Consider the following 264,206-nt stretch of genomic DNA (forward strand, 5'->3'; position numbering starts at 1 on the left):
GGTGACCTTACTGCAGAGGGCAAATTGATACAACCTTTTGGAAACCATTGGGCATTATCTCGTAAACTTGAAGAGTCACATACACTAAGACGCTGCAGCTCCACTCCCAGGTATGTACCCTGGAGAATCTCACACACACATGTACCCAGAGACACACGTGAGATCGTCCAAGCTCTGGATGGAGCTTAGATGTCCGCCAACCGTTGAACAGATGGATGGGTTGTAGTATATTCATACAATGAAAAACTTGACAGCAGGGGAAGTCGAATGACTTGCAGCTACACACAAAACATGAATGAATCTCAAAAACAGGATGTTGAGGGAGTATTTGAGATCTTGCTCCCCAGCGTATGTTGTCAGTTTGGCTCAAATAAAATCATAAAATTTCTCTAAAGGTTTGGACATTTCTTACGTCGACACTTCTCCAGCGCCAGGATGTTGGGGGAGGACTATCAATATGTGGCATAGGGAGTTGGGGTCCTAAGGGGGTGTGAGAGGAGTGGGCAAATGGTATCCTCCCCTTTACCCTATACCTAGGCCTGTCTACCAGTGCTAAGTAAGGCTGGGGGTAGGAGGGCTCTGCCTCTTATTAGCTGGGTGACCTGAGCCAGTGACTTGACTTCTCTGTGTCCTTGTCTTTAATAGGAGGATTTACTACGTACGTCTCCAGGTAATCGAGGGGAAAGCTCTTAGCCTAAAGCCTGACTCCACAGAAATACTCCGTCCATTAGCTCCCCTCTCTGCTCCTGCCTTCCTGCTAGTTGGTCTTGATCCCTTCGACCAGCTTCTGCTGGTAGGCAAAGTGTGTGGGGAGGCATAACCTCGGAAAGCCTTTTCCTGAGTCCAGTTGGAGCCTCGAGAGAAAGGAGGCCTCCCTGCTTCCCTGCTGCCTTGCTGCCCTTTGCTGTTTGCGGCAGGGAGGAAGCTGAAGGTATTGTGATTGTCCAGTCTGGGAAGGTAAGGCTGAAAGGGTGACTCAATAAGCCTTGGTAAGCCTATCGAAGTTATCATTCAGAGTAGAGTGACCAGCGGACATCAGGAAGTGTGTGTTATATGTAGCAGAGACGCAAGTAGGCGTGGGAATGGCTTTCTCAGCAGAAGGCCTGAGATTCTGGAATTGGGCGGGAAGGGGGTACTGAGCAAAGCGGTGGAATCGTGGAAACTCTAGAAATAGGTCGTTCTGTTCTGACTAGGCTTGGGTGGGGTTTGGCCAGGAGGTGGAGGGACTGGTCAGAGGCCAGCAGGGAATTCATCCTTGAATCAGAAATCAGGTGAAACTGGTGGCCTCCTTGGGGGAGCCAGCTGAATACTGTAGGAGAGGCTGGCCCAGGGAGTAGACAGGGTAGCCCTGCCTCTGCCCCTACCCCCAGCTCTGCCTTGCTTTTTTGAGAAGCACAGGAAGTGGGCCTTCACAATGTCAGGATACAGGAAGTTATCAGGACTATTGAAGGCCACTTCCTATGAGCTGGTCATTCACATACATTTGTCACCGGCTATCAGGCCTTTTGGGCTCTGCCATTGTCTGGAGGGGCAGCAAAAAGCTGCCTGGCCGCAGCCAGCAGGGGCTCTTGGACACAGAATGTACTATTGTGCTGAACTGGCAGCACCCCATGGGGTGGGGAGGAAAGTGGTGGGTAAGAAGGGGACGCCAGAAAAAAAAAACACCCAAAAACAAAACGCTGATGTTGAGTAAAAGAAAGTGGAACATAGAAAATATATAGTATGATTCAATTCACAATTTACATAGAGTTAAAAAACCAAACCTAAATTATATTACTTAGAATGGATACACAGGTGGAAAAACTACAAGAAAAGCAAGGCAATGATTATCACAAAGAACTGGACCATGGTTCTTTCATTCAACACGTATTTGCTGAGTACCTGCAATGTGCCAGTTACTATTCTGGGCACTGGAGCAAAAAAGTTGAATGAAATAAGGAAATATGCTCACCCATGAGTAGCTTACCAATCCATAACCAGTAGCAATAACCAATCCATAAAATAAATAAGGAAGTTATTTAGTGTATCAGAAAGTTTGTGTTACATAAAAAACAGCAGAGTAGGGGATCAGGAATTCCCGAATGGAAGATAAAAGGCAAGTGGGTTGCAGTTTTAAATAGGGTGGTCAGGGTAGCCTCATTGCAAAGGATTTGAGCAAAATACATGAAGGAGGGGAGAGGGTCAGTTAAGTGGCTGAGAAGGAGCGTTCCAGGCCAATTCCAGGCCATTTGGGGCTGAGAGAACACCCAGAGCAAAGGCCCTAGGGAGGAGTTTTCTGCCCTTTTCCTCTTCAACGAGGTAAGGTGGCTGGAGGACAGATGATGGGGAGAGCAGCTTTTATTTTGAGTGAATGGGGGACCATTGCAAGGTTTTGAACAGAATGACATGATCTGACTTGCATTTTACATGGAATAATTCTGACTGCTGTGTGGTGGAGGAAGGAGGTAAGGGTGGAACAAGGAGATCTAGTTAAAAGCATATGGAGGGAATTCCAGAGAGAGATGATGGGGGCTCAGACCAAGGGTGGTAACCAGGAGGGGGGGTGGTTGCCTGGGGAGGGAGGTGGCGGTGCTGGGCTGGGGCTGTGATTTGGGGAGGCCTCACAGGAAGAGCCTCTGTTGACAATATGTTTCTTTTTTAAAAAAATTTTAATTTATTTTAAGTGTGTTTTTCCAGGACCCATCAGCTCCAAGTCAAGTAGTTGTTTCAATCTAGTTGTGGAGGGCGCAGCTCACCACTGGCCCATGTGGGGATTGAACCAGCAACCTTGCTGTTTAAGAGCACCGCGCTCTAACCAACTGGGCTAAACCAGCTGCCCCCGACAATATGTTTCTTGACTTACCTGTATGATGATTACATGGGTGTTCATTTTATAATTATGTATTAAATTGTACATGTGATTTTTATGTGTGTTTCTGTAACCTGTGGTCCACTTCAGCAGTAAAAAAGATACAAAGAGTGTAACATAAAGAGCCAGCTGGGATAGGCTCAGATCCAATTCCAGAGCTTTTTACCCTACCAATCCAACCCAAGGCATGGGTCCCAGCTCAGATCACCTATATCCTGGTGCTGTGTGGCTTAGGGCAAACCCTGACACCTCTCTCAGCCTTAGTGAAACCAGAAAAACACTGCCTGACTCCCGTCCTCACTCGAGTGTGGTGAAGATTACAAGTGCTTTATACACTGCAAAAGCACACATTATTATTGTTATTTCATTGTTTTTTAAAAAACAGTTTATCAATGTATATTGATGTACAATAAACTACATATTCAAACTATACAATTTGATGAGTTTTAATGCATGGATACATCATGAAAACATTACCAGAATCAAGATGATGTACAGACCTTACACCTCCTAGTCTCCTTTTACTCCTTTATATTCTTTCCTGCCCTGCCCTATTGCCATGTTCTCAAGAGGCACCATTTGCTTTGGGGTAATAAAGATTAAGTTTGCATTTCCTAGAATTTTACATAAAGGGAATAATATGGTCCTTTTTGTCTGAATTCTTTCAGTCAGCATAATTATTTTGAGATTTATTCATATTATGCATGTATCAATAGTTCTTTCCTTTTTATTGCTGAATAGTATCCATTATACGGATATATAACAATTTTTTCATCCATTCACCTGTTCAACAGATATGTTTGCAGTTTAGGGCTATGACAGATAAAGCTGCTACCGGTAGCAATATTCCCATACAGGTTTGATTTCTGTTGGATAAATTCCTAGGAGTAAAATGCCTGGGACATATGTTTAACTTTTTAAGAAGCTGCCAAACTGTTTCCCAAGTGGCTATAGTCAACAGTGTATGAGAGTTCCAGTTGCTCAACATCCTTGCCAGCTGCTGATGAGGTCAGTTTTTTATTTATTTTAACCATTCTAATGCATGAGTAGTGGTGTCTCACTGTGGCTTGTAATTTGTATTTTCCTAATGCTAATGATGTCAGAATCTTTCCTGTGTTCATTGGCATCTATATATCTTCTTTGATGAAGTAACTGTTCAATCATTTGGTCATTTTTAAAATTTGAGTTACCTGTCTTATTTTAGTTGTAAGAGCTTTTTATGTATTATAGACACACGTTCTTTGTCAGATACATGTTTTGCAAATATTTTACCCCCAATCTATGGCTTGCCTTTTAATTTTCTTAACACTGTCTCTTGAAGAGCAATGAATTTTAATTTTGATGACATCACCCTTTTTAATTTTTCGTGTTTCCCGTGCCCTAATATTTTCACCTAGTTTTGTAATTTTACCCCTTACATTTAAGTCTTTTGAGTTAATTTTTGTATATGATGTGAAGTAAAGGTCAAGGTATTTTCATTTGTTTGTTTTGTTTTGGCATATGGCTATCCAATTACTCCAGCACCATTTATTTGTTGACAAAATTGAATTTCCCTATTGAATTTCCTTGGTGACTTTGCTCAACATTAATTGATCATATACATGTAAATGTATTTCTGGACTCTCTATTCTGTTCCACTGACCTATATGTTGATCTTTATGCTAATACCATTACTGTAGTTTTACAATAAGTCTTGAAAGCAGAGAGTATACCTTCTCTTTGTCCTTTTTCAAAATTGTTTTGGCTATTCTATGTCAGTACTTTGCATTTTTACATAAATTTTAGAATCAGCTTGTCAATTATTAAAAAAAAAAACGTCTGCTGGGATTTTCACTGGGATTGCATTGGATCTATAGCTTTTCTCTTTGCAGTGTTTTTTTTTTTTTTTCCCAATTAACTGCTGGTCACTTCAGCAGTGTGTTCAACTAACCTATGCACCCCTCTTAACAACCTAGAACAGGACACATTTCACTCCAGTGCATTTCACTCCACTGCTCCTTACATGCCTTATGAACGAACTTACACACGTCTGACCTTCGCTCACCTCCTTGTCTACTTAGGTCTTTCAGCGCCCACCCTATTCACACTCAGCTCAAATGTTACCCCATCTGTGAAGCTGTGTCTGACGCATCCCAAATCCTAACTGGAGCATTCTGAGCCTCACACCACTCTGTCCTCATGTCCCTCACAGGCACACAGAACTTTGAGTAACTTAATACCACGTTAGATCGTCATTACTGTTCATGCATCTCTCTCCCTAATTAGACAGAACCCTTCCAGGGAAGGAACCATGTTATTTGTTTATCTTGGTATTAAAGAAGCATTCTTCTTTTAATTCAACCTTTTATTTTACGATAATTGTAGGTTCATATGCAGTTGTAAGAAATAATACAAAGAGATCCCATGTACCCTTTACCCAGTTTCCCCCAATGGGAACATCTTGTAAAACTTTAGTACAACACAACCAAAAGTTGACAGTGACACAATCCACTAATCTTATTCAGATTCCCTGAGTTCTACATGTACTCATGGTTGTGTATATGTGCGTGTAGTCAAGGATACCTTACTACTAGTTAAACTTTAACAATGATTTATTTAGCTCCTACTCTTGCCAGACAGTTGAATTCTGTAAATACAAGTTCCCTGCCTTAGTACGGTCTGATGGTTAGCACCTTGGCACTGGAGTTTGAGTGCATGGGATTCAATCTTTCCTCTGCTACTTGCTAGTTCAGTGATCTTGGGCATGTTACCCAACTTTATCAGTTTCCTTATGTATAAAATCAAGAAATAACAGTACTTTTCCCATAGGCTTGTACTGTGCTTAGCAGTGTGCCTGGTATCCTAAAACAGCACTCAATTCCTTTAGGGTGAGGTGGAGCAATTTATGCTAAGGTTAGGTATAACGATATTAGCTATTTACTGACCACCTTCCATGAGCAACTGTGTGCCTGACACTTCACTTCTGCAAGCAGCCATAATATAGGTCACATGTTTTAAAAGTAATGTAGTAAAGGCAGGGTGTTTTGGAACCTAGAAGAACCTATTCCACCTTTTTTTTTTTTTTTTTGAGGCTGGGAGGAGATAGGGGAAAATATCAGGAAAGACGTTGATCCAGGCCTGCCACTAGCAGGCACTCATTAAATGGGTTAAATCGAAGGCTGAATCCAACGTTATTTTCCACATTGTCTCATGCAAACTCTCACATTCAGAAGGTTTTATTACCTTCACGTTCACTTCGCAGTTGGAAAATTAAAGGCTCAGAGCCCTTCCATGCCAGCCTACAGTCACGCAATTAGGGAGTGAAGACTGTCCAAGTACTACTCCGGCTCCAAGCCCAGTGCTCTCTCCCTCTGATGGTGGTACACGCGGTGCACATATCCTTGCCATATGCGCCTTATCCCTGTTTGGAATTCTGCCCCCAATCCTCTTCCTATTTTCTTGGCTGTAAACTCTGCACAAGATTCAACTACGGAGAGAATCAATGGAACATGCAACAGCCAACACTGTGAAACACCGCCGCCTTAAACCCATCCAACACGCTCTAGCGGCACCGCTGCCAGCGCACGCTGGCGGCGGTTGTTCCCCTCCCCCGCACGATCGAGCAGCAGGACCGGAAGTAGGTCACGTCTCCTGGTTGCTAAGAGACTGGGCTTCCACAAACCAGAGGTTCTCTGGCTTCTTTTCCTACCTTTCTCCACTTCAGCGTCTCTGAATCTCGTCATCATGTCGGACCCAGAAACTGAAGTCTTGCGAAGCACCTTTCCCTCTTACATGGCGGAGGGCGAGCGGCTTTATCTCTGCGGGGAGTTCTCTAAAGCCGCTCTTAGCTTCAGCAATGTGAGTCACTCTGAACCTGTCACCCATCACCACTTTGGATTTCTGAACCGAGGTCCTGATGATGCATGGAGGACCCTATCATTTCTATTATTCACTTGTTCCTGATTGATGCACCACTGTGACAGATAAGCCCCCCCCCCCCCCCGAGCCATTTTCTTCCAATTCCCACTTGCGTTCTGCCTGATCCTTAATAACCCACCATTCTGTGCATTAACAATGACCTCTTCTACTTTTTTACTCAAATGTTTGGTGCTTGGCTGGCCTTCTTCCACAGAGCAGCCTCTACTTCCTGTCATTGGCAGGGAGATTGGGTGGGACACTCCTTGACGAAGTGAAGTGTCTGGCACACAGTTACTCATGGAAGGTGATCAGTAAATAACTAACATTATACATAACCTTAGTATAAATTGCTCCACCCCACCCTAAGGTGATTGAGTTCTGTTTTAAGATACTACGTACTGGTAAGCGCATTACAAACCTATGGGAGAAGTACTGCTATTGCTCAACTTTATAGATAAGGAAACTGATAAAATTGAGTAACATGCCCAAGATCACTGAACTAGCAAGTGGCAGAGGCAAGATTCAACCCCAGGCACTCAGACTCCAGTGCTGAGACGCAAACCATGGACTGTACTCTCCATAAGTAAGCTATTAGATGTTCATGTAACAATGTCTTTTACAACAAATAGCTCGCTTCTTATTCCAACTGGAGTGGCAGAATAGCTCTCTTATCAGCCCCAAGACTCTTGCTAAAGTCAAGCTTCTCAATTGCTACCCAGAGTCTTTTATCCCTCAGATCATCCACCACACTAAAACCAGAAATGACTGACCAGATGAGTCAACAATTGGGGTTTAGGAGCCCTGCCCCTACCCACTCCCCTCTCTCTGGATTATGTTCTATGTTCCATCCCGAGAACCTCAGACAGAGAGAAAAAAACACCCTGAGGGAAGATAGCTTAGAAGTGGCCTTTTTCCATGACAGTAAGTAGCTATTTTCTTTTCCTGGAAAGGTAAGGGAGGTCTTAGAAAGGGGTCGATACAGCCCAGGCGTCAGGAAGGACACTGCTCCACAGACTGTGGTAATGATCTCAAACAGGAGGACAGAGGACATGCGGAGTAGGGAAGCATTCTGCTCCCACTTTTGGGCCCAAATCAGTTTCAGTTTTGCTAGCATTCTCATCTTAACCCCCTGAAATAGTGATTCATTCTCCATACACTATGTAAAAGGAGGGCTAGTGGCATGGCTAACTCAAGTTGCAGATTGTCCTAAAATCTGTTTTGTCAGCCTTCATAATGCTTAGCCTTTGGATTGTATTTTGAGTGTGTTGTGCAGCTATTTCAGGTTTGTAGTTGAACTTGGTGTGCACCAAACGTACTCTATTGTCTGAGTGAACTGCAGGAATCCCAGACACTCGGGGAAATTCAGTACGTCCACAGAGTAGCATGTTCTCATATCTCAACGAGTGGCTTCCACAAAGCTTGTGATTTGACCTTGTTCAAGATGAGCCACTTACAGATAATCCAGTTGACTAAGCAAAGATCGATATTGGGCTGCTTTTGGTCTGATAAGATCCAAAGACCTGTTTATACTGCCCCAAGGAGTCCGCTTGAAACTCTGGCAGGAGGGTTTGGGCTGCTATTTCCAGTCCAGTTCTACCTAACCCTGCCTGGTACCTGTCAACCTGAGTGGTTCCTTTCTCAGGCTCTTCACATTCAGAATGGAGATAAGAACTGCCTGGTTGCCCGCTCCAAGTGCTTCCTGAAGATGGGAGAGTTGGAGAAATCCCTGAAGGATGCTGAGGCTTCACTCCAGAGTGACCCAACTTTCTGCAAGGTGACTGTATGGGTGGAGGACTCCTTCTTGCTTTCACCGCTGCCACTGTCTGCAGCAGCCTCTGGTTAGAAGTGGTAGAAGAACTAGCCAGACTGCTTAGAGTTTGATGCCATTTTCTCTTCATAGGTCACTTGCCTAGATCCCTGCCTCTGTATTCCAACCTTGACCCTCAACCCAGGACCCTTCTATTCCACCACACCTGAGTCCTGTAAGGTCTCATCTGTCCACCTCAACTGGACTTCCTCTCATTTCAGGGGATTTTGCAAAAGGCTGAGACCCTGTATACCATGGGAGACTTTGAGTTTGCCTTGGTGTTCTATCATCGAGGCTATAAGCTGCGGCCTGATCGGGAATTCAAAGTGGGAATTCAGAAAGCCCAGGAAGCCATCAACAACTCAGTGGGAAGTGAGTGACCATGGAGCCTATGTTGTTATCCAGGAAGTCTCTTGGAATACCTTAGGTTTGGAGGAAGGCCTGAGATGCCTTGGGTGAACACCCAGCAGGAGGCCTGCAGGGAGTCCCATGCTTGGATTTGGCTGCTGCTGGTTTTGTTGAGGATTAGGAGCTGTCCACTGGGGGGACCGATCCCCCACCCACTGGTCTGAGCACTGCAGTGTCTGGTTCTCCTCAAAGCCAGATGGGCATCTGCTGCCTCACCACAAGCTATTTTTTTATATATATATATTTTTGGCCTGGTGTCATAGGATAGAATGGAGTCCTGAGCCTAGCTCTCCCTAGTCTCTGGCTTCCTCCCTGACTGCCTGTGCACCAAGGGCTGGCCTTACCTATCAGCTCATTGGCAGTGGGGAGGAGGAAGGAGAGCCAGAGCTTGTCAGAGGGCAGCAGAGTATGGAAATGGCATGGGTTAGAGAGCTCCCCTCGTTTGGAGATCTGGCTGCCTTAGACTCGTGGGGGCTGCTACCTCCTACAGAAGTATTGCTCCAAACATCCTGTACCATTTATTTGCCTGTCAGACTGGCTCAGAGCCTGCTTTGCAACAACCTCTACCACCCCCCTACCAACGGTAGCCATTTCCACATAAAAATATGTGATAGGTCATGCCAAGGACCTGGATGACCTGAGCCCCCACTTCTGTCCTTGCAGGTCCTTCTTCAATTAAGCTGGAGAACAAAGGGGATCTCTCCTTCTTAAGCAAGCAGGCTGAGGTAAGGACCCAGGTTCTGACACCACATCCTTCTGAGGGACGAGGCCACGTGTGCCTGAGGCACACAGGCCCTTAGTGGCCCTCTTGCCTGGGAACAACTCTCCTGCCTATCACGGGTGCCATGGGATTCTGTCCCAGCTCTAGAGGGGTCCTGGGAGTCTAGTTGTTCCCAGACCAGACACACTCCATGGGTCTCAGCCCATAGGGAGTTCCTGTCATCACAGATTCTGAGGCCCTGACAGGGTTCTCTGTGTTCCTTGCTGAGCCTTTGTCAGGTGTTGCTCTATCTTCCTAGAGTATGAAAGCCCAGCAGAAGTCATATCCCATGAGACAGCTCTTACACCACCGCGAGAAAGAGTCTAAGCGGAAGGGTTCGCTTAAGAGTGAGAAGATTGTCCGCCAGCTCCTGGGCGAGCTCTACGTGGACAAGGAGTATCTGGAGAAGCTCCTATTGGATGAAGGTTCCGGACACTTTGTTTGCATCAGGGAATGGGGCAAAGGGAATCTGGGGTGGATGCATAATGCACTGAGCCTATCATATAATATCAGCCAACATGTACCTATGGACAGTTTTACTAACATTCCCATTTTATAGATGAGGAAATTGAGGTGCAGAAAGGTTAAGTAACTCACCTAAAGTTATGCATAGGGAAGCAGTGACACGGCTTTCAGATTTGCATCCAGGAAGTTCAATTTCAGAATCAGTGCTCTTAAATGATATGGTACCCTGGGAGGGAACACCAGAGATTTGGGTTCTTCTACACCAGGGTCTCTGAAGGGGCATCCCCTGGGCCTTCAGTCTGTATGAAGGGCAAAGGAATCCAGCTGGGAAGCACTAGAAGGCGAATCCTGAGGCACTAGTATTAGAATGTCTCGAACCTCATCTGGTCCAACCCCTCCTTTTATAGATAAGGAAGGAGAGACCCTGAATGGGGAATAACTTATCCAAGGTGACAAAGCAAGTTAGGGGTGGAGTGGACACCAGAGCCCAGGCTTCCTGGCATCCAGTCTAACGCGCTTTCCACCACACTGTGCTGGCAGTGACAGGAAATAGGACGGAGCCTTGAAATGGATGCCTCATATAAGATGAGGGATGGGAATATTGCCATTAGCCGATAAGCCTGGGCAAGAATCAGCCTTGAATCTGATGCCTTTTCCCCAGAACTGACTTCCAAGGTCATCTGTAGATCTGTGTGACAAGAGCAGCTTCACTGCTGGCACATGCCTGTAACAGGCCTGAACGCTTCCCTCCCGCAGAGGAGCTTCTATGGAGGGAAAGGGTGGCCTGAACATTACCCCAAGTGGACTTGCAGCTTTGCTGCCAGCTCTAACCTTTGCTCAGGCAGCGGGCAGGATTTGGGCACACCCCTCCAGTTCCCAGCTTGCACTGGCCCATTTAGCATCCAGGGAATCACTTGGCACTGGCAACCTGGGCCATGTCTTGCATTTAGACTCTGTCTTCTCTGGGAACACAGCTTGAAATGGGGGAGCCCTGAGGGCTGGGGACAATCCACCAGCTGCCCCTTCTGTTAGCTCCTCATATCTTGCCATAAAATGCCCATGTACTAAACTCTGTACTATAGGAGTGCCTGAAAGGGGGGCCCTGGTCTCAACTGGGCCTACATAGACCCACTCTGCCTCCCATGTGCTCTTGCTCTCCTCACTGTTTCCACAACTCCAGCTGGGCAGACTGCCCCACAGGCGGCCCCGCGGCAGGGACTCCAAGGCACAAGGAGGCGACGCACTTAGACGCCTGTTCTGGTTGGTTCCTCCTCACACCCTTCCCCACAGACCTGATCAAAGGCACCATCAAGCATGGCCTGACCGTGGAGGACCTCATCATTACGGGCATCAACTACCTGGACACCCGCAGTCACTTCTGGAGGCAGCAGAAGCCCATCTACGCCAGGGAGCGCGACCGGAATCTGATGCAAGAGAAATGGCTGCGGGAGCGTAAACGCCGGCCCTCGCAGACAGTCCATTACATCCTCAAGAGCCTGGAGGACATTGACATGTGTGGGTGGTGTTCTCAGAGGGGTGGGACCTTTTCCAGGCCGGGAGGGAGCAACAGAGTAGCCTAAGCCTCTGGCTTCCCTGGGCTGTGCGTGGTTATCTGAGGGGAGGCAGTTTCTCCCATCAGCCTTGAGGAGGCTGCTCCTGTCTTCACATCGCCTCTTTTCCTTCCCAGTGCTGACCAGTGGCAATGCTGAAGGGAGCCTTCAGAAAGCGGAGAAAGTGCTGAAGAAGGTGCTGGAATGGAACAAAGAAGATGTCCCCAACAAGGATGAGTTGGTTGGAAACTTGTACAGCTGCATGGGGAATGCCCAGATTGAGCTGGGGCAGATGGCAGCAGCCCTGCAGAGCCACAGGAAGGACCTGGAGATCGCCAAGGAATAGTGAGTCACTGGGGAGGCGAGCAGCCAAGGCCTAGGGGCCCACAGAGGAATGGGGCTGGGGCTAGATCGCGCCCTTTGCCAGGCTGTGCCACCAGCCCGGGTCTAAGGAGAAGGGGCAGACCGGGACTGTCAGCTTTTTTGGGGGGGCCCCAAACTCCAACAAGCTCCCAGTGGCCTGGTTCTTAGGGATATGTTCATTCTTACACCATCTCAACAAGCATTCCTCAACCTCAGACCTGCCAGATGCTGTTAGCATTGGGAACACAACAGTGATCAGACACAAAAGACATAAAGTGACATAGCTAATAAATTGCCATTGTGTTACATGTCGTGAAGGAAAAGTAGAGGACCCAGTGCTATGAGAAGTACATCCCAGGAGGACCTGGCTGGGCGTTGGGGAACACACTTGGCCTGTGGGACGGGCCTGAGGCAGGAGGGAGGAAGCTTAAGGCTGGAGAGCACAGGGTGTTGCCAGGGGAAGAGTGGCCAAGAGGAGGCTGGACCTAGTAGGCAGGAGCCGGATCCAGCAGGGCCTCAGAAAGCATGCTGCTGACCAATTGCTTGGGCTCTGGACTTGTACCTCCCAGCCGTGGCACCGTAGGCAAGACACCCTAACCTCTCTCAGCCTCAATATCTCTTCTGTTAGATGGACATAGTAATAGCCCCACGTCCTCGGGTGGGGGGGGGGTGGCATGTAGAGTACCTGTATCAACTCTCCCAGGAATGAGCTCTTCCCCAAAACTTGACCCACTCTCAGAGGGACCATGACTTTCTGAGCACCTGGTTTGAAACTTTGGAGTCATTCATGATTTTCTCCTTCACGGTTCCTACTTGCCCCACAGTTCTGAGCCTTTTTCAGTCTCCCATGATCCTGTTTCCACTCACAGGTCCACTCTCAGCTCTCCTTGCCTTCAGCTGCTCCCACGTGTCACCTCCAGAGATGCCCTGCATTTCATCTGTCAACCCTCCTTCCCCTGCTGACAAACAGGCCTTGGCCCCTCATTGCCTGCAGGTTAAAACCAAACGCCTTTGCTTGGCACTCAAGTTCCTCTCTGAGCCTACTTTTGCACAGCCCTCTGGCGTCAGTCCTCCATTTGGCTCAAACTGGGTTGCCTGGATTGCCTGCCTCATGCCCTCTCCTTCTTACTCATCTGCGCCCTGCAATCTGTTTATTCCCGGTTTGTTTCTCGCCTACCTCCACCATGCTGAGCAGGAGTATCATGTATTGGTCATTGCAGGAGTAGAAAACAAGCAAACAACCTGCGTTGGAGACACCTGACTTTGACTTCTGGCTCTGGCACTCAGAAGCGGTGTGGATTTAATTAAGTTGCTCACCTTCTCAGGTTCCTCATTTGTAGTAAAGATATAATAATACCAATTCACAGGGATTATGCAGATTAAGTAAGATACATTAATACTTAATGTACTTAATACTTAATACTTAATGTAATACTTTGGATCCAACTATGTCCCATGCCTCAGAGCCATATATCTGTCTTTACTTCCGGCCAGACTCCCTCCTGAGCCCCCAGACCTACGTGTCCAACTGATTCCAAGGCATTTCCACTTGGATGTTCCACAGGAACCCCAAATTTAGCATGTTCAAAGTGGAATCCCTTATCTTCTTTCCAAGCCTCTTGCTCCAGGGTTCCCTATCCGTTAGGATGGCACTATTGGCCCCGCAGTCCCCAAGGAGCCCAGGCGGCTTCCCAGACATCTCCCTCCCCTCGCTGCTCACGTCCAGCCCACCCATGTCCTGTCTATGCCTCCTCCTGCCATCTCCTGGAGCACCTTCCCTTCTGTTTCCCTCCCACAGCTCAGTCCAGACCCTCCTCCCTTCTGACCCGGATTTCCTGCAGGCCAGCTGGTCCTTCTGTGCAAAACAAATCCAGTGGTTGGGATAGAGTTCAAGTGCCCATTTCTGCCGCCCTTCCTGACCTGACTTGTCCTGGTCTCTCTTGACCCAGCCCTCTCCAGGCCCCTGGGCATCTGTGCCCCAGCCCACACCTGTGGCTCTTCTCCTGAAGTCCTTAAATGGGACCTCCTTTTCATTCGCCAGGATTTTCTTCATCAACTCCATCTTACCCATCCTTCATAATTTAAGTAAGTGTCTCCCTTTGAAAAAGCCTTCCATGCCCCTGAGGTGTAATTTAGAAATCCCTCCTCTGTGCTCCCTCTCCACACTCCACCTGTATCCTGCCCTGCCCTGTTGGACTCTGGATGGGACTCTTATATTCCCTTGTTCTTCCCAATACCTGCCACAAGTGGGCATGTGCGCTAAAAAATGTGTGCTAGGTGGCTGAATAAACAGCAGTGTTCCTTAAACAAAGTTAGTTTCTTTTTAACATCCACAAACAGGCCTCCAGTCTTGTGAGTTCAGGGTGCCCCACGCGCTTCCTCATTCTAATCAGCCATGACCCCCCCTTTCCTTCCCCCCCAAAGCCTATCATCGTTTCAGATGCAGCTCAAACCCAAACTTGTCAAAGTAACTTCTTTAATGACCCCAGCCCTCATTTCTTTCTCCAAATACTCTATAGGTGATTTGATTGAAAGCTTTCTCGTTATTATTTTTGTTACCTTATTACATGTTATTGTTATGAATAGCATTACAACTTATTCATTCATTCATTACACCATAACAGAGCACCCACTTTGGAAGGAAATGCTGACATCAGAGGTGCTGTGAGAGCAGCAGGTGCAAAGTATGGCTGAAAGTCCAAGGAGAAAGGCCGGTGGGAGCACTGCTGGAAGCTGAGGGGGCTTCCGAGAGGACAGGAGGGTCAGCAAAGGGGATGAGGGAGAAGGGCACCTTAGGAAGAGGGACATGGCGTGGTTGGAGGATTTGGGGAACTGCAGGTAGTGTGGTGGGGCTGGGGGCCAGGATCTGTGGGGAGTGGGAGGACCAGGTGCCATCCTGAGGAGGAAGAACTTGATCCTGAAGGTACTGAGGGCCGATGAGTTTGATCTTGCACAAGTACTACAGTGTTGTACTTGATTCACAACTCTGTGGTGCTGAGAACAGAACGTCAAAGTCCTTCCCCTCCTTCCCCCTTCCCCGCCCCCCACAACCATCCTTCCCTGGGACTATGTTGAGAGGTGTCCTTCTGGCCCCTTTTCAATGTATTTACCTGCATATTTATATACATCTCTACATACACAGGCTTTTTAAAACAAAAGCTACTCATTTCTGTGGGGGTTATTTTGTTTGTTTTGAAAAGAATGTGTCTTGGGAAAGGTCTCATTCTTTGAGTGGCTGCACAGAAAGGTATTTCAGCTTGCACAGGAATTTATGTGATGACATCTTTGTGGGCACTTAGGCTGCAGGGCTGCGTCGGGACTCCGCAGATGTGTGTGAGTGCCCCTGTGGGTAGAGCCATGGCTTGCATTTTAGAAAGGCAGCTGGCCACACAGGGAGACTGGATCAGAGGGGTTTCATGGAAGATATGGCAGCCTCTGGGTTTCAGGGCCTTGAGGGGCTCAGAGGAAATGGGAAGGGAGAGAGTGAGAGAGGTTGCTGGTGGAGGGGATCTGGGATTGGGGGAAGGTTTTCTTGTTTTATTTGTTCAGAAGGTGGTAATTTTTAACAGAGATCAGAATGTTCACATGGTAAAGAATTGATTTAGGGGTCACAATTGTCTTTTTCTTTAGAGAAATAGCTCATTTTCCTGGTGACATGTGAATACTGTAAAAAATTTACATTTAAAATTAAAAGTTTTGTACGGTCTGTTGGCTTAGTGGTTAGAGCGCAGTGCTCATAACACCAAGGTTGCCAGTTCGATTCCCACATGGACAGTGAGAAACAATGGCTTGAGCTTAGAGCTGAGCCACCAGTGGGTGGCTGGTTGGCTCAGTGGTTAGAGTGCGGTGCTCATAACACCAAGGTCGCCGGTTTGATTCCCACATGGGCCAGTGAGCTGCACCCTCCACAACTAGATTGAAAACAACGACTTGACGTGGACCTGATGAGTCCTGGAAAAACACACTGCTACTCAATATTCCCCAATAAAAATTTAAAAAAACAATTAGAAGTTTCCCTCATACTCTTATTTCATTTGGGTAACCATCATTTATAATTAGACTTACATTCTCTCTTCTTTTAAAAATGCCCACTTTTTGCTTATTTACTTATTTTGGGGTGGTTTAAAACAACACACTTTTATTCTCTTAACAGTTGTGGAGGTTACCAGTCTGATGGCAGTTTCCCTAGGCGGAAATCATGGTGTTCGTAGGGCCGCACTCCCTCTAGAGGTTGTAAGGGAGAGTCTGTTTCCTTGCCTTTCCCAGATTCTAGAGCTACTTTCATTGCACGCCTTCCCTCCAGGCCCCTTTCTCCATTGCCAAAGCCAGGAGCACAGCCTCCTACTTGAGGCCCCGCATATTTATTTTTAATACAAATGGGGCAATACACATAGTATATACACGCCTGTCATCTGACTTTTTAACTTACTGTATCAGGGACTTCCCCCAACCCCCACCCCGTACAGTGCTAAGGCACTGACAACGTTTAGGTTGTTTCCAATGTGTATTTATTGTAAACACCGCTTTAATAAGTGTTCTCACATTTATCTTCTTGAGGTAACATTTATTTATCTTCTTGAGGTAAATTCCTAGAAGGGGAATTACTACCAAAGAACATCAAAGCAACTTATCTGCAAGCTGTTGACTATCACTTCCGGAAATGTCCTGATAATGTTCACTCATGGCACAGCCCCCCCCCCCCCCACCCCCCCCCCCCCCCCCCCCCCCCCCCCCCCCCCCCCCCCCCCCCCCCCCCCCCCCCCACCCCCCCCCCCCCCGGCATAGGGCCTGGTGTTAGCCTGCCAGCCTGGGCATGTCCCTGAAACTGGACGAGTCCCTAAGACCAGGGCCCCTGTCTTTGACTTCTTTTCTGTTTCCACTGTGCCTAGAATGGCTGATTTCTTTTTTTTTGGCCCCCCTTTTTTCCACCTCGCCCCCTACTCTGGTTCAGGCCGTTGTTTCTCAGTCTAGTTGTGTAGGACACAGCTCCCTGGCCCCTGCTGGTATTATGGGCCTTGCGCTCTCTGCAGTCGGTCGCCAGTTGTTGGTTGGCCGCTCACAGCAGCTCAGGGCAGCTCTCGGCTGCTGGCAGCTCATGATGGCTGCCGGCCACTCACATTGGCCACCGGCCACGCACGCTGGCCACCGGCCACCCATGGCAGCACATGGTAGCGCACGGCAGCACACGGCAGCTCACGATGGCTGCCGGCACTCACACTGGCCAACCGCCGGCCACTCATGGCAGCTCACGGCAGCTCACGGCAGCCCACGGCAGCTCACGCCAACCTCCAGCTGCTCACGGCAGGCCAGCTCCAGGGAGAGCTGTTGTTCACAATCTTAGTTGTAGAGGGCGCAGCTCGCTGGCCCATGTGGGAATCGAACCAGAGACCTCCGTGTTAGGAGCACAGCTCTCCAACCACCTGAGCCACTGGGCTGGCCCAACAACCGATTTCTTGTGAACAATTGTCATGATTCTTCCCCACAGTGACCTTCCTGATGCCAAGTCAAGAGCCCTTGACAACATTGGCAGGGTTTTTGCCAGAGTTGGGAAATTCCAGCAAGCCATTGACACGTGAGTGACCAAGGACTGCCCCTTCCCCGCCTCTTGGCCAGAACTCCCCACCCTCACACCGGACTCCCAGCCTGGGGCCAGGATGCCAGGAAAAGAAGCGTAGGAAGACCCACATTTGCCTCCTGGCTCTGCTAGGCGACCCTGGGCAAGCCACTTTGTAAACTCTGGAGTTCATCAGTTTAATTAATTGACTAGAATCAGCCTTTTCTCAAAATGTCCCAGTGATAGATAAGAATCACCAGCAGCATTTGTTAGGGATGTGAATTACTGGGCCTCTGCCCTGGAAATTTTGATTCTACAGGTTAGGGTTGGAGCTCAGGGATCTGTTTTTAACGACGACTCCAGGAGATCTTTACCTTGGGCCAGTTCAAGAACTGGTAGATCCTTTGAGTCTGGGAGCTCTTCTGACACTACTCTGTGACTCTGTGGTTACGTGGGTCAATGGGAATAGAGGCTGAACTCTCCGGGTAGCCCAAGGGCTGGACTTTTGATGTCTAACCCTGGGGCTAGTGATAGGGGGGTGATTCAGCCCCAGGGAGACGCAGGGGAGGGCCTGACCTGGAGACTGGCCTGCGCTGGGAGAGGTAGCTCCCTGGGCTACTCAGTGCAGAGAGACATTGTCCTTCAGGCCCTCCTCACTTGGTTGAAATAGACTTATTACCTCTGCTACACTTCATTTGGTTTCCTGACCGGCCCCTGGGGTCTATGTGCCAAAAGACAGAGGAGCAGGAGAGTTCACCCACCTATTAGTATCGTTTTAAAATAAAAAGTTTTATAGTAAATATGTGCTCACTATTAAAACGTTAATTTGGAAAATACAGAAGAGTAAAAGAAGTGTTATTCAGTACCACCATCGAAAGGTAAGTACGAATTCTAATCCTACTCTTTATTTATTATTTAATTTTTAAATTTTTTCTCTCTCACTTTTATTGATATTTTTTTCATTCCAATCTTTTTTCCGTGTTGATTTTTCTCTTACATGCACTTAATATTCTTAAATACAATTTTTGCTATTTAAATGCTATTTTATAAACCTTATTTTCAATTGTTGTATCAAATTTGATCCCATAGATGTTCCAAAATAGCTTTGTGAGTTTTAAAACATGTTAATGCTTATTAGCTCCACCCACCCCTGTATCTAAAAGAACTGGTGGTTGGAGAACAATTTTTATTCCGCCACCCAGGAGGTGGCCTTGACCTCCTGTGGCCAAGTGTGTGTGCGGGGGTGGGTTTGGGAGGGTTAAAGTGGAAGAAGCCGACCTGGTTCTTTATGTCCTCAGGTGGGAGGAGAAGATCCCTCTGGCAAAAACCACCCTGGAGAAGACCTGGCTGTTCCATGAGATCGGCCGCTGTTACTTGGAGCTGGACCAGGCCTGGCAGGCCCAGAGTTACGGTGAGAAGTCCCAGCAGTGCGCCGAGGAAGAAGGGGACATTGAGTGGCAGCTGAACGCCAGTGTTCTGGTGGCACAGGCACAAGGTATGGCCTCAGAGAGCACAGACACCCTATCTTTCCCAGCCCTTAGGCCCAGCTGCCAGGCCCGGGCTGGAAATCCTGAGGCCCAAACTCACCACCCCAGTGTGCCCCTGCCCAGATTAATTCTGGTTCTGAGAGTGGGGATCAGCAGCCCCCTCCCCCCATTTTGAGCAGCACGTGGCGAGTGCCCACTTTGGGCTAAGCTCAGTTAGAGCTTGGGGCACCCTGAGAGTTTCCCCTCCCCTGGAGGAGCTCAGCTGCAGACCAGCACACCACCTAGTCCTCATCACTACTTCCTCTTGCCTTAGTACTCTTTATCTCCCAGCATTCTTGCATTTAATCACTATGCAAGCCAATGACGGAGGCATCACTGTCCTCATTCTATAGATGGGGAAACTGAGGCATTGAGTGTTTCAGCAGATTGCCCCAGGTCACAGGAAGGAACTTTTTGGAGTGATGGAAATGCTCTAAAACTGGATTGTGGTGATCATTGCACACCTGTATACATTTACTAAAAACTATTTAACTGTATACTTAGAAATATGTGCATTTTATAATATGTGAATTACAACAGCAAGGGACAGCGGTGAGGAGAAATACATGAAAGAGATTGGCGATATTTTGGTAATTGTTGAAGCTGGGTGATGAGTAATAGGGTTCTTATACTATTCCTTTCTACTTTTGTGTATATTTGAAATATTTCACAATACAAAGTTACAAAGAAAATGGCTCCAGGTCACAGGCTAATAAGTGATGGAGCTGGGACTAGAACCTAGTTCTGACTCTAGAGCTTGTGTTCTTAATCACTGTGCTAAGCCGTCCCTGCCCCAAGCATGCAGCTGACCCCCAGGGAGGGACTGGTACTCTCTGATCAGGGGGCATAATCATTCATTCATTTATTCGTACCACAAATACTCCCTTGGCACCTCCTAGGCACCGAGTTGGGCGTATAGTAGGGAGCAAAACCGATAACACTTTCCTGTCCTCCTGTCTGAGGAAGTGACTTTTAAGCAGAAACTTTAAGGATGAGAAGGCACCAGCTGTTTTAAGAGCTGAGGACAGAGCTTTCCAGACAAAGGAACAACATTTGGGAAGGTGCGCAGGAACTGAACTGATCTGAAGCTGAAGCAGAGACCAGTGTCGGCTGGAGCTCCTGAGGACCAGGGAGGTCTCGAGGGAGGAGGCTGATAAGGGGCCAGAGCCACAGGCCTCAGGGGCCTCGTCACAAATCATAGATTCTTTCTTAAAAGCATAGAGAAAACCACTGAAAGCTTTAAACCTAAATCACAGACATGATTACTGTGGTTTTTCCTAGAATGCTTTCCCATTCTTAGGAGGGCATTGTTAAGCTGAAGGGGAGACGGGATATACCCCTCAGCGTTCATGTTATCCCGTCTTGGAGGACTTATTGGGCCCTGAGGGCCTCTGGAGAACCAGGCCACTCACTGCCAGTCTCAGTGTCTCCACGCTGGGCTTACAAAATCAAATGCAGCAGCCTGGGAGCCACTGGGTTCCAGAGGTAACACAACCAGGCAAGCAGAGCTTGGGTTCTGGGCTGCCCCGGCTCAGGGACCTTTGGCAAATGCCACCGTGTGCCTGCTTTATCCTCTGTAAATAGGGATAATTATGGTATCTACCTATAGGTTGGTATGAAGAAATAAGGTAATACTTAAGTATATAAGCACTGAGAACAGGAACTGGCATGTAGCGAACACTCAGTAAGGCGTTAGTCTCTTCCTTCCTGCCCTTTCATCAACTTCCCAGAAGTGTCTCTAACAGTGACGAGAAACAGTTACAGGCCTTGGAAAAGCCTATTTATGACTTAACAAAAATTGTAGGTGCAAATGTGTGGATTTGTGCATGCAAGGGGGTGGGGGGGGCAAGAGGAAAACAGCTCCCAGAATCAAGATAACTTTAGGTGACAGATTCAGTTAAAATGAAAAAAAATAGTATTTCTGTTTTACTCCCTTGAATAAGCCTTATGAGTCTCTACAGACCTGCAGTGTCAGAATTACATTTGAATTGCTTTTCCAATGGGATAGCCCTGGGCAGTTTAACTTACAGACACAAGGCCCTCCATGAATCCCAAAGCAATACTTGGGTGGGGGGTGGACCTTGGGTATATTCAATTATCAGAGAAAGCAGAGAAGAAGCTGAAATGTGGGCTTCCCAGCCCCTAGCTGGTGAGTACTTTTGCCCTTCCTTCCTGAAATTAAACTCTTTTAAAGGGCAGTTAGTCAGTCATTGCAGTCCCAGCTCCAGCACTAATTGGTGGGGTGGATGAGCTCAGAGGAGCCCCCTTCTGTCTGGCTTCAGATTGCACCACGGCGGGAACTGGGCTCCAGAGCTGAGGTTCTAGCCCCTGGCCCTTGAGTCACCCAGCCCTTCGATATTTCGTTTGGTCTCCACAGCATTCTTAAAAAATTTGAGCAAAGATTTTTAAAATACAGATTTCCTCTCTTGGAACTATCTAAGATGGGGCAAGATGGAGTTGTCCCCCCACCCTGCAGACACCTGAGGTGTGCACAGGCCCCTTTCCCTCACAGACCTCTTTGAATGGCCTGAGACCCCAGACGCCCAGTTTCTGTCCTTACTTGGAGGCGGCCCAAGATGTAATGGAAAGGGTGGCACTGGGCAGCTCCGGATGCCGCCTGAGGCCTGGGACTGACTGCACTCACACAAGCTGTAACTGGCCCGCTGGAGCGGCCAGGCAGGCCAGGGGCTCCTGAGGGAGCTTGGCACCTGCAGGGCAGCTGCCTCCTGCAACACAGGTCACCACCTACCTGTGCTGGTGTCTCTCCCGTTGCTCCCCAGTGAAGCTGAGAGACTTCGAGTCGGACCGTGAACAAACTTTGAGAAGGCCCGGAGGAAAGCAAACTCGTCCACAACAACAAGCACAGCAAGCTATCATCAGTGTGAGCCTTTTCCCCCAGCTGGGCCGCGGCTGTGGGGGAGGGCTGGGCGGTCCTTCAGCCCCTCGGCCTCCCTAGTTGGCCTTTCCAAACACTGGTTACACCCACCACTGCACGACACTGACTAGGTAGGATAGTGGCTTTCAAATGTTTGCCACTGCCATCAGTTTATAGTTTTATTGACACATAGTTTTAATTTTGCCGACACAAAATAAAATAAACAAAAATAGATGAAAGTTTTACCTTTCACAAAGGTAAGCATGTTTACCTTTATTATGTATGCTGAATTTCCTATTCTGTTCTGGTTATTTTTTTCATTTTCTTTTATTTAATGTGTTGAGACCTAAACGATCTTACAAGCTTGCAGTTTGAAAAATGCTGTTCCTCCCAGGAGACAGCGGAAATACAGCGTGATTGCCTCCCCTGCACTGCTCATAACAGCTGCGGGCCACGTGCGGCTATTTAGATGAAAAAGAATTAAAAGGACATAAAATTAAAATCCATTCTCAGTCACCCAGCCAATTTCCAGTCACTCCCTAGCTGCATGGCTGTGGGTGTGCCACGTAGTACAACCTTGAGTATCCCCTAGTGCTGAGAAATTTCTGTTGGGCATGCTGGCCCCAGGCTGTAAAGCTTCCGAGGCAGAGACCAGAGGTGAAGCCACTGCTCCCGAGCCACTCCGGGTAGATGGACAACCTCAGTAGGTCAGCACGCTAACCTCGCAGATCCAAGCCGCAGGCTAAGCATGAATCTCCCTTGGCCACCTCACTATCTCACTGCCGACCAGAATGCTCCCTCAAAGCTGTCCCATGTCAAAATTCCAGAGCCGCCCCAGCACATGACTGGACCCCAGTAGCATCTGCTGAGTGAACCAAACAGGGCCCTCGTCCTCTGGAGGCCTGCCCCATGGTTGAGAGAGGCCAGATGGCATAACTCGGGGGCAGTACCTGAGGGCAGTATCTGAGGGCATGGCCTCAGCAACCACATTGGAGGTACAGTAGGTGTTCAGGAAGGGGAGGGAGGTACGCTGGGAAGTGACACCCCGAGGCAGCTCCAAGGAGGCGGGCCTCGTGCCGGCTTTGAAGGACAAGGATGGCGGGGTCTTGCCAGGCTGAGAAGGGGCAAGAGCATCATAAGGCACTAAAGGCTGGGGGTGCTGAGGGATCTGGTGGGAAGGAAGAAAGAACCCCGGCCGTGGGCAAAGAACCCCAGGCCAGTGTGGACCAGGTTGACTTGAATCCTGAGAATGGCCGAAGCCACCTGACCCACTTGGATTTCTAGGGGCTAGCTCATGGTTTGTGAGCACTGTGGTGAGGCTATTCCTTCCTTGTCATTGGCGTGGAAATCGCTCCCAAGAGACCCCATCATGTGGCAGTCCATTGCCCTGCTTTTCATTCCAGCCGACCACAGCAGCTGAGGGCCTGTCACATTTCTGTCCTCTTACTTGTCGAGGGGTCAGCTCCGAATGGGCCACCTTGCCTTGAAATCTGGTCTCCAGCACAGCACTCCCCTTCACCAGCCATGTGGTCTCTCTCATTTAATCCTCTTCAAATGATCATCCTGCAAATATTTGGAGATAGCATGGCAATTAAATTCAGAAATATTTACTGACCACAGGTTGACCTGGCTTGTCCAGCCCAAAGGTGACGACCGTGTCCTGGCCCTCAGGAAGATCGCTGTCAGCAGGAAAGTTGAACCAAAACAAAACCCTATGGCACTATGACTTAGTGCAATAGCGGGCAGGGGATTCAGAGCGAGAGCGAGCCCCAGCAGGAGGCAGGCCTGGGCCTTTCCTGTCATGGAGGGTTTGCAGGCTGGGCAGGGTTTTGAAAGGTTGATAGGCAGGGAGAAGTGCCTGTCAGGCCAAACAGCCCCAGATCCCTAAGCAACTCCCTATGGCACCAGGTCCCGACCTTTCACCCCCCTGGATTGGCACTTCCAGGCCGGCAGGTGTATAGGAGGGGAGCCCAACACTGCAGGAGAGTGTCCAGGTCTGGTGGTCATTCAGGGAGACGATTCCGAGTGCTTCCTGGTGCTCCACTCTGTGCAAGACCCGAGGAGGAAGGCAGAGCCTACCCTCAAGAGAAGCATAGGCTGAGTCGCAGGCCCCCCTGGCGGCCTCTCTGAAGGCAGGCCAGCCCCCAGCTCCACCCGCGGTGTGGGTCTGTTCCCTCTGCTGCTTGCTGCCTTGCTGTGAGCTTAGGGGCTTGTAGTGTGTCTTTGTATTGGCTGGAGCCAAAAGAAGTGTTAGGTAAAAAGGTGGAAATCAGTAGGTAGACAGTCCTCCCAAATCCATGCCTAAGCTCAAGGGAAATGAAGTCTCAGTTCCCTGCAGACGTATATCTCATACCACGTAGCCTGGGGAACTCCATGTCCCTAGGCACCAACTAACCTCCAGGCAGGAGCCTTCAAAGGAGCCAGGAGCAAACTGAGGGGGCAGGCTCAGTGCAGTGCCCTGCCTCTGGGGTTGGGACTTGGGTGACAGGGGAGGTTAGGTGCCAAATGGGGTCAGGAGAGTGTACCAGTTCCTCTCCCACCCACAGGCTTTGGACGATGCCAACAAGAACGTCATTGATGAGCTGAAGAAAAGGAACTACAGGGATTCGCTGAAAGAAAAGAAAGAGAAAAGTAAGTTCCTGGAGCCCCTGAGACGGCGGCTTCATAATGCTCCCTCTGTGTTCTCTACTGTCAGTCCCAGCTGCACTTTCCAGTAGCTTCTCCAGTCCCAGGGCTTAGTACTGTCTACCGAGCATTCTCATTTCCAAGCCACCAGCTCCCCCACCCTTTCTCTGGGGCAGGAGAGGGAGGGGATCCAGCTCACCTCAGGCTGGGGTCTGAGCCCATGCTGTCTGCCCCGAGAGCCCACGCCTGTGTTTCTTCAATTAATTCATCAAATGTTTGTTGAGCACTTGTCACACACCAGGAAGGTGTGAGATTTGGGGGAGACAGAGGCTCGATCCCTGCCCTGGAGGAGCCCACAGGCTTTCCAGTAGGAAAGCAGACGATTAGAGTTGCCCACGGAATGGGATCCCGCTGGCGAATCCTGAACAGCAGGAACTGTTCTGTGTGAGCATGAGCAAAGCCCCCCGACTTCTCTGGGGAGACAGGGAAGGCTCCGAGTGGGAAGAATCACCTGCTTCAGGCTCCAAGATGCCCAAGGGTTTTCCCGGTGCGAGGTGGGAAAGGGAGGGCCTACTTGGCAGGGAATAGCAGGAGCAAAGAGAGAGGTAGAATGACAGTAACTTACACTTTGGGGGCTCTTCCTGCATGCAGGCACTGGGTCAAGCATCAGACAGGATGATCTCATTCAGTCCTCACCCCCCTAGGAGGTAGGGACCACCCTGGAGGCTGTGGAGGCTGAGAGGGGTTGAGTGATCTGCCCATGTCACACCGCAGTCTGACTCGGAGCCACACTGTCTCCTGCTGTGGGGCACTGCTCTTTAGAGCCAGCCTGGGTGGGGCAGGGCGGGGGGGGGGGGGGGGGGGGGACGGGCAGGGGCAGAGGGGCACGAGAGTGAACTGAGGTGCAGAGGCAGACCCGCCTTATCAGGTTCTTTCTCCCAAGGCCTCAGGGAGTAAAGAGGCCTTTGATACCCGCTCCCCCCCACTCAGGCTCTCTGAAGGAAGTGAGGGAAGAGGAGGGAGCTGGGACCCTGGGACCCCAAGCCCCACAGACTCAGCAGGGAGTCCCGGGGGGGATGGGTAATGCAGAAACTGGTCTCCATCCAGTGTTTCATATGTGTCAGCCACTCTTCTCAGGACTTTCTATCTACTGACTTATCTGATCCCTCAAGAACACTATGAAGTAAGTTTTATTATTTGCTTGCCTTAATGGATAACACGGAGGCAGAGGCGTTGAAGTCCCACAGTGGTTTTCTGTCTCCAGGCTTTTCCCCATGATTCTACACTGTTCCTGGTAACAAGACAGCGTCTGTCTGCCCTCTGTGGTGCCTTTCCCCTAGCTGTATGGCAGTGAAGGGGAGCCAGGGCTGGGACACCGTACACCCAGAGGACAAGGCCCCCTCCAGACACCAAGGCCGAAGCCCTCTCTGATCCAGGCATGGTAGTGGGAATCTGGGTGTGGGGTTTGGGGCACTTGAGCAGCAGCCCTTTGTTTTCCAGTGCCTGCCATGTGCTAGCTGGATTCCCTCAGAGAGGCTCTGACTCTGTCCCACATGACCTTGGAGCCACAGGAGCCACAGGAGCAATAGACATGAAGGGACTAAGCTGGCAAACAGCAGATGCTCCAAGGAGCCTCCCTCACACGGCCCTCCCCAACCTTGGCAGGCCGTGTGCTGGGGAAGGTGTCCTCCTGAAAACCAATTGGGAAGGCCTTGCAGTCAGTGGCAGCTGCCAGGCACTTCCTTCCCAGAACAGCAGGTGGCAGCATTGCATATGTCTTCACCACCAAATGGCGCCTTGCCCCCACCCCCGTGAACCAGAGGCCCTGTAGGCACCTTAGAGACCAGGGGCTTCCAGGAAGAGAATGTGAAGGCGACTCAGGAGGGGATTGGTGACTTTCCTCTGCAGCTGGTAAAACATGGAGCAAGGGTCCCTCTGATTTGTAAATAGCTCTCCAGCTGAATTTGCTGCCACCGGTCTGCTCATATTTTTACAGGGAACCTCCCAACACATGATGAATGTGCTCCAGGGACAAAGAGAAATGCAGAATGAAGCTGCTGGAAAAAAGACCCCTTCTGTCCTTTCCCAGCACCCATGCTGTTTCTTGTAGGGAAAAAGAATGTGCTCTGGGGCCAGAATATCCTGGGTTCAAACTTTGGCTCTGCATTAATTTATTTATTTGCAGAGTGACCATGGGGTGTGATTTCTCTTTATCAATCTCAGGTCCCTTGACTGCAAACTCAAATCGATGACACGATGCACTTTCATGACAACCGAACAATACAATCTGTGCAGCTCACACGATGCCCAGAACAAGGCTGGCGTTCAGTAATGGAGGATCCCCTTTCTCTCCTTTTGGAAAGGGGTGCTTCTTTTAGAAGCACAGGCCCTCACAAGCCGGGGTTCACCCAGGCCCAGAGATAAACAAACTTGTACCTTTCTTCACTCCTTTTTCTTGTTTTTCAGAAGAGGTTGATGACGTGGATAATACATCAGTGATGACAAGGGAGAAGGAAACGAGAAGAGAGAGAGGCAGACGTGAGAAGGTGATAAAGAAGTGGGAAAGTAGGCAAACTGAGAGTGAGAAAGAGACAGAAGATGAGCTGATGATCACAGAGAGCGAAGACGAAGAAGAAGAAGAAAAGAGGCAGAGAAAAAAAGGCAGCTCCTTAAGAAGAGAACCGGGAGCCATGGGGACTGTTTCAGGAGACATTGCCAAGAGACTGTCCAGAGAACTAGCCATAAGAAGAATGGAAGAAGAAGGCAGGAAACTGTCAGAAGTGAGCAAAAGGGAATCAAGAGAAATTTACAGGAGGCCATCATATCTGGACCAAAAATTATCAGAAGATTTAATCGGAAGACAATTGGAAGAACTAAAGGAGAAACTTTCAGAAACCGGCAGGAGAAAGTCAGAAGAACTGGGGAAAATAGAATTGGGAGAAATAGGAGAAATGAAAACAGAAAATCCTAGAAAAATGGAAAAAGGTGAAAAGGAAGATGAATGCAGCCATCGTCAGTAGGCATTAGGATCAGGAGGCTGGTGTTTGCAGGGACCAGGGGGCTTTGATTAAATTAGACTTGCAAGTGGAGGAAAAAATGTGGCCTGGGCTCTATAGGTCATCTCTGCCTCCTCCTGTTACTGTTTTCCTTTTAAATATACATCGTTCACCCTTACAAACCCTGGTCTGTCATTTTGCCTCCTCACCCTCCACCCGTTCTCAAAAGAGCCTCAGAGAATGAACGACCGAGCATGGGGTACCACTTCCCAACCAGAACTCTGATCTTACCCTGACTGGGAAACACACAGACCCTCAAACAAGGCCTAACACAGAGTGCGTGTGATCAAGGTGTGATGTGCGGTCCTCTTCCCCAGGCCCTGTCCAAGAACCTCATGGAAGAATGAGAAAGGTACTAAGAAAGGGTTTCAAGAGGGTGAAGAAACAGATGAGGACCAAGGAACCAGGGCAGCTTAAAGGGGGAGGAGAGGGCAAGGAGTAGAGACACGTCTGCCCAGTTGTGGGCCATTGGTTCATCTTGCTGAGTACCTACTGTGTGCTAGTACTGTGGGAGGCTCTATGGACGAAATTATGATGGGACGGCCTCAGCCCTCACTCAGTGAGGGAGACCTCCTTGTAAACCTCTGAGCCCTGAAAGCAGAATGAAATGAACGCTGGCACTGACATGGGCACCGTGCTCTAGGAGCCCAGAAGAAAAAAGGTTCCTGCCCAAGAAGGGGGAGTAGCCTGGGTTTAGGAGATGCAGCTGGTTCACCTGCGCCACCTCTGCAGGTACGGTCTAGTAAGTCAGGCTCCCAAGGTTATTTCCTCCTCCTAGAATGGGGTACGTGCCTCAGGGGTTTCTGTGAGGACTGTATTGAAACCAGAGGCCAAATGAGTCCAGGGAGGTTCGTGCTGCCTGCACTGCTCAGCCAATAGACTGACACAGGAGTTGGGTCATAGACTATTATCAGAGCACCGGTGGTCTGAGAAGGCAGCGGGTTAACACCTCTAAAAACTGCCTTAACATTCTCAGACTAGCCTGGGATATTTGAGGGAAAATCTGGACATGCCTCCCGGGGCTCTGTAATAGTTCAGGGGGTCTGCATGGAGCCTTCCCTCTGGTGACGTGGCTCTCCAATGTGGTCATCACCCCAGGAGCAGTGATGACAGTAACCTGGAAAGAACGGTAGGCCCTAAAGATTATAATCCGCAAGGATGGGGAGCATTGTGACTAGTAAGCAAGCCTAAGTTTCAGGGTAATTACCTAAAACGGAACTGGAGGGACATTCCGAGCTCAAACCACAGGGAGGAGCTTGCTCAATTGTTTAGTTCAAGGGCAGGCAGCGGCAAGGCCACAGACATTGCAAGGCCTCCTTTCTGGGGGTCCCAACCGGGCCCTGTTTCAGTATGAGTCCTTAGCACAGCACTTGGTACACAGGAAGCTCTCCAAAATCCATGGAGCTTTCAGCGGCTTCAGAGGCAGTGGCAGCTGCCTCAGAGGATGAGTTAGGATTTCACTATGGTTATTCATCTGTCCCTTCAGCCATTGGTTCCGTCCCCATAATTCCCGGCAGGGCTGGGCTGAGGCTGAACTTAGGCCGGGACAGGGCCTGGACTAGGGTGAGGCAAGCGGGGAATTTCAGTTGCAACATTTCACAGGTCTCCAAAAAACTCAGTAAGCAAGATAAACAATATTTTATCTTGTAACAAAAAAATAATGCAACTACCCATGACGAATAAAATATCAAAAATTCAAGATACGACCTTGCCTCCCTTGCTTCATCCTAATTCCGGCGCAGAATCGGGGAAGGGTGACTTTTCCTACAAGAAAAGAGAGGCCGGCCAAGCCCCTCCCCAAACCCCGACGGGCGCCGGCCGTCCCCGCACAGGTGCGCCGCGGGTGTGCCCTCCCCCAGGCGGCCGACGGCGCGGGCCGTTTGTCCCCAGCGCTCAGTCAGTTTCGCTTTTCGATTTGCCGCGCCTGCGCAGAGCGGGCGCGCCCGGCCCGCCCAGTCCCCCGCCCCCGCGGCTCCCGGGCTATGTAAGGCAGCCCGGCGGGGGGTCGCGTCATCGTTAGACTCCGTGTCCCTCCGCTCAGGCGGGCGGCCCCGGAGAGCCAGTGCCTGCGAAGGCGGCGACGGCGGCGCCCCCTCCCCATCATGGTGAGCGGGCGCGGGAAGGCGGGGAGGCGAGGGAGCGGGCCCAGCAGAGGGTAAACCAGAGTATTGGGGGATTTTCGGGAGGAAGTGGCATGCAAACGAGGTCCCAAGGTTCCGGAGTTGAGTTGAGGCTTTCTTGGCAGTGCGCTGCAGCCCTGAGGTAGGGGAGACGTCGGGGCGGGGGAATCGGGGAGCAGACTCGAGGTGCAGACCAGATGGCATGCGGGGCCCGAACTGGTGCCCGCGCGGGGCAGGCGTCCCTCGCCTTTCCCTGCTATGGGGCCTTGCCTGAAAACAGTGTGCCAGCTCAGCTCTCAGGGTGCTGACGGGAGGTGGAGCCCGGTGTAGAAGAGAAGGTTTACAGTAAATACTTAAACCTTTTAGCAGGCAAGAAAACAAGTGACTCAGAGAGGTGCTGCCGACACACAGCAAAGTGGTGGGTAGAGCTAGACCCTGAACTCAGGTGCCCGGTACCGCCCAGTCCTGGGGCAGGCACAAAGACCAGTACTTTGTGGGGGGCCGAGGGCAGAGGAGGAGGTGGCATGCGTGGTGAAAGGCCCTTTGTCCAGCTCTCTCCTTCCCTGCCCCCCACCAGCCCTTCTGTGGGTCCATTGTCCCCCGATCCTAGACAAGAGAGTATTATCTGTTGCTACCATTGTTGGGGGAAGGAAGTCTTTGGGTAACCCTTCTCCACCCTCCCCTCCTCTGCACACACAGAGCCAGGGCAGCTGTGGCTTTACCCAGACATAAAACCCCTGCCTTCAAAAAGGTCATTCTTACTTAACAGATGCCCAAAATATAAAAGTTAGGGGGTCTGCTCTAGAACCACAGCCTTCAGGTCCTTCCTGCATGCACTTCTTCACATTTTCCTTTAGACGTGGCAGCAGTGAGTGATCCTTGGGTCTACAGTTCTAATAGAGGAAAGTAAGAGTTTAGGGAAAGCTCAGGCTCGCTCTCCATCCTGCACAACCAGAAGCAGTCGGTACAGAAGGACAGACGGAGAAAGTCCACCATTCCATAGCTTGAAAGGCACCCACAACACCCAGGGTGCCTCTAAATCAGGACTGGAGGGCTCCAGGCAGGGGTGCCCGGTAAGAACGAGGCCAGACACAAGGGGGCAAAGTGGCCACAAGTGACCTGGCTGACATCTGCTCTTCCCCTCCTCCCAACAGAATAGAGGCTTCTCCCGAAAGAGCCACACATTCCTGCCCAAGATCTTCTTCCGCAAGATGTCATCCTCAGGGACCAAGGACAAGCCTGAGATGCAGTTTCCCTTCCTGCAGGATGAGGAGACGGTGGGCACATTGCAAGAGTGCAAGACGCTCTTCATCCTGCGTGGCCTGCCAGGGAGCGGCAAGTCCACTCTGGCACAGGCCATCACGGACAGGTACCGTGACAGCACCAAGATGGTGTCTGCCGACACTTACAAGATTATCCCTGCTCCTGCTCGAGGAGGCTCCTCTGAGGAGTACAAGCGGCTGGACAAGGAACTGGCTGACTGCTGCCGCCGGGACATCCGAGTCCTTGTGCTGGATGACACCAACCATGAGCGGGAGCGGCTGGAGCAGCTCTTTGACATGGCTGACCAGTACCAGTACCAGGTGGTGCTGGTGGAGCCCAAGACAGCATGGCGGCTGGACTGTGCCCAGCTCAAGGAGAAGAGCCATTGGCAGCTGTCGGTCGACGAGCTGAAGAAGCTGAAGCCTGGGCTGGAGAAGGACTTCCTGCCACTCTACTTCGGCTGGTTCCTGACCAAGAAGAGTTCCGAGAGCCTCCGCAAAGCCGGCCAAGCCTTCCTGGATGAGCTGGGGAACCACAAGGCCTTCAAGAAGGAGCTACGACACTGTAGGTGGCGGGGCGGGCAAGACGGGGTCCGTTAGCCTCATTTATAAGTCCCCCTTGTTGGGCACAAGGTGCTGCATGCACAGGACCATGGTGTCTTCAAAGTGAGGAAGCAGGTGGAAGCTCACCCGGTATGAGGCTGAGGTTGCCATGGGTCACTAGTGGGAGCACCGTGGGGTATGGGGAGAGGCATTCCCCCAAGCACCTTCGCTTCTGCTGCACCCTTCCTTCCTGCCCTCTTCGCCCCAGTTCCCCTCTCCCTGCCTGAATCTAGACCACTGACCCTTCTTGGAGTTGGGAAAAACAAATCACTGCTCTAACAGACAATGTCAACATTTCATATATCCTCGGAGAATCTGGTCCAGTGTTTTTGAACAATTTTTAGCAGAACCATTTTCTAAAATTAAATATTCTACAGAATCCTGAGCTACAAAAACACAACTAGAACTATTGTGACTTCACTGGGGATGGTTCCCAGGCATTGGGCTACCCAGGGCACCTCCTGTGGCATCCCATGGTTCCGAGAAAAATTTCATTTTGCAGCTGGGAAAACAGTCCCAGAAGGGATATGGGATTTGCCCAAAGCCATAGTGAGAGCCTGGACTCGGACGATGGCAGCAGGGGCCTCCCCAGGGTTCTATCCTAGCAAGGGCTATTTGCCCCAATGATGGGTTAGGTTTGGATAAGGAGGGCCCTGGTGGCCCTTTCTCCTGCAGTGGCCTATTGGGGATATGACACCCACTAATCCATCTGTTCCTTTAACCCATTTCTAGTTCCCCAAATTTTAGGTTATCTTCCTACTTGAAATCCCCCCCACCCCCACCATGTTTGTATTGTTCAGAGGCAGGTAATTTGCTCCTGTACATGTTCTCAGAGAACGCTTTGCTCAGCTTCTAGAGCTTGAATGCTGAGAAACCAGGGAACAGTGGAGCCTGCAGTGACACTGGCCAGGTGTGAGCCCTGTACCTGTGAATAACTTGAGACAAAAGCAAACTAGAGCTGGTGGCTCTGCCCTGGAGAGTGACTGTCTCTTGAAGCTAAACATTAAAAACTGGAATGCTTTTCCGCCTGGGATACAGCAGAAGTGTAGTGGGCCAACAAAGCCTGCTCTGAGTGGGGGCCTCCCTCCCCCGTGGAGAGTGAGTGAGGTCCCCACAGGGACTTGATTCTGGGAATCAATGGGAAACCTAGTGACTCCGAAGCTAGCCACAAGGCTTGGAGTCTGGAAATTGAAATTCCAGCTACTCCACACATCGTCCTGTCTGCCAGCCACATGATGGCATCCCATCATATACCAAGACCAAGACCCATTATATCCCAGGCTTTATATAGGCTCTCACCCACCAAACAAGCCTAGAAGGTAGGCCCCTGACTGAAATGGGGTGCTAGTAAGTGACCCAGGTGGTTGTAGTAAAACTGGGATGGCCACCCTAATTGTTGTACTTGACAGTTAAGGGTCAATCACTTACCCCTGGTCAAAAGGCTTATAAATGGGGGGGCGGCCTTTAGCTCAGTTGGTTAGACTGCAATGCTCGTAACACCCGGGTTGCTGTTTCGATCCCTACATGGGCCACTGTGAGCTGCGCCCTCCACAACTAGATTGAAACAACTACTTGACTTGGAGCTGATGGGTCCTGGAAAAACACACTTAAAATAAATAAAAGCTTAAAAAAAACCAAAAAAAACCAAAAGGCTTATGAGTGGGCTGGGATGTTAATTATGCTTTTCTGGCTCCTTCCATGGTACCACATAGTTCCCGTCTTATTTCTTTTACCCCACTTTTCATGACTTGCGGATTCCACCTTGTAGATGTGATGCTGGTGAATCTCAGAGGCCCTCAGCTTATGTCGGCTACCCCGGGGTTGAAGTGCTTTACTTTGCAGGTCTGGGGAAGAGATGTAAAAATCTACATAAGATAAAGCGGGGGGATTTAAGCACCTTTTTATAGCTCTGCGGTTGCGATTCATTTGACCAACTAATGAATAAGTGAGTTAGTGGATGGCTCAAGTATTTATGCTTAATGCCCGTTTTGTTTTTCCTCTGTGCCTAGTGGTCTTGGTGATAGATGTTGGGAGGCCCCTGCTCTCTGGCCCTGATGACCCCATTCTCTCTCCCTGCAGTTGTCTCTGGCGATGAGCCCAGGGAGAAGATTGACCTGGTCACCTACTTTGGGAAGAGACCCCCGGGTGTGCTGCACTGCACAACCAAATTCTGTGACTACGGGAAGGCCGCGGGGGCAGACGAGTATGCCCAGCAGGATGTGAGTGCCCCCTCAGGGACACCAGCTGAGTTGGGGAGGGGCAGGGTCCTGTAAGTGGGCCCTGGGGTAAAATGGGGACCAGAAGCCAGACAGTAGCTCCAGCTCACTGCTCGGGGTGGCTTCATTACAGACCTCAGGTGCACTCTCTGGGGAGCCCATCCTGCAGTGCCACCAGCCTGTGGCACATCCGTCCCCAGGCCTGCGCCATCTCCATAGATTGATGGAGAATACTGGTTGGCAACAGGCTCCTGCTCTGGCCTGTGTAAGCCTGTGTTCAGTCCCAAAGGCTAGGAGTCCCTGTCCCCAGGTCTGAGGCCTGGCCTTGCCCCAGAGTAGGGAGTATCCAGGGATAGTGAGGCTTATGGGCTTCGGGGTACCAGACCCTCCCACCTCACAGCTGGTATCCTTGCCCACAGCCCCTGAACCAGCGACCTGTTGCCTGGATGCACAGAGCTGTCTCTAGCCTCCTTGAGGCCGCCTTCTCAGCACGGCCTTTCCTGACCCTCCACCCATCTCCCCCCACTTCTGTCTAGGTTAATGCAGCCAGTTTCCTGGTGGTCATTGGTCATCTCCCATTCAATGGGAGCTCCCTGAGGGGGAGCATTTTCCATTTCGGTTCACCCATGTATTCCTAGCACCTAGCATAACTGCATGAATGAGTGTGGAACACCTTCCGCCACCATCTCTGACCATTCATTCATTTAGCAATGTGTGTTAAGCACCTTTTATGTGTTAGATACCATGGGGACAAAGCATGGTAAGCAAAAATGGAGAAGCTTTTAAGGTCAAATGAGAGATGGGCTTTCTCAGAGAATCAGATATAACTAGATGTTGCCATCAGATTTTACAGAAACCAAGCGCTTTTGCTCAAGGGCATTTATTTCTCACCTTGCCCTGCCCTCCAGGCTATGGTCTGGCTGCCTGTCACCAGGGGAGCAGAGCAGTAGTGACAGCAGCACTTGTTAATGTGCCCGCCGCTGTTCTAAGCTCTTCACCCAGTCACTTCTTTAATCCTCAGAGGTGGGTTCGTGTCATCCCCATTTTACAGGTAAATAAGCCAAGGCAAGAGGTTCAACAGCTTGCTCACAGCCCTGCAGCTAGTAAGGGGGAACTAGGTTCTGAACTCAGGAAGTCTGGCTTTTAACCCCTGCCTCTCTGGCACCTTTGTTTTTTCACATCAGCACGAACAGTGTCAGTGGAAAGACACCCCAACACCACGCAGGCTGCATGTTGTGGGTGTTTGTGGGTGACATGCCTTTACCAAACAACTCTGCTCAGATGTGCTCACCTGTTAGACCTCCCCTCGGCAGCTGTCCTTTCTGGAGGCCACCTCCTCTAGCATGGTCCTCTCATTCTTCCTCTCCGCAGGTGGTGAAGAAGTCTTACTGCAAGGCCTTCACACTGACCATTTCTGCCCTCTTTGTGACGCCCAAGACGACAGGAGCCCAGGTGGAGCTGAGCGAGCAGGAGCTGCCATTGTGGCCAAATGACGTGGACAAGCTGTCTCCCTCGGACAGCCTGCCCCGGGGGAGCCGCGCTCACGTCACCCTAGGCTGCGCGGATGACGTGGAAGCCGTGCAGACGGGCATTGACCTCCTGGAGATTGTGCGGCAGGAGAAGGGGGGCAGCCGAGGTGAGGAGGTGGGTGAGCTAAGCCGGGGCAAGCTCCTCTCCATGGGCCATGGGCGCTGGATGCTGAACCTGGCCAAGAAGCTGAAGGTCAGGGCCATCTTCACGGGGTACTACGGGAAGGGCAAACCTGTGCCCACACAGGGCAGCCGCAGGGGGGGTGCCTTTCAGTCCTGCACCATCTACTAAGTGTTCTCACCACCCCTCATGTGCCCCTCACTCTATAGAAGGGCAGGGGGGAGGGGGAAACACACTCTGCTTGATCTTTGTTTGAAGATGTTTTTTACTCAAAGTTAACTTTCCTGTAACTTTTTAGAAACTTGTAAAATAACTGTCCCCCTTTTCTGCCCACACTCTTCCCCTCTAACACTCAAGCTCTCAACACAAGGCGGGTGGGCAGGTGCCATTCAGTAACCTAGACCAAAGCTGGTGAGGCTGGGCCGAGCTGGGCCTGGAGCCGCAGCCACACCCCGAGCCCTGCTTTGTTACTGGTGCCCCCCGTCCCCAGCCCAGGTCCACTGCCCTGCCCAGAGTTGGCTAATGGGAGAGACACCTCACTCAGTAGTCACACGGGAAGGTCACCGTGGCCGTGGAAGGTGGAACACTGGTGGTGGATGTGAGGGGGAGGCTCGCTGGGCTTCGATCCCATTTCTTAAATCAGGGTAGCCCCAGGAAGGCTGGAGCTGTTACCAGGGTAGAAAAAGGGGTTTACCGCCCACCGTGGGTCCTCAGTGCCTGTTCCCTCTTTCACATTGTAACTAGGTAACAGTTGATAACTAGGAAAGAAAAGAGAATCAGCAGCAGCCACCCCCTAGGGAGCGGGTGGGTGGCCACCTTTCCGGTGGTGACTGCTGTGTGTATGGAGACCGGCCTGGGGGGAAGCTCCGGCCTTGCAGTCTGCCCAGCCCACCTCGCCTCCTTGGTGCCTCGGGAGGCCCCTGTGCCTCCTCTAAAGGGGATTGGTGGGTACTAAGAGCCAAGGGAGTGGACTCCTGGCTGGTCAGGGCCAAGCCCCACCGGGTGCCTCTGGGAAGGGGTTTTTAACATTGCTACGTGGGCTGTGGTTCCTGGGGTGCCCTCCACTGCCCTCTGCTCAGTAACGGGCTTGCTAATTAGGTTGTCACTAGACAAAAGTGCTTGGGATTTGAGTTACTATCCTGGCTTTGCCCAACCTCAGCAACTTGTAAGACTGATAATAAAATAAATCGTGTTAATCCTAGCTGTGTGCAGTCTCTCACTCTTATGTGCACAGCTCATCTTCCCTGGGGTGAGGGCTGGGCGTCAGCACTGGCTTTGTCCCACAGCTTGGGGCCATCGGTCCTGTCCCCGCTGCTGGCTGGGCACAGCTGTGGCGAGGTTGGGCAGCTGAACAGTGTTGGCTTTCATGAGGAGGCAGAAAGGAGAGAGGCTGGTCTCAGACGCCCACAGAAAGTGGGGGTTGGCTGGGTATGAGGGACGCAGAGCAGAGAGCCTCTCGTCCCATTAACTGCTGAAACAGGCCCACAGATGTGTCCAGCCCAGTCCAATGAGAAAGACTTCTCAGAGAAGCAAGACCCCAAACTCCCAGTTCTCTAGGGAAAGCCACCCTCAGAGCAGTGCTGCTTCAAACACAAGGGAAGGCCTGACATTGTCTCTTCCAGCCGACAAGGGCCTGGACGGCGACACAGGGAACTTCCAAGGCCTAACTTAGTCATCACCACGGCCTTGGCACCAAGGGGGAAGACTGGAAAGAAAAGGGCAAGGGCTCCAAAGGAAGAGAAAACATGTATTCATATTTGGTCCCCAGTCTTGCCTCACCATTTCTCCCACCACAGCACCAGGAAGAAACCTGTTTCAGCCAAAGCCTCTCGTGTGTCTGCCTGGAACTCCCAGTAAGATTCCTCACCACGAACACTAAGCTTCACCTGAACAGCATGACATAAGCCACTGTTTCCTTCCCCAGCAGAAAGGGGCACCGATGGAGAAGCGAGGGCATTTGCTAAGAATGGTGTTTCCAACTGTGTGAGCTAAAGTCCGGGACCAGACCCCTAGGCCCAAGAGCTGCCAGCCCCATTGGGGAAGGGTCTGGGGGTTTGGGGAGGCAGGATTTTGCCTCGTCTCCATCTCCCTTGAGCCTGCATTCGCAACAGGAATTGGGAGAGTCCCATAAACATGTTTCGGTTTACCTGGCCTGACACTTAGCGCCCGTGCTCAGTGTGAGCTTTGGACCCACACAGCTGCTTGTGACTTCCGGTGGCCCCACCATAAACTAAGCATGTTTTCTGAACTCAGCTCTCGCTGACACATCAGGTTGGGCTCAGCAGCCGCTCGGCACTCACATGCTAAAGGGGTTTGGGAGAGGCAGCCAGCACCCACCCTGTCAGCAGGCTCGGGGTGCCCACACCCCCAGGGGGCACCTCGCTGAGCCCAAAGCCCGCGTCAGCATCAGTTCCATGCTGGGGGCTCAGCTCTGGCCCACTGACTCTGGAGTGACACAACGCAGCTGCCAGAGTGAAGTGCCAGAAAGGGTCAAAACATTTTATTCTCTTCATTTTTGTCTTTTTTAATAAAGTTAGACAGTAAAACAAAAATTCACAAGCTGCCTCCCTGTCCACCCCCCTCCGCCCTCCCCTACCCGCAGTCTTCGGCGCTGGCTCCCTTTCCTTCACCCCACTCACAGACACAGGGCATCCAACTGAGAAAACGTAACTGCTCTAAGTACATGGAGACATGATGAAGGGAGGAGGTGAATTGTGTCCACATTCAAGGTTACACTGAGCAAGTCTCATTTTCTGGGTTCTGGATGATTTCCTTTCATTAGCCAAATTGAAAAAAGAAATTCCCTGGACCAGATGCTGTAAGGGAAAGAAGGGCTTGTTAGTTGACTCTGGGTTTTTTAGGGAAGATCGCTTTGCTCTGATTATGGAAAAGTCTCCAATGGCTGCTTCAAACTCCGAGAAAATCCTCTAAGGGTATCAAACAGTTTGGGCCCTGGGGTGTAATGGAGCTCATGAGCCTGTGGTGTGTGTGTGTGTGTGTGTGTGTATAGCTTCTAATACCTTCCCTCGTGTGCGTATGTGAGTGTGTGTGTAGCTTCTAACACCTTCCCTCATGGAGAGAAGCCTGGGGACCAGGCAGCTTAGTGACGCCTCCCTGGCCCTGGGGAGGGTGGCCTGAAGGTCTATGTCCAGGGGGCTCCCTTCCTCCATCCTCAGGACACCTGAGTGGACAGAGAGGCCCTGCCAGACAAGAATTCAGCTGCCTCCACTCATGAGCCCCCCGACCCTTAAAGAGCTGCCTCACCGAGCAGTTGCTGTGTCAGCTTGTGATAGGGGAACTCCGAAGAACAGCAGGCACACCCACCTTCAAAGCTGAAGCCCCCAGGACCACCGAAGAATGCCTTGAAGATATTGTTTGCATCAAAATCTGGAGCAAGGTGAGAAACAGGAAAGAAACAAAAAGGTGAAACAAGTGTTTGAAGAGGAACTTATGACAGTGAGAATAGGTCTCCAAAGCTTTCCCCGATAGTATCATTTCCCTCCTTTCCCCAAACTCCACAGACCAGAGGTGAGCAAATCTGCCTCACCCTCTGCAAAACTTACCATTCGATCCCTCTCCCAGGGTATGTTCCCTTCTCTTTCTAACTGCGGTCCCAAAGGAAAGCGTTCTTTGCCTCAACCCACTTTGCTGGCCCCCTTCTCCACAGCGGGAATGCCACTGCACTACTGACAGATACACTTTCCCCACACTCGGGCCCTATCGTGCTGGGGCTGCTACTGAAAAGGCTAAAATTGATCTATCACTGACATACTACCAAGAGTTAAGTATAAGACCGATAATTTACTGTATGTTTGATTCCATGCTCTCTCTAGACTGTAGAACAGAAAAAAAGCTGTGGTTTATTAAAGCACCTACTAGGTGCCAATCACAGCGCTGGGTACTTTGCATACATTATATCACTTAATGTCAGGGTAAATATTATTCCCAATTTATACTCAACAAAACATAAGTAGGGACTTCAAGTAACTTGCCCAAGATTGCGTGGCCAGAAAAAGCAACAGAACTGAAAATTCCAACTTCCATTTGACTCCAGCACTTGACTCCTCGTCACCAGGCCACAGCAGGGCTGATGTGCCCATCCCTGTGTGACTACCTAAGCTGCACAGATTTATCTCCACCAGCTGATCCCACAGGCCACTGTGTCCAAAAATGAATTCTGCTTTGCCAGTGTATCTTCCCGGGTCCCGTCGCTCAGTGAATGGCGCCACTGAGTCAGCTATGCCAACGCCACTCGCAGCTTAGTCCTCGCCCTTTCCCAGCACGTTCAGCAGCCAACTCCTGCTGAGCCACCGCTGTCTCCCAACTGTGGCCTCCAGTCCTCCCCGTCTACTACAACTTCCCACCAGCGCTATCCTCCTCCTCTCCTTCCAAACCACCTCTCCTTGCGGCCGTCACAAATGTATTTCTGGAGCCTAAGTCTGGTCCATAGCTCCCCTACTTAAAATGCTTCAATAGCTGTCAACTGCTTGTAGCTCTTCTCAACTGCTGGGCAGAGCAATGTTAATTATTGGTAAACCTAGGTGGTTAAGTCTCTCCCTCTCTGTCTAAAACACAGAAGTCAGGATTATCTATATAATATATCATCATCAATCTTATTTTAAATTCCAACAGGTTTTCTTAGCGGAAGAAAAAACGTTGGCATTAGAGACAGTGGTCTGAGAACTGGGCATAGTTCAGGGCCTCTTATCTCCGACAGCTCAGGGAGCAATGCTGCTGATAGCTGTGTTTTACTTCACTCTAAGTCTTTTGGGGAAATTAAAATCTGTGAGGGCATACAGGAATGTGTGACGCACACAGAAATCAGCATACATTTTACAGTTGGGGACGAAGGAACCTCCAGCCAATAGGAAAAACCCATATTCCTTACTCCAGCCCCTAAGGCCTTCTGAGATCTGGTCCAGCTACTTTCTGGCCTCGTCTGTCCCCACTGCCTGCCTCCAGCACACTTTTTCCTCCTAGACTGAGCCCCTTGCAGCTCCCAAGGGAGCTATGCTATCTGTACCTCCATGCCTTCTCTTGCTAGTACTTACTTCTTGGTGCCCATTCTGTGCCCTAGGAACCTGCTACCTCACTGAACTCACTGGATTCCATGTCTATTAGATCAAGGGTCAGATTTGGTCTGTGGGCCAGTTTGCAAACCCTAGACCAGGTACCAGGAAGTCAGGGAACCTATCTGATTCATCTTTGTTATTTCCAGCACCCAACACACTGCCTCACACATCACAAGTCTTCATCAAGGGTGAAGAAGTCATTCACTTTATGAATCACTGCACGTCACTGGCTGATCACATAGACTCTCCCTCTGGAGTGTCTTTTGAAAAACTTCTAACATTCCACAGCTGTCAGATTCATCCCAGGCTGCCCCAAGCAACTCACCACCCATATTCATGCCCTCCTCATCCAGGTCCTGTCCACTGTCATAGCGCGTCTTTTTCTTGGGATCAGAGAGGATGGTAAAAGCTTCTCCAACTTCCTTGAATTTTTTCTCCTCCTCCTTCTGAACTTCGGCGCTGGCTCCACTGTGCCGATCTAAAGGGAGAAGTATAGGACGAACTTGTCTCCGAGTTGCAGGAAAAGAAAGCTTAAGAGCAAGACCACTTTATGTCTGACTTTCAAATTTGGTACTCCCCCAAATCTGGAGCGCCCTGAACTTAGCAACCCCTTCTTCCCAGCTGAAGAGCCTCTCTGAGGCGCTCACTCTGGACTGAGTTTGCTCTTCTCAGCGAGTCCCTTCCCCCACAGCTCTACCTGGATGATGCATCAAGGCCCGTTTCCGATAAGCTTTCTTAATCTCATCCTCAGAGGCATTCTTGTCCACTCCCAGAATTTTGTAGTAATCTTTCCTCTTACTCTTCTTCAGTTCCAGCTGTGCATTTTTCAGGAGCTGTTTGTGTTCTAGAGGGAGACACTCAGCATCAAGCACAAATCTGATTCTGGCATCCCTTACCAGGCCCCAGCCCAGGTGCCTGCGGGTCAGAAGCCTTGTTAACATACCAGAGGTTTTTATGGTGTGTTCTTTTTGTTTTCTTGGAGATTAAAAAAAAATCTAACCATACTTAGGTTCCTCCTATCAACCTCATCACACAGAAAAGGGAGTGGAAGTGACCAGAGGATCTGGGGCCAGAAAACAGGTGTCTCGTCCCGCATTCAGGATCTCTGTTTTTTCCTTCCTGGCTGGTGATCAAATAAGCTCCAGCCACAACCCTGGTCCCTGAATCAAACTTCTCCTGTGTCCAGTTTTAGGGCCTACAGGTAAGATCACACAGTTCCCCGAGAAACATGTTCCCAAATGCCTTTACCTTTTGTTTTTTCGGTCTGATACACTTTTTCATAGTCGCGCACTGCTTCTTCATACTGTTCCGTGTCCATGTAACTGAGAAGGAAATACAGGGCAGTCCAGTGACATAAATAGCAATGGCCTTCACATTCACTCTAGAGGAAGATGCACTGGCTCAAGCAAGAGACACAGGCTTTTGGTTGAGATGCTTCATGAAACAGGAGTCCATAAGCTATAGCTGTGAGAAAAAGTTAACTACCTGTTGCTCATGGAAAAAAAAAGAGGTCTCATGCCACTTGCACCCAACCAGCAGTGATTTTCTGCTCTGAGCAGAAAGCAACCAAGAGGAGAAAGCCCTTCTGGTTTCACACAGAGCTATCAAGAGGCATCTGGCCTGCAGCACGTGTGGAGACATCAACTTGATTACTTGGTATTGAAACACACAAGAAAAGTTATTAAGTGAGATAAACGGATATGGAAGAGTTTTGAAACCTGTAGTGCCATAAACATGCAGGGCCAGCTCCAATCCAGGGTAGAAGTGGGATTAGTGAGCCGCTAGAAGCATCAATGCTTCCATTAAGACCAATCAATCTGAGAGATGTAGGTGAGACAGAAAAGGACACTCTAAACTTAACAGGCTTGCTTCCATTTCGACAGCACAAATGAAAGGAGGGGGCCTGGCCCAAGGTGGGAGGAATCTAGCTTGATAGGCTGACTGCCAGACCTTTTAAGTGTCTCTTCCACAGAAGCAAAGTACCATCTTCCGTTTCCTGATAAGATCACTGGCGCCAAGACTGGCCTACTGATTAAACAGACTGTGGTCGGAGTTCCAGAGACAGGTACCATTGCTGGAATGTGGGAAGTGACCATGCGGTACAGCTGGCCGCTGCACAAGATTCAATTTCCTCCTGTGCTCACTCAGGCCCCATCTTCGCAAACACCACAGCGCCCCACCGGGCGCGGAGACCAGGCAGGGGTTGTGTTACTGACATGGATGGCCAAAGACAAGCCCAACTTCTGAAGCATGTCTGATTTTCCGACAACACCTTGATTTACAACTTTAAAAAAATGGTGACAAAATCATGCCCTGAGGACAGAAGGCACAAATGCTGCTAGGAGCTCAGAGAACCCACTTATAGGATGGGGTATAACATAAACAAGTAAAAGTAAGTTGGCAACTGAAAGCCCTAGGTGTACAATGATCTGACAAACCAGCAACCTTGAGGAACTTTCCAGGCCAATATGTAATATGTTCAACAAGCTTATATTACAGTGACTTGCATTTTTACTTCATACTTTTTTAAAAAGCCTAGGACAGCCTTACATTTAATTTTTTTTCCCCTAAAGTAGAAGAAAAAGTAGAGAAGTAAGTAGAACTTTAGGCAAAATGGGAAACTCCAGCCCACGATGGGAGATGCAACAAAGATATGACATCTCCCCAGCTTTTGGGGTACGTTGAGGCAGACTGGGGCAGCAGTCAGGCCTCTGGTAAGGCTCTGGTCTGAGCGAATCTCCAAGTCCTCTTATTAATCACAGCTGCCTGAAGGGACTGTTGCCAAGTTCTCAGCCAACTGTGCCAAACAGTGCATGCTGTCCCCTGTGGTGGGATCGCAAAGGCAGAGCCACCCAGAGCAGTTCTGTTTCTACCACAAAGGTAAGGAGTTGTCTGATCAAAGCAACTCCTGACTTTTGTTTCTTGTACATATATGAAAAAAATAATCCTCCTAACAAATCAAGAACGTTCTGTTGTCTCTCCATCGCATTCCAGAAGTGATACGTATCATGTATCTAGACATACAGGTGCTTCTCCTTTTTTTTTGCTATTATTACAGATAAAACTGCAGTTAACGTGTATATAGCATTTTGCATTTCTTAAATCCTTAGTTGGGTCAAAGGGTACTCTTGTCTTCCAAAGCTTCCACTGTCTGCTGGTTTGCAAAAATGAGATAAACAACTGACAGTTGGTCTCACAGACTCTATAATTCCGTGTGTTTCTGTTTGACAGACTTAGTCCTCTACTTAGAAATTCACACACACACACACACACACACACACACACACACACACACACACCCCTCATCACACACAGTAGCAGTTTTCCTATTTAAAAAAATGTGGATAATTTGGGGAAAGCTAAATGGGAGGCAGGCCACGTTCTGCACCACTGATGAGACCTGCGAGCTTAAAGAACGATGGGCTCCTCAGGCATCAGTACAGCACCTGTTCTTTAGATGCGACATTTGAGAACGAGGAAAGGAAAGGGTATTAGAGGGTTGGTGTACAACGAATAGGTCTTCCATCAGAAACTTTAATGATGGGAGGTTATTCTCTGTCTGGGAAAGAATATGAAATAAGAGAAGATGGATTTTTGAGAGGGGGTCTCTCCTGGCCCTTGCTAATGTTCCTGTGTGGAGAAGAGTAAGATGAACAAGTACGCTGAGGGGCAATCTGACTCTGACGGCAAATCTGGGCACTGGCTCAGAAATCACCCAGCTAGACAGGGGTGCTTCAAAAGGGGGTTCCTTATACTGCTGGGAAGCTGAGCTAGACTAAATTCCTCCTAACTCTAAGACTGTCTTCCCTAACCCAGAACAAACAGAATATGCACGACTCTCAACAGTCTCCAAGAGATATTTCACTTCTTTCAAGCAGCATACATTCATCCAACAAAACATTTGAGTGAGCACCTACTATGTGCCAAGCACTGTGCCAAGTGAGAGCAAAAGTGTACAACACAATACAAAATCTCCAAAGGAAATGGATTTAAACTTTAACAAAAGGAATTTGGGTCAGGCATCAGAGGAAACTTACTGACCGTGAGGGGCGTAAGACACAGGCATGGGAGACTGAGGGAGCTTGTGCAATCTCCTCCGCTGGAGGTCTATAAAGATAGTCTAGGGCTGGAACAATCCCACCTAGAGGCAGGGGGAAGGACCAAATGACCTCACAACATCCCCGGGTCTGCTTCATCATCCATAATGCAATTCCCCTGGCAGGCCAGCAGCAACTCCCTCTTCCCCTCACCCACCAGAGGCACTCACCACTGAGCTCTTCTCAAGTAGGCTTTTATGTAAGTGTCATCGAGCTTCACTGCATTTGTGCAGTCTTCTATTGCATCATCTAGTTTCCTAAGCTTCAGGAAAGAGAGAGCAGTCATACTTCACATTGTGGTGATCGAGGGAGCCCAGAAGCTGTGAGCATGGCTTCAAAATTCTAAGAGGATCAGTCACGCTGGCTCCCTAACTGCCATACCTGTTCTCGGTCACTGGGAAATCCAGATCTCAGAGGGCTAAGAATACCAAATTTGACATTGGTTTGTTTTCTAAGTAATGGAAGCCAGGCACACTTATCTACAAGGATAAAACCACCTCTACCATTCCAGGGTAGTGCTCAAACCAAGACGTGGAAATAGTAAGGTTGGTCCCTGCCCTCCAGTCTTCCAGAGACCAACTAGAAGGATCAGAATTACTGGAATTTTTAACTCCTGGAATTCTTCAAGGGCAAAGAACCTACTCTTGTTTCTTACGGTGTGCAGGACCACAGGGGCACTCAGGCTGTTTTCAACTGAGCATGGTGACTGCCAGTTATGCTGAAGAAAAACCCACTCTTTAAAAAGAAATAATTACTTGCTTAGACAAAAAGCAGCAACAATGTTTGCTTTAAAAAATTACTCTAAAGCCTCCAGTCATTCTCTTATTGGAGGAAAGGGACCTTGAGGAAGAACAGGTGGGAATATCCTTCCAAATTATCCCTCAAGTGCTCCTAAATTCCATAGAAAAGATAAAAGCGTGCCTCTCAGAAGTTCCTAACAAGCTGAGACAACAATCAAAACAACTTTTCCTCCTGGCATCTCGTTTACCCTCACTGAGCAGATTTCCCAAGACTTCCTCGATGTCCCTTAAAAATATCTCCATAGGCGCCAAGACCCAGATCAAGTGCTTACCTTGGAATTAACCGTACCCCGATTACAGTAGAGTTTAGCATTTGTTTTTATATTGTTGGGGTCTATCTCCAGGGCTTCTGTGTACAGTTCATATGCTAGCTTGTAATTTCCTTCTTTAAAGGCTTTATTTCCGTCTTCTTTCTTTGCTTTAAGCGCTTTAGCATTCTACAGGGAAAAGCAGGGGAGATCAGCTCACATCCAGAAAGCCTCAGACCACTGCACAGAGAGGCCGGAGTCCATTTCCAGTTTCTTAGATCCCAGTAGATTAGTGTCACACGGCTCCCATCCCACCCCCTGGGCTATCTGGACCTCACTGTGCTTCCTACAGGGTAGACGGGGAAACCAAGATTTGCAAAGGAATTCCAAGGAGTCCTGTGTTTCCCGGGGTTTACCGCTGCTCCCCAGGACAAGCATTACTACCTGCTCTTCACTGAGGGAAGAACAAAAGACAAAAACACCTCGGTATCATAAGGATCTGACCTCATCCAATCACATTTGCCTTCAGGCAAAGAAAAGTAGTCCTGAAATCATTATTAAGGAAAGGACCAAGCATGCTGGCAAGGGGGGAAGAGGCGCTATCACATTCCTTGTGATTCTAAAACCTTCCAATTCCAACTCTCTTAAAGGCTCAAAAAGAAAGCTTTCTTTCCCACCCAGATCTGGTGCCTAGAACTTACTCTGCAAGCAGCACAGGCCTTCTCGTGGTCAGGAGCCATCCTGAGAGCCTGTACAAAAAACTGAACCGCCTTCTCAATACAATCTTCATAATAAAGGCAAAGACCTCGTACGTACAGAGCATCTGCATTGGTGGAATCCATTCGTAAAATGTCACTGCAATAGCCAGAAAGGGGCACATTCAGCTGTGGTTTGGCTCTCCCCACCATTGCTAACATTTGTGGCCAGGTTTTTATCTTGACCACGTGTCTAGTATGGAAAACATCCAAAGGGAGACAGATTCCCAAGTACTCTTCCCAAACCTTCCCCAAATAAACCACCTCTATTTATCTTTAATATACTTCTTGTGTCTTGCCATCTTTATTAGAATAGGGATTGGCAAACTGCAGCCCGCAGGGCCAAATCCTGCCTGCCACTGGTTTTTGTAAGTAAAATTTGAAGCCTAGTCATGTCACTCGTTTATCTATTATCTATGGCTGCTTTTGCACTACAATGGCAAAGTTGAATAGTTACAACAGAGACTATATGGCCGGCAAAGCCTAAAATATTTACTATCTGGCCTTTTATAGAGTTTGCAAAATCCTGGAGTAGACAAGAAAGGATATTTTAAAAATAAATACAAACATATTTACACATCTATTCTTTCACATACAGCTCAAGTACCTACTATACTCCTATATTCCCTATGCGTTTTCAAATCCGGTCTCATGTTTGGCTGTGTGTCAGTCCCAGGAAGGTTCGCATAGCCCTAGCTGGCCTACCCACAGGACACGTGGTAGCTCCTGCTGTAGAGAGCTACCAGACAGCACACGTCCAGTGGAATCTGGCATTTCAGTGCAGAACTGGCCTGACTTTATACCTGACCACAGACTGTGCTTCTGGATGACGACCCAGCATTGCTAAACATTCTGCTTTGAGGATTCTGAAGCGATGGCAGGCAGGAGCAAATTCTAGGGCACGGTCCATGCAGAAAACCACCTACAGGAAGGAAAAAGGCAAATAAGGCTCTTCATCCTGGACTCCAGAAGGGTCTTTGTTTAAGTTTGGTCACAGGCAACAGACAGATTCAAAGGAGAGTAACATCAGAGTTCAAGAACATCCCTAATTCATTTGATTAAACCACTGAAATGAGGAGAGCAGTCGATTCTGATGATAATGATGACAGCAAACATTTATTGAGTACTTTAATATTATTACCCTTATTTTACTGACGAGAAAACTAAAGAACAGAAATTAAGTAACTTGTTCAAGGTCACCAAAGCTAGTAAAGGATAAAAACAGGATTTGATCTTAGACACTAAGACTCCAGAGCCTATATAACCTTAGTCACCATGTGACGCTGCCTCCAATGAATCATATCCACAATGACTGCAATCAAAACTCACATTTTTCTAGTGTAGAAACTATTACTTGCTACTTTGCGTAATTCATCATGCTTAGCCTAGTAAGAAGAAGAACACCAAAAATAACCTCGTACAGAGAAAGTCACTACACCCTATGTTACTGAACTTGCTCAATCCTCTCCTTTCTGTGCCATGAACCTCCCATCTCAGAGTACCTTGGTGGGCATTCTTCCCCTTTGATTTTAGCACAGAAATGTAACAATAAAACAGTCCATTTTAAATGGTCCGAAACAGACTACATCAGATTATATCTAACATTGTGCTATACAAACCAAAAGCCAAGTCTCTGTTTCTCTGTTTCTCTCTCTCTCTCTCTCTCTCACACACACACACACACACACACACACACACGGGATTCACTCTTTCAGTTTCATAAAGGCTTTCCATATATTTCCATTTTCTCTTAGAAGTTTGTTTTCTGAGCTTTCACTTTTGGTTTAGCTGCTGTTCCTGGGAGATGGTTGCTGAATCATATTCTCCTCCAAGAGTAACTGACCTAGAGGAGAAATCTGTGAAGTTAAAGGACACCCATTCCCTCTAAGAAACTGGCCATGGAGATTAGGAAAAGATAAGTCTGAAAACTTACAAGCAGAAATAACAAATTCCATCCACAGAAGGCTGCTTAAATAATGTAGACCTCCATATACAGGAATATGATGTGGTTCTAAACTAGAACTAAGAAGCTCTCCGTATACTAATATGGAAAAGACTTCCAAGATCTATCAAATGGAAAAAAGCAAGGTACACGCCTATGGAGAACATATTACCTTTCAGGCAAAAAAAAAAAAAAATTTAAGAATCTGTATTTATGTTTGCTTATATATGTAGAACAAAACTACGGAAGTAAATAGAAGACACAAGAACAGTGGTTACCTTAGGGTGAGAACCAGGCAGATGGAAGACAACTTACCATGTTTCCCCGAAAATAAGACCTAGTTGGACAATCAGCTCTAAGGCGTCTTCTGGAGCAAAAACTAATGTAAGACCCGGTCTTATTTTACTATAGTAAAATATAAGTAAAATAAAACCGGGTCTTATATAATCTGATCTGACATGACATATAACATGATATATGATATATGATATAATACAATATGATGTAATACAACACAACACCGGGTCTTATATTAATTTTTGCTCCAAAAGATGCATTAGAGCTGATTGTCTGGCTAGGTCTTATTTTCGGGGAAACATGGTTATTACTGAACATCTGTTTATACTTTCCAGCTTTTAAACCACAAAACACACCTACTTGAAAATTAAACTGAAAAATCTGGGGAAGTAGGTAAACACGATGAACTGCTCCACTCAGTATCAACAGAGCAGTGGAGGGATGGCTCGCTTTCAATGGCACAGGTTAACTATCCTGGATGTTCTAAGGACAATATGAAAATTCAGGTATTATGTAGGGCAGAGTCATGGCGCTCATTTTCCCCATTAAACGGAAAAAGAATGGGGTGGAGGAAGCAGTCAGTCAAAATTTCAGCAGCCACACCCTGCTGCCTTCCCAACGTTCTATATGGAGATGGTTCTGTCATCGTGGCGAGTGTCAGTCGGAGGCTCAGAGCTTCACTTCCCACCCCCACTTCCCCATGACCAGGGACAGCTGCAGGCAAAGAAGATCTTTGTTTCTTCGAACTTCATCTGTTTCGCCTGCCAGGATCATAATTCTTCATTTGTGACATCACCATGAGCTACAGTGGGGATGGGGGGCCTGGGATGTCACAAACAGAGGATTCTGTCACAAACTGGGGATTCTGGTTCCAGAGTGGGCAAGAGAGAAAAGAAGCCCAAAGACCGCCCTTCGACACATAGCTTTTGCCTATACAAACCTCAGAAAACATGACAGGAGACAGAACTGCTTTCCAAACACACACACACACACACACACACACACACACACGCACACACAGAACAAAACAAAAGAAAAACTTTTGAATCACTCCACAAAGACACTGTGATAATGAAAGCCTGTGATTATGGACAGAAGAGGGATGCTAATGAGTTAATGCTGGGACTCTGCATTTATTTATTACCAGATACATTTATTACCAAATAAAAGATCATAACGATGTGTGACTTAAGAATGATTCGTAACTATACCTTTTTAATCAAAAAGCGTGGAGCAAATTCCCACGTATGAAGTAACAACTGCATTCCTTGGATGGTACTCACAAACTTCTTTTAAGGGATCCTGAAAATCAATCCTCATCAGTGGGGTTTTTAACCTTTTTGGGGCCATTTATCTTCCCTTTTGAATCTCTAGTGAAAGCTACTTCCAAGTGCTATCTAAAGAAGGGAGTTAGGAATTATACAGATGAGGAATAACCACTACAAGACATAGAAAGATATCTAGAACTTTTATATTTTCCCCATGTTTCAGACATGTCAACCCCTTTGGATTTAAATTTCCATGAACTATCACACAGCTCTATAAAGGGCGGTAGTATGCTAGACCTTTTGAAGAAAGATCTAACGTCAAAAAGGTAGTGATGACAGGTTAGGTACACTTTATTCAAAATGTATAAGGCATAAGGCACCTCTAGTTTTGATTTCTAGCTCCATCCAGTTCCCATAAAGAAGGAGTTAAAGCCAGCTCTCATTATTCAAACAAAAATCGATTATCCAAACCCAATATTAATTCCAACCGGCTTTTTTTCTTCCTTTTTCCTAAAAGGAAGAACACTTGTAGGCCACTATTTTACATCAAAAACAGAAACAAACTCAAGTAACAAACTCATTTCGCTTTTTATCATAAAGCTAAATGTAATTAAAAAAAAGTACCTTAGTAAAAAATAATTTTAAATGCTGGGATGATGTGGAGTAACAGGAACTCTCATTCGCTGCTGGTGGGGATGCACAATGGTACAGCCACTTTGGAAGACAGTTTGGCAGTTTCTTGTGAAACTAAAATACTCATACCATACAATCCAGCAATCACACACTTCTTGGTATTTAACTAAAGGAGTTGAAAACTTATGTCCACGCAAAAATCTGCACATATAGCAGCTTTATTCGTAATCGCCAAAAACTGAGTTGTAACAAATGCACCCCCGGTGGGGGTTGCTGACAATAGGGGAGGCTGCGCTTGTGTGGGGACAGAGGGTACACGGGAAATCTCTGTACCTTCTTCTCAATTTGCTGTGAACTTAAAACTATTCTGAAAAAAGTTACAAAGTCTTAGGGAAAAAAAGAAAGAAAAAAAAGTCAGTCAAATTAAAGTGATAATTTACTATCCTAGATATTTCTGTACCATACTACTCTTAATTAACACACACACATACACACACACGGAACATTGTGAGAAAGGGTAGATGAGATTTCCTCACAATTGTACTTTACCTTCCGAAAATCCCGCTTCTCAAAATCCGTTTCTGCTATTTTCTCATACTCTATGACTGCATTAGCATTCTTGAACTACACCAAAAAAATCAGATAAGGGAAAGTTTCAATGAAGTTGTTGATTCAATAACCACAAAAATCAGTAAGGCCTTCATGAATTTGTAACTTCAAGAAAATCAGAACCCCAAATTTTCATAAATCAAGCTGGTGAAGATGCAGCCAAGAGTCATTTAACAGAAAGGCTAAGGCCCAAAACTCACCCTCAGTTTGAACTTAAAGTCAGGAATGCAAGAGTCATGCCTTGACACAAAAAAAATAAAGGCAAGGCATTGTCAGGGACTGAGCAGAAGTTTGGAGATTCTCACTAAAATGCATCCAGGGGTAAACTGAGCATATATGGAGATGGAACTAAAACAGTCCAACTGCTACCAATTTAATCAGGATTCGAATGTACTCAAATTCTTTAACCTCACTCAAATCGGTTCTTAATGCACCTGTTTATCCCCCTAGCTATTGCAGAAATCCTTCAATTTTCACAGATTCCTAAAGTTGTAAAATCATATCCAAAACTCCTGACAGGTAAGGAAGCCGAGGCTCCGAGAGACTGAAAGACAGTCACCCAAGTGTGGCAGACGGCAGAGGTGAGACTCGATCTCAGTTCTAACTCTCAGTTCACTCTCCTTCCCAAATATACCACCCTGCCTCTTTTCATACAGACAGGATCAGATCCATACCTCCTGCTGTGCCTGAGCATTTTTGTGATCCAGTTCTAGGGCTCTCTGGAAACTGCGACATGCCGCCATGGCATTCCCTAAAGATAGGTGGCATTTGCCCTCTCGTAGATGTCCCTAGGAGAAACACAAAGAGGAAAGACAAGGAGCATGAGTGGCCAAGCAGACAGAAATCCACAGCAGCAACCAACACCCACACAAAACCCACACGGGATGAAAACGGCCTGAGCAGTGGTTCTCAGCTGGCGCCGAGTCTGCCGGTGGAACATTCAGCAATGGTAGAGACATTTCTGCTTGTTACAACTGGCGAGGGACGGGGTGCTACTGATACCTAGTGGTTCAAGGCCAGGGCTGCTGCTCCACATCCTACAATGGACGAGGCTGGCCCCCAGCCTCCACAACAAGGAACTGCCTGGCCCAAAATGTCAACAGCGTTGAGATGGAGAAACCCTGGGCTAGAGGAACTCAACTGCAGCGACTCGGTCCTCCCCAAGGAGCCCTGTCACATACCCGGACGAAACTGTCATCCAACCTCACTGACTGCTGTGCATCTCCAAGAGCTTCCCGGAACCTTCCGAGCATCATCAAAGTGGCTGCCCGATTGCCGTAATAGCTAGCATTTTTAGGACACATATCTACAGGCAAGGCAGAAGGACGTAAAAGTTTAGCATGGGTCACTGCTTCAAAAACTCACAGGCCACCTCTCTAAGAACTATACCAAGGCAACCAAACTATAATAGGAATGGTGATACACTTTTTTTAAAAGGCCGCAGCCAAATTTTTGACTGCCTGTGCACATGGACAGCAACAATGGTGGAACCAATTGAAAAAGAAAGCAAGTTGTTAAAAAATCATTTCTATGTAGCTTTAAAGTGGACTAATTATCTTTTTGAGGGAGGAGTCAGCATACTTATTTTCTTTCTTTTTAAAAATTTTTTTATTAGTTTCAGGTGGATACTTGTTTTCTTAATGAACTGTGTTTTATGTAGTAAGATATGAAAACGTATTTGCATTTGTTTAGATGGGGGTAGGGAGCCTGTAAAGCAAGTTGGGCGAGAAAAATGCTGACATGGGATTAAAATATGCTGGCAAATTGAGCATGAAGGTAACTAAGACCAGACCATATCTACAAAGGCCATTTCCAAGACAGTAAATGAACTGGCAAGGGCTGAAATGCCTTTAGGGGGCATCTCACTGCCATAATATCTAGAATTCCTGGAATTGTTTTTAAATTTGTCAAAAGAACCACTCACTTAAACTAGAAAAAGTAATTCCCTCATGAGGTCATTATGCCTCAAAGTGTTTACATAGTAACAGTTATCAATCCACTAGCAAAAGGCTACTTCTTAGAGAGGAGCTATTTATAACAGTATTTGGCAAATTATTTTCCAGCATAAGCACTAGGTCCTTCTCACCTATGGCTTTTGTATAATAGTTATAAGCTTCATTATAATCTTTCTTGGCGTAGTATGCATTTCCTTGTTCCTTGAAAGACTCCGCTTCCCTGAAAAAGAAAGAGAAAAAGAGAATCAGGTTACTATCTATACCTACACAGTCACCTTTATAAATTCTCATGGGAACAACCTTTGGTGGCGAGCCCCTGGCACAATGAGTGGAAAGTTAGTGTGATACTTGAAGGAATTTACAGATTTGTTCGACTGGCTGATGGGCCAAAAAGAGGTGCTAATGAAAGAATGCAGGTTGTTCAGATGCTAGTTTTTGTTACTTAGATACATTCACACTAAATCAAGAAAACCCCTATCATGTCACATGCCTCACATCGCTATTCCCACCTGTAGTCATTCTCCTTGAAACAGGCAAATTTAGACATTCTCTCAGAGACCAAATCTTTATACTTCCTTTCTACTGCATCACAACTGCTGCCACTTGAGCCAACTTACAAAAAATGAGCTACAAGTAATTTCATTCAGGAGCAACTGATTTCTCAATGTGAAGTGGGTCATTATCCTCAACAGTTTTAATGATATATTCTTGTGAAAAGTGGCTCATGCATTTGTCACTGGAAGGACAAGCAGAGCAAAAGCAGATGGCAAAGGAGTTAAAAGCATAGCATACTGATGTTTAAGATGGAGGACAAAGTTGAGTGACCGCAGAGATCAAGAACTTGGGTGACAAGGAAATATGAGGTATAGGCTGCCAGTGCCATGCTCTAAGAAGTACCCATCTACTGTGTTCCCTCTGCCCATTACATCTACCTGGGTACTTACTGTCCCTTCTACCATGCAGATAATACTTTGTATAACCACCAAGTGGATAGTAGCATAATTTTTGCTATAACCCAAGATCCATTTTTTGAAGCTGTTCCATTAGACAAACTGTACTTTAAAAAAGGAACAATGTTCTATCACTGAGAATTATTATACATTCCTGACCAAGGAACTAGAATCAAATCAGATACGACCAACAATATTTTAAAAGAATAAACTAGTAGATACCCAAAATCATTCTAATGACGAATTTGAGTGACAAAGATAATTCTTTGCCAAAATTATTACCGCAACATAACTAAATATCTGAGCATTTTTGTTATAAAGAATAATCTTTGTTTCTTTTCTTGTCCTCTACACATGCAAAAAAGAACTGAGTTCAAGGGCTGCCTGAAGTGGGGACAAAAGTACATAGCTTTTTTGTTTGTTTGTTTGTTTTTTAAAGATTTTATTGGGGAAGGGGAACAGGACTTTATTGGGGAACAGTGTGTACTTCCAGGACTTTTTTCCAAGTCAAGTTGTTGTCCTTTCAATCTTAGTTGTGGAGGGCACAGCTCAGCTACAGGTCCAGTTGCCATTGCTAGTTGCAGGGGGCGCAGCCCACCGTCCCTTGTGGGAATCGAACTGGCAACCTTGTGGTTGAGAGACAACTGAACCATGTGGGAATCGAACCAGCAGCCTTCGGAGTTAGGAGCATGGAGCTCCAACCGCCTGAGCCACCGGGCCGGCCCCAAAAGTACGTAGTTTTTAACCTTAGTGATGGTATGGGAGTTTACAGTTTGGTTCTATGGACATTGGCATCGGAGAGATTTGTGATTTATTTATGTATGTATTTTAAACTACAAACTGGCAAAGCTGCCCTCCTTAATTAAATTGAGGCAATCTCTTTCCATTCTTCTCCATCATTGTCCTGACAAATCCTACTAACATGAAAAGGCTGCTAGAAGAAAGGAGAAGGAAAATGGGAATGATCTATAAATGTTGACAGATTTGAACTGCTATGAATATAAATCTGTTTGAGTAATTTTATTATACCAACTGTCACAAGGGTATAAAGTGGCCATCTGCTATTAAAAGTCCTCAAGAAGGATGCCCCAACTGCAAGAATTATGGGACCGACTAGCTATATGGTGCACACAATCCTGTAAGTCAAAATTAAGCAAGATACTACCAAAACTATGGGAACCTATCCTTTCAGAGTAGACATGCCAAGACAATTGAAGAAATGGCTTCCCCAACGCTGGATTTCAGAAGTTGAGAGAAATTCCTATGAAGAAATGGAGTAGTAAGTTCAAAGGAAACATTAGGCCCACACAGTACCTGAGAAGCTCTAGCCTTCTCTTTAGTTGGCTAGTGGCTAAGAATATACAATTCCTTGAGGAAAACCAAGGCATCCAAACACTGGGACAGATGTTGTGCTGACAGTGTAAAGCATGTTAGCCAAAGGTGAAATAATCTGTAGGATTACTGAAAGGTGCTCTCTCTTGTGAAACACTAATCTAGGGGAGGCAGGTGAGTTCAGCCCTGTTCTAGTAAAAATGCAAAGGATGATTTCTGTGGAAGATTAGTAATAATCAGAGGCCAGGCACTTTCCATACATTATCGTCTTATCACGTGAGTTTTCATTATTCTCATTTTTCAAAGGAGGAAATTAAGGCTTAAAGGTTAAAACTGGCCCAAGGTCAGGATGTCAACCCACACCTGTGAGATTCCAAAGCTGCGCACTTCCTACAATGCCATGCTTTCCCTCTAATGCCCACCTCTACCTACTGCCTAAGACTTTAAAAATTAATCTGTACTGCCAGAAACAAAAGACACAGGCAATGAATACGAATTTCTTGAAACTAAGACACAAAATAGCCCAGCGTATAAAATTCAACTTTAGAACTGAAATCTGGATTTCAACAAGCTAAATTACAGTCCTAACAGTTAGTCATAGAGAAAGCAGGGCTCCTTTCTCTTTAAGATGCAAGATCTAGTGAACTGGACTTTGCCTCCCCCAAGAAGTGCATTTCATTTTAGTAAATGGTGAGTAGATTCCATTCTAGAGCAAACAAAGCGGGTAATGTAGAGTCAGCCCACAGCAGAAAGAACAAGAAGAATTGTGTTGTGACAAGTTACCATGTTTTTAACCTCACACTGCACAGCATCAGGCCAGAATTAGCTATTCCCACACAACTGCCTCATGAAAAGGACTTATTTTCATAGAAACATGGTTGATTAACAGCTGCCTAAACAATGGGCACTTGGTGCTTTTAGACTGAATGCTTATTTTTTGCCTCCAGGTCCAACATTCAAAGTGGCGTCCCTCCTTCACTTTGAACCTCCCCACCAAATACACGACAAGCTTTAACCAATGGGCCTGACCCTGCGAGACTAGTTGAGGGAAGAGTGGATCTTGGGAATCCAGCATGATAGCAGCAAGAACTGAACAAAGCGGTATCAAGAGCAATTTCAGGGTCAAATCCATTTCAGTCCTGCCCTGGGAGTCTGAGAAAGGGCTGAAGCTTGTTCAAGTTGCCCTTACAGTAAAGGGACTGAAGGATGAGATGTCGATGGCGGGGAACGGAAAAGGAGAAGAGCTGGTTAACACTGGAAGTGAGGGCAATCTGGCGGTGGCAGCTGTCACTCCACTCACTGCCAAGGTCAATTCATTTGATAACCAAGTGAGGTTACAGGCGTACCTACTAAAATACATCAGTCCCGAGAAAGGAAGAATTAGGATTAACTGCATTCACCGGGGCCGTGTGAAAAAAGAAAAGGATTCCAAAAGGGACTAAATTAAACTACAGATTCTCTTCTGTGGCCACAAAATAAAATTCAGACTAAACTCTGAAATATAACACCACAGCAAAACACAGACGTGGCCGTAACTGACCTGATAGCACTACTCAGTGCTACCTCTAGCGCTTTTTCACATTTTCAAAGCATTTCCAATGAAGATCTTCGAAATGGCCTTCTGAAGTGGTCATGGTGGTAACACGTGTCCTCCAACAGAGGAAGAGCTACTGAGGCACCCAGGTGGCTGCACACGTTTCCTAACTCCTAGAGTCCTGTTTTTTCCTCCAGACCCTGTTAGTGCCAAGGTTTTTAGATTAAAACTAATTTATCCAGTTCCGTACCCAATCCTTGGGTCGACTCTAAGCAGAATAAAGCTTCATCTCTCTGATTTACCAAAGATACTGGAAATGACTTTACTTCCACCAAACCAGTCCTTTCACTTGAATAGCCAGCAACAAATTCTTATGAAAACAACTACCAAAAAGTTTTCAAAAATTCTGTCTTCTTTGGACATATAATGGGAGGGTCTCCCACAACAGTACCAGTGCTGGAAGGCTGGGGCAGCCCTTCCTCAGACAGATACTGATAAGGAGAATACACTCCACTCTTGGTCTGCTTTGCTATTTTGAAAATGTAGTTCTTTGTTTTTCAGTAATAACCTTGTCAGTCAGAAAACTGCAGCTCTGAAAACTGCTCTTCTACACTACACGTGTATTAAAAATCTGTATATCCTCTTATCATGGAGTTACATTCTCTCTCCCAGTTTAGCACTCACTTATCACAGATGCTAATTACTCCAACAAACCCTGCCAAGAGAATCATTTGGTATCACACAGGTCTTAGCAAGGCTCAGCATCATGGGATCTAATAGACAACTTGGGCTTTTGTTCACCAGCCAACTTTGCACATTTACAGCTCAGCTAAATTAAAAACACATTAAAACCCCACCGTTGACATTGCAATGTGCCCCAAATTAGATGCCCTATAAAAATTTCCATTTTCTCTCTATAAATACTTCCAATTTGTACATTTAAACAAGGCCTTGCCTTAGGCCAACTATATCTTTCAGCAATTAAAGAGGTATTCAGAGATATTAATCAGCTTTCACTAAAGCAGGATTCATTGGGTGGTAGTTTTTAAAACATCCTGGGTTGGGGTTTGCTCTCGAATTGCTTCACACACTGCGCGCGTTGCGCGTTAGATTATTAAAATAGGGATAAAATGCTTCATCATTTGTACAGTATCATTTTAAGATGTGTTCTACCGCAGCGCATGAAAAATAAAGTCCAGCATGGTTTCACTATTCTGCGACATTCTTAACCTAGGAAATGCTGATTAGATTTTTGTATGACAAAAAAATCCCACCACACTGCTTTTATTTATTTCAAGTATTTGGCTAGAATAATATATTTTTAATGAAGTTCAGCTCTTCCAATGGCATTAATAATAGTTTAAATCAAAACAGATTGCAGCAGCTTGAATGAGGGTTTTTTTGTTTTGTTTTGTTTTTTTCATTCTCTTAGAAGAAAAAAATCTAGCTTTGCTAAAATGACAACTCAGGACAAAATTATTTCTTTTGTTAGCACAGAGGAGTGTTGTGGGGCCCTTCCTTTTGAAGACTATTTTATGGGCAGGAAGAACCTTCGAAAATGGTATCTTTCCTTTTCTTACCCTCAGGCTAATAACATTTTATAGTGTCAGTGAGCCAAATATCCTTTATGCATTCCTACTACGTATACTACTTCCAAAATGTCACCCTTATTCTATAATTATTGTACCGATTTCTTTTATTTAGTTAAATTTATTAATTGCTCACTGATCTAGAAACGTCCTCCACCCTTCAGAATTCATGGATCTTGGCCAGTGTCAGAGAAGAAATTCCTTCCTCCTTCCCACAGCCCAAGACCTCTTGTCCCCAAAGGCATGTCACAGGGCCTGTTTCATGTTGTACTCTCTCTGACCTTCATGAGAGAATAAAGTAAAAGGAGCCCAGGAGTCTAACTTTTATTCCATCTTACCAAATACATATTATTCTCTCTTTCATTTTTATCTTCTAACTAGTCAAGGGGCAAAATGACATTCTGAGTTTCAGAGAGAAATAGAAGCCATACATGACTTAGTACAATTCCACCGACTGAGTGCTTGCTAAGTGCAAGGCACTGCACACTGACTGCAAATAAAGGCTTAATAACGGAGTAGAGGGTGGCCTCTATCTATTGCTACCTGTTAGCAAAGGTGGGCTACCCAGCTTCCTTTACTCAATTTCCTATAGAACAGACAGGTTCTGCTTTCACTTTAAAACACCTGGCCTCCCCCACAAAAGAGGGCAGATGAGGAGCAAACTTACAAACATACCAATTCAAATCATTCTCTGGATATTCCAGGGGAAGCCTCAACCGGGGCAGAACCAGAGGGACCAAGAGGCACCAAGTGGAGTCACAGATATAGTCTACACAAGGCAGCAGCACTCTCTACTGCTCAAGTGGGGAAGGACACCAGGCAACATGCTGGAGCTGGCTCTCATTCGTTGGGGGGCCAGGGGATGGGGGTTGGGGGCAAGAAACCAATCAATCTGCAAGGAAACCCCATCAGTACAGGCAGAAGGCTATTCATATGGCAATCGCTCCTTCAACTGTGAGGTATAAACTTATGCTAGTTCTTTACGTGGGAAGTATCACAATCTGTGGCCTCTATGTAACATATTCAATTATCCTGGGGAAAGGACACCCAATCGTGTAAAGCTGCTTCTGAGAAACAAGCTACCCTAAAGACACTCCAAGGACAAAAGTCACTGGCTTTTCAGAATTAGTCGGAGGCTTGTTTTCATAACATATCTCAAAACCCTCCGTTTTCTATTCCTTGGTTCCCCATTCTGTGACATCTGCCACCCTTATGGGGACACTAGCACCCATCAAAAATCTAGAACTGAGGAACTGTAAGAAAAAGGCTGCTTTCTGAGGGCTCTTTTGGGAAGGGGGGTTGGGGGGATAGAAATGGGAATCTGGATTTTCAAGTGGTATTTTGCTTCCAAAGTTCTCCAGGTTCCTCAGTTCAACAGGAAACTGCCAGAGAAAGAACTCTCACGACAGAAACCAAGAATAAGAAGTCATTCTGCTTCTGCTTGCCTCATTCCCCCGATGCAAAGTTTAATATTAAAATCAGAAGAGATTGTTAACTCTTTGCTTATCTGACAGTCTGGCTTCCCCCCCACACGTTAAGTTACACGCCAAAAGAATATTAGGCCTCAGAATCAGACTTTAAAAGTCACATATTTCTCCTATTACCATTCTCAAAAGTGGTCTCAACCCTGCCAATGGTGGGGTAAAACACAGGAACTGCTGTTTTGATCTGGTTGGGGGAGAAAAACATGGTCAATCCAATAAAATGAACAGACTAGTTGGGTAACGTGCACTCTGAACCCTGCTCTTAATGCTGAAATTCAGACAGTTTAAAAGAATACCTGGAACGACCTCTAAGCAACTTCCACATCACTCAGCACTGAAGAAAGGGGACCAAACATTAGTGGAGAAAGGGAGAAATGGGCTCTCAGAGGGACTTTGCAGCGATGACCATTGTTCTCTAATCTTCTAAGTCCTAGAGAAAGAAAGCAAAGGCAAGTGCCCAGTACTCAGCTTTTTAAAACTTTTAAACTACTACCTTTGATGACTAAACTAACCCGATTGGCTGGAATGTACGATACAGCTGGGCTTCAAGCCAATCAGAGTTCTGGTCGTTGGGAATGGACGAGGCACCAGAGCAACTGCCACTCACTCAGCCTAACACTTTATTAAAATCACTTAATTTACCTGGCTCTGGTTAATATGTGGATCAGAATTAGAGTCACCAGGAACAGAGACCCTTCCTCTGTATTCTACCTTTGCTCCCGTTATGATTATTTAACAATTTTGCCACTTGTTAATATCAGGATTCAATAAATTTGCTGGTATTCAGGAATACTGTATTCCTACGTTTATCCCTTTCTTAATCATGATTTATTTGTCCCATCTCCCATTTCTTCATCTCTAACCCCAAAATGAAAACAAGAGCTAAGAGCAGTGTTTGTCACTGATTTGAGTTCAAGGTCAAAGATAAATTCCCATTCAACTTGCAGACATTGAAATGTCTAGCGGCCTGCCCTGGAACTTCAAGTAAGTTTGGGGGGGATAAATGCCTTAAGAATTTAAAATAGGGTGAGGAAGAAGAGGAGGGAAAGGTATCCCCACAAGCTCTTCACTGAAGGCTACGAACTTCAAAATGTCCCAAGAAGCCACAGTAAGCAAACAGCAACTACAGCAGACCCTGGGATACAGATTTAGGGTTCAATGCTTCCCACCAACAATAAGGACAGAGAAATAAAACGCAAAATCCACAAAGGGTTTACAATACCTAGGTACTAAGAAAAGGCCTAAAAATAATTGTCCTTGCTTGCATCCATCAGGAAAACAGATATAGAGGAGTTAAGATTATCAGCTCAAGTAATCAGGTAAGGATGTCCTGGCTCCTCAGTCTATGGCTCCCATTGGTTTAGACCTCATTGTCCAGTCGTGCCAGGTACACGCTGAGACACAGAAGTATTTCCTCTATTCATGAACAACTTGAAATCCTTCAATTTTACAATAATACAGACCTGTAGAGACCAAGCAGCTCCCCAGACCAAGAAATGTGACCAGAGCCCTCACTCAAGAAAGGTATTCATATACTAGGTAAAGCAATCAGCAACTTCCCAGGAAAATGTAAGGCTTTAAATCAGCTGAAATGTAAAGGCTCTGAAATTAGCCCTCTGGCTCCCACATCACTTTCTCTTTTCTGGTGGGCAAAGAGAAATAAATAATCTCCATGTATAGAATGCTGATCTATTTTGGAATGGCAACTAATACATTTTTTATTTTAGCCTCTCAGCTGCTATGGGAGAAAAAGAACTTTGCCAGAGTGACAGGCAAAAAAATGAAGTCCATTTCTTTTCTCTCTAGAGATACTAAAGCTAAGGAAATAAAACATGTAGCCATTTAAAATGCTGTCATCATGAGGTCTAGTGTCTTGAAAGCTCCTCTCATTTTGCCCCCTGCGGAACTGTAACAATTTAGTAGCACAGCAGGATGTCCCTGAGTCTACAAGCAAGGAAGGAAGGAATCCCTGCTGAGCTTCACAAAAACCCAAGAGGCCCATCAACTCTCAGTGTCCCCGAGTGAACTGGTAGTAGGGCTGTAATGAGAGACATGACTTGGTCAAATGACAAACCAAACCAGATAGTGAAGGGCACTTGTAAGGGATGTCCCCATCTCTGCCCTCTGCTATGGCTACATAGGATTCCAAGATACGTGAGAAATATAAACAACCTTCCCCCAAAACTTCTAAATTCCCATTCCATTTTCAGCATTGGAAAACCATACATAACAAGGCTTTTTCTTACTAAAGATCCCAACATTTACCTTCTGAAGGATGGCAGAAAGTCAAACCGTGATTTTTTTTTTAACTTCGCTATATTTTCCTTTTGATTTGTTCACCTAAGTGGTATATGATAAACACCTATGTCTTATTATGCCTAAAAGAGATCTATATAAATATGTATAACATATAAGTCTATTTGGTAAGAATGCATTTTTTATAGTTATTTTTAAATTACAGTTCTTTTTTCTTAGTGGTAGAAAAAACAATTGTGCATTTTACAATTAATGACATTTTAAGTTTCATGAAATAAGGCAGTTAATGTAAGTCAACATTCTCTCTTATTTGGTTGTACTGCTACCAAATATCATATGCTTTTGTGTAATGTGGTCACATTGTCGCATTACCAGTTCTATGCTCAGGTTCATATACTACTTTATGATAGAATATCCTGTGAGGCCATAATTTTATTTTTTAAGGAAAAGGATTTGCTTTAGATAGGGGACTTTGAACAGGAATCCAAATTAGGGACAATCCCTACATCACAGCTTTACACTGAGTAAATGAGTTTTTTTCAATTATGTAACAGCCCAAGACCCTAATAATAGCACAAAGAACCCCAAACTGTTTCCATATGAAATAAATCCTTACAATTAATTTAGGCTCTGTGTTGGGGGCAGTTTTATTTCCCATTTTGCAGTTCCTTAATGAAGCTGATGCTGCTGAATTCTAAATACCTGGAAAGAAGGAGGACAGATGTGAAGACTCAAAACTAATAAGAAAGACTAGACTCTGGTACCCTGACTTCTCTGATATCCCACGGACCTATACTTTGTCAAGCCTCTCAGCTCCCAACAGGTCAGGAATTTGGAACCCTGGCTGCAGTAACTATCCTTAAGCTTGGTAACTATTCATTCTGCCTCACTGAATACCTCTTACGTGTCTAACTTATGTTTCTAACTTGGATAGCAAAAAAAAAAAAAATCTCAGAATCCTGATTTCAGATCTCATGCATCAAAACTTCAAATCACCCAGATTGAAAACATAATGAAATGGCCTTGGTACAAAGACATGAAATCTGTAGGAAGGAGACTGAGGGGATTGTAGACAATCTGTGCTGATAAGGGCTCCAAACTTCCAGAACCTTTTCCTTAATGTTGCTTCAGGATTAGGACAAGTATGACTACCCACAACTGTGTTCCAACCCCATTTCCCACAACCTGCTTTAGCTGTAGCCAGAATCCAGAGTGTTCTCGAAAAACACTCACTCAGCAGCTGCCTTGGCTAGTCGGGACTGGCAATCTCGAGCCCCTGCGGCTGCCCGGTAGTGCCAATAGCGCCCAAGGTGCTGCCCTCCTTGCTGCTTAAAATAAGAAAGCCCAGTCCAGGGAAGAATGCGGATGTAACTCGGAAGGGTACACGGAGGGATGGAGGAAGAGGAGTTTGACGTGTACAGCGTGAAACAAGCCCCTCACTCCTCTTTCTCTATCATCTTCGACTTCTGGGTTAACAGGGAGGGGGTGGCGACCAGGTCAACAATGGAGACACACAATCACCTCAGACCCCGGCTAGTGCTCCCTGAGATACAATTACGGACGAAAACGAGTAAAGAGAGCACAAGCTGTGGAGATGCTAAATGCTGATAGACAACAATGCACAGAAGTTAATAAGAGAAGGCGGGGGGGTAAGAGGCAATGTAAGGAAGTTGACATTGTCGCCGCGCCGCCTCCCCCACCCCGCAACAGACCTCAGATACCCTCAGGGACCAGGTCTCCACCATAAGGACCTTCCTCTCTGCAGGAGAACGAGGCCGTCCGTGCTTCAGCAACCCGGCCAGGCGGAAGCGGGAGAGGAGGACCGACCTCCGAGAGCGCCCCTTCAGGGGGTCCATCCGGACTAGATCTCAGATTGGGGGGGGGGTCTGCGGAGGGCGGGGCATCTCCTCAACAGCTAGGGGCTGCATCCTGGCAGGGACCGGTTGCCCGGAGCCACGGAGCTGAAGCTCCCCCCTTCCACTACACTGCCACCCCGTTACCTCTTCGCTTCTGCGTTGTCGGGCACCTCCGGCTCGGTCGCCGCCATTACCACATCGCACTCCGCGGCAGCCGCCATCTTACCGCCGAGACCAGAGAGCCGGGTGGGAGGCCGGCGGTGAAGAGCACTTCCGGTCGGAGCATAGAGCAGCTCGGAGACGCTGCGCCCAGAGGGGCTCCCTCGGGCCCGTCTACCAACGAGAGGCTCCGCTTCGGGCCAGAGCGGCCTCCCGCCCCCGGAGGTCCACGTTGATCTCCGCGCCGGGGCGGGGGCCCAGGGACAGTTCTTGTACGTGGGGGGCGCCACTTTACCCGTGGGTCGAAAGGGGGTTACAGGAGGGGTCGCCTCTCTAGCCTTGACTTTTCTCAGTATGCCGAAAACCTCGTTGCCATAGCAACTTCCAATCCTGTAGCGTCTCGAGGGAGTCTGAGTTGGGTGGGGACCCAGTGACCCAAGACTCTGGAGGGAAAGAGCGCTCCCCACACTACTACCTTCCCGATCTTGGAGTGTGTCCACAGCTTCCTCCTGGGAAAAGCAAGAAGAGACACTTTGAGCCCGGTTCCCCTAGCTTTCATCGGCCCCTGGAAGCCCTGCCCAGCCAAGCTAGGGGAACGCAGGGCGTCTTCACCCCACGCCTTTCATCCTCTCTGGATCTCCAGGCACCACCTGGTTCATCACCCTAATGACGCTGACCCTTTTATGAGGTTCCTTTCATGTCAGCCGCCTGGGAGTGCCATCTCAGCATTAAGCCCCAGTGGCACAGAGCCCCAGACCCTGCCCTCGAGTTTATAAGGCAGCTCGCGGGGTGAGGTCCCTGCCCCAGTGCCCTCAGTATTCCCACCCCTCATATACACTCCCTGCTCACCACGCTTGTCTTTCCGAATGCAGTCTGGATTGGGAACTCATAGAAGGCAGGGACACAGCCTAATCGTCTTTGTAGTACTTAACCTCACCCAAACCAATAATTTTTGTGGGCTTGAATTAAATTGAGGTTTCCTGAGGTTAAATTGAGAGAGTTTGAGGTTTAAAATTTAAAACTATGGGAAACTAAAATAAGATGGGAGCAAGGGAATTTAAAAAGGATCTACCTTCTTCCTCCAGTAAAACAGTATATGCTGTTGTCCCCAGTAAAACAGTATGTGCTTGCGTGGTCTCTGCCTATCAGAGTGCCAAAGGAGCTGAAACCACACCCACCATCGGGTAGGGGAGAATGGGAGAGGCTGGGTTGCAAGAGAGAGAACATTTATCCAGCGCTCTCCAAAGTGCTTACTCTCCCTACTCTAGGTTGGGAGGGCACGGACTCACAGACCACCTGCCCTGTCTGCCAATGGCTCAGTCTACAGTCTAATGTAGGAGGCAGCTTCTCACCATCTTCCCATTTTGTGTTCTCTGCATCTATGCCAACTCATCTACTCCCACAGCTTTAACTTTGTTGATGACTCTCAAGTCTGTTGCTATCTCCAACCTAGACTGCTCTTCTGAGTTCCAGATCTATATATCCAGATCTATATGCCAAAGTCTCCTAACTGGCCCCCTAGTCTCATCTCTTTCCAACCTTCAGTCTTCTGCCAGAGTGACCTTCTTAAAAGCAAAAATTGATGTCGCTTCACTAAAACCTACCAATAGCTTTCCTGGCTGTTAGGATACAGTTTGAACTTTTTGGCCTACTACACAAAACCTTTGATCATTTGGCTCCTTTCTACCATCAATATTGAACCCAAGTACTTGTAATTCCAGAAAATGCCATGATTTTTGCCGCGCTTTCTCCACCCTTTCCTCCCAAGCCTTTCAAACCTCAATACAGACATGACCTCCACCAGGAAGTTCTCTGTGGTGCCCAAGGCCCCCAAGTTAAATGCCCCCTTGCGGTGCTCCCATAGCAGCTCTGTAATAGTTCTTACCATGTTGTATTCTAATTGGTGGTTGAGATGTCTAGCTCCTCTAGACGGTGCCGTTCTAATGGGCAGGTACCATGTCTAATGCGCCCCCTTTTCCAGGTTCGTTGTCATGTACCTGGCATAGAGTAGGTACTTAGAATAAACGATTGAATAAACGATTGAATAAATGAAATGTTCCTATCCTATAGTAGCCTTCACGGAAAGAACATTTGGGCATCAGACACACCAGAACCGCACCTAGAGTGTAGGGAGCCTAGAACCTTACGATTCCGCTGTGCACCAGCTGCCCCGATCCTGGCCGTCATTTGCCTTTAGGGCCTTTGGGGGGCGCTGTGCGGACGGCGCCCGCTCTCCGCCGCCGGAATTCGTCTTGCCAGACGGAAATGGGCGGGGAGGGGGGGAGGGCAGGTCCTGAGGAAGCCCGAATCGACCCGGAAGAACGGTGTCCTTGCGGCGGTGCTGCCCCTCCCCTGATCCCGGCGCTCCTCTCGGGGCCTGGCCGGGGTGCTGCGAGGGCCCCGGGAGGTACGGAGCTGGGAGGCCGGAATCGGCCACCGCGTCAGGGTCGCTTTAGGTGGCAGATCTTTCCCGCCTTTGATTCCCTCTGGGGGTCTCCTCTTGGGGAAATTTGGCGGAGGCCCCGCTGGCTGTCTCTCTCGGGGTATCGTTAATTTCAGGGCTCAGTCTATGGAGTCCTTCGGGTGTGGGGAGGAGGATCTGTATCAGGAGTTTCCTCTGGAGAGGTTTCTGTTTGGGACCCCTTTTGGGAATGATCTCTGTGTCTCTGCTCTTTGGGGGAATCTGTCTGGGACTCCTGGGAAACCTGTGTTTGGAATGCCTTGGAAAAAAAGGTCCCTGGGACCTCCTCTGTGTCCGAGCAGGGGTTTCTGTGTCTGAGCTTTCTCATCTGGGTCTAGCAGTGCAAGGGCAGCAAAAATTGCCTGTTTTCCAGAGCCTTTTCCCCATAGATTCCTTCCTCCTTTCTTGTCTGATGGTCTTCGTCTTAGCCGTGGACTTAACTAGGAATTATAGGGAATTAATTATTGTTTAGATAAGTCGTACAGGAAAGCAAAAATATCCTCCTTATTTGTTCACTCTCTCCAGGAAGAGTAGCTTAAGACAGATCCACATAAAATAGTATTCCTGCTTATTTCTCTGTGGGGTTGTAGTTAAAAAGAGGAAGCTGAGGCTTAGCCCCCTTCCATGTCCTCCGCGTCCTGTGGACACAGGAACCTGGCCAGTGGTTCATTTAAACCAGCCACTCTCCCCTTTATGGCAACATTTACTGAACACCTGCTCTGTGCCCGTTACTGGCCAGGTATTGGGAATAACAATGGTGAATAAGATACAGCTCCCTGTCCAGTAGTGGACTTAGGCACAAAACTTCTGACATACACCCTGACTAGAGCACGGGACAGTGCTGAGTCCCTGAGGCTACACATGCAGCTCAGAACTGGGGCTCTCAGTTATGGGAGTGCTGCCCTCTGTTTTCATCCCACCTCACCCAGTGTGCTTCTGTTTTTCAGGGTTGAAGGCTAAGCATGGGGAAGAGCTGCAAGGTGGTCGTGTGCGGCCAGGCATCTGTGGGCAAAACGTCAATCCTGGAGCAGCTTCTGTACGGGAACCATGTAGTGGGTGAGTGTTGTTGGGGGTAGGGGAATGATAGAAGGTGAAGAATAGCGAACAGGATCTGATAACAACACACAGAGGCTAAGAGCTGCTCCTGGTGGTTCTTGTACCCCAAAAGAGTAAAATTTACATTACGCCCCCCAGCCCTACAACATAGAGATCTGGAGGAAGGAAGTCCAGTATCTGATATGAGGAAGGAATGCCCCCAAGTCACACTTTTGTTTGGCAGGGTATGAACATGTGATTAATGTCCCTTCCCCCAAATCATTCCAGTCCTGCCAGACTCAGTCTCTGGCCCCCACATTCCTTTCTTTCCCTGTCTGGTCACCCTGTCAGGATATACACGTATATGCTCACTCACTCACATTTCCCATCTCCTTCCTCCCTACAAACAAGTTTTCTCCTCATTTTATCCCAGGTTCTGAGATGATTGAGACGCAGGAAGACATCTATGTGGGCTCCATTGAAACCGACCGGGGGGTGCGGGAGCAGGTGCGTTTCTATGACACCCGGGGGCTCCGAGATGGGGCCGAGCTGCCCCGGCACTGCTTCTCCTGCACTGACGGCTACGTCCTGGTCTACAGCACAGACAGCCGAGAGTCTTTCCAGCGCGTGGAGCTGCTCAAGAAGGAAATCGACAAATCCAAGGACAAGAAGGAGGTGTGTGTGTGAGCTCCAGTGGTGAGAGAGAGTGGGCCCTGTGCTGGCCTTGGAAGGCTTGGCATAGCTCTGTTTTTCACTCATTTGCCAGGAAGTGGATAGGAGCTAGAGGGGCAGTGGAGGCCACTGGAGGGTATCTTCACCGTTGGAGGTGGTCCCATGTTGAGGCAGCTCATCTGGAGAGGCTTCTCTTCAGTTTAAGAGATCCCTGACCTAATAAGTGAAGCCCCTATTAGTCTTTTCTTATGATTCTGTGCTTTGAGCTGTGACAGCCCTCCTGTTTAATCCCTCTTTAGGCTACAGGCATTCTGGGAGTGCTTCCTCACCAGTTGTTTAGCCAGAAACTCACTGCTGGTGATGAGCAGGCATGGGTGATACAGGGCTTGTAATGGAACTCCTGGAGGTCGGACGAGGTGGAGGCCAAAATTTGCACAGAAGGAGGAGAGGAGAAAACAACCATCTCCTTCCCCTCAGTCTGTGGTTTCTGATATAGGAAGAGATGAGCCATTGAGACTTTCCTTCCTGAGGTCCGTGGTACATTGATAGGCCTGTACTCTGTCCCTCTTTCCCAGGTCACCATCGTGGTCCTCGGCAACAAGTGTGACCTGCAGGAGCAGCGGCGTGTGGACCTCGATGTGGCTCAGCATTGGGCCAAGTCGGAGAAGGTGAAGCTGTGGGAGGTGTCGGTGGCTGACCGCCGCTCCCTCCTGGAGCCCTTCGTCTACCTGGCCAGCAAGATGACCCAGCCCCAGAGCAAGTCCGCCTTCCCCCTCAGCCGCAAGAACAAGGGCAGCGGCTCCTTGGATGGCTGAAGAGCTGCCATCCTTTCTTCACCTTCCCAACCTCAGTCCAACTTCTGGGGCTTTGGAAGATGGGTTGAGGGGAAAGAGGAACTCCCCACTGGGCCAGGCAGCTGGGCTGTCCAAGGCTCAGGCCACTTTTGCTCCCTCCCAACTCCGGGAAGTGCAAATAATCTAGGCTAGCGTCCCCAACCTCTTTCTCCACCCCAGCTTTCGTCATACCTGCCCCACTGTGACCTGGGGCAGTTGTGGGTCAGTGTCCCTTCCACCTGCCCTGGATGGGAAGTATAGCTACCGTACAGAAGTCAGTGCCCAGTCTAGGTCTCGTTCTAATCACGGGGGTCCCACACTTCTGGTCTTCTGTCGATGACACACACACTTAGGGCACCAGCCTGGACTCGGGAAAGGGCATGCAGGTATTGTGTTTGCGTGTGCATGCTGGTGTTAGGGGTGCGCCCTCATCCAGCACCCTGACCTTTCTCCTGTCTGTACCTTGGCTGGAAGAAGCCGGACTCCTGGGAAGTATGATTTTCTGTTCAACCTCTTCCCCCAATTGTTTCGCTTCCTCTTCCTGCTCAGGGAGCAGCTGGGTCTCATTGGTTGAGGTGGAACAGAATGATGACTGGGCTGTTACCAAGTGGCTTCGTGACCCAGCAAGGCCTTTCCCCTCTCTGGGCTTCAGTTTTCTCATCTGTAAGGTGACAGGAGTTGCTTAGATGACCTTCTAGATCCTCTCCAGGCCTATGATTTTATCATGCCCATGGCTTTGGGCAGGCTATGACTGTACCCTTTGCTTTTTTCTCTTTAAGGTGCTATGCCTCCCGGCCCTGGAGGCTGGAACACTGCTCTCTGCCAACCACCAGGGGGCAGGAGCGAACTATCTGCTGTAGTTGCCAGAATGGCTGCTTGGTGCGGTGCCCAATGGGGAACCTCACACCCTTGGGAGCTGGTCTTCACCCCTTCCTGTGGTTGTTTTCAGCTAATAGCTGGACTTTATTTATAAATTACCTGTTATAAATTAGTATGCTGCCATGGTGAAGGCTGGACAAGGTGCTCCTCTAGCCCTTCTTACCTCAGATGCCTGAACAGAAGAACTAGGCAAACAAATAGCTTCTTAGGAGCTGACAGATCTATGGGGGCTCAGAAGGGTAGTTACACTTGACATGCTATAAAGTGAGCTTACGACCCACAACTTCCTGTGCCCACTTCATGCTTCTAATGGGCACAGCTACCATAGGTGAGCCCCTGTAGCCAGGTGACCTCCAATATGTGCCTCCTCCCCAAAACAGGAGAGGTGAGCAGGGGCAGGTGGCCCAGGGCTGGGCAAGTTAAGTTAGGACATATACAAGCTCAGGCTTAAAGTTCATTTATTGATGCATTGGACACAATAAAACCACAACTGTTATCAAAAAGTTCCCCCCTCCCTCCTTGTTCTCCCATTGGAAATATCTTAAAAAAAGAAAAAAGATACAGGTGGATACTGGCAACGTCCCATATTGTGGGGTATGTGTGGGGGTGTTGGGGTGGGATGGAGGTTGTGACATTAACTGACAGCATGAAAATGGGTCTTTAGAGTGTATCAGACTAGATCCCAATACAAAGCTTCACAGTGAGGGGGCTTTGGAGTACTGGTTGGGAGGAGAGAGTTGAATTTAGTGCTAGGGACCAGTTTGGAGTGAAGAGCTAGAAGGGAAAGCACTTAGTTGGAAGCCCTGGGGTGGAGTCAGTGTTAGCTGAGTCCATAGTCCGAGGGATCCCAGAGCTGGGATTCAGGAGCAATCAGTGAAAGGCGAAGAGGGTAGTGATCACTTCTATTAAAACTGGGCCCAGCCAGAACACCACCTTTACCACCCGTCTTAGCCCCACCCCGATAGAGCAGATGAAGATGCCAAAAGCTTTCAGCACCGGCCCCTGCTATCAATGCCCCACCTTAGCACTGCTCCCTTTCTCCTCCAGTCGTCCACCACACCCCCATGGGTCACTTTTTCCAGATAGCCTTGAACCCCGTCCAGCTTGAGCCCACCCCTCATCCCCAGTCATTCTCCAGAGAATCCAGCGAATGGGGAAGGCCTCCCCAGGGCATGGGAATAGAGGTCACAAACTTGTCCCCAGGCTAGATTTCTAGGGCCTCTGGCCATAGGTCTTGGGGGGTGGAATGAGAGCACCATAGGGGTGGGGCTAGGATTTTGCATAGATCTTTGGGATTTCAGTTTGCTCCCCGTAAATCAGGCTGGGAAATGCAGGGGAGCCCAGGACTAGCCCTAGAAGGCTGGGGAAATGAGGGTGGGAGTGGCCCTTGGGCAGGGGGTATTAGTGGAACCCTCAGTCCAGGTGGAGTGAAGGGCAGCTGCCCTTAAAACTAGCCCAGCTCTTCCTAGATTGGTCAGGAACTCCTAGGCTGTACAAGGCAGTCCCCTGTGGGATGTAGGGTCCGAGAAGAGTAGGGAGAATGCTGAGAAGCCAGCCCGTGCCTCCCCAGGAGGGCTAATAGGGAGCAAAGAGGATGGGTCCTGGGGTAGGGCGAATGGCTCCTGCTGGGGCACGAAACAGAGCTGGGCCAAGGATTGGAGCTGGGAAGAGGGTGGTGGCCGCGGTGGGCGCAGGCCGGAGGGCCAGGGGCCCTGGCAGGGCACAGATGGCCGCACCTGCAGTGGGGATTGGGCTGGGCAGGAAGCGGGCTGCCAGTGTCTTGGTGAGTTGCTTCTGCAAGGCCAGTTTAGACTGCAAAGAAGAGAGAGAGGACTGGACACAGTCTCTGACCCCAGAAAATGCCCCCTCCCTCAGCTCCGTCCTTGGGCTTTTTGCTGTAGGAAAAAACGTGCCTTTCAGGGTTCCAAACCTAAATCCTCCTCCCTTCCCACCCCCAAACATTCATTCCAAAGGGCTTTCTCCACCACCTGTCTTCCTGTCTAGAGGGAGGAGAATCAGGATGGGCCAAGGCAGGAGGCTATTCGGGGTGGGGGTACAGATGGTTTCTAGGAGATGTACGCCTACCCCTTGCTCTTGCCGCTGAGATTCCTACCCAGACCCACCTCCCCGGAAATTCCTCTGGGCAGGTCACCGGACAGCCAACGACCCAACCCCAGCTATTTCTCTGCCCAGGCAGCCTCGAAGGGGGGTTGCTTTATTCCTGCCCCAGCCCCCTCAGCTGCCTACCCTCTTTCTCCCCCCCCCCCCCCCCCCCCCCCCCCCCCCCGCCACTTCCCCTCCTCCCAGCAGGGTCCCAGTACTGTTGCTTGGAGACAGATACCTTGAGGATACTCACAGCCAGCGCTGCGTGCTTCTGCAGCTTGCTGTGCTGGCTGGAGGGCTTGGAGGGTTTCCCGGCCAGGCGGTCTTTGTGCCTCCTGCTGCTCAGGTGCTAATGGACAGACAGACAGACTGGGAACAAGATGAGGAAGCCCAAGGACCCCCGTCATCCTCAACTAGCTCACCCTCCTCTACCCACAGTTCACACATTGAACGTACACGTACTGGGCATCCACCTGGAGTGGCCCTGGGAAGGGGGGGTAAGTACTGCCTTTGCCCTCCAGGAGTCCACTGTCCCTCTAGCCTTGCTTCTCTTCCTCTACCAGCTCCCCCTGGCTTTGATCTCCCCACCTTCTCTCCTCAGGCTATCTCCTCCTCCCCTGGTGCTGGTCCCACCCCCTCACCCCTGTTCTAGCCGCAATCCTGATCTTTCTCCCACCTGCTTCAGTTGGGTCTCTGAATTGACCTGGAGCTGACAGACAGCACAGTGAAAAGGGGGGTTGGACCCCTGCCGGCCCCCAGTCACTCTCTTGGCCCTGTGTCCAGCTCCTCCCCGGGGCATAGGACGGCCCCGGCCTCTTCGAGGAGCCCCTCGCTGACCTTCCAACATCCACCGGTGCTTGGCTCCTAGAGGGAGGAAAGAAGACAGCCAGTCAGCACCGAAGAAGGGCTGCAAGGGCCACAGAGACCCCTCCCAACTAGTTTGGTTGTCCCTTTAGCCTCAAGGCTGCTCAGCACATATACGCCACACCCGCCACATGAGATTTTTATTTTCTGTCTCTGCAAGGTCTTCCCAGCTTCTCCCATTTCAAGCCAACCTCCCCCAGGGAAGGCCTTGCAGTGTAACTGGTCGGCTTCCTTTCTCTCATCTCAGTCCCTTCCTCTGGATCTGACATAAGGAGAGATGGAGGAGGCGTCTCCTGTCCTCTGGAGTGACCCTTCAGTTCTTGCTTCTCTTCCCAATTCTCCCTCCTCAAGCATTAGCGAGGGGACCCGAAGTGCCCACCCAGTAACAGCTGAACACAATGATTTTGTCAACAAGCCTGCCCACATCTGGTGAGGGGCAGTCTTCCTGTCCTCTCCTTCCCCCAGACTTCAGCTGGTGGGGCACTGACCTGTGTTGTGAGCCTGAAGCTGGGAGGCGGAGTTCACTGTCACCTTACACGTGGGGCAGTAGAGGCGCCCCTTCTCACTCTTGCCTTCCCCACTCACACCGCTTTCCACGGCAGCTGCCACTGGCTCAGGCCCTGGTGCCTCTCTCCCGGGCTCTGGGGAGCAGGGTGGGCAGGAGGAAGAAGAGGAAGAGGAGGCAGCATCCAAGAGGTCTGAGTGGGCTGACTCCCTGGGCGTTGGGTCGGCAGGCAGTGGTGGCTGGAGTGGGGGGCCAGGAGGAGGGGCTGCAGGAACTGATGGGGAGATGGAAGGCATTGGGTACGAGTGTGAGGCCTGAGATGATTCTGGAGACCACGATTTTAAGTACTGACATTTGGGGGTGGCATGGCAGAGTGGAAGGGTCACTAGTGCAGGGATGACCAGCACTGAATTCCAGACCCCACTCTTCCACCAACTCACTGGGCAGACTTAGGCCTCTTTGGGCCTCAGTTTCCCCATCTGAAATCATAAAGTTGGACGCCGTAATCACAGAAAGCCCTCACAGCCCTGATTTTCTAATTATTAGCTAACTGTTAAGTATACAGAAATCACCAAAAAAAGTATTAGAATGTTCAGAGAGCACTATTCATAATAGTACAGAACTGGAAACTATTCAAATGTCCATCAGTAGAATAGATTCAAATAAAACAGTTGTATCGTCATGCGATGGAATACTACATGGCAATGGGAAAAGACAAACTACGGCTACACGCAACAACACAAAGGATCTTATAATGAATGTTGATGTATGTTTATGAAAAGATAAACAAAAGCCAGACACAAAAGCCTACATATGATTTACCAAAACCAAGTGAAACTGACCTATGCTGAGAAAAGTTAGGGTTGTAGGTACTCTGGAGGGAGGGGTGTAGGTGGTTGAACAGTGTCACCCCAAAATTCATATCCATCTGTCACCTCAGAATGTGACCTCATTTGGAAATAAGGTCTTTGTGGATGTAATTAGTTAAGACAAAGTCATACTGGATTAGGGTGGGCCCTAATGCAATGACTGGTGTCATCTTATAAGACCACATGAAGACACAGAGACACACACGGGACAATGAAATGTGAAGACAGGCAGAGATTGGAGCAATGCATCCACAAGCCAAGGAATGTCCAGGAATGCCAGCAACCACCAGAAGCATGGAACAGAGGGGCATGGAACAGATTCTCCCTCGAAGTCCCCATGGAGGAACCAACCCTGTCGACACTCTGATTTCAAACTTCTGACCTCCAGAACTGAGAAAATAAATGTCTGTTGTTTTCAGCCACCCAGTTCGTGGTCATTCATTACAGAAGCCTTAGGACGCTAATACAACAAGGCAGTACTAGGAGAGTGCCCAAGGCGGGCTTCTGGGTGTTTGAGAGATGTTTCTTGATCTCAGTATATTCAGAAAGGAAAATTCTTTGGGCTCTCCACTTGGGATGTGTGCCTTTTTCTCTGTGTGGGAATACTCCAACACAAGCAAAACTAAGAAGCAGCAGAAATGTCTCAGTCCCTTGTCAGAAACCAGATTTGGAGCAGGGAGCTACGAAAAGAGCTCAGGACTGACCTTTGCTCTGCAGCTCTCCAGGGGCTCCACTGGCCACGGGCGGGGTTGAGGACACCAGTGTCCCATCCTGGGCCAGGGTTTGGGGCCTCTGCTTGCTCTTGGCAGCTTCGACAGCCTTGAGTTTTCTGGCGTGTTTGTGGCCTTTATAATGTGCTTCAGCCTGGTTCTGGGGAGGGGACGGCACAGGGTTACCGTTCATTCACTGTGTCCACATGTCCCATCCATGAGTTGATGCCGGGCAGAGGACAGGTTAGAGGGAGGCAGGGGTGGGGCCGCACAAGGGGCAAATCTTTATCACCGCCATCGTCATCACAGTATGTGTGTGACCATGAGGTTTACAGAACATATTCTCATACATGCGTCCCAGTCAGGCAGCCTCTGGCTTCAAATTCTGATTCAGCCACTTAGTAGCTGTGCATCTTTGGGCAAGTCACCTCACCTCTCTGAGCCTCAGTTTCCTCACTCGTAAACTTGCGATGATAACACTGACCTCACGGGAATGTGAGAATTAGATGAGGACCTGAATAAGGGTCTAGTACATACAGGAGGTGCTCAATTAATGTTAGTTACCAAGTTTATAAATGTACAAATGGAGAAAACAGAGCAGTCCTCACCCTTTGGGGTATGTGCACCCCAGAACATTCATCCTTTTGTTCATTTTTTTCAACAAATAGTTATTGAGCATTGGCTATTAGCCAGGTATTGTGCCAGGGGCCCAGCACGAAGAAGACACAGTCCCTCCCTCAGAGTGAAGTCTTTGTCCCATTCAGGCACAACGCATGTAACTTGAAGCCTGGAGACGACCCCCAAATCTGGCCTGGCAATATCTTTCCTCCTTCAAGCAGGGGTTCCTGCTTGTTCCTCCCAAATGTAGGAAAGACAGGCCCTGTGCCTCCCCTCACCTCCTGGATACTTTCACCAGAGCAGGTCTGCTGAGAGCATCTCCCCCAAACCCCAGAGTTACCTGGACAGAAGGTAAACCTTCCCTGGGAGGCCAGAATGAGGCTCCTCCACTATCTAGGGCTAGGCTATGGTAGAAAAGTATGTGGGTCTTAGGGTCAACCAAGCCTGGGTTCAAATCCCAGCTCTGCTACTTACCAGCTGTGTGGCCTCAGGCAGGTCACTTAACCTCTCTGAGGCTGTTTCCTCATCTGAAAAGTGGGGATGATAATAGTGCCTCTATCCATCTCACAGATATATTATGAGAGCTCAGTAAGATCACGGGCATGTGCACATTCTGTAAGCTCCCAGGTGCTTTAAGAACTCAGCTCCAAAGCAGGAGCTGATGGGCTGACCCCTGGGACCCAGATGGGGAAGAAAGGACAGTCTTCTCTCTTGGATCCAGAACACAGGACAGGCACAGGGGAAGGAAATGGAGTCCCAGGGAGACTAGAGAGGGAAGGGGCAGAGGACTGTGAAGAGGAGAGGATGGATGGATAAAGGACCAGGAGCACCTCTTCTGCAACCAGAGATGGAAAATACGGACCACAACCCAGGAAAGACCCCAAAAACCCAGTCTCCAGCCCTCTCCCTGCCCAGCCCCCTCCCAAGCCTATTTCTACTATTCCCTCTCACCGCTGAGTTGAACCTCAGGTGACAGATGTTACAGGAAATGAAGAGCTTCTTCTTCAGAGGGGAAGGGACCCCAAACGTGTGGCTGATGACAGCTTTCTGGACAGGGTCCATCTGTGAAGGGGGTGGGAGGGCATAATAACTCTGGGGTTGGCTTCGGAAGGGGAGACAGTAATTATTAAAGATTATTGAGGAGGGCAGTGGTCAGCCCCTAGGAAGAATTTTCCCATCCTTGCGATGTTAGACACAGAAAAAGAAACAGCCTTTATCTGTCAGCCTGGGCTTCTGCTTGGAGGCAGGAAATAGCCAGGGTGACCTCCATGATCTTAAGAGATAGAACCATGTCCTGGTAATCACCTTGGCATTTCTTGCTATCCTTCTGGTCTCTGTTTTTTTTCTCATTCATCAGAATCACAACTATTGGGACAGAGAATTGGGGGCAGGGAGAGGCAGGAAAGGGATAAAGAGTCCCTGTGTTGGAATTTCCTCTCCCATAACCCAGCCTTGCACTGGACCTGTGGGCTGGGGGAGATCAGGTTTATCGTATGAGCTCCGTCACTGTCATAGGGCCTGAGAGGGAGAGGGGGATCATGGCTCGGGGAAGGTGGGGGGCCAGGAGGGAACAAGCGGCTGCAAGTGGAGGCTAGAGCGTTCTCTGAGTAGTAGGATCATTTCTTTGGAGTATTAATTTGTGTGTCTTTTTATTTTAAATACTTTTTTTTCTTCTATCAAAGCAAGCCTTTACACTCCCTTTTCTCAGGGGCCTGGATTGTTGGGCCAAAAGCAGAAGGTGTCTGGGCTTGTCTGCCAAGAAGAACTTTCCAAGCCTTCCTGAGAAGAGAACAGAGGCTTTGAGAGAAAAGCAGGGTTTCAGAAACGTCCCTGTGAACTGAAAGAGGTTCTAACCCTCCCAAAACCCAGGGCCGGGATGGCAGGGGACAGGACCTCAGAGAATGGCCTGCAGGGCCCCCAGCGATGAGGACAATGGTGGCTTCACCCACTCTTGAGGGACCATGCAAGTGACAGCATAAACCCAAAACCAGAGGACCCTCCCCAAGTGTCTTAGGCTCCAGAGGACCTCTGTGAAACCCTGGAGGGCAGGAAGGGATTCCTCAGGTAAACGAGGCTGAATTTCCCACCATCTTGTCAGGACTGTGGGGCTCATCAATGACTATATTTGATTTTTTAAACTTTAAAAGGGGGACATTCCTTACAGCTCATGTAGTGATGTGAAGTTCATGCTCACTACACTTGTTCACACACATGCACACGTGGAAATACACAGACTAGTATACAGACAAATAGCACTTAAGCTTATAGGCGGTTATAGGTTACAGAGATATGCAAAAAGCTACACACTCATGCACAACAATGGCACAACCACAGAAAAATGCACAATCACCCCACTCACACCAAACACACTCACTCAGAAGTCAGACACACACCAAACACACACATAGTTGACAAAGACACGAAACACCTCTCAGATACCCAGACACACACATTAATGACATACCCAGGCACAAAGAGTTGTTTACAAACACACACTGGACACCAACACACAAACTCACATCCACAAATAATACACACGACCTAGGGAGTCACAAACTACAGCAAAGGCACACCCCGATTGCACACAGGCATACATAAATGATCCATAGAAGTCCCTCTACCAAAACTCAAGTGAAACCTACAGTACAGACCCCACAGGCCCAGCAGTTGTTGTGGGGGGAGGGGTGACACCATCCTCCTTCTGTAGCCCAGACAGCTGGGCTCAGGAGTCTCTATTTTGGGAGCACCTCGTCACTTGGGGATGTTGGAGGAGAATGAGCTCCTGGTTAGAGCCAGCTTCTGAGAGCCGGCCCTCTGAGCCCACCTTCCCTGCCCACCCCCATCTTGGTTGCATGCCCCCACCCGCCAGCCCAGCCCGTACCGTGCTGAAGTTGGGGAAGAGACTGAGCGGGGCAGCGCCATTGAAGTGGAAGGTGAGCAAGTGCTTGAAGTCCAGCGGGGGCTGCAGAGGCCTGGCAGGCAGGGACAGGGAGGCCAGCAGGGGGCTTGGGGCACTGGAGGCTGGGCCTGCTGCAGGAGGAAGAAGGGCAGGGTCTGAAATGGGGAGCCACAGGGGTCTCTCCTGCCTCCACAGCCAGAACAAGAGGCTGATGGGCTTCTTGGGTGTGGAGACAGGGCAGAAGCCCCTGTCACCCTCTTCATAATGTAGCACCGGCCAAGCCCAGGGCCGTCACAGCCCACCTCTGTGCCTCTCCTCTCCACAACTGGGGAAGCAGAAGCAGGGAATCTACAGCTCAAGGCTCCCAGACCAGAAGGGTGACCCTCCTGCCCTTCCAGAGACCCCAGTGAACCCCCAAAGGGAGTCAGGCCAAGGGAGAGGACAGAGGCATCAGGTAGCCCCTGACACAGACACACCACCATGCAGGATGCACAATGTGCTGGGTTTCCACTTTATTGCAAATTAAACCCAAACCCAGGAGGCCTGGGGAAAGGTCAGCACCCTCCCTGCTCACTAACTCCGCCTCTCCAGATCCCCACACCATTCATAGCACAAAACCCACGGGACTCAAGGGATGTGTTCCCCAGTTCTGGTGACGCCCCAAATGTTTCCCCCAGGGTACAGCACTGTGGTTTTTACAGTCTTTGGTCTTAAAGGTCTGAGGCAAGGACAGAGGAGGGCTAGGAACTTGGGGAAACAACCAGACTTCAAGAAAGAAAAAAACTAGAAATAAATCCAGTTCTTTTGGGACTTTTTTGGGCCCTGTCATTGCAAAACCAAAAGAAGTCCTTTTAGATTTATGTATTAACACTATGAAAGATAGATTTATTTCACATTTATAGATTTATATGCCTATATACATGGTCACACACCGAAAAGCCTCAGGAAGCCTATAGGTGGGGAGGGGAGGGAGGGCAGCACTACCTCCCTTTAACTGTTAGCTTGTGCACAGAGAGGGTACTGTGCTGTGTGTCAAAAACATGGATAGTGATCTGCTCTCCAGCCATATCTGAAGAGTTGCTGCCAGGAGCAGGGCTAAGAAACAGTCAAGGACCCATTGTCCTCTCCCTCAATCCCTTAATTTTGAAGACCCAGTCTTCTTCCTCCAACCAAGGCACCCCCCCCCCAACTTTTCTAGGGCCAAAACTTGGGCTGAGTCCAGAGGGAAAAGGGTGAGAGCTACTCCTCACCAAACTCTCGAATGGTCAGGAGCAATATTTAGGGTGCCCAGACCCGCATCTCAGCCCACTCGCCCAGGCCCCCCTGGACCCAGCCCCTCCTTCACAGCCCACAGGGCTGGGTTAGTACTCAGCGTGGAGCAGAAGCAGCATGGGGAAGGTGGGTGGAAGGCCACAGTTAGTAGGCCAGCTTGGCCCTTAGAGTGCCCAGGGCCCCAGGCTGGCTGGATAGAGAGCAGGAGGCCACCCTCACATGAGCTGCGACCCCAGCAGCCCCTCCCCCCACCCACTCTCTAAGAACTCCACCGCCAGTGCAAAGTCAAACTCGTGCAGCGGGGGCCCATCCACAGCGATCTTGACCGCGGGGTCACTCCGGCCTTCCCCGGCCCCGCCCTGCCCCCACCACCGCAGCTCTCGGCAGCGGCCGACCTTATCCAGGAGGCCGGCACCCACAGGCAACGCCAAGGCCAGGGCAGCTAGGGCGGCAAAGTCTGGGAAGAGCTCGTGCAGCTCGGAATGTGCGCACGCCAGCTTGGCACACAGAGCCCGTGGGCCCAGCCGCCCGAGGCTGCACACCAAGCGCTTAAAGAGCGCGAAGTCGCCCAGCGCACGCTGGCGCACTACCGCCGGGGCGAAGGCGCGCAGCAGAACCCGTAGCGCCCCCTCGCCGTGCGTGCCCAGTTCCTCCGGCGCCTGCGGGTAGTGGCGGGGGTCAAAGATCGCTGCGAAGGCGGCCACAGCATCCAGCGAGGGTCCGGGGTAGGAGTCCCGCAGCCCCCTCCGCAAGGAGTCCAAGAAGGCCCCCCGCAGACGCTCCAAGCCCCGGACTGCAGCCTCGGAGTAGCCGACCAGCTCCACGCCGCGGTAGATGCAGCGCCCACCGCCCAAGTCCGGGCCGGAGGACGCCACTTCCCGCAGGAAGCCCTGGAGGCGCGCGCCACCTGAGCTGCGCCGCTGTGTTTGGAAGGAGGCTGCAGCTGCCATCACCACGGGCTGCAGCAAGGCCAAGTCCGGCTCTTCTGGCTGCAGGACAAGGGCGAGCTTCTGCACAAAGGGCAGAGTGTCCAGCAGCAGATGGGTGAAGGCCACGAAGGTGAACTGGCGCAGGGCCAGGGCCAGCGCTCTAGCTGTAGGTGAGGCGGGAGCAGAGGCCTCCAGTGTGGGCACCAGGCAAGGCCAAGCCTCAGCCACTGCTTCCACGACGGGTAGCAGGGAGGCCCAGGGCACTGACCGTGATCCTGCCAAGTCAATAGCTGCCAGGTCCAGTGCTGCTCGGAGCTCAGGGAACATGTGGGAACTGGGGCCACCGTGGAGGCGGAAAAGGGCATCCAGTACACTTTCATATTCACCTAGGTAGGCAGGGGGCTCAGGATCTGGCCGGCCTGGGAGGCAGTGTAGCTCGGTGAGCAGTGGGCAGGTGGCTCGGAGCTGCAGGCCCACACTCCCGAGGCGGTCACTGGGGAGGCTCGAGCTGAACCAGGCCAACTTGGGTGCTGACACGCCGAAGGCCTGCAGGATGTCCAGGAGTTGGCCAGCAGTGGCCTCGCCCTCCTGTAGCTCCACACTGCCCAGGAATGTGGTGGCAGGTTGGCCATCGCAGGGGGACACTGAAGTGGCAAACAAGGCCAGACTGTGGGACTCAGGCCAATCCCTGGTCTCGTCCAACACCAGCCCCACGTACGGGGATGCCTTCAGGCGCTGGCAGGCCTCTGTATGCAAGACACTGGCAATGGCTACCTGGGACAGCCAGGGAGAGAAAAGGAGGGAGGACAGAGTTAGGCTTGTCCTGAGGAGAGGCAGGCAGTACAGGGTGAGAAAAAGAGCACAGGCCTTTGGGATCAGACAGACTTAGGGACTAATCCTAGCTTTGCCACTTACTGGCTGTGTGACCTTGGACAAGTCATTTCACCTCTCTGAGCCTCAGTTTCCTCAGCTCTAAAACTGGGTTAATGTCTGCCCTCAATCTCCTCAAAAGGTTGTTGTGAGTTATAAATGTAACTTTGTGTTGTGTTTATACATGTAGAATGCTTTATAAACCATAAAGGTTCTACAGCACTTGGTGTGTGTGTGTTTCTACAGTATCGCTCAGTCTCTTATTCCTGGGGGTCTCCCTCCACTCTGCTGCTCAGGGATTAACTGACAGACACATTCGCTCTCAGCCCCCAACCAGTGATCCAGGGTCCCAGCGGTGTGCTTTGTTTGTCTGTTTGCCATCTCTCTGTAAAATGAGATCAACTCCCCCACCCTCATGACACTAGCCCCTAGGACTCACACAGCTAGTACCTAGGACAGAGCTGCAACTTGCATGCCCCCAGGGGCCACGTGGGTAATACTGAGCTAGCAGTGGGCCAGAGATAAAGCAGATGGAATGGGGAAGGCTATGCCTGCTCCCCAACTCCACTACTTCTTGCCCTGAGAAATAGGGACCTAGATTCTCAGTAGAAGTCACAAATCCAAATTTTTATATGTAATCTTTCATTTTGTTAAACTTGGAAGCTAACTTAAGTTTTTCAAAAACACTGTGAAAACAACAAAACACATCTGTGGGCCAGTGAAGCCTTGGGGCCACCAGTTTGCAATCTCTGGCCTAGGGAAGTGCTCCTGTGCCCCCAAGGACAGGGCCTGGTCTAGCTGCTTCACTGTTTGTCCCCAGCAGCTGGCCCAAGCCCTGGCGCACAGTACACTCTCAGTGACGGTTCTGATGGGTAAAGGTATGAATGAAGTGCTCTGGCCACTGCCCAGAGGCCTGGCATGCTGGTTCTGTGCCCAGATAGATCCATAAACTCCCTCCCCAAGCCCTCCCCCATAGCTCTGGCTGCCACCCACCTGCATGTCCCTCACCCTCCTGGGGCTGTAGTAATCGCCATGCTCTGTGCCCAGCAGCGCCTGGCACAGGTTGAACCTCTGTAGCTCGAGCAGGGCTGAGCAGCGGTCATCAGGCACGTCCTCCTTAGCCATGCAGTACACCGTGGTCAGCACAGCCACTTTGGCGGGATCCCCCTCCACCTTAAGGTTCCCAGAGGTGGGGGTGGTGGCCAAGCCTGGGTAGGCCCCTCCTCTCTCAGCCTGGCCCTCAAAAGTGGGCTGGCCCTGGTTGACCGCCAGAGCCTGGCGGTGGGCCCCAGAGGTCACATGGCGCAGCAGGGCATGGCGCTGGAAGTTGTCAGTGCCCACGGTGAAGGCGTTCTCCGCTTTGCCATGCTTGTTCCTCACCAGGGCCTGGCGGCACTCGAGGCAAAACATCAGCTTCCGCTCGTAGTCAAAGTCCAGCCAGGTGAACTCCTCTTTCCAGTGCTCATTGAAGTAACGCTTGCACTTCTTGTTGGAATTAGAGGCCTCTCCAGCTGGTTTCTTCCCAGGGGGCACCATTCCTGCTCCAGGGGCAGGGTACCCCCAACCCCCACCCAAATGCTCTTGCCCCTCAGCCTCCCCACACACACAGAGGCACCTCCCTTGACAAGGAGAGTTGGTGGGGAGGCAGGAGAGGGGCAGCCCGCCAGGCTAATGGGGACCATCCATCTAACTTAGCAGGAAAGTTTATTCCTGCTCCGCCGGTGGGAGACTGGAGATGAAAGAGACAAGGAAGGGGTGTTAGGGAGTCCACCAAGGGGTTCACACTGCCCACAGAGCACTCCCCAGGGCAGACTCGACCCAATGGGGAAGGGATATTGGGAGTAGGCGGGGTCATGCAAAGGGCCACAGAGTTATCCGCCAGGGTCTCCCTCCATCTAGGACAAGACACTGATTAGCTTGACTGATGGAAAGACTGGTACAGTCTATGCAACCACATTTTACAGGTGAGGGAATTGAATCCTGAAGACAGAGAGTGGCTCTCAGGGCTCATGAATAATTTGTGGCTGAGCGAGAAAAACTCAGACCTCCTGACTCCTTGCCCAAATGATGACTGGTCCTCCAGTCCAGTCATTTACTTCATCAGAAGGAAGTCAGCACAAAGCTGAGCTTCCAGAGCCACAAGACCGAGGAACTGGATTGGTTTTCTCTGGACCTCCCTTCCCTAAACACACACACGTGCACACACACGCACACGCACGCAGTGTGCTTCTGGGAAGGGCAATCTAGAAGTGGGGGCTGGGATCCAGAGTGAAGGCACCTAGCTGGTTGCCTCTGTTTCCCTCACTCTACCATCACCCCAGGTATGAGGCCAGGATGAGCAGCAGTTCAAAACCAGAAGGCTATGTCCAGCTGATGGCCAAAACATGCCAACTCTGCCTCCTAATTATCTTTCGAAACTATCTGTCCCCTCTTCTCCATGCCTACTGATAACAATAGCAGTTAATTGCCATTTTTCATTTATTGAGCGTGAACAGAGTCAGGCCCTGTGCTATGTACTTTCCAGGGACTCCAAGAGGAGACCAAGATTCCTCTTGCAAGGACTCTCTGAGGGTAGTATCTTCATTTTGGAGAGGAGAAAACCAAGGCTCAGAGACTTTAAGTGACTCGCCCAAGGTTCCACAAGCAGTAAGTGGCTGAAGCAGAATCAGATCCCAAGTCCTCCTGTCCCCACAGGTCACACTTAGACCCTGGCCTACACTGTCTCACCTGGATTATGCAGCTGCTTCTGCCTCTGCTATCACTTGTCCCCACGAATTCATCCCCCATGCAGCAACCAGAGAGCAAGGCCACACACAGCTCCAACTATGTCACTCCCTTGCTTCCACCTCTTCAGTGGTGTCCTGTTGCCTAAGTCTACATACCTTACCATGAGCCAGAGAGGCTGCCCCCACCTCACCAGCCGTTGGTCACCTGCAGAGCCTCCTGTCACTCAGGTCTGTTCAGACAACTCCGGACGCTTACCATTCTCCCACACACATTACTGTTACTTTCTCTCCTGCCTTCATCCTCTGTGCCTAGAATTCCCCACCCCTCCCCTTTCTCTGGCTAATTCCCATTCATTCCTGGAGGGCAGTTCAGATATCCTCTGGGCTGGTACCTGCCCTCTGGTCTCCCATAATCCCTCCTGCATGGTGAATGCAGGGATTCTCTGTGCATTTCTGGACTTGGTTCCTGGAAGGCCAAGATGACATTTCGTTCATTTTCGGATCTCTAAGTCCCTGTACAGGGCTGGGCACGCAGATGCCCCTCAGCAACAGATGGTTGTTTAAAAGAATGAAAGGATTTATTTTGGCTATATGAAAGAACTTCTTGTTTCTGAGGCTGTTGGCTAGATGAGTCTAAGCTCCGAGAAAGCAGTAACTGCCTTGTCCACCTGATATTATACGCAGCACTCGGTGTGGAACCTGGCACTTAGTGGGTGGGTAAAAGAAGGGCAGATGAGTAGAATTCCAGGGACAGCTTGCCTGTTCAGTGTAAGGAAAGGCACTCTGTGTTGCCAGACGTGAGTGAAACTTGTTGGGCTTCTTCCCCCGGACTCTGAGTGGCATTTGGTACTGCTCACCATGCGCTCCTTGAAACACATTTTTCTCTTGGATTCCAAGACTCCACCTTCCCTGGTTTTCCTTCTCCCATCAGTCATTCCCTGGCCTGTGTTATCATTTCCACCTCCTCTTCCCAAACTCAACCTGTCCAAAGAGTTCAGAACCATCTCTGCTAGCCACTCTGAAATACACTACCCCAGCCTGGGCCACTCCTCTGAGTACCACACCTCTCTATCCAGCCTTCTTCCTGGCTTGTCTACATGGAACTCTCAATCTGTCCCTACAAAGTATGCCCTCTCCCAGTTGTCCCCAGCCCAGGAAATGGCCCATCCTTCCATCCAGAAACCTGCCCCTCTAAGCCCCTCTCTCTTCCACATCCAGCACTTGGTCCGTCCCCAGGTCCTGTTGATTACACGTCCACAATCTACCTCTAAATCATCCCTTCTCTCCATGCTGCTGCCACCATCTTCATCCAGACCATATACATCTTGTCTGAACTATGCTAGTCACTTCCTGATGGCACTCTGGGTTTCTACTTTTACCTGTCTCTGAGCCATTCAAGCAGCCAGAGGGGGCTTTTAAAAACACTGCTTAAAACCCCTCCACTTCTGCCTGTTGTTCTGAGGTCAGTGCCAGAATCTCTTCTGAGGTCTGCCAAATATCTAGGCACTGCTGACCTCGCTGGCAGCCTTGTGCCTCCCTTCCCTTCCAGCTACCCTGGCCTTTACTTGGTTCCTCCAGAGTGCCAGATTCCCATCCTCAGGGCCTGTGCACAGGCTGTGCTTTCTTCCAGAATGTTCCCATCCTCCCTCTCAACACTTTGTCTATTCCACTTCCCCTCTGGTCTTAACTCTCCTTTCTTCAGAGAAGGCTTCTCTAATTATCCTTTAGGAAGTCCCCTTTCCTACCACTACTCCCTGTCAGTCTGTTTGTTCCCTCATTGCATTCCCCAGTTTACAAATCTGCTTATTTCTGTGCAGGGCAGTCCTATTGCTTAATATTCCTCTCCCTCTCCCTCTCCCTCTCCCTCTCCCTCTCCCTCTCCCTCTCCCTCTCCCTCTCCCTCTCCCTCTCCCTCTCCCTCTCCCTCTCCCTCTCCCTCTCCCTCTCCCTCTCCCTCTCCCTCTCCCTCTCCCTCTCCCTCTCCCTCTCCCTCTCCCTCTCCCTCTCCCTCTCCCTCTCCCTCTCCCTCTCCCTCTCCCTCTCCCTCTCCCTCTCCCTCTCCCTCTCCCTCTCCCTCTCCCCAATTCCCTAAGGAAAGGTAACTTTCTTGTTCATGTCTGAACCCTAGAGAAGGGAACAGCCTGGCACCCAGTAGGTGCTCCACAAAATTTGAGTGACTGAATAAGGAAGCATGATCTCTCAGGCAGAAAGAACAACGGACTGGGCTCCTGGGCACCTGTTGGGTGGCTAAAACAGCTGCTGTGACCTTTCCAGCTCACCCCAAAGTGTCTTAGATTGGGGAGGAGGTGCAAGGCCAAGGTGATAGCCTTCTGGAAGTTTGTCAAATGCTTTCCACATACCTAGATGTTGGCTCTCCTGCCCCATTCTGCAGAGGGATAACATGGCTATGAGACCAAGGATGTTTCTGATAAAAGATCAAAAGAGTAGGTACGAAGGATGTGTAGAAGATGGAGATTCTGAAATCACACTGTCCGATATGGTAGCCACTAACCAAAAGTGGCTGTTTAAAATTAATCAGAGTTAAATAAAAAAATTTTAAAATCAGTTCCTCAGTTGCACTAGGCACAGTTCAAATTCTCAATAGCCACATGTGGCTAGTGGCTATTGTATTAGATGTCCCAGATAGAGAACATCTACAACATCCCAGAAAGTTCTATTAGACAGCCCCACTCAAAATATATACACATACACACCCACAGATACACACAGACAAAATCCATTGACATTCCCCCACCTCAACCTGAGAGAAGCAGGCTGGGTGGCGTGGGAAAGGACAACGTGACTATATGACCAAGGCTGAGGTGTCACAGACCCAGGTCCCTCACACCTCTCTGCACCAGTCCAGCTGGATGGGAGCGAGCACAACTCCAGGGCCCCTAGGGTGATGGTGTGTCGGGCTGTTGCCCCCACTCCCCCAGGGCACGTAAACCTCAAACACAGGGTGTTTGGCCCCAGGATGGTGGCAACCAGCCTCCTCCCCAGGCTCCTTTGGACCTTTTTCTTTTGGGACCCCACGAAAGAAGTCCATGCTCCAGGCAGAGGAGGGGCAAGCGCCCCCTCCCCTGGCCGCCCAGGTGAGGCGAGGGCACCCTGCACGCCTGGCCTGTCCTCCTGGGGTCGGGAAGCCGAGGGCTGGGGAACTTCCTCTGGGGGGCGCGTGGGGGAGAAGCCCTCGGATGGGTCTCTCGGAGGTACCGGCCCCCACCCGCCGGTGCCGCCCGCCCGCCCGCAGGGCCTCCAGACCCCGTTGCCCGCCCCCTGCCGGGCAGCTCCAGGAGGGGGCGTCCCTCCCTGCCGGGCCTGGCCCGGTCCCGCCCGCACACACTCACAGAGACACGGAAGCCACCATCTTGCGCGGTGGACGCTCTGGCTGCGGTCTCCTTGGACTCCACCGAGCGACAGCAGCCACTAGTGGTAACCGTGGCGAAGAGGCGCCAGCAGCCAGCGCGGGTCCGGGTCGCGGGCCGGGCGGTGGCGATCCCCAGCCTGGGGCTCACCGGACCGCACCCACCTGCCGCCCGATGTCCCAGCGGCGCACGCTTTAGCCGGGCGTCAACCCCAGCCTCCTCTGCAGCGTGCGCTGCAGCCCGAGCAACTGAGGATAGGCCGCCGGAAGAATGTTCCCCGGGGCGGGAGGGACAGGTATCATTCATTCATCAGAGATACCCATGGATTCCTAGAGGAGGTCACAGGTGAGAGCTCACACAGGTGGAGCGCTATGGATGGAGACTACAGTCTGGCAAGTGCTTGGAGAGTTAGGAACGCAGTGCTTTGGGATCACAGAGGAACAGGTAGTCAACAGAAGGTTTGAGGGGAGGATCAATTCGGTATCATAGGAGGGTGAGTGAAATTTTTCCAGGGGAAAGGCATTCTAGTCAGTGGTACTGGCAGAGCATCAGGAAATTTAAAGTGCAGTGCAGGTTCACAAGTCAAGGTAGAGTGGAGGTGGGGGGGAGGGGACAGGATGGGCAGTGCCTGCTGCTGGAAGGCTCTGCAGTGAATGCTGGGGATTTGACCTTCCAACCGGGTGGGGAACCTCAGGAGGTGTTTGAGTTGCAAGCTCAGTGTTTCAATCTAGTGAGTTATTTGTAGTTATTTGTAATGGGGATGACAGAAATGGGATGTGGGGGGAGGCGTGAACGCTTCCTAGAAATTTCAGATGCGCAGGAGACCCTTGCCCCGGTGTTGGTTCCCCACAGTAGAAGGAAGGGTGTGGATTCCCTGCAGGAATAATGTGGGGTTGTGACCAAAGGCCTGCAGTGCAGCTTCCGTGACATTGAACTCTGAGGTCTTGAGTTGGACACTTAGCTATGAGCCTCAGTTCCCTCATCTGTGAAGTAAGAATTGCATCCAGGTGAGGAAGAAAGGACAGGATAGGAATGTGTCTGAAGACCAAGGGAGTTGCTGGGTGTGGAGGTCATTTAAAGAGGGGGTGCCAGGGCACTTGGTGACCCAGTCTCCCCCCCAGTCAGCACAAAGTCGCCCAGAAATGCCTTCCAGCCCCCTCACAATTGGGACCACTCTTCTCTCCCACAAGGCCTAGGGAACATGTTGATTTGAGGTTGGGGCCTCTCTGGGGGCTGCTGGGAACTCCTCCCCCCAGCACGCTTTCCACAGCCCTGCTCTGTGCCACCCACTATCTGCCTCTGACATTCACTGTGAACCTTGGCCCCCAGGGCCACTGGGATGATGCATGAATCATGACACATGCACACACATGTGTGACTGCCTGGCTTGTGGGTACACTCAAATGAAGGGAGACACCACGGCCCTCATACCTGCCCGAGGATGGCACCACACAGCCGGACAGGTCTAATAAGTGTAATTCTGCACCCACGGAAGGGTCAGGTGTGTGTGTGGGGGGTCTTCTCTGATGGCATATTGCAGCAGAATAGCCACCCTGGCTAAGTGTCTCCGGACAGTCCCTCCCCAACCCTAGCCAGTGGTCACAGCTAGGACCCATGGCTCACTGGAAAGCTTCCTCAGGAGGGTGGGTTGTTGCTCTGGTCAAACATGAACAAATCAGACTTTGTGCCAAAGAGGCCACACACAGGCGTCCAATTGAGGCTGGGGTCTCATGAAATAACATCAACCTGGCTGCCACCTAAGGGAGAAGCTCTAGGGAAACCACATCCTGCTGTTTGCCATCACTGGAAAAGACACACAAAAGAGCACAGGGACACACTGAGGTCCACTGGCCCCACACAGATGGTGACAAGCACAGACACCAAGGCACACACGTAGTCACCTCTCCCAATGATGAGACCATCTACACACACTGATGTGTGCACACGGAGGTGATATCCACACACAGACAGATACCCGTAGTGGCCAGGGGGCAAAGTTGAGAACAGGCCACGCACAAGCACGCACGTACACATAGAGAGGCGAAATCAAAGATGCACTCAGATCATATGTACCCAGAGGGACAGACCCTCCAGGACGCACAGACCCCTGCAGAAGCATATACAGACAATCCAAAACAGCAGGCATGCAGCGGCACACACCGTCACAAAGAGAGGCGTATACACAAAGGTCCATATACAGTCACATTTACCCAGAGCTAGGTGCGTGCACACAACCTACTTAAAAACTTACACGCATGTGCCATACACACAAGCTCATGTAGCCAAAACTAGAGTCTCTCTTTCCCTATCACAAGTCATAGGGGCAGATGGTAGGGTCCTCCCCAAGGCATGCGCACGTATACACACACACACACCTCAAATAGTCAAATTGCCGTTTCTATCGCAGATAAAACCAAAACTATGCAAAGAAAATGGGAATCCAGGAGGGAGAGAAAGCCAGAAGCAGGGAGTGAGAAGTTGAACCAAGACTCTCTGCTAGCGCACTCCCACCACGGCCTCCCTACATTCTCCAGAGCCCCCAGCCTACTTCTGGGTCAGCCAGCACTCAGGAGGCGTTGATGTTCCAGACACCCTCCTCCCCGTGCTGGAGGAAGACCCCCAGCCCAGTCACAAGATGGACTCTGCCCCCAGCCCCACAGCCACCAACTCTTGCCCAGTGGAAGGGGTTCCCAAAAATACCCCTTAAAGGGTAATGGTTATCTCTCCCAAAAAGGGCCAGGCAACCCCAGAAGAGAGACATGAGCCACGAAACCAGGGATAAAGGGGGGCATCAGTATTGACTCCAACGCAGTGGCTAGACCTCAGGCAGGAGCCCCCCAGATTTCTGCCTGTCTCCCTCTGTCTGCTTCTCTTTTATGCTACAGTAACAACTCCCTCTTCAGCCCCCTACCCTAACACTTCTTGGAGGCTCCTGGCAGCCCCTTAGAGACAGTTGAAGGTGTGATTTGATACAAGGAACATTTGACACAGGCTCACTGGACGTTCGTCCGCCGCAAAGTGCAGCACCCCTCACTCCTGCAGGGTGGACCTGCAGCTCCCCAACTGTTCCTGCCATGCCTGCCCCCACCTTTGTTCCCAGCCAGAATGGGGGCTCCCCTGCCTAGTCCTGGACCTGGGAAAAGGTACCAAGAATCAACTGGCTAAGGGAGCCTCTTAACAGGCAACTTTGGGTGCCAATAACAGCAGGAAAAAGAGAGGAGGGAGGCCCACCCTCGTCTCCAAGCCCCCGTCCCCACCCTGGCTCAGGTGTCCTCAATACTCACCCAAGAGCATTCTCTGCTTGGAGGCAGCGCTGAGTGCAGAGTGAGGAGCAAATGAAACCCAGCTGGAGAGTGACAGAGGGAAGGGGTGGGGATGAGAAGGACAGGAGGGGAGGGCACGAGGGAGGGACTCCTGCTCCTGCGTGGAAAGCAGTGGTTGCCAGACCGTCTTCCCTTGCTAGAAAGGAGCTACTGAGTCCCTGGTTTCCTCCATCCCAACCAGGAAGAACAGGGCACTTCTTTCCCCAAGGGTAGTGTAGGGGGCAAACAGGAGACTCGAGATGGAGGGGGGCAGCGGGCATCCACTCCTGGAGGGTCCCTGCCTACTTACTTGTACACTGAAACAAAGCGTTGACCCAGCCCACAGAGACCTCCAGGAAAGGAGGTACTGCCGGCCCCTCTCTGCCTGCCAGAAAGTTCTTGCTGCTGAACTTTAAAGCCCTGCCTCAGGGCTTGCTGCTGTAGGAGCCCCCTTCTCCTGTCCAGCCTGACTCATCCTCTGACCACCATCCCCTTAGATTTTCTTCCTTCTGCTGAAACGGAGGCTCAGAGAGGTGTTAACCACTTTGTCCCAGAGTGTTCACCATGGAGGTGGGGGAAGGGAACCCAGGTGGCTTGCCCCCTTAGTCTAGTACCTGGACTGTGGGGCCTGCTATCTGGGCAATGTCAGGAAGGGGTGGTGGTGGACATTTGATCAGCTAGAACTTCTCACGCCTCTCCCCTGCCCTTACCCGTTCCTCTCCACCCGCTCATCCTTAGTCTTTTCCTCCATTTGCTCCAGTTTTCCCTCCTCTCCCTGAAAAGGGGTTGTCTCTCTATTCACCTGAGCACCTGGTGGCTGAGAGGGGGGTGGGCGGGGGAGAGGAGACAGCCAACCCACAGCTGGATCCAGTCTGGCATTCCAAGTCTGGGTCCCAGAGCTAGCCCCCCACCCCCTCAGCATCCTGTCTCCACCAGACAATAACCTATAATCTCTGGAGCAGCCAGTACCTGAGCCGCAAAGAAGGTCTGGGGAGGGGCTGGCAGCAGCAGCTCCTGAAAACAGGTTTGTTAGGAAGAGGCTCTGGGGGAAGGACTTGCTGGTGTGGGGAGAAAAAGGAAACTCAAGCCCGGAGCTAATTAACCCACCCAGAGACACAGACAGAAGCTTTGTCTTCTGCCAGGGCAGGGATCTGAGCTAAGCCCCCTAATGCTCCACCCAGATGGCCTTGCCTTTCCTGGTGGTCCCTGGGGGAGGTGATGATGGCCAGGTTCACACCTGGCAAGGGGGATGCAATGGCCAGGGAGAGTGAGGGGCATTTCTATCACCTGCTGCTTAAGAACAGTGGCAGGAGGCACTGCAAGAACTTCTCAGTGGCCTTGGGGGAGGGCGCAGGGCTCAGTTTCTCTGAAACATGTACCCAAAGGCCTCAGGATTGGGTTGGGGGGGAGGGACTAAGGAGGAACCAGCAACCCAGGGAGATACTGAAGAGATGGGGGGACAGGCTGGAGGGCTTCCGGGGCCTCCTGATGGGACTGAAATTAATCCATCTGCGGGGAGTGGGGGGTGAGGAGCTCATCAAGCCAGTGACTCAGGCGTGACCCAGCTCAAGGTCTTTGATCTCCGGGGCTCTGAATGCAGCCAGAGGCTTCTGCAGTCCAAGACTTGGAGGAGATGGAGGGACTGATTAGAACAGGAGCTAAGGGAGGTCTGAGGGCACAGGGCAGGGGATGGCCTCTTCCTGCCACTCTGATCCCTTCCCACCCCCAAAGGCACAGGGATGTCTGGTGCAGCCATTTTTGCCCCCCAATCCACTACAGTCTGACTATCTCTGCTTTCCTGTCCCACTTAGTGTCTACCTTGCATTACTACCCAAGGCCTCTCTGGCCATTTCACTAAATTAGAGCGCAAATCATTTCTGAAATCCCCTTCTCTCCCCTCCTGTGTCATGTTGCAACGGATGATGGGGGACAGGGGTGGACCCTGAATTGGATGGCTGGGTCAGTCCTGCCAAGAGCTGGGGGAGGAACCAGTTGGCTTTGGGAGAGGCTCCTCTCTCTCCCTAGCAGAGTGGGAGATGGCTGTCATCTGCTCATTTTTCAGGCACATGGCAGAGGAGAGGTCATGGGGCCTGAGCACTTGAGAAATCATCTGTCCTGGAAGCTGGTCTGCCTTCTCGGTGCTATCCCTCCTTCCCATTCCTAAAATATTAAAGTTCAGGCTCTCCAGCAGGGGGCAGGGGCATGTGAGATGGGATTTAGAGTCAGAAACACTAGGACCTGAACCCAGCTGTGTGACCCTGGCGATGTTGCTTAAACTCTCTGAGCTCCAGTATCCCAATTTCTGACCTGAGGACCAAATGCCATCATCTCCACCTGGGATGGCTGGGCGAGGAGGGCATGCCATGCTGCACGGGGATCTGCTTTGTAAACAGTTCAGCTCCGAAGTGGATGCTCAACTTGGTGCTGGAGGTAGGGCACAGCTGCTTGCCCAGGTGTCCCCCATGCCATGTGCTGGCCCAACACCTGCACTAGAGATTGGAGCTAGGAGGGTTGAGCCAGCAAACCTTTTCCTGTAGATGTTGAAGCACCACCAAAAATTGTTTAGGGGGTGTATGTGTGTGTCTGTGTGAGAGAGAGGAGAGGGGACAGGGGACGGGAGGAGCGAGATGGTCAATGGGATCACTGAGTTCAGCCTTATGGGGCAGGGGTTTCTGGTGCCCACACCCCCTGTGGTGAAAGATGGCTTAAGACACATTCCTGAGGAATGAAAGGGCCTGCTGTGTGGAAGACGGAGGGGGTGCAGGGTGGGCTGGGATAGTTGGGGAAGTACCTGGAGCAGGGGAATGGGAAAGTGTGGGTACCTGCTGTTTCCCCTCCCAGGTGTTTCAGGCTCTGAGCTGGGAGCTGGGTGTCGCTGAGGAAGGAGGCCTCTGACCCAGGCATTCTCGGGGAAGTTCAGAGAGGGAAGAGCCCCCCACCCCCAATATCTCCCTCCCATGGACAGCCTCAGGGACATGAACAGGAGAGGGTCCCCGCCTCACTGCCTGTGATGGCCTGTCACTGTGCAAGCCGCCAGCTCCACAGACCCCTAATCAAAGTGACAGCTCCAGGAAGCCTCCCAGAGAGGGAGCCTCTAAAGGGCATGACTAGGACGTCCCACCCCCACACCTTCATTGCCCTCCCAGGGAACAAGGACTGAGATCTCACTGTCTAGGAACAAAGCAGTGTGTTAAGGGCCCTGCAAGTCTCCCTGAAAGTAGGTGTGGCTCTCTCCATCCCTGAGGCTGCCCCAATCAGCACACCCTAAGGGCTCTTTGCTCTGGCCCAGTCCTGAGGTCCCCATGCATTTCCCCTCACCCCATCCCCCACCTCAGGGACAGTTGCTAGCATCGTCTTGCTGGGGGCTGCCTCTCCTGCCTCCAGCTCTCAGAGAGTCAAGGAGACAGGAGAAATCCATGGGCGGGGAGTCAGTGTTGTCAGGTAATGGCCTAGAGTAGACTCAGAGATAACCAGGCCATGGAGAACAGGTTCTCCAGCTGAAGCGCCAGTATTCTGGGGTTCCTGGAAATCTGAGGACCCTTCATACATCTAACACTCCCCTGTGCTCCCACAATGCTACTCACTCCTCTTAGCCTGGCGGTTGTAAAGGTCTGGCCCCACGGCTGACTTCTCCTCTAGACTGTGAGTGCCCAGAGAGCAGGTACCCTGCACTATTCAGTGTGGAATCCCAGCGTCCTGCACGGGGCCAGCACAGGGCTGGAGGGCTGGGCGATGGATGGACAGACGACTAGAGGGACCATGACTTACCAGGTTCCATTTAACAATCTGGAGAGGAGTTCCCTGGGATCATGTCTCCTGGTACCTCCCCACACCTACCCAGTACTCAGGGCATGAGGACTGGGAAAACGGAAGCCAGGTGAAAGGGGTCCCCATCCCTCTGGGCAGCCTGACTCTGGCAGTGGGTATCTGGCTCTGGGGGCTTTTCTCCTCACACCCCACTGCTCTCTCCACATGGTAAGTGGGGAAGGGAAGTGGGTAGGCTTGTACCACAGGGACCGCTGCCCAGAAGCAGCGCCTGTCGAGGCCATGTAAGAGGGGAGCAGGCGTGGGACAGTGTCCTTGGACAGTTCCCTCGACTCGGGTGGACCGGACTTCCCTACCCAGCACTGCCCTCCAGCCCTGTTTCCCTCTGGCCCTTCCCACTTTCTGGTGGGGGATCTCTGTCCATCACAACATCAGCTAAGCTAGAGTCATCCTCGGTACCTGTGTACCTCGGTACCTGTGGCTCCTCATCCCACCAGTCCCCAATGCTAATGGTTCTGCTACAGAAGTCCCCAGAATCTGTTTCCTCCATCCCACCCTTTTCCTTCTCATGTACCCCAAAGTCTTATCCTTCTCCCTCGCCAACAACTTCTAAAAACACTAACTTCTGCTTAAAACCCTTTAGTGACACCTGTCACCTTCAGGTCAAAGGCCAAACGCCTAACCGGCGTTCAAGGTCCTCACAGGCAGCCCCTGCTGACCTCCCAGCACACCTGCCACACGCCCAGCACTGCCCGCTGCTTCTGGAAAGCCAAGGGCCCTCAGGCCTCGGCACATTTGCTCCAGCCATCTCCCCACCTGGGATTCCCTTTCCATCTCCATCTTCAATGTCATCTCTTTGAAGCTTTTCATGACTCCTGTCAATTGACCTCCCCCTCCTCTGACTTCTCAAAGCACCCCACACCCACTCCTACGAAGCCTGTTCTTATCTTGGACAAACTCATCTGCGTGTGTAGTTATTTAAACAGCGCTTTACTAACAGACGGGCATGTCACCTTGAAAAAAATATGGGTCCCCAGACAAATACTGTAAGTTCTCACTTACAAGTATCTGCAGAATCTAAAAAAAGCTGAACTCATAGTAGAGTAGAATGGCGGTTGCCCAGGGCTAGGGAGTGGGGGACATGCAGAATTGTTGGTTAGAGGGTACAAACTTCCAGCTATAAGATAAATAAGATCTGTGGGTCTAACACCCAGCATGGTGATATACTAACAATACTATAGTATATACTTGAAAGTAAAGAGAGTCAATCTTAACTGTCATCACCCCACCTACACACAAAATCATAATTACGTGATGGGGTGGAGGTGTTAACGGCCTTTATTGTGGAAATCATTTTGCAATATATATGTGTATCGAATCACGACATTCGTACATCTTACGTATGTTATATGTCAATAATACCGCAATAAAGCTGGGGGTGGGGAATAAAAAATACAAATCCGCAAATCAGAAGCTTGCGTGTAACGGGTTGTCTATGAGTATTTGATGAATTCGTGACTTTGAACTCAGACACATATTCCCAAAACTTCCATCAGTCAGATACACTCTTACTCAGAGTCAAACCTTCAGTGCCCAGCCAACCCCAAGTGCACAGCTGGAAGAGCTGGTGCCAGCCCTCATTCCCTGCTCTGCTTATGCAGTGATGTTGGCCTGCAATGTCCCTTATCCCCGAACCCCCGTTCCAAAGCTCAGAGCATTCTCCTTCCTTCAGGAGGCCTTTCCTGATGCCCTCAGGTACAATCACCCTTCCTCCTTTGTATTCCTGGGGATATGTCTCACAAAGCACAACACTCCCAGCCCAAAAGACAGAGTCAATCTTAATTGATTGAGGAAGATTGAGGGGAGACTGGAACATATTTGTGTCTGGGTCCCAGGCAGTGCAGAGAACACAGTAGCTGCCCCCAAATATTTAACAATAGGCAGCCCTGTTCAGAGTTCAGACAGCAGTCCTCTGGCAAAGCCACCAACCTGGGATGCAAGGTTGGTTTCCAGTGACCACTCCCAAGAACAGGCGGAAGTTCTGGCCCCTTCTGTTTCCCCACACTGGTCCTGGTTCTGAACCCATTTCCCCTGCCAGCCGGGAGCCCACCTCTCCTAATTTTCCCCATGGCTCTTAGGTGCCTGTCAGCTGGAATCACCCTTGTGAAATGCATTCACCCATTTTCCCCAGCAATCTGCCTTGCAGCCAGCTGCCCCTTCCAGTGCTTGCAGCCAAACCTCTGCAGTCACCCCAACCAAGGAGAGGCGGAAATCCTGGCCAGGAATCCAGTGGCCAAAGGAAGAGGGGCTTCCCGGGGCCATCCCTCAGTTGGAGTGTCATGCACCTTGCTGATCCTGGCCCTCAGGGACCAGAGCAGGAACATGGGATACCCTGCAGGTGCCCACAGGGGAGGCCCTTGTTCAAAAGACTATTCTTGACAGAGGGCTCCACACTGGGGTCCTGGACCCGAAAGACCGCACAGGAAGACACCGCCCAGATCCAGAAAGAGGAAGCCTCACATCTAAAGGTCCTCAGATCCTGAGAGATCTCAAGAGGGTTGTCCAGATGCAAAACAAAACTTGATGGCATCTGGGGACTTTAGACCCTAAGACCCATTGAGGGCGTCATACGCAAAGATCCCACAGACCCAGAGCCAAATTTGTGGGTGCAGTGCCCCTCCACACTGACCTGGCCCTGCAGGGGCCTTTCCCAGGCTGAGCTGTCGCAGCCGCCTCTGGTGGGCCCGCCCCTCACAGTGCACCTGGGCCTGGGCTGCTGAGTTCAGCTGGATGTTGCAGACGTCACAGAGTGTGTATGATGGCCGTTTTCTCTCCCGCTTGGGCTTAGGTGGTTCTGGGGGCCGAGGAGGGCACTCAGCAGCTCCAGATATAGGGGGCTCCTTCTCAGTGGGAGGGGACGGGCTCAGTGGCCGCTTCATACCTGAGCAGATAGAGAAGGAGACAAATAAACAAAGGCTGAGTGTTGTGAATACAAGGAAGGAGTAAGATGGGTTCAAGACCCAGAGATGCCTGGATCCTTAATCCCAGCTGAAACTCCCCAGCTTTCGGAGAGCCCCAACCCAAGTGTAGGGAGTAGAATGGGGTTTATTTCAAACAAAGCAGCATTCATTAAAAGGCAGGAATATCTGGAAGAATGTCAGAAATGTCTACACACTGGGCGGCCAACACCTGAGGACGCAGCCACAGAGCAAAGCTCAGAGAGGGAGGCTTGGGTCTAGAAGAACAGGTGGGCACGGCGGGATAGGCAGGTAGAGTCACATTTTGGGAAGCCAGCGCCCTGTTCTCATCTCCGAGGCAGGTGCTGACAATCCTGTGACAGGCAGGCATGTGGTGCTTGCTGGAGACGCAGCAGCCACTGGCCAGGATGGTGATTGCAGAAATCTAACCTCCCGGTGTCCATGGCCGGGCTGGGTGATATTCACAAACGGTGACAGTGTGTGAAGCCATCCCCACTCTGTCCCATGGGGATCCAGATGCTCCTTGCTGTCTTGGCCACTCAGCCTGTGGCAACAGTTGGCATTTGCAGTAGACACACACACACACACACACACCCCTTCAGGTCCCTCATTTTCCACAGACCGTCTTTTCTTTCCCACTCACTTTACTGAGACTTTCCCTCCTGACTCCTCTGCCCCTAACCCCCTCTATTCTGGGGCTGCTCAGTGACCTTTCTCAAACTGAAATGTGCCAATTTTCAACTTCATTCCTGCCTCTGTGTGCAAGCTTCCTGCCTCTGCTTCAGACTGGGGACTTCTTGAGGGCAGGAGCTGCGTCCTCCTCACCAGGACAGAGAATTCCTGAGGTCAGGGACTGTATCTCTCTCAGAGGGGGAGCCCCAAAGCGAGGCCTGAGTAAGGCACGACTGAGCCCATCTTTCTTGTTATGGGCTGAATTGTGTCCACCAAAAATTCATGTGGCAAAGTCCTAACTCCTGGTACCTCAGAATGTGATTGTTATTTGGACAAAGGGTCTTTAAAGAGGTAATTAAGTCATTAGAGGTAATGAGGTCATGAGGGTGGTCCCTAACTCAATATGACTGGTGTCCTTATAAGAAGAAGAAATTTGGACACAGACAATTAACAAAGGGAAGAGGCGGCCATCTGCAAGCTAAGGAAAGAGACCTCAGAAGAAACTAACCCTGCCGGCAGGACACCTTAATCTTGGATTTTTAGCTTCCAGAATTGTGAGAAAACAAACTTCTGCTGTTTAAGCCACTCAGTCTGTGGTAGTTCATTATGGCAACCCAAGCAAATGAATACATCCCCCTAAAGGCATTTCCTGGGTCCTTAGGCTCATGCTCGTTTTGCAGATTAGACCAACTGAAGTCAAGTGATGTCTTAATATCTCATAAGTCCACACATCCAGTGGTGGAGCACATATCTGAACAAAGAACATGAATTTCTCAAATCCACAGCCAAGAATCTGCCCCGGACCTACCTCCTGCTCTCAGTAAGCTGCTTGTCACTGTTGTGGGCTGTCATCCCTCATAACAGGTCTGTCACTACATGTGTGGGGACTGCGTGTGAAAGGAATAGAGGTGCTCAGTGATTAAGAGCACGAACTCTGTTGACTCACTTCTGGGTTCAAATGTCAGCTCTGCCATTTGCTGGTTGTGTAACCTGAGCCTCAGTCCCCTCATCTCTATGTCTGTAAAATGGGGGTGATTCATAACAATTCTTAAGTCATAAGCACATTGTGAGGATTAGATGAGCTGATCTATATAAACACTCCTCAGTGTCCTATAAAAGTCAGCTGTTATTAATCTGTGGTGTGTCTGTCGTGCAGCTTGTGAGTGGAGTCACCTGGTCTGTCACCCTGCATGTCTGTCATGTGTACCTGGGTCACTGTGAATGTCTCTGCTACCCAATCATTTGCTTAGGGGAATCTGATGCTCACTGTGTGCATGTCACAGTGTACCTATATCGCAACATGAGTGTCGCTGTGCCCATGTCATGGAATGAGACTGTCATTGAACACTGAGACGCACCATGTGTTATGGGTGGAATTATGTCCACCCCGCCCCCAAATCATATGTTTAACTCCTAACCCCCCGCACTTCAGAATATGAAACACAACCTTGTTTGGAAATAGTGTCACTGCCGATATTATTAGGTTAAGACGAGGCTATACTGGAGTAGGGTGGTCCCTAATTCCAATATGACTGGTGTTCTTATAAAAGGGGAAATTTGGACACAATCATGCGCACAGTGAGAACGCCATGTGAAGATAAAGGTAGAGATCGGGGTGAAGCTTCTACAGGCCAAGGAATGCCAAAGATTGACAGCAAACAACCCAAAGCTAGGGGAGAGGCATGGGACAGATTTCCTCACCGCCCTCACAAGCAACCAAGCCTGACGATACCTTACTTAGCTTGGACTTTTAGCCTCCAGAACTATGAGACAATAAACATCTATTGTTTAGACTACCTGGTTTGTAGTACTTTGTTATGGAAACCTTAGAAAACTAATACACCATGGGTCAGACGCTCGTGTGCTCACAGGTGCCTGATGATTGGAGCGCGGACACTGCAGGGTGGGGTGGCTGGGCTGCAGTACCAGAGGGAGCGTCCAGGTGGCGCACAGAGCACCTAGCAGGAAGCTCAGAGGTGAACTCAGTACCCCTCCAGGCAGGGCAGACCCTACTCCTCCCCACTCCTGGGGCAACTGGGCTGCCCCTCTGAGCCGTGCCAAGCTCCTGGCTCCCATATCTGGAGCCGAGGGCATAGCTCTGCCCACAGAGGGCACACTGGAAGGTCACTCCCATCACCTTGTGAGAAGCTGCCCCCACCCCAGGCTGCACTGAGACCCCACCAACATTCTACACCCTCTCACTTGTAGATGGAGGTTGTCAGAGCTATTCTTCTGCCTTTACAACTCTTCCCCCGCCCTCCCAACAGGAAGAAGAGTCAGGAAAAGCACCAGGTGCCAGTGTCAGAGGTGGGGGGTCCAACTGGCCAGGGGTGTGTCAGGAGAATGAGAATTTTCTGGCTATGCCAAGGGAGCTGCCTGTCCCGCCAGCAAGAGGAAAGGGATTTTTTAAAATCTCAGTGCAATTTATGACAGGCAAACCGAGGACAGGGCCCAAAAGAGCAGACAAATATCTGCCACAGGGCTAATTACACCTCTGTGATATACAGCCTTTGGGCTCACAGGGCCCTCCCGGATTCCCGGGCTAATTGTGTCCCCCCAGCCAGGCTGCTGGGCCTGCCACAGCCTGCCCTGCCTGACCCAGGCCTCCCAGCTGTCCCCTCAGGAGTTATACCACTCCAGCTAAGCTAGGGCTCCCACCCAGAACATTTGGAGGGGTAGGCAGTTTTCAGGGCACACAAGTGGCTATTTAACTCCCACTGTGAGCATCAGCAGGTCAACAACCCCTGCGCTGGCCCCTGTTCAGAACCAGCATGACTCACCCTAGCTGGACCTACACTTGGACAGGACCCGGTCCACATGTTCTCATTAACTGAAGAGGAAATTGAGTCCCAGAACAGCAGAGTGGACTTTCTTCAAAATACATGAAAAGACAGTGCAAGAGCTGCTTCTAGAAGCTTCCCTGCCTTCCTCTCTCCCAGCCAGATGCCCAGGCCACCTCTGCTTTATAATGACGACCACTTTATTGAGAGCTTACTGTATGCCAGGTGCTTTACACAGAGGATCTCTTTTAAATTTCACAACCTCATGAGATGGGCACTATTATTAACCTGTTACCCCACGTCACAGCTTAGAGAACTGGGCTCTGAGAGGTTTCACTGACTCAAACCTACACTTGTCTGACCCCGGAGCCCAAGTCTTTAACCACTTACTGCCCTGTCCCACTTCTCCTTAAAGACTGCCAAGCCCTGATTTGAACCGCTGGGTGGGGAGGGGAGTTAGGGATGCAAAGAAGGGCTCCTGGGGAGGCTTGAGGCTGCCCAGCCCCTACCAGGCTGAGGTGCCAGGCAGGGAGGTGCCACACCCTGGTCAGGAAGAGTGGAGCCAGACTCAGAAGGCTGGGAGGAAGGGGTGGGAAGAAGGGGGAGAAGAACTAAACTTAACTCGAGAAAAGACCAAGTAAAAGCACAGCAAAAGAGTGTGCATGTGTTCTGGTGTCTGTCTGTCTGTGATTTACACAGGAGTAGGGGGTAAATCTCTCTCTGTTCTCACCTTCCCTGAGAGATGGGCTGAGGCTGCAGCAGGGAGGGTGGGGGGTTGCATGACAGGAAAGAGCTACCCACTTGAAGGCAGGCTCACACCAGAGCTGGGGAGCTGATGGAGGGTCTCTGATGGAGGCCACGGTTGCTGCCTGCCTCCTGTCTGTCTATATGTCCTCCATATGGAGCTGGAGGGGCTTGGGGGTGGAGGGAGCACTCAGGCAGGGTCCCATCTCTACCACTTCTTCCTGAGTGACAATACACTTCAGGGCCAGGTGTCAGTGGGACCCTCAGACACTGGAATTCTCTGCCTGCCTATTCAACGAAGGTTGGATAGAAAGAAGGTTGGAGGCCATAAAATGCAGAACCAGAGTTGTTTCAGCTGCAGCCTAGGGAAGGCGATCCTTAGGAAAGAGCTGCTTTTGCCAAAAGGTTAACAGGAGAGGAAGGTTTTCTGCTTGTCCCCAGCCTTTGGACAGGCATGAAGGGCTCCCTCACCAAACCTTTAATGAGCACAATTACACTCTGGCATTTCCCCCCACATCTGCCAACATTTACCCTCCTGCCTCCCCCAGCCAGGTCCTAGATCTTGCCTCTGAGAAGGGAGCCTGGCTGGCTGGCCAAGCTTGGGCCAGTCCCTGCACCTCTGGGCTTTAGTTCCCGTCTTTAAAGAGAGAGGGCTGAGCTAATCTCTTAGGTCCCTTGCAGGCAGTGTGGCAGTGGCAACACAGAACAGCTGCCTCTAAGGTGGGGGTTGGGGGAGACCGGCAGGGTGGGTATGGAGAAAGAACTGCCAGGTGGTGAGTGCCCATTGCGTTTTGTACACTGTAGAAAACATTGCCTCCATTAAACCTCCTAACAACCATGAGAGGCTTTACAAATAAGGAAACTGAGGCTCTGAGTCGAAAAGAGAGGCAGGTGATAGGACCAGTTCTCTCCCACCCTATGATTCAGGGGCAGGGGGTGCAGACATTGGAGGACCCCATCACTGTCACTTAGAGGGTCATAAGAAGCAGTGTGGGATTCCACTCTCCCCATTGACCCAGTTGCAGAGAGAAGTGTCTGGAAGAAGAGAGACCGTCTCTGTTCCTGTCCTGGCTGCTCCCTCAATGCCCCTGAGGAGCCACCACTGAGCATTTTGTTCCCTCTTCCCTGCCACCTCCCCTCTCCCAAGACTGATACCTTCCAGGGTGAAGAAACAATCCACCACAGTGTGTGGCCACCACAGAGTGTCACCCACCCCAACCATACTGTGGGCCCAGAGAGCTGGGGTCACCCAGAGTCACACCCAAAACTCCCCAGAAGAGCCAGAGACCCCCACCTAGAGGATAGGATGGCCTGAGTGGGGCCAGCCATGCGAACCCCCAGCCTAGACATTCCTGCTTTGCCAGAGGAGGATGCCCTGGGGGCTGAGCAACAACTGGTCCAGGTGTCAGAGGCCAGGTGGGGGTTCCACCAGGCAAACCAAGGCAGCCATGCCTGTCTTGCCATCCAAAGTGGTAACAGAGGAAGCCTGCCACATTCCCTAGGGACTGCTGGGTGCTGGGGATTTCAGGAGTGAGCTGGCTAAGAGGTGCTGAAAGTCACCACTCCAGCTCCAAGGAAGGGAGCGGGAGGGTATAGGAGGTGAGGGAGAGTGATGGTTCAGGGACGAGGTCACTGTCCCCAATCACTTCCCCTCCCCCAGTCTGCTGTCCTCACCCCCTATTGTCTGGGTATCCCAGAGGCCCGCCTGACACCCTCAAAGATAGGGGCTTCCTCTCCTAGGCAGTGAGACTCCCTGAAAAGACCCTCAAGCCACCCTCAGGAAGGAAGTCCTTCTTGCTATCTAACCTGCATTTCTCCTTGCAGGGTCCACAGTCACAATACAGAGCGGTTGCTTCTAAGGTGGTGGGAGGGTGGGGTGGTCAGAAAGGGAGTATTAGCCTCAGTACCTCCCTGTTTAGCCTATGCTGCCAGGAAAGGCCTAGGAAACCTGACGGTGTACAGGAGGTACCCCATACCCTACACCCCCCTCTTCTGCACACCACCCAGGATCCTGGCACAGCCAGCCTCATCCACAGCCTGCTCCACCAGCCCAACTCTCCACAATACTGAGCAGTACCTCCCCCAAACCCCACCCCCTGCCCGTGATAGCCCCATCATCAGCACTTCCAAGTTGGGGTTGGGGGAAGGAATCCTGGAGCCAAAGGGAGGAGGTTGGGAGGTCCCAGGGACTGTTTGGGAGTTGTGGGTGGGAGGCAAGCTAGGAGCGTCCAACCTATGCACATGGCTGAAGATGAGACAATCTGCTTGAAGGGGGAGGGGCGGGGCAGGAAGGCCTCCAATGACTGTGAATGACCCTGGTGGTGGAGAGATTTGGCAAGTGTGTTCTTTGCACCCCAAAAAAGGCAATAGGAGACCTCACCTACCTCACCCCTTCCATTCTATTCTATCCCAGGGGCGGCTAAGGGTGGGTTGATTTTGGGGTTCTCTAAACTCCTTAGGAAAAAAAAGTGAATGATTAGGTTGAACCCCATCTCCAGAGAATGGTCCTCTCTAGAGGGTGGGGATCTCACTGGCTGTGCCCTGTGGTCCGCAGCCTCCCTTCCTCTACCGGGAGCTGGAAGTTTCCGGCTAAGTTGTGGTTCTTGTCTCCCCACCTTGCCCACACACAAGGCCGGGCAGGGTCTTGGCTGCTGCCTGCAGCCCTACAGGGTCACCTACAGCCACACCCGTGCGCGGCCCCCTCGGGCGCTCAGTCGGAGCAGCGCGTGGGTCAGGGATGGGGAACACCAGCGCCTACCTGAAGGGAGCTCCCGACCCCAGACGGGCCGCATGCAGCCGCCCGCCGCCCCCAGGGTGATCCGGATCCGCGGCTCCCGGAGGTGCACGGCGGGGGAGTCCCGGGCCCGCGCGTCCCGGGACGCGGCCGCCGCGTCTTCCGAGCCCGCCCCTGGGCGGCCCGCACGGAGCAGGTGACAGGAGCCGCGCCGCCCGGAGCCGAGCACAGGCAAGTGGGCCGGCGGAGGGCCTGCGCGGTGTGGCTCCCTGGGGAGGAAAACGAGGGGACACCCAGGGGCTCTCACTGCGGAAGGGCTGGGCCCATTGGAGAATCTCTTTTCTACCCCTGGCCGGCCAGGCCTGAGTGCCCTTCAGCTTCCGAGAGGTCCCACAGCTTAGGGAAGGGGACCCCAAGGTGGCTACCTCCCACTGGCCTGCTGTGATCTCCCCCACGCCCTGCAAATTGCCCCTCTTTTAGAGGGGAGCCCAAAGAGAAGGAGGAAGTTGACATTCACGGAGCACCTACTGGGTGCCGGGAGGGATCACATTCCATCCCCATAACCACTCGGCCCGACTGGTTTGATCCCCATTTTACAGACTAGGAAATGAAAGACTGGGGCCATTAAGTAACTAATCCAAGTCACACAGGAAGTGAGCACCAAATGGGAGACTCCAGAGTGCTCCTGGGAACCATTTCCGGAGGTCAGGGGAGATAGCCAGCGGGCCTGCTGGGGAAAACTCACCTGTGTGCAGCAGCTGGGGGTCATTTCTGATTTCTCCCAGGAAATCAGTGCCCTGGGGCCGGCCCACAATGGGGGTACAGTGAAGAAGCATGAAGCCAAACAGGTTAGGGCAGGAGACAGGGGGTGGTGGCATGGCCTCCTAAGTGTGCCCTGCCATCGTTCTGTTATTGGGAAGGCAGTAACAGTAAGAAAGTGAGTCCCAAAGAAAGGGGATAGAAACGTCTTTTGTATCCAGAGAAGATGTATGAGTGCTGCTCACCCACCTCGTGCCCAGGGCCGACCTCATGAGGACCAGGTCTTCTAGAGAGGAGGTCCCAAGGTGGGGAGCCCCGGCAATGCCTCGCCCACTGCTACCCAGTCTCCCAGCACTTCTTCCTGGTCTTCACAACCACCAGCTCACTCCTATGTTGAGGGCTCTGCCCCTGCAGTTCCCTCCCCCTAACCCTCACAGGGCTGTTTCCTTGTCACTCAGACCTCAGCTCCAAAGGCATCTCCTCAGAACCCTGTTTCCCTGGCCCAGCCCCTGGTTAATTTCCCTCTTAGCACTTCTGCGGAGGCAAAGACGTAATTCTTTTGCTTAGATCCTTACCTGTCTCGCTCATGAGGGCAGGGCCTTTGTTTCCCAGGGACCCAAAGCACCAGCACAAGGCTTGATGCGTACCTAATAGATGCTCAATAAATAGTTGTTGAATAAATGCATGGATTCATATCCACTCTAGCGGTAAATCCACAGTAAATTGTACACTATAAATGGGTGAATTGTATGGTATGTGACCTGTATCTCAATAAAGCAGTTAGTAAAAATCAATCAACCGATCAATCAATCCAGGGTGGGGATGACAGTCACGGTACACCCTGTCTAACTGGCCATCCTGCAGTGCACCCAATCTCTAACTTAATCCAGTCCACATCCTGCATCTGTCCACGGACAATTGTAGTTGCTCAGACTTGGAAAGAATCTTAGAGGTCATCCTGTCCTCTTTGTAACTTGTCCCTGACTTTACCCTCTGGCCTCTGCTTGAACATGCCAACGATGAGAGCTCACTGCCTCCAGAGAAAGCCCACTCCATTGTTGGATAGTTCTCAGTGACAGACATCTCATCACTGTGGGGGGCTGAAAGCTGCTTTCCTATAATGCCAGGCACTGACTCTAGATCTGCTCCCCAGTCATTTGGGAAAAGTACACTCCACCTTCTATAGCCAGCTTCGCCCTAAGGGTTCTCCCCTCCCAGCTAAAGAGACCCATTTCCCTCAACTATTCTTCCCCTTCCCCAAGGCCACCTCCTCCAGGAAGGCCCTCCTCTGAGCGCCCAGGACACCTTATATGGGTCACTAGCACTGTACTTATCACACTGTATTGAACTGTCTCTCCCAAACCCTGCCCTGACCACCCCACTGTACTGAGTGAGTTAATTCTGCCCAGTTCCCTTGCAATGGTGACCAATTGACCTGAACTAAGCAACTCAATACAAATTTGTTGACTAAATGGCTTGTAAATGTTTTATTATTCCAGTCACATCCCCCTAAACTTATTTAAGCTTTCAATGTCCTCCTTAGAACAGAAAAGGGATAGCATCACCTTCCCCCGTCCTCAACCCTGTCCTTGATTATGCTGTCCCTGAACTTTTCTGCACTCTTCAGTGACACAGCTAAAGGTCCATGAAACCCCCCAGGTCTATTTTCGTGTGATACGTTGTTGAGTTCAGCCTCCCCATCTAGTCTAGAAAGTGATTCCTTGAACTGTGAGCAAGAGACCTTCTGTTAAGCTTGCTGGCTCTCCCGTTCTGCCCAGCCTGTTGAAATCATTCAGCAGGACCACAGGTGCCAGCTTAGTGCCACCACAAAGACGTGGCTTCACCTAGATACCTAGGAATAACACTCCTAAACTCCAACCCCGCACGCAGACAAAACACTGCCATTCGTTGTGGGCCATCTACATTCCAGGCCCTTCCCACACTTTTATCAACCCATTTTATCTTTCCAAGAGCTCTGAAAGGTGGTATGCCTCTGAAAAGGGAGGCTCTGAGAGGTTAGTTTACCTGTCCAAGGTCACACAGCTAGAAAGGAGTGGAGTTGAACCCTATCTGGTTGACCACAAACTCTAGGCTCTCTTTCTTCTATGTCATGGTGCTTCTAAAGGCCTTATCTCAATATGCCCTGTGAATTTTTCCTATAAAAGTGGACTGAGAAGGAAGAATAAAGAAAACCTCTTCCAGGTAATGAGAGTTAAAGGTGCCATATGGTGCTGATGCCCCTTGCCCACCTACCATTCATCCAAGGAGGGATTCAGGCCCCTGGCTGTTGCCCTCTTCCTGGCCAGAAAATGACCCTTAGTCTAAATAAAACTACTGAGTCTTTAGTTGGGCCACTCAGTTCTCACTGCTGCCCAGTCTCATCCCGTTATCTCCTCTTCCTTTGTTTTGTCTGTGATAAATCCCCAGCCTGGCACACCGAAGGCCACATGCAGACCGCTGGGTTTGAGGAATGAACCAACTCTCACTGTGGGTGCAAGAACTGGAATGGGCTGTGTGGGCTGAGGCGAGTTACTTTCCCTCTCTGAACTTCAGTTTCCTTATCTGTAAAATGAGGCAGTTAATACAGAAAAAAATTGCTGAGGGTGATGTGAGATCATCTCTGACATAATATATGCCCAATTCATAATACGGGCATCATTAATGAGGTGTTATAGTCTCCACTTTAGAAACAGGGACACTGAGGCTCAGAGAGGTGAAGGGACTTTGCAACCCATATTGCCAGCTTGGAAGTGGCCTATACAGAACAGGAGCCCAGGTGAGCCTGACCTTAAGGATGTGCCCTCTTCCCTGCCGCAGGGCACCTTCCATAATTGCTGGACAAAAAATATGAGATGGTTATATTAATCGTTCACACTAATAACACCAAGGGCCCAGCTGAGGTAAAGCCTGTAGCAAAGGGGCTTAGGCCAGGAGCCATAGATATCTGCCTGGCCAGCAGTTTCTAGTCTTCTCATAACCTGGACTAGGGTGGGGTGGTAGCATAATTCTGGGCTCCTGGGGTCCAGGCAGGTGAGAGAAGCCCCAACCTCAAGTTGGCCTGCCCTGCCCATCACGGGTCCTTTCCATTCCCGCTGAAAGGGCAGAATCACTAATGGCTTGAACAAGTCCACCGTGCTCCCTCCCCCCTTGGGCCAGCCTTTTGCCTCCTAAAATAGCCCAGAGCTACCATGTGCCCAGGGCGGCTCTTCACCCATTGCAAATCCCCCTGAAATTAAATCCCCATCCTGCCTCAAGCAGGATGGCACCACCTCCTGCCACTGCTGGGCTCCAGGGCTGGCCAGACTCCCCCCCCAATGGAAACTGGGACAGTTGTCCTTCACGGTGACCGAGACATAAATCCCCAAATAATGAGACAGGCACTCTAAACACAGAACCAGACACGGTGCTAATTGGTTTACTCTGGGCAGGCATGATGTGGAGACAACAGCAATGGGCCCCGGTTTCCCAGCCAGTCCAATGGGGTAGGGGGATGTGATGACTTCCGGTGTCCCTGCCTGGGCTGACTGTCTGTGCCCTCTGACCGGCCTCACACCCAGACCCCCATAGGAGAACAATAACTTCTCAGATATAAAAGCGAAGCTGGGCGTCCCTGGGTCCAGGTCTTGAAGTAGGGAGGCACAAATCATCCCTACCATATCTAGAAACACCTTCCTTCCACTAAAAAGAAAAAACAAAAAACACACCAAACAACCAAACCAAGACTCAGTCCTTCCCAGTATGCACGAGGATGGGGGTGAGGATGGGAGCAGGGAAGCCAAGAGGGCCCGGCGCATTCTCTCGCTCCTCATGTGAGGCCGGTAATGGATTCTTGGACGAGCCAAAGGGCCTCAGTTTGCAGTAATCAGGATGAGATTATCACATTAAACTTTAAAAGTCTTTGCTCAAAAAGAAACAACAGCAGCTGACACCCTTGACTCCCCCAACTTTGCCACCGTCACCCTCTCCGGGACGAACTCCAGATACCAGCCATGCACCGGCTCCCCCTGCACCGGCTAGAGGCAGTGGGGGATGGACAGGATAACCTCTCCCAGCCAAGCCTGCTTCGGAGTTGTGGTGAGATGGGAGGGGGAGGAACCAGGGAGAGGGTGAGCGTGTGTCTGCAGGAGGAATTTGAAGGGCCCCATGAGAACTAGAGTAATGTGGAGTCAGCAAACATGCACTTAAATTACAACTCTGACACTAACCTGTGGCTGAGAACATGCCCCTTTTCTCCACACCTCAGTTTCCTCATCTGTGAAATGGGGATAATGATAATAACCCCAGGCTGACAGCTGAGAAGATTAAATAAGATAACACAGAGAAAATACCCTGCAAGCTGTACAGAGCCATTGTGCTGTGAGGAATGACGTTAGCTACATACAATAGAAGGAACACTGATAAGACTGCAGTAAGAACTTCCTCTCAGCTGTGCACTGGAAACTACGGGGGCAAAAAGAAAAGGAAGACAAGCGGGCAAACCTCACCCTAGGGTTTTTAAGACAACCCTAAAAACCTCACCAATGATCCCCTCTCCCAACCCAGGGTGTCCGTCCCATGCCCAGACTAAATTGCTCCCTTCCTGCCCATCGTCTTGCCTCCAATGCTGCCAGCCTGTCCTCAATCTTTCTCAGCCCAGAGCTGTATCCAACTTGTGTTTGTTGCCAGTGCAATGAAAATTATTTCAACCTCCTCACCCAGCTTGGCAGAGCTGCTTGGGTTGAGTAGGAGAGGCTGGAGCTACAGGACAGGAGGCTGGGAACCGGGGTGCCCACAGCAGGAGTGGCCCTCTTCTCAGAATATTAGCCATAGTAGCAGCAGTCTAGAAGGCAGTCAGCTTACTGGGGGGACTTCCCCATACGGCCCCATGGAAGGGACGGAAAAGGCTGAGGGCCCAGGGGTCCTCGCTGGGATCTTGGCTACCTTCCCTCTTACTTAAAGAGCTGCATTCAGAAGAGGCTGGGAGAGGCCCTGACTACCAGCCAGGATCAACCCTGTGGAAATTAAGATCTTTGAGTCTCCCTGACCCACCTTTCATTTCCTGATGCTTTCATTTAGTTTGTTCAAGAGAATCCTCCCACCATAGCCCACTCCACCAGACCTTGGCGGTCCTTTCCCCTTCCCCAGTATGAGAAACTGAACCTAACCCATCCTAACCTCAGAAGGATGGCGGCAGGGGGTGGCTGAGGATGACCCTGAAAATCCAGGGTCGTCTAGGGCATGAGGGAGGGGCAAGCCTCCAAGCCCACTGGCTGAGGGCGACAGTGGGGTGGCCAAGGTCCCCTTTGCTGGCCAGGGAGCAGCTGCCGACCACATCAAGGAGTCTTCCTCTCAAATTGGTCCAGCGAGTGGAAGCACACGGCAGTTACAGGCCATGAAGGCGGTCTTTCAAAACCAACTGAAAGGTTCCAAGAAATGCCCCAAGGATGGCCCACGCCCCCCAGGCCCTCCGTCCAGCTTCCAGGCTCCCGGCTGCTTCTGACAGCAGGGCTGCTGCAGGACCTTGGCTGGGAGACAGCTTGGGGCTCAGGACCCAGCCAGGGTTCTGGAGCCATCAGACTTTGGGCAAGTTGCTTCACCTCTGATTTGTAAAACAGGCCCAATAGTATTAATATCTACCTCACAGGTTTGATAGGAGAATCAAGAGACGATATAGGGAGAGTGTCTGCCTTTGTGGCTGGCACATAGTAGAGGCTCAGTAAAATCACTGAATAAACATTTGTTGAACACCTACTATATGCCAGGCCCTCCATTCTATGCCTGGGGATCCAACAGTGAAGAGCGGTCCTGAGGGGCCCTGTCATGCGGGGGACAGCTGCTCGCTGTGCCATTTGTCATGCAGGGAGGCCTGCAGGGTCTCTGGTCCCGCTCCTCACATAAGAACGCAGGACATGGTGAGGCCAAAATGGAACACCCACGGAGCCATAGGTAGGGAGTCTTACCACTATACTCTCGCTGGCAGCATCTACCCCTCTGCAATCCGCTCTTGCTAGCTCAGCCGCCATCTCCTTGCTAGCCCCCATTTTTCTGCTAGCATAGCCACAGCAGTTATATTAGAGGCCAATAGCTCACTGGTTACAGCTGACGGCCAACTAGCCACAGCTGATGGCCATGCAATCACAGTGATAGCCATTTACTACCTGAGCCAGCACCTTTCCACGTGAGGCCGAGAGCCTGGAAACTGCTTTCTGGGGCTCTGTTCCCACAGGCCCTCATGAAGGCTGCACCCTAGGAGCAAGAGGCACACTAACAAGGGATAAACACACAAGGGCAGAGAGGATGAGTGAGCAGGGGACAGTTCAGCCTACACCTGGTTAATATAAAGGACAGGCCTGCCTGAGGGTCCTCAGCCAGGGCGGCTCACTGGAATCGCCTGGCAACTTGGAAAACTTCTGATGCCTGGACCCCTACCCAGGGATTCTGCTGGGATTGGTCCTGGTGCAGCTTGGGGACGGGGGCTTTTAAATTCTGCCCAGGTGATTCTGACGTGCACCCAAGGCTGAGACCCCCTCGCCCGGCAGTGCTTCCAAGTGTTGGCCACATGAGCAGCACCTGGGCTTGTCAGGCATCCTGGGCTGGGCCCCAGCCCTGGGGGTTCCGATTCTGGGTGAGGAGAGGCCCAGCTCTGCTTTTTTAACAAGTGCCCAGGTGATTCTGAAGCATAGACAGGTCTAGAGATGTGTGTAAGAGAGCACATCCCAGCTCAGAGCCCTGGGCGCTGATCCCAGCCACTCCCACGGAGACCACCTGCTGCTTCAGTACAACTATCCCCCTTCTCACCCTCAGCCTGAGAGGCCCCGCCTCCTTTCTCAGCCCGTCAAGTCCTGCACATGCGCCTAAACTTAATCCTGAAACCTGAAGGTCCCCACCTATAGGCTTGGACTGTGTCCCCACCACCCTCAGCCCCTTGGCTGAGTCCCCCTGCCATTCCGTTCCATGTCCACGCTTCGTGTCTGCCGAGACCCTGAGCTCCCTGGGGTGGAGCTGGCTCCTCCAAGTATGTGGCACCAAGCCTGGCACCCCACAGAGGACTGGTCCTTGTTGAAGGAATACCAAATCTGCCCCAGCCTTCCCTGGCACAGCTGCCACACCTGGGCCAAAGACGCCAGGATTGTGACCTACTTCTCCCGAGATCCCTGCTCCACCTTCTTCTCCTGCCCTGGGTCTCTGGTCCTGGGACTCCTCCAGTGGAGTCTGACTCCTCTCCCTCCCACTGCACTCTTCGCCCTGCCCTAGGGGTCCGGCCCTGGGACGCAAGACATTGCACAGTTATGTTCCCATTGCACAGAGCCGCACCATCATACCGCTGCATCCCAGCTGGACAGTCAGGTCCCACCCCCTGCAGCAGCCTGGCCTAAGGGATGCCCACCCCTTCCTTAAGAGATGCACCATAGCGTACCCATACTGCCCCAGTTCAACTCCTACCTCTGCCACTTCCTGTGTGACCTTGGCCACCTCTGTGCCTCAGTTTCCCCATCTGTAAAATAAGGATAAATCGTACCTCTTTTAGAGGGTCATTACTGGGGTTAAATGAATCAATATTTGTAAAGTGTTTAACAAACAAGTACAAGGTAATCACTATGTGGTTGGTAAATAATGTTTAAAAATATGGGATTCTAGGAAGGTGATGCTTTAGTCAGTCAACCAAGGGGTCCAGACGATGCACCAGGTCTGGGAGGCTGGGATTAAGACTCCGTTTCACAGGTGAGGAGACTGAGGATCCAGCAGAGGAAGTAACTTGTCCCAGATGGCATTCAAACCTCGGGTCTGTGTCATTTTAAGCTTTCTCTCTTCAAGTAGCCCCAGGCCCAGCTCCCTCACTCCTCAGGTGCCTGGCCTGGCCTAGATGGGCTCTGTGCCCTGCACGCACCGACAGAGGCCTCTTTGTACCCCTGCCCAGGGTCACACCCTGAGCTTGGAGCCAGGGGCCGGACAAGCACTCTGTGTCTGGGTCTGTTTCTCCGCCAGCTCTGCGGCCACTCTGGCTGCTCCAGCCACGTGCTCTGGGTGGGTGGATCCAAGGGCCATACCCCCTAGGCCTTCCAGGCCCCCCTCCTGCCCCGAACCTCGGCTGGGCATCCCTGACTCTCCCTTGGCTGCATTCAGTCAGGAGACAGACTGGGAGGGAGCCCCAAGGAAAACACCCCAGTTCATGGTCTCCACCCTGTGCAAACTCCAAGGGCCAGACTCTGAGGTGTTTGGGGCCTTGGAGGAAGGGAGAGGCAGGAGCGGAGGGTGTGGGGAATGACATCGAGGTCACTCTGGGCACGTGGGAAGGGCTGTGCTGGGATCCTGGGGAGTGGGACAGTCATTACCCTGCCCTTTCTACCTCCTTCATCTTTCTTCAATCTGTTCACTTCTCTTTACCACCTGGATTGGCATAACGGCCTCCCCAGTGTCCTCCCTGCCTCCACTTCTCCACTTCCTGCCCTCCCAGTCTGCTCCCCACATGGCCAGGAGTCTTTTAAAAAGGCACATCTTATCGTGTCACTCTCCTGCCTACAACCTCCAAAATCTCCTCCTTTCCTTTAAGAGAATTTTTACTCCAGCCTGGAAGATCTGATCCCCATGTACCTCCCCCAAACCCTAAGGTTATTACTGGTAAAAGTAACACTGATGCTAGTTAGAACCGGATACAAGAAAATTTGTTATTGACTAAAATGGACAGAAGAATCCAATCTTGACCACAAGTCTTTTTTTTTAATTTAAATCTTCCAAAATTGGAGAGTTTACCCAGTAAATTGCACAATAGCAGAGTCTGGGGTCAGGAGCCTTTGATCGATGCCAAATTGATCAATGAATCAAATCTTGGCAGCAAATTTTATACAGAATTGATGCCAGTGAACATAATTCCCGTAAAATTTAAATGGAATGAAAAAAACAAGTGGAAATTTGTTTAACTGTACCATAGAGAAAAAAAATTGAAAAATCTGATCAAGAAATTAAGTTGGACGAATGGCGTTCAAACTGGAAAATACTTTCTAAAAAAGTCTCCAGTGTTGGTATGTTTGGTTTAAAATGTTTGCATTCAAAACATCCTTGGGGTCAAAATGTCCAGGTCAACATATCCTGTGCTCCTCTGATCTGTTTTTGTACCACTCCCTACCTTGCTTCTGATACTCCAGCCACACTGGGCTCTTTCTCTCCCTGGAGCACAGTATGCTCTCCTCTAGAAACCTGTTCTTTCTGCCTGGATCACTCTTTTCCTCCTGGGTCCTACCTCCCCTTCTCAGGGCTGATGCTGAAATATCACCTCCTGAGAAACCTTCCCTCCTTGCCCTCCTTAAGGTAGATTTCCTTCTTGCCTCCTTGTAGTGTTTTGTATTCACCTTATTCCTCCTTGAAATCCCAGAGCAGGTCCTAGCAAGTATAACACACAGTAGGTGCTTAATAAACATTTGTTGAAAGAATGAATAAATCAGTATCACTGGGGTGAGGGGCAGGGGAATGGATTGGGGTTCACAAGGGCCTCCGAGAGAGAAAAGGGAAAGTCTTCTACCTGTATCCCCCCCTTACTCATGACGGTAAGTTCCGGAGAAGCCCATGTTAGCCGGAGAGAAAAGAGGAGAGAGTACCAGTCCTGCTTCATTTCTGCCTCTTGCCCAGCTTCCCAAGGTCTAGACCCATGTGCCAATGGGCCAGCTGCCCCCAGCTGGGCTGCACCCCCCACCCCAGCCTGGCTCCCACATCTGGCTGCGGGCCAGGCTATTTGGGGAAACTTCCTGATCCCCTCTCTGGCCTCTCTGCCCCCACACCTCATCCTGCAGCCCGGGAATAGCTGTCCCCAGCCTCAACCTAGGGACAATCTCATTCCCAATTCGCACCCAGATGGTTGAAACCATCTCTAAAAGCTTCTCGTGTCCCTCTCCCCGCAGGAAGCTGCTAACTAGGACAGCAGATCTCAGAACGAGGTCACAGAATGCTACCTGCTCCTACACTCTCTTCCCAACTGGAGACACAAGTGGGCCCAGTGAAGATGGAGGGGGAGATGCAAGGAGAGCCGAGAAATGGCTGCAGCCTGAAGTTCTTTTTGCCCAAGGAGCAGCTCTGTCTCGGTCCGGGGAGGAAGCCTGGCTATGGGGAGTGAGGAGACCGGGGTTCGAGTCCAGTCTCTGCCTGAATGGAGATTTTGTCACCTCTCCAGGTGCTCACGGGGCAGGATGAGACAGTTCTGTATATAGTACAGCACCATACAAAATCCAGGGATGGAAAAACCCTTGAGGTACCAGAGGGATCGTTCTGGAATGGATCCTGGGAGGGGCCCCAAGCTCATGAGGGAATTATTCCTCTGCTGAAGTCCCACTCTATCACTGGTTCAAGCCTCAGTCAATGAGAGAAGTGGGTAGACTTCGCCCACATGCTGAAGGCCACACGCCATGTGTTCCTTCCTCTCTGGGATCCCCCAGAGAAACCAAGGAAGGGTTCCAGTTCCCAGCACCTTCCCCTGGCATTGTCCCTCCCCTAGGTGAGGGACAAGGTGGGTGTGTGCAGAGGTGTGTCTTGTACCTGCCTATTCTGCCTGTCCAGTGGGAGGGGTGCAGCTGGCATCAGATGTAGGAATTGACAGACCTGAGATCAGGAGAGGAGTAAAGTCTGGGGCCTGGGGATGTAGGAGAGGCATGTGGGAGCTTGAGGTAGGGCCGTGGGGGCAGTGGGAGCACGGTGGGGCCAGCCTGGCATCTTGCCTGGGCATCTGACGTGGGGAGAAGTATCAGGGGAGTCGGTCTTCACCCCACCCAAAAACCTTAGTCAAATAAACAAACAGCCAACACAGCCGCTCCTGTGCAAGAAGCCATGGCAGCGAGGAGAGGCCTGCTGAGGTGGGGAGGCCAGGAGAGAGGGCAGGGAGGCTGTTTGAACAGGCCCCACGGCCCAGGGGCAGTTGGCGGAAATGTTTGGAACAGGGTGGGGAGCACAGTAGTGGTTTGGAGCAGGAAGCTGGGGCTTGGGGTGGGTGCGTTGAGCTTGGCTGCTTCGAGGAAAAAGAAAAAGTGTCAATTCAGCCCCACTCTGGTTAATGCCTCTTCTGAGGGGAACTTCAAGTCCCCAACACCTTTTCCCTCAGCTCAAAGTCAATCAGATCAACCAAACAGACAGGGGCTCTCTCCCTCATCATCCTGAACCCCCAGCCCTGTGCTCCTGGGCCTTGTCACTAAATAACATTTCAGAATCTGGAGTCAAAGCCCCCAAGATCTTAAATTCTTAGCAGAGAAGCTGGGGGAGATGGGCCAATATTTGTCCTCTCCAGAGCCTGATATCCTCCCCCACTCTTTGCCTGGCATTGGACGGGCCCAGAGTGATGGCAAGCCCCTTTCCCAGATGCTTTGCCATCTTCTTCTACACTCAGAGACATTTGACTGTCCTGTTCCCCTGGGACACTTCACAAGAGTAAGACAGGGAGAGAACAGAGAGACACACACAGACTTAGAGACAGAGATGGAGAGAGGTAAAGATAGAAACAGACACAGAAAGACAAACTAGCGAGATGCCACACAATCAGAGACAGAGCTGAGACACAGGAGAGAGATCGAGAGTAAGGAAGTTGTGTGTGTGTGTGTGTGTGTGTGTGTGTGTGTGTGTCAGAGACAGAAGGGCAGAGACACACACAGAGATTGCGAGAGAGAGAGAGAGAGAGAGAGAGAGAGAGAGAGAGAGAGAGAGAGAGAGAGATTGGGAAAGACAGAGATACACATACAGAGAAAAAGGAAGAGGAAAAGAGAAAGACAGAAAGACACATAGAAAAAGAGAGACTGAGAGGCAGGGTGAGAGGAGAGACAGAAAATAACAGGCATAGGAGCAGGGGAAGGACAAAGCAGAGAGCAAGCAGGAGACACACTTGCAGGTTGAGAGGCAGAAGGAGGCTCACAGAACTACACAGGGTCAGATAGACTGAGAGGGACTCAGGACCAGGAGACACCCGCTGCGAGACTTGGGGGAGCAGAGGTGCCGAACACTGAGCTGGGTGCGATTTGTGGAGAGTCCCAGGAGGGCAGCACTGCTGCCTCCTGCCCCCAACACTGAACACTGCAGGCGCCTGGCCCCTGGCCACTGGAGCTGGTGGGTCACCCAAGGTGAATGAAAAGTCACTGAGGGGAGAGTGAGACGGGAACTGTGGTGAAGGCTCAGGGGTCTGCAAAGCACACGTGTCAGGTTGCATCTACAGGGGGGTCCACTCCCAAGACTGCACTTAACGCGGTGTTTCGGAGTGTGAGACTCTGTACAGAGACATCTGTGAGGTCATGTAGGTGGCATGCGTGCCTGGGTGTGTGAATATCTGAGTGTGAATGTGTGCGTGTGTGAGTGCATGTGTGAATGTGTGTGTCCAGTTTCACCAAGCACTTCACAGCACTAATGAGGCCAAGATGGCAGGTTTGATTCTCAGACAGCCCAGTCAGAACCGCGTGAGTCAGAGATGGGCACAAAAAGGCCGCATGTCTCTCTTCTGAACAGACGGCGTGTCCAGGTGCCACAGGGTCCTCAAGTACAGTTGCCACCAATGTGAGAGAGGACTGAGAAGACAGAGACACAGACACAGATACACATTCCCACCAGGGTGGATGACTCCCACCGCTTGGCCAGCTGGCCCCCACACTCTTCCCCATCCAAGGCCCAAGATGCAAACTTACAGGAGGACCCACATTACAGACACACAGCCCCCTACCTGGCTGCAGGCATAGCTCCCTCTGAGAAGGGCAGCTGGAGGGATGGTGGGGTCCAGCCCTGATCTTCCCTCAGTCTGACTTCTATCCTTCTTGCTGCTGTGGCCCCATTTAGCACCCTCCTTGCTCCTTGGGCCCAGTGAGTGCCTGCACCCTCCCCACACTTAAGGACATAAGCTACCTCGCTCCTCATCCTTTCTCTGTAAGCATCACAGGACATTTTTAAAAACTGTCCCAATTCTGGGTGGAGAATGAGGTCAGGAGGCCCAAGGGGGGATTGCTTGTTTGTGACAGCTGACAGTCTTCATTTCACCTTGAAACTCTTTCCTGGTGGTGGTGGGGGGCATGTCCTAAGCCCAGTTTTACCAGGCACTACTGTACTGGGGGACAGACAGCAGAAAGGGAATTCACCAAATAGCAGAGTTGGTCACAGGTTCTGCCAAGCCCACCCCTAACGTTTGCATGGCCTGGGGCAAGAGGACAAATGGGGTCTGCATATACATGTTTAAATACTTAAAAGTTTTATATCAAGCTAACAAACTTAATTAAAATATATTGTAATCTCCCACCTTGATAAATACACGTTCATAATGACCTGGAAGACCAGGTTCCAATTTAGACTTCTCTGACTCCTGAGAGTTTAGCAGGACAACGTTATGGAGGGAGAGACAGCTCCGCTCCCACCCTCGCCCCAGCCAGCACCCCCTTCCCACTGCCAACTCCTTCTGCACCACAAGGGACTCATATGCATGTAGGTGGACACCCAGCCTCACCTCCTAGTTCCATCTTCATGCCCTGCAAACAGTTGTTCCTTAGCCATCTCCAGTTGTCCCTCAGGTCTAGGGTGCACAGCTCGTGGCATAACCTGCCCTGTGGAGAACAGGCTCACAGCAGAGGCTTGCATGAGCTGGGAACAAGCTGGCGGCCATCTAGGCAGGGGCCTTCAGAGTCACAGGTGTGGGGAATGTGGTCTTGATGGGGACGAACAGGCTCTTCCCCTTGGGCCTGCTGACTCCTCATCTCACCGGGAGGGGGACAGCCAGAGGAGTGCCAGAGCAGAGCCCTTGAAGGTGCCCAGCTAGTGCATGGGCACCCCTGCCCTTGCCCAGATTTAAGGGTGCTTACTAGATCCAGCCTTCCCCAGCGGCCTCCAGAGCTCAGGCCAGGAACTGAAGCTGTCATTCCATTGGAGGGCAACTTGGACGATCCCCAAACAGGACTTTCAGTCACTTACATTATTTATCTTCCTGGAAAAATTTAGTGCAGCTCGATCCCAACTTGTGGATTTCTGGAGGTGGGGAGGGCAGGAAGGTGATGACAACGGGGCATTTTTTTCGGTTGGGTCTCTAAGCCAGATTGTTCTCCTGAGGCATCGTCCCAAGTGGGCTCCTGCTGCCACAGGTCCCTGCCCTGCGGTCCCTCTCCTCACCCTGGAGACAAAAACAGGGTGATAAAGAGATGAGGAGGTGAGGGGTCCTGGGCAGACCATATAGGTTCAGCAGAGATCCCGGGACCAGCAGGGAGCAGGGGCTGGTGGGGTGGTGATGGTGAAGGGCATTGCTCTCTCTGGCCAAGTTTTAAAAAAAACTTCTAACCCCCACCCCCCCCCCCTGCTGATCGGCTTTGCTGTCCTACACATGAGGGGACACTTATACTTGTTGAGCCCTCACCAGGCGCCAGGCACTGTGCTAAGCGCTCTATTGCGTATTTTCATTTAATCCTTGCAGCCACCCTATGAGGTGAGTTCTATTATTATCCCCATTTTACAGGTGGGAAGTGAACTCAAAGAGGTTAAGTAACTTGCCCAAGGTCACACAGTAGGTAGAGGTGATAGAACTCAAGTCCAACTGACCCCAAAGCCCCCACTCTTTCTACTATAGCACATTGCCTTCCAGAAGCAAGAAACTGGCACAGAAACAGAAGGGATGAAGGTCAGATATGAGAAAGAATTTCTTGATGATAGTGTATATGATAGAAGGAGACAATGGAATGGGGAAATTAGACACAGGAAGCCCTCCCACCTGAGTTTGGATGTTGGTCTGTCCGTAGGTTTGTGATGAGCTAGAAGGTCCGTGGGGCCCCGGCTGGATCCACGGCAGCATCCTGACCTACTTCCATTCTATAATCTGGGCTCCTCTGCTGTCCGCTAACCCAGCACCAAGGCCCGAAGTCTAACTCTTCTTTGTGTCTCAGAGCTCTAAGCATCACATCTGAGCTTTCAGCCCTGGAACTCCTCTTCCAGGAAGCCTGCCTTGAGGTTCGGGGAGGCAGGACCCCTTTCCTACAGCCCAAATCCCAACACGGAGAGTGCCAGTGAGCCTTATGTCTACAATAAGGGCCACTTCTGTGATCAGCTCTCCCACCTGGCTCTGGAACATGGACACAGAAAAGATCTGCTCAGGTCGCAAGGACTCTGGGCTCCCCAGGCAATCTTGCCACGACCCCTGCTCCCTAATCCCCGTAACCCTTGCAGTCTGTAACCAGTGTAAATAAATGATGCAGGTGCCCTGGGGGATCATCAGAAAACCCAGGCCCCAGCTCAGCTGTGCGGTGGATCTTACCTCATTTGCACATAGAACAATAGCCGTTTGGGTTTACCGGTCACTAAGGGGCGTTGGGGCAGGTAGGATGCTGCTGGGACATGCCATCAATGAGGGTCCATACTTGGAGCCCTGCAGTCACTACCCCATCCTGCTCTCTTCCAGAAAAACTGTGTGCTTAATGCCCAGCTCTGCCTTTTTTCATCCCTTGGAGCCCACCTCGGCATCAGGGGTAACCAGCCAGGATCCTCTAAACTTCCCCCGAGTTTAGTCCCATCCGCTAGATGCCCAGGTTCCATGCGCAGAACCAATAGGGATATCCTCACTGCCTCTTGGGTCCCCCAGTTTTGAGACAAGGGTACAGGGACAGGTGGAAGGGGCTGCCTTGCTCGCCTGCGCTGCCCTCGAGGTCCTCAGGGTGGACCAAACCGCGTTGCTGACTACCTGCGGGGCAGAGACGGAGCCCGCCGCGGCCACCTGCTCTTGCTGCGCTCTAGAGCGCAGCGGCTTTGGGCTGGCCGGGGAGGGGGCGGGGCGGGACCGGGGGGCGGGGCCTGGGAGGGGGTACCGCGGCTGAGCCAGTCCCAGAGTCTCACCCGGGTGGGTGGACCAGCTTATTCAGGTGGGGGAGAAGGGAGGAGCATCCGGGCCACGAGGGAGGTCTAGCGCTCCGGCTTTTCTGAGGACTGGGAAGTTAGGATGCCTGGGTCTTGAGGAGCTCATGAAATCCTCTCCTTCAGGAAGCCTTGTCCAGGTGCCCGGGAGGCAGTGGCTCCAAATAAAGACCCCTCACACAAAGAAAGCCAGGGAACCCCTCCTTGTCTGAGTTCCCGTTTCCATCTGAGATCAAGAAAGCTCTCCCAGCCTGGTAAGGTGGGTGTGAGACAGGACATTCCCTCTAAAGTCAGGGTCTCCCATCCAGGAGCTCAGGCCACTGAGGGAACCATTAGGTGCCCAGGTCATCTTTATTCTCAGTCCATCTCATCTCTCTCCCTGCAACACAGCCCCTCCGCCCTCAACGCCAGCTCAGGTCCCTCAGCTGTCACTGTTTAGCCCTGGAATGACAGGTGTCAGGACAACGTGCGTCCAGCCACATTCAAGGCCATTGAGCTTAGCACCCCTAGGCCTCTGCCCCCCCTTCTCTGCCCCCAGTCGCTAATTTTATTGACCTGTAAAAGGCACGTTGCTGGCAGGGGCAGTAACAACTGAAGGCAAAGTGGGAGCGGATGGGCAGAAGGGACCCCGGGGAGCCAAGATAGGACAGGAAGGAGAAGGGTGACTCCTGGAGCTAGGGCCATTGGACACTGGAGATTAGGAGGAAGGGGGCCCTGGGAAAGAAGGGTACACTCCCTTTGTGGGGGTTGGAGGGTGGAGGCCAAAAAGCCAAGAACTGGAATTTCAGCTCTCAATCAGACAAGAAGTGGACTGAAGAAAGAATACACTGGGGAAGAGAGAAAGCATTATTTCCCATATACCCTGAGGCAGGACCAAGGATGTAGCAGGAGAGGAGGAGGTTAGATGGCAGGAAGGACTGTCATCCTGCTCTCAAATCTCTGCCCTAGCCCCCTCCCTTCTCCTGAAGGTGACTCTTGCCTGCTGGGCCTCTTACTACAGAAATAGCCCTTTCCCTGAAGAATCAACCCAGATCTTGCCTTTCTTTTTCTTTCTTTCTTTCTTGTTAAAATGAGAACAGAATATTTAGGCCTTTACAACTTCCCCCACCCCCATGTCTACACCTCAAATCCTTTTGGCCTCTACCCGGCCCAGGGAGATAACCTGGGGGTTAGGAAAAGATGGAGAGGGGGGCATTGGGTTTGGACCCTCTTACGGGATGGAGGGGCAGGAAGGCCTCATATTTTTGATGGCTCTCAATTTAGACTTTTGATGCTCCCTCCAAATGAGTTTACATGTTAGCCATAAAGAGGGGTGTTAAAAAACAACAACACTTTTAACATTAAAATATGCTACATAGCAGATCGGTGGATGGGGGAAGGAGGAGGTATATAATGGGGACAAGGAAAGTTCTGAGGGTGTTCCTTATCTTGATTGTGGAGGAGCCTACATACGTTAAAATTGATCAAACTGCACGCTACAAACATGTACAGTTTATTTTGTCAATTATGTCTCAACAAATCTGTTTTAAAAATACCATTTTCTACAGCAATTTTCCATTTCTTTCTTTTTAATTTACGGGGAGCCTCAAAAATAGAAATAGCCTTGGCAGGAAGGAATGTCACTGGGCCGAGGGAACTGGTGATTCTCGTATAGGAGTCTCCTCTTATCCGTGGGGATACGTTCCAAGACCCCCAGTGGATGCCTGAACCCACAGATAGTACCCAACTCTACATATACTGTGTTTTTTTCCTATACATACATATATAACTATGATAAAGTTTAATTTATAAATTAGGCACAGTAAGAGATTCACAACAGTAATAAAATAGAACAATTATAACATACTGTAATAAGTTACGTAAATGTGGTCTCTCTTTCAAAATATCTTATTGTCCTGTACTCCCCCTTCTTGCGATGAGGTGAGATGATCCAATGCCTATGTGATGCGATGAAGTGAGCGGAGTGATGTAGGCATTAGGACATAGCGTTAGGCTACAAAGGGTTACTTGAACACAAGCATTGAGATACCTCGAGATCTGATATCCTAGATGGCTACTAAGTGGCAACCAGGCAGCATATACAGTGTGGATATGCTGAACAAAGGGACGATTCACAGCCCCAGTAGGACAGAGCAGGATGGCACGAGGTTTCATCACACTACTCAGAAGGGTGCACAATTGAAAACTTATAAATTGTTTATTTCTGGAATTTTCCATTTAGTATTTTCAGACTCCATTTGACTGCGGGTAACTGAAACTGCAAAGCGAAACAGCGGACAAGGGAGCACCACTCTACAGTGTGGTTATTCTTCTGCCTCAGTTCTCCCTCCACCCTGTTCCCACGCCAGCACCTGGGGTTCCTCTGGGGCTGGTCAGCACGGGGGCCCTGAGCTGGTGACTCAGGCACCTGCACACAGGCTTCGCTCAGGGGAAGATGGTGGCTGCTACGGATTCTCCCGCCCCCTGCAGCCTGAGCCGGGCACTGCAGTGACAAGACGGTCAGTTCAGGGAGAGGTCTGACAGGCTCTGGGCACAGTACTGCACGTAGTGAAGTCAGGCACAGGGAAGGGCACGCGGGACCCACTTCTTGGCCTGGACTCGCCCTCGTGGCGTCTCCAGCAGCATGCTGCGGACTTTGAGCACCGGCAGCTTCACTGACTTGTAGATTATCTGCAGGCCCCAGACCTGGGGGTGGGACGAAGACGGCAGGGTCTGAGTCTCTGCCCTCAGACTGGGCTTCTCTCTCAAGCTAGGGTCCCTGAATGCAGGGACCACGTCTCCTACCTCAAACAGAGCTATCTCCCCCATCACACTGTGAGTTCCCTAACATAGGGGCTGGACCACCCCCTCAGACTGGGGCTCTTGGGCCAGGGCTGTCTCCCCGTCCCAGTGAAGGCACCCTGATGGCTGGGACTCCTCTCTCAGAATGAGGACTTCTAAAGCCGAGCTGAGAGTCATGGCCCCAGCACTTACTTCCCCACAGGTCTTGCAACTAATGACACCCCCAGGCTTCCAGTCCTTGAAGACTCTGTCCATGACCACAGGCTTCTCGGAGACGTTGTAGTAGATCCTGCAAAGGAATGGAGTGGCCACAGCCCTCATGGACCCCCAGCCCCAGACCACATGCCATCCTACTTTCTGAGTCCCTGCCTGGGCCTTGGGCCTTCCTGCTTGTTGAGAGGCACAGAGAGGTCCCTAAGCTCTGCCTATGCTGCCTCCATTCCACTCCCTTCTGCCCGAGTTCAGACCTCAGCACTACCCCCCTGGATGACCGCAACAGCGTCCCAATGGATCCGCTAGCGCCATCCTTCCACCTCATTCCATCCTTACTCCCACCCCCACACTTTTCCTTCTGCCAACTGCCAGAGTGATCTTCTAAAAATGTAAATCTGACTCTGACATTTCCTTGCTCAAAATACATCTAAGACTCCCCACCACCTACAGGATAAAGGCTAAACTTTCAGGTCTGACCTTCCAGGGCCTCCACAGGCTCATCTGTCTTCCTTCACAATCTCTTCCACTCAAGTCAACCCGTGTTACTCCTGTCGCATCATCCCTGTCTATCTGCATCATCTCACAGCCAAACCCAACCCATCCTTCAAGACCCAATTAAAATGCTACCTCCTCAAATGAGAGAATCTGTGTGAAGACCCTTGGCACGGGGGCCTGGCATACAGTAGGTGCCTAATACACATTTAATTAAATCATGAATGAATGGAGGATGGGGGAAGGCTACCCTCCAGGGGGCAGAGGATGAGGAGATGGCTCGGGACAACCAGCCCCTCTTGATGTCTGCACAGTAGGGAGGACGAGGGGGCCAGTCTGTGGCCCCTGGGTTTTTGGCACCCTGAATTCCAGTTCTTGCTCAACCTCACAGTGGCTGTGTGAGCTTGGGCAAGTCACTGCGCCTCTATTTCCTCACCTATAAAATAGGGTGGTGATAAAACCTGTCTAACCCTTAATGCACCCCACCCTCCCTTTTGTCCGGACAGCCCCTTCCACAGGTCTCACGAGAAATTGGGGTTCACGTTGACGTGGTGGGCGCCCTCCACCTTCTGCAGGTCGTTCCCGTGGCCCACGGCCACCATGCAGTTGATGCAGAGGAGACGCACAAGCTCCGCCTGAAACTGCTGCCGCTGACTCTCCTGCTGGGCCGCCTGGGCTGCCCGCCTGACCACAGCTGCCCGCTGCAGATCTCGGATCTGGGGTGGGAGGGGACACCAGGCATGGCTGGGGGCGGAACAGACCTGACCCCAAGGAAGGCTCCCACGAGGACAAAGGGCTTCCAAAGACCTCAGGTCATTAGTACCCAGAAGAGACTTTTCTCAACCCTCCCTAGAGCTTTCAGAAGCAGCTCGGTGGAGACAAATAATACTGGGGTGGGGGGCAACAGTGGGCAAGGGGCCAGCTTTCTCATTGATTCTGCCCCCACTCTGGAGGATTTCGTGCAAAGCTGCTTCTTTGAATCTGACATGAGGTACCATTCATAATTATGTTGGGAGAACAGGAGAAAACAAGGACCATCCTCTGCAAGGCTAGACGATAGTGAGAGTCCACTCGGGACTGATTTAAGTCTGGGCTCATTTTCTGCATGTGTCTTTGTTTGTTTCCCCTGCTTGGTTCCAAAAGGGCTGTAAGGCAGCTCTCACACATACACCAAGTATTTGCTGACAAGGATAAATTAAAAGCCCTGGACAAGGCCTGTTCCCAAGGCACTCTGGAGAAACAGCCATTGCCTCTCTGGCAACCCCATGCCTGGCCTCTACCCTTCTTTGGATTCAAACCTTCCCCAGGTGGGCCAAGTTAGCCCCCTGAGGAAGGTGGAACAGGGGTGCGTATGTGTTTGCATCAGAGACCCTCCAGGCAGTACGTCGACAGCCCCATCCCCCTGGGGCACACAGGTGGCTCACAGACCTTGGCCTGATACTCAGCCTGGTCCATCTCCTGCACAGCAGCCACTGCCCGTTCCATCAGGGTCTCCAGTGCCTCGTTGGTCTGCTCCCGTCGCAGCTCCCGACTGCCATGGGTTGCCACGAATGAGTACACACTCTGTTCAGCCCGGGCACGGCCCCTTGCCTGGGGAGGGAGATAAGAGAGGGGCCTGAGTGGGGCTGGGGTCCCACACAGGATCCTTCAAAGGCTGTTGAGAGGGATGGTTTGGGCACCTGGACCATAGAGATCTCGTTGGTCAGGAGCCCATAGCGCACCACCACATTGCACTGGGGGATGTCTAGTCCCTCTTCTGCCACACTCGTGGCCACCAGGAGGTTCAGGGTACCATCCCGGAACTTTCGGATCACTTCTTGCTGGTCCCTCTAGGGGTGGGGAAGAAGAAAAAGGAAGGTACATGAGCTAGGTTCAGCCCTTTTACTAACAATCTTGGCCCCTTTCCCAAGGGACCCCGAGTCTCTACCTTTATCTCCAAGTATCCCCAGGATCTTGTCCATCTTCCCAGGTGACCATCTAACCCCTTGCTTCCCTAGGGACTCCTAACTGTCCCTGCCTCTGTACTCTAGGAGCTCTCAGGACCTACTCTTCTCCTGCAAAGAACCCCAGACCCCTGATCCTCTGTCCTGAGGACATCGCTCATCTCTTGCCCTGCAGACCCTCATGTTTCTGCTTCTCTGCCCCCAGAGACCCTCAGATTGAACATTCAGCCCTGAAGTGAATCTCCGTGTTCACCTCTCTCCCCCAGCTCTCCGCCCGCTGCCTGGGGGTAATCAGTCCCCCCCCATCTCTATGTGCTGAGGACCCTCTCCCCTTCTCCCCTGGGGAATGCCCCCAGCCTCAGCTCCTTTCCCCAAAGCCCATACCTGGGTCATATGGATGGTCTGGCTGCTGTTTCCAGCCCCTATCAGCAGCTGGGCCCTGATGCCCACTGTCTGCAGACCAGGCTGCTGCTGGAGCCAGAGCAGGAGGGAGTGTGTGCTTTGGCGGGTGCAGGTGAAGATGACGCCCCGGGGACTCCCAGAACTCCTGAACTGCTTCTTCAGGATCTGTTCCAGCATCTCCAGTTTGGGGTTCTCCGGGCCATGGGTTGCCAGGAGGGCCAGTTCATTCTTGTTGTCTGCCAGAAAAACCCCAAACCAGAGGCATAGGACTCAGGCCCAGAGGTGGGCGGGGCACGAAGGTGGGTGGGATAGGATTGCAGGAGTCCAGAGGGGGCCTGAGGATACCTGCTCCTGCCTAATTTCTCCTGAGCAGCACCAAGGACGCATGTGAGGATAGCCTCTACCCATCCAGCCTCAGGGCCAGCCAGCCTTACTCCAGGGACCTACAGTCTAGAATCCTTTGCTCACATGCCTTATCCAGCACCCCTCTTCAATCCTGCTACCAGGATGACCGTTGACCTTGTCATGCTGACCTCTGCAACCCAGGATTGACTCAACCTCAGGTCTCTTCAGAAAGATCCTTGCCCCCCAACCTGTGCCAAGGCCTCTAGCCTTAAATTTCACCCTCTAAACACCTCACTTTCCCAGTTCAAAGGTACCACACACCCTAGACTTTCAGAGACAGTCCCAATGAAATGGTTTTCAAAAAATCTTTGTCAAGAACTTAAATTAGTTTTCACATCTGTGCAAACCTTCGCAAATGAGGGCATACATCCATCCATCTTTCGTCATATCCACAGCTTTGAGTTTTGGTTATAAAAATAGGGCTCCAGTACCCTCGTTGGCACCTTCCCAACCCACGACGGCGTCCGGGCCCTGGCTGGCCTCTGACAGCTAGTCCCATTCCGACACCCCTCCTCCCAGCGAGCCTCACCATCAAACAGCGCCAGCAGCCAGCGCTCTGCACGCAGGATCTGGGTCTTGGTGGTGCGCTCCCTGTCGTAGAAATCCCGTAGCACCGCCAGGGCGTCCACCGCGCGGACCGTGTCATGTATGAGCAGCGCGTCATTGTAGCGCCGCAGGTGAAGTGCAAACACTCGCTGCTGCTGGAGGCCGGCCTCAGCCGCTGCAGGCGGGCAGGAGGCGCAGGGTCTGAGCAGCCACGCCCCTAGGGCCCAAGCCAGCCTAGACTCCGCCCCTAAAGCCTGAGCTCTGGCACCGCCCAGGCAAGCCGGTTCCGGGCTGCCCAGCCACCACATCCACCGCCTGGGCCACCCCTCTCACCGTTCTGGCTCAGCTCCACCACCTGCTGCTCGTACATCTGAGTCCCGAAGTCCCGGCTCAAGTTGGGCATCTCCAGGCGGTCGTGGATTTGGTCCATGAGCTTTTTCAGCATGTCCCCAAAGGGGTCCTGGATGAGAAGAGTGAAGGCATGAGGGAATTCCCATACGCATGGAGGAATGGGCACTGGGGTGGGGAGGGCTGATCTCTGCGTGAAGCTGTGTGGCTACTGCAGTCCACGTTGGAAAGGATGGAGCTCCGGAGGCAGGCCAGCTGTGGTGTGAAGTCCTGGCTGGTGGCAAGGGTGTGGTGGAGCGTCAGGTTCCTGCACCTGGGTCTCCACCCCTTATGTGCCCTTGACCTTGGCCTGAGCACAGTGATGTCTAGTCCTCGTCCAGCCTTGTCATAGCAGACACCAGTCAGTGTCCACATGGCAGGAGAGCTAGGAACAGCCTCAGCGCAAAGCGCCCCAGCTGTGTGGTTTGCAAAGCCCAGGGTTTACGTAGATGCCTACGGTGGCATCTGAGTGAAACCAAAGAGCAGACTATGGGCATAGGCTGCCTCTGCTCCATTTCACAGAAAGAAGAAATGGAGGCTCAGATACATAAGCAAGTAACCTGCAGTCACAGAGCTAGTAGTAAGGATGGAGTCAGGGCTCAATCCCAGGTGCCCTAATTTCACTCCACGCGCCCCCCCCCTCCCCGCCCCATGCCCCTCCCTCCACACACCTGGCTGCGCCTATGGCAGAGGTCATACTGTTTGCAGGGCTGGTGGCAGTGCTCTTGCAGCTGGGGGCGGTGGTTCTGGGGTGACATGATGCGCCACGTGTCCAGGTTGGCACAGAGCTGGGGCAACAGAGAGGGGTTTACTGGAATAGGGAGGTCCTGTAGGGACACTGGGTAGAGTTTTGGGGGCAGGATGGGTCCCAGTTGACGCAAGGCCATTGTGGGTGGAAATTTATTTATTAACAAATATTTCTTGCTTGTCCTCTCTGTGCCAGGTGCTGTTCTAGGTATATTGGGGATACACAGCATCTTATGTTGGAGTTGGGGAGACATGATAAACTAGGAAAGAACAACAAAATGAGAATTTCAGATAGTGTTAATGAACTCTGAAGATAATAAAGTTGGATAACATGACAGAGTACAGTGGGGGTGATCAGGGACGACTTTGAAGGGGTGCATTTAAGCTGTTCCCTGAACTGACAAGAAGGAGCCAGACAGGTAAAGTGCAAGGGTAAGAGCACTCAGGGCAGAAGGAATGGCAAGTGCAAAAGTCCTGAGATGGGAACAAGCCTGATATGATCAAGACACAGAGAGAAGTTCAGTATAGCAGGAGTGAGAGGGAGGGTGAAGGAAATGAGCTTGGACAGGTAGGCGGGGCTAGGTCACAGGGAACGTTGTAAGCCAGAATTAGAATAAAGTGCAATAAGAAGTCTTTGGAGGCTGGAACATAGGTGAGGCAGGGTGTCTGGACCCTGCCTGGGGGAGCCTGGGTAGGGCTGGTGGGCATAGGGTAGGGCAGTCCAGAAAGGTCCCTGGTGGGTCAGGCTGGGGGAGGGTCACATGGGCCAAGCTGACCTGCAGGATGTGTTCAATGGCTCCATCGAGCTTGGTGGCCCTGCCAGTGCCTGGGGAGGCGGTGAGACCCAGCACCTGGGGCAGGGGCCGTGTTCTCCGGAGTTTATGCTCTAGGTACCGGCTCAGGATGACGTTGTAGACAGTGTCTTTGTGCGTGTGGTGACACTCATCCACCACAAGTAGGGAGAACTCTGGGGGCACATGGGGAATGCCGTGACCTATGTTTGCAAAGCCCTTCCTCCCATAAGCTTTGTTTCCTGTGCTCCCCACAAATCATCTGAGAATTCCTCCCTTCCTTCACAACTTGCAGCCAAGCCCCAGAGAACAGCCAGCCAGGGATGATTTACTTCCATTTTACAGATTAGTAAACTGAGGCATAGCTGGGGGAAGGGATTTGCCCAAGATCCTGCACTGTAGACAGATCTTTTTCTATAAGGATGTATGTTGGCATTTGGTGAATGAGGAACACCTACTTTACTCCCACAAAATCTAACATCTTTACTAGAAGAGGGGCTCTGGGATGCACAGAGCTCTTACCATTGAGCTCCACATGCTCGTCCTCCTCGGAGCTGGTCAGTGCTATCTGCAGCAGCTCAGCTGTGCAGATGAGCAGGTCATTCTTCCGGGCCAGGTGGCCAAAGCCGGGTCGTAGCCCCATGTCCCCACTCAGGGTTGAAATGGCCCAGCGCCCACCCAGCATGTGGCTGAACTCCTCACGATGCTGGGTCACCAGGTGTACCTGGGGGTGGAGATGAGATGGGGAGAGGAAGGTGGATCGGGTGAAAGCGGATAGAGAGGAGGCAAGGTGTAGGAGGGGTGAAAAAAAAAAGTGAGCTTAGAGATGGCCACAGCAGCTCTGGAGTTCTGGAAGCTCTTGAGAGACACCCCAGGAGCTGAGAGCGCACTGAGGGGAGAGCAGGCAACTCACCCTATTGACCAGTACCACCACCTTGGCTCTGTCCACAGTCTCGAGATGCCTCTTGGCCACATAAGCAGCTGCCCGTGTCTTCCCGGCGCCCGTGGGCAGCCATATGATGATATTCTTGCCTTCCAGGGCAGGCATGATCACCTCCCACTGGTAGGGTCGCAGCTCCATTCTGGGAATGGCAGGGCACTCAGACCCCTGGCCCTCCTGGCCCCCTCCGGGGCCTGACCCCCTCGAAGCTGTCCCCCACCGACTCCCCACTAGCCCAGTCCGGTGCAGAGAACTCCATTTGCCCAAGACTCTATCCTGCTTCAGGTTGGACAGGGCACCGGGACCTACCAGGAACCTGATCTCATCAAGAGGGGAGGTACGAGTACCATCGACCCCACCTGACCCCTGCCCACCTTACCTGCACCACCTGCCAGGGGCAGCCCTACGTAGCTTAGCCCAGATGCCCACTGCTGGGCTCTGCTGAGATCCAGCTCTGCTGAGATCGAAAACGGAAACTGAAACTGAGGGGAGGAGCCAGCCCAGCCGAGATGAAGCTTGGCCTTAGGAATCTCCCTTCCCTGACCCCCAGGAAAAAACTGCATGGTCCTCGGAGTGGGAACAGAAATGCTGACAGGAAAGGACCATTTCGTAACTTCAGGGTCCTGCCAGCCACCCCTGCCCCGAAGAGCAGAGTCTCCACCACTCCACCCCACCCCCACTCCTTTTGGAGTCAGCTATAAGCATGTCACCCAGGTAAAGGCAGCCAGGTGGAGATTTGGACTCCTGTCACCCTGGCACCTGGATGAGAAACAGCCAGGAGTGGGGAGAAGTGGGGGCTGCAGCGAGGCAAGTCCTGTCACCCCAGGGGCACGGGGACTAGGCATGAGGCTTGTTGGGGAGGTGTCCCCAGCACAACCTGAGCTTAATAGGCTCCAGCTTGCAAGAGGTCCTGGTGGGAACAGGGTCAGCCTGCTGAGGCCTGGGATTCTACTGAAGAAACAATCACACAGAGAAAAAAAAAGGCTTTATTGATCCCTCCAAGGGATTAATGCCAGAATATGAATGGTCCCCATATCCCCAACCACTGGGGGACAGAACACTGCAGGGCGAGGCATGGCCCCTACATTCCAGGTTGAACTTCCCGCCCCTGGAGCCCCCTCACTCAAGCTAAAATTGGCAGTCTCGCCTTTGAGGAAGCTGACCTGGGTCAGGCCCAGACTCCACAGCTCTGTAAGAACCAGGGCTGGGAGCCACCAGGGCTGGGCAGGGTTTGTCCTCCGGCCACCAGCCACTGCAGAAGGGCTGAGCCCCCGCCCCAGGAGGCCCCTCCCAAGGGCAGACACAATGAAGGGTGAGACAGCTACAGGCACGGGGGTGCCTGAGGGCCCAGGACGGGCTGCAGGATTAGGGGATGAAGGGCCCCTGGGAAGAGGGAGCTGAGAGGAACCCGGGCACCGGGGTCCCTGTAGGGATCAGATCAGAACCCGAGGTGGAGACATTCAAGGTGGAGGCAGCGGTCCAAGGTGGGGGACTACTTGTCAATGAGTCCCCCCTCTTTGAGCTTGAAGTAGAAGAACTTCTCCAGGGCACTGGCACAGCGGCAGTACTCGCTGTCCGGGGGGTTGTACTCGCGGCAGTTGGCGATGACCCGCTGCAGGTCAGCCACAAAGAGCTTCCGGGTCACATAGTAACGGCTGCGCAGGCGTTCCGTCATGGTCTTCAGGTCTGGGGCAGCAGGGCAGAAGGGCATGACTTTAGGAGGCCGAGGAAAGTGGGTCAAAGGGGCTGTGTGGCCCACTGAAGGCAGGAGCAGGAAGATTTGGGGGTGGAATAGATGGACGGGCTTGGGATGGAGCAGCCTCACCGATGGGGAAGCGAATGACCTCATAGTAGTCAGGGGCCTCCGACTTCTTCACGGGCTCCATGAAGGGCCAGGCACTGGGGTGTGACTGGAGAGGAGAGGAAAGCTGGGGCCAAGCCCACTGTGCCCCAGGCCCCGCTTGTGACTGCCGCCCGCCCCAGACTGGGTCATAAAGCCATAAGCCATTGGCGCAGGAAGCCCCAGAAGGGATCCTGGTCTCCGCACCTTGATCTGGGCCAGCAGGTTTTTGAGGGTTGTGTAGAGCTGGTCAGGGTCTTTCAGTTCCTTCCTGGGGCAACAGATGCCAAGTCTGAGGTCCTAGTCCCTCTGCCTCCCCCAATACCCTCTCCCTCCACACAATACTCACCCCTTCTCCTTCCCCAGCGGTTTCCAGCCTGTCTCTCCTGCAAAGTGGGGAGTGGGGAGAACATCCCTAAGAATGCCTGTCCACACCTCAAGCAGCATGCCTCCTCCCCCACCAAGGCCCCTGCTCACGAATGCCAGGGACACTCTCCACGGGTATCTGCCTCACACCCTCCTTGAAGCAGCTGAGCCCGGGGTAGACCTTTCGGATCTGGGCCTGTTTGCGCTCAATCAGCTTCTTGATGATCTGAGGAAGGAAGGGTCTGAGGGGCCAACCCCAGCCCCAGCAACTACCCTCCCAGGGCCATTGTCAGAGCCCGCACCACTGAGTCCAGGTGCCTCCCCTCCTAACGTCCCTGGAGGCAGCGCGGGAACCAAGACCCTGGCCCCACCTCACACGTGCACGTGCATGGACACGTGGTACACGGCCACACATGTGCTCATCCCCACACACACATTCCCCAAAAAGCCCCATGGCTGAGTGCACGCGCACACACACAACCTCCTTCTGCTTCTTGATGATGTGGGAGAGCTCCGTGTAGGGGATGCGGGGGTTCAGCTCACACTCCATCAGCGTCGCCCCCTCGTAGTCCTTGATGTAGCCCAGGTAGCGGCTCTTGGGCACCTTGATGTCCTTGGAGAAGCCCTAGGGAGTGGGAGTCATGACCCAACCCATCAGCAAGACTTTTCCAACTTTAACAGCTCCTCCCCCACTCTCCCCAGGTCCTGAACCGCCTCCAGAGGGCCCCAGGACAGCACTCTGCACTTTGAAGGCTCAATCTGTCCCAGGAAAGATTCCAGCTCAGGTGCCCCTCTCAACTCACCCCCAAGAGCCTCCCAATTCTGCCAGCCACCCCGCTGCCCTACAGGACCCCACCTGCTGGGGCAGCAGCCGGAGGAAGACAGGCAGGAAGGATGTGCCCACAGGAGCTGGATAGCACAGGGGACAGAAAGGGGGGGCTCCCAGTCCATCCTGGGGCAGGAGGCTAAACAGGAGGCTAAACAGAATGACCCCTACCCCAGGTGGCGGGCAAGTGTGGGGTGGGGTGAGGCGAGAGTCACCTGCTTCTTGAAGTAGCCAATGGCATACTCGTCAGCATAGGTGAGGAAGTAGAGGATGTTGTGTTTGATGTGATACTCCTTCAGGTGGTTCATCAGGTGAGTCCCATAGCCCTGCAGGGGAGGAAGCAGGGCTTACCAGGGAGGAGGGGGCAGGTTGGGAAGGAGGTGGGGATACCCAGGAGATCCAAGCAGGTAGGAAGAAAGGGGACCAGCAGAGGGGGAGGAAAGTGCAGGACGCTACATTTCTAAGTGCTCGCTCTGGGCCAGGTATGGTACATGGGCCTTTACAGACCAATTCTCAAGTTAAGTCATGAGGTAGATATTACTGCCATTTTACAGAAGGAAAAACTGAAACTCAACTACATGAGGAAATGCGTCCAGGGTCAGGCAGCCAGCCACGGCAGGGCCAGGATCCAAGAGCAACCAGAAAGTTGCTGTCCACAGGCTACTGCTCTCTGGTCCCTGGGCCTCAGAAATGGGGGCAGGGGAAGGGGTATACCGAGTACCCGAGTAGGCGGGCGAGGACCCTACTGTCAAGGCATTTGAACCGTGAGGAGACACTGGTTCCCACACATGTCAGGACCAAGGAGGCACCGTGCAGATCTGGGGTATGTGAAAAGGAGAACCAGGGACTCTACGAGTGGGTCTGCTGTGACAAAGCCAGGACTATCACCCAGCAGGGCTACTGTAAAAATTATTTACTCCCCAATGTATGTAAACGTTCTCGTGATGAAAGAAATTCAGGTCCATTTAAAGTGTTACTGATTCTTGGGATCCATTTGTCTGTCAACAGGCGTTTATTAAATCCAGTTATCAGAGGATAAGTGCCACCTTGTGGGGGAGTGAGGAACTGTCTGGCCACGAAAGGAAGGGATGGGGGCTGCTGCATCACCATATCCTCTGCTCTGACCTGGTCCAAACTCAGAAGCAGGTGGTGGATGGAGATGGGGCTGGGGCTGGGAGCGTGCACTCACCTTGACCTGTTCATTTGAGGTGACAGCACAGAATACAATTTCGGTGAAGCCCTGGGTGGGAAACATGCGGAAGCAGATCCCACCAATGACCCGCCCGTCCTTGATCAAGGCCAGAGTCTTGTGCTTCCTGAGGGGAGAGGGAACAGGTCATAGTCCCTATCTGTCCCCCAAATGTTCCCAAGTACAGCCCTGGAGGCCTGGGCTGTACTTGGGGCTGGGAACTGAGAAGCAAGAATTCCCAAAGTTGGAGGAAGAGCCTGGGGAGGGGTGGACAGGCCAAAAAAGACCGGCGTCCGGGAGGGTGGTGCTGTGGGGTTGGGGCTCTCCTGGGGACGCACGGGTCAAAGACGAGGCGGGCGATATACTCCTTGGGCATGCGTGGCAGCTGATGGGAGAAGACATTCTGCAGCCCCACGAGCCAGAGCAACACCCGCCGGTTGGCCTTGGGCGTCAGCGAGTTGCCGATGACATGGAACTCGATGATGCCACGACGTTCCTCCAGGCGGGCTGTCTCGTCCCGGGCTGCATTGGCCGACAACAGGCTTGTCTGGGCACCAGAAGAGAAGCAGTGAGCTAGGGTCTCATGTCCATGAGGCCCTCTCCCCCAATGGCCAGCAAGCTGGGCCGCCTACCTCAGGCCCCAGCATGGCAGCAGGGTCAGTGATGGTGAGCATGACCTCGTTGACCAGCTCCATGGGGATGTCGCCCATCACACGGAGCCTCTTGGCATCCTCTAGGGTCAGGTTCTCTGGGAGCTTCCTCTTCTCACCTGCTGAAGAGGTTGGCAAGGTCTCCCAGGGACAGCAAGAGAGGTTGGGGGAGGGGTGACTGGGGTCAGAGGTCAGGGGTCAAGTACCCACCTGGCATGGGCTCAGCACCTCCAGAATCTAGACTCAAGGAGCTGTTGCTGCCCCCACCCATGGTGGGGCTGAAGATGGGGGTGCTGGGAACAACTGCTGCACTGACTGTAGCTGAGAGACAAAAGAATCGGGGGACAGGGGTCAAAGATGTTGGTGGATCCCCAAAAAGATGTAGACCCTCCAACCCTCAGGTGAGCCCTCCTGCATGTCCCCACTGCTGCCATTCACAGCGCCTCATCCGCAGCAGGGGCTGAGCTCAGCCAGGAAGGCCAAGCAGAGATCCTGCAGAACCTGCTGTGGCACATACCTGGCCGGGGCACCAGCTGGGTCCCCTCTGAGGGCGGCATGGTGAAGCCTGACTCCCAGATCGGAGAGTTTGCTCCGTAGATCTCCTCCTCCAGCATGGACAGGAACCTGTGGAGAGGGGACAGTCTGTCCCACACTCTGTCCAACCAAGGGACCAGCCTGGGCCAGACACCGGGGCACTGGACGTGGATCAAAGAAACAGATCCTGTTCTCAGGAACTGGGAGCCTAAGAACAGAGACAACTTCTGCCTTCAGATTAGGGGGAGGCACAGTCCTCCTCCTTCTGGGAGACCCTCATCGAAGGCAGAAGGGCAGTACAAAATCCAAGACAGAGACCAGAGGCCCAGTCTGCCAGTGCACAGATGAGGGAGACAGGAGCTGAACTGGCACCGTCCTGTACTATGTGGCCAGACAGGGCACCAAGTCACGCTCGTCCTCAGCGCCAAAATAGGGCCCAGAATCCACCCCTTCCTGCCACCTTATTCCCATCTGGGGGCAGAAGGGGCACTGGAGGCCCTGGATTAGTCAGTAAAAGCTTCTTGAACTGGACAGCTATGAGCACGTTTAAAATGAGAAGAAGGTGTGGCAGAACAGAGAAAAATCTTACTGAAAGAACTAGGAGTGGAAACTGGTTTTACCTCAAGCGTAAACTCTGGTCTTTTGAAGTGTTGTGGTAGAAAGGATTCTGAGGCTGTGTCCAGGCCCCATGGAAACAATTAGTAACGTCTACCAGGGGTGTGGACAGGGCTAGTGTTAGCACTCAGGCCATGTACCTGCCATCCCCAGCCTAATACACACAAAGGCAAATGCTAGCAAGTTGTGTCTGGCCCATGGGCACATCTGCCAGGTAGATGCCCAGATCCCAGAAGGCTCATGGAGGGAGAGGAAGGACCAATCCAGGAAGCCTTCCTAGAAAAAAGGGGACATCAGGGAGGATGTGAACTCGGGGCTAAATCACGATAGACCAGAAAGAGCCTTACTTGGGGAAGTGGGTGAGGATAAGGGTTCTCTTCTCGGGCACCAGCTTGTCCTTCTCCACCCGGAACTTCTCTAGCAGTTGCCGCCGGGTAACAGTGAAGATGGAGCGGAGAAGGCTTCGCCCAAAGACATGAGTGGTCTCGTAGCGGGGGAGGCTATCGCAGCTCTGGGGCACGTGGCAGTAACAGAGCCATCTGCAGGGAGTGCGGAAGTGGCAAGTGAGAGTGGAAACCACCGAACTCAGGCTGGGCCTACAAGCTCCCCCCAGGCTGGCTGGGCCTACCTGGTGTAATTGACCTTGTAGGTTGCCACGTCCTCCGCCTGAGACCTCTGCCGAAATTGGGCAGGCGTCTCAAGCTTCCAGTAGTTAAGGCAGAGCAGGAACATCTTTGAGAGCTCAAACATCGTCTGCCGTTCCCGAGGAGCCAGGTGACTGAACTTGTACTGCACAAAGTTTAGCACACCCTGAGAAGGGGTGGGCAGGAGACAAAACCAGGAAGGAGGTGTGAGCAGCCAGCAGGGGCTTCTTATCCCAAAATAGAGGCTTCCTAAGGGCAGCGGCAAGGCTCTCCTCTCATTCTGAAGCTCTATGTGAAGAGAAACTGTGCCCCTCCCACACACACCCTGAGGTTGGCACAACACATGTTCCCCTCTTGGAACCTCTCCCGTTCTCAGTATGATGAGGATGGAGAACACAGGCTCCCCATTCCTCCAAATGCCCCCAACTCTCTTGCCCCCTTCTTCATCCCACCTGCTCAATATTAGGCTTCTCAAATGGGGGGCTGCCCAGAGACCCCTCCACTACGGGCCGGGTCATCTGCAGGATGCATTTCCGCAGGAGCTGGAGGAAGAGGAAGAGGGAGGCGTAGAGGTCAGCAGAGCTCTGAGATGCAGACTTCCCAGCCTCAATTCCTTTGCTCGCTCACTCTCCTGCGGAGAAAGCTCACCTTGAAGAGGTAGAAATAGACCTGCTTAGTGTCTGTGTCCTCCTCCTTGTGAACAGACATGAACAGATTCTCCACGTCCACCACCATCCCCAGCAGACGGTTAATCTCATCCTCTGACACATTCTCCAAGTGGGACACGTGGTCAGCTACAAGAACAGGTGGTAGAATTGGGAAGAATAGACAGAAGACATCAACAGGGCTTTCTGGCCCTCTTCATCGCCAGCTATGATACACTCTCAGTCTCTTCAACCACTGTGACCAGCACTAAGACTGACTGCTCCTGTGTGTCAGCCCTTGGGTGACCCCTTGTTTCTTCTGAATTGGCAGATTTCCTTTCTCCTCCCTGGGGAGATACACATTCCCAACCCAATTCTTCCTTAGAAGGCATCTTAAGAGATGAAGCTCTGCGGCACTGAAGTCGTCCTCTCCAAGCAGCACCAGGCACTTGCCTCTTCCCCGCCACCAGCTCCAAGGCACTATCTGCCTTACCCAAGGGGTGCTCACAGCTGCGGCACAGCTCACTCAGGTTGGCAGCTGGCTGCTGCAGGTCCATGCGGGGTGCAGTGGGGGGCTTGGGGTTTTTCCAGCCATTACACTTGCAGGTTTCATTGGCCTGGAGGCAGAAGGATCAGTCAATAAACTTGTACCCCAGGGACGTGGAGCCGCTTCCGAGCCAGGGCTCCCATTGCCACCCGAGCCCTAGGATGTCCCAAGCCCCGCCCTCTCACCCCAGGCCCCGCCCCCACCTTGCAAGCCGAGAAGACCCCTAGCTTCTCAAGCTTCTTGGCACGCGGCAGCCCCCGGACTTGCGCCTTCCTCTGGCTGGCGCGCTGCTGCTGGCTCAGGCCAGGTCGAGCCGGATCCCCCCCGGTCCCAGTACCCCCACTTCCTACCCCGGGCCCCCCCGTCCCGGTGCTCCCGGCTGGGACTGCAGCTGGGGCGGGGGCTAGTGCCGGAGTGGGAGCCGGAGTCGGCGCCGAAGCCGGGCTGGGGGTGGGAGTCGGAGTTGGGGCAGGGGCTGGAGACTGAAGGGGACGGGGCTGCGCGGCCGGGGCCGGGGTGGAGGCCTGGGAAGGTTCCGCCATGGCCTCCCCCGCAGCGGAGCGCGGCGCAGCGCTCCCAGCCCTAGGGCCGCATGGGCAACCGGCGCTCAGTGCGCAGGCGTCGCTGCTTCGGAGCATTATGGGAGTTGTAGTCTTCCACCGCTGCTCCTTTTGCCTCCAGCTTCCAGACTTTTCTATCCTGTCTCTTGGTCCCAGACAGCCAAGAGAAGCCCAAGCCAGCACCCCAGATTGAACCCCTCTTCATTTTCAATCTCTCTTGAAGGCTTCCAGGATAGTCAAGATTGCTGTCCTCTTGGGGATAAGGAGAAGCATCCCAGAAAACAGGCTTCTGGTTGGGGGACTTCCCTCCCAAGACCCGATGGTGGACGTGCAGACCTAGCGTCTGGGGTCGAGTTGGCTTCCTGGTACATCTCCCTCCCCCCTCCATCCTGTTCCTGTCCCACATGTCTTCAGAGACAGAGTTGCAGCTACGGAGGAGATTCAGCAGCAACAATTCTAGTTCTTGATATGTGAAGTGGTTACACACGTGTATTTCTCTTTGGAATACTTCAACTGTACCCTTTTGTGTGCTTTTCTGTACGTATGTTATACTTCCACAAAAAGGGCTTATTATAAAGCAGCACCAGAGGCATGGCTGTGGTCACGAAGAAGGCTGCCAAGGAGGGTATGAAGTAGAAGCAGACAAGGGCAGAAGCCTTTCCCTACGTTTGGTAACGTCTCTTCCCCAATACCATCGGTACCTTGAGGGTTGGACCGGCGTCTTCATCTTTGTGATCCCAGAACCCAGCTGAGCCTGCCGCACAGTAGGCCCAGCATGGATAAATGAGGGAAGCCAGGAAGACTGTGTCCACCTCCCAGTCCCCAATGTGTCACAGGTTTGTGCCTGGTCAGAGAAAGGCAGGACATTCCGAGAATGGATGATCCAGTGGTCACATTCCAGTGGCTCTGTCCAAGGGACAATCTTCTTGCCCCTAGGATACCCAGTTGGGCTCCAGGCCGGCCATGGGGAGGGTCCCGAGAAGGGGCAGGATCCAGGATAAAAGCAGTAGGGGGCGCTCCAGGGTGGCTGACAACCTGACCTATGGATGTAGGACATGCGTAGCTGACCCCATACTGCCTAAGTGAAGGGAGCCCCACTGAACAGAGCTGAGCCGCGAGGAGTGGGAGTGGAGCCAAGCCAGAGTAGAGCCGCGCGTGGCGCAGGAGGGTCCCTCCTCTCCTGTGTCCTGCGTAGAGCACTACACTTGGGCCTCGCGCCCTTGAACAGCAGTTGCTCACTTGGATGCAGCGGGTCAGTAGCAGTCTTCCCAAAGGGAACCAGGTGATGTCGCGGTCCCCCAGCGTAGCCCTCGCCGAACAGAACCGAGTGGCCGTACTGCCGGTGCAGCTGCTCAGGGAAGACGTGGCAGCTGCGTGGGACGATATCCAGGTGGAGAATGGTTTCCGGATGAAGATGGATGCCCACGGCTTCACCCCAGAGGAGCTGGTGGTGCGAGTGGACGGCCAGTGCCTGATGGTGACGGGACAGCGGCAAACGGAGGGCCACAACCCGGATGGGGGGTGCTACTGCATGACAGAGAAGATGCAGCAGCAAATGCAACTACCATCATACCTGGATCCTGCAGCCATGACCTGCTGTCTGACCCCCTCGGGCCAGCTGTGTGTCCGTGGCCAGTGCCAGGCGCTGCCTTCCCCTAGAGCCCTAACAAGTCCATCTTCGAGACTCAGGAGCCCTGGCTCTAAGAAGGGTTCCAACCTAGCCTGACCCGGTAAACCACCACCCTAGTGAGCAGCTGCCTTGGCGTCTGTGGTCTTTTATCAGGGTTGGGGTCAGAGGTGGGGGTATAACGAAGGTAGAGGGAGGCAAGAAAGGCACCTCAAGGTGGTGGTCCACCAAGAATTAGGCCTTTGTGGCCCTGGTGGGAGCTGGGGGTGGGGGTTGGAGGTGTGTTGTCCTACTCAGCTCAGCTCACTGCTTGGACCAATATCCTCAACCTTTGGCAGATGAGAGCAGCAGCGCCAGCAGGGAGCAGCAGAGGGCCGGGAGGGCCAGAGTGTCACCTGGTTCCAGAACCGGCAGAGGGCTCCCCAGAGACCAGGGAGCAGATGGCTTAGACCTGGTGTGAAGCTGCTGTCTGGGCCTGACCATCGCTCAGTCCAAAGCTCCAGAGGTCATAGGTGTTTCTTCCTCTTCAGGGAAGAGGGGAAGAGGACCCAGTCCCTCACAGGCCTGGTACAGAGTAACCAAAGACCCCAGAGTTTTTTTTGGTGTTTCAGAGACCAATTATTTTCAAACCCAGACTGCAAATCACCCCAATGTAATCTGGATGGGGTGGGGGAGAGGCAAATGTAGGACCCTCTTCAAACTCGGTGAGATTCAGTTCCAAGTCACTCTTACCCCAACCCCATGCAGTAGCACCGGTAACCAAGGGCCTCTTTCTCTTGGTTACCATGAGCACCAGCATCTCCTCACTTGGGTGGGCGGGGCTTTTGTTTAACAAAATTCAGTGGTTCATTGTAAATTAACCTCAAAGTAAGCCAGAGAGGATATGGTCTGATAAGCTCTGCCAGAGAAAGACAAGCGAGACAAGCGGAGGTCGATCGATCGGCTGACTATATTGACAAGATACTGATTGGTTACATGTTGAAGAAAACATACAATACAAAATACAGAAAAAGTTGGTTCCATCCCCTCCCACTACCCCCCTTACCCACCCACCCCCAAATACTCATCATCGTGATTTGGTCAGAACAGGGCTCAGAGCCAGAGGTCGGTCAGGGTGACCAAGGACGAGGAGGGTGGGGTGGGTTGTGGGCAGTGGGTTCGTGGCTGTCACAATAATGCTGTGGTTTTTCTCCCATCTGTGAATCAGGGGTAGGAGGGTGGGGGTGGGGGGCTGCAGCCTGATGCCAGGCAGCTGAAGGGAGAGCTGCCTCTCCCTTCCCTAGCCCCAGGGCCTGCCCCACCACCCAGAACCAAGCCCACCCCAAACACGGTAAGGATGTGAAGGCTCTTGCTGACCCTGCTAATCAGCAAGAGGAAAAGAGGGTAGTTGCTCCCACCCCTGCCTCCCCATATACACGGGTGGGAGGAACAGGGGCGGTGGCTACTACCAGCAAAGGGAGAGTGGGAGAGCTGTAGAAAGGGCAGGAAGTGGGAAGAGCAGAAGATCATATATATTAAAAAAGTGACTTAAGACTTAAAATTGAATTAGTATTTGTACAGAAAGGTGCAGGTGGAATAACTCACTCCGGCCTATGATCAAAATTATATGGTGAAATCATGGTGGACCCCTCCCCCTGCCCCCGCAGTGGTGGCCCGAGGCGTTAAGTGCGATTGGTTAGAGTGGATTCCAGTCGGGTCATTCAGGCGGAGGAGGTGGGGGCAGTGGGTGGGCAAGGGGGCTCAGTTGCTGCAGCACTGGCTCCGGCTGGCTGGGTTGTTCTCCTGGAGGTCCACACCTCGGTTCCGGCCTGGGGCACCAGCTGCGTTCTGGGGCTCGTTCTTGGGGAGCTTCTTAGCTGTTTGGGAGAGGAGGGAGAAAATGTTTGTGGGGGTAGGCCAATACTGTTTCCCAAGTCCACTTGAGTAGAATCTGGCCTTTACCACCCAATCAGTAATAATGAACATACTGAGGGCTTCACTTCCATGTGTCAGGTGCATTCTGAGTGTTTCAGGAAACTGAGGCAGAGAGAGGTTCAATGACTTGCTCAAACCCAGAGTTAGTAAGTGGTAGAGCTAGGACTCAAACCCAGGCAGGATGACTCCAGAGCCAAATGGCCTAAAAAAAAATCCTAAGAAGTGGGTAGGATGGTGACACAGGGTTTTAGATGGGTGGCAAGCTAAGAGGTCAGGAAATGAAATGTTGAGACTTTGGCCCAGGCTTTAGAAACTTCTGGAGTGAACTATCTATCTCTGAGAGTCAGATGAAGAAGAAAATGATTTTATCACAATATTAAAAATGGTGAAAGATCTGGTGGTGAAGGGACCTACTACGGAGCAGCAGGCAGGTTCTACGCCCCAATGTGGGGACGGGAGGAGAGGCAGCTCACCTATTGCCATGAAAATCTCATTCACGTTCATTGCGGTCTTTGCTGATGTCTCCATGAACAGCAAACTGTTGTCGTCTGCATAGGCTTGTGCTTCCTGATTTGGATAGAGGTGAGAAAGTGGGTGGGAGGGAAGTGTTGACAGTTGGTAGGGGCTGGGGCCCAGGATAAAAAAAAATCTTCCCTGATCACAGTGCCTTATACACAATAGCAACATTGTGCAGGGGCTTTTCAGGCTGCTAGCACTCCTGCTCTGGGTTCCTCTGAGACATCTGGCCCCATACCCCCCACTCAGGTACAGCACCTCTCAGCTCACAAACACTGGCAGATGTTTTACTCAGGTTTCCCTATGTCCATTCTGTCTTCTTGTTCTTCAGAATCACTAGGCTAGGAAATACTTCTAGAAAGTGATCCTACAAATATAGTTGCACATTTGAACAAAAGCACAGAAGTATGTGCATGTTGACTGCAGCACAAACAACCTAGAAGTCCATCAGTTAGGGACTGGTAAAAAAAAATACAGTATGTAGAACACACTCCCATCTATGTAAAGAAAGGGATTCATACACATGTGCCTATTTCTGGAAAGATGAGAAAGTGAGGAACTGGGGTGGGGGAGGGAGTTTGATTTTCTAGGATTAGAGACTTAAATTTCATTTATATACCTTCTTGTGCTGTTTAAATTTTACTATATGCTGGTATTACATGAAAAAAAGTATTTTTCAATAATTTCATTAAAAAGTCACTTTACAGAAAAAAACAAGCAGAGGCTTCAGCTCCCCGTATGCACACACACGCTACCCGCCAAGGAGACCTCCCTTTGGTCCCTGCTCGAGTCATGAGAGGATGACAGATAGAAGCGCCGCTGCTGCCTCCCCACAGGGCCCTTCCTGAAGCCCTGAGGGGCCTGGGGAAAGCCGAGTGGAGCTGCCACGCCTCCCCCAAGCCCTTTCCATGCCCCCCACCTGAAATTCCACGGCTCTCTTGCTGGCCAGGTCCGCCTTGTTCCCCGCGAGCGCAATGACGATGTTGGGGCTGGCCTGCCTCTGTAACTCCTTCACCCAGTTCTTGGCCCGTGCAAACGTATCCTGGGGAGACAGGGCCAAATGTCAAAGGGACAGAGGAAGCATTCTGCCCAGGCCACTCCCTGGAAAAGCTCGTGCTGGCAGAGCCCAAGTGATTCTGGTGAGACACCCCCAAACAACAGGAAATCTGCCCACATCACATCCAGGAACAAAGGTCAAGAAGGGAAAGTCTTTACTGTGTTGGTGATGTCATAGACCACGATGGCAGCCTGGGCCCCCCGATAGTACATGGGGGCCAGGCTGTGATACCGCTCCTGTCCAGCTGTGTCCCAGATCTCAAACTTGACTGTTGTGTCGTCCAAGCAGACGGTCTGTGTGAGGAAGGCCGCTGTAAGAGGGAAGGTGGTGTTACCAGGCAAGGAGGAGCTTGAGAAGCCACCCCCACTTATCTCCACTCTTGCAGCTGGGCTCTGGCACTCAGAAGCCTTCTGTTGAGACGGGCACAGAAAAGCCCCCAACGTGGTGGTCAAGCAGGCCTGAGCAGGGCTGGTGGAATTTCTACTTCTGTCTGTGTCAAGGGGGCTGTGGAATGCACAGACTTTACAGACCCACACTCGGCAAGGGCAGAAGGGAAGCCGGCTTGCACCTGAGTCATTTCAGGAGCACTCAGAAGAGGAATGCGGCAAAGGGGCAGGAGACAGAAAGCCCAGGGGAAACCTGACTCTTAGCTCAGCCGGGTGGGCCTCCCCTCTTCCTCCTCCTCCCTTCCCTCAGAGAGAACAGTCCAATTGGAAACCTCCTTATCCCCTCAGTGTGCTCCAGCCCAGGGCTGCCGCTGGCCTTCTGTTTCCTGAGGACACTCTCATACACTTAGCTATGCTGGAGACGCCTGAAAGTACAGGCTGTTCTACTGCCAGGCGGAGGCTGGGCGGCTGGCTTCCCAACCGCCCCTGCCACCTCCAGGGACGCTGGCTAGCCACCCCCCACCCCCAGCTTTGACCTCAACCCATTTCTAATTGGCCGCCCTGGGGCTTGACCTTCAGGGAACAGAGTGACCCTACTTTTGGCCTGAGGAGGCAGGGGAACTCGACACTTGTGCATATGCTTCAAAGGAGGAGTCCAAGAGCTGGGTCAGGCAGGTGGAGTCCCCTTTGCCCAGGACCCAGAGAGGATCCCAGAGCTCTGCTTTGGAAAGTCCACTCTCGTGTCTGCCTTCCCCCCACCTCCCTGAGGGCACGGGGCACCGCCTCACTTCCCCCTCTCCAGCTCCTGACTCGAGTGCTGAGGAGGCAGCAGAGACTGCTGACATAGCCCGTTTTGTTTCCAGCTGCCTGGAAACCTCCTACCAACCAAGAGGGTAGAGAAAAGGATGACCCAAGCCCAAGGTCAGCCCTGGCCCCTCAAGGTTTACACTGGCTACTAAGGCAGGAGGCTGAGCTCAGACCCTTACATCCCCAAAGCTGACCACTGGGAAATCAGTGACAGGCTATGAGCCCAAGAAAGGGCAAAGGTCAACTTCAGAAATACCAGCCCACTCACCAGGCCATTTCCCCATTTTGGAAAGTGGGAGAGGCCAGGGCAGACGCAGTGCCTGGCACAGTCAGAAGGACCCACGGAGGTCTAGACCCTGCCTCTCCCTTCCCAGAGGCTAGGTCAGTGGAAGGGTCTTTGCCAAGGTGACACAAATAATAGAGAGAGAGAACCAGGAGAGGAAGGCAGTTTTGACTCCCAGCTAATTCTTGGGACTCTGGCATGGAGACCAGCTGTTAGATTTGATTCCAGGGCCCAAATGAGGAGAGACGCTGCTGCCCCAGGTAGGTTTAGTCTCTCTGGGCAAGTAGCTCCCTTCTCCTCACTGCCACGGCATTTCTTTGGCCTCCCTGAGGCCCCCCCGCCCTTGTACCACTCACCTCCAATTGTGCTCTCCTGGTACTCGTGGAATTGTCCTTTGACAAAGCGGAGGACGAGGCTGGATTTGCCCACCGCGGACTCCCCCAGCAGGACCAGCTTAAATTGACAGATCTTGTTCCCAGCAGCTGGTCCATTGGGTCGCGCTGCACCTCCCCGACCCGCCATGGCCCGTCCTGCTGTAGTGGTACCAGTGAGCGTGGGGGCGGGGGCTGGTGCTATGCAAAGAGGCACTTAGTGGGGAGGGGGCCTCCAACTGCAGGGGAGAAATCAGAAGCACCGGGTTAGCCCAGAGACTGTTGCGCAATGAGCCCTTCTTAAATCACACATTTCTCTCTCTGCCCTCCCTGAACCCTGGCTGACCAGCTCCCATCACCCCAATTCCCTTCCCTCCACCCCCAGAAGTTAGGAGAAGAGCCCTGACTAGGCTGTACCACAAAATATATTTGCTCTACAACCATCTGAGAAGTAAAGAGACAAGTGGTCTCTCCACTTTAGGCTCCTGTTTCTGAGCAAACACACTGACTTCCCAATCCCAAATTATGTGCATTCACATAGATGCCTGCACAGGAGAGGAATGGGCATATGCCAGGCTGGTGACACTGAAGTAAACAGGATCCTTGGGATACCAAAAAATCGCCCAGGAAGACACTAGGATGGAAGTCAACACACAATGAACTTGCAGTCTGGTGGCTACGAGCACACCCGCCTCTGCAAAGCCAGAGTGGGCGGAGAGGCCCATCAGGGCACAGGGAGTCCCAGCAGAAAGCTCACCACACAAGGTGATTGCCTAACCTCGTGGGCACTCAGGGAGCAGCGCCTGGCTGGCGCAAGGTATCAAAATAGCCATTTTGTCCTGCCGTCTCCAGAAGGGCTGACTTTTTCAAGCTGAGCCTATACCGTGCACTGGAAACTAAGCCTCATCCTGAGCCTCCCCCCTGCAGTTCTCTCATTTTTATGGGCTAGAAGTCTCACACACATTAAAAAACAAAACACACACAAAACCAAACACACACCAATGCCAGAGCTCTGCTGGCAGTCAGAAACGGCTGCCAAATTTCCCTTTTAAATAGAGATCTCAGTTCCCTTCTCTACTGGCAGAGGCAGAGGGTGACGCAGAAGAACAAGGGGGAGGCATGGGAGGGCGGAGACAAACACGGGACACCAAGACCTGCACCCCCAGCAGCTGGTGTTCCCGCACTAACGTCTTAGTCACTCGGCTGGTGATAGCTTAGGAGGTGCAAGGTTTCTTTTGTTAGGTTTTGGAACTGCAAAGAAGGATGAGGCGTCTACCTCCAGAAGCTGCTAAAAGACTTACACTAAAAGATATCAGAACATCTACAGGATGTTTTACAAACGAGGACTGTGAGTAGGTATCAGGTCCTGAACGCTGTGGACAGAGCCTGAGCTCTAGTCGGAAAGAAAAGACTGTGATCAGACTTCCCTTTGCATTAATAGTCTATGCAGGAGGGGTCTTTGGAACAGGATCCCAAGGACAGCCCTGACCTGCCCCTTGAGCAAGGGGAACGTACTCCCTTATCGTCACAGGACAAGGGTGTAAATGAAGAGGGGGTCGCTGTTTGTGGGAAGCAGTGGTCTACGCTTGTGCAAGAAGCTGACAGCAAAAGGCTCGCTTTGTGTAACCTCAAATCGGTTTTCATGTCCAAGTTCTCCCAGCAACGCGTTCAGAAAGCGAGCTTCAGGAAGAATGATTCACTCACCAGGAACAAGAGTTTCCTTTCTGGACAGCACCAAAGGAAAAGAGGTTTGAAATGGAGCCACCTCTTCCCCAAGAGTACAAGGAAGGAAGTATTTGGGGCGGAGGGGGCCCTCAATTAGTAACAAGAAACGCCAGTTTTGAAATATTTTATAGCTTAAGATGCTTTCTCTTTTCACCTCCCCTCAATGATTTTGCAAGACTCTATGGCCCTTGAGACAAGGTCTATACTTCTGGCTTCTCTGCGATGCTTTCCTCACCATACTTAGGTACACACTGGGAATTCAAAGAATGCTTATCAAATGAAATAATTTTCAGGGACAGCTAACATTTACTGAGCAATTACACAATGACTATCTCCTTTACACTTGAAAACGAAGGCTATTTCAGATGACTAGCCTGACGCCCGGCTCAAGGCCACCCAGCGTATAGGTGACAGCCTGGTCCAGCGAACTCGGGTGGCCTATATGCTCAGCTGTCTACTGCCATTCTCCCTGCTGTGGAAAAAAGATGGAGGCAACACCCACCCCGTGTTTGGTTCAGGGTGGCTGAGTGAATGAGACTCTTTTGTGGCAGCAGCTTTGCTGGCCCAACAAGGTCTGGCTCTGGCAGACGGTCACAGTGGTCTTGCAGTCCCTGAGGACTCCCAACAATGGGAGGAGCCACCCAGGGCCAGGCAGGGCGACAGCAAGAAGGGAACCACAATGGAATTATAAGTTGGTTGTTGCCACAAATCCACGTGACACAGAATCTTAGCTAGGCAACAGAGTGTGGCTCGGGCACTGGAGAAGGAGGTATAAACAAGTGGGGAGAGGGAAACAGAAGGCAAAGTCCCCGGTTCCAAAAACACCAAGCAGCTGCAGCTGCGGGCTACCAGCACGAGTCAACAGCACCTACGAGTCAAGAAAAATAGAGATGACATCTAAGTCTTGTCCCTGTCAAACCAGTGGGTTTCTAAAATTGCCCACATAGAACGTGATTTTTTAACAAGTTGGAAGGAGAGACCAGTAACTCTTACGCAGTGGTTCTCAACTCCGCCTACACGTCAGAATCACCTGTGCAGCCAGTCCCTGGAAGTTCTGAAGGTTTGGAGGAGCGTCCAGTGTCTGCATTTGTTGTCTTTTTTAAAGCGCTGTCAGTGCTCCGCCTAGCACAAACTGGCTGGTGACAGGTTCCACCTGGATGCTGGTCCTGCCTTCCAGACACCTGAGCAGGCACACCTGGCACTTTTTATGGCCTGCTGCCTCGTGCTTTTCCTGGCCCCACTTGGTGATCACATGAACAGAGGTGGCAAACCTTCACAGACAATAAAGCACAGAGGAAGCTGATTTTGCCATGAAGGGCACCCACCCAGCCGGCGCGCGCGTGTGTGTCTCTCTCTCTCTCTCTCTCTCTCTCAGACTGGCGGGGGCCACACCCAGAGCCCCAGGAAGCTTTACCCTGTCCAGTCCCCTCCTGGGGAGGTGGTAAAGGTGAATTCACACGAGGAGCTGGCCTGCCGCCTAGGGGAAGGAATTTCACTGTGGGAATCTTTCTTTCCCACCAGCGACAAGAATCATCCACGGGTACAGTCAGGCGATAGAATTATAACCAAAAATGGCACAGTAAAAGTCTTCTTTCAGTCAAAAATCAAATTATCTTTAAGGGCCAAAGTTGTAATCAAAATTTCTTATAAAATACAGAACAGGCCAAAGATTTTTTTTTTTAACTAGTCTCTTCAGCACCAAGAAAAACACACAAGTAGAATGAATTTCCTCCTGGGTATTTTCATGAAGCTGCTGAAATGGGTAGCTTCAGATCCATGACAAAAGATTCTCTTTGGCATGACCTGCTCCCCGCCCCCTCCAAATCAGAACCTTGGTTTGTTCAGAGGCCGTGGAGAAAGAACACCATTCGTAACCTCGCATCTTCACAGGAAATGAACGCAAGGACTGGGCCCTACCCTATGCCTTTTCCCACGACGCACATGAAAGGGCAGAAGGGATCCAAGCTCCTCAACACTCTGGCCCGGTGAACAGGCATAACGGGCATATGCCCACACAGTTCTGGGGGAACGAGAAAGAAAAAGCAGGACACCGCTCTCCCCACCGCTCTCCCCTGGTCTGGACACTACAGATCAGTGGGTCGCAAACTTTTCCATCAGAATCACCTGGGGCATTCAGTACACAACCCTGCCCAACGGAATGAGAATCTCTCGCAGCGGAGTCCAGAAATCAATGTTTTTCAAATAAGTTCCCCAAGTGATTCTAGGCAGCTGATGGAAGCACAAGAGCCACAGGTGATAGAGGAAGGAGGAATGCAAGGGACAGAAAGGCTGTGGACCGTACAGGTGGATCAGATTAGGGGTGGGGACTATTTCCTGGCTTCACTCAACAATGGAAGCCTTCTCCAAGACTCCAGGCGCTGCTGGAATGTGACCCCTCCCCTCCGGCCTCCATTCAAAATTCGCATGTTTCTCTTCTCTAATCCATGAAGTCACCCGCGTCATACTTTGTGTCTTTCCTGGTAAAAGGGTGAGCAATTCCAAAGCTGATGGGTGTCTCTCATGCTTCCTGTTTGCTTCAGTGACTTCCTCTAGCTGACAGTCCCAGCACAGCCTGGATAGTGAACTGATTAGGGACACCCATCAGGCTCTGTTGACCAGAGGCTGGGCAGGAGACTGACTCACCCAAGGCTCACTCAAGGTTAACCAGGGGGGGAGGGCGCGGGGAGAACCAAGTGGCCCTGCCCAGGCTTCCCTGGAGGTGATTCTGGCTAGTGACACTTTACTCTGAAAAAAAGCATTCCTGAAAAGTTAACACCAGAAGAGTAGGCCAATATAAGCTGACGGCAGAGAAACTTGTTAGCTTAAAGAGAATGCAAAGGGACACAGGAGAGGTAATTAGGTTCAAAGGCCAAGGTGGAAGACTTTAAAAGCTCAGATCACCAGGGAGCTGATTTACCCATAGACTCAAGAACGCAGCTCTTCCTCCAAGGGGAAAATCACCACTACCGCACACGGGACCAGAGGGCAGATTCAGCAGGAGCAGCTGTGCTCTGCCAGGAGTCACCAGGGCCTCTAGCTGGTTGCAGACTCAGGGGAAAGAAGAATCTGTAGCAACATAAGCCATGAGCCACGGGAGGTACCTACACACCATTCCCAGCACAACTAGCAGGTTAGGACTTGGGACACTGAACCAGGTTTGGTCTAAGCCAGCTCCATTGTTTATCACTTGAGTGACCTTGGCCAAGTTAGACAAGTGACCGCTGTTGACTTCAGTCCCTTATCTATAAAATGGTATTATTTAATACTAATTGCACAGGGTTGTTGGAAAGGTTAAATGAAACAACGCATCACATATACAACACAGTATTAGGCTGAAGGTAAGGTTCCAACAGGTGCCAGGTTTATTCTACTAAGAGGTTAAATAACTAGTTTCAACTCATTGGTTGTCAAAGCTCAAAAGGGCCTTGAAGACCTAATCCTCCCCTTCCCAATTAGAGGAGATGAAGGTGAGGCAAAGTGACCTGCCCAGGGTCACAGCCAGGTGGTGGCAGAGGCGGAGCACAGGACTCATAACTCCAGCAAGGCTCCCTCATCAGAGATAGAGAACCCAGGAGTATTACCAATGTCATTACATCCACTAGGACAATTGTAAATGCAATAACGGGGGCTGCCACCTTCTATGTATGCTTTAATAAAATATGGCTCTTAACTATGGAAAAAATGAGTTTATATCAAATTAAAAGAGAACACTGCTATATGCAAAAGTTTTATATCTTGATTTGGGAGACAGGTACATGGATGTATACAAATGTCAATGTCCGGCTAGCTGTCCACTTAAGATTTGTAAGCCTTACTATATGTGTTACGTGTCAATAAAAAGGTAAACAAGGTTTCTGGTATAGAATTTGCACACAATAATGAGAAATTAAAGCTCACAAATGATATGAAATCAATCTAGCTCCCCTGTACATAAAATATTTTCTGCCTCCTCTTTAGTATAACAAAATTCAGGATAACAGAGACAGTAGAAAAGATGATGCCTAAATGAGAAGACGACCAAGAGAGAACCAAGATACCCAAACAAACAAGAGAATGGGATTCCGCACAAATATGACTGCTGCGTATATATTAAGGGTATATTGATTCTTTGTGCTGAACTGTGGGCTAAAGAATTGTAGAGTCGTTTAAAGCCTCATCATACTGAAAAGAGAAGCCAATGTTTTCATGTCTTCTCAATGACGAGGAAGGTTATGATAGTGTGATGTCTGCACTCTCCAACCAGGTCAGAGAATACGTTAAGAGGTCAAAGGGCTGTGGGGTGGGGGAAATGGAATCAAAGAGAGGGGTGTCTTCCCCTGTGTGACCAGGACGATGGGATGGCTCCACACAGGAGCTATGTCTCCCCTGGATAATGTAACAGAGGAAGTTTGGCCCTGGAAGCCAGGTTGAGATTTAAGAAGCACCCTGATGGGGTGTGTCAGGCCAGGGCTGGGGCTCCTCCTCCCACCCGTAAGTAGGGAAATGGCAACAGAAGAGGAAGGGGTTGCCGCCTTTCCACAGCCACAGCAGGACTGCCCCCTTTCCAGGGGGAAGGGAGGGAAATCATCCCAAAGGGGGACTCAGAGTGAGTTGGGTCCTATACCACTGGAACAGGCCCTTAAATCTGTCCCCAGTCAGCTAACCCTCTTACCTGGGATCAGTTTCATCTTACTCCCCTGTCAAAGGAGCTGACTGCCTAGTCTTGCACAACACAGCAAGGCCCTGATGGCGTCCACGAGCGCGCTAGCTGAGGCCGCCAACACCTGCAAAAGGGGCAAGTGTGCAGGGGCATCAAGAGGTTTAAACCCTGCACGTACACGACCAAGTGGTCCTTCAGCACCGTCCAGGCTGAGCCGGAGCCCTGCCAGCAGTCAGCTAGGACAGCACAGCTACTCCTGCAGCGCCGCCCCAGTGTGGGAAGGCCTGCAGTGACATTCGGGACAGATGCTAAGCTGCATTAGGTGGAAGCCCCTCCAGGAACAGAATACCTGCCCTGGAAGAAGACCAAGAAACCCTTCCCTGAGCTCCAAGCTGCTTTCTCAGCTCTCGACAGCAGATGGGTTCCCTGGGAAGGCTGAGGGAAGCAGAGTCAGCGCTAACTTCAGGCCAAGGATGAAACCTCCACCCCCTGCTCCCTCTCTTCCTGCACCCACAGGGAAGAAGGCTGCTGGGGGTGGGGTTGGGGACATCTCCATGTAGCTGCTGACTCAGCTTGGTCCGTGTGATCTGCCCATACTGTCCAGAAGAGCCCCAAGATTCATGGGCAGCTCTAGGCTTCTCATTCCCCAGTCCTGAGGGCCAACAGGAGCCAGGCGTTTGGGTGGCACGTTCAGAAGGAAGGCCAGCCAGACAGGGGATGGCCTGAAGTTGCACCAGCAAGGCTTGTCCTGCCCATTGATTCTAAGAGGCACCAGAGGCCCTAACAATGACATTCCCAAGAGATTATTCCCCCTACGAGGGCCTAGCCTCCAACTCAGCACCACTCAGTCAGCAAGGTTGTGGCAGATTCTCTGGCCCCACGGAGGGCAGCTCTACAAGAAGCCTCAAGCAAAAGCTCAACTTGAAGTCGCCCACTTTCTGCAGCACAAATCTACACGCACACATCCAGCGACAGGGCATGGTGGGGATGGGACTGAGGCTGGGTGATGGCTCGCACCCCACCACCCAGCCCACCACCTGCCAGTGCCAGGTGGGATGCTAAGAGAGAGCCAGCCACGGCACAGGTTCTTCCCGGGCCCCAATCTATACCTGCTGTGGTCCCAGGATAGAGCACAAGTTATGTGAAAGCCAGTTGGAGGGACACAGGTCCCTGCTGATCCACAAGCCTCACAAAGTCCCCGTTTTTGTTTTGCTCATGCAGTTACTATTTACTTAGGACAGTTCTGACTGAAAGCTCATCAACGCAGGGCCTGTCTTCCCCTCTGTCTCAGGAGGGTCTCTGTAGGGCCAGGAGTACCAGCCAGGACAGCTGTCACTTGTGCTGCTGCCCCAGGCCCAGAAAAACTCCAAGAACCTCTGCTGAAGGTCAGGGTCATCATCAGAACCTGTCCATCCAGCTACTCATACCAACAACAGCAACGGACACCTCTCACAAACCCTTCCGGTCTTTATAAAAAAACAAAAATCAAAAGAAAGCCAATTTAATTTGCTGCCCTCTTTGTCTTGCCCTCAGCTCCTAAACAGAGAGCAGAGGACAGAGGTCACGTTAGAGGAAAGCGGGGGAAAGAGAATCCGGTATCAGATACCAGCAAACCAAATTCCTCTTGCTCAGCTACCGCACACACTGTGGTCAGAGGCTGCCCAACTAACAAGAAACAAGGTCAAAGTTCCCACTGTGAGATCGGAGGGACCATGGCTGCTCTCCGGAGCCCGGGTGCCAAAGAACAATATTTTAGGCCAACTTTTTCTTTCGTAATTTTTGCTGAACAAAATGTAGGATGCTGCCAGGTGAAGAAACCAGGCAATGAATGGGTCTGCACAAGTTTCAATGAATGAATCACACTTCTATTTCCATGACCCCAAATTTTCAGAAGACTGGTGTGGGTGGCCAAGAGCTTGGCGAACTTGGGGGCTTGAGGGTTGGGAGTGAGAAGGTGAGAGAAATCAAGGGCACTTTGTAGATGAAAAGGGCCACAAAATACAATTCTAGACTGTAAGTTTCCTTTGTTTTAACAGCACAACACATCAAGCCTGACACACAGTAGGTGCTCATAAATGTGGTGTACCGAGGCCTGGTTAGGTTTGGCAAGAGAATGGGGGCAGTTGAAGGCTTAAATACACATCTCTCTGCCAGACAGCTCAGATCCCCAAACAGAGCCACAGCCCAGCAGGGGAGACACCTCACTACCCCAGACAGGTTCCTTCTGCACAGGAGTGAAGAGAGTAAATGCTGGACTCGGACAAACTTCAGTTCAAGTCCCAGAGCCACCACTTGTCGCTGAACCCATTTCCTGACATGTGAAATGGGGAGACTGGTATCCATCTCCCAGGGCTGCCGGGAAGAGGAGGCCTCGTAAGACGCTTAGCCAAGGGCCTGGCTCGGAGCACGCACTCAGCGATGTTCACAGGACGGGAAGCTCCGTCCCGCCACGTCCCCATGAAGGGAGTGGATTCCTCTATCGCAACCCTCAGATACTCTTCTCGCATTCCTTTTGCTGCCAGTCTCCCTGCACTCCACTCTTCAGTGCCCCCCATTTGGAGAGAATGCTGATTTGGTCAACGGCTATGGTCTGAATGTTTGCGTCCCCCAAAACCCACACTGGAATCCTAATCCCCAAGGTGATGGCATTGGGAGGTGAGGCCTGAGAGGTGACCAGGCCCCAAGGGCAGAGCCGCCTGATTGGGAGTAGAGCCCTTTTAAAAGAGGCACCAGAGAGCTTCCTTGCCCCTTCAGTCATGGGAGGGCACAGTGAGAAGCTGGCAGTCTGCAGCCTGGAAGTGAGTCCTCATCAGAACCCAACCATGCTGGCGCCCTGATCTCGGACATCCAGCCTCCAGAACTGTGAGAAAGAAATGTCCTTGTTTAGAAGCCACCCAGTCTGTGGGATTTGGGTAGAGCAGTCCAAACAGACTAAAACTACAACTTTCACCAGTGGCCTGCTCATACCTGATGTCCTAGGGTCGTTAGGTTGTCAAGGACCCTAACCTTGTATTCTCTGCAGACTGGCTTCCAAAGCCACAAAAATGGAGGAGACCACCACCATCCAAAAAAAGAAAAAAAATTCAGCAGTGAGTTGAAATCCCCAACCAGGCAAACTTTAGCTCCTTTAAAAAAAAAAAAGAAGGCCCCACAACACAACACATCTCAAAGTCTCTTTCAGGAAAGGGAAGAGGTGGTTCAGTTGTGAAGAGGGGGAGGGGACAGGACTAGGACAGCTGACAAAAAAACCAGAGTTCCTTTTAAAAACCAGGCTGAAAATACTAGCAGTTTGGAAATTGGAGTCATTAATCACCACAGCCTTCGGAGAAGCTCAGAGAGCGACTGGTAACTAGGAAAGCAGCCAGGGGTAGGGAGGCCACCCACATCCTCCCTGACGCCAGGGCTGCTCCTGACAGAGCCACCTGAAGAGGACACACATGGAGCTATGAATAGAAGGCAAGAGGCTTGTAAACCAACTCCTGTTAAGATCCCAAGTTAGTGTTTCCAGCAGGGTTCCAGTTACACATCTTCAGAGGGATGACAATTCAACGGAAGGATTTAAGCTAGTCAATGATTCAGGATCACAGCTCAAAGTGACAGCCTGCCCTGAGCCCGCCTAGAGCCATAAGCCCTGCACACACCCTCCCAAAGGGGAGGTCCATTTGTGAGTGGCAGCCAAAACATAAAAAAAATAAAAATAAAAAATGCCAGCCCAGTCCACGTGGGTGTTCTTCTGAGACCCAGAGTCCTGGAAAGTTTGGCTGGAGAATTAGCGCCTGAAGTAGAGAAGGATTATTACCTCATCTTCCTAAGTGGATAGTGAACTCCAGAGTAAATATCAAATCCGACTGTTTTTTGGATCAGGCAAAGCATTAGGCAGGGATATGAGAAATATGAACGGGTGAGTAAAGAAGCAACTCCCAGGGTTCTCACACAGTGGGTTTCCCAGGTGCATCTCTACCTTACCGAATTCCAGAGTGTTCAGTGACTATTACTAACCATCAAGAGAAGAAATAACTTAAACCCATCCGTGTAACTCCACATCAACATACCTAGAGGAAATGTTTGCTAAAAAAGCAGTGGCCCTGGAGAGGCAGCTGACTGTAGGACTGGGGCAGGAAATATACACAGGGCATATCCTAATGCCTGCAAAGTAAGGACGTGCTCAAAACATGAAAACCAAAAAACCCCACAATGAAGGGGGTAAGTCAAAGAGACCTGAAAGACCTCCCAATGAACAAAGCTAGAACAATTTGAGCAGTAAGATAAAGCAGCATTGGGTTATAAATCAGTGTGTAAAATAAATATCTATGAGTCCATACTGATATAAATAACTGAGTCAGTGAACAAATGGGGGAGAACAGACAAATCTCTTGTACACAACGATTCCAAGTAATGCATGGAGATATTCTGCCCTCCAGAAGGGGCAGAACTCCCCGCTCCTCAAGTGTAGGCTCCACCTGGTGACTTTCTCCCAAATAGGACAGTATGGGAGGGAGGAGGGGACAGCAACTTCACAGTGGAGGCCAAACATCCCCTCAGCCAGGTGATCAAGGCTGCCGTCCACTCTGATAAGGCCTGTTGATTATATTTCCCTTGACATTATGGGATGAGAACGGCACTTCACCTCTGTGCTCTTCCTCCCCAAAACTCATAACCCCAGTCTAATCATGAGAAAAACATCGGACAAAACCCAGCTGAAAGACACGCTATCAAATACCTGACCGGTACTCCTCAAAACTGTCAAGGTCATCAAAAACAAGGAAAGTCTAAGAAACTGTCACAGCCAAGAGGAGGCTAAGGAGGGAGACATGACAGCTAAAAGTAATGTGGTGTCCTGGATGGGATCCTGGAACAGAAAAAGGACATTAGGTTAAAAACTAAGAAAATCTGAATAAAGTATGGATTTTAGTTAATGTTATCAACACTGCTTCATCAGCTGTGACAAAAGCACAATACTTACTAAATAAAGTAAGGTGTTAGTAACAGTGGGAACTGGGTGCAAGGGTTTGCGAGAAAATTCTACCATCTTTACAATTTTTCTGAAACTACTTTGAAATAAAAAGTTTATTTATTTATTTTTTTTTAAAAAAACGGTGGCTCTTCTTGGGACAAAAAGAGATCCAAGGACTCCAGTGACCACAAACTCCTGTTCGTAAAGACAAGTTAACTTTCCAGGGAGCTGGGCCGAGGGGTGAGTGGGAAGGAGGCTGGTGGGAGCCCTATCAGGAGTCTCGAGACAAGCAGAAGATGATACCCAAATCCCACAGGCACAGGGCAGGGGAATTTAAAGGCCAGACCTGTGGGTTACACAAGGGAGGGCTGCCCTCACCACTGTGCATCTGTACCGCGGACACCACCTGAAGCCGCCCCTCACCCAAAAAGGAGCCTTGTGCAGCTGTGCAAAGCAGCACCCACAGACCAGAGTGAAATTCACTTCCACTGACCCTCGCTAAGTGAGCCCTGGCCTGGGGGCGCTGCTGCCTCACCACACACAGCAAAAGACAAAAGAGGTAGTCAACAAGACGATGGAGGGCCAAAGCCATGCCAGCCTTTTCCAGTGAAACTCTTCACTGGAAATGGAGATTTGGAGAGCTCTCCCTCTGGAATTTAGTTGGGGACCTCTCCCCGCCTCCTCCACAGCTCCTCTATCTTCCATACTGTAACGTTCCTCCTATTTACCTGTTTGCTTTTCTATCTGTGAGCAACTTTCTAGAGAATGGTCCGAAGAAATGGTCCAGGCTTTGGGATCACAGGGCTGTGAGTGTGAAGCCCAGGGCACCACATCCAAGCTGCTGAGCTTCGACAGTGTGTGTTAAAGGAAAGGGGCAGGCATTTGCTTCCAGGGCAGGTGTGAATGTCTGCCCTTTAAAAAGCACACTGCGGACATGAGAGGACTGGACACACAGATAAATGGGACACAATCGGTGTCTGTACAGGGATCACACACTTGACAGGAAGTGGACAAGGGGCAATGGAGGAAAGCACAGGGAGGAGAAAAGCCCTCAGCCTACCTGCGGGGATGGAAGGCTTCATGGAGGAAGTGACATTCCAACTGAGCTTTTAGAGAAAAGGAGGGAGGTGCAGCTCACAGGAAGCGGGGAGGGGCAAGGAGGGGCTGTGCTGCATGGGGACGGAGCACAGACTTTCCATTCTGTCCCCTGCTCAGGCTCTTACTGCTGAGTTCCCCGCCATCACATGGGGATTAAACGGAACACCTTCCTCCTGGGGCTTTGTGAGGATGGAAGGAATCATCAGTGCGAATGGCTCTGCAGAGTGCCTGGCACATATTAAACACAGCCTAAAAGTTTAGCTTTTCTTGTATATTGTTCCTACTGTGTTTCCTCGGAAATAAGACCGAGCCGGACAATCAGCTCTAATGCGTATTTTGGAGCAAAAATTAATATACGACGCGGTCTTATTTTACTATAAGACTGGGTATAATATAATATATAATACCGGCCTAATATAATTTTATATTAATTATATTAATTTTTGCTCCAAAGACGCATTCGAGCTGATTGTCCGGCTAGGTCTTATTTTTGTGGAAACACAGTATATACAGGAGATGGGGATATTTACTGTGAAAACGAATCTCTTGTAATACCAGGCTAGTAATCGAGGACTCCTTAAGATATATTCCGATTCTCCTCTGCCAAGGCACTGGATTTGGGAACATTCTAGTTTACAAATCCTACCTGAAGCCGTGTTTCTCAAATGGCCTCAACGAAAGTACTCCTGACTCAGGCAAGGTAGGAGAGAGAAAATGCAAAATCCCAGGAATCTGAGATTCGAACACAAAGCAGCCTGCTGCAACCAAAATATTGTCCTCAAGTTTCCTGTTTTAGCTTAAACTCATGCAAATTTTGCATTCCAATCTATAGTAGATCCAGGGCTGTTTTAATATAAAAATGTTTAAAACTGAGTAAGACTGAAGTGCCGAGAAGATGCAAAGACCTCACCTAGTCTGTGGCTCTGAATATCCACAGCATATGACCCCATCAGGGTCTGAAAACCCCAATGGAAGAAGCACAATCACGGCCTTGGCATTCTATTCTGTAAAATGGGAACACAACCCATATCAATTCTGTTATGAAACAAGAAAAGTACCAGGCATCACAGCAACAACACTTGGTACAAATGTGGAATCAGAATCCCACGGATGAGTTATAATGTAACCTTCAAAACCCCAAGGACCCACAAAATTGTTACTTTGTGAGTATCTGTTTTGTGCCAGGAACTAGACTAGCTTCTTTACCCTTTGTTTCTAATTCTGCAAGATATTTTGTATCCTCATTTTACTGAAAGAAAGAGAGGCTCAGTCAGGTCAAGTAACAAACCCAAGGCCATTCAACTGTTAAGTGGGGGATTCCAGATGACAACTCAGGTCTGGCTCCTCCAAAGCTCTAATGCCTTCCACCCCATCACACTGCCTCTCTCCACAAGGCAAGGGTTAGAAGAAGGTTCTTTCTAGGAAATACTTGCTTGGTGGGGCTGAGTTGAAATCTATGACCTTGTTGTTTCCATGTCAATTCTAGTGAAAGGAGCTGTTGGTGGAGAGCCACATTCTTCCCACCTGCAAGCAGGAGGCAGCACCAAAGGAGAATCAGAGGGCTAAGCAGATGCCAGCTCCGCTGGTTCCCCACACCCTTAACTGTGCCCAGAGGCCCTGAGTCCCTGAGTCCGTGGGCCCTGAGTGCGTGGGCCCTGAGTCCACGCACTTTTACTTTCATTTTGTAGCCATCATAACTTTCAGGTTCCTAATAAATTAATGGCATGCCGATGTCAGCAAACTCTCAGGCCCTGAAGGGTACTGACTGGGGACTCATAACTGCCATGGTCCCCAGAAGCAGAGAAACAGTGGATCAAGAAAGAGGCCAGGAGGGTGGGGTAGGGGTAGGGACGAAAACCAGCAGCTGAGGAGGAGTGCCAATGATGAGGAATGCTGAAGGGTCTGCACTTGGGCTACTGCCTGCTCACTTTGCATGTTCACTCCTTTAACAAACAGACCAAAAGAGGGCCCGCCATTAGGGAGGATGAAGCACATCTAATCCCAAACCAAGTCCTGGCTCTACCACTTTCTAACTGTATGATCTAAGGCAAGCTACTTAAATTCCTTCAGCATCATCTCTAAAGTGGAGATACAAACCCCAGTATCTCCTAGGACTCTGAGAGGAACATGTGAGAAAAGAACCTTGCAACTTGAAACTGATTTATAAAAATTAGTTATTACCACCCCTCTATAGGATCAAGGCAGAAAAAGGCCCACCAGTTAGTTGTAAGAGGCAAGAGAGGAGAGTAAAGGCATGAGAGGAGGGGCTTCTGTCCCACACAGAGCCCTCTCTCTTTCTGCCAAGCAATGTCAGATCTCTTGAGATTTCTGGATGCCAGAAACGGCTGCCTTACCACTCAGGGCACTGGTGCTTTCCTTGTCTCTCTGAAAAGGAGAGCTTCTCCTTCAAAAGCCTGTTTCAGAATCAGAGCTGGGAGAGCACGTCCAGACAAAAAAAGGTCCCCTCAAAGACTGGCCAGCCTCACCCTGGCACTCCCGAAGAGTTCCAGAAACCACAGCCTACTACTGAGGAGGTACGTTTGGTCAGAGATCAATGCCTGGTAAGCAGTCAGGCCTCTCTGGCTCTGCCCTCAGAGGCACAGACTGACCAGATTAGAGAAACTGGGTTGGCCACAGAAGTCTCCAACGACCCTCCAAGGAAGCACACACAGATAGAGAAACTTGTCATCTGACTGTTGACCCTAATAAGGAAGTTTTTTTGTTGTTGTTCAGTAAAAAACGAAGTAAGTGCATCCCAGGTCTAGCTCAAAAGTTTGTAGGAGTCAGATACCAGTTATACTGTCCAGAAACTGTCAAAAAGATCTCAAGGTAAAAAGACTTTAGCACTTATAAGCAGTATCCAAGGGCAGTAAAGATAGCCTAGAACACTGAAGAGCTACAGAAATCCCCAAAGATTGCATGGTTTTCCCTCCCTTCCTCTGCTGTAGATAGCTAGGGTCAGTCATGGCCTCAAAGAGTCAGGCTGCTCTCATTAAGGTACAGTCTCTGGCCTGTACTTTGGCCACATAACAGAGAACCTCCCAGCTTGATCTGAGACAGCAGCCATTTCACACACCGAAGTTCCAAGCAATAGACAAGGATCAGATGTCAGTACGGCTGTCTCTTGGAAAGGCTGGAGGAATAAGCACTTTCTGGCATGTATGGGAATTCTTTGGGCTACAAAAATTAGCACATTAAAAACCAGTAGGTGTCATTGTGATCTCAATTTATTCTCCTATAATTTACAATTTGCCCAAATCCAGCAGGGGTTGGATATCTCCTGGATACCCAGGGACTAGAAGTGGCACGTACCTGTTGATTAGGGAGGAGTGTGTGTGTGTGTGTGTGTGTGTGAGAGAGAGAGAGAGAGACAGAGAGAGAGAGAGAGAGAGAGAGAGAAAGAGATAGCCCAAGCCCCTTCAATTTCAGACTCCTCATTTTTGGTCTTCTTCTCTTCCCTAAAGACCAGCAGACAAGAGTCCCAGGAGGAGTGCCCCTCTGAGGCAGCTTGGAAACCACTCATATGCTCTAGGAGGACAGCCCTGAGCCCGGAGCATGGGGGGAGGAGGAGGGGAGTGAGAAGATAATGAATGGGCAGATCCACCCAGATCTGTGATCTGTAACTAGGATAAAGCAAACCTCAGCTAAATTTTTCAGAGGCAGGAAGAGGGATACACTCAGAGGGTAACACAGCTAAAGAACAACATAACTGGAGGGCAGGGCTGGGGGCAGAGACAGCAAGACAAGGAGAAGACAGCTCATTCCTAAAGTGACCCAGACCTTAAATTCTGCTGGGATCTTGGCTGGCTCTCTGGCTTGAGGGAAGAAAGGAAGTAAGGAGCTGTGGGAACGTGTGCGAGTAGAATGGTCTTACCCAAGACCCCCACCCCCACTTCCAGGAAATCGACATAAAATTCCTCGAGGGTTGGAGGGACAACTGTTTCGGTGGGATAGTTGGAAGGAAAACGGCGACAGACAGCACTCCTCGCCACCTCTAAAAGAGAAGGGGGACAGGCTCCTTCACACCTGGCAAAGATTCCTCCAATTCTGGGAGCAGTGGGAGCGGAACTTAGGGTCTCTGCCTCCCACAACTGGACTGGACAGGCCAGACGAGAGCCATGAGGGTTTCCCAAGGCTCACGAAGGGCAAGTAAGGAAAGTAAAGAAAGGCTCCCCTTTTGCCCCGACGCCTGGGGAGCTCCTTAAGAGGGGGCTACGGGTCGGGGGAGGGGTCAGTATCTCCCTAAGCCAGGGATGGGCGGGAGGAAGGGCTGCCCCGAAGAGACCTCAACCCGAGCGAGACACTGAGTCTCGGGACAGGGACACTCACTGTGGCTCCGGAGCAGCGGCGTTACTTGGGGCCGGGGTTCGGACAGGCTCCGCTCCTCTCCCCCCGGCGGTGTCCCAGGCTCCGGCCTCCACTTCCGCCTTTCAGCCGCTCCGGATCCGGATCTCCATCTCCGACCCGCCCCTCAATACTCCCAGGTGACTGACAAGGCGGAGAGACCAATGGGAGGCAGTCTTAGCCGACTCACAAAGCGATGCCTGTTGGGGGCGCGGGAGAGGCGGGAGAGCCTGCGCGAGGGACAGCGGGACTTGTAGTTCCCCAGGGATGGGAGGAGTCGGTGGTCTCCTGGGACTTGGGCGTAGGGTGGAGCCGGCTGCCGGCGAGGCGGAGTCGGGCCGGGAACTTTTTAAGGCTGGGCTTGCTGACAACGTCACCGCCAGTTCCAGGCGTCCAGAGTACGGGCGGGTTGTGGAACGTTGGAAAAGGGCAGAAGGCTGCGTGTGCAGACTTATGAAGGGAAAACCACGGTGCGAATGCATATGCACATGAGGCCTTTTGGACTAGTCCTGAGCTCTCGCTAACTCGGAGAAGCCCCTGTCTGCACTTTGGGGCCAAGTCAGCCCTAGGAGCCCAATTGTTGGGGACCTTCTGCGATGTGGAAGGTGATCGAAGTGCTGTAGGAAGGGTTCTCTGGAGGCTACTGGGTGAGATCAAAGAGAGAGCTCCTGCCACTGCCGAGCAGTGAGCCTTTGGCTCCACCCCAAAACACACCAGGATCACCTGTGCCTCTGCCTCTCCTCTCATCCAACCAGAGCCTGCTGTTGTCTCTGATGCCAAATACAGAGCTGGACCATTTCTGCCTTGTCTCTCTCCATCCATAAATACAGATTAGGACCGCTTGTGTTTGCCCCCACCTTGCCCTCCGTGTGGATCAGGACTGTTTCTATTTTTCCTTCCCTCCTCAGTATGGATTAGGGCCACTTCTGTTTCTGCCCACTGCCTGGCCCCCAACATAGACCATACCTCCTTTGCCTCTGCATCTCCCCCCGAGGGACACTACTCAAAATCTGTATGGAATCAAAGCTCACCCCAGAGACAGCTGTGGGCATTGTTCTTATGACACCAGCCAACACCATACTCTGGAGCCTGAGCTAGAGAATTGACCTGTCTGAGACAACCTGCCACAAAACTGCCCACGCCTATTTCCATCGGGTCACCAGGGCACCTCTTTCTAACAACATTCATCACATTCACCCCCTCTCACCCTTGTAATGATCATCAAAGAAGTGAAAGTTAAGAGGGAAGAAAGGGCTTAGGAGAGCAAAGAGGATGGGGCAGAGTGGGATTCCTACCAGGTTTTTGGCTGGTGACAAGCTCTTCCCCAAGACCCTTCTGTACCTGGTCTGCAACAGGTACAGGATCGGTTATCCAGGATTGGTGGTGACTCCTGTGGGCCACCTTTCCAGGATTGGAGGTGGGCCTGAGCCAGGACTCCGTCCCCACATACTGTGTCTGAATCTGTGACTGTGACTGGGGTGGAGAAAGGAGGGGGTATAATGGCCCATAGTGACTCATTAAGGTTTCTGTCTCATCCCCGGGGCCTCTGGTGGCATGAATGTGGTGCCAAGTGGATTGGTTGGCACCATTGCCCTTCCTAGAGACAGCAACAGGGCCCTGGGGTATGGTGCGGGGAATGACTGCAGTGTAGGTTCCTTCAAAGCCCTGGGGCTCTCAGACCAACCTCCAGAAACAGCTAAAATCAACAACTACAAAAATAAAGTTTATTTCCTATCCAAAATTGAGCTCAGGGTGTTGGGTGGTAGAGAGTTGTAGAACAGGGCGAGTTTGCAAGAAGTCAGGGCCCTGAGTAAGACCATGTTGGAAGTGGGTAGAACAGGCTTGGCTGAGGTCTGGGGGCAAGGGAGGAACAGGGAGTGCTGCTGGGACTGTTTCAAGTTGCTGGCAGCAGAAGAGACCACCTTCAGTGACAGCCTGCAGAAAGAAACAGAGATGTTGACAGGCCCAGGTCCAGTGGTAGAAATAGATATTGCTGGACTCAAAAAGTACCCACGGAGACACAGAAACCTGGGAGCACACTCTATGGCAAGGATTACAAACTCAAAAAAACCACAGAGATCAGACAAAGAATTCAAATGAGGGAAGCTAGCTGGGCATCAGGAGGTGGTAAAGAAATGTGGGCACTGCAAAGAAGTGGAAAGTGCAGGCCACTTCTAAAGAGGACAGTGTCCACCCAACACTAGCTGATTATTGCCAGGTGGAATGTTGGCTCAGGGATTCAGTGAGCTCCTCCAGCATGAGCTGACAGTGGGAAGCCTAAGAAGTCTTGGGTTCCTCAAATGCCAGCCACCCCACAAACCTAGCCCTCTCGAGGCGACCTTGCTCTCAAGGTCTCCAGCAGAGACCTAGGCGCTGGGACAGAAAACCTCACAATATCACTTCGCTATCTCCATAGTGGAATCTGCAATCTGTCACCATGATCCTGCATGCTCTTGCCTCAGTCTTCATTTCCCGGGCTGGATCTGGGGCCCTTCCCCATGTCTCTCTGTTCCCTCATCTCTACTTGCCTCCAGATCCTGGGGAGAAAGCAGGACATATCATCAGTCCAGCCAAATGGCCACTGCAGTCTGTCTCATGCTTGTTGGGTTCCACGGCCTCAGGTGGCTCCCCTCCCAGAGGGGGAGGAGGGGAAGGTTTGGAAAAGGGAAAAGGGTCAGAAGTGACTGGGCTTTATGAAAAAGTCCTGAGAATCCAGAGCCGACCAGACCAGCTGATGGCTCCTAACCCGAGGCAGGAGGCCACGGGCCCAGCACCTCCCTGATGACAGGTGGCAATGCCCACCCCAGACAGGCCTGGGCCCAGAGCCAGGGTCAGTGGAATGTGTCTGACCTGGACCGGAAGTTGTGCCTCATGAGGCTTGGAGTTGGGGGTGAAGTCTCTGGCCCTGGGGAGGGTCCCAGAGGGTCAGGCTCTGAGGGATAAGGGGACAACACGGAGGGTCTCAGATTGGGGGGGACAGTCCTCATCTCTGCTGTCCCCACACTGGATGGGCAATGGACCTCAGCAAGAGTAGTATCCTGGAAGCTAGGCGGTGGTCTGGACAGACAGGGAGAGATGCAGGAAGGCCTTAGCTGGGGGCAGGGAGGGCCTGAAGGCCCAACTGAGACTACTGGGTGGCCTGGGGAACCCAGCCTGGCCTGCACCAGGCCTATCATTTGTCGAAGCTCCTGGCTGAGCTGAGACACTTCCTGGTTGAGACGGGAGATCTGTTGAAAACACATCAAATTGTTTCCCAGGTGCCATAATAATCACCACCCTCCTAAGTGTACCCCCCCTTTACAGTTTACAAAGCTCTTTCACAACCGCTCTCTGCTCGTGACCACCCCAGGAAGAAGGCGGAGCAGGGGCTATTTTTGTCTAAATGTAAATACCCTAGGCTCTTTCCAAAAAGGATTGGGGCAGCAGCTATTGCCATCTTCCCCACCGCCCCACTTTTACAAGATGTAGAAAAATGTGCTCAAAGAGATGGCACAGCTGTCAAGTGACAGATGTAGATTTACTTTCAGGTGATCCCATCACACAAGCGCAAGTGTCTATTCAATGTTTTTCAAATCTCAGGGAGTATAGAATTAACTGAGAAACTTGTAAAAATGCAGACTTTTGGGCCCCACCCCAGACATTTGAAACTGGATGAGGTCCACGAGTCTACATTTTACCAGGTTCTCCAGGTGCTGACAGGCACTCAAGTTTGGAACCGGGCTTAAAACTGTGAGCGGAAGCAGGACTGGTGCTCAATCTTGCTGAACAGGGGTTGGCCCCGCCCCCAGCCCAGGTGCTCCCTGGGGAACCCTGATGTTTATCAGAAGGAGGGAAGGCCAACTCCCAAGGGCGGGGCCTGGCTAGCCGTGGTGACAGCTCTGAGATCCCTGGAGAGGAGGTGGAGGCAGAGCCTCTGCATACAGCATCTGGGCTCTTTCTGACCAGGATTCAGATATTGGGATCCAGGTCCCCCAATGCAGATGGCCTCTCAGCCTCCCTGTCCTCTACCCGCCAAGTCTGCTTAGCACTCATTTCCCAGGGCTTGAGTAAGGGAAAGGCCTGGAGCATCATGACTTGCTGGGGGACTTCCGTGCAGGAGAGCAGCCCAGGCAGAGGAAAAGCCCTCCTTCCAGGACGGCCAACTTGAGCCAGCTGGGAAGGAGGGGAAGCAGAGATCCCTGGGTATTCAGAGTGCACCAGGGACCGGGCCAGGCATTCATCAGCTCTCATTGCACCCTCACAATAGCTCTAGAAAGAATAGATCACTTCCCCCATTTTCAGATGAGGAAATCAAAATTCAGAGTGGTTGTGGGACTTGCCCAAGCTCATCCAGCAAGTGTGACGATTTGAATTCAGGACTGGCTCCAAACACTGAAATGCTCTTATATGAGGCATATCTCTGATCCCAAAATGATATTCTTCAAGGAGGGGAGGAACCAGGCCCAACTCACCTCTTGGTTCAGCCTGCAGACCTTTTCCTTCACCTCCTCTGTCTCAGTGGCCGCGTCCTGGCTGGGCCTGGTCCCTGCCGGCAGAATGGGGTGAAGGAGTGTAGCGTGAAGGCAGGGAGCGTGAGTCTACAGCTTGGGGTGGGCTCCTCCTCTAGCATCAGGACGATGGGGAACCCAAACTCTCAGGCTGGTTTCAAGGCCCTATGACTTCCCCAGTCCCCTCACTGCCCAGCTTCCCCTAGCTCTAGACAAGTATCTTCTCTTTGATATCTGAACACAACATGCTCTCGTCATGACTTTGTGCTTTGCAACAACTACCTTACTCTGCTCCTCAAACTCTTACCTGCCCGTTAAGACCTAACTCAAGAGTCCCCTGCTCTAAGAGGGGGAATTAGGGGAGCTCTCCTCTCATACTTCAGAGCCCTGTTCTTGTCTCCGTTGTTGTACTTGGCATACTGTTCTGAAATCATTTATCAGAGTACACAGCTGTCTCCTTCACTAGGAGTGTGGGCCAGATCTGGGTTATCTGTGTATTCCCAGCACAGCACCTGGCACACGGTAGGCCCTCACTACATGTGGGATGGATGGATGGATGGATAGCAGATGAATGGGTGACTATGAGTTGAAGTCCACTGATGACCCTTACCTGTCGGAGGGGCCTGAGTGCGGGACCTAGGGTGCTCAGTCCTCCTGCCAAACCGGAATATAGGGGCCTCTGCTGTGCTGCCAGAGTCCTCAATGCCATCCACTATCCTGGGATGGGGGCAGTGGTCATCAGTCCCATGGGGAGAGGGGAAGGGCAGAGCAGACAGAAGGTGAATGGGAACAGCAGTGCCAGAGAGGTGGGGAGGAGCAACAGTCAAAGGGGTGGGGTGGGGTTGCAAGCTGTGTTGGATCAGAAGGGCGGGGTGGGTAGATGGTGCAGAGACAGGGAGGAACACTGGTTGGAATGCTGGGGACAGAGCCCAGAGAAGGTTCTGGAAGTCAGCACGGGTAATGGGGAAGGCAGGGGCGGCTAGTGTCTCACCGGGGACTGAGGTCCGTAGGTCCAAATGTTCCCAGTGGGGGAATGAGAAGCTGGGGAGGCTTCCAGGCAGCAGAGCCCCTGGGCAGGGCATGAGAGGAGGGACTGTGGCCTTGGCCAGCCAGGGCAGGGGACAGGGATGGGGACAGAGAAGGGGTGGAGACAAGGGCTGAGAATGGAGGCAGCTCCTCGCCCAAAAGGCTGACCAGGGAGCCCCGGGGCTGTGCCGGGCTAAGGTTGGGCAGCAGGAGGGGCCGGCGGGGCCTGGGACCTCCTCCAGGCTCTGCCCCAGCCTCAGACTCTGTGATGGACGGCAGGATCTTGTCTGAGAAGGAACCAAGGCTTTCAGAGCGGGGCTGTGGGCAGAGGGGGCAGCTGATATTATTCACAGGACAGTGAACAATCGGCCCCTTCATTGAGCAACAGCCTACACTGGCGGATGCTTACTCCCCATCTCCTCGCCTTCTCCCTGAGGCAGAGGAGCCAAGGAGAGGTTCTCCCCATTCCCAGACTCTCCCCCATGCAACCTCAATCCCATCCAGGAAGGGCGTGTTACCTGGAAGAGCCGAGGGGATCGGGAAAAGCAGCTGAGGCCCTGTGGGGACAAAGGGGGGCTCAAGCTGACTCATACCTGCCCACTCCCCTGGTGCAGCACCTCCTACTTCCACCCATCAGTGTTGTGGGGTTTGAGAATGTGGGGCCTTTTTAAGTGGACTCAAGTCAGAGATACCTCCAAATCTGACTCAGAGGAATCCTGAGTGGAAAGTCAGTATGAAAAGCAGCAAAAGACAAAGGCCTGCAGTGTAGTCTGCAGACCTGGCCCAGTACCTAAACCAAAACGGGCTCAGGAAACATCTGGTGAGTGAGGAAGCCCCAGGGAATGGTGCCCAGTCCAGACAGGGACTTCATGGAGGAGCAGCAAACGAGAGGGATTGTTTCCAAAGTGGGGGTTCTTTGGGGAGTCTGGAGTGAGTCTGAGGGGTGACCAACAGGAGATGGGTCAGTAGAGTTGGAAGTAGAGGTAGTGAAAGGTCGTCCATGGGGTTGGGTGATGGCCAATGGCGTAAGGTGGGTGGAACTGAAAGATGTTAAGTAGGAAGGGGTGCCTGGGGTTGAGAGAGGACATTTTCAGGGTGGAAGGTGATACATGAGGCTCTCTCCGGGACTGGGGGATGTCTGCTTTGAAGGAAGGGACCTCGGAGGAGATGGAGGCCATACGGTGTCTACATACATTGGTGTCAGAGCCCTGGTGCAGGTTGAAGGTGAGGTCCTGGGGCAGGCCAGCCCGGAAGGCAGCCGCATACTCAGGATAGAGTCTCAGGACCTCAGCCAGCCCTTGGCTGCTCAGCTGCTGCAGGCCACAGTAGGTCAGTGCCTTCACATCAGCGCTGGTCTTCAGCACGCAGCTTGGGCCTGCCCCTGACCCAGGCTCCTGCTCTGGCTCAGGGATAGCTGCCCCAATCAGGTCCCCCTTCCCTGTGGGGAAGGGATGGGGACAGTCAGCTGGGGCAGAGGGACCAAGAGGATATTAGTGGGAGGTGGTCAATGGATTTGAAGGGTGGTCAGTGTGTTTGAAGGACAGTTGGAGGTGGGTCAAGCAGTGGGACTGGTGGGAATAATCACATGAGTTGGGAAAAGGTCAGTGGAGAATGACGGGTAAAGTTGGGACAGTCAAAGAGGGATGTCAGTAAGGCTGGAGGAATGATCACTGAAACTGAAAGATCAATAAAGAATGGCCAGAAGGACCAGTTCAAAGGTAAAGGTCAATGGGCTTGAGGGTCAATGGGGATGAGTCGATTGAGTCCGGGACAGTCACTGAGGAAGGTTTAATGGGTTGAGGGATGTTGTAATGGGATCAGGGGAGAATCTGAGGGGAACAGTCAAAAGGGGATTGTAGTAGAGTGAAGGGACCAAGAAAGAAGACTCCTCGGCAGGAATTCCAGATATCCACTGAGGGTATCCCAGTCCCTGGATTCCTGGCCACTCCCCAGGTTCTGGGGTAGGTAGTGGGTGGTAGTGGGATCCTCACCCAGGATGGCCAGCACCACGTTGTCACGGAGAACCTCCAGCGAGCCTGAGCAGACATAGTAGTGCGCCTGCAGGGCATCCCCACGGCGCAACAGGTACTCGCCCGGAGCACAGAAGGAGGTCTTGATGTGCAGGGAGAGGGCCCGCAGGCAGCCCCTGCTTGCTGCTCCAAATAGCGGCAGCTTCAGGATCTCCCGATTCAAGTGCGTGGCAACGTCAGCTCTCAGCTCGTCTGGGAAGTCACGCAGTAACTGCAGAGGGGGTGTAGGTCACTCTGGCCACCTGCTGCTTGAGTTCCACAAATGTGCTGAGCCATCTCCAAGGAGACAGCTCCAACTTGCCCTCTGAAGTGACCCATTGCTGACCTTCGGAGAAGGCTTCTGTGTGTCTAACCTCCGTTCTGGAGCAGAGACTAGGTCTTCTCCTGTCTGTCCATTGCTTATGGCTACATAGCCTGGCCACTCACACATGTCCTGGTTACTCAACGCCACACATACAAGTACCATCCCTGGTGGGTCAGACTTAACCTGGGAGTCAGGAGACGAGAAGTCAGCTCTGCCCTAAATCCCTGTGGACCTCGAATGATCTATTTCGTCTCTCTGGATCTCAGGATCTGTAAACTGCAGTGTTACACTAGACCTTGAGTATTATCAACCACTTCCTAGGGGCCAAACTCAATATGCACAGTTCCACTCATCTTATGGAGCACCTTGGCCACTCTGGCTTGTTGACCTCTCTATTGTCACCATTGCCTCCCCAGACTCATTTTCCTCAGTCTACACACTTGCCTTTCTTCTCACTTTCCACCCAACCCCTGCATCATGGCAACCATGACCTCCCCACGCCCTGTGAGCCTGAAGCCCCACATCTGGGTCCAGACCTCTATTTTCAACGACCTCCAGGGCAAACTCCACTTGGGTCTCCCACAAGTACCTCACCCTCATCATGGCCCCCCCCTGGACTCTTATTTTCAGTCCAGTCTTCCTCCTGTATCACCTCCATCCCACACATCTGCCCAAGCCAGAAACCTGAGAATCACTCTGAGGTCCTCTTCTGCAACAAGGCTTACCAAGTCCCCATGGCACCTGCTCTCAGAAGTACCTCCTAGCTCCCTAGGCCACTCCCCAACCTAAACATTTTGCAGGATAAAATCTAAAGTCAAGGCCGTCTGTGAGCTGGGCCTGCCCACCTTCCCAGCCTGTCTCTTGCACTCCTCTCCCCCTCCCCCTTCCAGACCACTCACAGCCTTGCTCCTGAAGGCTCACTGAACTACTTTCAGTTCCCTGAACTCACCGTGCTATTTTGCATCATTTCAGACCTGTGTTCCTATTGCTCTTTCTATCTGGAATGGCCTTCTGGTAGCAGGCCAATTTCCTTATTGTCCCTCACCTTGTCCCCTCTTCTGTGCCACTGTCCCTGACTACTGTAGGTCCAATCACAACCAAGGCCCCACTGCACCTACATTCTTCCAGCAGGGTCCCATTCACTATGTAATTATTTGTTTTCCTGTCTGTCTCCCTCACCAGACTGGTGTCTCCCTGAGGGCAAGGGAAGAGTATAATCACTGCTGAGCTCCCTGTGTCCAGCACAGAGGCTGGGCCAACGCAGGTGCTCGGGAAATGTGAGCTGAAGGGGGCGTGACATTAGCCAGGGCCTGAGCTCCATTTCAGTTTCCACATTCTAGTGCACAGGAAAAGAGATGTGGATTTGGGTGGGTGCGTGCCCTTATGAACAGCACCTCGCTTCGCTTCCCCGGGCCCACTGTGCCACCATTCCAAACCTGGAGAGGCTGCAACCCTTACCCCTCCGCACCTCCGTGTTGTAGACGGGGAGACCCGCGCACTACCTCATTGGCGTCTATGCCGCTGTTGACGGCCCACGTGGTCTGGAAGTACTCGAGCATGCGCTGCTTGAGAGGCCGCGGCAGGCGATGCACGCGGATGAAATCCTTCAGGTCCTTCATGCGGCGGTGGTACAGCGAGCGGCGCGAGTACATGCGCTGGATGACGGCCGTCACGTTACCGAACACCACCGCGTGCATCAGCGCTGCGGCGGTGGCGGCAGGTAGCTGGTTAGGGGCAGCCACTTGCTCCCAAACCCACCCTGCCCTGGATTCCTGTCTCTGGGTTCCTGGGGAGGGGCAGGAGAGCCAGTGGGCTCCTGCGTGCCTACCCGGTGCCAGGTGCTGGCTTCGGGCGAGGAATGGAGGGTAGCTTCCTCGGGTCAGAACTGATACCCCTCTCATGCCACCCTCCCTACCCCAATTAGGTCACTAGCTTGGGTTTCCATCCCCTTCGCAAGAGGCCATGCCTGTTTGTGGCAACCCCCAGGGCCGCATGTAGTAGGTGCTCAGAAAATGTCTATGAATGAATGCAAGACTGGACGTGGATGGACATCTTGCCTTCTCTCGGCCTCAGTTTCCCCATCTGCACGCTGGGCTTAGCAGGGCCACCCTGGGGCTTGGCAGGCAAGGCCTCACCGCCTATGAGCATGGTGCAAATGGAGAAGATCTTCTCGGCGTTGGTATTGGCACACACGTTGCCGAAGCCCACGCTGGTCAGGCTGCTCAGCGTGAAGTAGAGTGCAGCAATGTAGGCACTGCGCGGCGACGGGCCGCCCGCCGAGCCGTTGACGTAGGGCACCTCCAGCCTCTTACCCAGCTCGTGCAGCCAGCCTGGGGAGTGGAGGGATACAAGGAGCCCCGCTGCACAAGCGGTGGAGAACTGGGTTTCCATGCGCTGCCCGCACGTGGGCCTCGCAGCGGTGAACTGGTTACAGTTGCAGTTCACGACTACTAACCCCCCACACTGCTGACTGTTCAGGGGCCCTTGGGACTCTCTAGGACTTGACCCAGCCAGACATTCTCCCTGCCTTGGTGGAACTTCCAGTCTGAGGGAAAGAGATATGAAATAAATCATTACAGGTGAGAAGCAAGCTACTGAAAGGGAAGTATAGGCTGTCTTAGGAGTCATAATGCGTTAGGAGAACCAACGCCATGGGGGTGGGATGGGCTATGGTTCCTGAAAGACTCCCTTAGGACAGAGCATTGTAGCTGAGACTGCAAAGAGAAAAGTCACCTAGGTGAAGGAGGGAGAGAAGACAAAAGGGACAGATTCCAGAGAGGAAAACATGTTCAGGGTCCAAAGTGAGAAAGCAGTACATCCTGGGGGCTGGAGGGAGGCCCGTGTGGCTGCAGCACAGGGGACACGGGAGAAAGAGAAGCCAGGTAGGGACAGAGAGGGCTGCAGCACTCTGTAGGGTGTGCTCTGAGTGTGGACTCTATTTTGAGGGCAATGGGGAGCCCCTGGAAGGGGCTCTGCCCCAAACCCCCTCCGCACCATCAGTGTGTCCCCCACTGTATTTTGGTGGTCTATCACCAGTCTTACTCTCCTGCTACGCTGTGAGGTCCCCCCAGGGCAAAGCCCTTGTCTTCAAATCAGATTCCCATGTCTGATCTGGAAGGAGCTCAATGCATGTTGGTTGGATGAGTGCAGGACTGTGGGTGGTGGGTGTGGGTACTGGTGGAGGCATCAGCTTGGGGGCCCGAGTGGGCACTGCAGGCGGATGGGTGGTCAGGGAAAGCCTGGGGTCCGTGGCTCACCGATGTCCCAGAGCAGGGGGTCGTTGGCCTCCATCTCCCGGCGCCCGATGACATACCAGACACAAGCCATCCAGTGGGCAAGGAGCGCAAAGACGGACATGAGCAGTGTGAGCAGCACGGCGCTGCACTGGGAGTAGCGCTCCAGCTTCTGCAGCAGCCGCAGCAGCCGCAGCAGCCGCACTGTCTTCAGCAGATGCACCAGCGATGTCTGCAGGAGTGTGGCAGAGGAGGCGTCAGGGCGCAGGTCGTTAGAGCCCCCGCCTCCATGTCGTTTCCTAGCACCCTGGAGTCAGGGCAAGCTGCAGCAGGACAAACATCCCTCTGTCCTGAGAAGGTGACCAGGAAATGCGGGGGGAGAGAATGATACTGAAACTAATAACCGCTGGCACTGTGTAAGTACTTACCATGTGTCAGGCACTGGGCTAAATATTTGTAATCCCCATTTGGAAAAAAAGTATGCCTTCGGTTTAATTGTCATCATCATTCCCAGTTTGCAGATGAGTAAACTAAGGCCCAGAGAGGTTAGTGATTTGCTTGAGGTCACAGACCAAAGGTATGATGGAGCTGGAACTCAAATCTGGGCTGATACCAAAGTCCATCCTGTGCTATCCTGCCTCTTAGCGCTGTGGGCTGTGAAGGAGCAAGTTCTGATCAGTCAGGGGAAGAGACAGAATGAGCTCTGGCCCCTGCTCAAAGCCCCCAGTGTCCTAGGCACAATCAGCTGTGGTGACGAGCTGGCTCCTGATGACAGCAATTGTAAGAGGAGCCACTCCTTGAGACATAGAGAAGCATGGTAGAGTGGGGACAGGCAAGAGGCTGGAGGACAGGGGAAGGTTTAGGGACCTTTCCCCTCGTGGGTTAGCTGCAGGCAAGAGGGTCATGCCAAAATGTCGAGGGAAGGAGAGCAGGGACTGAGGGAGCCTGGGCTGCGAGGTCTCAGCCCTGTGGGGCTAGGTGGGTGTTGATGGAGCTAGTGGTACCTAGTAAGGTCCTGTAAATGTTAGCTACTAGTACCATGATGACTGTTTCCATTATGCTTATTAATGCTCCAATTAGCCCTTCCAATCTTGGAGGTGAGGAGCAGGTGGGGGGCTTATTTTCTCACTACTCTGGATGGGGGCAGCTGGGAGGCTAGGGCTAGGGACTCTGGGACAGTGTCTGGGTCACCTGGTATGAAGGCCCTTCCCCATCCTCTCAGGGGCTTCCAGGAGCATCCCCCATAGCCCTGGCCCTACATGGTTCCTGAGCCATGTAGGTGAAGTAAGTGGCCCTGATTGCCCCACATGGGCCCTCTCCAGGCTTACTACCTGCCCCTACCTCACAGAGCTCCTGACTTGAGTCTTTTAGCGCTTCCCCCCAGTCACCCGGCCCTGGGCCCCACTCCCTTGGGGTCCCCCTCTCCTTCTCCTTGGACCAGATTGTCCCAGGCCTGGCTCCTTCGAGTCCATAGCTCTGCCAGTGACTCTTCATCCTCTCTCTTTGCTCTGCCTCCTCCAGCCCCAGCATCTCTCCTCACCTCCCCTTACGCCAGACCATCCACTCAGGTACCCTGGTTTCCTGGGAAGCAGGGTGCTGTGCTAGAAACAATACTGGACTAGGAGTCTGGAGACCTCGTTCCAATCGCCTGCTTGTCACTGTTAGCTGTGTGACCTTCAGCAAGCCATTTAACCTCTCTGAGACACTGCATCTACCTCTGAAAAACAGGGATAAGAGAACCTGCCCTGAAGGGTTACTGTGAGGCTCCTATGTGATGATGTGTGTGAAAGTACTTGGTAAACTGTAAAGTGCTCCCAGGAGGGGAACCTCCTGGGAGGAGGAACAGGGGGCTCTCTTCAGCTCTCCCTCTCCCCGGGGACAGTTGTTTGCCCCACTGACAGTTTGGTGGGCATGGGGGTGGGGAGGGTGGGGAGCTCTGCCCGGAATGCCCGGAGCCTCAGTGCAGACACACACACGTGTGGGAGCGTGCACACACGTGTACACAGCCAGAAGAGGCCCACAGCTCGTTGGCGGCTAGTTAAATCTGGCTGTGTGTAGGTGGTTTCCTGTTATAGCTAAGTGTGGCAGAGAGAGGAGCGCACAGGGAAACAGCTCTCCACCTCCTCACCCAAACCAAGGGGGTCTAGGGGCAGGGGGTGGGACTCCCTCACCCCGGACTTGAGCAGACCTACTGTCCACCAGCTGGATGCAGAGCTGCCCACTCATAGGCACCTCCGGACAGTTGCCAGGGAGCTGGGAGGACACCACTCTTAGCATTCTCTGCCTCCAAACCCAGCCACGGCCTCTACCTCCTGGTCTGGGCTTGCTATGCTCCCTCGTAATGCTCTCTTTCCTCATCTCCCACCAGCTAAATCCTACTCTCCATCTAGTTCTACTCTCACCTCCCTCAGGAACCCTTCCCAGGCTACCCTAGCCTCTGCCCAACTGGGGTACTTTGGTCTCCCAGGCTCTGTCCAGATTTTAGATCATTTTTACACACACCCATGTTCCAACCTGGAATTACAAGATCAGCTAGCTCCGTGCCCAGCCCTCAAACACAATACCTGGGCCCCATCTTCCACTTCATTCACCTCTTTGTTCCTACTGTCCCCTCCAGTAGTTCTGCCCCCTCACCCGCTTAACTGCTTGGAGGCTGAATCCTTGTACCTTTTTCCCATAGTGACCATGCCCCACACAAAGCTTTGCAGACAGCTAACTGCTCATTAGTTGTTTGTTAAATAAAAATGTGAAAAGTACCACTCATTTGGCATTAAGCCAGTGTCGCCTCGGTAGACTTACTTAGCTTTTTGTTCATCTCAGCTTCCCTTAGAGACTGTGAGCTGAGCTCCCCAAGAACGCAGACCCTCTCAGGTCCTTCTCGGCTCCTAGCACAGGGCTTTGCCCATAGCAGCTGCCCGACAAATAGTCACAGATAGGTTGATGGGAAGGACTGAGTTTGGGTTTGAGGTGGGTCCCTCAATGGCAGATGCTGTGCTAAAGCTGGGAGGTCAGGCTGCACGTGGGACGGGGGTCACTCACCACAGTGATGTTGAAGATGTAAAGCAGGTCAAAAGGCAGCGCGGCGATCAGATCAACGAAGAACCATGTGGCCAGGTAGTGGAGGCCAATGGAACGAGGAGCAGAGACCACCTGGCCGGACTGGGACACATAGGTGGTGCGGAAGTTCAGGATGATATCTGGGGGTGCAAGAGGCTGTTACTAGAGGGACTTGGCCTAGAAACTCAGGCCAAGGGGCCAAGGAACTGGATAAGCTGGGAACAACACTTAGAGACCCAGAATGGAGTTGGAGGCAGAAAAGGGGAAGACAGATTGGGCTTCTGGCTGGTCCTTAGAGAGGAGAGGTCTAGAAGCTGCAGAGGTCAAGGGGCAGGGGGCAGGGCACTTAAAGACCCATAAATGAGGGTCTCTGAATACCTGAGTACTGCAGGCCCCTGATGGAGTGACGCTTGGATAAATGAGTCCCTCTAGCCCACCCGCCAGGGGATGTGGGGCAGAGGGTCTGACCCAGGATGAAGAGCATCTCCACGGCGATGTCGCTGACAAGAGTGTGTCGGGAAGTGATGGGGGTGTCGTCATCATCGCCCAAGAAGCAGACATTGTAGGGGACAGTGACCGCAACGTAGAAGGTGGCGAGGAGGATGAGGCCATCCCAGACAGCCTTGGGGATGCTGTAGTGGAGGAGGAGGCAGCGGGACCCCCCCACGGAGGCCACCTTGTACTCGGGCACTGATGGCTTTGGCTCAAACACGTTCTAAGGGGAGAGGGGTGGCGGTTGGGGACACTTGGGGGAAAGAGGAGCCAAGGCTGGGGAAGGGAGAGGAAGGGGATGGGGAAATGGGGGAGTGTGGAACTGCGAGTACGACCACAAGACAAGATAGAAGGTGAAGGAGAGGGGTTCAGGGGCTGGCATCTGACACTTCCTTCCTCTGCCAAGCTACTGCTCAGGCCTCATTTTGAAATAATACGTTTCGTGGGGGGTATCTTAAGGTCTGACCTTCATCCTGCTTGAGGAGATTATGACAAATCAGGCACATGCCCTAGCTTGAGGGGTCACTAATTTCTCCCTCAAGTTCCTCTTGGGTTTTGGAGGCCCAGTGGGGGATGGGTGTATCCCAGGAATGAGGGGAGGCTGGTACAGTGCACCCCATTCCTTGTCGCCCTCACAGACTACCCAGAGGGTTGGAGACTCAATCCTGTGGCTTTATCGGGTCGTAGGAGTGGTACACAGGGCTAGATGCCAGGCTCCCAATGGGGGTTTTCTCCCTAGGACCACAACTTATGATTTCACCCCCCACAGGGCAACCTTATCAGCCAGAGGTAGGTGACATAATTGCTGCTAGAGCCCCACCCTGTGTCATCATCAGAGCAATGTCAATCACAGGGAAGCAAGGGAGACGAAGATGGAAGGAGATGTCGGGGGACATGGGATAGAGCAAAGAAATGAGCAGACAGAGGAGCAGGGCACTGGAGGGAGAGCAGACAGACAGGGAAATGGAGACAGTAACAGGATGCCTCAGCATCACGGCTGGGAGATGTTGGGGTGGAGACAGGACTCACATTATTGTTTTTCATGCCTCTGTGGCCCCGGCGGCCAAAGTGGCCAGTCAGTCGGTGTAGGGCAGTCCGGCCCTGTCTCCTGGTAGATCGATGTCTTGAGCTGGCTCCCCTCCTGCCAAGGGAGTTCTCTATTGGGAAGAAGGTACAGAAACAAGTGGGGGCACATCCCATGATGCTGGGTAGGGAGAGGTCTTATGTGACCTTGGGCAAGGTCCTCTGACCATTTGTGCCTTCTCCCCAGACTTGCAGTTACCATGATTACTGTCCCCTGAGGGGCCAAGTCCTGGGCCTCCGCTCTGAGTGATGTCCTTGAAGGAAAAGAGGAAAAGCACGACCTCCCCCATCTCATTCTTGATTGGCATCATGTCCAGGAGGCACCAAAAGGCCGAACCTAGAGGTGTGGAGAGATGGAGGGGAGGGTGAGCAGCCCATGGCATCCCTTTCTCTTAATCCCTCTTGGTTCCTGGGCATAGTCAAAGGGCTTGGCAAAGCTTTAGAGCTAGAAAGAACCCCAGAGATTATGTCAGCCGATTCCTTCACCGTCCCGATGGAAGAACCAAGGGCCAGAGAGGGTCAGGTCACATAGTCAGAGACTCAGTGTCACACAGTCAGAGACTCAGTGTCACATAGTCAGCTTGTGGCAGTGTGGGGACCAGCACCCACTGTGTGAACTGAACTCTGAGTAAAGCCTGGGGACTGGACAAGGGTGCAGGATGGGCCCTCACCATCCTTCCGGTAGAAGCAAATTTCAGCCTGGTGTTCCTGATGGCCCTCCAGTGCCTTGTGCAGCCTCTGCAGGGCTGGCTCACTGGTCTCTGGACCATAAAGGAAATGGCAGCTGCACGTTTTCTGCATGACCTCAGTGCGGCCGTAGCCCGTGAGCTCGCAGAAGCCGTCAGAGCAGTAGACGATGGGAAAGCCCCGTGGGCCCTGTGCATTGGCCAACAGGAAGTTGCTGTCTGTGGGAAGACAGAGAAGGTCAAGGTTAGGTCAAAGCCAGGAGAGGAATTCAGCTTCCAGGTAGACAGTACCTCCCCCAAGCTGTGGTCAGAGGTCACAGAGCCAGAAGCTTCCCAGGCTTCCATGTGATTCCTGGATCCCCCTCTGGTATATTCTGAAATGAGAGTAAGAAGGGATAGAGCAAAAGGACAAGGAGACTTAAGGGTGCTCTGGAACTTGGACAGGGACTACTGTGGGTTGGAAAAGGAACCCCAAGAGGTCATGCGTTCCATCCCTCCGCTCTTACTATAGGAGGCAGCATAGCATGGTGAGTACAGGCAGGAGCTCCATCACCCCACCTTTGCTGCTTACTGTGTAATCTTTGGCAAGTTAATGAACTCCTCTGTGCCTCTGTTTCCTTGTCTGCAAAGCGTGTGTGTCTGTGTGTGTGTGTGGGGGGGTTATAGATCTTCCTCACACGGTTTTGTGAGAGTTACATGAGCAAGTCCTGGCACATAGTCAGTATCACACTGACTGGGTGAAATGATTCCCCCTCATTTGCACAGCTTTCAAAGCACATCAATAGCCGCTACCCTGTCATCCTATTCGAGAGTGGACAGGGCAGAGAGTCTGGTGATATCACACCCATTTTATTGATAGAAAACCAAAAGGCAGAGATTATGCAAACTCACAAATCTCCTTTGTGTGGGGAGGGAAAAACGTCTTCATCCGCTGCCTTCCAGGAAAGGTCCTCTTTTTAGCATCCCTTTAGCTAATTTTAGGGGCCTGTCCCCAGTGCTTAAAGTCTGACAGGATTGGGCAATGAAGCTGTGGCTCCAGCAACCCCAGCAGTACGACCTGAGCGGGCTCCTTCCAGTTCCAATAGGTGGGAGGCCACAGTGGGACTCTATAAGCCATTCAGGGACAGAGGGAATGGGCCTGAGACACAACCAGTCCTGGGGGGTGCTAGGAAGGGTGTGTCTGGAGGTGGGGTTGCTGATGGAGACATTGAGGGTGCCTGGCAGGCGATGGGCCCTGGGCAGCAGCCTCCTTCTTCCATCCCAGGGCCTGTTGCCCCAGTGATGGGCGCTATGGAAACAAGGGAGGTGTGGATAGGGGGTGGGAAGGTGAGGAGGCGGGTAGGGTGCCCGCAGCTTGGTTTCCGCCCTCAGGTACCTCTCCCCCCACCTTCCAGATCCTGGCCAGGGTGCCCCAGAGGGGCAGGGGGAGATCCTTAGGCTCCAAAGTAGGAAAAGGGAATGGCGGGAGAAGAGGCGGGGAAGGAGGAGTGTGGCTGTCCAAGGTGCTGAACCTGGAACCCAAGCTGGGGTCGGCGAACAGGGAATTCCCTTTGTCACAAGGACCATCCCCTCCCCTCCTGGCTCACCTCCCTCAGACACTGACGCGCCACGATTTGGGGGCGCGTGACCTTAATCCAAACTAGGTCCTGCGGAAATCTAATCTTTTTCTTCTCTCTCTCGCTCTCATTCTCGTTCTCTTTTCCTGGAGGAAGGGGATACTGGAGTCGTCTGGGAGTAGACTCCAGAGCGTCTGGCCACTTCGTCCCACCTCCGCGTCTCGGATACTCCCCCATACATCCCGCCAGCAGAGCTCTACACCGTAGTGGGCCTCTTCCAAGGCCTCTCCTCCGTTTTGCTGCACAATGAGCCTTACACCCCCAATTTTGGACCCCCGCACTTTTGGCCTTCTCCCCGCTTCCCCTCGCACAGTGCTCCCAGTTCCGTTCTTTTACCACAGCTTCGGGAGTTCCTAGGCTCTCAATTCCACTCTCTCTCCATGCCTCGGGTCTGATCACATCCAGGAGACCCAAGCCTGCCCTGAAGAAGTCTTGGCCCCCCGCCCCAGCCGCCGCCCCACTCACGTGTGCCGTCGAAGCGGGTGGCTATGGTGTCCAGGAAGGTGTTCTGTGGGGCCAGCAACCCCTTCATGACAGGCATGGCCTCCCGGCGCGGGTTTGAGGTGCGGCGCTGGGGGTCATTCAGCGCGGTGGGGACCAAGGGGGCGCGCTGCCGGCCGGGCCGGGGCGCCCCATGCGCCAGCCTGCCTTCTCCCCTCCCTCTCGTCGCCGCGTCTCTGCTCCAAACCCTGAAGCTTTCGGCTTGGCTCCGCAGTGCCTCAGTGGTTCTTTACCCCACGGGCCAGCTTCTTTCCCCTGGGCTTGGCCCGCGCCTGCCACGTGGCCCCGTACCGGGAGGGGCAGCCCGTGACACCCGTACCCCTCTCGGCGGCCCTCCTTCAGGAGGCAAGCGGCCCACGCGTGTCTCTCGGGGAGAAAATTCGGGACACGCCCACCAGGAGTCGAGGCTCAAAGAGGTGGGGCGGGGTTGAGCGACAGACACGCCCCTTCCAGGGTGGCCACACCCCACGTGTGGTTCCCAGGAGCTCCCTTTGGCTCCGCCCGGACGGGTTTCCCGGCGCACCGCCCACGTTGAGAATGGTATCTGGTTCACAGTGCCGCCTGCTGGAGTTGGGCTGTTTTCTCAGCACCCTCAGGTCCCTGCGCTCCAGTGTGACAGCAAGGGTTAAAGAGGCTAGTTTTGCCAGTTGAGCATCGCTGGAAAGGCTGAGAACTCAACTTCTAGAATGTACTACTTAACCCCATCTGTGCCTCGGTTTGCATAGGCCACCCTGGAGAATGGAGTCCACAGGGTACAATCCCGGCTCTGCCATTTATTCATGGTGTGACCTGGCCGCTCCGAGCCTCACTTTTCTCATCTGTAAAATGGAGCTAGTACTTTTCACTTCATGCGGTTGTGAGAATTTTTTAGTAGCATAATGCATGGTGTTGGCAAAAAATAAGTGTGTTGGAGAGCAAATTTCTCCCTAATTTCCCTCTTCTTATGGTCTTAATTTAATCCTTCTTTCTGCTGCCATTCAAATGGAAGAAAGGCTGGAAGCAAGTTTGGGGCTGAGAAAGATAGTTTAAAGGTAGGCAGAGTCAGTTTGCAGCAAGAAGGACGCAGGTGAGACCAGATACAGGACTTTTTCACAATGTAAGTAGAAAACTACTGGGGTGGCTGAGTGTGGTGGCTTAGGGTGACTGCTTCCTGGAACAAAACAGTTAAAGCCAGTGAGAATGTAAAGACGTCCCCGGAGAGGGCAAGCCAGTACTCTTCCCCCTCCCTCCAAGGGTCTGAGTCCAGTATCATCTGGGATGTTAGATTGCTTAAAAGTGTCACATCGTTCTGTGTCTCTACTTTTGGGTGCTATATTAGTTCCCTAGGGCTCCTATAACAAAGTATCACAAACTGGGTGGCTTAAACAACAGAAATTTATCGTCTCAGTTCTGGAGGCTGAAAGTCCAGGCTCAATAGAATGGCAAGATTGGTTTTCTTTGAAGGCTGTCAAGGAAAACCTGTTCCATGCTTGTCTTCTAGCTTCTGGGAGGTTGCTGGCAATCTTGGCCTTCCTTGGCTTGCAGATGCATCACCACACCTCTGCCTTTACGTTCACATGGGTTCTCCCAATGTGTGTTTCTGTGTCCAAATCCCTCCGACCCTTTTTGTAAGGACACTAGTCATACTGAATTGGAGGCCCACCTCACGCCAGTATAACTTCACCTTAATTAGTTACATCTGCAACCACACTCCAAATAAGGTCACATTCTGAAGTGCTATAACTTCAACATAGGAATTTAGAGAGGGGGCACAATTCAAGCTGTAACAGCTGTGTTCAGTTAAAGTTGTAGGAAAATCTCACCCATCTGAGCATAAGACTGGCAGTTCCCAGCTACCTACAGAATAAAGCCTGATGACTTGTGGGGGGCCTTGCAATCTGCCCTGGACAACCTGTCTCCCCCTCCGTCGCCTCACCGCTCCACACACCCTCTATCCCACGCTGCAGCCACTCTAGGTGATTCATGTTGAACCTCATTATTCCCTGCCTCCTCCAAATGCTCAGCTCCCAGCCCTTCTCAATAGGATTCCGCTCCTCTGTGCAGCTTTTCTTGCTCTCGCTCCCCTCCTGTGTCTATCCATAAAGGCTCAATATAGAATGACTAGCAGAGCATCCAGGGACATGTCTATGCCGCATCCACCCCTCCAGCATGCACATATGCGATTATCTACGCACCCAGGGCCTTGCACGGTTCCTTGCTCTGGAAGCTCCCCATCCAAGAGTGTTTCAGGTTCAACGACGCCCAAGCTGAGGTGCCCCAGAGCCGGGCTTCCAGGCCACTGGGCTCTTTATAGTTCATAAGACTCTGACGCCCCCTGGAGGGAGAGAGGCGACCACGCAGGAACAGAGACCAGCCACACTAACGGACTCTCGTCTTTATTGCACTTTTTGTTTGGGGGCTGACACCTGGCGGGCAGAGGGGAGTGGGCAGGGCCAGGATAGAGCCCAAGCCAGGGCTCAGACCCCGGACCGTCCCCCAGGCGCGACGGATGACGGAGGAGTAGAAGGACAACGGAGCCCGGAGCAGGGGCGCGGCGCAGACTCTGCGCCTGCGCGGCGGCCCATGGTCAGGATGCCGGCCGCGTGGTTACCGCTGGCCTGCAGGAGGCGCTGCAGCCGGCCCTGGAGGCCCGGAGGACCTGGCCGCCGCTTGCCCAGCGTAAGGATGCCAGCCGCGTGATTGCCAGCGCCGTGCAGCAGCTGGTAGAGTCGGCAGGAGCACGTCTTCTGGCGGCAGCAGTCGGGCAGGGGCTGCGCGGCCGCCCCAGGAGACAGCAACGCGGGCGGCAGCAGCAGCAGCAGCAGCAGAAGCGTCATGGCGGCCCAGGAGACCTAGGAAGGTGGAGATCCGGCGCTGGCGGGTCTTACCACTGCGCGGACATCCAGCCCCTACACCCAGGCCTTGCCCCGCTGGTTGCGCTCCTCCTCTTGGCCTGCTCCCCTCCCTCGCTGTCCCTTCGTTTTCCTGCCCCTGCGCCATGCTGTGTGAAGGGCTCTGTTGGAAAAGAGCTCATCTGGCTCCTTTACCTGCTCCTCCTTCAAATCCCAGCACAGCATCTCCTCCAGGAAGCCCTTTGAGATCCCCTGGGCAGAATGCATCCCTCTGTCCTCTGGAGGGATTAGTCTTTATTGTACCCCCATTGAAGTGCTTACCACTCCATCTGAAAACGTGTGTCTGAAGTTTGTACACTCCGGGAAACAGAGGCCCTATTTCTTCCCGCTCCCCTCACCCCCAGCGGCAAACCCGTGCAAATTAAGAACTGGCAGGATCCAAGTGTTGTCTGCCTGCTCCCTTGCAGGGGACACCGGCCTCTGTGGCTTTGGTCGTTTCCTACCCTCTCAGGTGGCATAGCTTCCTCACTTGTGACCTGGGTATTAAATAATTCCTACTATGCAGGGCTGCTGGGAGGATGAAATGAGATGGCAGGTGCAAACACAGCAGCTGAAACATAGTAAGAGCTCAATAAACACGAGCTCTTAGGAGAAGAGGGCACAATTGAATGTTAGCCAAGGCAGGTTCTCAGCCAAGGCTCCACCCAGCCTCCAGCCTGCCTCAGAGCCCACATATGAGAAGACCAAGAGAGGAGATATCTTCAGCTTTTCTTCCACCCCTGAGCAAGCATTCTCATTGCCTCCTAGTATGATGTGTCCCCTCTGTCCCTGGGTCTTTACCTTTGTGGAGGGAGGGTTCATGGTGTCTGGACCTCAGAGTGGGGTAGCCGGGAAAGTTGTCTCCAGTGGTCCAAATAGCCAGGAACTTTGAGGCCGTCGACTGTGACCTGCTACCAGGGGCTTGGGGTTTATAGTGCTCTGAGGTGGTGGGGGAGAAATGGGCACTGGCGTCCACTCTGGGGCCAGACAAAGGCAAGTCTAAGATTAGCTTCGTGTAGGGGGGCCGTCTCCAGGCTGGGCCCAAGGAATGGCCGCCAAGGCACTCAGAGGCCAGAGTTGGATCACTGTCCCCCTGATCTCCCCCTTGTCTGTCTGCCTGCTCCCTGGAGATGGGGCGGTCTCCGGGCACTAATAAGGCCAACTTGCACCCAGGAATCTGGGAGCACAAAAGAGACCTTGGCTGGGGCGCTGGCATGGAACAATGGAGGGGCACAGCTGCTAATTAGGGGCAGGCGGGGGGGTGGCCATGAAACCCACTCTCCACAGGGTGCATGTGTGGGGGGAGGGCACCCAGACAGCAGGCCTCTCCCCACCACTGCTCGTCACTCCCCATGGGTCTGTCAGGCTCCAGGGCCTTCCTCCTCCATGGAAAAAGGCTTCTGAGCTGGTTCTCCCTTCCTCCAGCTCTTTTCTTCCTTTTGCCCCTTCCACCAACCTCTAAGATGAAAAACCTTGAAAACCAAACCTGGGCAATGGGAGGAAAGCAGCCAAACCTGGTATTTTCCTTTGATCTCCCAGCTTCCTTCCTGGAGGGGAGGGACGGGGTCCCATCCTGCTATCAGCAGTGAGTGAGCCACCATGGCTGGAGTCTGTCTTATTCAGGGCACTGTCTATTGAGCACCTGCTCTGTGTCAGGCCCTGCACTGGATGCTGGAGTGACATGCCCAGTTTTCAAGGTGCTCCAAAGTCCAGGTGGGGGTGTGACCCACCACTGATAGCTCAGTGGGAGAAAGGACTCTGAACAGGCCTTTCATGAAAAGGGGATTTCTACCAGGTAATTTTGGGGGAGAAGGCATTCTGCAGAAGGGACAATTTGAGCAAAGACCTGGAGGTGACAGTGGGATAGCAGAGGGTGGTCCTCGTGGTCACAGAGGAGAGAGGTGGCTGGACTGGCAAATGAGGTCCACGGTGAGACAAAGGTGGGTGCTGGGGAGACATGCAGGATTTTAGCAGAGAGGAGTCATGGGCTGATGTGGGGGCCGGGTGAGTGGGCGCAGGAACCTGAATATGGGGCGTGGATGTAATTCAGATGTAATTCAGAGGCAGAATCAGAGACTTAGGAACAGGTGCCATGCTACTTAGGAGGAGCTTAGCCTTGGGCAAGCCTCACAACCTCGCCAAGCCTCAGTGTCCCCACTGGTAAGATGGGCATTTGACCACATGGTGTCTGCAGTTGCTTCCTACTGTGATGCTTTACAATTTGCGGTACAGCCTCTGCCCATGGAAGTGATTTGTGGGTGCTGGGCCAGGAAATGGACCTGTACTGAGCCAATGCCAGGTCTTTTGGGGAGCAGCCCCTCCACATTTAGGTTAAGCTTGGAATGAGAGGTATGAGGAGGGAGCTTTGTGTCTTCTGGGTTGATCTAGTCTGTGGCAGTGGTCCCCAAGGGCTCCCGAGTACACACACACACACACACACACACACACACACACACACACGCTTGGGGCCTACCCCAGTGGAGAGTAGGGAGTAGGGAGAAAGCCCTGGTGTCCAGAGCTGAAGGTGGAAGGGCAGGCTGTGGCAGGAGCAGAGCAAAAGGGACCACTATAGTTTTCCCAAAAGCAGACCCCGAGTCAAGAATCTGGGTGTAAGAGGTTTATTTGGGAGGTGATCCTAGAAAACACATAATGGAGTAAGGATGGGAGGAAAGCCAGTAAGAACTGTGTAAATGAGAGGGCTACCACTGTGGCCAGCTGGTGCAGAATACACTTCTGAATTGTCGCACTGAGAGATAATGAAGCTGCGGTCAGCATTCGCAACTCCTGCTCCTTGCTGACTGCAGGTTGCTCCTGGGAACATGAACTCCCAACATTTCCAGCCTGCCCAGAGCACTGGGCTGAGAGGCACAGGAGCCATCAGCATGTATGGGAACTCTAGCAGTGTCCTCCAGAGTGGGCAGAGGGGGCTCCGGGCAGGGCACGGCTGGCATCGGCTGTCCCTCTGAAGTCACCTCCTCAGAACTGGCTGACTAGGTCAGACCTTCCTACGGCCCAGCAACTCTGATGGGCAACGGTCAGGTGACACAGAGTCAAAGACCCTGGCCAAGGGTTCCCCATCCAGAGAGGCCCCAGAGGAAAGAGTGGGGCAGCCTCTGGGGGTGGATGGGGCAGTGGGCGGGCCTCAACTCAGGACACCACCCTCCTCTGCAGGAGCTGGGCCAGGTTCCTGTGCCTGAGGACCCGGGGCATCTCAGGAGGGAAGGGGAATGAGGCACAGGCAGCAAGGGCTTCCCGGAGCGCTCTGAAGGCCCCCTGCCCCACCAGGTGGACTCTGGCAGGGCCCACACTGCCCCGGAACCTCAGGGACTTGTAGCAGGGAGAGACTTCCTGAAGGCAGTGGTCAAGCTGAGGACAGAAGGGCCTGAGTGAGTCTGGTGTGTGGCGTGTAGATGAGGTGTGCACAGTGTGCCCAGCATATGCGTGGGTAGGATTTCCACTGGCATGCGTGTGTCTGTGGGATTCACGCCTCCCTTCCCAGAGCCGTAGGAAAGCACTCCTCCCCGCCCCACTCCTCCCCCTCATTCTCTGTGCCTATAGCACTTGGGGACGTGCAGAGTGAAGGGGACATTCACTCAGATCCTGTCTCTGCCTCACTTACCTTGTCTCGATGTTCCTCTGACAGGTTCCTCAGCCCCCTCAGTGCCACAAATACCTCATAGTGGGGAGCAGAGCCCCCAGAGGAATCTGCAGACAAACCCCACACACATGCTCTCCTGTGAACAGGGCAACTTCCAAAGCCAAAGCCTGCTACCCCCGTCCCGTCCCCCATTCTTCCCCACTCTGGGGTTCACAGGGAAAATGGGGGTTTCTTGGTGGGGAGAGGGTTAATGAAACCCAGAACTTAGTCCTAAATATGAAAGAGGTCAGGAAAGGAAATGGGGAGAAACTGAAGCAGGAGGGATTGGAGTTAAACACGGGGAAGGACTCTCGTTAGGAGCAGCAAAGGAGGCTGGGTCTAACCTCCTTCCTACAGGTCTCCCAGCAGGACGGGTATGCGCTGGGGGCAGCCAACCCAAGAACAGGGGGCAGGACCTGATGGAGAAGCTTACCCAGAATGCTGCTCTCCACACAGCCATGGTCCAGCAGCTTGGCCCCTGGCCACTGCCTCACCGCCCGGCCCAGGGCCTCGGAGAACATATCCTCACCAATATCTTCTCCTCGAACACTCAGGGTCTGGCCCCGCCTGGAGAGAAGGGAGGGGAAGGCAGAGGAGCCCAGGGCACAAGGACAGCCCCTCAGCTCCCTTGGAAGTCACCTACCTGCCAACAAACCTGACAACTGGACACTGATTGTAGGCACCAGTCACCTGTACCACGTCACCCAGGCAGCACCTGACGCAGTGGGAGTGAGGGTAAAGTCAGGTCCAAGGACCCATTAGCTCATGCCCCTGGCCCTCAGCAGGGTCCCAGAGGACCTGAGGTGGCTGGTGGGTAGACAGGGGATCACCTGGTAAGGCTGGCATGGTCAGTCAGCACCAGCTCGTACTCCTTGCCCTTCTGGGCCTCAGCCAGCAGGATGGTGGTGGCAGCCTCTTCCTGGGGTCCTTCCTTGACTGGGAGCAGCTCAATCAAGGGAGCACCAGGGGGCAGGACATACAGCCCACGGGGGTGCTCTGGCCACAGGTTCAGGCCCATCACCCCTGTGGGGAACAAGCAGCCTCTTCATCTGGTGGTGCCATTGTTTTCTGCTAGGCCCTCCCCATGCACCTGGGCCACAGTCCTCTGAGCATCTGATCCCACTGCTGCCCTTCCTCCCCCTCCTTCGTGGCTTCCCCAGGCTCAGCCCACTGCCTCTAGGGTCCTGACTGGGAAGAGGCAGGGGTTCTGGAGGTGACAGACTGGTGCTGTGTGAATTTGTGCAACTTCTATGAACCTCAGTTTCATCATTTGTAAAATGGAGCTGCTGGTGTTGGGGAGGATTACATGAGAGGATAATGTACAGCTCTCTACGTGGCAGCTAGCGGTGTGACCTCTGCGCCCTGCCCCCAGCTCACCACCCGTGAGTCCTGCTGACCTCCAGAGGCAGCATAAGCTGGAGAGAAGAAGTCTAGCCCTTGGCACCACAAGGCCCCCAGGGCAGCCACAGCTTCCGCCTGGCCTCCTGCATCCAGAGTCACCACCACCTGCAGCTTTGGCCAGAGCCGAAGGGCCAGTCCTCGGGGTCCCTGCTCTAGGGCCTCCCGCAGCTCAGCTGCCCGTCTGGGGAGAGGTGCTCCTGGGTTCCCAGCAGCTATTGCCTCAGCCAGCTCTTCGCCATGCGCCTCCAGGCCCGAGAAGACATCCAGGAGTTCAACTGCTGTCCCAGCTTCCAGTGCCCGCAGCCCTGGGGACGTCAGTGCTCCCAATAGCAGGGCATCGGGGTGTTTGGATCCAGGGGGGCTAACCTGGCTGAGGGCATGCCAAGGCCAGGGGAGGCGGTGGGGCCAGGGGGACGTAGGAGTCACACAGGCCTTGCCTCCCGGAGCCTGCACTTCCGGGTAGGCCTTGTTTAGGGCTGCCAGACCCAGCAAGGTGGCCTGGAGAGAGACATGAGAGGTTGTTGGCCTCCAACCTGATCCAGACCCTGAGTCCCCAGTTTAGGGGTTTTTTGCCCACCCTGATGGAAGGGTTTGGCTGCAAGTAGGGGTGTCTGGTGGGGCTGGGCTCCAGCCTTCTCAGTTTACCTGCACAGAGGCCTCCCCATGGGGCTGGTTTGAGGTAGAGAGCTGCCCCTCACTTTCTTCCTTCTGGGCCTGGCTGGCCTTGGTCAGAGGGAGATGGTTCCGGAAGGCGCTCATATCTGTAGCCCCAAAGACATCATAAACTCTTCACGAAGCCACAGAGTTTCCCAAGAATTTCAGGCAAGGCTGGCGAGACCCTTCAGGAAGGGACCCAAAATAGGCCTGCGGGAAGGGGACTATCAGGGCCCAGGATGGGAAGATTCATCTTGAACAATCCGGAGCCTGGGGAGGGTCTCCGGGTCAGGTCTCTCTGTGTTGGCAGCAGAAGTGGGGAAGGGAGGTCTTCAGGTTCCGGGATTTGACTGTCTTGGGGGGTTTCTTTCTCTTTGGGCCACCTCCTCAGACCCTGGAAAACACACCTGTGCTCCCCCTGAGGGGACAGCGGGGACCCTGGGCTCTCTTCAGACACCACCTCAGGGCCTGCTGCTGGCTCTGGCCCACATGCAGCGTTCTCTGCTCCAGTCTCCACTGCTGCCAGGCCGCTGCCCAGCACAGAAGCCCCCAGGCCACATGGTGCTGGAGGCCAGCAAGCCAGGACAGCCTGGGACCCTGGGACTGCTGTTGCTGGAGCACGGCCAGTGGCGGCAGCAGCAGCAGCAGCAGGAACAGCAGCAGCAGCAGCAGGAACAGCAGCAGCAGCATCTCCAGGCAGCTCCTGGGAGGAGGAAGGAACCAGAGTGCTGGTATGGGGGGGTGGGAGGGCGGGCAAAGGATACCCCATTTCTTACATCCCCACCCCCACTCTACCACACACAGGAAAACCAAGGACAAAGGAAGTTTAGGAAGAAGCCAGGACCCGTCAGGCAGGTGAGGCAGAGGAGAGAAGACCAGGCTTTGGAGTCACACTGACCTGAGTTTGGACCCTGACTCTGCCACTTGCTACCTGTATGGCCCCAGGTAATTCAGCTCTCTGCTCTGAGCTCCATCCCCCTATCCGTCAAATGGGAATATGATACCCCCATCAGAAGGTGCAAAAAGGGCTTGGCACGGTGCCTGGCATACAGCGGCTGCTTAACAAATGACAGGTCTTGCCCACTCCTGAGTGGCTCAGCTACGTCCCAGGATCCACCCTGTCCCAGCTCTGTGTCCCTCCTGAGCCCTGGGCCACGTGCACCTGTCACAGCCCACTTGTGCCTACTCCCAGCACCCAGGGCCCCCTCAGCACTCCGGTCTCAGTACACGGAAGGCCAGAAAGCTGAAGCCATGGCTTTAAAGAGCAGGGCCTCACAACAGGGAAATCCGGCCACTGAGCCTGAGGGAGGAGCTGGGATGGGGGGTGCTCTTAAAGGGACAGACTGCCTGAAGGGGATGTGCTGGGCGCTGGCCCAAGCTGGCAGACGTGGGATGCTAGGGCCAGAGTAGCGTGGTTCTCAACCTTGTGCAGGTGAAGGAAGAGAAAGCTGAGTGTGGAAAAGAGCACCAGGAAGCAGCTTCAGTTGGGAGTGGGGCACACTCCATCCTGGAGCAGATTCAAGCTTGAGAACTGTTAAAAAACCAACATTTTCTTCTCCACAAAGGTAGTAGACAGAGAAAACACGTTTGTTATTGAGTAAGCATTAAACCAGAATGCGATGCACACCACAGGCAACCCGCTAAGGAATCGCAAAGACAGAAAAGAATCTCACTCCATTTTATAGTCAAGCAGATAGAACCCATTACACACGTTCTCAAGATAAATGATAACTAGCCCTCAAGTGAGAGGACCTGATGGCACCTCTTGTCACACATTCGTCCTAACTTTACCTGGTAATTGGGGTCACCATCTTTATTAGCTTATTGGCTTCATCCCAAGGAAAAACAAACTTTTATCTTTATGACACTAAGTAGTGTTGCAACTGGGAGCAAAGCGCCCACCGAACTTAGGCTCCTACTGTACTTTCCTGCTGTAAAGTTTGAGAAGCTGTGCTCTAGAATGAGGTTCCCCTGCTGTCCATGGTTAAGCCCTCCCTCCACCTGTGCTCTGGACCCAGGCTCTCAGACACTAACCTCCTCCCTTTAACCCCTCACCTGCCTCTGAGTCTTGCAGTCTGCTCCTTTCTTTTCACAGCTGAGCTCCTTTGCATAGGCCTGCTCTCACAATTAGGCCACCCTACCCCACTTTCACTCCTTTTTATTTCTTGCTGAGCTCTTGCACTTGCTTTTTAAAAATAACCACTTTATTAGATATAATTCACACATCACACAAATCACCCATTTAAAGTGTACAATTCAATGGTTTCTAGTATATTCCGACATGTGCAACACCAACAATCAATTTTATAACATTTTCATCACCTCGAAAGTAACCCCATACCCTTTAGCTATACCCTCCATTCCCTTCCCAGCCTCCCCGGCCCCAGCCTTAAGCAACCATAAATCTACTTTCTATCTCTATAGATTTGCCCATTCTGGACATTTCACATAAATGGAATCATATAACATATGGTCTTTTGTGTCTGACTTCTTTCACTTAGCATAATATTTTCAAGGTTCTTCAATGTGGTACTGTGTATCAGTAGTTCATTCCTTTTTATTGCCAAATTATATTCCATTGGATGTAACACCATCCAAATGTGGTGTGTAAACACCACCACATATGTTTCTCCACTCATCAGTTGATGCACATTTGGGTTGTTTCCACTCTTTGGCTAGTATGTATAATGCTGTTATGAACATTTATGTACACCTTTTTTCTGTGGACATGTATTTTAATTTATCTTGTGTAGCTACCTATGAGTTGGAAGGACTGGGCTGTAGAGTAACTCTGTTTAACTGTTTAAGGAGCTGCTAAACTGGTTTCCAAAGTGGTTGCACCATTTAACATCCCCACCGGCAGTACACCCTTGTCAACACTTGTTATTGTCTGGACTTTTGATTTAGCCATCCTAGTGGGGTGTAAAGTGACTTGAGTCGATTTTAACTTCCATATCCCTAATGACTAAAGATGTCTAGCATCTTTTTATGTGTTTAGTGGCCATTTGTATATCTTCTTTGGTGAAATGTCTTTTCAGATCCTTTATCCATTTTTTAATTGTGTTGTCTCTTTTAAGTTGTAAGAGTTCTTAGATATGATTTGCAAATATTTTCTCCCATTCTGTGGGTTGTCTTTTCATTTTGAGTGTCCTCTGTGTTGGGAAAATTTTCTGACATGTACTAGAACAGACCTCCAAAGGAGGACAGGGCCAAGAGACTGAAGAAAGAGGCTGACAACTCCAGAATTAAAGTTTATTAAAGGAATTTACGGACAGAAGCCATCTTGGATGGCAGCAAGATAGTAGATTTCTACATCTAAAAGGAGATGGGGGCTTGATATATATAGCCTTCAGGAACAGATGGCTTGTAGCCAAATGGCACATGCTTGTTAAGAGCTGTATATTCCAAAGCAGTAAATACATTAATGGGCCTACTTATCTATGTAAAAACATTCTGAACTTTCAGGTGATACAGGTACAATTTTCTCCATGAAAATGCTAAACTCGTAAGGACAGCTGTGTCCTCTACTATCAAATGTACTTCTTTGATGTTGAAGAATAAGTTAAAAAAAATTGGTATTCTTTAAATGTTTGGTGGAATTCAATGGTGAGGCCATTTGGGCCTGGGCTCTTCTTTGTAGGTAGTTTTTGGTTGCTAATTCAATCTCTTGTTATAAATCTATTCAGATGGTCTATTTCTTCATGAGTCAGTTTCAGTAGTTTGTTATTCTAGGAACTTGTCTATTTCATCTAAGTTATCTAATGTATAGGCATACATTTGTTCATAGTACTCCTTTATAATCCTTTTATTTCTGTACAGTCTACAGTAATGTCTCCTCTTTTGTTTCTGATTCTCTTTTTTATCTGTTAATCTAGTGAAAAGTTGTCACTGTTGTTGATCTTTAAAAAAAAAAAAACCTCGTTTTTGGTTTCTGATTTTCTTTACTTTTCTATTCACTATTTCATTTCCACTCTATTTTCTTTCCTTCTGCTTACTTTAGGTTTAGATTTTTTATTTTTGTCTTAAGTTGGAAGGTTGGGTTGTTGATTTTTCTTTTTAATATGTTTTTACAGCTATAAATTTTTCTCTAAGCACTGCTTTAGCTGCATCACATACATTTTATGTTGTCTATTCATTTTCATTCATCTCCAAGTATTTTCTAAGTTTCCTTTTGGTTTCTTCTTTGGCCCATTGGTTATTTTGGAGTGTATTGTTTTATTTCCATATATTTCCAAGGCTTGTTATTGTTATTTACTTTTCTAGTGAGTGACTGGATTATTTTAGTAAGTTATCTATTCCCCACCTCCCACCCCACAGTGTGAAGTCTCTGTTATTGTTCTTCATGGGGATGCAGACTTGAGTTATACCCACAGTCACCCGAGCATGACAGTGATTTTTCACAAGTCTCTGTCTCTTTGCCTGACCACACCCAGATGTTAAACTAATTATTGGATGATTGCTTTTTCTTTTTTTCAACAATGCCTTGGGGAATAAATTGCTCCACAAACTGATCCAATCAAATTCAGGCTTCTTTGAAGGCATAGTTTCAAGATAAGTGTTTGAGATTTGTTCTGACCCTAAGAGGGCTCCCGCCAGCTGTTTCTTTCCCCATTTCTCTCTAGCAAACTAGTCAGCCCAGTTTAGCCTATATTTCCAACGAAAATATTTCTCCTGCCTCTCTTTCTCCTGCCGATTACCTTTCACTATCACCTCCTTTCACTATCACCTCCGCTGTTTTTGAGAGCAGCCTTAAGCTTGAACTTCTCTTGCAAATGCAGTCAGTTCCCTTGAGGAGATATTCAAAGCTCTCTGTTCTACAGACTGCCTCTCCCCTGTGAGGCAAAATGTCTGAGCCAATGGCTCTGGCCTCTGGTGCTGGGGGTGGGGATGATGGCACACTTCTGAGTGATGTGCCCACTTCAAAAGCTGAATGCCTTTTCCTTTCTTAACACCTATTTGTTCCTTAAGAACCAGCTCAAGCTGTTTGGTGCTCTTCCTCTATGTTTTTGGGGTACCTTTATTAATAGCAGCATGAAACAATATCCTACCATAACTGGTTGTGTTAGGTTGCCTTTCCCTGACTGCAATCCTCTTGAGGGCAGAAACAATTTCTCATCCCCTACACAATGCCTGGCTCAGGGCAGGCACTCTAAATGTGCTGAGTTTTAGTGCTCGCTTTGGCAGCACATATACTAAAATTGGAATGATACAGAGAAGATTAGCATGGCCCCTGTGCAAGAAAGCATGACATGCAAATTTGTGAAGCGTTCCATATTTTGAAAAAAATAAAAAACAGAAAAAATAAACAATGGAAAAAATAAAAAATGTGCTGAATTTTAAAGATGAGCTTCCTAACAGGAAGAGTGTAGAGACAGGAGGCTAGGAGATAAAGACTATCATTCTAATTTTCAAAACATCATATGAGCAGGAAGGTAAGAAATGCCCCCATCTGCCATCAAAGCTGAAGACTGGCTCTCTGAGGCAGCCAACTCCCAACTAGTTCCCTTTTTCAGAGTCACACTGATGATTTCAAACTCTTGCCTATCAAACCACACTCCCTTGCCACCTGATAGGAAAAAAACAAAAACAGGACTCAATACTGTCCCTTCAGAGGAAGCCTTTATTGTAACATAAAATACACAGTTTTGTGATTGCCCCAAGTAAAATTGTACACAATACTTTTTCTGTGGCTATTATATACTACTCTGCCTCAACACTAAAATATGTATCTGAAATAATTTCACAAAGTTTTAAAAAGAAAAATTATAAAAAGTATACTTCCATTTTAAGTTATATTCACTTTGTCTCCCCCCGTCCCCTACAAAACCCTGCACATGGCACACATAGAGTTGGAACACTTTGATGATTTCTGTGTGTGTGTCTGGGAGCGACCAAGAGGCTGAGGCGGTCAAGACTTCCCACCGCCTCTTCTTCCGGTTTGCAGGAATAGGGAGAAGAGAGAAAGTATAATGCAGATAATGAGCACACCTTTCAGTCAAAAACCTCTCCCACCCATAGGTACAGCCTCAGGAAAATTGAGGACAGCTCAGCAACTGTACAAGCATGGGACCTCCACACTCGGCACCCATCCCCGCAACCCCAATGCCAACTGTAAAGTGAGAGCTCTGCCCTCAGCATGCCCTCGGGCTGGGTCCACTACCAATCTACAAGTGTGGCAATCCCTGCCCCTCCCTCCCATCAGGGCTGCTGGGACAACCAGGTCATCACTCAGAGGCAGGTGTTGGTGAAGCCTGAGAGTCAGGGCTGCTGAGGGCTCTTTAAGACTGGGTCCGAGAGCAGTCAGGCTTCCTTTTCACCTTTCCCCAAAACTCCCTAAAATCCCATGAGGTGGAATTTTAATCGAATCTTGAGCGGCACGTAAGGGGCTTAGTAGCCTCCGATATCAGTATCCATGGAGGCTCATTCTGCTCCTCAGAGGCGGAGACTCTACTGCCTGGCATAGAAAAATAAATCAGTGTATGAAACCAAGCCAGGGCAAACAGCAGCTTTTAAAAAGTCATCTTCCAATAAATAATTTACTATAGAGGAATATTTTCCTTTAACATCAAAATACTGATAAGTTTAGAAGTTATTTTTGTAAAAAAAATATCTATTTACTGACATGTATAAAAATAAGGTTTTTAGAGCCATTCTCTCCTGGGCGTGGTCATGTCCTTATTTTAGAGAGAGGGGCCTGGGGTGACCTTGTAGGCTTAACCCAAAAGCTATACCTGCTCCCCGCTTTTCCCACCTGCCTGCCATAGCCCATTCCTTCCTTCTGGCGTATAGCTACGGAAGAAACTGTGAACAAAATTATGCTGAGGCTTTTGTTTTGTTTTGTTTTTGCAGCTTCCAGCAAACCAAACTTCCAGCAAACCCACTGACTGCATTTCCCCAAATTACCAATGCCCAACCCCCAGCACCCCACACCAGGTGGGCAACAACACCCACTGACCACTCTGGCCCTGGGTTCAGTCCACACTCCTGCCATCCACTCCCCAAGACATCATATGTGAACAGTGAAGGAAAATGAGGTGACCTGGGTATGAATGGCACAGGTACCTCACACAGGAAGAGTTCTGATGTCTAATTAGGGTGGAAAGGGGAAAACAAAGTCCTAATTTAGAAACAAAAACACCATTCAACATTTGCAAAAAGCCATGTCCATAAGCCTTCGGAAAGTCTCACTCTCATGCCTCCCCTGGCACAGAGGCAGGATGGGCAGACAGGACAAGTGCAGCTTCCACGGGTGACAAGGCACCATTCTCAGTGCCTGAGAGTCAGGGATGGGCATTGCACTCTGGCTGCAACACAAAGGACATCGACACTGTAAGATTCAGTTATACGACCCTCTCTTCTTTCCTCTAGTTCATCGCTGTACATGTGTACACACAGAGGAACGGGCTGGCAGTTGCACAGAGTGAGAGAAGGAGAGAGGGAGACAGAAAGGGAGGGGAGCAGGGACGGAGAGAACATTAAGATGGGTTAAGCATATTTAAAAAGCTACTGCCCATCTGAAAAGCCCGGACTCCACTGGCCCCAACAATGCTCGTCTATTGCCCTTTCCTCCATCCCTACCCAGGAAAATGGGACCGGGCAGAGAGGAGAGAGGACTGGCTTTCTTTGTCAAAAGGCAGTTTTTACATTTTCAGAAGCAGAGACAATCATGGTTATATAACAATTGTTTGGCAGACACAGTGACAAAGACTCACCAGAGAGGAGGTGCTTTCTCCTCCCTTTGTCCTGCTCTTACTTGAACAGCCACATGCCAAAGTTCAGCCACCCTCAAGACACATGGGCACATTCCAGGGTTCGTGGAACTGCCTTTTTGTACAAGGTTAAAACAACTACAGCCTGTTTGCAGCCTCAATGCTGTAGCTAAACTCTGGACAACAAGGGGGAGAAACATCACAACACACACACACACACACACACACACACACACACTCACACACACACACACTCTCTCTCTCTTCCTTCACTGGTACCACCATGCATAGAAACACTAAAGTCACAACTAGTATTAACACTTCACATTATAAGTATTGTTTCCAAAGAGAAGTGATTCATGGAATTAAAACATCCACAAGAGTAACTCCTCTGGCGAGGATGAAGAAGCTACAGATGAGATGGGAGGTCATGACTGCGCATGAGGGATCCACTGAGTGTCCATAGGTCGGCCTAAGAGTTCCTCCACACGGCGCGCCACGTCCATCGTGTCGTCCAGGTCAAAGTCCCCGTCGGTGTCAAGGACGGGGTCAGGGCTTGGGAAGGCAAGAGAAGAGATGACATGGGAGGGAAAGGTTGTCAGAGGCCAATGACGAGCAGCAGAGACCACCCCAAGCTCCGCACCCCACCAGGTAAGCAGCCCAAGACTACCTGTCCCTAGCCTAGGCTTCCAGGGAAAAGAACAACTTCTGATCTACAGTCCTTTGCCAGCTAGACAGAAAGACTCAGACTAAAACACCCCCCCACAGCTGCCCCTAACACTTGCTGTCCAGACACATCGAAACCCCACCTGGTCCTTACACAGAGCGAGGAAAATCTCCCTTTTAGGAGCAGATGATATTTGCCTAACTCCACTCTAAACTACCAACATATTCTGGTCCCATCTCTCCCGCCCTGCACCTTGGCACGTGCTGGAGCCCGGCCGGGGCTGGGGGGGGTCTCAGACCTAGAGGAGCTCTGCATTCCCACCAGCCCTCCAAGGTCCAGCCTGAGGCCAAGTGCCCAGTTCCTCCCCCGGAGCCCAATGAGAACACAACCTACTTCTGTGGGTACATGTTATAATGAGCCTGGGGGCACACGGCTGGGGAGGGGGCCTGGTCCATGTAGGTGGCGCTGCCCCCAGCAGAGTCTGCAGATGTCACAAACCTGTGGGAGGAAGCAGAGCAGAGCCTCAGTGGCCAGGGTAGGGGGTGACTTGGGGAGGGGCTCAGGGGGCATCTTTATGTCTTTTCCAGGTGTAGAAGGACACAGTGTCCACTGGGTTTGGGGCTCTGGTTGTGGGAGTGGGGCCCTGGGTACGGGCCCCATGGTGACCAAACCCTGTTCCCTCCCCAGGGCCGAGCCAGGTTTTGGGGACGGGAATGCTGGGTCTTTGAATAGGAGAGGAGGGTGGCAGTGAGGGGTGAGGACAGTCAGGGGAGGAGGACAGAGGCAGTAGGAGACCAGAGCTGGCCCTTGGACACTTACTCAGGGACCACTTGCTTGATCTGTGGCTTCACGTATCCGTCCACTGCTTTAGCTGCGAAGCAAGGAACGGTGATGAGAACCAAAGTTCTCAAATGAAATAAAAATACAATCTCCCCTACGAATCACATCTTTTCTTAGGATAGGACACAACCACCTAATTTTATCTTAGGATCTGATACAAGCACTTAACATTTCAATCTGTTAGGAAGACCTGGCAGAGGAGAAGCCTTAATTAATGCTAACATTGCAAGTGAAGAGATCGTCCAAGTTGGCTTGGATGTGTTAACAAATTCTTCAAACCACAGATAATATACACTTCAACACAAACTGAGATGAAGCATTATTTGCATACTACCATGTTTCCCAAAAAATAAGACCTAGCCAGACGATTTTACTATAAGACCAGGTCTTATATAATATTATATAATATAATATAATGTAATGTAATGTAATGTAATATAATATAATACCAGGTCTTATATTAATTTTTGCTCCAAAAGATGCTTTAGAGCTGATTGTCCGGCTAGGTCTTATTTTTGAGGAAACACGGTAATTGTAAGAAGAAAAAATATCTAAAACGTTAAAGTTGCATATGCAGCAGAAGGACAGGACTTGTCCTGTGTCCTAGGGGTCAAAATTAGGATCAACAGGAGGAGATCAGAAGAGGACAAATTCTAGTCATATAAGAATGTTGTCATTAGAGTTACCGCCCCGCCCCCAACACACACACACACACACACACACACACACACACACACACACACAATGGACCATCTTGGGAAGAACTGGTTTCCTCATCACTAGAGGTTTTCAAGTGGAAAGCATACAAACACTTGTCAGGATTGCACAGAAAAACCAAAGCATTAGAGAAGAATTAATTTGACTTGATGATCCTGGAAGTTACTCTGAGTATCTACTCTCTTAGGAAAGGGAGTGTCACTGCAGAGTTGTACGCCTGAAACCTATGTGACTGCTGGTTATTGTCACCCCAATAAGCTTTGGTGAGAGAGAGAGAGACAGAGAAAGGAAAAAGGAAGGAAGGAAGGAAGGAAAGAAGGAAGGAAGGAAGGGAGGGAGGAAGGAAGGAAGGAAAAGAAATAAAGATGTCACTCAGATATCTGCGTGCTCTTCGCTGCCCCTTGGGTTTTTGCACTTGGGAGTAACTGACAGTCACTCATCACAGTGAGGGTTGTCTATGCCCTGTGCCTGGTTGGAAAGAATACTGGGGTGTCTCTCTTTTTTCACATGCCACAGAACCCCACTGGGATGTGGCAGGTGACAGGACAAACCTGACAGGGATCTGGCCAGGCACAGTTACCTTTGACAAAGGCTGATTATGGAAATCCAGTTAAGTAGGTGGTAGGAACGTGATAGTCTGAAGTCAGTGAATGAAATCCTGTTTGCTGGGAATGTGAGTCTGGGAATAAGTGTATAATCCTGACTATATTAGATAATGAAGATTACCCTATGGCCAACAGCATGGGACAGCCCAAGACAGTGAAATGACATATGGCTCACAAAGTGCTTGGGATCCGAACCTACTTCTTCTAGGGCTTCAAATGTCAGGGGCTACCTTTTCATAATATGTGCTTCACGGTCTACAGAGAATTTTATAGATTGGCAGAATAGATAAAAAACAAAGAAATGCTGTAAAAAAGTAGGATTTCAAAATCTAGATTAGCTGTGCTAACAAAAAGAAGCAGTGATAGGTTTAATCCAAAATACCACAAAAATCTAAAAATATTTTGGCTTCTTTCCTACGTACCTAGAAATACAACCATCACCTTAGGGTGGGAAGGCTTGATATAAAAGAGACTCTATAGAGGAAAAAGGTTGCTAGATTGGGTTATATAGAAATTAAAAGTCTTTGCACTTCAGCAAAATAAAACCTAAATGTTAAAAGAACAATGACACAATGAGGAAAATATTTGCTATATATCATAAAGGGCTTATTTACTATATAAAACTACTTAAACATCATTAAGAAAAAAAGGAACTCCAAAAGGAAGATAAACAAGGAACATGAATGTACTTCACAGAAAAAATACAAACAGCTAATAACGTGGAGGTTAAGAAACATAGGCTCTGGTGCTCAAATCCTGGTTTGGCCTCTTCCTAGCTGTGTGAACTTTGGCAAATTTTTTTACTTCTTTGTGCCTCAGTTCCTCATTTGTACAATAGGGACAGTAATAATACCTACTTCACAGAACTTTTTTGAGAATTAAATTAGATACTATATGAAATGTGCTCAGAAAAGTGCCCGGCACACAGTAAGCATTCAACAGAATGCTACTAGTATTCTGTTACTATTATTGTTATTATCATGATATGAAATGGTATTTGACCTTACCTAGAATCAAAGAAATGAAAATAAGAACTGAGATACCATTTTTATGCCAATCAGACTGGCGAACATGAAACCGATAAACAGAATCTGTGATTGGCAGGGGGATGGAGAAGCAGATACTCCAACAGACATCTGTGGGAGTGCAAACGGATTCTGCTTTCTGGAGGGCAATTCTGCAAAGATGTTCCAAAATGCTTAAAAAGCATATACCTTTTACACAAATTCTACTTTAGGAATTTATCCCAAGTAAGTAATTGAACAAGATTCATGTACCAGGTTATCTCAGTATTAATCATAACAGAAAACTGAATAACTTACCATATTTTGCCATGTAAAACACGCATTTTTTTGCCCAAATTTGTGAGGGAAAAATAAGGATATGCATTATACATGGGTAGTACTAATTCTGTATTTATATAAATGTTTTTAATTCTTTTACTTATGCTTATGAGTTAAAAGTGTAACTCTAGAAATCAATAGCGATATCCATATACAAAATAATACCCTGGAATACAGTAATTGGTTTTGTTGAACTTATGATGAACTTGCAATGACGAAAAGTTCTTGGCCTTCTATGAGTAAATACTGTAAATTTGTTACTGGTACATAAAATTTCTTGTACTTTGTATCTGTTCTTGTGTTTTGCAATTATTTGTTACATAAATTTCTTGGACCATAATGTTAAAAAATAAATGCTAAAATTCCTTTATAACACAAAAGCAAGTACCTAAATGTAAACAAATAAAAATTTGAATTAAAAAATTAAAATGAAATATTTTTTCCCTGAAAGTTTCCACCAAAAACATGGGTGCATATTATACACAAGAGCTCATTAAACACGAGAGCTCACTATACATGAGAGCACATTATACATGGCAAAATACGGTAAATTATAAATATCTTAAATAATGGATATAGACTGTATCATGGAATCACCACAATGGAGTTCTATGTAATCATTAAAATGATGTTGTAAGATTTTATTTACTGACCTGTAACTCTGCCTATGGTACATTTTTAAGTGGAAAAAAAAATCAGATCACAACAGCTGATGTATGGTATCACTCAAACCTTCTACCTTGGACTCCAAGCCTGACAATAATCTGCCCTTATTTCCTACCATTTTCTTCCCTGCTCATCCAGCTCTAGCCTCCTAGGCCCTCGTGACGGTTTTTTAACACACCTCATTCCCACCTTTCTGCACTTGTTCTCTCAGCCTAGAATGTTCTCTCTATACATCTTTAGTTAGAGCTCCCTCACTTTATTCAGGTCAATTCTGATGTTACCTCCTCAGGGAAAGTTTCTAGTGAGACGCTACCCCCATCCTCTACCCTCACTTCTCTGTCCCTTTGATCTTGCTTATTTGTCTTCATAGCATCCATCACTACATAAATATATTTAGTTCTTTACTTGTTTGTTTTCCTTCTGCTATTAGATTGTAACCTCCATACAGGAAGTACTTAATAAGCACCTGGTGATTGACTGACCCACTGAATGAATGAAGAATACATATCTGTAGAGATGAAGAAAATACTCACTAAATATCTATAGTGATTAATCTCTAAATGAGAGATGTTATGTGATACCTATTTTCTCTTCTATACTTTTCTGGAAAGTTTACAATAAACCCATAATATTTTTATGTTCATAAAACAATAAAACCATCTCTGTTTTGAAAAACAAAATTTTACCTAATTTTGTTTGATCTAAGCTTATGTTAAAAGCAATCTGTTTCCTTCAATTTGATAGTTGGGGTTAGTGGCAGATATGTTTTCTGTGTGACTGAAGAATATAGCCCAGGATTTACATCTGCCCTGGATAATGCTCAAACAGCAGTAACTGAATGCTAATTGTATAGATTTTCATGGAAGACAGACAGATGGTCAAACACACACACACACACACACACACACACACACACACACACACACAACTTAAACAAAACCAAAATCACAACTAAAACAAAACCAAAATCACAACAAAAACAAATCAGAATGCGAACATTGTTACCAGTGGCAGGCTCGCATGGAACTGGTGTGTAATATTTTGAGTACACTTCATCTTTTGGCCGATCAGGGAACACGTAGATAAGGTAATTCAGGTCTCCCAAGCGGTCAGCCAGGGACCGGATGGAGAAGTCTCTGGTAGTAAAAGGCATCAGATTCCAAAACATTCTTTCCTCTGTATCAATAAACAGAATAATTATATTCTAAACATGACTTCTGAACAGGAGATCTTAATACCCAAATAAACTACAAATTAAAGCTCTCCATTCAAATTGTACCAACAAAAATCTCCACTTAAAAATAACCACAGGTTATAAAGATCAAGTAGCTGCTTTTAAAAGCCAAAGGTAGACAGCTGGTAATGCACACACCACTTCCCTAGAGATCCAGTGATATCCCTCAGGGAGTTTTAAGTTCAAATGGTATTCTGTCCCTTTCTAAAAGAAACTTATCGATCCCCCATTTCCTGTACAAAGGATATAAGAGAGACAGGGAGCATGTCCGTAGCCTGAAGACAGGTGAGTGCTATTAAATCTTATTAAAATCTTCAAGTGACACAAAAAACCTCTCAAGCTACTCTTACCAGGAGGGTCAGAGGAAAGAACTAACATTTTTGGATGGAAATGATCGATGGCAATATCCTTGTAGTAGACAGGATAAAGGAATAATTAAAATAGCATATTATTTCTACTCTAACGATTCCAAATCATCAAAGTAATTCTTCACTGAAATTAGCCCAAGGTTTGAGAGTAATAGGAAGGAGAACACTTCGAATGGGAAGCAGCTCAGATTTTGGACAAAACTTTACCTTCCTAACTTTACTTTCCTGTATTACAGGTCAGGGTTATATATTTGTGTTTCTCAAAATTAGTACTTGTGTTTCCCATAGTAAGATTTTACACAGGCGGCCGTATTATCTGCAGCGTGTCATGGTTATACATGGTTATACATGCTTCCCATAATTAGTACTGGCCCCAACAAACAAAAAGTACTCAACAAACTGTATGTTAAAGTAATTCTGCAACAGAAGAAGCTAACTAGAGCCCTCTTGGCTCTGGTCTTAAAAAGAGAGGGGTACTCACGAGAATCAAACTTCCAAGCAATGGTGATCCCACCAATTTCAGAGTCGCTGAATCTCAGCAGGAAGGTCCCATCTGGCTTGTTAATGAGTAGGTCGTGGGCCTGTTGCTTATTCACGAAACCCAAAATAGCCCTGGGTCACAAAGGCCAAAGGAGCAGATGCAGAGTGTGATTTTTTTGTTTTGACACTAGAAAGATGACCTTTGTACTCTATTGCTGACTTAAGAAATGACAAGTCTCACCCATCATTCCAATGAGGCTTCAGATGTTTTTTTAACACTTCCATCACACCATCAAACCACTGCCAGAAAGTATAATTCCGTCCTGGTAAATTCTCCTGGTTGGAGATACAACAATGAACACAAGAAGGCAAAAATAATATGCGGAATATTACCTGTATAGACTGTAACTGGAAAAATCAATTAGAAAACACACATCTACACTGTCAGAATCATACAAATAGACATGCCTGCCTGAGTTTCCCCAAATCAATGGTCCTGCAACCGAAAAAAGAGAACAGAGAGGAGAAGAGGGGAGCAGGGGAAATACCACAGAGCCATTGCCAACACCCACGGGCCCCTGCTCAAAGCACCTTCCCCGGCGCGTGGGCTGACGGGTCCTTTGCTGTTTCTGAGGTGGGGTCTGGGATCAGCAGCAGCAGCCTCACTGAGTAGCTTCTGAGAAATGCACATTTTCAGGCCTCATCTCAGACCTACTGAATCGGAGCCTGCATTTTACCAAGATACCCAGGGGGTTTGTAAATTTGAACTGGATTAAATCACACCGGGAGGCCACAGGGATCGGTCCATCACACAGTAGTAATTACCAGCGAAATGCAGCTATCTCATTCTAGAGGAAGGCAGAAGCTTTATTGCAATGGCAATGAGAGACCTCCTGCTTCCCCTATCAAACCTCCTCTGATTGCCAACAAATGTGTTGGCCAACTGGTTAACACACAACCATTTATAAGAGACTCAAGAGACTAAGGGATCTCTGAATTAGGACATTTGAAACATGGGGTGGGGGTGTAAAAAAAGAAAAGTTAAATTTAAATTAAAATCAAAGATGTGACAGATGACATCTGAATATCAGATGCTACAGGAAGTTTCCTTCATCAGCATCCCCTTTGGCGAGCTGAAGGCCCCCTGGGAGCCTGACTTTGGGTTACACATCAGGGAACATCAGAGCCACCGAGTTCTGAGCATCACCAAATCTTTACTTCTCCTGAGTTACCTTACCATGCGCTTTGCGCTGTTCCCTTTACAAAACGCACTGGCTGCACGCAAAGCCCAATTTACTCAACTATTCAAAGACGTAATTTTCCACATAAAAAGTATGTGGCTGTCCATCTATTCCAAAGCTTCCCGTTACTTTGGACACATTCTGTTAGAGGCAGGGAGGCTCCTGAGGCATCTGGTTTGCAGGGACTGATCTCGCGGCAGCTGCCAGAAGGTCCCTCACCCTGTTGAACTGGGACCAGGACACAGACATGCTGTTGTAGTCCTCGAGATGGCTGCTGCTGCTGTTGAACAGTTTCTGTGCCAGGAACACCAGGTTCTCCTTGGTCAGGCCCCGGTTGCTCTGCACTTCGGCCTTGAATTTCATGTTGAGCGCCTCACACAGCTGCGGCCACAGCACTTTATCAGGCACGGCAAATGGCACCCTGCCCTGAGAGGGGGAGAAGCCAGAGCCTTGTGAGAAGACAGGTACATGATTTATTCCCTCAACCTGCAAAAGGAAAACACTTATGGCTGGACATGGTTACAAATGTTTGTCTTACCGAGCCTGAAGATCGATTCAAACTTTCATGGGGTGTGCAGTTCTGGGAAACTCAGAAGGTTCATTTTACCTTCTTCACCCACAACTAAGAGGGTAACCTCATGCTATACTGTTCTGTAAATGAGCTGCCGAACTATGGTCTGATCCTACATTCTCACAGCCACGAAAACAAAACATGGCCAAGGCCTGGCTCCTATATTGTAAATCAATGGGAATAGAAATCTAAAAGACTGGTTCTCTAGTGATAGAGAGAGAGAGAGAGAGAGAGAGAGAGAGAGAGAGAGAGAGAGAGAAATAGAGAGAGAGAGAGAGAAAACGCTCATACGTGTGTGTGCACAAGTGTAATCCTTGCCCTTGACACCAAGAACTCCGACTCTAAGTGAAACAACTTAAGGAAGAATGGTAACTGCACAATAGACAACTTTAATAAGAAATAGGTTCAAATATGAACTTTTAATAAACTACTTTTCATCTCATTCAGCCATAGTACTTCATTTTAATTATTATAAATTTTTTTGAAATAGGCAATCCCTTCACATGATAAAAAATATAAAAGTCCAGAAGGTTATACAGTGAAGGCACTTTCCTATCCCTATCCCCTAGCAACCCAGTTCCTCTCCCCAAAGGCATGTAATTTAGTTTCTTGCATATACCTCCAAATATACTCTATGCAGGCCAGCAAGTATATATAATTTTTCCCTTTCAAAAATATAAATGGAAGCATAAAATCCACATGTTCTACACTGCGCTTTTTTCACTTACTACTGTATCTGGGAGACCTCATCTCAGCACATAAAGAAATTCTTAATTGGCTTTTGTGGCTGCTAAATATTCTTCAGCATGGAAGAACAGTAATATATTTAACCACGCCCCCATAGACGGACATCTGTGCATCAGCCTTCAATCTTCAGCTATTACAAACAGTGCTGCAATGTACTTATGTCATTTGACACACATGCAAATATATCTATAATTCCCACATGTATTTCTTTTAAAACGTGTAAGATGTACATTACTTATTAACATAACTGAAAATGTTAAAAATGCTTATTTACTTCGACAAGATACTTTAGTAATGGCATGTTGTAAGAGACGCCAAAGTCACCTGGGGAGTGAGATCTGTGGACAGGCAAGGAAGGCAAAGAGAGAAGATGCGGCAATACTACCCAGGAAGCTTATTAGGGACATGATGTAGGCAGATAGTTTTTAAAATGGGCCTAAAACTCCATCAGGGTTTGCATTACCTGTCAGGGAGCACAAGCATGGTAGAATTTCTGATAAAAATCTCACCTTTGCAGCAAAAATACTGTTCTCTAAAGAAAACTGTTGAGAATGTAAGACTCTTCACATTAGAGTCACATTAGAGAACATATTTTTCTGTCTCACATAACAACTACAACCTTTTAATCATGCCTTTCTGGACTGAGCTCTACAGGAAACATGCAACACATAGAAAACTTTGCCTACTGAAACTTTTTGAAAATGCTCATCAAGCAGCACACTAGTGGTGTTAAGATAATATTTGCATAAATCCACAAAATCATACTTGTCCCTTTAGACAAAGCATCTCATTCTGCATGAGAGACCTGGGATGAACCAAGGAATCTAAAATTTTGAAAAGACATTAAATGTCGCCTTCGTTTATTGGAAGGAAGATGATGAGAAGCAACTTCTCCGCTAAAGTAACCTCCCGAGAGGTCTAACCTCTAGAAGGAACCTGGGAGTTCCAAATTCCATTTATGGCCTCACCCAATGATTCGAAAGAATATTTACTGAGTATTGAGTATGTGCGAAGAATTTTGAATGTTCTCCAATCGACTCTTCCTAACAACACTGTGGAGCATTATGATCCCCGTGGTGCAGACACTTCAGGGACGCTTCTGCTCAGGGAGGTAAAGTGAACTTCCCCCGGTCACAGAGTGAGGAAATGGTGGAGCTTGAATCGAAACCTTGGCCTGACTTCAAGCCCATGCTCTTTCCATTTTCCACATTCACTCTATTCTGCCTCCCAGCAAGGAAAACAGCATTTTGGGGAAGTAATACATGAAAGAGATTCGTGACACCAGCATCAAGATCCTGAGACCCGCAGGCCCAAGGAACCCACTCACAGGCTCTGCAAAAGCATTGTCCCAGAGAACAGTGGCCGTCGCATTGTTGTCCTGGCTGCCGTGGACAATCACCACCACCGGGAGGGACAGGGTCTAAAACGACAACAGGAGAAGGGCTGAGCACCCACAAGCCGCACCTTCTTCCCCTTCTTTTTTTTCTATCACAACACATTCATCTCACCTCAAGTTTCAGTAAATGTCACCCTTGGAGACCGAATGTGAATGGCTCCAGGAATAATATGACTTTTCCACATTGGCACAGTTACAGAAATTTTAGATAAATTAAAAGAGATTTTAGTAAATAGTTCTGAAGGATGGAGTAAATTCTCCAAGTTACATGAAGAACAAGAAAGAAAAAAGAGTCTGGAGACGTTTCTGGGTGGGGGAGTGGGAAGCAAGTAACAAATGTCTAAAACTTACTACAACTGGTACTCAGGTTTCTCCTGATCCCTGTTCTACCTACATCGCTAGCTATTTCAATTTTATATTGTTTCTTCCTTCTTTTTTTAAAATTTGTTATTGGGGAATATTGGGGAACAGTGTGTTTTTCCAGGGTCCATCAGCTCCAAGTCAAGTCGTCATCCTTCAATCTAATTGCGGAGGGCGCAGCTCCTTGGCCCATGCGGGAAGTGAACCGGCATTCGGCAACCATGTTGTTAAGAGCTCGTGCTCTAACCAACTGAGCCGTCCGACTGCCCCTTTTTGCTCCTTCTTAAGAGAACCTAAGAGATACAGGTCTAAGGATGAGGTCTCCTCACATTCTGTTCATCAGTAACCAAAAAGATCAATGGGTATGTGACCAAAACAATTCTTCTGTGATACACACGCTCATACTCTCACACACACAACTGAGGGAGGGCTTTACCTTGACTTGAAAAACCAGCTCATTTCCACCAACACTGAACTGTGATTCAAACAGGATTGTAAATTTCTCTTCTGTCACCGACTCTGCTCCACGACGGTCAGACCTCTTAATTCGTTTCAGAGACTGCAAAGGAGAAAATTATGGTGACAAAGCCCTCAAACAAGTAGGGGAAATCCCTTCTTCCTCTTCTCCCACCCTCACCATGTTCCTGAAGTGGGCGCTGAGGGTTCCGGTGGCTTGGTGGTACTCCATCACACAGCAGTTGTTCAAGATCTCTCCACTGTAATCACTGCAAACAAGAGACGCAACTCTAAATCCATACAGGGCCTCAGCTCACATGGGGTAGAAATATATTTGGGGTGGGAGAAAACACAGCAGGCTCTTAAAAATGTACACCATTTAAAGGAAATGTCAGCTCCATAAAATACACAAGGAAAAAATACACATAAAATGTACAAAAGTTTTCACGAATGTAAATCAAACCAAATTGTACTGTCTTCATAGAAGAACCCCCGATATTCGTCCTGTGAGAGCCAGAGGAGTCCAGACGGGCTAACAGGGCTCCTACATAGGAACAGCTGAGCCCAGAAAGCTCTGAGCTGGGGCACTTCAGCCCATTGGGAGGGCTTGAGGACAGGGGCAGACGTGAGGGGGGGCACGCGTACTTGCGGGTGTTCTCGTTCTTCAGCAGAGACTTGGCCTGCTGCTCACTGATGATGGTGGCCTTCACCTGAGGGGGGTTCATGTGCACGTTCAGCTTCCCGCCCACCAGCAGGCGCACGGTGGCTGCAAACTTGGTTTGCGTCTTCAGGACCTGAGGGGGCTGCTTCTCAATGATGAATGTGCTGCGGGGACACAAGTGACCGGATGCTGCCTCAGGGACAGGGCGCCGGTCCCTCTGTGTGGGGAGGCTGCCTCCTATGGGGCTCAGGTGCAAAGGAAGAGCACCTGGCAGGGACCCTGTTCCCAGGGAGACCACTGAGAGTCAGGTGGACGGCAGGAGGAGAGGACAATGAAATGAACTCGACAGATGGCACGGGTTGCAGAGGACACGGGCAGCCCATGCGTGTCCACAAGAGAAACTGGGCAAGGTCAACACCGAGCAGCCATAGCAACTGGGGACAGAGGGCATGGGGGGAGGGGGGGTGGCAGAGAGAGGCAAGGATTCAAGCAAAAGCAGCCCTTGCCTCCCCATGACAACCACATGGGGGCTGGGCGTGGCCAAGAGGCAGCAATCACCTGGTCACCAGGGCTGAGATGATGTCAGTGATGGTGGCGTTGACCTCAGCCAGCATCTCTTCCACAGGGCCGGGGATGGGCAGCTGCTGGCAGAGGTGCTCAGCTCTGCGGATCTGCTGCCGGTTCTGCCAGATGATCTCGGCCAGCTTCTCACACCTGCACACGAGCCCCAAGGCCAACGGGAAGGACAATGGCTTCACCGCATCCTCGACACCAGAGGTGGGGAGGCTCCCAGTCTGGGGAACCCCCTCACCCAGGAAGCCCTCGCCAGGAAGGCTTTACACCTTAGCCACCTCTCCTGTGCGCAGAGCACAGTAGAGCTGCCCCGCCATCCAGAAACACAGAGAAACACACACGAGGGACGACCCTGATTCAGATGCGAGCATCACTCTGCACACCCCGCTCTGCCCCACACCCCAACACTGTGACTCCCTTCCCGGGGGAGCAGACATGACTGGGGGGCACTAATGTCTGTATCAGGAACCAGAACCACTGGCAAAATAAGACCTGTCACAGGACAAAGCGAACCGCTGCACATGGAAACACAGGAGCAGAAGCAGCAGCTGGAAGCACCACCCTGAGCCCCTGCCCACCCCTTCCTGCCCGCCCCCTGCCCGCCTCCCTCACACCCATTACCAGGACTGCAGCACGTCCAGGCTGCCCTCAGGGGGCCCTCCGTTCCCCGCCAGCTGCTGCCTCCGCTTCCACTGGATCAGTTCGTCATCCAGAATGATGGTCTGCTGCTTCCGCAGCAGCTGCAGGGTCTTCTGGTGCTTCTCGGCCAGCTCCTGAAGGGAGGGGGGAGCAGGTCCTTCTGGGCTCACGGACAACTCTGCAGGGCCTCGCTCAGGAGACAGGGCCTCCCCTCCCCCTGACCTGCTCTGCCTCACAGGCCCCCACAGGAAAGGGGGATCTGGCCTCCTGCTCTCCTGGGAACTGCTCTCTTTCTGGCTGTCCCTCTCTCGGATGCCCCGACAGCTCAGCTCGGGATCTGGACCCCCATGGCTGGGAGGAGAGGGACGCAGACCCCACTCACCACACGGTACTGCTGCAGTGTCTGGGCCTCGCGCTGCAGCCAGGCCTCCAGGGACACCTGCTTCTGCTGGAGGGCCGTCTCCCGGCTCAGACGCTCCTGGGGGTTCAGCTGGGCCAGCTGCGCAAACTGAGCTAGAGGAGGGGACAGGACAACACGACCATGATCTCCCAGCTTCCAGCAGGAAACCCAGAGAAATCCCACTCACCTGTTCTACAGGCAAGGCCCTCAAGGGACAGGTCTGACCAATGGCAAGTCGGGCTCTAGCAGCCAACAGTGCCAGAGATGAGCAGGCTCCACTCCCTGGCCTCCCAACTCTGAGCTCCCCTCCAGAGTGGGGAGATGGAAGCTTGGGGGTACAGCTGAGGAGGATCCTGCCCTGTGGTCTCCCCTCCCACCCTGGCCCACACTGCCTGGTTTGAAGTGTGCCCTGGTGGTTTAGGAGCTGCGTGAACTCGGACAAATCTCTTCACTCTCCTGTGTCTCAGTTTCCCCATATGTAAAATGGGAGATTTCTGTTCCCTGCCTCAGTGGGTTGCTGTGAGGATTAAAAAGTAAAGATACAGAAAATGCTCAAGACTCTGGCTGGCACGTGTAAATTCTGGGCGAGAGTTAGTTCTTATTGGTTAATGGGTTACAGGACAGGATTAAAGGTTGATGGAGACCAGCAGCTCTCAGCCCCCACCTCACATGGCAAAGCCTCATGAGGGAAGGCCCTGCTCCATGGCTTTGCGCCACCTCCTGGAGCACAGCAGCCTCTCCTGGGGAAGGAGTTTCTCTAGGTGCTGGAAGGTGCCTAACATGTTTGTACAGGTTGGGTCACTGTGAGCTCAGTCAACCAACGGGAAGAGGAGGGAGGGAGGGAGGGAGGGAGAGGGAGAGAGAGAAAGAGAAAGAGAGAGGTCGGTGTGTGTGTGTGTGTGTGTGTGTGTGTGTCCAGGGCCCATTGGGAACACAAAAGCATCAAAATTCTCTCAGGAAAGCAAGGGTGGAGGGAGGCAGTTTCTCTCCATACTGGCTGATAGGAATCTCATCAATGGCAGGAATAGGGAGTCAGTGAGTCCTCATGACCCTTCTTCAAAAAATCCTTATGAAGTACTTAAGACATAGGGAAGGTAGAAAGAATACCTGTGTAGCCGTCATCCAGCTTAAGAAATCAAACATTTCCATAACTATCGGCATCTGTCCACCCTCCCCGCTTGCAAACCCCTACCTCCCCTCCAAGGGCCCCACTCTGCTAAGTGCTGGGCTGATCACCCCCTGCCAGTGACCTTTGTGAACACCCCAGTGTCCTTACTGGGGCTGTGTCAAGTTGAGGTGAGTCAGCACGTCTTGGCCAAGTTCCTGGCAGGCCTCTGAAGGCCATGTCACACTGACCTAGGCCCTGCCCCATGGACACACAAACTGGGACAGTCCAAAGCAACTCTTGACAGCCAGGAAGAGCCCAGAACTACAAGAGACTTCAGAAACAAGGCTCCAATCTCTCTGCAGGGCACTGAGCAGGAAGAGCACCGTCCAGTAGGGAAACACAGCCAAGCAGTGTGTGCGGCCACCTCAGGAATCCTGCCACCCACAGGGAGGTGGTGGCGACCCCAACACCTGGGCCCAGCCTCCTTGTGCAAGTGACCCACTTAGGTCTCTCCCAACAATTTGCAGAAGCTTCTGGGAAGGACGCCAAGAGACGTGAGGCAATTGTCTGCTCCATTGGAGGGAGCTGAGCCTTTCTTTGCACAAACAGATCAATAGTCTGTGTTTCTGATGGGTGAACTGGACAAATGAGACTAAACTGACATTGCATGATGGGTACAAACCCAAACCAGAATCCAAACCCAACCCATAAACAGGAAACAGAAAACCCAAGAATAGAACCATCAATGTGGTCAACCAGTTCAAAGTCTTGGGTAGAACTGACAGCCTGAATCTCTTTTCCCTAATGTAGGAAGAGGGACATCCTCTCTGGGTCAGTCTGGGATGGAATCAGATGGGAGGAAGACATGCTAGAATTGTCTCATAAACATTTACTCAACACCTACTATGACTGAGACGGTACGCTGGTCTCAGGGTACAGAGATATGAGACAGTCCCCTTTCAAAGAATGTATATTCTAGTGGGGAAGACAGAGTTAATACATAATATCAGTATACTTGTAAGATCAATCCCCCATGCATGCTATTAGAAGAGCACATGGCGTATGTATGGTTTCATGGCTGGTTCCTCCAGCATGGACTTCTCTGAGACTCTGAGCTGGGCACGCAAGCAAGGAGAGGAAACTATGAAGTCACACTGCCAGGTTCTCACATGAACAATAGGGGGTGCTGTCGGGGCTCCACTGCCTCAAGACTGACTCACGTTCTCTATACCCAAGTACCAGACAGGATTTACACGGGGAAGGGGAGCTTGTCTGTAAGGCCTACTGAGGTGCGTCCCTGTGCTGTGCCCCAGGACAGCTTTCCCGAACTACCTCACAGAACAACATGAAAAGTCGGTCACCACAGGGAGAAGGGGGGAGGGAGAAGGGGTAAACGGGGTCAAATATATGGTGGTGGAAGGAGAACTGACTCGGGTGGAGAACACAATGTGATATATAGATGATGTATTACAGATCTGTACACTTGAAACCTATGTAATTTTACTAACCACTGTCACCCCAATAAATTTTAATTAAAGAAAAAAATAGAAAGTTGATCACCACAAACAGTCCTTAGCCCTTATACTTTCGCGGCTAGGAGAGCTTGAGGTTTCCAAAGCAGCATTTATAAAATGCCTAGTACATACAAAAGCATTGTCGAGTACTGTTCACCAGGCTGGGAGCTCCTTCCCAGCAGACCAGGAGCTCCCTGGGTGTGGGAAGCCTGAGTGACATCCCAGTTTCTCCAAAGGCAAGCGTTTATGTTCTCCCCCGGCTACGCCTCATCCTCCCAGCACTGTCTTCAATGCAAATGATCCCTTGCTACACCAGAGAAAGGCAACTGGTTCTCTCCCAATTGGACCTGAGCTGTTTTCTACTCGTCACTCCCCTCCTCACCCTGGATCCTCAGGCTCTCCTGATATTGGATGATGAAGTACTCCTGGGTCTGCTGAAGCTTCTTCAGTTCACTCTCCGTGTCCTGCGTGACCAGCCGCAGCTCCTCAAATGTCTGGTTGATCTGAAGGTGTTTCTGGGACATGGTGTCAGCAAGACTTCCAGGTGGAGAGGTACCCTGGAGACAGATGGGAGACAGTGCAGGCAGCAGTGAGCTGGGCAGTGAGGATGGGAGAAAACCTCAGGCTTTAATCCCAAGGAAAAGCCAAAGTAGCACCTATGACTAGGTTGAAACCACAAAAGCTAAATTCTGAGTCAGAGGAATTACAAATGTCATTTGTGAGAATTGGTGTAGAGGGAAAGGAGGAGAAACAGGTGACCTGGCAGACTATGGCACCTCATAAAGCATAGCAGAAACTTCTCCTGCAGTTCTGGCCTGCACCAGAGTATCCCAAACGGGGTCCCTCTAATTCCCTTCAGAGAGACTAAAACTCATCACATCCCAGGAGTTACCTGAGTTTTCCTACTAATGATGAGGACCCCTCATTCCGCATTCTTTCACTGACCCAATGCTACGGACTACGCTAGGTGCTGGGGACAGAGTGGGGAACACACATCATCTGTGTCCTCACTCAAGAACTTCTTGTGATGGAGGGAAGAGGGTGAACCTTTAACAAGTGGCAGCACCCTGGAGACCCCAAAATGAAGTTACAGGGAAGGCATCAACAAGACCTTGGTGGTTCCAGCCATTTAAGTGACCTGGTCTGATCCATTCCTCTCACACCTGTCTGAGAGGGGCCTAAGGCTAAGCAGGAGTCTTTCTTAAGTAATCTCGCCTGAATATAAATGGGACTTGACTCAAAAATTACTCAGGTGGGGTTAAATTATTTTGCACCTGTTCACATTGTTTTGTGGTTGCAATCTCATCAAGGTTATAAATCAGTAAAGATCAGAGGACAGTCTTCTATTTCTTTTGTGCCCCTGAGGACAATGCTCTGTTTGTAGAGACACTGATAGGTACACACTGAGTCATCATGACAAACCTGGGTCCAGAGAGAAGAGGGCAAGAAAGGACTTCCCAACTCCTCTCCCCATACCCATGGGACACTCACATTGTTGGCTTCTCGGACCAGCCTCTGTTCATTATACAGAATGTGGCGGATGCAGCGGACCAGCTCCATGGGGCAGCGGTCATACGTGTTCTGAAAGAATCCAAGAGCAGACACCACTTTGTCACACTCCATGCTATGGGCCTAAACCCTCCTTGGAAGAGACCCCTGGAGACACGATGGTGTAACCATGAGAAATGTTGCTCCTTTGATATCAATGAGGGACAAGAAAAGCACATCGTAGGAAACCCAATCGCAGTAAGAAGGTAAGATTATTTTATTTCTTCCATCCTAATTTGCCTAAAGTACTAAGGCACTATTTTTGGAAACAAGATAAATTTCAAAAAGGCCACATCCGAGGAGAAACTAGACACCACCTGGACTAGGCTATCAAAATTAGTTCCCCCAATGAAGGGGAGACATTCGCTGTATGTCTCCAGATGTGATACCCTGAGGACACAACATCACTTATTTAGAATTCTGATCAGGGATGTGTCACCTGAATCGAATCATGAGGAAACTTGACCCAAACCCAAAAAGGAGGTACATTTCCTCTTAAAAAGTAGAGGGGCTGAATGATTTTAAAATGTCAATGTAATGACAGACAAAGAAAGGTTGAGAAATGGTTCCAGATTAAAGGAAATTTAAGAGACATAACACTAGATGCAATACGTGATCTTGGACGGGCTCACTGCCTCGGGGGAGGGGCAGAAATGCCCGAAGGGGCATTCAGTCAGTTGATAAAATGGAAATACAGACATGAGGTTACCTAAAAGTGTTCTATCAATGTTAAATTTACTAAATATGATACCTATACTGTACTGTAACTATGTAAGAGAAGGTTCCTATTCTTAGAAAATGGACATCGAAGTCCTTAGCGGCAAAGGGACTAAGTTAGTTGATGTGTGCAACTAAATCTCAAGCGATGAAAAAATGGGTGTGTGTGGAGAGCACCTGATAAGGCAAATGTTAACAACAGGTGAATCTGGACATACGGAGGCGTTCTTCCTATCAATCTTGCAACTTTCTGTAAGTGTGAAGTTATTTTCAAATACAAAGTTAAAAAAAGGCCACAGCCACTGAAACCAAACAATACGAATGTGACACAGTAAAGCAATGCGGGGTGAAGAAGAGAAAGAAAATCTCTACCAGAAGTACTAAATGAAGGACGAGTCCAGCCCCGGGAAGAGGACTAAGTGTGACCCCAAGTTCACACCCACCTGGAGCTGCGTGGCATAGTGCCCCAGCTTGATCTTCAGTAAGAAGCCATCTTCCCCCACCTGGTGCTCCGCCTTCTTCTGCAGCTCCTGCACCAGGCCCTCCAGGAGCTGGGTGGCCTTAATGTTCTCCTGTGGATTATCAAGATCTATTGAGTCCCTAGGGGAAAAAAATTACATACATATGTATACAGACATGCACATGAGCCTGTACAAATGCAGCCTCAATGCATCACACCTTTTCTTCGGCTAACGTGATTTCTGCATAATGCTCACTGCAAATTTTAGGACACAGTTCACTTCAAATTGACTAGACGCCTCCATGAATCTACCTCCCCCTGATCCACTAACTACCTCCACGGACTGGACAGTAAGCAGTATATATATATATATATATTTTTTTTTTTTACAAAGCACTGCCTTTTCTCCTTTCCCCTACTGACTTGCTCTGGCGCTTGTGCTATCTGCTTCTAGGAATGAAGGGAAAGGGAAAGTGCTTTGTGTATACTCAAGGAAATAAGGACGCTGATAACTTCCTGTTTAGAGTTGCCCCCTCCAGGGTGTAAGGGGCATAAGGTCAAGAATGGTCTGCATGTTTTTTCCAGCCTCAACTCCTTCTGTGTGTTGCTAATTTCAATGAGAGAATCTTAAGTAAAGACAGGTGAAACAACATTTATTGCTCTTTATAAGGAGCCCTGGAAATGAGATACTAAGATGCCTACATGATTTGGGAATTGTGGCACCACTAACTCTACTGGTGAACCAGAGAAACCATTCTATGGACTTTGTATTACATTCAGAACCATTTAACGGGTGACAGGTTGGATGGCCTCCCTTCCTTCCCTCTTCCCCCATTATTAACTCCCCTCCCTGATTCTCTGCCTTTCGTTTTTTGATCACCTTAGACAACAATTGCTATAGGTCGGTACTACATTACTCAGCTCACTGAAGAAACCAAACAGCTGTCAGATTGAAATATCATTTAATTACTGCTGCCCAGGTCTGGAGCCAAACATGAGATCTGGTGGAAGCTAAAGGCGCTGTCGTCTCTAACCCCCTGTAGTCAGTTAGCCACTAATTTCAAACAGGGGCCCAAACAGGTGTACCAGAACACTGATAACAGACTTCATCCAATACTATGCTCAAACCTGCACTTGGAGAAGGCAGTAGAGAAAGCCACATTCTAAATGTGTATGCTCTGTGTACTAAGTAAAATATGTATTAAATAAAAGCCTGGAAGGAACGAAAGGTGGCCCTACACTTCTGTTTTGAATGGCAGTAATGCTCCTGATCCGAGGAACCCCATTCTTGAGAAGATCCAGTCTCTGAACAAAACTCATGGAAACCAAGTACTGGTTCTTGTACTTAATTCTCTGCTATATAAAAAAAAAAAAAAAAAAAAAAAAAAAAAAAGATTTTCTTTACATAAACATGAAGAACTGAAGATTTTTTATTAAAATTTTTATATTCTTAAGAAAATCAAAACTAAATAAAATTCTAGACTTATCAGGGTGATCATTTCATAAGTCATATAAATGTCTAATCACTCACTATGTTGTACACCTGAAACCAATATAATATTGTATGGCGCTGTAATTGGAAAAAAATTTTTTTAATCTAACAAAATTCAAATTTCCCTTAATATCAACACTAGTTTTTTAATATCCATTCAGTAAGAAGACTACATGGGACATCTACTAAATGAAAATATAAATCAACAGAAATTTCCTACTAATGTTTTTCTGAACTCTCCAAATCATTAAAACAGAAAAGAAAATGAAAAGGAAATGGAAAGGCACTAAGCAAGGTGCAATTGACATGCTTACATTTAGCTTCTTTTTTTCCTCAGTTAATTACACGAGGCTGAGATTTTTTTAATTGCCTAGAAAATTGCCTTCCTTTGGTGCACTCTAGTTTCTGGAGAGAAATCTGCTACTAACACACAATTGCAATTATTCCAAGGCAACATTACTGACGGGTATACAGCCTTCCTCAAACAGTAGCATAAAGGCTGTCTGCTCCTGGACTCTGTCAAAAGGGACCCCCCCCCCACCCGCCCCCGCCCCAATCACGATGGTACCTGATGAATATGTCAGATCAGACTGACAGACTGGTAACCAACCAACACGTTCCCAGGCCCTGAGCAGAACAGCTGACAGCCTGCTGCCTGAGGTGCAATAATGGCGATTAAAAAGCTTTGTACAGGCTTTGTACTAACTCTAACCAACTGAGCTAACTGGCCACCCCAAATGTACTAACTCTAAAAGAATTTAAAAACAATCCTGCAGCCCTGAATATATAAACCGTAATTTGGAAAAATAAAATAAACATGCCTGTTAAATCTGCCACCAAAATGTAATTATTATTTTGGTATATCATCTTGTAATCTTCATGTGTATATACAAATTACTTGTAAATTTAAAAACACCACGGTCTCTATTGTTAAGTTTGTTAAAACATTTTATTAAATTATATGCATGGACATACTTGCCCCATTCAGCACTAAATTCTACCTGGGCAAAGGATTTAATTTTTTCACACGAACTCCGCTAGTTACAACACTGCTAGGCACCCTATAGACACCCAAAGCATACTTGTTAATTGTTGTTGTTTTTTAAATCTTTTTTTTTTTTTAATTTTATTGGGGAATATTGGGGAACAGTGTGTTTCTCCAGGGCCTATCAGCTCCAAGTTTTTGTCCTTCAATCTAGTTGTGGAGGGCGCAGCTCAACTCCAAGTCCAGTTGCCATTTTCAATCTTAGTGGCAGGGGGCGCAGCCCACCATCCCATGCGGGGACTTGAACCCACAACCTTGTTGTTGAGAGCTCACGCTCTAACCAACTTAGCCATCTGTCCGCCCCTCCGGAAGCTCAGCAGCAGCTGGTTGTCTTCAATCTAGTTGTGGAGGGTGCAGCTCACTGGCCCACGTGGGAATCGAACCGGCAACTCTGTTGTTCAGGGTTCATGCTCTAACCAACTGAGCCATCCAGCCGCCCCTAATTGTTTTTATTAGCAGCAATGCTCTAGTGTTTTTAGTCAGAATTAACTATTAAAGAGAAGAAATCCTATTTTTAAAATCCTAAGTCATTCCATCTGCCTAAAATGAAGATGGGGTTAAAAATAATACCTTTTCATAGGTCACATATATATATTTTTTTAACATACAAGTTTTGCAGTCTCCATGATGTTAACTTTCCAATCGAACTTCAATAAGCTGTACTTCACAAAATATGACGGAGGAAACTCTGTTCACTTACCAAGCTTGGCTTTCAATCCATTGGGATAAGTAATGGCGCACCTCGATAGGGAAATGCTGGCCGTACAGTGCTTGCATCTGGTGAAGGGCATCTCCTTGCAGCTGCTGGGCTTGGATCCACACAGCCATGTTCACGATCTGCTAAGTAAACAATCAGTGGTTTGGGTGTTCGTTTGTCTTTCCTTCCCCTTTTAAATCCACTCGAGCTGATATTCACACAGTTATAAAAGCTAAAGATAAATGCTTTTAAACCGTTTTGGGTAGACTGAAGATCAGTATTCCTGAACTGAATTTCAGCTCTAAAATGTTTTCAAAATATAGACGAGTGTGTTATCACTAGTTACCTAAGCAACACTGCTTTGCACACAAAGGGCACAGATTTATCTGGAAAAATACCCCAAGGTTCACCTCCTGAGTTATTGCTAAGGAATTTATGAAGCAATGTTCTGTTAAATTATAGCCTTTAAAAATCTTTCTGACGTAAAAACAATACATCTCAGCGAAGAGTCAGAAACAAAAACCATTATATTCCAATAGTGGGTAGGTCTTTAAAACATGCCCTTGATTTCAGAAAAAATGGTTTTACAAAACTACCATGATGTTTTCTCAGACCCACCTGAGAGTTTTTAACTCATTTGTCAGAAACTCTCTGGGCTTAACCAGATTGTGGCAGCAACGTTACTTTCATTTACACAGAAGGGACTAAAACTGAATCTTGCTCTAACACTCTGATCCATAATGTAGAATTTGGTATAAGGCAGGGCTATCTTGGATCCCATCCAAAACAATTTAGGTACTGATTTGCACAGTTCTCCCAAGAGCTATGCTACAGTTAGGGTCCAACGAATCAGACCTTGATTTTGTTGAATACCAGAGACTACATATGTGTGTTAGGAAACAAAAATCCCATCTGTTAGTTGTCCGATCGCGTAACACTGAGCTATTTATGGAACAAGTCACTTAGCCAGCAACGAGGTGTGGGGTGGGTGCCAGTTACCTATTTTAGACTTTGCAATGCTATAGAACACTTGAGTAGTGTACAATTTTATTTAGGGCTTTGGGGCATTAAGGCTGGGGTCACTGTAAGATCATCTAAGATATCAAATTTCAATGGCTGCGAGTTTACTAGGAGAAAGTCTTGGATAAAAGACTCTCTTCAGAAGCAATTCCATGTTATAATCAAACATCTGGAAGACAATTAATTGTACAATGTAATTTTTAATCAAATAAATCATATTTCAAGATTTTGGAAACTTGGAACAGATACCATAGCATTTTTTTCTTCTTTTTGGATAAAAGGTAGAGGGATGGATGGATGAATGAAAGTGCTTAGGCATTTACACATATAGAAGAATGAAAAAGGAATGAAGAAAAGAATGCAGGTACTAATTTGTTTTTTTTCTTTTTTAACATATTTGTTGACTTTTTTCTGAACATGAAAATGTTTCAAGTCTACTATAGAAAAATTGGAAAGCACAGAAAAATGCAAGGAAGAAAGTAAAACTCGAATATAATTCTGCACCCAATGAAAACTCTTAAACATTTTGGTTTTCCTTCCGATCTTTTCCTAACACATATTTTAACATAATATCACACTATACGCAAAGTTTTTTTTTTGGGGGGGGGCTACAGAATAAGTGTTTATTGTCAGAGCACTGGCGATCTGCGAAGGCAGCAGGTTAACACCTTCAAACACTGCCTTAACATTCCCAGAGTGCCTTGGGGTATCTAAGGGACAATCTGGGCTATCTTCCAGAGGCTAGGTGAGCGAGGGTTGGGGGTATGTATGGAGTCTTCCCTCTGGCAATGTTGTTCTCTGGTGGCACCAGCAAACCAGGACCCAAGATGGAAGTAGCCTGGAAAGAATGCTTCCATGTCAAGGGCCACCCACAGTTCTGTTCCGGGGAGTCTCCATTCTTCTTGCTGATGCAGTAAAGAATCAAAAGTCAGCAAGCTGATTAATATGCAAGCAGGGTTTACTAGTGATACTTCTCAGGAAAAAGAACCAACCTAGCCCAAGTGGGAGAGAGAGGCTTGGATATGAATAAGCTCCGGATATTAGTGATACGTTCTCGGGAAAGAGATTCGGCCTAGCTAAGGTGGGAGAGAGAAGCATAGGCTCCCGGTAATGTTCTCAGAGAAGAGAAGGGTCCAGCTAGGGTTTCCAGGCAGGAATTCCCGCCCGTTCTCAGGAAATTTTTTCGCTTTCCCCTTCCCAAATCGTGAGATATAAACTGTTTTCTGTTCTCCACGATGAATCGATGAATCGTTTCCACAAAGTGACGGCCGATACTACCAACCACCTGGGTTCAAGGAGCCAATTCTCCCGATTTCCTGACCAACTTTTCTCAGGATTCGGGAACAGGAAAGCAAAAAAATTTCCTGAGAACGGGCAGGAATTCCCACCTGGAAACCCTAGGTCTAGCCAAGGTGGGAGTGGGAGGGGAGAGGGAGAAGGAGAGGGAGAGGGAGAGGGAGAGGGAGAGGACGGCGGCGAGGGAGAGGGACACCGAGGCTAGGTGGGAAAGGGAGAGAGAGGGAAAGAGCGAGCAGACACACGGCACAGCACACAGGCGAGAGGGAGCTAGGGCCAGAGCCTGGTACTAATTTGTTTTAGTGATCAAGAATTGGAAAGAAGACCTTACTATAGCTCTCTTAATGAATATTTGAACAATACCAACAGATAGAAAAAGTATCTTGCATCCTGCATTCATTAACTGAATTGACTCAAGAGACAAAAGAAGGAAAATTGTGGGAAAACTCTTCTCTCCTCAGGGACTCCTCAGTCCACCCACGTAAAACAGCATCCCGGTCACTGCCCTCAGTCTGCTTCATTTCTCCTCACGTCCTCACGTCATCACCCTCACATTTATCACGTAGTTGTTTACTGTTCTCCCACTAGGGTGAAATCACCATGAACACAATAACTTTGTTTTGTTCACTGCTCCTTCTCTTGGGCCTAAACCAGTGCCTGGCACATAAGCAATCAGTAAAACATTTTGTTCCATAAGTAAATGTATACACACAATTTGGTCAGATCTCGCAGCTCTTTTCAAAGTTATTATGGAACAAGATATCATGAAATACTAAGGCAATAAATTGAAACAGATTTTATACTTTGGATGATTTTATAATTTGGGTGACTATATTTACAATGGTCTATTTGTTCCTTAATAACTAACATATGCCACAATTTGTAATTTTTCCTTTCAGTTTTTGTTCATTTGTTTTTGCCTATCTTTCCCACTGAACTCTGAAAAATAATAAGTGAAGGGAGCACATTTATTCACTACTGTGTTCCCCGGGCCTTGTACAGTGGCTTGCTATGGTAAATAGTCAATGAACATTTGCTGAGCAATTACATAAATGCCAAATATTTGGTAAATATTTCACATGTCCTGCTGGCTGGGCATATTACAGGAGTCTATTACTGTTTTAAGACAGACAGACGATGGTGATATGCCATATATGTAGGGGTACTATGTAAACATCACACTATTATGTCTTATGTTTTATATTAGTTTTTCAATTTTTATCAAAGAATGTAACTCTGAGCTCCTAGAATTTGTGAAAATATTTTTATGGCTCTAAATAAGAACATGTCATAATATTTTCTAAAATGCCATTTGAAGAGTAAATAGTGGAAATAGAAGGTGGTAACCACCTTATTTTGATAAATACAATATACTTTAATTTCACTATATTAAAATGCTTTGATAGAACTGGAAAACAGATTTTGCCTATTACTAGTCAAAAACGTAAAATAAAAATACACTAAATAATACGGAATCATTTTTATTTTACTTGTTAACTAAGAATTATATACATACGGAATGAGATGACTCACTGAGATTATCATGGAACAATTTAAAATAGGCAGTTTAGGAAAAAACCACTCCCCTCCGCCCCGCCCCCGGCAACTGTACCAATAAAACGTAGACTCTAAGTACTGCTTTTCTTCATACATGTCAAAGCTCTTCACGCCCAATTATTAGGCTTTGCCTACACCCGGTATAAGCTGGTTCCCTACCCTTTCTCACCAGTCTTTATCCTGCCATCATCGAATGCTACCCCACATCCTTCATATACGCAGGGACTGTACCTCTGTCCTTAATACTCGCTCTCTTCTGCTTATTTACGGGCAGCTCCATCCTCAATGCATGATGTTCTGACAAAGGAAATGGTTTGTATCTTTGGTCATTCACCACAGGGGCTTCTTTAAAGACTGGAAAATGGATTCACAATCTTATTCTTAGCCAAAGATGAGAACTGAGCGTTGCTTTAGTTGCACTCAGTGTTCATAAGCATTCCAAACAGCCCCCAACAGCCCTGGATGCCGAACATTGTACTTTCTGAAAGCATAAAGTATCTACACCAACTTTATGTACCTGGATGTGTCCTAGGAGTCCCAAATAAAGTGGACCCTCAGACACTTGTTAAAAAAAGGTTCCAAAGTCTAATAGCTCATAATGTTACAGGCTTATTGAAAACCATAAAAATAAATGTCTGCTAACATAAATAAATCACATGAGTGGGTGGGATTTAGGGACAATTTTGACTCAATAATAAACACCTCTTTATCAGATGCTTTCTCTTTTAAAAGTAAAATATAAACCTTTATAAAGAAAAATAGCACTCTGTCTGAACACTTCTAGGGCAGCTGGCCAACATCATGCCATAGCTAAACTGTGGGGGAAGAGAAGTATGGACAGTAGACAACAGAAGGCTCCCGGTGCAAATGGGCCAACCGAGTGAACGAACTATAGCTGGGGGTGTGAGTGGGGGGTTTGAAATGTGTGCAGGGATTTGGTTTGCTGGAGCTACGTGTATAATTTAAAGCTGTTTATAATTCCTATCCTCCATCCCATCCCATCCTAGAGCCAAAGAATCTAAAATAGGGTTCAAGTTCTGGAGATAATGGCAAACTCATCTAAATAGAGTCCTACAAAAGATTGAACCTCTTAAATCTCTCTGGGCCTCAGTTTCCTTATTTTGTGAAATGGGAATAACAACACTTAATGACCCTCTTGGGGTTGTTGAAAGAATGAGTTAATACGAGTAAATGCTTAAGACGGTGCCTGGCTCATAGTAAGTACTCACTATTATTCGACTTTTACAACATTACACTTACAAAGGTGGCTTCCTTCTCCCCACCTCCGATTTTAACTCACTTTAACAAACTGTTTCCAAAGTCAATCCTCCACAAAGAACTCTTGCTCTCCTTAACCAATATGCTGCAGTACTAACTTTACCTTCCTTTTAAAAGATGGTACTGTATTCCCATTTTTTAATCAATTTCACTGGCACAAAGACTTCTATGGATGAGAACGATGGAGGATGTTCTCTTCTCACCTCTGAATGACAGAACTAAGAATTGTGAAGGGTGACAAAACAAGAGGAAGACTGCCATTAGCACAGTAAGTCCTCACTTAACATTGATAGGTTCTGTGACTTTAAGCGAAATGACATATAATGTAACCAATTTTATCATAGGCTAATTGATATAAACAAGAGTTAAGTTCCTATGATATCTCATCAATATTACAACAAAACAACATTGAATGAAATGACTTGCTGTGTACTAAACTCAAGGGAAGAAAAAATGAATCCTGTCCCTTCCAAGGACACACCTGACTCCTACTAATTACAGTATGAATTATTAGCAAAAAATACTTTGATTCATCTAAACATTTCAGAAATAAGTTTGAAAAATAACATTTATTAGTGTTATTATCCACCATTCAGAGTTATAATTTACTGTTATATACTTACTACTCATATAATCCTCACAAAACCCTAGGAGGTAGGCACTATTATTATCCCCACTTTATAGATGAGGAAATTGAGGCTCAACACATTAAACAGGATTGTAAAATGGTATAACAACGTTGGAAAACAATCTGGTAGTTCTTCAAAAGGTTAAACATAGAATTATTATATGACCCAGCACAGTTCCATTCCTAGGTATATGCCTAAAAGAACTGAAACCTATGTCTACAAAACTTTGTACACAAATGTCCACAGCAGCATTATTCGTAATAGCCAAAAAGTAGAAACAACCCATTAACGGATGAGTGAATTATATGGGTATAAATGGAAAAATAAAATGGATAAATGGAATATTATTCAGACATAAAAAGGAATAAAGTACTGACACATGCTGCAACATGGATGAACTTTGAAAACATTATGCTGAATGAAAGAAGCCAGTCGCAAAAGGCCACATGTGGTAAATTCCATTTATATGAAATATCCCGAATAGACAAATCCATAGAGACAAAGTAGACGGGTGGTTGCCAAGGGATGGGGTAATGTGGAGAGACTTTAATGCGTACAGGTTTCTTTTTGGAGTGAAATATTTGCCCCAGGTCCTACACCACCAAGGGACACTGTCTGGGCTGGTTCTGGGAATTCTGGTCCCAGAGCCTGTACTTCTACCCCAGTACCATGCTGCCTTTATCCTGAGAACTTGTGGTTGTTGGTCCTATTATTTTTTGTACTTTTTGTGTGTTTGCTATGTTTCATAATTTAAAGAAAGAAAAGGAGTAAGAAAATAGGATAAGAAACCTAATACTGTAAGGCTGTGATCTGGGGAAAGACTTAGTCTAAATGGCAGATGAAATAAAAGGTGTATAAACATTGCTTCTGACCTGAAAAATATAAGGCAAGGAACCAGGATTCAAAACTGTTAACCGTATTAGCACCACTTAATAACTAAAGGACTTTGGACAGAATATCAAAAGCAAGTTCCCTAGTTGTGTCAATACCAACATTTTTTGTTACATGTATTCGTTGGTGGCGGTTACCTACCAGTAGGAACTTGGCGGGACAGAAAAAATTAAATAGTAGTAATAAAGGATTAAGATTTTGTTCACATTAAATTGACCTAATATCAAGTGAGAAGGTTAGAGTAAAACTAGAAGTGGGTCAATACCAGAGCTGTCCACTCTTTAAAAAAAAAAAATCTAAACACTACTTCATAAGCAATAAGGAAGGTAATTCTCTAACAAAATCAGATTATTAAACAGATGAGAAGAGAACGGAAAGAATAAAAGTATTTGGCTCACAAAGAAACAAGGAAAAATTTGCCCAGGCAACATAGAGATGATAATATTCTGAGAAGACAATCAGTCATAAATCTTTACGTCACAGCCAAATCATTACGTATTATTTTGAGAAGAAGAAAAAGCAAGGGAGGGAGGGACGATGTTGGGAGGGAAGGATAAGGGAAGGGAAGGTAGAGAGAAGGAGAGGGAGGAAAAGAGGGAGGAGGGAGAAGGAAGGCTATTTGCTAAATATAAAGATCAAGTCTTAATCAGTGGGTTATCATATATTTAAAACTCTCACCTCATTATAAGATACCTTGACCAAAAACACACGTCTCAAAAATAGAGCAGACTCAGACAAAGATCATCAGAACTGCTGAAATCATTAGGTGATACCTGTGGGAACAGGATTCCCACAGTGTCCAAGTATTAGCTCACATATTACGCATTATTCACAAAGGGAACAGGTACACTTTCAGTGGGGAAGCTGGCCAACACCTTTACCAAGTGATCAAACTACCCAATCGACAAACTGACAATTTAGGCCTCCAGATGTGATGCACTGAAAAGAATACACAAACATCTACTCATGAAGAATCAGACAAATCCAAACTGTGAGACTCATGAACGACAGAAAAATGTGGAACAGTTCTAGATTAAAGGAAACTAAAAAGACATGATAACTACATAGTTAAAAACAACAACCACCACCACAGTTCTAAAGGACATTACTGGGACAATTAAGAATTAAAATCTGAAATATAAGTTATATCTAAATATGGCCTATATCTTGGATGTTATTATATCAACATTAAATTTCTTGAGAGTGATAATGGCATTGAGGCACAGGAGAATGACCTTGTTCTTGGTAGATACATACTCAAGGATTTAAGGATAAAGTCACGATGTCTGCAACTTAACTTTCAAAGGAGAGAGGGAGAGGGAGGTGTTACCTAAATGCAATAATTGTTAACAATGCGTCAATCTAAGCAAAGTGTCTATGAGTTCATTGTTCTATTCTTTCAACTTTTCAGTAATTAAACAATTTTTTTGAATCAAAATTAAAGGCAAAAATTCAAAAAAAAAAAAGAGAAAACATGCAATGCAAATAGAGGTTTGACTCTCACCTTGAAATTGTCCCTGGTAGCACATAGAAATCTGGCCTTCTCAGACTTTGTGCTGCAACTCGTACTGTGTTTCCCCAAAAATAAAACCTAACTGGAAAATAAGCCCTAGCATGATTTTTCAGGAGGACATCCCCTGAACGTAAGACCTAAAGTGTCTTTCGGAGCAAAAATTAATATAAGACCCGGTCTTATTTTCGGGGAAACACAGTAGGATGCTGTCACATACGTCGGGCTCCCTGGCCTGCAGCTGGAATGCATATGTGTTATCATTTCCTCAGAGTTGATATCCATTTAGCAACTTGAACCCATTGGGAAGAAGCTACATCACTGCCTTTTCCCGATAACTAGAACCATTTGCTATAGCCTATGAATAACGGCCATCTGCATTATGGAAAAGAAATGATTTGAGGCTGCCATGTAATCCTCTGTCGGCCTCAGAATTTCTAATGATGGTTAATATCTATCCATTTTATACTGTTAATCAAGACCAACTCATCTTAGAATGTGTTTCTTGTACAGTGTGAATCCTTTAGTGCAGAAAATAAAAATTCCTCAGCCACTACAATATACTGAGTTTCCGTACCATTTAGATGAAAGAGAATCCCTTCCCCCTTGTTCTTAAGGGTTTTTTTTTCCTTAAAAAAAGCAATTTATTAATAAAACTACATGTTTCTAGTATTTTCCCAATTAAAGTTCACAATCTCCCTCTTACCACTGAGAAGTATGGTACTGTTTCCACTTAGCAAAATTTGCTTTGAAGAGCACCTATGCACCAGGTTAACTCCCAGGGACAACCATTAGTTAGATATAATACATAATAGTGAGAAACTGGAAATAACCGAAATGTCCAAATAGGAGAATGGTTGAACTATAATGTTTTAATCTCATGGAATATCATGCAATAATTTACAATATAAAGGCTATGTTGAAATATAAGGCCATGTAGACACATTTTTTTAAAAAGTATAAATAAGGGGCTGGCCAGAGCTCCATGCTCCTAACTCCAAAGGCTGCCGGTTCGATTCCCACATGGGCCAGTGGGCTCTCAACCACAAGGTTGCCAGTTCAATTCCTGCAGTCCCACAAGGGATGGTGGGCAGCGCCCCCTGCAACTAGCAACGGCAACTGGACCTGGAGCTGAGCTGTGCCCTCCACAACAAAGACTGAAAGGACAACAACTTGAAGCTGAACGGCACCCTCCACAACTAAGATTGAAAGGACAACAACTTGACTTGGAAAAAAAAAAAAAGTCCTGGAAGTACACACTGTTCCCCAATAGAGTCCTGTTCCCCTTCCCCAATAAACTCTTTAAAAAAAAAAGTATAAATAAAAGAATGGTAAATGAAAAGCATACACAATATATATGCAGGAGGACAACTATCAGAAAAAGGTCAAATAGAGCTGACAACAGTTGTTACATTTAGGTGAAGAAATTTTCGTACAATATTTTTTATAATTTTTGTTGTTAAATTTTGTTTAGAATGGAAAACTTGAAATATAAATTTAATAGTCATGAGTAATTGGTATGACTCACTGTCCCACAGGAACCAAGCATAAAAGGACAGGCAAAAGACACAGGAAGAAATATTTCCCAACATGACAGCATCCAGGTTATGGCACTTTCTTACAAATTAGGTAGTCTTGATTGAAGTAGGGCATGCAATAGTAAAAATTCAGAATTATAAAAATTTTTTAAAAATAAATGCAATTCTATCATTTTCTATCAAATACAGGGCAACTTAATGTGTTTTCAAGTAGTGGTTCAAGACTACTAATAGCTGAGATTAATTTGTAATTTTGACATCTATTTATATATACATATATATGTATGTATGTATGTATGTGTATATATATATATATATATATATATATATATATATATATTTTTAAAGCCTTTAAAGTGTCTCACCCTCAATAACTGTTCATATTATTCTTCTGTTTAATAAACTCTTCTTCTAGAAGTAGTGTAAAAGTAAATGGCACAAAATATATTTTGAAGTATTTTTTTTTGAAGTCCAGATAAAACAAAAAAATGTGTATGTAAAGAGTAGATGAAAAAAGAACAAAATATTGTTTGTTTTTTTTAACTTGAGTGATCTACAGAAATTCATGATATACTCTTCTCTATTGTTTTGTGTGTTTGAAAATGTTTACACCAAACACTCAGAACAGCAAAAGGAAAACAGGAAGGCAAACTACAACTGGTAACAGGCTGAAGATGAGTGATTGCAGAGGTAGTGGAGTTTGAATTTAGGAGGGTTTATTTCTGAAAGAAATGTGGAAAAGAAAAAAGAAAAAAAAGAATGTTTGGGCAAGTCGTATTTCAAGACAAGAAACACTATATACTTAGGTTCATATTTGGCTCTTTTTTCATCTTTGATATGACTAAGCATCTGTCCCTGCAAACTTGTACCAATTGTAAATAGAATGAATTGCATAGAAAAGCCACTTCTAGCAGTACAAGAATTTCTTTTCAAAAACTAAACTTCCCTTACCCCTGGTGACACACCTGTACACAACTGACCTATGAAAAGGCCCTTGAGAGTTCAAGGGTAATGATTCAAGGCCTGCAGAAGCCTACAAGATCAGATGCCACACAGCCTTAGACATTGGGTCCTAACTGCTGCTACTCAAAGGCCAACGGAACTGGGGGAAAATCTTCCTGTTTTGCTGATATGAACTTATTTTGTGCCCAGAACCTATATCTAATGCCACAGCAAGGTTTGCAGTCCCTCTTGGATTCTTCACTATCTCAGGAAGGCTGAACAGATCAGGCCAGTTTCTAAGAACAGGAAGGCAGCACCTTAGGGCAATCTTGCTAAGGACACCTTGAGATAATTCTCCTGAGGTTACACTCTATACTTTTTATGTACAACACCAGCACTTACCCAACAATCTTTACTATCAACAGTAAACCTGGGAACGAGACCAAATTACACTGGAAAAGCACACCTACCCACTGAACCCAAATGAAGAGCCGAAGAATATAGTATTTCTCCCCTCTTTTCAGGTAGCTGTGTCCTCTGCATTTATTACACCAATAATCATAATCTACTTCATTTTTGCTTACAGTTATTTCAATGTAAATCATTTCAAAAAACAAAATAGAAAACAAACCTAAATATGTTTTGGTTAAAATAATAGAAGACTAAAATCTTCTCTTTTAAGAAAAAAGTGCTTCGTCAGCTAGTTCCTTTGTTTGCTCACTGGATGATGTTCCATTTGTGAAGCCTGACTGATGGCAGCTTTCTGAAGATAAACCCAACGTTTAATATAATACTCACTGTGTTTAAGTAAAACAAGTCCTGCAGAAAAGATGGGTCCAACAATGGTAGCAGGTGTTAAGAAGCTAATTTTAATTCTGAGATGAAATGACATTTAATAAGAGCTCACTATGTCTTAGAAAATCAAAATGTTTGACCTCGGGGGTGGGGGTGGGTGGGGGGTTATCCAGTATAAGAAGTAATAATGATATCAGGACATCCAACGTTAATATGAATTAAAACTGTGCACACAGTAATATTTACTACTGCATTAACACTGGAACTTTGCAATGAGATACAATAACTTTTGCTAAAACAAACTACTTTTTTCTGGCAATAGATTCTCTCTTGCAATATATGTATCAGGATATCTACATACAACTTAGCACCGTGAACTTGAGTGAATATTCCTACAACGTACAACAGATGCACTGAAAAACTCCCACCTCTTAACTAAGAGCTTTTTGCCCCGAGACATCAGCCAGGATCATGGCAGAACCCTTCTGTGTCTGCTCTTTCACAGGCTGCACTGTTACAGGAAGAAGCAAAAAGCACCGATTTCCTTCCAAAAGGTCAGCTGCCTCAGACAGACCAAACAGAAAGCAGCTACTTCTTTGCCAACTTCCCCTCCCGCTTCTGCTGCTTGTACGCAATAGTGTTTGGTTTCCAGTAAAGCTCCAAAGAAAAACAAAGCAAACGTGTGACCCAGAACCTATGCAATGTAAAGTGCCTCACTTGACTACATTAAAGACAATCAGATCACAGGGAGTAACACTTTTAAAACAGCAGTGGAACTGTGAAGAAGTACCAGATTTAATGTGGACTTAACCACGAGGGAAAGGACAGGATTGGAACCATCCTAGACTTTATGGTAATGCTCAGAACTTTTTACCTAAGAAATAAGGGTTTTTGGCTATAGTAAATGTGACATGTAAGGTCCCTAGTTGATGGATATAAAAATAAATCGTTAGCTTTCCTCTTCTCAAACTAAAGTCCAATCGTTATCCAACATGCTAAGGCACTGGCCGCGTTCAATATTGACAATGAGGAGAAATACACAAACAACGCTTATATAGTTTTTTAGATTAGATATGCAGATAAGACTGTACAACTAAGAACAAAAAGGGAAAGAGGACAGAAAATATGATTTTAAGTCTTCTTTAGGTAGTAACCCCCAAATAATTATGGAATAATACTAAAGATCGGCCCACTCCCAAGAAACAACATACTGGCATGTAGACTTCTTTAAATTAAGGGAGCATCTATGCATTCAGTCTTCCTAGAGGGAACAAAATTAGATCCCTTTGAATGTAAAAGTGAAGGAAGGAAGGAAAAATGAAACTTAAGTTTTCTCAGCCAGATCGGGTCCTGGCTTAGCTGTGTATATACAACTTACAAGAAAATGTGACGGGTCCTTGAAGGGTTCCTACAGCATGTCATTGGGCTCCGTGTGGTTTCTAACTCGTTACTTTCAGATTGTGATGGCAACAGAGACATCAGGCTCTTTGTGAGACAAGCTCTTGTGTTAAAGATTCTAGGCTTTGATGATGGAAAGAATGTAACCCACTCTGAGACTATCTCATTTGAAAGGAAGACAGTTTGGGTTTCAAGGAGAAACTTGTTAGTTTGTTATAGATGCTAAATTAACTACTGCAACCCACACTAGAAACTATTTCATGTTGGAAACAAAATAAACTATTACGTTTCCGAGTCTTTCCTATACTTAATCACCAAACCTCACATAACAGCAAAGGAATTGGCACAGAAATGCGAAAAAGTACTACCAGTAGCAGTAGTAGTAATAACAGTAACAGTGGTAATAACAAACATTCAAGGAGCTCTTCCTGTCATGAACTCGCACACAGTTATATGCCCTTTCTATGTGCCCTCACTTAGTCCTCAGGAAAAGCCTAAAAGGCAGTAGTAGATTATTACTCCTGTTCTCTAGAGGAGGAAATAGGTTTATGGGTTAGGAAATTTGCCTGCAGCAAGTAAATCAAGGAGCCGGGATTAGCATCTAGGCTCAAGCTCTCAACCCCACTAGTTTACTTATTAAAACCCCTCACCAACCAAATGAGTTTTTCCTGACCATACCTGTGATTTAACACTGCTTTATGATAAAAACTACAAAGTGAATTAACACGAACTGTAACTCACAAACAGATACGAAAAATTATTTGACAATCCCAAAATGCTTTAAATGGAACTTGTTTCCCTAACAGTCAGAGAACATCAAGATGACAAACCTTCAAACAACCAAAGGAAGCCATATTTGGGGTTTGGTGGTTCACCTTCATTCCTCTAAATCAATCAGAAATCAGCTAAAAAATCTTTAGATTGTTAAAGGGAGTGGGAGGAGAATGACGAGAACAGTTCTGGGGGTAGGTAACTTTCCAATGAGGCCAAAACCTAGATCCTGACCACTTGTGGTCAGAATTGACATTGTGACATTTCCTATAAGAAGGAAAGTGATTGTTTATATGTGTTATATTTGCTTCCAAATTCCTTACTGGGTTTCCATTAGCTACATTATTAACCGTCACCAATATTTACCAGGGAACATCCTAACCTCAGGTTTTCTGCCTGCAGAAAACATTTCTCATTAAAGGGACAATAATCATTAATACAAATGAGAAAACAACTGGTGAAATATTCTACTGAGTAAGATGGGATAGTAAAGGATACTGCAGTCAGTTGTCATCTGGTTAACTGTTCAATTATACCAATAATTAAGTATCAACTGACCTACTGCTGATGCACATATGAAGTTACAGATTGGGTCTAAATGGTAGATTCTGCAATCACTGATAGACACTAACATGAAAAATGCAGAAATAACCACGTTACTGTGCACAGTGTACATTAAATAATTGGCTAAATGTTAGGAGATCATGTGGGTTCACCAAGCCACGCGACTTAGACGGCATCACTCTGATGTGGAAGATGAATGTCACAGTGGTGTGCCACGTGTCAAAGGGAAATTGGGGACAGGGACACCTGAAAATTCCATACTCCTATGAAAGGTACCTCATATAGTCTTTAACGCCTTTAGCTAAAAAAAGAACACAATACTTGTGTCCTATCCCTTTTATCATTTTGATCATCCCAGTTTTCAAAGATGGAATGCTTTTACCTCTCTAGAATTAGAATGTGCTCTACCTACACTCTGGGCATAAGAACTAAAGCAATTTTGAGTTACCCATTGCTCGACCACTACACTGTAAGTTATCCCAGGGCAGGAACTGTCTCATTCATTTTGATTCCCTCAACACAGTACTTGGTACGTGGTAGATGTTCAATAATTGTGTGTTAAATTAAATACAATTTTGGTAGACCTCCATGTTACAAAAAGAACCTAAATGGGGGGAAATGGCTGGTAGGTCAGTTATTTCCTTCAAGATGTTATTTTTAACACTGTGGAGGTCATTAACTTGAATCCTTATTACAGGAATAATGGGACTGAATCATACTTTACAGAAACTGTGACGGAGGTTTTGACTCATCATTGGTGCTAATCAAGGTAAATATAATCACAAACTGCACCATTCCATAACCATCGTGACAAGTTTGTAAAATAGAGCTAGTACCTCATTGCAACTGTTTCAAAGAGGAGAATTAACATGAAATGCAAAGACGCTTATATGAGCTGAAATTCCAAAGAAACCTTTTTCTTTATACAAACTAATCTTTTTTTTCCCTTTAATTATGTCTCAAGAAAGAAGCTGAGTACAAACGGAAAGCACAAGGTTTACCAACAATCCACTCCTTCGGTTACCATGTATACTACCAAATACAATTCAGAAAGATTTATTATTGTGCCAAAACAAGAGGATGAGGGTCTACATCCAGAATGGAGATTAATGTTGGAAGGGTGACTCAGGACTAATGGCATCGGTCTGACAGACACTGAACCTATTATTATTATTATTTTTGTAATCTCCTGAGAGTTCTTTAGCTACAGGATCGAATGCAAACTCAGGAAGGTATTTCAGTAAATTCAGCCATGGTTGACTACAGACTATTTTTCATTCAAGACGTATTTCCATGTAGCAAAATAAATTTAGCAAATGAAAATAGAGTCTTGAATTGCTATGGATGTCCCCTACCCCTGCCAAAAATGACACGCTGCTTGCTCAAAACTGTCACTAATTAGCAGCTGCTGCTGTAAAGGAAACCAAACTAAGTGCCAATGAAAGCTTATTGAATTCAAAGAGGGCCCTATGACAAGGAATGGGACATCCAAATCTCTATTTGTGACCAGTAAACTTTCTAAATGGGGGAGACCTGGGAGCAGGGAAATAATGGCAATAGATGTCCATTCATATGTAAACAGGAAGGACAGGAAGAGTCTCCTAGCTCCTGAAAGTCACAGAAATGCCAGGGGACTGAGGTTAGTAAATTCTACCCCAACCATTTCCACCTCTCCAATAGGAGCCAATCTTGGTTTGGGGTAATTCTTCATTGTCAATACTTGTCTCTAGCACACTACCACTTTCATTTGTCGACATCATAAAAATCGAATTTTAAAAAACCTTTCATATTCTAATGGCTGCGGCCCAAATTCTTATGGTTGAATCTAGTTGTTGACACTCCACTTTACAGGTTGAGAAAATGGATCAAGGTAAGCAGAAGTGGTCTGCCCAGTGTAAATGAGCAGGGGATATAGTGCTAGAAAATCACTTGACTGTGTTCAATGGTCAGTGTAAGGAGACTTGAAAATAGCTCATAGATTAAGATCCTGCTTGAAATCTAAATTGCACAGGCTACTTTTCAAATCATCCCTCAAGGTTTCCCTCTCTCCTCTCTGTTTCTTTACCACTCAGATCTCCCCGTATCCTTCTTTTTTCCCCTCAACAAGTTAGTTTCTGCCCTTTAAAAAAAAAAAAAAAATTAAGGGTATTTCCTCAGTTTTTAGTTCTCTTACTCTCTTTTCCTCTCTCCCTCCAGGTAGACTGATAGAAAGCCAATACTATTTTATTTAGATTTGAACCCTGCAGTCAGGTTGTCTCTGTAGTAACTACTCAGAAAAATGAGAATGAAAAAGAAAGAAAAAGGGAGGGAATCAGGGAGGGAGAAGATATAGTGAAAATAGAAAAACAGAGAAAATAAACAAGTATGAGCATATAATTTCTTAATGAAGCTGTAATGAAAACCTCTTTTGTACCTCCTGTCCTTTATGTAGAGTTTGTCTTAATGTCTATAAAAACAATTACAACAATGTACCCGCAATTTTCCAGTTCATCATCAGGCTATAAGAAAGAGAACAATTTGCTTTATGAAACATGGAGAAAGACTAATCTCTGATATTACCGTCAGTGCAGGTTTATCAGCAAGACTTAGAGGAGATAAGCCTACCGACATACAGATGAGGAATCACATTTTCAAAGCTTTAATAACCCCCTAGCGGTATGCAACAAGCAGCTGAATTAACTTGTCTTTAAATACTTACTGTGTATGCATCACTGGCTAAGTCTAGGTACAAAGCAAAAACTAGAAATACAGAGGCAGGAAAGATTGTCAAGTCTCCAAGCAAAAGGGTCACATGTATGCGTGTATACACACACACACACACACACACACACACACACACAAGTAAAAGACTAAACCAGACAGAAAGGGACAAATGTTATATGATTCCACTTATATGCAGTACCTAGAGTAGTCAAATTTATACAGAAAGGAGAAGAGTGGTTGCCAGGGCCTGGGGGAGAGGACAGTTTTGGAGAATGAGAAAGTTCTGGAGACAGATGGTGATGTTTGCATGACAGTGTGAATATACTTAATGCCACAGAATCATACACTGAAAAATGGTTAAAATGGTAAAAGAAATATTTTTTTTATGGGGAAAAAGCCAGTCTTGCCTAGTGAACTCACATTTCTTCCATCTTTAACGCTGAAATCCAAAGGAAACAGAGCATTTGTTTTCCTTTCTTTTTTTATCTTCCGCAGTAAAAGGCATACTTTCAGTCCTTCTGAGGGTTGAAGCAGTCTCTGAATATACCCTCTCTATTGAGATTAAAGGGGAATAAATGGAATTAAGGTACCTACCGCACCAACTACGCTTATTATCAAACATGAGCATCTGCTTACCCTAAACAAAGGTACACGGATCAACCCTCTTATAGAAACAGTATTTATTTAATGAACACTTACCGAGCACCTATTACATGCCAGGCTCTGTTCCAGGTACTGAGGATATAGAAGCGAACAAAACAGAAATGCCTTTTATGGAACTTAAGACTGGATTCTAGTAGCTAATGTGAAATACTTGAAAGTTTAAATAAATACAGCCTAAGCTATACTTTCTCATTTTCGCTATTCATTTTCTTCTTTTTATTTCTGTTGGGGGGAAAAGGATACCACTTGACCATTACAGAATCTTACAGGTAAACAACAAAGTCTGTGCATTCAAACCAATATTTGGAAATAAGTTTTCAAAGCATCTCACCAAAATCAGACTAACAGGGGTGATGACTGGCTTTCGTGAAAGGCCTGACAATGTGAAAACAATTTCTGATGAAACCAGGACATCTGTTCATCCATAAAGTTGATCATCTTTATGGAGCTATAGTACATATGGGCAAAACAAATCAGGTCTAATCAAGGATTCCATGGTTAAGATCATTTCAGTGAGCTATTAGTCCAGCTTTTTTCCAGGATACACAGTTTTATTTAGAGGATAACTTTCATGCTTGCTACAATCAAATCAAATCATTTATCTTTCAAAGATGATTTGCAGATTCAATCTCCAAAAGGTACTAAAAATAAAGAGCACAGAGTTAAAAATTCACAATGGGACCTGAGTTCCTACCCACCAATGCACAGCAGCACAAGGTGGTACATGACTAGCAAACATTTAATTTCTTCTTTTTCCCATAGAATAAAATATAGGTCAAATTCTACTAAATCGACAAATACCATCACAGTGAAAACCTAGGCATAACAAAAACATTTTGAAATACTTGAAAATGCACAACCTGTTTTCTCAAGTCAACACAACCATCTTTTGTTCAATATAATGAATATAATGAATTTTCAAACAAAAGAATCAGACCTCTTGGAACATAACAACTTTTGTATATGCTCTTAAATTTTCACCTAAGAAAATACATTAAATATTCTAAAATAGGTTGTCATATTATACTGGGGAAAAAATATTTTTCATTTATAGAAATAATCCCATTGTATTGAGGAATTAATCACATTCAATAAATATATCAGGAGGTTTTAAGTGTTATAATTCACCTACTTTTGGCACCATATTAAAATAAAGGGGTTCCTACAGCCTACCTAGTAGTAAAAGCTACTGAATGTTTTATTTAACGTTAAAAAGCCAACTAATTTGGCTTAGATGTCAACCAATAGTCAAAACAACACAGACGTTCTATCCTTTTCTTCAAAGGTTCCTTCTAGAATCAGAGATCTAAAAAGACCATTAAGATAAACTAAGTAGGAAGAACTGAAGAATGGAGGGCCCTGGGGCATAGGCATTACCTAGATTACCTTCCGAATTTCTCTACCACGTGGGCCTCCTGAAGCTCCGTTTGTTCAGTCTTCTACACACAACTGGCATTATCATCACCTCATGTATAAAGAACTAAAAATTACTCCCCTCCCTTAGGTACCTCATAAGACTAAAACTTTGACAGGAAAAATTTCATCTGTAACTAGATGATGCCAAATTTCAAGCATTGACTTTAAGTACACCATAAAAAGAAATAGTAGCTAAGACCAAAATATGAACCCGATTATTTTCTAGACAAACTCATTTACACACACACACACACCCCCCAAAGCAAAACAAAATAACAACAACAAAAAACCAACTCAGCCTGAAAATGATTGGACAGCTGAGTAACAAAGCAAAATGGGTTGTTTTTGGTTCTAGAGTTGTAAGCAAGGTCATACCGTGTTTCCCCGAAAATAAGACCTAGCCGGACAATGAGCTCTAATGTGTCTTCTGGAGCAAAAAATAACATAAGACCCGGTCTTATTTTACTATAAGATTGGGTATAATATAATATAATGTAATATAATATAATATAATATAATATAATATAATATAATATAATATAATATAATATAAAAGACTGGGTCTTATATTAATTTTTGCTCCAAAAGACACATTGGAGCTGATTGTCTGACTAGGTCTTATTTTGGGGAAACACGGTATAGGTGACAAGAGATGACTTAGGCTGATGCATCAGTTCATTATCCAGGCCCTTGGACCTTTCTGTAATAAAACAACAGGCACTCCCAACCTCTTCCTGGTCACCTTACAAATGGAATCCTATTCCATGTTTGTTGTTTGAAACACGGAACATTTTCTCATAGAAGCAAAGTTATAAAGAGATTTTGAAAAATTCCTAGGTAAGCCCCAAAACCTCAGTTGATCTATAATCCTACAAAACCCAATCACCCTTTATAATTTTGTTTCTGAAGAAAAAGATGTTAGAATTTCAAATCAGGGATACCATTAGTAACGAAATAATGCTTCTATCTCTGTCTATTCCCCATCCCAGCTCCGACACAGCACAAACTGGAGAAATCTGACTCCCAAGACAAGAGCCTCCGAGGATATGAATGAGGCTCGACCACGCTTTGGTGCAGCAGTTTCCAAAACAGGGAGTGCATCTGTGTAGGTCTGTGTGTGTTTTAGGGTGGGCATCTGGTGAGAATTTAGGGGTGTCAGCTTCTTCATGTAAGAGTAGCTTCTGCTGGCTTATAGAGCAGTAGCTTCAGTTTCCAGAGGACAAGACACCCGATTTGAATTTGAGTTATTTATAAGCTAAATGTTCAAAGTAGGAGACAGCTATATTGTATTTGATTTCTTTAGGAAGACTGTAACTGCAGTCTAACATGATGGCCACTAGCCACACGTGCTATTGGGCACTTGACATGTAGCTAGTGTCACCAAGAAACTGAATTTTAAAATTTTATTTCACTTTAACTTAAATGTAAACTTAAAAGTTGCTGCTCAGTTTAGTTATTGGAAAACTTTCAAGTATGTTTGGAACAACTCGGGTATGTGAACCTACTTTACCAGTTGATCAAGTAGAGATTTTATGAAATCTGAATATATGTTTCTGGTGAAAATTTTGCATACAAATTGAGATACACTATAAGTATAAAATGCACACTAGATTTTGAAGACTTAGAACAAAAAAAGGAATATACAATATCCCATTAAGTTTTTATACTGATTGCATGTTGAAATGATAATATTTTGATATACTTAAGAAAAAATGCGATATGACAATTAAGTTCACGAACTCATCCTAGAAAAAGTGCTATATACCTCATTGCTGAATATTACTATGGTCACCCTGGAAGTACTCCCCTTGGGAAGTTATGCATCGATGCCAGGGCCTAGTACAGCCTTCAAAGCAATTATGGAACTCTTTTTATGGAATGGCCATCAGAGCTGTCATCGTATTACCCTTGATGTCCTGAATGTCATCAAAATGTCTTCCTTTCAATATTTCCTTTATTTTTGGGTAAAGAAAGAAGTCATTGGGGGCCAGATCAGGTAAGTAGGGAGGGTGTTCCAAAACAGTTATTTGTCTACTGGGTTAAAAACTCCCTTACAGACAGTGCTATGTGAGCTGGTGCATTGTCGTGATGCAAGAGCCATGAATTATGGGCGAAAAGTTCAGGTCGTCTAACTTTTTCACGCAGCCTTTGCAGCACTTCCAAATAGTAACCTTGGTTAACTGTTTGTCCAATTGGTACAAACTCATAGTGAATAATCCCTCTGATATCAAAAAGGGTTAGCAACATCATTGTAACAAGTCCGCGAACTTAATTGTTAGACCTCGTATAATTAAAATTTATTTCACCTGTTTCTTTTTACTATTTTTAAGGTGGTTACCATAAATTTACATTTATATGTGTATTGGACAGCACTCATCTATAATATAATATTTTATATATTTCATATATAACTTTTGTTTACAAGTTTTTAGTTCATATGTCTTTTTTTTTGTAAGTCATTTTTTTAAGTGTGTTTTTCCAGGACCCATCAGCTCCAAGTCAAGTAGTTGTTTCAATCTAGTTGTGGAGGGTGCAGCTCACAGTGGTCCATGAGGGGATCGAACTGGCAACCTTGTTGTTAAGAGCGCTGGACTCTAACCAACTGAGCTAACTGGCCGCCCCAGGTTCCTATGTCTTATTTGTAACATTTATAACTTTCTTCCTATATTTTGCTTAGGAGGAAAAATTTTTGAAATCTATCTTAAGCTTTTAAATTAAAAATTTAAAATATATGTAGTCTTACTGCGCTTCCTGAAATGTTAATATGAAATTACACTATTTTGAGTTGAAAGTGTAGAGCACTGTTTTTAAAAATTACTCTGTTACAAAATCTCTATAGAAAGATATGTTTAAGAAGACTAGATTTAGTGATTTCTTTAATGGAATTACTGGTGATTATCTACCATCTGTCCAAAGAATGTGAAATTCATTTTTAGTTAGGATACAAAAATATATCCTAATGCATATTTCAAAGGACATTCAGGCAAATTATTACCTCTCTTACTCTCTGAAAAAATTGTAATGATCCAAATTAAATGTCCAATAATTAAAACAATGTGGTATATTCAGAAACATGAAACAGAATAGATAAGAAGCAGATCTAAATATGCAGGAGGACTTAGCATATGATGGGAAATGGTGGACTCTTTTTAGATAACTGGCCAGCCATTTGAAATTGATTTAGGTTAAAATTGTTCATACACGTAAAACATTTAGCTCAGTGCTTGTAAACAGTGAGTAATCAATAAATATTAATTATTATTTTTAGGAAAACAAGACTACATTCCCACCTCACTTCTTACACAGAAGTAGATTCCTGGTGGATCAAGAGACTTAAATGCAAAAAAAAAAAAAAAAAAAAGAAAGAACCATAAAATGTTCTAAATGAAAATTTAATAAATTTTGGGTATGGGTATGGATGGTTTTTCTAAGCATGTCTTAATAGCAAGATCAGAGAAGAAAAGACTACTAAATTAGACTACATAAAAATTTAACATTTTTGTAGTGCAAAAAATACTGCACAAAGTTGAAAGTCAAAAAAAAAAAGGGAAGAAATTACTTGTAATGTGTAAGACAGAAAGATCTGGGCAAACTCAAACACCTACAATAGAAAAACAGGCAAATTATATAGAAAGGCAAATCACAAAGAGGAAACAAAATGGCCAATAAACATGTGAAACACTGTCCAACTTTGCTAGAAATCAAAGAAATACAAACAGATAGGAGAGGCTAGCACAGATATAAAAGCCGACAATACTGAGTTACGGAGGGTGTAGGGAAATGGCCATCCCCTAGTTATTGGTGGGCATATCCGCTGGGATTGTCATTTGGGAGGGCAGCTGGCACTATCTATACAAATGACTCAGCAATTCCACTTCTAGAGCTTACATCAAAGAGATGGTCTGGTAAATATGAAAAAAATCCACTCAGCCTAAGGATCCGCACCATGTTGTTGTTTATAAAAGTGAAAAACTGGAAACAATCTAAATATCCATTAATAGAGTAACTAAATTATGGTAGGGCTCTACAATGGAATACAGACCCTTAAAATGTTAAAGTGGATTGATATTTATTAAGTTTCTGGGGGGAAAGTTCCTCCTGAGCCCTTAAATAACAAGATCAGACTAGAGGTTTGTTTTAACTATAAATATGGATTATTTGTTCTCTTCTCCATATTTCCAACTCCATTACCTGTGTTAATGGGAGCTGGTTGTTTATATTAGGGGCTTGTAACTAGAGACTGTGAACCTTTCAAAGTGTAAGCAAAATTACATGTGTATGTGTATTTTACTGGGAAGAGAATTACTGGTTTCATTAGAGTCTCGAAAGGTCCCCTACTCCCCAAGTGGTTAACAACCATTGGCACATATAGTATAACGGGTCAAGGTGTTGTCTAACTGCCCTAAAAAGCATATGTGATTGTACAGCCCATTCATTCACTAGTCAACAAATATTTACTTAGTACTTACCAAGTCTTACGTTGATTAGTAGCCAAATTACAACAAAATTTTCAAATACATTTCTTTATGCACTTTGGAAGTATTTTAAACACACACACACACACACACACACACACACACACACACACACACACACACACATCCATAACCTCAAAAAGCCCTCTAGCAGCTAAGGACAAAAAGCAGATTAAACAGTTTCAAACAAAATTATGTTAACTTTTGAAAGAAGTAATTTTTTTTACAGTCTTTTAAATCTTACATACATTTGAGTTCCCTTAATAAGATAACCTTAAGATTTATAGACTGAAAAAAAGACATCTTTGTGAGGACAGCCAAGTTCTCAAAACCGAATAAAGACCAAAACACAAACAAGTAGTTCTAAATGAAGAAAGTAATAAATCATTTCATATATTAATTTTAAAAATGTTGTATAATTGATTGATGCCATATTACAAAATATATGATGCTAAATTTGAGACCCTAAATTTATATACCTTATAAAATATCTCTTGGTTTGATGAAAATGACTCAGATACATAAGAGAAGAAACTGGTCTAACTGGTCACAATATCACAGTAATAAAACAGATTACAGGGCAAATTAGCAACTACAAATGAACTGAAACTGCAGGAAAACATAATTTTGGATTAAATGAGATTATCACATTTTCAGGAGGCAGAGGAGATAAAAAGTGATAAGCAAAAAGACCCATAAGATCAAGAGGATTTATTAATGAAGGCATAGTAGGAAATATATGGTTATAATTTTATTTTTAACACATAAAAATATTTATCTTCATGAATGTAAATTAACTGCTCATGTATTTAGGTATAAAAAGCACTAAAAGATACTATATGAGTTCTTTTATGTTTTAGTATTTTCAAAATTGACTTAAATAAAATTCTATTACAGCAAATTTCATTACAATAAATTCCAAGGCATAATCTAAGTTAACGTAGATTTTTACTGAGATGAATTTTATATAAAATAAGTAGAAGTGCTGGGCTCCAAAATATATATTTTTTAAGACTGTAATTTTATTTGCTACAAAGTGATAAGTCCTAAATAGCTGTGCTTCAAAAATTCTCCTAAAACATTAACTTGTAATTTAGTTTCATTTTTCTCTTTTAAATTCCTTAAAATGTTAAAATGCTTTTAAACACTAAATCTAGTTACAAAGAAACTATTCAATGTAAATTCAATTAAGGCAGAACATAAGTCTCTTGTATTAACAATAACATACCCAAGAGAAAGTATCTTTCACTAGAGATTTCCTTTACCAGATATTCCCAAATGAATACCATAATAAACATTTAGAGAAGTCATTAAGCAGTATGCCTAATGGAATTACAAGAAAAGTAAATCCATAAACCCAGCAACCTTTGTAGGTATCATTATGAAAGAGAAAGCTGTACAAAAGCAATCCAGAAAATACGCATATATTGAAATAATACATACAATGCTCATGGTTGTAATTGTTAAACTAGACAAAAAATTTTTTCAAGTCGATAAAAACATATCTTCAATACGAAATGAATGGCAACTTAGAAGAGCACATACACAAGTAAAATGATATGATTTCTTTATATTTATAAAATAATATAATTCTCTATCAGCTTATACCTAAAAACATGGATCATTCTACCGAGTTTAGGAAATAAGCCAGTGCTCAAGTTCAAATTGTTTTAACTCTGAAAACACTGAATACAATTAGAATGGTTTTATAATATAGTTCAACAGAAAATGTCATTTAACCATACCAAATAAGTATACTATGCCAAAATACTTAACACAGACATCACAAACTACTCATTTTTCTGCTCCTAAAAAGGAAACACTAACTGAAAACCAAAACAGGTTTCTCATTCTAAGATAAATCAATACACAAACATCATTTTAAAAATCACTTTCCCTCCAGCTTTATTGAGATATAATTGACATATAACATTGTGTAAGTTTAAGGTGTACAGTGTAACGATCTGACATATGTATATACTGCAAAATGGTTACACAATAAGATTAGTTCACACATCCATCAACTCACATAGTTACAATTTGCATGTGTGTTGAGAACTTTTAAGATCTACTCTTAGCAACTTTAAAATATACAACACAGTATTGTTAACTACAGTCATCATGCTGTATATTACATGCCCTGAACTTGTAACAGAAGTTTGTACCTCTGACCACCTTCACCCATTTCCCCGCCCTCCCACCCCTGGCAACCATCAGTCAGCTCTGTTTCTGAGTTTGGTTTTTTTAGTTCTACATATAAGTGAGATCATACAGTATTTGTCTTTCTCTGACTGACTCATTTCACTTAGCGTAATGCCCTCAAGGTTCATCCACGTTGTCACAAATGGCAGGATTTCTTTTTTTTTTTAATGGCTGAATAATGCTCCTATACATATATATATATATATATATATATATATATATATATATATACACATACACACACATACACACACACATACACACACGTTAAGAAGGGATATATATACATATAATTTTAAAATGGAGTAACACTCCATTTTATATATATATAAAGAAGAACTATGTATGTATCACATTTTCTTTATCTATTTATTAAAAATAACATTTTTCTTGATTATGAAAGTATTTCCTGTTCATTATTACCTGTTTATTACAGAAAAACAGGAAGATATTAGAAAGCACGTGCGTGCGCGCACACACATCCAAAATCCCACAATCCAGAAGAAATCTTTTTTCAAAGCCTATTCTTTTTTCCAAGCACAATTGTATGTGATTGTTTTGTAATTTAATTTTTCATTTAGTTATATATTTTGGACTTTACCTAAGTTATTAAGTATTGTCTTATAACATGATTTGAAATGGCTGAATAGTATTCCATTGTATGGAAATTTTTTAATTTAGTTAATCAACCCTCTAATGCTGAACACTGAAGTTGTTTCCAATTTATTGCTATTTTAAATAACACTGTGAGGAATATCTTGTACACAAATCTTTGAACATATTTTAGATTATGTCATCTAAATGGAACTGTTAGGTCAAAAGGTATGCACATTTTTAAGATTCTCAATACATAAATCAAACTTCAAAAAATGCACCAATTTACATTCAAACCATAGAGTAATGAAGGTGTCAGCTTCCCCACATCCCTAAGCAGCACTGCTTTTATTTTTTCCATATTGTTAGACTTTGTAAATCTGTTAACTGGAAAAATTATGTCATTGTTTTTATTTGCATTTCTTGCTTTCAAATGCAACGGAACATAATTTTATACAATTATTGGACATTTTTGTATTTCTTCTTTTGTTAATTTTCCCATTGGTAGAGCCATCTATTATTATTTGTATATATTCTTTATATGCTAAGAGTATTAACTTATAACCTTTTCTTACATATGTTAAAAACATTTTCTTATTTTGTCATTTACCTTTGGTTGCTGGCATTTGGGGCATAAAGAAGTTTTTAATATTTTTGTATTTCTCTATATATCAATATTTTCTATTATACGTTGTTCCATAAAAGCCACTGTTTTAAGTCTGTCCTGTTCAAATTTACCAATATAACTGGAACACAATGCTAAGTTTTGTCCAAACTAGGCCACTCACATTTGGGTAATAAAAATTCAAAACCATAAATTTTGACAATGTCACATTTCTAGCACAAAATTTTAAATGTGTGCTTAAGGTAATACGTTATCTTACTTAAGAACCCATTCCTTTAAATTTATGTGCTTTGCTCTGGTGTTGCAAAATCAAAAGCTCATGCTTCATCACCAACTCAGCATGTCAACTGTAGCCATGTCATTCAGGAAGCCAAATATTTTCCATTTTGTTTTGATAACCTTCAACAGTTAAGGAGGACAGCCAATCTCTATTCATATTACAATGAATTTAGTATTTTTATTTGATATTTAAATTCATTGCAAGATAAAAGCATCTTTAAAGTCTGTTTAGGATAAGCTTCAGAGTTTCCACTTATCATTACATAACTGAAACAATAACAACATAAGAGAAGGAATATTTACACTGCATCTTTATGTATTTAGACCTTCCATACCTTTTGGAGTAAGGCTCTACAATGTCCAACTCTCACTATAATTCTCTCTCACTTTCTACCAGAAATAGATCACATATCCTAAAAACAAATCCACAGGGTGAACTGACTGTTTCATTTTGTAAAGAGCTGTATATTTCTATAGATCTCTATAGTTTGCTACTTTTCTCAAGTCTAAAAGATGATCAAAAGATTTTGAGAAACATGAAACAAAACAAAACAAACAGAATTAGCATAATTTCTGAGAGAACATTTTACCTAGTTTAAATTATGGGTGAATATTTTGTAGAATGCTAAAGTTGATAAATTCCAAAATTCCAATTGTTAGTACTTTAACAGATTAAGTGCTCAAAAGTTTCTTTTTATATATGCTACAACGACATTTGTGACAGTAGCTTATTTAAAACATATTTCCTAGGTTGGAATTTTAAATCCCATTTTTTACAAAAACATAGTGATTTGCCACCAGGTAGAGGCTCTGACTTTTAGACAACACAAAACAGTTTTTCGCAAACTTTCTAATTTACTCTCACCTAAAGGCTGGAAAACCCCGTTGAAGGCTTTTTAAACTCAACAGACATAGAAAGAAAAAAAAAAAGCTTTAATTGTAGGATCTCACTGACACAAACATAAGGAAATTCTGAGTTATAGATACTTCACATTAAGCTTTTTCCACTGACACTGTAACTTTTGTCAACATTCAAAGAAAATTCAACCCTGGTCAAAGGTGACAGTTTGACAATCCTGGAAGCTAACATCCTCTGTTTATTTGAACTAGTTTATACTCTCTGCTCAGGGAACTGAAGTTCTTCTTGTCCCTGACTTGATCTCTCAAATTCAAATCACTACACTTTAGGGTTGTGAATTATATCTCCAAGATTTGACTTCACAATCCACCTCCAAGGAAAAGAGCTGAGAAAAAAATAAGCATCAGATATGAAAAGGACTGCATTTCTGAGACAGGCTTGTAATGGCCTTTGCATAGCTCTAAACACACAATATTTCTTTCAGTTGCCTTCACTCCCCCAAATTAAAATTCTTAAGTCTTGCTGTCTCAGAAATCACAAGTAGAAGCTCTAAAAAGCTTTAATAAAGCAAGAATGGGACCATAAATCCCTTTAAAATAAAGTTGTAAATAAAATGAGCTGGATACTTGTGTCCTCAGTCAACAAACACATAAAGTGGGTTATCAGTTCATGAGGGGTTTACGTGTCTAATTATTACGTTGCTTTGTACACCTGAAACTAATAAAAAATAAAGAAAAAACAAACAAACACATCACATGCCACACTGTCACGAAAGATCCTTTTGTTTGTAAATAGAGGCCAAGGAGACAGCTTATAGCTCTCCTCCTATCATGCATATGATAATTCTCATGAAAGAATAACAAAGGACAACTTATAGTTAACATTAAGACTTTCTCTTTTAATTAACAGGAGAGAAGGAAAGGAAAAGAGAGGTGAGAAACTTTGTGGGGGCAGAATCGAGATGACTTGGAAGTAGCAAATGACAACCTCTTTGCTCGAGACGTGCTGGGAGAACACAATAGTTTGGTGCTAACAGGTCTGAACTCCTTGGAAGGCACTGCCTGAAGGAAGAAAGTCTCCTGCTGCCCTCGAAGAAGGAAGCTGCCATGTAGTGAGAGGGTCTAAAAGAGGGCCACATGCAAGGAAGGAACTGCGGAGCAGCACCCAGGTGACAGCAAGAAAGCAGGACCCTCAGTCCTATGGCTACAAAGACCTAAGTTCTGCCAATGAACTTGTGAGCCTGGAAGAAGATCTGAGATCCAGAAAGAAACGCAGCGCACCGAAGCCCTGACGGGAGCCTAGTGAGACCCCAAGCAGAGGACCTAGAAATACCAATTTCTCAAGCTTCCAGGAGCAGCAATGTTGGGGTACCACCCTGCCAGTGTCACAGTATTTGTGCGGGAGATGTATGGTTCTAATCATCTTTCTGCCAAGGTTCATTTTCTTTCACATTAACCAGGAATTTCCAGCAAATGTTTAGATCTTTTATTTAATGATCTTACGAAGTGGAGATTTTATACCCATCCACACTTTCACCCTAAAGAATGCATCTGTTGCTAAAGCCTATTTTATTGAAAGAACTATTTTTCAAAATGGATACGGCTTTATCTTTTTATAATTGTGGAAACAATTCATGCTTCAAATGTTTAAAAACATTTGCACTGTGCAGAATGATGTAAAAAAGACAGTAAAAATACCCTTATCATGCCATCCAAAGATAACTTTTATTCCTTTGTGTGAGTGTGTGCACACATTAATGCACATATATTCTCACAAGCACGTGTTTATTTATATTTTTACTAAAATGAGATCATACTTTTTCCTACTTCAGCAATCTATCGTGAATATCTTCCCATGTTAGTAAATGTAGCTCTACCTCATCATTTAAAAAACGTTTCTGTTTTAATATAATTTCCACCAGGAATACATACGTTAGTTGGAAAAATACTTATCATCACCTTCATAAACTTCAAAAAACGAAAATCCAAATATATATAAAAATTTTTCTATTACAAAAAAGGGTCCATTTTGGAACATGAATAAATCTAAGCCTTAAGGAAATCGTTGTCTCATTGCAAAGTTATAGTTGCCTGCAGCCCTTTGCAGTGCAAGGGTTAGGAATGCAGCCTCAGGAATTAGCATGGCCTGGATCTGGGTCCAGCCCTGTCATTATTGCAATGTGACCTTGGACAAGTTACTTAACTTCTCTGTGGTCATTTCTTCATCTTTCATATGCGGGTAATGCCCACCCCTCTGAGGATCATGAGGTAAAACAGGGCAAGAGCTTCTGACAGTGTCTGCTTGGCACTGGAAGTGGGCAGTGTTTTAGGTATTATTTTTACTATCGTTCTACTTTTCAGGCTTTGGACATAATCTGAGGTACTTTTAAATGAATTTTCTGATCACATTTTGAAAGATGGCATAATCGTGATTATACAGATAATTAATATATCTCCCCAGATAAGCTCATGGTAAGCAGAGCTATAGACCAGAATGGTAAATAGTTGTTTTTAATACAAATCATGGATGTGGCAGTTACTGGTAACTTCGGCTTGATTTCCCACATGCCAAAAAAATCCCCTACCAGGGGAAAACAAGCAGTATTAGAAAACACTTGGGTTTGTCCTGTTATTATTGCAGGGTAAAGCCAAATTCACTTTTACTAGCCTGATGGGCACTGAAAATATTAGTCACCAAATTAATCCCAACAAATAACAATAATTGATTGGCTCATTGATGTATTTCCCCTTGTCTTCCCCAACCTTTCTCTAACGAGTCAGAAAGGAAAGTTTTCATATTTTCTGAGAATCTCATTACTGCTCTCAAACCATACTCTACATCTTAGTATAATTTTAAAAATGAGTCAGCACAAGCACTTCAAAAAACTAGCAGTGCATAGAATATGGAGATATTTCTCTACATGATATAATAGAAATCTGGGAAAATACAAAGAGTTAGTCAGAGTGCCAAAGGCAATAAAAGGAGAAGCATAAATGGAGAGTGAGTATTGGAGTAGATTTTGCAAGCTGGCTTCCAAAGATAAATAAATGTTCTTTATCAATCAATATATGTATTTTTCATCTTAATACTATTATAATACATGGGAAATGGATGTAATTATTATGAATAAATCCAAAAAAGAAAATATCCACTATGTGCAAAATGATAACTTCTCCTTTCTTGAATATGGGGGAACATGGGAAGTCAAGATACTCTGTGTATTAACCCCATTTGCAAATTGCATAATGCATAACTGTACAACACGCGAATGTAGTATTGCCTATAGTCATGCGATCCAAAAAAAAATTTAGGAGAGATTAGCCGCCCCTAAACTGCAAACATATTTGAATGCCAATTTAATTAGGAGTCTATTCAGTCATTACACTTCTTAGAATAAAGTTAGTTGAAGACCCAGAAAAGGCCACTTGTTTCAATCACTGAAACAATATTATTACATTTTCCTTTCAAGGATATACTTCTCAAGGCTCCATGTAACTCATACTCCAATATTTATATAAACAGTAACCTACCACGTGAAAATTACTCAGGAGGGTCAAGGCAGAGTTTTATGGCTCAGGGTGATTCCTCCAAAGTTCTACCACCATACCCAAAATTTCTCCTCGTTCTTACTTAACTCCTTCATGACATTTTGTACGGCTTTTAGGTGAGGTCAGAAAAACTGCTATAGTCACTGCTTAATACGTGAGGTTCTATATTATATAAAACCTGTGGCAACCGCTCTTTAAAGGCTGACATTCAAGGATCCACAGAACACGTTTCAACTCTTAGTGCTTTGCATTTTCTAGGTACCTGTGAGGAAACACACGCCAACGGCGCTGTTTTTCTGTTAATTGCACCTTTGTTATTATTTTACTGTTGTTGTTTTAAGATTTCTTCCAAGGTTGCTATACCTTGAAGAAAGTTGGGGATTCAGGAATGTCTTGCCTTCCCAATTGGGTATTCAGGCTGAGCTTAGTAAAGCTGTCATGAAGCAGGACAACGGGTCAAAGATAAACCACATGGCATCTGATACTTGTCTTTATGTTTAAAATTAAAATACGATACTAAGAGAAGGTTAACATGTGGACCTAATTTTGAAAATACAAACAGGAAGCACCCCCACCCCAATATTACCATATGAAAAAAAAAAAGGAAACCAAACCTCAAAGATAAAAGTCATGGGTGTGACCAAAACTAACAAAAGTAATAAAACGTCATCTAAAACCCAGGGTCTCATTCAACCAACTAAAAATCTAACACCTGTAAATTACTCCTCTCTTTGATTAGTAAAAATAGCATAGATTTAGATACGTAAAATCTTCTCCAAACTGGCTTAGGCTTTTCAGTAGTAAAGGATGATCATTAATAAGAACATATCCAATGTCAATATTCGACTTTAAATAAGGATATTATAATTAAGCGTGAATACAATTTTCAAAAGAAAACTTTTTATCACTGTGATGCTCATGATTGAAATGTACAAAAAAAGTGTCTGATCAATAGAAACTAGATTGTTAAATCTGACTTTCTTATTCCCAGAAATAAGGATAAAACGCTTGTGTTGCCAACATTGCAGGGGAAAAAAATACTTCTGATTTTAGAACAATTCTATTAACAAAGCTCAGATTTAAAGAAAAGTTTTTCTTTTAAATACCACACAAAATTGGGGACAGTGATACTTGAAAGCTAACTTTTAAACATTATTTTTATTAAGAAGTTACAGAGTCAAAATATTTTGATACTTTATTACGCAGTCAAAGGATATTTTTCTGAAGAGCCCAGTAACCTGGAATTTTCAGATAACTTTTTAAAAGAATAAGTTTCAAATGCTCTAAACAAATAAAAAACCGGGAGGTTTTTGCTTCCTTTTATAGGGATTAAGTGCTGATCTACACTTTAAAGAAGGGAAAAAATATGCCACTGATAGACCAGAAACCTGTACTTTATGAATACATGTTTGTAGGGCACTAGAATAATTAAGCTTCCTTTGATTCTACCTTCAATCTGCAATCTAATCTTGAACATATAATTTACCTTCTTAAAACACCTTCCTTTTATAATAAGACTACCTGTATTACCTACTTACATAAAAACAAGCCAGATGAACCACAAGCACATTCATTAACATAAACCTAATACAAATCACAATCTGAATGTAACTTGAAATAATTTTAATACAACTTGAAAAAAACTGACATAAGTACCAAAAGAGCATTAAACGACACCTTTTACTAGTCTTGGTGTGGTTTTTGCCTATGTAATTACAATTTTAAAAAAATCAATTGAGAGCAAGAAAATGAAGATGAAATGAGAAGTTGGGGCTCAATAGGAAGTGCTGACCAAAATATTTATGTTGTAACACTCCAAACAATGATAGCACTGTTTTCCCCTTTTATCATATATATCATGAAGTACCTATTTAAGAAACACATCCACCTTAAATTTCTTAACACAATCCATATCAATACCCTGTTGGAAAAGAACATGAATAGGGATAAGGTAAGGATGAGTAAGAAGGTGGGATAATTTATTTATTTGGGTATACAGCAAAGATTTTTCTGCAGCGTTTAGCTCCAAGTTATGCAATACGCAAACTGCTGGTGATAGAAATCAACTCTTTTTTTTTCCTGATGTTTTGCGTGTTGTTGTTGTTGTTTTTTTTTTTTTAAAGATCTCTTCATTCCTTCCTCATGTCTCAACCAGGTGCTTGAAATTTTCATCTTCCAAAGGCTACAGAAAACAAGTAATCTACCAGATAACATTTACCTGACCAAAGATGTGGTACTATATTAATTAAATAAGGACAGACATCACAAATTGTCGCACAGGAAATTTTTCTGAAAATTAGCAGCCATTTACGCCATCAATTCTAACAGCTTTGATCTTCCATGAGACAGAAATTGGTACCAAAACAAACAAACAAAAAAAACCACGAAGCCTTAAAATAAGCTTTCAAATGGTCGAATCCATTTGAAATGATCAGAACCCATCCAATGCTCACAGTGTTACAAAGTAAAATTAGGAAAACATGAGGAACCCTAAATAAAATACATACTCTTCTAAGAACTACAGCACATGCCTATAAACAATATAAACAAACGAACAAAAACAGAACATGAGGAAAGAGGCAAAGTTCTATTATCTTAACTGAACAATAACACAATTATTTGAGATAAGATACTCAACAGCTGAAAGCTTATTATGGCCTAGGCAGCTATCCAACCACTTTGGAAATCTAAGATACAAACAGATGATTAACACCATTTGAAGACTGAAAAAACGACATAAACTCACTTTAATAATTTGGGGACACACTAGCCCTTTCAAGGGGTATTCCCCGTGGACATTCCAGAGACAATTTATGAAATTGTATTTAGGCAAAGATCTACCATTTCACTGTGCTTTGGTAAGTTCGCTGCTCTGAGAGTCCTCCCACCATCATTTCAGTTCCTGAACACAGCTGTGTGAACCGAGCAGGCCACTTACTCCACCTCTCTGGGCCTCAGTTTCCTCGTTTGTACAAGAAAACAATGTGGCATAATCGCTTGGTCCTTTCCAACTCTAACCTTCTATGACCCACTTGTTAACATTATTTACTTGATACAAAGCTATGACAGGATCACACGGGACAAGAAGAAAAAGAACTGGGCATGGCTTCTCAGGAAAGAGGATTGCTCTCTTTTCGCCTTTAAAATTCGTGTGGTTTTCATTAAGCTCATCTTTCTGAAAGCTGGTACTTGTTTTTCTTCTTTGCCTTTTCCATCACTGCTGGCTACAAGAGTTTGCAATCGCCTCTTGCTCCACACAAGTGCTTTCCTCTTTGATCAGCCTGACCATCTTGCCAGATTCTTTTATAGCCTCCGACCAGCTTTTGTGACACACGACTCCCTTTTCTCCCACTCTCCATATCTATCCCCGACACCAGGAGCACTTTTTTTACTCTTTATCCTGGGCTAGAAAAAGAGAGCACGCTGCATCCCACTGCCACACGCTCGAGCCCGGGCCTGGAGGGTCCTGATGTGGGGTCCCGCACCCAGAGCCTTATCGTATTTGTTGCCTTGACTCCTTATAAGGCACTGTTCCCTGAAGCTCTGCTAATACCCCCCACCCCACCGGGCACCCCCGGCTCACCCGACCCCCGGGAGTCGCAGATACCTCTTTTGAAAGAAGGAGGAAAGGCAAAGAGACAGCGGGGACTATTCGGAACTGCACCACGAAAGTGTGAGTGGACAACAGCAGCCCTCTTGGCTCTCAGGATGGGCACCGGGGTCCCTCACACCCCCTCCGCAGACACACGCCCACCGCCTCTACTCTGCACCTTCCGCCCGCCGCGGCCTCCGCAAAACGCCCCTCGCGCGCCCGGCCCCTAGTCCCCCACACCCCTCAGCCAGCGCGCAGCCCCCGCGGCCGCCTCCCCGCCCCGGAGCGATGGCGGCGGCGCGATCCTGCCGGGCGTCTCGGCGGCCGGGGCGCTGGGCCCCGCCCGGGCCGTCTCCCCGGCCTCTCCCTCAGGCCCCAAGCCCAGAGCTGACCCCGCAGCTCCTACCTCGTTCGGCCCTTCGGGCGCCAGCAGCTGCCTCCCGCTCGCCCGCTCGCTCGCTCCCTCCCTCGGCCGGGCCGCCGCGCAGAGTCGCCTGCGCAGGGTCCCCGCCTGGGGTGACGGCTCCCGCCGCCGACTCTTCTCGCGCCGGGGCCCACGGCGGCGCGCGCGCCGCTCGCCACCCCGAGCGCGCCCCGCGCCGGCGCGCGCCGCTTCCTGGTTCCGCCCGGTGCGCGTTCGCGAGCCCCACCGTCTCTCGCACCCGCTCTGCAGCCGCCCTGGAGGGACCCGGCTGCCCCTCCGCGCACCCCAAGTGGCTGCACGCTCCGGGAGGCCGGTGCCGGGCGTAGCCCCTTGTTGCCGAGGTGGGGTGGGTTCCCCACGGGGCTCCCCAGTCAGGTCCCACAGACCACGAGCACATGCTCCTTTGCGTGGGTAGGGTCGACCACCACTAGCAGGGCTCTGGCCAGACTGCTGTGGCCGCGTGGGTTGGCCCCCCTTCGCTGCCCGCCCACCTCCTTTCCCCAGGGCTGAGGCCTGCGTTCCGGGTCCTGTCCCCCCCCAGGCCGAGGTCAGAAGTCCGCTGCTGGCCCGTCAATAATTATCCCGGGTTTGCTCCCTGGAGGGCGTTTCAGCCAGGCTCCCGCCGCCACGGCAGGAGTTTACATTCACCCAGGCCCACTGGATTGGTCCACTGTTCCAGAGTGAATCTATGGTGGACAGGGGCGTCTGACACCATTTCCCTCCCTGCGGAACCTTGCTAACTGCCACCAGTCAGAGCTGCGGGAGGAGCTGACTCCTCTATTCAAAGAAGGAAGAATAAGCAGAATCACCTCTGTAGGATCCAGGGGAAAGAGGTCGCTAAGACCCTTTTCCGTGTAATGGGGAGGGGATGTGGTGTCTGAGGAGGCAACCTGAGTCATCCATTCGCCTCTCCTCTGACTACATCTCTGGAACTAGCCAACGGTTTCCCTGGCAACCCTCCAAGGGCTAGCACCAAAGCAAGGCATATCAGATCTCCAGAAGCCCAGCTGCAGGTGCAGAAGGAGCAGAAGGACCCTACACACACACACACACACAGCCTCCCTTCCCTACAGTCTGAAAATCTTTATGTCCAGGGATGGACAAGATCTGCAAGACCCCAAGTTCTCCCATAATCCTCCTTTGGCAGCACTTCCCAGCAGCCTTCCCTTCACTTCCAGCATAACACCAGCCACAAAGATCTTGTGTCTGTAGCTGATCACAAAGTCTTTATCCCTTACCCAGGCTCCTGCTTCTATTCCACATTCTGGGACAACACCTAGCACAGTGCTTTGCACAGAGTAGGTGCAGGGAGCTTGGAGCTGGAGCAGGAAGACAAGCCTGGACAGGAAGCTGGATGGAAACACCGGCCCTGAGCTCTCTCTCACAGTCACTATGCGTGATGTTTGGACATTTGGGCATACCACATTTCTCTTCCTTGTAAGCTTTCATACCAGCACACATGCTGTTCCCTCTGCCTGGAATGTTCTCCTGCCGTCTTGATGTCTGTCCTTCGCCGACACTCGCTCCAGGCAGTATGAACCTCGCCCTTCCTATTGCCCACCACACATTTATGCCTCTATCATGGCACCTCTCGTGTTGAAGAACAATTTGTTTACATGTCTCTCTACCCCCAATGGCAGACCCATTCCCCTTAAAACCCCACCCCATGCAGACACCCAATAAATATTTGAGGAACAAACCCTACGCTCTAGGAATAGAAATAGAAACCAGGAGGGTTGTGTAGTAATTAAAAGTGCAGAATCTAAAACCAGGCTCACTGTCAACTCCTTGAGCCATGTGACCTCGAGCAAGCTTTTTGCCCCCATTTCCATGTTGTAATATAGTGATAGCAATAGGACCTGACCTCCTTGCAGTATGGTAAGAATTAAGTGAGTTAATACATATAAAGTGCTTCCAACGCTGTAAAGCACTATAGAGCTGTTAACTTGTTTTTCGTTGTTGTTTTTAGTAACAGCTAAGATTTATACCCCTCTTCCTAGGGCTGGTCAGAACTAGGACTCAGTCCAGCTGCCTCAGCTGCTGTGCAGCAGGGTGCTAGTTTGAATGCCCTGGAGGCTGGGGCAGGGACAGTTCTTTGTTCTTCATCTCCTAGCACATCTCTGACTGACCACTAGGCACCAAGCTAGAGCTGGCTGGCTGTGTGCAGAGACACGCCGGACATAATGTTCTGGGTGATTACCTCAGCAAAACAAGAATGTTGTCAACCTGAGATGGGAGGAAAGGTCCAACAACCTAACCTCTCCCTACTTGCTAATTCAGATGAGGTGAGACCCTCTTCTCCTGGGCCTCAGGGACACAGTCTCCTACGGGAGACTACACTGAGACATGGCACACGGGAGTCCTAGAAAGAAACACTGAACAGGAAGGTAGGATCCAGAAAGACCCTACAGAGAACCCACATAGAAAAGGGCCCAGAGGCACACGTGCAGATGTGGAGATGTCCACAGAAGAGAGAGAGACAGTTGGTGTCCTTGCCTGGCCCACACTGGTCTGGCCCAGGGGAGAAAGAAGCTTGAAGGAGAGTTTAGAAGTTTGGTGGGCAGCTTTGTCCATACCTCTGACCTACTCTCCACCGGCTTGACTCCAGCCTCCCTCCCTCGCTGTCATGGGACAGGCATGTGGCTGCCACAAAGAACAGGTCCCCCGCTTCACATCCTCCCCTAGCCCTGCCCAGCCACAGGGACATCATGAGGACACTTTCTGGAAACATAATTGAACCATAACCACGATCCTCTCTAGCCAGAGACCCATACTCATCTACTTTCCTTCTCCAGACCTCTCCGGACCCCAGGAATCATGTTGGCCCTGGGGGACCCCTGGCCACACAGCAGCAGCTTCCCTTCTTCCACAGGGGTATGATTCCTCCCTATTAAGACAGTACAGGCCCTTGGAGCCATGCGGAGAGGCCATCGGATACTCACCAGACAGGAAGGCAGAGACCTCAGATCTCCAGGGCCTCCGACTGGCGGTTTATCGCAGCCAGTGGTTCGGGAGGTGCTCCGTGGGTGCCAGGGCTTACTTCTGCCAGAGCATGGGTGGTGAAAACAGCTGAGTTTTGTAGTTAGATCCGGTTCCAAATCCCAGCTCTGCCAACTTGCCCGTTGTGTGACCTTAGTCAAAGGACTCGACTCCTTTGAGGGCCTCAGTTTCCCTCATGTGTAAGTCAAAGGAGTTAAAATCTAGGATGTTTGTAAATGCATAGCATCTTTCTGGGAGTACATGTAAGACCCTAGTAACTGTGGTTGCCCCTGTGGAGGGGACCTGGGGGACAGGAAAAGAGACTAACTTTCACCATATATCCTTTCGAATCTTTGGAATTTTGTACCACATGCTGTACTACCTGTTAAAGCACTAGGAAAATGAACTTTTTTGAAAGGAAAATGTAGAATGAGAGCATGTTCATGAAAGTAACCAAGCATCATATATGGCTTGCAGAAAGTACTTGATAAATGATTTTTTTCTCTTTCTTTCCCTCAGCCCAACCCTAGCCAGTTTGCTGCGCCAAGAGGAAGTGGGCATGGGCCGTAGAGTGGGGAGTGGGGATGTGAGTGATGGATGTGCAGGTCCTTGCAGGAATTGCCACCTGGAGGTTCTCACATACTCTCCATTTGTCTTATTCCTGTATGCCTCCCCTGTCTGGTCTCCCTTCCAGACAGAGCTAAGGGGGTGGCTCTCTGCAAAGCCCCAGGGACCCCCCCCCACCTGCCTCCTGAGACAGGATCACTGTGCCCTCTCCACCCAGAGTCCTGGAGCCCTCTGCATTATCCAGAGAGGTCAGGGCTGACAGAGGAGGGAGCAGTGTATCACCCCAGCCACTATCTTGCTGGTTTCCCAGACAGTTTAAGGACTCAAACGTCAGTTCGGTGCCAGGCAAACATGAGGCTACCGTTGTTGCTGCCATGGGCAGAAAAGCAGGTCAGTAGGACTAGAGCCTGCAGGGCTAGGACAGCAGAGAAGAGAGCCTCTGGGCGCTGTGGGTCAGGATGTGTGAGGAAAACAAGGGTCTGCAAGGAAACCCCTGAACTGTCAGAGCTTGGGGTAGCCCTGTGCTGTTTTACAAAACTTCACTAATCCAACAAATATTTATGAAGCCACTAGGATGTACCAAACAGTGAGACACATCCTTGAAGGCCACTAGTTAGAGCCATACGAAGAGGCCTACAATACAGGTAGATTTGTGAGGCGAGAGGAATGCAGAAAAGAAAACGCCTGGCTCTACTGGCCAAGGTCTCTGAGGACCTACGATGTGCTAGGCGCTGGAGTGAGTCTTCACAGTAATCCTGGGATGTGGGTCTTTCTGTCCTCCTTTTATGAAGGAGGTCTCTCAGCTCAGAGAGGAAGACTCCTGTGCCCAGGATTACACAGCAGAGCCAGGGTTTGCACCCTGGCTCCAAACCCTGTGTGTTTTCCTATGTGCCATACTGAATCTATGAAAGCTGAGGAGGATGTCACCAGGTGGCCAAGGGAGGAATGACATTCCAAGTAGGTGGAATGGAGGGGCAAAGGCTTGGAGTTGAGAGAGGCCAGTGCACTGGGGGAACAGCATGGCTGAAGACCAGAGTGACAGTGAAGGGAGGGCCCATGCTTATGTGCGATCACAACAGTAAATGGATGTGTAGCCAGCCAGTGAGGAGCCCGTGAGGACGGGATGGGGCATTGGCCCTTTCTTCATTTGGCCTTCATATCCCCCACTCACTCCTGGGCCTGGGGAGCTTATTTTTGAGGCTTGGAGTTAGGGAAGGGGGCAGGGAAAGTGTGGGTAGGACTCTGCAGTAAGAAACCAGAGAACAATGAGAAACAGAGACAGGGAGAAAGGAACCCCCTCCAATCATAGCAAAGGAAAGTGGCAGAGTGTTGTGGGATGGCAGGGAAAGAGATGCAGGGCCCTCTCCCACACAACCCCCAGAGGGCTCGAGGTGAGGCTCAGATACTGGGCTGGCTGAGCCACAAAAGCTTTCCTGCTGGGTGAGGAGGAGAAACTAGCTCAGCGGGAAAAGGGGCCTGGTAGTTGTGGATGAGGATGGGAGCCAGCTGAACCCGGCCTGCTCAGAAGAGCAACCATTCGCACTCAGCGGCCCACCTCTCCCTCCACAGGCTCTGAGCTGACCCCTGATAAGGGTGGGCTCCTCCCTGCCCTCCTGACTAGGTAGGAAATGCACGCTCGTTAGCGATGTTGCACACCCCCACTCCCACCCTACACCCACTCCCACTCTCCCCTCACCCCCACCCTACCCCAGCTCATGCCAGCAGATGGACAGGGCCGCTGGGCAAAGGAGGGCAGGATTTCCCTCTTCCACCCACCCTGACAGTCCCACACCCCTCCCCTCACTCTGTTCCCAGAAACAGAGGACAGTCGCTATGCCTCAGGCGGGATGGCCTTGTGTTCTCTTGGTGACTTCACTGTAAATTGACTTCCCTGAAGAGGGGTAGAGGACAGGGGACAGAGGCAAGAAGGGGGAACAGGCTTCACTCAGGACCCAGCAGCTCCTACCCCTGTTCCAAATTCACATAGAATTCCTCACCATGTGCGCACACACACCCTCTCTTGGTCCTGCTTTGTCTTCATGGACAAGAATGGGGACAGCATGTCTACAGGGAGGCACTAGGGTGAGGAGACCCGGGAGAGACAGGGACATTGGTCTTGGGAGTTCGGTGTATGCAGAGCATGGGCCTATGGCCCCCTTCCAGTCGCCTTGGGGGTGGGAGCTGGAGTGGAGGTGGTCAGTGCCAGCAGAGGCAAGGTGGGGGTGAAACAGGACATTTACGAGCCCAAGGGCTTCAGTTCTCCCCTCTCTGCTGGACACAGAGATTCTTCCTGGAATGCCTCCAGCTTTCTTGGAAAGTCTCTTCACCACCACCCCACCTCCCCTCTGGCTCCCACACAACAGGAACTCTCCTTGAAGAAGGGACTTGCAGCAGAGAAAACAAAGGCATCTCTGTACCATCTCCCTCCGCCACCCAGGAATGGTTAGGTCAAGGTGACCTCAATCTGTTCTCCCCAGGGCATCATCAGGGCCTTCTCCACTGACCTGGGATCCATGGACAAGACAGAAATGGGACTTGGGAAAATTCTTCCCTTCCTCCATAAACTCAAACCAACTCACAGAGCAGGAGCATGGGCAGTCTTGGAGATGGATAGGCCACATGGGGTGCCACAGAACAATTATGGGCTAGCCCAGTCAAAGGAGACTCTTTGGGTGTGTGCTGGGGTTAGAGGAAGTCGAGAAAGGTTGTACTGAGACCCTGGATCCTTGTGCTAGCTGTGCACTTACTGGCCAGACAGCTGTGGACAGGTTTCTCTCCTAGACTAATCCAAGGGGATGATTCTGGCCCTGCCACCTTTAAGGTTGTTGCAAGGATGAACCGAAGAGTGCAACCATGTTGGTACACAAATGTGCCACGATTCAGTTCAGTGTATGTGCATGATGTGCTGACTACAGACTAAGCTAGGAATCATTATTAGTCCTAATAAAATATGATCAGTCTTCTTTGGGGGAGTGTATTCCTGTAAGATTTTTTAAAATCCTTCCTCCTTCCCCATGTAATGCTGCAACTTGGAATTGGGGCTGACGGGCAGAGAGGGGAGGCCAGCCTGGGACCGAGCTCAGTTCAGACAGTAGGCAGTTTCTGATCTTCCTGAACCCCATTCCCTAGCCCTCAGTTTTCTCCTCTATAGTCTGGGCCCCTAAAAACCACTAGGATGCTTTGTGGTGAGAAACAGCAGAGACCAAACCAGGGGACTGAAAGCAAAAAGAAACCCCAAATTTGACATTTCCGGGTAGTTGTGTTATCCGGAGCTGTGACCACAGTCACCACTGCCCCCAACCCAACTCTGATACCCTTCCCTCTTCCACTCCTTTGGGTGCCTTTGCCTATCCTGGGAAAGTGCTCCTCCCTTTCCCACTGCATCTCAAAGGGAGAACAGAGGCACAAAGAAATGGAGAGACACCCAGATAGCAGTAAACGGAGAACAAGACAGACAGAGAGAGAAAGAACCAAAAGGAGGAGAATCAAAAAAAAAGAGGAGGACACCTGCAATGAAGGACCCTGCGATTCAGAACCTCACAGTCGGAGAGGACAAATGGGGGGAGCCAGAGGTCAGCCAGGAAAACAGCTGCCACCACTGGACACAAGGTGGTAGTGGAGGGTAGAGGAGGGCTCTGAAAGCAATGAGCACATCCTTTTATGCCAATCCCTCCAGGTTTGTTCACTGGCACCACAATGTTAGCTTTTTAGGACCCAGGACTACCCATCTCCTAGCCAAGTCCAGCCCAACCCAGCCAGATGTTCAGTAGGTAGGGCTTCCAGCTGGAGCAGCAGGCCCCTTCAGGCTCTGGGGAGGAGGCTGGAGAAACCGGCACCCCCATATCACCCTTTCCAGATGCCCACATGTGGGTGCATGGCAAGAGTGGTCCTCTGCCTTCCAGATGTGACTTAGGGCTTGGAAACCCAAGGAATCTGCTCCCACCGACTGTGACTTACCCACCTGCTCAAAGTGAGAGTCTGGAGGGCACAAGTGCCAAGCTCGGCCCACCCTCCATGTGGCAATGGGTTTGGATCTGCCACTGACAAGCTGCGTGACACTGGCCAAGTCACTTCCCCTCTCCAGCCTCTGTTTCCCCCTTTGTAAGATGATCTTTATGATTGTTTCCAGCTATGACACTTGACTCTCATTCCTGGTGACCCCCTAGCTCTGTGCGTCTGACTCTCCCCTGCCAAATCCATTGCACAGGGCGGTGAGGGGAGGGAAGGGATAGAGAGGCCTGTGCTTCCTCCTGCCTAGGGCTCCTGTGTGGAACATCAAAAGAGCAAGCTTTCCTCAATCCTTTGCACACTCCTTGACAGTTTTCAATTCCTTTCCTCGTGATCCTGCCAACTAAAACTGTGACCAGACATGGAAGTGTGTCTGTAGGACCCAGACATT

The 264,206-nt window shown here is 49.0% G+C and overlaps 13 protein-coding genes and 1 non-coding gene across 39 annotated transcripts; 5 read left to right on the top strand and 9 right to left on the bottom strand.

Moving 5' to 3' along the window:
• Positions 1–6,382: 6,382 nt before the first annotated feature.
• ODAD4 (outer dynein arm docking complex subunit 4) lies at positions 6,383–28,148 on the top strand. Its single transcript, XM_033090645.1, has 12 exons — positions 6,383–6,685; positions 8,388–8,519; positions 8,774–8,924; positions 9,624–9,685; positions 9,980–10,145; positions 11,476–11,700; positions 11,873–12,080; positions 17,584–17,670; positions 18,951–19,147; positions 21,959–22,059; positions 24,600–24,684; positions 27,145–28,148. The coding sequence occupies exons 1-12, from the start codon at positions 6,572–6,574 to the stop codon at positions 27,696–27,698; spliced, it is 2,082 nt and encodes a 693-aa protein (XP_032946536.1). The 5' UTR covers positions 6,383–6,571; the 3' UTR covers positions 27,699–28,148.
• Positions 28,149–29,702: 1,554 nt separating this feature from the next.
• Positions 29,703–36,786, top strand: CNP (2',3'-cyclic nucleotide 3' phosphodiesterase). The gene is made up of 4 exons (XM_033091077.1): positions 29,703–29,839; positions 31,009–31,681; positions 33,799–33,938; positions 35,307–36,786. The coding sequence occupies exons 1-4, from the start codon at positions 29,837–29,839 to the stop codon at positions 35,754–35,756; spliced, it is 1,266 nt and encodes a 421-aa protein (XP_032946968.1). The 5' UTR covers positions 29,703–29,836; the 3' UTR covers positions 35,757–36,786.
• A 1,266-nt stretch (positions 36,787–38,052) lies between these two features.
• Positions 38,053–64,715, bottom strand: DNAJC7 (DnaJ heat shock protein family (Hsp40) member C7). 4 transcript variants are annotated; one of them, XM_033091373.1, is made up of 15 exons: positions 64,407–64,543; positions 60,447–60,580; positions 53,393–53,481; positions 52,488–52,612; positions 51,981–52,094; positions 51,247–51,321; positions 47,361–47,479; positions 46,504–46,657; positions 45,827–45,991; positions 44,925–45,016; positions 41,906–41,979; positions 41,355–41,501; positions 40,983–41,135; positions 38,850–38,972; positions 38,097–38,401 (listed from the first exon to the last, which is right to left on the bottom strand). In XM_033091373.1, exons 2-15 carry the CDS (start codon positions 60,473–60,475, stop codon positions 38,364–38,366), a joined length of 1,497 nt encoding a protein of 498 aa, XP_032947264.1. In that variant the 5' UTR covers positions 60,476–60,580; positions 64,407–64,543; the 3' UTR covers positions 38,097–38,363. The 4 variants fall into 4 exon arrangements, with proteins under 4 accessions (XP_032947263.1, XP_032947262.1, XP_032947264.1 ...); XM_033091372.1 differs by lacking the exon at positions 60,447–60,580 and having other exon boundaries at positions 38,053–38,401; positions 38,910–38,972; positions 64,407–64,715; XM_033091371.1 differs by lacking the exon at positions 60,447–60,580 and having other exon boundaries at positions 38,096–38,401; positions 64,407–64,556.
• Positions 64,716–66,690: 1,975 nt separating this feature from the next.
• NKIRAS2 (NFKB inhibitor interacting Ras like 2) lies at positions 66,691–70,804 on the top strand. The gene is made up of 4 exons (XM_033091393.1): positions 66,691–66,828; positions 67,830–67,938; positions 68,351–68,592; positions 69,165–70,804. Exons 2-4 carry the CDS (start codon positions 67,845–67,847, stop codon positions 69,402–69,404), a joined length of 576 nt encoding a protein of 191 aa, XP_032947284.1. The 5' UTR covers positions 66,691–66,828; positions 67,830–67,844; the 3' UTR covers positions 69,405–70,804.
• A 629-nt stretch (positions 70,805–71,433) lies between these two features.
• Positions 71,434–121,487, bottom strand: ZNF385C (zinc finger protein 385C). Of its 17 annotated transcripts, none has more exons than XM_033091387.1 (10): positions 120,446–120,705; positions 119,659–119,854; positions 97,791–98,042; positions 78,852–79,000; positions 76,922–77,032; positions 75,347–75,512; positions 73,757–74,047; positions 73,081–73,268; positions 72,643–72,753; positions 71,434–72,113 (listed from the first exon to the last, which is right to left on the bottom strand). In XM_033091387.1, exons 3-10 carry the CDS (start codon positions 98,038–98,040, stop codon positions 71,877–71,879), a joined length of 1,503 nt encoding a protein of 500 aa, XP_032947278.1. In that variant the 5' UTR covers positions 98,041–98,042; positions 119,659–119,854; positions 120,446–120,705; the 3' UTR covers positions 71,434–71,876. The 17 variants fall into 17 exon arrangements, with proteins under 17 accessions (XP_032947278.1, XP_032947268.1, XP_032947269.1 ...); XM_033091377.1 differs by lacking the exons at positions 119,659–119,854; positions 120,446–120,705 and adding exons at positions 81,457–81,844; positions 82,934–83,669 and having other exon boundaries at positions 97,791–97,929; XM_033091378.1 differs by lacking the exons at positions 97,791–98,042; positions 119,659–119,854; positions 120,446–120,705 and adding exons at positions 81,457–81,844; positions 82,934–83,669; positions 91,319–91,350.
• A 1,747-nt stretch (positions 121,488–123,234) lies between these two features.
• Positions 123,235–131,690, bottom strand: DHX58 (DExH-box helicase 58). The gene is made up of 13 exons (XM_033089043.1): positions 131,605–131,690; positions 131,199–131,367; positions 130,808–131,009; positions 130,271–130,461; positions 129,419–129,535; positions 128,694–128,820; positions 128,344–128,535; positions 127,392–127,645; positions 126,744–126,893; positions 126,493–126,654; positions 125,590–125,780; positions 124,552–124,648; positions 123,235–124,263 (listed from the first exon to the last, which is right to left on the bottom strand). Exons 2-13 carry the CDS (start codon positions 131,364–131,366, stop codon positions 124,132–124,134), a joined length of 1,983 nt encoding a protein of 660 aa, XP_032944934.1. The 5' UTR covers position 131,367; positions 131,605–131,690; the 3' UTR covers positions 123,235–124,131.
• A 501-nt stretch (positions 131,691–132,191) lies between these two features.
• On the bottom strand, positions 132,192–139,742 carry KAT2A (lysine acetyltransferase 2A). 2 transcript variants are annotated; one of them, XM_033089925.1, is made up of 18 exons: positions 139,284–139,740; positions 139,027–139,150; positions 138,538–138,683; positions 138,342–138,431; positions 137,874–138,055; positions 137,593–137,784; positions 136,614–136,720; positions 136,307–136,417; positions 136,079–136,215; positions 135,785–135,993; positions 135,447–135,573; positions 134,473–134,583; positions 133,913–134,056; positions 133,543–133,657; positions 133,415–133,451; positions 133,273–133,336; positions 133,051–133,135; positions 132,192–132,911 (listed from the first exon to the last, which is right to left on the bottom strand). In XM_033089925.1, exons 1-18 carry the CDS (start codon positions 139,716–139,718, stop codon positions 132,718–132,720), a joined length of 2,610 nt encoding a protein of 869 aa, XP_032945816.1. In that variant the 5' UTR covers positions 139,719–139,740; the 3' UTR covers positions 132,192–132,717. The 2 variants fall into 2 exon arrangements, with proteins under 2 accessions (XP_032945816.1, XP_032945815.1); XM_033089924.1 differs by having other exon boundaries at positions 132,194–132,911; positions 136,079–136,218; positions 139,284–139,742.
• Positions 139,743–139,879: 137 nt separating this feature from the next.
• HSPB9 (heat shock protein family B (small) member 9) lies at positions 139,880–143,047 on the top strand. The gene has a single exon (XM_033089928.1). The coding sequence runs from the start codon at positions 140,884–140,886 to the stop codon at positions 141,364–141,366; it is 483 nt and encodes a 160-aa protein (XP_032945819.1). The 5' UTR covers positions 139,880–140,883; the 3' UTR covers positions 141,367–143,047.
• On the bottom strand, positions 142,195–163,500 carry RAB5C (RAB5C, member RAS oncogene family). Of its 2 annotated transcripts, none has more exons than XM_033089926.1 (6): positions 163,347–163,500; positions 146,587–146,840; positions 144,913–145,064; positions 144,617–144,739; positions 143,655–143,748; positions 142,195–143,123 (listed from the first exon to the last, which is right to left on the bottom strand). In XM_033089926.1, the coding sequence occupies exons 2-6, from the start codon at positions 146,750–146,752 to the stop codon at positions 143,008–143,010; spliced, it is 651 nt and encodes a 216-aa protein (XP_032945817.1). In that variant the 5' UTR covers positions 146,753–146,840; positions 163,347–163,500; the 3' UTR covers positions 142,195–143,007. The 2 variants fall into 2 exon arrangements, with proteins under 2 accessions (XP_032945817.1, XP_032945818.1); XM_033089927.1 differs by lacking the exon at positions 163,347–163,500 and adding an exon at positions 149,357–149,518 and having other exon boundaries at positions 142,535–143,123.
• A 2,396-nt stretch (positions 163,501–165,896) lies between these two features.
• Positions 165,897–182,252, bottom strand: KCNH4 (potassium voltage-gated channel subfamily H member 4). The gene is made up of 16 exons (XM_033089076.1): positions 181,841–182,252; positions 179,745–179,978; positions 179,273–179,410; positions 179,020–179,147; positions 177,967–178,213; positions 177,481–177,638; positions 174,466–174,673; positions 173,344–173,538; positions 172,711–172,910; positions 170,866–171,115; positions 170,068–170,312; positions 169,393–169,431; positions 168,840–169,192; positions 168,459–168,565; positions 167,813–167,886; positions 165,897–166,588 (listed from the first exon to the last, which is right to left on the bottom strand). Exons 1-16 carry the CDS (start codon positions 181,914–181,916, stop codon positions 166,193–166,195), a joined length of 3,048 nt encoding a protein of 1,015 aa, XP_032944967.1. The 5' UTR covers positions 181,917–182,252; the 3' UTR covers positions 165,897–166,192.
• A 1,986-nt stretch (positions 182,253–184,238) lies between these two features.
• On the bottom strand, positions 184,239–185,667 carry HCRT (hypocretin neuropeptide precursor). 2 transcript variants are annotated; one of them, XM_033091066.1, is made up of 2 exons: positions 185,548–185,667; positions 184,239–184,707 (listed from the first exon to the last, which is right to left on the bottom strand). In XM_033091066.1, the coding sequence occupies exons 1-2, from the start codon at positions 185,566–185,568 to the stop codon at positions 184,333–184,335; spliced, it is 396 nt and encodes a 131-aa protein (XP_032946957.1). In that variant the 5' UTR covers positions 185,569–185,667; the 3' UTR covers positions 184,239–184,332. The 2 variants fall into 2 exon arrangements, with proteins under 2 accessions (XP_032946957.1, XP_032946956.1); XM_033091065.1 differs by lacking the exon at positions 185,548–185,667 and adding an exon at positions 184,903–185,028.
• A 1,681-nt stretch (positions 185,668–187,348) lies between these two features.
• On the bottom strand, positions 187,349–191,737 carry GHDC (GH3 domain containing). 3 transcript variants are annotated; one of them, XM_033091755.1, is made up of 9 exons: positions 191,601–191,737; positions 190,846–191,141; positions 190,430–190,545; positions 189,781–190,282; positions 189,214–189,406; positions 189,027–189,098; positions 188,817–188,950; positions 188,366–188,451; positions 187,349–188,112 (listed from the first exon to the last, which is right to left on the bottom strand). In XM_033091755.1, exons 2-9 carry the CDS (start codon positions 191,126–191,128, stop codon positions 187,894–187,896), a joined length of 1,605 nt encoding a protein of 534 aa, XP_032947646.1. In that variant the 5' UTR covers positions 191,129–191,141; positions 191,601–191,737; the 3' UTR covers positions 187,349–187,893. The 3 variants fall into 3 exon arrangements, with proteins under 3 accessions (XP_032947646.1, XP_032947645.1, XP_032947644.1); XM_033091754.1 differs by having other exon boundaries at positions 191,337–191,737; XM_033091753.1 differs by having other exon boundaries at positions 191,666–191,712.
• Positions 191,738–195,606: 3,869 nt separating this feature from the next.
• LOC117014170 (U6 spliceosomal RNA) lies at positions 195,607–195,717 on the top strand. The gene has a single exon (XR_004421467.1). It is a non-coding gene; the product is annotated as a U6 spliceosomal RNA (small nuclear RNA).
• Positions 195,718–196,040: 323 nt separating this feature from the next.
• Positions 196,041–256,388, bottom strand: STAT5B (signal transducer and activator of transcription 5B). 2 transcript variants are annotated; one of them, XM_033091846.1, is made up of 19 exons: positions 256,244–256,388; positions 220,696–220,832; positions 217,442–217,598; positions 216,225–216,314; positions 215,116–215,290; positions 212,094–212,224; positions 211,694–211,845; positions 211,058–211,213; positions 210,484–210,663; positions 210,020–210,107; positions 209,819–209,941; positions 208,954–209,046; positions 206,528–206,734; positions 205,309–205,403; positions 205,069–205,199; positions 203,991–204,161; positions 199,634–199,685; positions 199,208–199,312; positions 196,041–198,702 (listed from the first exon to the last, which is right to left on the bottom strand). In XM_033091846.1, the coding sequence occupies exons 2-19, from the start codon at positions 220,821–220,823 to the stop codon at positions 198,576–198,578; spliced, it is 2,361 nt and encodes a 786-aa protein (XP_032947737.1). In that variant the 5' UTR covers positions 220,824–220,832; positions 256,244–256,388; the 3' UTR covers positions 196,041–198,575. The 2 variants fall into 2 exon arrangements, with proteins under 2 accessions (XP_032947737.1, XP_032947738.1); XM_033091847.1 differs by lacking the exon at positions 256,244–256,388 and having other exon boundaries at positions 217,442–217,570.
• Between the last annotated feature and the right edge of the window lie 7,818 nt (positions 256,389–264,206).

The sequence above is a fragment of the Rhinolophus ferrumequinum genome, chromosome 21, assembly GCF_004115265.2.
Source record: "Rhinolophus ferrumequinum isolate MPI-CBG mRhiFer1 chromosome 21, mRhiFer1_v1.p, whole genome shotgun sequence".
Lineage (NCBI taxonomy): Eukaryota > Metazoa > Chordata > Mammalia > Chiroptera > Rhinolophidae > Rhinolophus > Rhinolophus ferrumequinum.

Excerpts from the sequence above, each read along its gene's own strand:
- NKIRAS2 (XM_033091393.1), top strand. The coding sequence starts at position 67,845 with ATGGGGAAGAGCTGCAAGGTGGTCGTGTGCGGCCAGGCATCTGTGGGC. Across the intron at positions 67,939-68,350 it reads GTACGGGAACCATGTAGTGG|GTTCTGAGATGATTGAGACG; the intron begins GTGAGTGTTGTT and ends ATTTTATCCCAG. Across the intron at positions 68,593-69,164 it reads AATCCAAGGACAAGAAGGAG|GTCACCATCGTGGTCCTCGG; the intron begins GTGTGTGTGTGA and ends CCTCTTTCCCAG.
- KAT2A (XM_033089924.1), bottom strand. The coding sequence starts at position 139,718 with ATGCTCCGAAGCAGCGACGCCTGCGCACTGAGCGCCGGTTGCCCATGC. Across the intron at positions 137,785-137,873 it reads TACAAGGTCAATTACACCAG|ATGGCTCTGTTACTGCCACG; the intron begins GTAGGCCCAGCC and ends CACTCCCTGCAG. Across the intron at positions 136,721-137,592 it reads ATCCTCACCCACTTCCCCAA|GTTCCTGTCCATGCTGGAGG; the intron begins GTAAGGCTCTTT and ends CCCTCTCCACAG.
- KCNH4 (XM_033089076.1), bottom strand. The coding sequence starts at position 181,916 with ATGCCTGTCATGAAGGGGTTGCTGGCCCCACAGAACACCTTCCTGGAC. Across the intron at positions 174,674-177,480 it reads ACATCTTCAACATCACTGTG|ACATCGCTGGTGCATCTGCT; the intron begins GTGAGTGACCCC and ends ACACTCCTGCAG. Across the intron at positions 171,116-172,710 it reads GCGGCATAGACGCCAATGAG|TTACTGCGTGACTTCCCAGA; the intron begins GTAGTGCGCGGG and ends CCCCCTCTGCAG.
- GHDC (XM_033091753.1), bottom strand. The coding sequence starts at position 191,691 with ATGGCTTCAGCTTTCTGGCCTTCCGT. Across the intron at positions 189,099-189,213 it reads GACCATGCCAGCCTTACCAG|GTGCTGCCTGGGTGACGTGG; the intron begins GTGATCCCCTGT and ends CCACTGCGTCAG. Across the intron at positions 188,951-189,026 it reads GTTGTCAGGTTTGTTGGCAG|GCGGGGCCAGACCCTGAGTG; the intron begins GTAGGTGACTTC and ends CCTTCTCTCCAG.
- HCRT (XM_033091065.1), bottom strand. The coding sequence starts at position 184,974 with ATGCATTCTGCCCAGGGGATCTCAAAGGGCTTCCTGGAGGAGATGCTG. Across the intron at positions 184,708-184,902 it reads GGGATTTGAAGGAGGAGCAG|GTCTCCTGGGCCGCCATGAC; the intron begins GTAAAGGAGCCA and ends CCACCTTCCTAG.
- RAB5C (XM_033089926.1), bottom strand. The coding sequence starts at position 146,752 with ATGGCGGGTCGGGGAGGTGCAGCGCGACCCAATGGACCAGCTGCTGGG. Across the intron at positions 144,740-144,912 it reads TCTATGACATCACCAACACA|GATACGTTTGCACGGGCCAA; the intron begins GTAAAGACTTTC and ends CTGTCTCCCCAG. Across the intron at positions 143,124-143,654 it reads TGAGATTTTCATGGCAATAG|CTAAGAAGCTCCCCAAGAAC; the intron begins GTGAGCTGCCTC and ends TCTCCCAAACAG.
- CNP (XM_033091077.1), top strand. Across the intron at positions 31,682-33,798 it reads CAAGAAGGAGCTACGACACT|TTGTCTCTGGCGATGAGCCC; the intron begins GTAGGTGGCGGG and ends CTCTCCCTGCAG. Across the intron at positions 33,939-35,306 it reads ACGAGTATGCCCAGCAGGAT|GTGGTGAAGAAGTCTTACTG; the intron begins GTGAGTGCCCCC and ends TCCTCTCCGCAG.
- ZNF385C (XM_033091377.1), bottom strand. The coding sequence starts at position 83,476 with ATGGTGCCCCCTGGGAAGAAACCAGCTGGAGAGGCCTCTAATTCCAAC. Across the intron at positions 75,513-76,921 it reads ACCTGAGGTTCAACTCAGCG|AACCAGGCTGAAGCACATTA; the intron begins GTGAGAGGGAAT and ends TCCCCTCCCCAG. Across the intron at positions 72,754-73,080 it reads CAGAGACCCAACTGAAGCAG|CACCTGAGCAGCAGGAGGCA; the intron begins GTGGGAGAAAGA and ends TCTGTCCATTAG.
- HSPB9 (XM_033089928.1), top strand. The coding sequence starts at position 140,884 with ATGCAGCGGGTCAGTAGCAGTCTTCCCAAAGGGAACCAGGTGATGTCG.
- ODAD4 (XM_033090645.1), top strand. The coding sequence starts at position 6,572 with ATGTCGGACCCAGAAACTGAAGTCTTGCGAAGCACCTTTCCCTCTTAC. Across the intron at positions 9,686-9,979 it reads TCTTAAGCAAGCAGGCTGAG|AGTATGAAAGCCCAGCAGAA; the intron begins GTAAGGACCCAG and ends CTATCTTCCTAG. Across the intron at positions 12,081-17,583 it reads CTGGAGATCGCCAAGGAATA|TGACCTTCCTGATGCCAAGT; the intron begins GTGAGTCACTGG and ends TCTTCCCCACAG.
- STAT5B (XM_033091846.1), bottom strand. The coding sequence starts at position 220,823 with ATGGCTGTGTGGATCCAAGCCCAGCAGCTGCAAGGAGATGCCCTTCAC. Across the intron at positions 210,664-211,057 it reads ATCTCAGCCCTGGTGACCAG|CACATTCATCATTGAGAAGC; the intron begins GTGATTGCTGCC and ends GTGTCCCCGCAG. Across the intron at positions 209,047-209,818 it reads AGCTGGTTTTTCAAGTCAAG|ACCCTGTCCCTCCCGGTGGT; the intron begins GTAAAGCCCTCC and ends TTGTCGTTTTAG.
- DHX58 (XM_033089043.1), bottom strand. The coding sequence starts at position 131,366 with ATGGAGCTGCGACCCTACCAGTGGGAGGTGATCATGCCTGCCCTGGAA. Across the intron at positions 127,646-128,343 it reads GCTGCTGGCGCTGTTTGATG|ACAACAAGAATGAACTGGCC; the intron begins GTGAGGCTCGCT and ends TTTTTCTGGCAG. Across the intron at positions 124,264-124,551 it reads GTTGCAAGACCTGTGGGGAA|GTCTGGGGCCTGCAGATAAT; the intron begins GTAAGTGCTGGG and ends TCCCACCCCCAG.
- DNAJC7 (XM_033091371.1), bottom strand. The coding sequence starts at position 64,483 with ATGGCGGCTGCCGCGGAGTGCGATGTGGTAATGGCGGCGACCGAGCCG. Across the intron at positions 52,095-52,487 it reads TGGATGACAGTTTCGTCCGG|GGACATCTACGAGAGGGCAA; the intron begins GTATGTGACAGG and ends TGTTTCTCCTAG. Across the intron at positions 51,322-51,980 it reads ATGCTCAGGCACAGCAGGAG|TTCAAGAATGCTAATGCAGT; the intron begins GTATGGATCTGA and ends TTTTTGGTGTAG.